Source organism: Crotalus tigris, unplaced genomic scaffold (assembly GCF_016545835.1).
Source record: "Crotalus tigris isolate CLP2741 ecotype Arizona unplaced genomic scaffold, ASM1654583v1 scf7180000020908.629646, whole genome shotgun sequence".
NCBI lineage: Eukaryota > Metazoa > Chordata > Lepidosauria > Squamata > Viperidae > Crotalus > Crotalus tigris.
Window position 1 is genome coordinate 1 of NW_024098249.1, and position 262,500 is coordinate 262,500.

At 47.1% G+C, this 262,500-nt stretch overlaps 7 protein-coding genes across 11 annotated transcripts in view; 5 read left to right on the forward strand and 2 right to left on the reverse strand.

The window, feature by feature from the left end:
* Window positions 1-879: 879 nt before the first annotated feature.
* On the reverse strand, window positions 880-26,115 carry LOC120319642 (protein brambleberry-like). Of its 2 annotated transcripts, XM_039368719.1 has the most exons (13): window positions 26,036-26,115; window positions 23,217-23,496; window positions 22,569-22,697; window positions 21,139-21,324; window positions 19,960-20,182; window positions 18,504-18,620; window positions 16,878-17,057; window positions 15,788-15,994; window positions 14,639-14,801; window positions 13,138-13,199; window positions 11,422-11,573; window positions 2,269-2,369; window positions 880-1,269 (listed from the first exon to the last, which is right to left on the reverse strand). In XM_039368719.1, exons 1-13 carry the CDS (start codon window positions 26,038-26,040, stop codon window positions 1,137-1,139), a joined length of 1,938 nt encoding a protein of 645 aa, XP_039224653.1. In that variant the 5' UTR covers window positions 26,041-26,115; the 3' UTR covers window positions 880-1,136. The 2 variants fall into 2 exon arrangements, with proteins under 2 accessions (XP_039224653.1, XP_039224654.1); XM_039368720.1 differs by lacking the exons at window positions 880-1,269; window positions 2,269-2,369 and having other exon boundaries at window positions 11,430-11,573; window positions 13,154-13,199.
* Window positions 26,116-26,347: 232 nt separating this feature from the next.
* Window positions 26,348-43,132, forward strand: PYCR3 (pyrroline-5-carboxylate reductase 3). The gene is made up of 6 exons (XM_039368723.1): window positions 26,348-26,475; window positions 34,816-34,880; window positions 36,447-36,626; window positions 38,273-38,485; window positions 41,222-41,314; window positions 42,693-43,132. Exons 1-6 carry the CDS (start codon window positions 26,391-26,393, stop codon window positions 42,873-42,875), a joined length of 819 nt encoding a protein of 272 aa, XP_039224657.1. The 5' UTR covers window positions 26,348-26,390; the 3' UTR covers window positions 42,876-43,132.
* Window positions 43,133-47,082: 3,950 nt separating this feature from the next.
* Window positions 47,083-98,715, forward strand: EEF1D (eukaryotic translation elongation factor 1 delta). Of its 2 annotated transcripts, XM_039368716.1 has the most exons (11): window positions 60,728-60,757; window positions 63,688-64,925; window positions 67,918-68,041; window positions 73,788-73,856; window positions 80,496-80,503; window positions 82,619-82,632; window positions 88,839-88,916; window positions 89,094-89,197; window positions 91,340-91,618; window positions 94,563-94,757; window positions 98,378-98,715. In XM_039368716.1, exons 1-11 carry the CDS (start codon window positions 60,743-60,745, stop codon window positions 98,414-98,416), a joined length of 2,163 nt encoding a protein of 720 aa, XP_039224650.1. In that variant the 5' UTR covers window positions 60,728-60,742; the 3' UTR covers window positions 98,417-98,715. The 2 variants fall into 2 exon arrangements, with proteins under 2 accessions (XP_039224649.1, XP_039224650.1); XM_039368715.1 differs by lacking the exons at window positions 60,728-60,757; window positions 63,688-64,925; window positions 80,496-80,503; window positions 82,619-82,632 and adding an exon at window positions 47,083-47,182 and having other exon boundaries at window positions 73,785-73,856; window positions 88,817-88,916; window positions 98,378-98,471.
* A 2,666-nt stretch (window positions 98,716-101,381) lies between these two features.
* NAPRT (nicotinate phosphoribosyltransferase) lies at window positions 101,382-138,161 on the forward strand. Its single transcript, XM_039368721.1, has 13 exons — window positions 101,382-101,662; window positions 109,054-109,181; window positions 110,338-110,420; window positions 113,381-113,511; window positions 117,705-117,820; window positions 119,921-120,114; window positions 123,127-123,267; window positions 126,199-126,283; window positions 129,251-129,331; window positions 130,705-130,807; window positions 132,381-132,538; window positions 135,911-136,018; window positions 137,305-138,161. The coding sequence occupies exons 1-13, from the start codon at window positions 101,455-101,457 to the stop codon at window positions 137,365-137,367; spliced, it is 1,599 nt and encodes a 532-aa protein (XP_039224655.1). The 5' UTR covers window positions 101,382-101,454; the 3' UTR covers window positions 137,368-138,161.
* Window positions 138,162-150,215: 12,054 nt separating this feature from the next.
* LOC120319647 (heat shock protein 30C-like) lies at window positions 150,216-151,089 on the forward strand. The gene has a single exon (XM_039368725.1). The coding sequence runs from the start codon at window positions 150,356-150,358 to the stop codon at window positions 150,977-150,979; it is 624 nt and encodes a 207-aa protein (XP_039224659.1). The 5' UTR covers window positions 150,216-150,355; the 3' UTR covers window positions 150,980-151,089.
* A 7,036-nt stretch (window positions 151,090-158,125) lies between these two features.
* On the forward strand, window positions 158,126-202,305 carry LOC120319637 (ubiquitin carboxyl-terminal hydrolase CYLD-like). Of its 2 annotated transcripts, none has more exons than XM_039368712.1 (15): window positions 158,126-158,505; window positions 161,193-161,681; window positions 165,993-166,271; window positions 171,330-171,405; window positions 174,363-174,559; window positions 177,027-177,183; window positions 181,541-181,676; window positions 181,823-181,933; window positions 183,149-183,240; window positions 186,714-186,780; window positions 189,850-189,982; window positions 190,253-190,361; window positions 197,236-197,354; window positions 198,969-199,176; window positions 200,149-202,305. In XM_039368712.1, exons 2-15 carry the CDS (start codon window positions 161,211-161,213, stop codon window positions 200,331-200,333), a joined length of 2,340 nt encoding a protein of 779 aa, XP_039224646.1. In that variant the 5' UTR covers window positions 158,126-158,505; window positions 161,193-161,210; the 3' UTR covers window positions 200,334-202,305. The 2 variants fall into 2 exon arrangements, with proteins under 2 accessions (XP_039224646.1, XP_039224647.1); XM_039368713.1 differs by having other exon boundaries at window positions 198,969-199,311; window positions 200,149-200,270.
* Window positions 202,306-207,936: 5,631 nt separating this feature from the next.
* Window positions 207,937-262,500, reverse strand: part of LOC120319640 (1-phosphatidylinositol 4,5-bisphosphate phosphodiesterase gamma-1-like) — a 94,206-nt gene continuing 39,642 nt past the window's right edge. For both annotated transcript variants that reach the window (XM_039368717.1, XM_039368718.1), the window contains 28 exons: window positions 254,719-254,803; window positions 254,351-254,431; window positions 253,459-253,493; window positions 250,944-251,016; window positions 248,819-248,920; window positions 247,873-247,991; window positions 244,543-244,628; window positions 242,624-242,744; window positions 240,400-240,568; window positions 236,070-236,189; window positions 235,006-235,113; window positions 233,226-233,413; window positions 231,231-231,431; window positions 229,890-230,009; window positions 228,672-228,855; window positions 226,318-226,395; window positions 225,578-225,681; window positions 223,668-223,764; window positions 222,583-222,649; window positions 219,774-219,937; window positions 218,906-219,002; window positions 218,319-218,543; window positions 216,951-217,099; window positions 216,721-216,835; window positions 213,248-213,409; window positions 211,434-211,522; window positions 210,042-210,226; window positions 207,937-208,385 (listed from right to left, as the gene is read on the reverse strand). In XM_039368717.1, the coding sequence (XP_039224651.1) occupies window positions 208,334-208,385; window positions 210,042-210,226; window positions 211,434-211,522; window positions 213,248-213,409; window positions 216,721-216,835; window positions 216,951-217,099; window positions 218,319-218,543; window positions 218,906-219,002; window positions 219,774-219,937; window positions 222,583-222,649; window positions 223,668-223,764; window positions 225,578-225,681; window positions 226,318-226,395; window positions 228,672-228,855; window positions 229,890-230,009; window positions 231,231-231,431; window positions 233,226-233,413; window positions 235,006-235,113; window positions 236,070-236,189; window positions 240,400-240,568; window positions 242,624-242,744; window positions 244,543-244,628; window positions 247,873-247,991; window positions 248,819-248,920; window positions 250,944-251,016; window positions 253,459-253,493; window positions 254,351-254,431; window positions 254,719-254,803 (3,376 nt within the window). In that variant the 3' untranslated portion in view covers window positions 207,937-208,333. The remainder of the gene's footprint in view (window positions 208,386-210,041; window positions 210,227-211,433; window positions 211,523-213,247; window positions 213,410-216,720; window positions 216,836-216,950; window positions 217,100-218,318; window positions 218,544-218,905; window positions 219,003-219,773; window positions 219,938-222,582; window positions 222,650-223,667; window positions 223,765-225,577; window positions 225,682-226,317; window positions 226,396-228,671; window positions 228,856-229,889; window positions 230,010-231,230; window positions 231,432-233,225; window positions 233,414-235,005; window positions 235,114-236,069; window positions 236,190-240,399; window positions 240,569-242,623; window positions 242,745-244,542; window positions 244,629-247,872; window positions 247,992-248,818; window positions 248,921-250,943; window positions 251,017-253,458; window positions 253,494-254,350; window positions 254,432-254,718; window positions 254,804-262,500) is intronic.

Consider the following 262,500-nt stretch of genomic DNA (forward strand, 5'->3'; position numbering starts at 1 on the left):
TTCACTTTTAACAACCATGTCCCTACTTAAATACCAGAGGTTCACTTAACAACTGGGGTGAAAAAGGTCATAAAATGGGACAAAACTCACTTAATGAATGTTTCACTTAGTAACATAAATTCTGAGCTCGTTTGGGATCGTAGGTCAAGGGCTACCTGTACTAACTTAACTGCAGTGATTCGCTTAACGTCCCAAGAAAGGTCACAAAACGGAGCAAAACTCACTGAAAGCCGTGTCTCACTGAGCGACGGATGGTGGTCGTACGTTGAGGATTACCTGTATATCCCCTTTAATTATTTTTTTTTAACTTCACTTATTTCCTTGGCTGCATTCGTATTTATAAAGAAAACATGTTTATTCGGCGTACACACAGCAACAATCAATTTTAAAAAGAAGGCAGTATAGACTCTTATTAAGTAAAACACTTTTGGGGACGGCAGCTGTTCGGTGTCACCGTAAAATTTCACCCTCTGCCAAAAGTGTCCTCAGAGCAACGTTCCGAGCAAATTTGGATCCAGGTTTATTTTCTCTTATTTGGAAGATCTCTCAAAGTGGAAAATTACAAAGAAATCTGGTCCTTTTTTTAGCTGAATGGATAGTCACAGTGACAGCTGCTTTAAGAAAGATGATTGTTTTAGATCAGGGGTCTTCAAACGTGGCCCCTTTACGACTTGTGGACTTCAACTCCCAGAATTCCACATGCCTGGCTGAAGAATTCTGGGAGTTGAAGTCCACAAGTCTTAAAAGTGGCCAGATTTGGAAACCCCTGCTATAAGATAAGAAAGGGGTCTTCAAACGTGGCCCTTTTACGACATGTGGACGTCAACTCCCAGAATTCCACGTGCCTGGCTGAGGAATTCTGGGAGTTGAAGTCCACAAGTCATCAAAGGGCCACGTTTGAAGAATAGATACTGCCTCCAGCCTAACGTAGGCAGAAAAATGGAAGGAGAACGTTAATGGTTCCCAAGTCCAACCGATTTAGATGTTTTCTGTCCACTGTTGGTAGAAACGAGATTATCCAGCAGCGCGTAAGTGCTAAATCGAGAGTAATCGACATTATTCCCCTGAAAATGGGCTTTCAGTCCACCAGAATCGCAAAGCAGGAAGGTCCGAAAGTGTCCCAAGGATGCTGCTGGTCAAGTGAGGTGGCTGTGTCCGGCCACGTGAACGTGGCAGAAGACCTGGTGGGAAAGGGACTTCTTCCTGCATGGCTGTCCAGTCCTGGTGATCCCTTGGCAAAAGGGCCTGGGAGAAGCCGAGCAGCTGGAGCTGCAGGGGGGAAAAAATGGAAGATGGCGATTGCTCGGGGTTAAACCAGAGTTAGCTTGACTTCTCAAATTCTTCTGCCTCAGTACTCCAGAGCAGGGTTTCCCCCCCCCCAAAATTTGGCAAGTTGAAGACTAGTGGACTTCAACTCCCAGAATTCCCCAGCCAGCTGGGCTAAGAGAGGGATTGGCCCAAAGTCACCCAGCCGGCTTTCATGCCTAAGGCGGGACTAGAACTCACAGACTCCTGGTGATTGGCTCAAAGTCACCCAGCCGGCTTTCATGCCTAAGGCGGGACTAGAACTCCCAGTCTCCTGGTGATTGGCTCAAAGTCACCAGCTGGCTTTCATGCTTAAGGTGGGACTAGAACTCCCAGTCTCCTGGTGATTGGCTCAAAGTCACCCATCCGGCTTTCATGCCTAAGGCGGGACTAGAATTCACCGTCTCCCAGTAACTGGCTCAAAGTCACCCAGCTGGCTTTCATGCCTAAGGCGGGACTAGAACTCCCAGTCTCCTGGTGATTGGCTCAAAGTCACCCAGCTGGCTTTCATACCTAAGGCGGGACTAGAACTCACCATCTGCTGGTGCTTGACCCAAAGTCACCCAGCCGACTTTCATGCCTAAGGCGGGACTAGAACTCACCGTCCTTTGGTGATTGGTCCAACGTCACCCAAACTGGGTTTCATGCTGAAGGTGGGACTAGAACTCACCATCTCCTGGTGATTGGCCCAAAGTCAGCAGGCTTTCATACCTAAGGCGGGACTAGAACTCCCAGAGACTCCAGCTTTCTAGCCAGGTGCCTTAGCCACTAGACCAAGCGGGTTGAACAGCTACCCTTGAAACAGGAATATACTCATGTAGAGATTGAGGATAGGGATAAACTGCGCCCATCCATTAGCTTGAGCAAATCATGGCTTAATACGATGTATGCAGATGCAGATAGAACATTTGTGGAGAGATTGCTTTGACTCACACAGCGGCCACTGCCAGCTTCCATACTTACACGTCGCTGAGCAAGGAATCATTTAGCGAGGAGACTTGCGGGCTGGAGAATGAGTTGAACGTTGAGCCCAAGGGAGGCCTGGGAAGTCTCTCCAAGCTGGCCTGTTGGGGAAAGAAGATGGACACATCTTTCTGATGCTATGCATCTCGGCTTGTCTCTGGCCCGTGGGGGGCAGAACTCAAGAGAAGCAGCGGCAGCTTATGGGGGGGTTGGCCAAAAGACCCCTCTGAGCTCTATGCACGCAAGGGATGGTCATGCAACAGACAGCACCCAAGAACAGGAATCCTATCCTGGTTTGATAGGATGGTCTAGTTCCCAAGCATGCTTATGCTGTCCAGCCTGAGTCTTTTCCAAAAGGCAGCTGGCTTTCTTAGATTTTCCTTGGAAAAAGTTTCACTTCTTGGTGCAAGATGTCTATGGAGATTCTCCTTCATCCAGGTCCTGGTTGTCCCCAAGGTGCTTTTTCCAAGAGGCAACTGGATTGTCTTGTTCTTCTTTGAAGACGTTTCGCTTCTCATCCCAGAAGCTTCCTCAGCTCTGACCGGATGGTGGGGAAATGGAAGGATTTATACTCCTTGCAGACAGCCGGTTATTTGCATCCTTTTTTTAGAGAGTCGTTGAGGCCACTTGGAGATTTGCTTGCAAGGAATATAAATCCTTCCGTTCCCCACTGTGAGGTCAGCCCCCCCGAAAAGGAAATATTAAAAGGGCAGAATATTATATTTCCTCAAAGAGGCAGAAAAGCATGCCCAGTTTTTCTTAATAGCCCCAAGTCTCTGTAGAAATGCAGATGTAAATAATCCATTCAGGAAGGTAGGTGTCAGAATCCAATTATATTTCATCTTTAATTATCAAACATAGAAACTCCCAATTCTGCCTTCTCTGGATTCTGCCATAAGAGGGAGAAAAGGGGGAGAGCAAAGGGGCTTTATGGCCCTCACTTCCTTCAGCACACTTCAAAGGACTGACTGTGTGTTTCTTGTGGCCTCTAAGCGTTAACATATCAAGAAGAGTAATTGCGCTTTCATGTAGTTATCTGAAGTCGTCCATCCAGACGGAAGAAGAAAGGGGATGGAATTGTATACGTGAAACTATCACTGGAAGGGGGGTTGATTGGGGTGGACTTTTTAAAAACTGGGGAACCCCTTAAAACCTTGAATGGGAGAGCTTGAACCCCAAGTCTGTCTACATCTGCAACCATTTTCTCTTAATACAGGATTCCTGTTGGAAGAATTATTCCAAGAGTTCTGTCTTCTTAGATGCAAAGTGGGGTGGGTCCTTACATTAGACAGGACTTCCAAAATTAATCCACCTGGAAGGGAGACCCTTGCCGGGGGATTTTGCAAAAAATTACCATGTCAGACAATGGAGCAAGAAAGGGGGAAAACTCCCTGGAAGAGAGCCGCTGCGCCAACTGGAACCTTGCCGGATGTTGGGATCCAAGAGGTCAGATTCCTCAGGAGATGAAGTAGTGGAGACACGGGACCAAAAGCCTCGCTGGTCAATGGGCGTTGGAAAGAGACGTGAGTGGGGAAAGGAATCAAGAAAGGTGACCCTGAGACGGGGAACCCAACGCAACCAGGAATGGAAGCGAGAGATGGAGAAATTCCCTGCAAACGCAAGTGAAAGCGTATGAAGCTGGCACCGTACTCAGACTGGATCCTAGAGAAACTATTTGACCTGGATGAAATAGACTTCTCAGCTTCCCTAGGAGAGGAACTACTGACCCTACGGCCGCCCCAGTTCCTGAGCCGCAAAGGGAGGAGACACCGAGGGGGACTGGAACCTGCAACCCCGGGACATCTACTGATCCAGGAGCCCCCACCCCCTACCGGACCACAGATGGCATTCTGGACGGAATACACTACCACCCACAACAGAGACACCGATCCATTCCAAGACGTCCACCGTTGGAAGTGAAATTCAAAGGGGAGCCAACACGCTTGGGGTTTTTCCTAACCCAAGTCCTCAGCTACATGGAGGAATATGGGCAGGATATTCCCAGCGCAAAGCCCGCATCCGGATTGTGCAATCTGCCCTGGATGGACCAGCTGCGGATTGGGTAGTGAACTTGCATGACTCCAATGCCCCAGAACTCAGTAACTTCAACCGTTTCATGTCCTCTTTGAGAAGACGATTTGAAGACCCCCTGGCTGATCGCAAAGCCCCTGAAAGGATAAAAACGATGAGGCAAGGCAAACGCCCGGTGGCTGAATATACACAAGAATTCCGGGCATTGCCAGCAAACTAAATTGGCCAGAAGACATCCTCCTTAGCCATTTCAAAGACGGACTAAACTATGATCTACATGATGCTTGCCTGCCCCGAGGGGACTCACACCGACGTGAGGACTGGTACGTCTTGGCAGACGAAGCAGAGATCGACATATTGAAAGGTCACCGCCGAGAAACAATGGAGCCGCCCCCTCTCTTAGCTGACACACCAACCGTGAAATCATCGGATACGCCAAGAAGCGAAATGAATGTTTCAAGTGCGGAGAGCAGGGCAATCGGGCTGTAGAATGCCAACCCACTCCAAAGGCCCCCCGCACAACCCAGACAGATCCCCAATCACAACCCATAGAGTCTTCAGCTAAGCACAAAAGAACCGGCCATGAGAATGTATGGACTTTGCAGAAACCCCCCCCCCACCAACTGCTCACCAAGGGGAAAGAACTCCAGCCGGACCCACAGGGCCGGTGGATTGCCTCAGATGACAGCTCGGAGTCGAACCCCTTGGTAAGTGGATCATCAAACCCATCTTCAAACATGACTATAATTAATCCCCCCCATGCCCGAAGCTGTGAAGGTGAAAGCCTTAATAGACTCTGGCTGCACCCGCTGCCTCATTAGCCCAACACTAGTGGGGAATCTGGGCATCCCATCCAGGAGACTGGAACAACCAATCTCATTTTGCCAGCTAGATGGATCCATAGCAGGGGGGGTGCCAGCTACCCTAGCCACTTTGCCAATACATCTCTCCCTGGGCAACCATGAAGAGGACTTAACGTTTGTGGTGACCCCAGGTATGGAATGCCCAATGATTCTAGGGCTGGAATGGTTGAAAAAATGGAACCCCTGGGTAATTGGAGAACGACAGAAATCAAATTCCCGAAGGGGGACCCTAATGGACTAAACCCCAAGGGAGGCTACCAGAATCAAGAATCGAAAAAGCATCCATAGGAGAGGAAAAAAGATTAACAGAAATACCAGAGGAATATAGGGACCTTGCTGAAGTCTTCAGTGAGGAGAGGGCGAATGAGCTTCCCCCCCACCGACCCACAGACTGTACCATTGAATTCAAGCCTGGGGCAAAACTCCCGAAGCCCAGATTATACTCCATGAGCCCAAAGGAGAAGGAGGAAATGGAAAGATTTATAAAAAAAAACCTGGAGAGAGGTTTCATTGAGCCAGCCAAGCCTAAAGTGGCTGCCCCGGTCCTTTTTAGAGAGAAGAAGGATGGCTCTTTACGTTTATGCGTGGATTATAGGGCCCTGAATACAATCAGTGAAAGCAACCTATACCCGCTGCCCCTCATGAAAGACATGCTGTCACACCTATCGAAAGGGAAAATTTTTTCTAAACTAGACTTAAGGGAAGCTTACTATCGAGTAAGAATCAAGGAAGGGGACGAATGGAAGACTGCATTTAACTGCCCCATGGGGTGCTATCAATTCAAAGTCTTGCCATTTGGATTACAAGGGGGCCCTGCAGTCTTTATGCAATTAATCAATGACGTTCTAAGGGAGCACCTGTTTAAGGGGGTCCTTGTTTACTTGGACGACATTCTTATCTTTACCGAAACAAAAGAAGAACACGTCCAACTTGTCAGAGCGGTTTTAAAGAAGCTGCGAGCCGCTCACCTATATGCCAAACTCTCAAAATGCGAATTCCACCAGGAAAGGATAGACTACCTAGGCTATCGCATATCCCCACAGGGCATTGAAATGGACCCAGAGAAGGTCAGAGCAGTATTAGATTGGGCACCACCCCGCACAAGAAAGCAACTACAAAGTTTCCTGGGCTTTGCAAACTTTTACCGCCAATTCATCCCCTCATTTGCCCAGATAGCCTTGCCCCTCACTAACTTACTAAAAACGAAGGGAACATCCTCAGTAAAACCTAGCCAGCCAAACATGGACAATGGAGTGCCAAGCAGCGTTTGAGAGACTAAAGAGACTTTTTTCTGCCGAACCAGTACTAAGGCACCCAGACATGGACAAACCCTTCATAATACAGGCAGATGCAAGTGATGTGGCAGTGGGGGCTGTGCTATTACAAGAAAATGATGATGCAGTATTGCAACCCTGTGCATATACATCAAGAAACTCACGGAAACAGAACAGCGCTGGCCCGTATGGGAGAAGGAGGCTTATGGGATACGTTGGGCATTACTCACGTGGCGACAGTTCCTGGAAGGCAACAAAATCCCCTTCCAGGTGTGGACTGATCACAAAAATTTAGAAGCCCTGAAAACGTCCAGGAAACTCAATCCCAAACAAGCCCGCTGGTCCCAGCATTTTCATCCATTCCAATTTAAGCTCAAACATTTACCAGGAAGAAAGAACTTCCTGGCAGATGCACTATCTCGCATGCCCCAATATAACAGCGCACGAACCACAGACTCTAGACCAATAATGGCAGAGTCACAACTGGCAGCGCCAGTAACCACAAGAACCCAAGCCAAAATAAAACCACAACTGGACAGCCAAACTGGGATTGAATTCAGAAAAAGTTTGGAAACAGATGATTGGTTCCAGAAAAACAAACATGTGTGCACAATGAGAGACGGATTGCCTGGGGTAGGGGAAAAGTTATATATACCAACAACTCAAAGACTAACTTTCATGCAACTTTGCCATGACACAAAATCAGCAGGGCATTTTGGATTTGTAAAAACTTTACACTTAATTAAACGGCAATTTTGGTGGCCATCAATAAAAAAGGACATAGAAAGTTATGTTGCCAGCTGCCCAACCTGTGCATCAGCAAAGAGGTTGCAAGGGAAATCGCCAGGGCTGTTACAACCAGTGGCAAGTCCCTCAGCCCCCTGGAGGGAAATAGCCATGGATTTTATAGTGGAATTGCCTGAAAGCAATGGGAATACTGTTATCTGGACAGTCACGGACCTATTTTCCAAACAGGTGCACTTTATCCCTTGCCAAAAAATTCCCACTGCAAAGGCCTTAGCAAAACTTTTCATCCAGCACATTTACAGATTGCACGGGGCACCCCAACGCATCATCTCTGATAGGGGAGTGCAATTTACGTCTGCATTTTGGAAGGAATTTTTATCCCTCTTAGGGACCACTCAGGGATTGACATCTAGCCACCACCCTCAGGAGATGGACAAGCGGAACGCTGCCAGTCGGTACTTGAGCAATATTTGAGATGTTTTTTAAATTTCCAACAGAGTGATTGGACGGACTTACTTCCTTTTGCAGAAGTTGCCTACAATAATGCAGTCCACTCCAGCACAGGCTACACTCCTTTTCAAATAGCCAACGGCCAAAGTTTCAACCCTATGCCAGAGTTAACCCCAAAAGAACCAACGATCCCTTCACTGAAAGAATGGATGGAAAACCTACAAAACACCTGGCCAATAGTCAGAAAATCACTAGATGAAGCTAGGCGGGCATACAAAGCACAAGCCGATAAAAAAAGGGTTGAGCCTACACCATTCATTATAGGAGAAATGGTGTACTTATCTACAAAATACCTAAAGTCCCTACAGCCCTGTAAAAAACTTGGACCAAAATATATAGGACCTTTTCCAATTAAAAGGATCATAAATCCAGTAACAGTAGAATTAGAATTACCCAAAAACCTCAGGCAAATACACCCAATTTTTCATTGCAGCTTGCTGAAAAGAGAGCATCAGTCACCTCTACGGCCAAAAATCCCCCCCCCACCACCTCCAATCATGGTGGAGGGGGAACAACACTTCGAAATAAAAGAGATCCTTGACTCTAGGAGATATCGTGGAACAACTCAGTACCTAGTTGCCTGGAAACACCTCCCTGCCTCACAAAATGAGTGGGTCCATAAACGTCACGTCAGAGCCCCGAAGCTATTGAAGAAGTTTCACACAGAGTATCCTAACAAGCCTAACTAAATTTTTTACTTGTGTTTTCTTTCAGGTGGATCTCTCTTATTGTTAAGAGGGGCCGGATGTCAGAATCCAATTATATTTCATCTTTAATTATCAAACATAGAAACTCCCAATTCTGCCTTCTCTGGATTCTGCCATAAGAGGGAGAAAAGGGGGAGAGCAAAGGGGCTTTATGGCCCTCACTTCCTTCAGCACACTTCAAAGGACTGAATGTATGTTTATTGTGGCCTCTAAGCGTTAACATATCAAAGAAGAGTAATTGCCTTTCATGTAGTTATCTGAAGTCTCCATCCAGACGGAAGAAGAAAGGGGATGGAATTGTGATACTTGAAACTATCACTGGAAGGGGGGTTGATTGGGTGGGACTACTGGGGAACCCCTTAAAACCTTGAATGGGAGAGCTTGAACCCCAAGTCCTGTCTAGCATGCCTGCAACCATTTTCTCTTAATAAAGGATTCCTGTTGGAAGAATTATTCCAAGAGTTCTGTCTTCTTAAGATGCAAAGTGGGGTGGGTCCTTACAGTAGGAGCCCTCCAGCTAGAGCAGTGGTTCTCAACCTTTTTATGCTGCGACCCCCAACCGGTCATAAGTCGAGGACTATTCAACCAGTCGTAAGTCAAGGACTACTCAACTGGTGCAGCACCGTTTGCAGAATGGGACTTTTGGTGGGCTCAGCAGGGCAGAGACAGCCTGGACAATTCCTATTTGGCTTTTGAAAGCCAATAGAATTAGACTCTATTCAAGAGAGTCTATTCTATTGGCTTTCAAAAGCCAATAGAATAAAAGGGAGTAGCACAGCTAAGGAAAAGGGGGGAAAAATGGCGGACTGTGTTGTTTGGCGACCCCCATGAAATGGTCATTCGACCCCAAATGAGGTCCCGACCCACAGGTTGAGAACCACTGAGCTAGAGGCTTAGGAAGGCAAAGACACCTAAAATCTACGTACCCAACCCAAACTCTAAGACAGGACATGATAGGATTAACCCACAGATGCCAAAGGGACACAGGTCTAAATACATGACACAGGAAATACAAAGCCTCAAACAGGAACAGGAAACAACCTCAAGAGCCCCAGAGGGTATAAAAACCCATCCCCTACATGTGCTCTCGCTCTCTCTTTTCTTCCAGAGCCATTTTTTAGTCTGGCTCTCCTCTTCAATAAACCACAATCTCCTTTCTAAAGCAGTCTCCATGTTGTTTATTCCCGGCTTGGACTGGACCCTGATGAAGATTTTTCATTCAACACCACCATCCAGCCAGAGCTGAAGAAGCTTCTGGGATGAGAAGCGAAACGTCTCCAGAGAAAAACAAAGAAGTCCAGTAGCCTCCTGAAAAAAAAAGGCACCTTTGGGATTCTGAAGCTGAAGAAGCTTCTTAGATGAGAAGGGAAACATTTTCAAGGGGAAAAAAACCAAGACGGTCCAGTTGCTTGGTGAAAAAAGCACCTTTGCGACAACCCTGCGCTAGAGGACGGAGAACCTCCGTCGACATGTGTCCAACGTGAGTTTAGCTTTGGCAACTGCGATACGCTCCAAATTTGCAAAGTTTGGTTGACGTAACCTTAACCATAAAATAGAATTGATGTGTCTAGTTGGGTTTGGTGGCTCGGCCGACAGAAACCTGTGCAAGGTCATCACTCAAGCTGCCTTGCAAAGCATCCCCATTCTGATGACCGCTTTTGACACCGAGCAACACCCTAGGGCAGTGGTGGCGAACCTATGGCACGTGTGCCAGAGGTGGCACTCAGAGCCCTCTCTGTGGGCACGCCCCGGAGATGGCAACTGTCCCTCTTCAACCAGCTGCCTGCTAACTCGCCGAGGTCCCAAGTGACTGGATGCATCCCGGCATAGCTGGTTTCCCTCTCTTAGAAGTAAAGTCTTCATCCTGGTTCATCCAAGCCGGGAATAAATAAGCAAACATGGCGACTGCTTTGGGAAGAAGGTTACAGTTTATTGAAGAAGCAGAAAGATGGTTCTTCAGGAAAGAGCAGAGGAGAGAAGGGCTGAGCACATGGTGTAGTCGGTTTTTATACCCCCTCTAGCCTTTTGTTCGGAATAGTTTCCTGTTCCTGTGGCGTGAACTTTGAGGCTATTTCCTGTGTCACGTATTCTGACCTGAGTCTAGGTGTGCCTCTATGGTATACTTGATGGTAATGGGTTAGTCCTATTATATCCCAAAAGTCATCTCCTGCTTCCCTGGGGCTGGGCTAATGACTCTTAAGAGATTCTTTGTCTTGAGTTCCTGGTGGTTTTACATTTGCATTTGTATGAAGTTAGCTCTTGCTTGGGACAAAGAAATTTGGGGCCAGGTTTGGTTTACTGCTTTTCAAAAAATCCTTTTGGTGAAAAATATATATTCCTTTTTAATATTTCCTTCTGGGGGGGGCTAACTTCCCTCACCTCCCTCCCCCCCTCCCGTCCCCCCCTCCCGTCCCTCCTGGCCTCGCATGCTCTCCTTTTCCCGGGCACGACCCACTGCATCGCCGTCTTAGCTGTTGGCCAGCTCGTAGGTGACTTCTTTGAACTGCTGGCGGCGGGTGGCGGGACCCCAGAGTGCGCCGGCCAGCAGGCTGTGGCTGCTGATGGACATCATCGGCCCCCATGCGCTCGCTGGCCTCTGTGTGTGGGCACCGATGGTGTCAGGCAGCAGTTGCCCCGGCCCTTGTCTTGCCCCATGGCAATGGCACCCCTGCCCTGCCTCGCCTCACCCCGCAGGACGAGCCTGCTGCCTATCGCCCCAACCTGCCAGAGACCCCCTGGATTTCCCCCAATCCTGCCCACTCCCCACAGGCGTCCCTCCCCACGAGCAACATTGAGCTGACTACGCCCACCCAATCTGCCATGACCACCACAGCCACCCAGTGGGCCACCTGCACCCGGCGATAAATAAGTGGGTTTTGGGTTGCAGTTTGGGCACTCGGTCTCTCAAAGGTTTGCCATCACTGCCCTAGGGGCCGGCTTGAGAACCTGGCCTGCATCCACCCAGCCCCCAGCCCCCCAAAATCACCCTTCTCACAGCGCATGCTCCGACCTCTTGGTTACCTCTGTTTTGTTGCAGCGGCTCAAAGTCAAGCGGCGCAAAGGCCAGGCAGGGCGGGAGGGACCCAGGGCTCCGCTCTCCTGCCTCCTCCCCTGGGTGGAAGACAGGAGGTCCCCCTCATTTTTTAGGGAGTCTGTTTTCAGAGGGAATCCATCTGCAAAAGACAAGGGGGGGGGGTTGGCAGAGGCCAGGCCTGGGGTGATCAGCAAACCCGTTCTTTTCCTTGGCGTTCCATGAACCGAGCCAGTGCTAGTGAGGAGGAGGTATTAGGGGGAGCAGGAAAGAACTGTGGGGTCCTTAGTGCTCTCTAAGATGGCTGTTTTCTTGCAGACGTTTCATTATCCAGCTAGATAACATCATCAGTGCTAGAATGGTGGGATTTGTGGAGAGGAGGAGGAGGAGAAAGGGAGAAGGAGGAGGACTATGAGGTCCTTCGTGCTCTCTGGTTTTAATAATAATAATAACACAACAACAACAACAACAACAACAACTGCCTATCCCAGGTCCTGGGTAAGGACTCGACAGGTAGACAAAATGCCAAATCCAGTCTGAACATCTGGCTGACTGTGCGATGATCCATAATAATAATAATAATAATAATAATAAAGTTGGAAGGGACCTTGGAGGTCATCTAGTCCAATCCCCTGCTCAGGCAGGAAAACCTATCCCATTTCAGACAAATGGCTGTCCAGTCTCTCCTTAAAAACTTCCAGTGTTGGAGCATTCACTGCTTCTGGAGGCAGGTTGTTCCACTGGTTAATGGTTCTAACTGTCAGGAAGTTTCTCCTTAGTTCTAGGCTGCTTCTCTCCTTGATGAGTTTCCATCTATTTTGGTTCTTGTCCTACTTTCAGGCACTTTGGAAAATAGCTTGACTGCGTCTTCTTTGGGGCAGCCCCTGAGATACTGGAAGACTGCTATCATGTCCCCCCTCGTCCTTCTCTTCGTTAAACTAGACATACCCAATTCCATCAACCTTTCCTTATAGGTTTTAACCTCCAGTCCCCTAATCATCTTTGTTGCTCTTCTCTGTACTCTTTCTAGAGTCTCAACATCTTTTTTTACATCGTGGTGACCAAAACTGGGTGCAGTATTCCAGTTGTGGCCTTACCAAGGCCTTGTAAAGTGGTATTAATACTTCATGTGATCTTGATTCTATCCCTCTGTTAATGCAGCCTAGCACTATGTTGGCTTTTTTGGCAGCTGCAGCACATGGCTGGCTCCTATTTAAGTGATTGTCCACTAGGACTCCGAGATCCCTCTCACAGTTGCTACTATTGAGCAAGGTACCCCCTATACTATACCTGTACATTTGGTTTTTCTTGCCTAAATGTAGAACCTTGCTTTTTTCACCTTTGAATTTCATTTTGTCAGATAGCGCCCAGTGTTCAAGTTTGTCCAGATTACCCTGTATCCTAAGCCTGTCTTCTGGAGTGTTGGCAGACGTTTCTTGCAGACGTTTCATGACCCAACTAGAGGACTTCATTAGTGCTAGAACAGAGTGGGGATGGGTGGAGAGGAGGAGGAGGAGGAGGAGGAGGACTATGGAGTTCTTAATGCTCTCTGAGCTTGGCTGTTTCCTTGCAGACGTTTCATTATCCAGCTAGGTAACATCATCAGTACTAGAAGGGAGCAGGATTTGTATGGTTTAAATACAAATGGATGTTTATATACAACAACCTCTGTCCCCCCCCACCTCCCTCCTAGCAGTCTTGCTCACCTGACAGGTAGCTCACCTCTTCCAGCTTCTCCAGCTCATGCAGGAGGCCCACCTCACCTTCTCTGCAAAGAGGGACAAAAACAAAGAGGAGAGATTTGGGGATCCGTGCAAGCAGTTTGGGAAAAAAGTATCGCCCATTTCTTTAAGGCCCGTTTTCCAGAAGCTTGTAATAGAATGCCCTCCCACCCCAAAAGCAACTGGACTTTGTTTTTCCTTGAAGAGGTTTTGCTTCTCCTCCGAGAAGCTTCTTCTGAAGAAGAACTAAAGAAGCCTCTTGGAGGAGAAGCGAAACCTCTTCAAGGAAAAAGGAAGGAAGTCCCGTTGCCTTTGGAAAAAGCACCTTGGGGACAACCAGGACCTGGACGACGGAGGATCCCTGTTGGCGTTGCAATAGAATTCTTTCCGTGTCAATGCTAAGACAGACTCGTAAATACCACTGAAATGCAATTCATAAAGAAAAATTATCCGTCCGTCTATCCATCTTTCTTTCTTTTTTCTCTTTCTTTTTTCTTTCTTCTATCCTCTATCTATCTAATCTATCTATCTAATCTATCATTTTTTTCTCTCTACCTACCTACCTTTCATCTATTCTCTATCATCTATCTGTCCATCATTCATCTAGCTGTCTGTCTGTCTTTCTTTTTCTTTCTCTTTTTCTTTCTTTGTTTCTCTTTAATCTATCTATCCTTTCCATCATCCTCCATCCATCCATCCATCATTTCTGTCCATCCATCCATCTATTCTATCATTTTTTTCTCTACCTACCTACCTACCTTTCTTCTATCCTCTATCATCTATCTGTCCATCATTCATCTAGCTGTCTGTCTTTCTTTCTTTTTTCTTTTCTCTCTTTGTTTGTTTCTTTCATCTATCTATCTATCTATCTATCTATCTATCTATCTATCTATCCTCTCTCCATCATCTATCTATCTATCTATCTATCTATCTATCTATCTATCTATCTATCTATCTATCCTCTCCATCATCCTCCATCCATCCATTTCTCTCCATCCATCCATCCATCTATTCTATCATTTTTTTCTCTACCTACCTACCTACCTTTCTTCTATCCTCTATCATCTATCTGTCCATCATTCATGTAGCTGTCTTTCTTTCTTTCTTACTTTCTTTCTTTCTTTCTTTCTTTCTTTCTTTCTTTCTTTCTTTCTCTTTCATCTATCTATCTATCTATCTATCTATCTATCTATCTATCTATCTATCTATCTATCTAATTTATTTGCCACCCGTCTCATATCCAAGGACTCTGATGAACACCCAGCAACTGAAAGAACCTGGCCTTGACAGAGCAGCGTGGAGGGGAGCCCCAGCCTATGAAGTCACCCAGATACAACTGAGCGGTTAAAACCACAATGCAACAGAATCCTTCCAATGTCAACGCTAAGACATACACACCACGGAGCCTGCAATCCAGAAACAAAACTAGAAGTTTATGAAAATTACAACCAGTGCATTCTCCCCCTCCCCCACTCCGGTTTCCTACCTATCAGGGGTGGAGGTAACCCGGCCGCGCTTGGCTGCCTGAAGGCCCGCTTTGCAAGCAGGGCTCTCTGGAGCCTTGTGGGGAAGGGGCAAAGGCGCCCGTAGGGGTCTCGGTGTCCTGTATTTCAAAGTGTTACAGCAGATTCTTTCGAGGAGAACGTTGACTGCAAGGAAGGAAGAAATGAAAAAGGTTGCTCCTTGAATTTCTGGTCCACCTAGACTTCACTTTTAAAACTTCTAAGTTTTTGGTCCTAATCCTGCTTTGGACATGAAAGCCGGCTGGGTGACCTTGGACCAATCACCAGGAGACAGTGAGGTCTAGTCAAAAGCCAACCAGGTGTCTTTGGGCCAATCACTAGGAGACGGTGAGTTCTAGTCCTGCCTTAGGCACAAAAGCCAACTGGATGACCTTGAACCAATTACCAGGAGACAGTAAGTTCTAGTTCTGCCTTAGGCAGGAAAGCCAGCTGGGTGATTTGGGGCCAATCACTAGGAGACAGTGAGTTCTAGTCAAAAGCCAACTGGGTGACTTTGGACCAATCACCAGGAGAGGGTGAGTTCTAGTCCTGCCTTAGGCAGGAAAGCCAGCTGGGTGATTTTGGAGCAATCACCAGGAGACAGTGAGTTCTAGTTCTGCCTTAGGCACAAAAGCCAACTGGGTGACTTTGGGCCAGGCACTGGGAGATGGTGAGTTCTAGTCAAAAGCCAACTGGGTGACTTTGAACCAATCACCAGGAGACAGTGAGTTCTAGTCCTGCCTTAGGCAGGAAAGCCAACTAGGTGACTTTGGGCCAGTCACTGGGAGACGGTGAGTTCTAGTCAAAAGCCAACTGGGTGACTTTGGGCCAATCACCAGGAGACAGTGAGTTCTAGTTCTGCCTTAGACAGGAAAGCCAACTGGGTGACTTTGGGCCAATCACCAGGAGACAGTGAGTTCTAGTCAAAAGCCAACCGGGTGACTTTGGGGCAATCACCAGGAGACGGTGAGTTCTAGTCAAAAACCAACTGGGTGACTTTAGGCCAATCACCAGGGAAGTCCTGACACATCAGAAGGGATTTGGGGCTGAGTTCACAGGTTGGGCAAAACCCTGGCGCATGAGATAAAGTTCCACATCATCAGCTAGGCTAAAACCAGAACATGCCAACTTGCCTGCCACAGACAATGCCAAGAGGCCCGTGAGCGACGTGAACCCCAAGGAAACGGTGTGGTGGAGCTCAAAGAGGGCGTTTGCCACAACCACAACCAGCAGCAGGGCACGGGATGCGCCGGGGATCTGCAGGAAAGTCATGATGAGCGCAGCCAGGAGGAAGTAGAGCACGTGCAAGACACAGATGTAGACAGAACTCAAGCTGAACCCTGCAAAACATGGGAGACGCAAATACGTTTGCTGCTTCTCCCTTTGAAAATATTTGAAAAAGGTTGGATAATCAAGCACTTGGGTGTCTAACGGCCCTTATGAATTCAGCCCTTTTGTTTTTGAATCTAAGGAGAACTTTCAGCAAACAAATGGTGAGAAACACCAGTTCCAGATCACTTGTAGAGCAGTGATTGTCAACCTCGGCAACTTCAAGTTGTGTGGACTTCAACTCCCAGAATTCCACAGCCAGTTATACTAGCTAGGGAATTCTGGGAGTTGAAGTCCACACAGCTTCAAGTTGCCAAGGTGGGAAAAAAGGATATAGGCCAGGGGTACCTACATCAGGGGTAGGCAACCTGGGTTCTTTTATGACTGGTGGACTTCAACTCCCAGAATTCCTGAGCCAGCCACGCTGAGGGGAAAGGGAGAGGTTTCCAAGCTGAGCCATGCTGGCTCAGGGATTCTGGGAGTTGAAGTCCACGAGTCATGAAGGGGGCCATAATTCCCCCATGCTGGCTCAGGAATTCTGGGACTTGAAGTCCACGAGTCATGAGGGGGCCAAAGTTTCCCTCATCCTGGCTCAGGAATTCTGGGAGTTGAAGTCCATGAGTCATGAGGGGGCCATAGTTTCCCTCATGCTGGCTCAGGAATTCTGGGAGTTGAAGTCCACCAGTCATAAAAGAGCCCAGGTTGCCTACCCCTGATGTAGGTATATCAGAAAGATCACTTTCCTTTCAGGGATGTCGTCACAACACACAGAAAACCAGGCGGAGCGCCGATTGTGCCAGGGCAGCTGCCATCTTGACTTTTAGGACCATATCCTGGGGTTCCTTTGCGTCTTTTTCAATTGATGGCAGACCCGTTGCTCAAAGGTAGCCTTACCTGCCCAGGTTATGAATCTCTGGATGTGCTGCAATCGCCCCTCCACCTTGCTCTGCATGTGCTCCATGGTTTGAAGGACCAGCCCAAACGTCTCGTTCATCTTCCTCAGTTTCCCGAGTAACTCATCGTGGTACAAAGTGGTTTGCTTCTGATGGGCCAGAAACAAACCCACATTGGTATCTGGAAGAAGAAAAAGCAGGTCTCAAGGCCAATGGAAAGGAAAGCGGACCTCAACTCAACGGAGTCTGCTCCAGCCTCGAGTTCTTCCAAGCGTGGTAGACTTCCATCACTACCACCACACTATGTAAGAACGAGAGGACTGTGGGGTCGTTGATGCTCTCTGAGCTTGGTGGTTTCCTTGCAGATGTTTCATTACCCAAACTAGGTAACATTATCAGTGCTAGAAGGGAGTGGGATTGGCAGGGAGGAGGAGGAGGAGGAGGAGGAGGAGGAGGAGGAGGAGGAGGAGGGGGAAAGGACTGTGGTGCACTTGACTTGGAAAAAGCTTCTCTCCTGGACCCCGGAGAGAGTCAGCTGGATGGACAAAACTTTGACTCATAGAAGAGGATATTCAGAGCTCAAGGTTAAAACTGTGGGGTCCTTGGTGCTTGTTTGCTTCTTGCAGACGTTTCATGACCAAACTAGGTAACATCATCAGTGTTAGAAGGCAGTGGGGTTTGTGGGGAGGAGGAGGAGGAGGAGGAGGAGGAGGACAACTGTGGAATCTTTGGTGCTCTCTGAGCTTGGTGGTTTTCTTGCAGACGTTTTATGACCCAACTAGGATATATCATCAGTGCTAGAAGGGAGTGGAGTTTATGGAGAGGAGGAAGGAGGAGGAGAAAGAGGAGGAGGATGATTCTGGGGTCCTTGGTGCTCCCTGAGCTGGGTGGTTTTCTTGCAGACGTTTCATGACCCAACTAGGATACATCATCAGTGCTAGAAGGGAGTGGAGTTTATGGAGAGGAGGAAGAGGAGGAGGAGGATTGTGGGGTCCTTGGTGCTCCCTGAGCTGGGTGGTTTTCTTGCAGACATTGCATGATGCAACTAGGTATGTCTAGTTTAACGAAGAGAAGGACAAGGGGGGACATGATAGCAGTCTTCCAATATCTCAGGGGCTGCCCCAAAGAAGAGGGAGTCAAGCTATTTTCCAAAGTACCTGAAGGCAGGACAAGAAGCAACGGGTGGAAACTAATCAAGGAGAGAAGCAACCTGAAACTAAGGAGAAACTTCCTTACAGTGAGAACAATTAACCAGTGGAACAACCTGCCTCCAGAAGCGGTGAATGCTCCAACATTGGAAGTTTTTAAGAAGAGACTGGACAGTCATTTATCTGAAATGGTATATGGTTTCCTGCCTGAGCAGGGGGTTGGACTAGATGACCTCCAAGGTCCCTTCCAACTTCAGTACTATTACAACTAGGTAACATCTTCAGAAGGAATGGGGGTTTTGGAGAGGAGAAGGAGGAGGAGGAGGGGGGGAGGAGGAGGAAGTGGTGGTGGTGGTCTTTGGGGTCCTTGGTGCTCCCTGAGCTTGTTGGTTTCCTTGAAGACATTTCATTACCAAACTAGGTAATATCATCAGTGCTAAGCTGGAGAGGAATGGAGTTGGAATGTCCCTACTACAAACCTAGTTTGGAGTAGACTTCTTGAGCCCGTCTTTGGACTTGACTCAGATCCCTCAGGATGGACTGATGTCCTTCTTGAAGTTCCACATCCTGTTGGTTCAGATGACTGCTGACATTTTCTGCCAAAAGAGAAACAGAGGCGGTATTGGGAATTCTTGTCTCAAGTGGATTTTGGTTAAAAAACGCACCGGGTTCCGTTCTAGTCTTACCGACAGAAAAAATATTTGTCGCTCAGGGTGGAAAGGAGGCGTCCTTCGTGCTCTTTGGGTTTGGTAGTTTTCTTGTAGACGTTTCATGACCCAACTAGGTAACATCATCAGTGTTTGAAGAGGGTAGGGTTTGCAAGGAGGAGGAGGAGAAAGAGAAGGAGAATAATACCGACTGTGGGGTCCTTCGTGCTCTCTGAGCTTGCTGGTTTTCTGGCAGACGTTTCATCACCCAACTAGGGAACACAATCAGTGCTACAGGGGAGTGGGATTTGCAGAAGGGGGAGGAGGAGGAGGAGGAGGAAGAGGAGGAGGAGGAGGAAATGACTGTGGGGTCCTTGGTGCTCTCTGACCTTGGTGGTTTTCTTGCAGACGTTTCATGACTCAACTTGATAACATCACCAATGCTAGGAAGTACAATTGTCCCTCCCTTCTAGCACTGATGATGTTCCCTAGTTGGGTCATGAAACACCTGCAAGAAAACCACCAAGCTCAGAGACCCCCAAGGACCACATAATCCTGCTCCTCCTCCTCTGCAAAACCCACTGCCTTCTAGCACTGATGATGTTACCTAGTTGGGTAATGAATCATCTGCAAGAAAACCATAAAGTTCAGAGAGCACCAAGGACCTCACAGTCCACCTCCTCCTCCTCCTCTCCACTCCATAAAACCCACTCCCTTCTAGCACTGATGATGTTCCCTAGTTGGGTCATAAAACGCCTACAAGAAAACCACCAAGCCCAGAGAGCACCACGGTCCCCACAATTCCCACTCTTTTAGGCCGTTCTTAGTCCGTAAAAAAAGATCACTGGGATGGACAGAGATTTTACCACTAGTCCTCAACTTATGGCCATTAGTTCAACCACCTTTCAAAGTGATGATGGTATTAGAAAAAAAAAAGTGACCGGACCTCAGACATATGACCATGGCCCCATCCTTTTGCAGCCACGTGATCCAAATTCGGGCACTTGGAACCGGCATGTACTTCATGACAGTTGCAGCATCCTTTTGCGGCCACATCGTCACCATTCGTGACTTTCCCAGCTGGCTTCCGACAAGCCAAGTCAAAGGGTTTGCTTAGTGACTGTGCGACTCACTTAACAACCAGAACAAAAAGGTCATGAAATCGGGGCACGATTCATTGAAGAACCACACTGCTTAGCAATGGAATGCCGATGGTGGTCGTAAGTAGAGGACTATTTGGATGACGTTTGGAGCCCCCCCCCCGAGCATCCTTGGTCCTGGCTCTCACCCATCCTGCGCGTGATGCCCTCCAGCAGCTCAGCCACCTGCCGCTGCCCGCTGGCAATCAGAGCCTTCTCCTGGACCAGGCGCTCCAGGTTGCTGGAGAGAGCTTCCTCCATCTGCACCTGGCCGCCTCGCAGCGTCTCTTGCTGGCTGAGTAGGCCCTCCTGGGTGCTGACCACCCTCTGGAGGGACTCCGCCGTGAGCTGCTTCAGCTCCTCCTGGCTCCTCTGTCCGCAGGAAGGAAAAAACACAGAAAATAAAAATAAAGCTCGGAAGTGGACGAGCATTGCTTTTTCAGCTTCCTTTTGGTATAAATACATCATTTCATCCATCGTTGTACCCATCATTCGTAGGGTGTGTTTTCAAAATACAAAACACAGGGAGTCCTCGCCTTAGCGACCGTTCGAAGCTACAACGATGGCACTGGAAAAAGTGACTTAGGACTGGTTTTCACCCTCGCGACCTCTTGCAGCATCCCTCAGGGTCCCGTGATCAAAATTCAGAGGCTCGGCAACAGGTATGTACTTAGGACAGTTGCCCTGTCACACGATCCCCTTTTGTAACTTTGTGACAAGCAAAGTCAATGGAGGAAGTCAGATTCGCTTAATGATCGGGTTACTGATTTAACCCCTGCCACGATTCATTTAACAATGGCGGCAAGACAGGTCGTAAAATTGGGGCAAAACTCACTAAACAGCAGAAACGTTCGGCTCAATTGTGGTTGTAAGGCGAGAACTGTGTCAAGGTAATGATTTAGAAGCTAACCAGCTAAGGTAATGTATGTAATGATGGGAATGACTCAGCAGGGTCTGTGTCTCTTTAAGAGCCATTGTATAAAGGGAAGGCTCTGCTGATGTGTTCTCTCTCTTCCGTTTCCTGCTATAACTGTGGTTTGTTGGATCCTGCTGTATTAGCACGTGTATGTCTATTGTTCCTGGTGTATGATATTGTAGATAGTGTCAGATAAACCACCATTTAATACAAATCACTGTTTACTGTGTTTACTCCTGGCTTATCTCGTGCAATAAGGCTGTGCATGCTCTACCTGCATATATTTAGAGATTGTTGTGAACTTGAGTGCTGCTGTTTTTCTCATTCATCCCTGCATGCCTGCATCCATGCACGCACATGCACGCACACCCCAGACTAAAAGAGAGGAACACAACAGTGGGTCCATCCGAACCTTGAGCGTTTCCATGGCTTCCAGCTGGCCCACGGCAGTAGAGACCAGGGCATTCACCATATGCTGCGCCCGGCGCTTGAATTCCACCTGGCGGGTGGCATAGCAGACGGCCCGGGCTCGGTTGCTGATGATGTGATAAGCGTTCCAGGTATCTGGATCCATCCCGGCTGTGCATTCCGCCAGGCTCTTTGGCATGGAAAGGAAGAAAGGAACAATTAACCAGTGGAACAACCTGCCTCCAGAAGCGGTGAATGCTCCGACAATGGAAGTTTTTAAAAAGAGACTGGACAGCCATTTGTCTGGAAAGGTATAGGGTTTCCTGCCTGAGCAGGGGGTTGGACTAGATGACCTCCAAGATCCCTTCCAACTTTGTTGTTGTTGTTATTATTATTATTAACAATAATGGTGATGTGAATACTCTAATATTGGAAGTTTTTAAGAAGAGACTGGACAGCCATTTGTCTGGAAAGGTATAGGGTTTTCTGCCTGAGCAGGGGGTTGGACTAGATGACCTCCAAGATCCCTTCCAACTTTGTTGTTGTTGTTATTATTATTATTAACAATAATGGTGATGTGAATACTCTAATATTGGAAGTTTTTAAGAAGAGACTGGACAGCCATTTGTCTGGAAAGGTATAGGGTTTTCTGCCTGAGCAGGGGGTTGGACTAGATGACCTCCAAGGTCCCTTCCAACTTTGTTGTTGTTGTTATTATTATTATTAACAATAATGGTGATGTGAATACTCTAATATTGGAAGTTTTTAAGAAGAGACTGGACAGCCATTTGTCTGGAAAGGTATAGGGTTTTCTGCCTGAGCAGGGGGTTGGACTAGATGACCTCCAAGGTCCCTTCCAACTTTGTTGTTGTTGTTATTATTATTATTAACAATAATGGTGATGTGAATACTCTAATATTGGAAGTTTTTAAGAAGAGACTGGACAGCCATTTGTCTGGAAAGGTATAGGGTTTCCTGCCTGAGCAGGGGGTTGGACTAGATGACCTCCAAGATCCCTTCCAACTTTGTTGTTGTTGTTATTATTATTATTAACAATAATGGTGATGTGAATACTCTAATATTGGAAGTTTTTAAGAAGAGACTGGACAGCCATTTGTCTGAAATGTTCCAGGTTGCTTCTCTCCTTGATTAGTTTCCATCCGTCGCTTCTTGTCCTGCCGTCAGGGGCTTTGGAGACTAGGTGGACCCCCTCCTCAAATACTGGAATACTGCTATCCTGTCCCCCCTGGTCCTTCTTTTCTCCAGACTAGCCATACACAAATCCTGCAACTATTCTTCATATGTTTTAGTTTCCCTTTAGTCATCTTTGTGGCCCTTCTCTGCACTCTTTCCAAAGCCCCAACATCTTTTTCTATAGGGTGGGGACCAAAACGTGATGCAGTATTCTCGGTATGGCCAGGGGTGCCTACGTACCATGTCCTGAGTGCACAGGTAAGTCCTCCGTCCTTCGGCATCGGCCTGGCAGTTGAACAGCCCCACTCCCAGCTTGGCCAGTTCTTCTTCCGCCAGATCCGCGCAAGTTGTGCGAAGTTGGGAAATAACCTGGCACAGGAAAGGAGAAGAAAAAAGGCCCCATATCAGTTCAGGGGTGCCTCGGCCAACAGGATGAGAAATGGCACGGAAAGGAGGAGGAGGAGGAACAGTAAGGGGCAGTCCTCGACTTATGACCGCAATCGAGTGCAAAGTTTCCATCGCTGAGCAAGTAGACATTCGTTAAAGGAGCTTCGTCCCATTTTAGGACTTTTCTTGGTGCAGTTGTTAAAGTGTGGTTGTTAGTTACACGGTTGTTAAGTGAATCCGGCTTCCCCATTGACTATGCTTGTCGCAAAAGGGGATCACACCATCCCGGAAGACTGTGACCGTCATAAATACGAGTCAGTTCCCAAGCACCCAAATTTTAATCACACGTTCATGGGGATGACATCATAAGGGCAAGAACCAGGCTGAAATCGTATTGTTCAGTGCCGTTGTTGCAATATCGGTCACTTAACAAACGGTCGTAAGTCGAGGACTGTTGTATACAAACACACACACACACCCCGTCTGCAAAGCTCCAGAGACCTTGTGGTGGCAGGAATCCAGAAGGGATAGATCCACCGGCTGTGTCTCGGCTAGGAACCGCTCGTCGGCTGTATCCATCTCAAAAGGCACCCGGGCCAGGCCAGCTGGATCCGGACCAGCAGCAGCAGCAGCAGCTGGGGGCTCAGCATTGGGCACGGGAGTTGGGGGGGCCTTTTGGGTGAGCCAGCCAAAAAACCCAGAGGAGGGGGCCACGACCAGGAGCAAGGGGAGAGGGAAAACGAGGGCCCAGCTGTGAAAGGGCAGCATCTTCCGAAGGTGCCTGCAGGCAAAACAAAAATTGTACTTATAAAAGAGAATATTTTAGCTCAGGGTTGAAATGAGGAGGGTCTCTGAGCAGGGGGGGTTTCCTTGCAGACGTTTCGTGACCCGACTAGGGAACATCATCAGTGCTAGAAGGGAGGAGGAGGAGGAGGAGAGGATGGGGGGGTCCTGGGCGCTCTCTGGTTGGTTTCCTTGCAGACGTTTCGTGACCTGACTAGGGAACATCATCAGTGCTAGAAGGGAGAGAGTTTGGGGGAGGAGGAGGAGGAGGAGGAGGAGGAGGAGGAGGAGGAGGAGGAGGAGGAGGAGGAGGAGGAGGAGGAAAGGATTGGGGCGTCCTGGGAGCTCTCTGAGCTGGGGGGTTTCCTTGCAGACGTTTCGTGACCTGACTAGGGAACATCATCAGTGCTAGAAGGGAGGAGGAGGAGGACTGTGTGGTCCTCACTTTCCACTTCTAGGGTCCCTCCCCAACCTGGTAATTGGAGAATCACCTGGTTACAAAAGGCCCACAAACATATGCTAAAAGAAGAATGATTGGCCACTTTTAAGACTTATGGACTTCAACTCCCAGAATTCCCCCAACCAGCAACGGCTGGCTGGGGAATTCTGGGAGTTGAAGTCTACAACCTGCCTCCAGAAGCTGTGAATGCTCCAACACTGGACGTTTTCAAGTAGAGACTGCACAGCTGTTTGTCTGAAATGGTATAGGGTTTCCTGCCTGAGCAGGGGGTTGGACTAGATGACCTCCAAGGTCTGTTCCAACTTTTATTATTAATTATGGATTATTATTATTATTATTACTACTATTATTATTATCATCATTATTAAATCTTAAAATTCCCAAAGGTGGACCCCCCTGCTCTAAAGGCAATGATTCTCTGCTACTTGCTAACACACAAACTCTCATTCCACGGTAGACTGCTGTGGAACACCGAGGCTCCACTTGAAAAAGGTCCTGGCCCCAGACCTGGAGAAAGACCCCCAGACCCTTCCACTGCCAGTTGAAAAGACTTTCCCCCTCACCCCACAGAGCATCTACAATCCCTGTATTATTAGCAGCATCCCTGCTCTCTTCAATTGCATTCAGATTTCCCGAGTTTTTTTTCAGGACCCAATTATTTGTCCAACAAAAATGACAAATCCGAACAAGCAAAATAAGAAAATAAAAACGGGGACAACAAGCACATTAGTGCATTTACACATGCCTCCTTTTAGGGACTTCTTAAATAAGGAGTGAGGTCCAGAGAAGTTTATTTATTTATTGATGAGACTTATATACCGCTTTAAGTGCAAGCACTCTCTAAGCGGTGTACACCAGTAAGCAATGTATATATATATATATATATATATATATATATATATATATATATATATTTACATTGCCCCCAACAATCTGGGTCCTCATTTTACCTACCCCAGAAGGATGGAAGGCTGAGTCAACCTTGAGCCGGTGAGATTTGAACCGCTGACCTGCTGAACACAGTCAGCTAAAGTGGCCTGCAGTACTGCACTCTAACTGCTGCGCCACCTCAAAGGAAAATTATGAAAGTTTAATAGCGAACTCAACCAGGTAAGATATTCCCGATGTTGACAATTCTACTGCAAAAATTTACTTGGTTTTGTATTGCTTCATTTTACCCAAGGCAGCTTTAAGAACGCAGAGTAATAAGCGATAACTAACAATTATTGCGTTGCATTTTAAAACCTGCAAGGACCCCTCACTTTTAAGTAAGGTCTTTAAAGGCCAGAGACCCTCATTTGTGTTGTATTTTCGTACTTCAGCTTCCTATGGGCCATGCTGTCTTCTTTGAAACCTTAAGCCAGCTTCTATAACAGAATAACAGAGCTGGAAGGGACCTTGGAGGTCTTCTAGTCTGACCCCCTGACCCTCAGGCAGGAAACCCTACACCATTTCAATGGCTCTCCAATCTCTTCTTAAAAACCTCCAGGGATGGAGCAGAGACAAGCTATGCAGAATAACAGAACAGAGTTGGAAGGGACTTTGGAGGTCCTCTAGTCCAGCCCCCTGCTCAAGCAGGAGACCCTTGCAGAATCACAGACATGGAAGGGACCTTGGAGGTCATTTAGTCCAACCCCCTGCTCAAGCAAGAGACCCTTAGAGAATAATAGACTTGTAAGGGACCCTGGAGGTCTTCTAGTCCAACCCCTTGCTCAAGCAGGAGACCCTTGCAGAATAACAGAGTTGGGAGGGACCTTGGAGGTCTTTTAGTCCAACCCCCTGCCCAAGCAGCAAAACGGCTCTTCAAATCTCTTCTTAAAAACCTCCAGTGATAACACACCCACCACTTCTGAGTCTACGGTCAGGCCAAGCAGGAAAACTCAAAAGCCTCCTCCTGTAAAAAAAACCCAGCTCTTGCAAATTGCCCTTCCCTTTTCCCCTGAACGCTTTTAAACCGCTTCCCCGTGGATCGCCTCGTGGTCCCCTATCCAAAGACCAGCACAGCTGGGCTTGGCAAAAAATTAGCCAAAGTCGGGCAGGTGCAAAGGGGGGCGAAGAGAGAGAGAGAGAGAGAAACCTCATTGGAGCCCAGCACGGCGTGAAAGGGAAGCCAACAGCGGGGTCCGGCGAGGTAAAGCGCCCCCCAAAACCTACCGACCTTCCGCCTCCTCCGAACCCCGCAAGTGCGCTCCGCGAGCCGCGCGGCCGCTTTTAAGAAAACCCGCCGCGTGACGTCACGGGCGCGCGGCCAATCGCCGCCGCGCCAGCCCGCCTCGCCTCCGGAAAGGGGCGGGGCGGATACGCGCTCCCTACCGAGCGCGAGACCCGCGAGCGGAGCCGCGCGGGGATTGGCTGTGCGGTGCGGCGGGGGGCGTGGCCGGAGCAAAACCTGGCCGTGCGCGGCGGCGGGGGGCGGGGCGGGCAGAAGCGCCATGGAGCCGCTGCGGGAGCTGCGCGTGGGCTTCATCGGCGCGGGGCGCATGGCGGGCGCGGTGGCCCGGGCGATGCTGCTGGCAGGTAAGGGGAAGGAGGGCGGGAGGCTCGCGGGGGGCGGCTTGGCAGGCGGGCGGGCGCTTTTGCAGGCACGGAGCCCCCCTCCCCAGTTGGAAGACCCGGCTGGGGTCTTTGGAGCCCGATTGGAGGGGCTCAGATGCAAGGGGGGGCGGAGCAGAGAAAAGGGTCCCTTACTTAGAGGGGTCCCTAAGGGGGGGTTCCCTTACTTAATGGGATACTTTACTTAGAGAGGTCCCTTACTTAGAGGGTCCCTAAGGGGGGGATCCCTTACTTAGAGGGGTCCCTAAGGGGACTCACTAAGAGGGGTACTTAAGAGAAGTCCCTTACTTAGAGGGGTCCCTAAGGGGCGTCCCTTAGAGGAGTCCCTTAGAAGAGTCCCTAAGAGGCGTCACTTACTCAGAGGGGTACTTAAGAGAAGTCCCTTACTTAGAGGGGTCCCTAAGGAGTGGTATCTTACTTAGAGGGGTCCTTTACTTAGAGGGGTCCCTAAGGGGCGTCCCTTAGAGGAGTCCCTAAGGGGCGTCACTTACTCAGAGGGGTACTTAAGAGAAGTCCCTTACTTAGAGGGCTCCCTTACTTAGAGGGGTCCCTAAAGGCTGTCCCTTAGAGGGGTCCCTAAGAGGCATCACTTACTCAGAGGGGTACTTAGAGGAGTCCCTAAGGGGCGTCACTTACTAAGAGGGGTACTTAAGAGAAGTCCCTTACTTAGGGGGTCCCTAAGGGGGCTTCCTTACTTAGAGGGGTCCATTACTTAATGGGATACCTTACTTAGAGGGGTCCCTTAGAGGAGTCCCTAAGAAGCGTCACTCAGAGGGGTACTTAAGAGGAGTCCCTTACTTAGAGGGGTCCCTTAAAGGGATACCTTACTTAGAGGAGGATTACCTGTAATTCAGTAGTATGTTTCAGATCCCTAAGGAGAGACTCTTTGAAGCACCAATCCTTTCAGGTTATTTGCTCCTGAAATCAGTTAGGATTAGCAGAATTACAGAATAACAGAGCTGGAAGGGACCTTGGAGGTCATCTAGTCCAACCCCCTGCTCAGGCAGGAAACCCTATTACCATTTCAGACAAATGGCTGTCCAGTCTCTTCTTAAAAACTTCCAGTGTTGGAGCATTCACAACTTCTGGAGTTCCACTGGTTAATTCTCCTCACTGTTGGGAAGTTTCTCCTTAATTCTAGGTTGCTTCTCTCCTTGATGAGTTTTAGATCACAGGTAGTCTTCAATTTACAACTATTTGTTTAGTGATCGTTCAAAGTTACAACAGCACTAAAAAAAAGTGAGTTATAACTGTTTTTCACACTTCTCCATGGTCAGGTGATGAAAATTCGGACGCTTGGCAACTGACTCATATTTACGACGGTCGCAGTGTCCCAGGATCCCCTTTTGTGATCTTCTGAGGAAGCCAGATTCAACTTAAGAACCCTGTTAGTAACTTAACTGCAGCGATCCACTTAACAACTATGACAGAAAAGATTATAAAATAGGGCAAAATGTTAAATGTTTCACTTAACAGAACCTTTGAGATCCATTGTGGTCGTAAATTGAGGACTACCTGTACTCTAAATGGGGGAAGGGATATTGCTGTAAAGGAAGAGGCAGGTTTGTAAGTTTTTACAACTTTACTGCTCTTGTGGAAACTTACTGCAGTCATGGAAAAATCTTGATTTGTTTTTTCCCTCCTGTTTTTCTCAGTGATCTTGCCTCACTCTGACTTCCCTGAGTCTAGACCTCTGGAAATTTTGCTTTGATCTGGAAATTATGGAAGGAAAATTTTTCTAAGGAAAGTCAAGTTAGGTCAACGTGGATTCCCTTAGAAAATTATTCCTTCCATAATTCCCTTTGTGACCTTTGGGCTGCTTTTCATCAAACCGTGTTTTTTAACCATAGCATTGGGTCTGTTTTTTCTTTTTGAAAATTTTATTGATTTTCTAACATTACATTTATATCTTTGAAAAACAGCGTGGCGGCTGAGTTGCTATAATTCGGTTACATACAAATATCATTAATATAAATCTCAAACTATTACAACAGGTATTTCCTCTTTTCCCCTGAATATGTACCGTCTCATATTTGAATTAATACACTTCTCATTCTATCAGTCAAATAAAAAATACCTTTCTTACAATGATCAATAGTTTTTAGTTTATATAGATAGAGAGATAAATAGATTGATTGATTGATTGTTTTTACGTTCAATCTTTGAGACAACCAATGTCCTAGTGCAGTGGTTCTCAACCTTTTTAATGCCGCGACCCCCAACCGGTCGTAAGTCGAGGACTACTCAACCGGTCGTAAGTCGAGGACTACTCAACTGGTGCAGCACCGTTTGCAGAATGGGACTTTTGGCGGCTCAGCAGGGCAGAGACAGCCTGGACAATTCCTATTGGCTTTTGAAAGCCAATAGAATTAGACTCTATTCAAGAGAGTCTATTCTATTGGTTTTCAAAAGCCAATAGAATAAAAGGGAGTAGCACAGCTAAGGAAAAGGGGGGAAAAAATGGCGGACTGTGTTGTTTGGCGACCCCCGTGAAATGGTCGTTCGACCCCAAATGGGGTCCCGACCCACAGGTTGAGAACCACTGTCCTAGTGACTTTTTCTCAATTTTAATTTTCCATTGATATTTAAAATTAACCTTTTAATATTTATCATTTCCAAGTTTTAAATGTTCCTCACAAAATCTGATATTCAGGATACACGTCTTATCTCTTTAAGTTCTTACCATCTACTTCAACAAATTGATCATACAATGAAATATTCTTTTTTTTCCTAATAGTTTCCAAGTATCTTAAGTTTAGTATCCAAAATTCCTTTTATTTCAACATTTAATATTTCCTCTCTCATCCTCTTTGTATCTACTATCTCATGTTCAGAGCTATTTATTTATTACATTCATCAACAGGTTTTTAGTTTATATATTTCTTAATCGTCTCTACATGACCTTTATGAACAAATCAGCATTCAAATTTATATTAATATTCATACTTCTATGTATTAAATAAAGTTTTCTTTATCTCCACTCATAATAATATCTTGTATTCAAAATACACATCTATTTATCTCTAATTTCATTAAAAATTTGAATCCTGGGTAAAGCCATACAATAAAAATAAATAAACGCGAACACCGGGATAAAATTAAACTAAAAACGTTTAATAAAATGCTGAGCTTTCGGCGGTCAGCACTACCGACATCATCAGAGCTTAAAAACAGGTCGATGGGAGTCTCTTTTTTATAGCACTGGCCGGTTTTTGCCCACGACTCCTGGACCTCGTCATTGGTCCATCCAGTGATCCTAATTGTTTAATTCCTGGGACATCTATTTATTTAAATTCTCAGAGGGATACTTAAGATGGTGGGTGTGTTTTCTTAATATTTTCTGAATGCCCAATTTTAACCCAAGGAAGGGAGCAATTTATGCTCAGAAAAAGGTGCACCCTTCTAGGAAAACATATGCTTGGTTAAAGAATTGATAGCACGGCATGCAACTTGTAAACGCTGAGCCATTTTTTTGGATCAAGTGCTGAAAAGCGTCAAGAACTTATTTAAAAATGTATTTTCCCCGTCTCAAATTGTGTCTTACAATGAAAAATGGCATCGGGGGAATAGCCACCATGGCTAGAAACCGCTCTGTTCTTTATTTATTCAATGAATAAATTAATGAATAAATTTATTCAATAAAATGAACCCTGGCCCCAGTAGCAAAGTTTTATCTGTTTGCTGGACAGCAAGTTAAAATTAGAATTGCACTATTTCCCCCCCCCCCAATTCCAAATAAGCTGTTCCATTCTTACAGGAAGTGTTCCAGAGGTACAGCAATTTTTGGGGGGGGGGTATGAAATCCAAATCAAAAAAGTTTTAGATTTGAAACCTTTTGCCCAAGTCTAATCAAAGTACATTGAAACACACACACACACACACACATTTAAACAGCACAAAAATATGTTAGGGGTATATTTGTATTCTATTGGGACAGACCCCGAAACAAGTGCAATAATCAGAAGTCAAACAGATGTTAATAACCTGTATGGCTTTTAAATTAATGTCCTTTTCATTCAGATTCTCAGTCATCCAGGTCATGGCTGTCCCCAAGGCATTTTTTTTTCACAAAGCAATTGGACTTTCTTGTTTTTCTTTGAAGACGTTTCCCTTCTCATTCAAGAAGCTTCTTCAGCTCTGACTGGGGGATGGGAGGTTTTATACTCCCACAGACTCTTTCTTTCTTTCTTTCTTTCTTTCTTTCTTTCTTTCTTTCTTTCTTTCTTTCTTTCTTTCTTTCTTTCTTTCTCTTTCCTTCCTTTCTTTCTTTCCATCTTTTTATCATTCTTTCCTTCTTTCTTTCCATCTTTCTATCGTTCTTTTCTTTCTCTGTATCTCTGTCTGTCTCTGCTATCCTTCTCCATCTTTCCCTCCCTCCCTCCTCCTCCTCTTCCTCTTCCCCTTTCATCCTTCTCCCAAAGGTGCTTTTTTTTCAGAAGTCCATTGGACTTTTTGTTTTTCTTTGAAGACGTTTCACTTCTCATCCACAGAAGCTTCTTCAGCTCTGACTGGATAGTGGGGAAGGGAAGGATTTATACTCCTTGCAGACTTACTTACTTTCTTTCTTTCTTTCTTTCTTTCTTTCTTTCTTTCTTTCTTTCTTTCTCTTTTCTTTTTCTTTTTCTTTCTTTCTTTCTCTTTCTCTTTATTCTTCCTTCCTTCCTTTCTGTCTCTCTCTCTCTCCTATCCTCCTCCTTTCCCTCCCTTCCTCCTCTTCCTCAGAAGTCAAACAGATGTTAATAACCTGTATGGCTTTTAAATTAATGTCCTTTTCATTCAGATTCTCAGTCATCCAGGTCATGGCTGTCCCCAAGGCATTTTTTTTTCACAAAGCAATTGGACTTTCTTGTTTTTCTTTGAAGACGTTTCCCTTCTCATCCACAGAAGCTTCTTCAGCTCTGACTGGGGGATGGGAGGTTTTATACTCCCACAGACTCTTTCTTTCTTTCTTTCTTTCTTTCTTTCTTTCTTTCTTTCTTTCTTTCTTTCTTTCTTTCTTTCTTTCTTTCTTTCTTTCTTTTTCTCTTTCTTTTTCTCTTTCTTTTTCTTTCTCTTTATTTTTCCTTCATTCCTTCCTTTCTGTCTCTGTCTCTCTCTCCTATCCTTCTCCTTTCCCTCCCTTTCTCCTCCTCCTCTTCCTCTTTCCCTTTCCTCCTTCTCCCAAAGGTACTTTTTTCAGGAAGCAACTGGACTTGCTTTGTTTTTCTTTCAAGACATTTCGCTTCTCCTCCCAGAAGCTTCTTCAACTCTGACTGAAGGATTATTTGCATTCTTGTAGAGCAGTGGTTCTCAACCTTTTTAATGCCGCGACCCCCAACCGGTCGTAAGTCGAGGACTACTCAACCGGTGCAGCACCGTTTGCAGAATGGGACTTTTGGCGGGCTCAGCAGGGCAGAGACAGCCTGGACAATTCCTATTGGCTTTTGAAAGCCAATAGAATTAGACTCTATTCAAGAGAGTCTATTCCATTGGCTTTCAAAAGCCAATAGAATAAAAGGGAGTAGCACAGCTAAGGAAAAGGGGGAAAAAATGGCGGACTGCGTTGTTTGGCGACCCCTGTGAAATGGTTGTTCGACCCCAAATGGGGTCCCGACCCACAGGTTGAGAACCACTGTTGTAGAGAGTCGTGGAGAGTCGCCATCATCCAGTCCACCTCCAGGTGGCCTCAATGACTCCCTAAAAGGAGGCAAATGATCGGCTGTCTGCAAGGAGTATAAATCCTTCCGTTCCCCACCATCCAGTCAGAGCTGAAGAAGCTTCTGGGATGAGAAGCGAAACGTCTTCAAAGTCCAGTTGCTTCATGAAAAAAAAAAAAACACCTTTGAGGCCTCTGGTTCTGAATGCTGTAAGTGGAGAACTTTACGGCATTCTCAATCTTATCCAGCAGTTCAGAAACTTTCCTGCTTTCTGGGCTGAAATGAGCAGAGCGTTCTTAATTCATGCAAATGTTAATTAGCGCAGAAGACAAGAAGTGGAATCTGCCCTTCAGGATCGACTGTCCTGCAGCCTCCCAAAGTCTTATCCTTGCAAGACAATCCAGGAGGACCTCAAGGCTGCTGGCACCAAAAATGGGTGGACATTCAAGCGGAACCCACAAAGAGATGCCTCCTCCGCTCGGAGCGCGATAGAAAACATCTCACAAGACAGGAAAGCCTACTTGAGTTCCAGAGACAGCTGGGAAGCCAGGCTAAAACGGATCCAGTTGAAAAGTCCAGTTCTGTAAATCCTGGAACTGGGTCACCATCACAATCTCGAGTGCCTTGGCCCAATGCGGAATATTGGAGATCCAATGGTAACTGTCCGATCTATTGGGATCTAAAATGTTTCGTTGGTAGAAGATGCACCCCTTGGAAAGTTGGATGTTGAAGCGGCCTCTTTCAGATGTATTAACCATCCCTGAGGCTAGGTTTTCCTCAACCGTGGCAGTTTTAAGACGTCTGGATTTCGACTCTTCAGGATTCTGGGAGTTGAAGTCCACACATTTATTTATTTATTTATTTATTTACAAATATTTATATGCCGCCCAATCCCAAAGGACTCAGGGCGGCGTACAAAGTTAAAACAGTCATAAAACAATAAAATAATCCAGTCATACCGCGAGTCCAATCATATCCCGGCCCCCCGGGGACATCAGCCCCAGGCCTGCCGGAACAGGAGAGTTTTAACGGCTTTCTTAAAGGCCGGCAGGGTGGGAGTAGTTCGAACCTCGGGGGGAAGTTGATTCCACTAGGTCGGAGCCACCACAGAAAAGGCCCTTCCCCGAGGGCCCGCCAGCCGACATTGGCCGACGGGACCTGAAGGAGGCCCAATCTATGGGACCTCACCGGTCTCTGGGAACTGTGCGGCAGAATGCGGTCCTGTAAGTAATCTGGTCCTGTAAGTAACCTGGCCCATCTTAAATTACCCAGGGTTCAGAGACGCGGCTGTACACCACGCCAACGTCCGTCAGCACCACGTTTTTTGAAGCTTTCTGCTCATCCTGGGGTAGAACCAATGAAATGGCTTATACCGTATATATAATCTGACCTAAACTGTCTTGTTTCGCTGTGTTGTATAATATATATGGGTATAGGCATCATTCTGTATTTATTTTTGTCATATTTATGTAGTGTATATCGGAGGTGGGGACCCTTTGAGAGCTGTATGCAACGGAATTTCACTTTAATGTATGCCGATTAGTGTACATTCAAAGTGACAATAAAGTTATTCTATTCTGAATTCTATTCTATTCTAAATTCTATTCTATCCTTTCCTATCTTATTCTGAATTCTGTTCTATTTCTATTTTCTATTCTGTTCTATTTCTATTTCTATTCTTTATTCTATTCTTCATTCTATTCTATTCTGAATTCTATCCTATCCTATTCTTTTCTATTTCATTCTGCTATTCTATTCTCTATTCTATTATTTATTCTTTATTCTATTCTGCTATTCTATTCTTTATTCTATTTATTCTATTCTCCTGTTCTATTCTATATTCTACTATTCTATTCTTTATTCTATTCTTCAATCTATTCTGTTCTTTAATCTATTCTGTTCTATTCTATTCTAATTCTATTCTATTCTTTATTCTATTCTTTAATCTATTCTGTTCTATTTTATTCATTCTATTCTATTCTTTAGTCTATTCTATTCTTTAATCTATTCTTTATTCTGTTCTATTCTATTCTCTCCTTATTCTATTCTATACTATACTATTCTAGTCCCTATTTTCTATTCTATTCTTTATTCTGCTATTCTATTCTATTTATTCTATTCTCCTGTTCTATTCTATTCTAGTCTATTCTTTAGTCTATTCTATTCTTTAGTCTATTCTGTTCTATTCTATTCTAATTCTATTATATTCTATTCTTTAGTCTATTCTATTCTTTATTCTGTTCTGTTCTATTCTTTCCTTATTCTATACTATACTATTCTATTCCCTATTTTCTATTCTATTCTTATTCTATACTATTCTGTTCTATATTGTTCTAATTCTATTCTATTCTAATTCTAATATATTCCTTTGTTAGGGAAAAAAAGTCCAGTTTCCTTTTGGAAAAAGTACCTTTTGAAACAATTGGCGGGATCTTCTCACCTTGACCTTCACCCAACATAGGAGATGTAGCAAGAAATCTGAACTGCTCTTCAGCAGAGGTGGTGGGATGTCCAGCCCATCCTTATTTAAATATTTAGATTTAAGAGGTGTCTACTTCTCCTAGCTTTAGCCCCTGTTGTAAATCTTGGCTGTTTACAACTCAGTGAATTTGCAATCCAGTGATGAGTTCTACTACTGCCATCCTTTCTCCTCTCTCTCTTTCTGCAGGAGAAGTCCAAGCAGTGAATATTCTGGCTAGCGCTCCGTCCAACAGGAATCTGGTCAAATTCCAGGTAAATATGTACAGGTAACGTTTTCCCCTTGTCCAGTCATTTCTACTGCTCATAGATGGAATGGAATAGAATATAGGATAGAATGGAATAGGGAAGAGAAGAGAAGAGAAGAGAAGAGGAGAGACTACAAGAGAATACAAGAAAATAGAATAGGAGAGAATAGAATAGGAGAGTACAGAACAGGGTAGAGTAGAATAGAATAGAATAAACAGAGTTGGAAGGGACCTTGGAGGTCATCTAGTCCAACCTCCTGCTCAGGCAGAAAACCCTATACCATTTCGGACAAATGGCTGTCCAGTCTCTTCCTAAAAACTTCGTGTTGGAGCATTCACCGCTTCTGGAAGCAGGTTGTTCCACTGGTTAATTGTTCTCACTGTCAGGAAGTTTCTCCTTAGTTCTAGGTTGCTTCTCTCCTTGATTAATTTCCATCCGTTGCTTCTTGTCCTGCCTTCAGGCACTTTGGAGAATAGCTTGACTGCCTCTTCTTTGGGGCAGCCCCTGAGATACTGAAAGACTGCTATCCTGTCCCCCCTTGTCCTTCTCTTCATTAAACTAGACCAGGGGTAGGCAACCTTGGCTCTTTTATGACCCGTGGACTTCAACTCCCAGAATTCCTGAGCCAACATGGGGAAACTATGGCCCTTCATGACTCGTGGACTTCAGCTCCCAGAATTCCTGAGCCAGCCATGCTGAAGGGAAAGGGAGAGGTTTCCAAGCTGAGCCATGCTGGCTCAGGGATTCTGGGAGTTGAAGTCCACGAGTCATGAAGGGGCCAAAGTTTCCCTCACTGCTGGCTCAGGGATTCTGGGAGTTGAAGTCACCAGTCATGACGGGGGCCATAGTTCCCCAGGCTGGCTCAGGAATTCTGGGAGTTGAAGTCCACCAGTCATAAAAGAGCCAAGGTTCCCACCCCTAGTCTAGGGCAGGGGTAGGCAACCTGGGCTCTTTTATGACTGGTGGACTTCAACTCCCAGAATTCCTGAGCTGGCATGGCTCAGCTTGGAAACCTCTCCCTTTCCCCTCAGCACGGCTGGCTCAGGGATTCTGGGAGTTGAAGTCCACCAGTCATAAAAGAGCCCAGGTTGCCTATCCCTGAACTAGACACACCCAACTCCAGCAACTGTTCCTTGTATGTTTTAGCCTCTAGCCCAGTGGTTCTCAACCTGTGGTTCGGGACCCCATTTGGGGTCGAACGACCATTTCACGGGGGTCGCCAAACAACGCAGTCCGCCATTTTTTTCCCCCTTTTCCTTAGCTGTGCTACTCCCTTTTATTCTATTGGCTTTTGAAAGCCAATAGAATAGACTCTCTTGAATAGAATCTAATTCTATTGGCTTTCAAAAGCCAATAGGAATTGTCCAGGCTGTCTCTGCCCTGCTGAGCCCACCAAAAGCCCCATTCTGCAAACGGTGCTGCACCAGTTGAGTAGTCCTCGACTTACGACCGGTTGAGTAGCCCTCGACTTACGACCGGTTGGGGGTCGCGACCTTAAAAAGGTTGAGAACCACTGCTCTAGCCCCTTCATCATCGTCTTTTTCTTTTTTGCTTTCCTCCTTCCAATATAAGAGCTTCTCCTGTCAGACGACCCACTGCAACGTGGAGGTGCTGGAGAAGTGCTCCTTCGTATTCCTGGCCACCAAGCCCCACGTCCTCCCGGCTGTCCTGCGAGAGATCGGCCCCGCCGTCACACCCAGGCACGTCCTCGTTTCAATGGCCGCTGGCGTCACCCTCCGCACCCTGGAAGAGGTGAGTTCCGGGAGGAAGCAACCCTGTGTAGGGAGACCATCCGTCCTCGGCTTGCGTCCACAGTTGACCCAGGGTTTATGTGGCTAAGCGAGACATTCGTCAAGGGAGCTTTGTCCCGGTTTACGGCTTTTCTTGCCCCTGTTGTTAATCACTGCAGTGGTTAAATTCGTCGCACGGTCATTAAATGAATGACTTTGCTTGTCCTGTGTCCATGTGAGCCTGGGACATGGCGACCGTCGTAAATATGAACCGGTGGTCAGGCCTCCGGATCTGAATCACGTGACTGCGGGGCTGCTGCAACGGTCATAAGTGTGGAAAAACGGCCGTAAGGTCTTTTTTTCCCCACCACCGTCGTAACTTCGAATGGTCACTAAACGAACTGCATGTCCAGGATCCCTGTCACAGGCTGAAAAGGGTTTTTTTTTTTTGCAAACAGTTGCTGCACTTGTTAAAGCCCAGCACTCTGGGTCCTGTTCATCGGGAGTCCCTCCTTGAGCGGGGGGTTGGACTAGAGGACCTCCCGAGGTCCCTTCCAGCTGGGTTACTCTGTCCCCCAAGAGCCCTACCCAGGCTGGGCAAGAGGATCCGTGGGTATCGCTGTCCCTGGGAACGGGAAGTGGCGGGGCCCGATTCTTTCGCATTTACCTCCTTTCTCAGTTTAATAGAGCTTAATCCCTCTTGACGCCTTCTCACGTTTAACTTTTGTATATGCTGTTTTATATTTGAAGACTTTATTTTAGCTGTCCAGAGTCCAAAGATTCCTTCCTTCCTTCCTTCCTTCCTTTCTTCCTTCCTTCCTTCCTTCCTTCCTTCCTTCCTTCCTTCCTATCTCACATATGCTCTTGCCTTCTTCTCATTTTAAACTTTTATATATAGATATAGGTTCTTCTGCTTGAGCAAGGGGCTGGACTAGAAGACCTCCAAAGGTCCCTTCCAGCTTCTATTCCTATTCTATTCTATTCTATTCTATTCTATTCTATTCTATTCTATTCTACTCTATTCTACTCTATTCTCTATTCTCTATTCTCTATTCTATTTTATATTTTCTATTCTTCTATATTCTATTCTATATTCTATACTTCTATATTCTATTCTATATTCCATTCTGTTCCAAATTCTGTTCTATTATGTTCTATTAAACAAAATTCCTCCTAAGTTCTAGGTTGCTTCTCTCCTTGATTAGTTTCCCTCTGTTGCTTCTTATCCTGCCTTCAGGGGCTTTGGAGAATAGCTTGACTCCCTCTTCTTTGGGGCAGCCCCTGAGATATTGAAAGACTGCTATCCTGTCCCCCCTCGTCCTTCTCTTCGTTAAACTAGACATACCCAATTCCAGCAACCGTTCCTTGTATGTTTTAGCCTCCAGTCCCCTGATCATCTTTGTTGCTCTTCTCTGCACTCTTTCCAGAGTCTCAACATCTTTTTTTACATCGTGGTGACCAAAACTGGATGCAGGATTCCAGGTGTGGCCTCACCAAGGCCTTGTAAAGTGGTATTAACGCTTCACCTCATCCTGATTCCATCCCTCTGTTAATGCAGCCTAGCACTGTGTTGGCTTTTTTGGCAGCTGCAGCACACGGCTGGCTCCTATTTGAGTGATGGCCCTCCAGGATTCAGTCGTGACCGTTCCTTTCTCTCCTTCCTTGCAGCTGCTTCCCGTGGGCACCCAGGTCCTGCGGATCATGCCCAATCTGCCTTGCGAGGTGCAGTCGGGGGCCGTCCTGTTCACCCGGGGTTCCTCCGTGGGAAAAGAGGAGGCCTCTGTGCTGAAGACCCTCCTGGCTCCCTGTGGGTTGTGTGAAGAGGCGCCTGAATCCTACATCGACATTCACACGGGGCTGAGCGGCAGTGGCGTGGCTTACGTGAGTCTCCTTCCCCCCCTGTCCTTACTCAGCCTCTTACACAGCCGGTCCTCGACTTAACGACCTTTCGTTTAGCGACCGCTCGCAGTTACAACGGCGCTGAAAAAAAGCGACTTGGGGCCGTTTTTCGCCCGTGAACAACCGTCGCGCCGTCCGCCTGCTCACGGGATCGAAATTCAGTCGCTTGGCCAACGACTCGTCTTTATGACGGTCGCGGCGTCCCAGGGTCACATGATCTGCTTTTGCGACCTTCACTTAACAACAGTTCGTAAAATGGGGCAAAGTCGAGGTTTACCTGCGTCCGTTGCAAATTGCAGATAAGGCATCTGCCCTCTCCCACTTCCATCAGGCAGTGGCTTTTTCAAAGAATCTTTTAAGTTTCTAGTCCACATGCAGGTGTTCCCACCAAGTCCTCTTCCTTTCTTTTTCTGCAACCTGATTTTCCCCTTAGGCCCCCCTCTCTCCCCCCCCCCCAAATAATTAGGAACCTAAAGCTTGGATGACCTGCAAAAATAAGCAGTATACAAAGGATTTGATTTGTTCAATATTGAAAAATTAGATCTAAAAAGGAAAAGAACATTAATTATCATGAATACGTTTGATTTATTGATTAACCCAGGCAACATATATATATGGGTTTTGATTTATCAGAGGGGATATTGCATCATTAAGTAGACGATTTAATATGGTGGGAAATAGATAACCTTTAGGAAATAGAACAGGGTTACATTTAAATACATAAAATGTGTATTTTGGATATTATTTGTTATAAAGTGAGATAAGGGAAATCTTGGTTACCCAAAGCCTGAAAATTACAAATATTAAAGGTTCAGTTGGAATATTGATCAGAAATTAAAAATTGAGTAAAAGTTAATAACAGGATATGGATTGTTTACGAAGATTGAATGTAATTAAGATACGTATAAGCTAAAAACTTATTGAGGTGGCGCAGCAGTTAGAGTGCAGTATTGCAGGCCACTTTAGCTGACTGTGTTCAGCAGGTCAGCGGTTCAAATCTCACCGGCTCAAGGTTGACTCAGCCTTCCATCCTTCCGGGGTAGGTAAAATGAGGACCCAGATTGTTGGGGGCAATGTAAATATATATATATATATATATACACATTGCTTACTGGTGTACACCGCTTAGAGAGTGCTTGCACTTAAAGCGGTATATAAGTCTCATAAATAAATAAATAAATAAATAAATGTAATAATGATATTTTTATTGAGTTGATATAATTAGAAATGTACTGGTTTGAATACGAGACAGTAAATGTTAAGAGGAAAAAGAGAAAAAAATATCTGATGATGTAACCTGAGATTTGCACTAAAGATTTTGTTATTGCGCTATTGATTAATCCAGTCACCACGTTGCTTTTTAAATACTGAAACGTAAAATTGGAAAAAATCAATAAAATATTATAAAAAAATAAAAATAAATAACCAGCATATCTCAGCCTTCCTCATCATGGTCTCTAGAGATGTTGGCTTGGTGCCCTGTCTTATTGGGAATTTTGGAAGTTGTACTTCAACACTTAGGTAGACCTCAATCTGTGAAAATGTTCTCAACTTACGACCACATCTGAGCTGAGTATTTCTGTCGCTAAGTGAGACAGTTAAGTGAATTTGGCCTCATTTTACGACCTTTCTTGCCACACTCGTTCAGTGAATCACGGAAGTTGTGAAGTAGTCACACGGTCGTTAAGCGAATTGGGCTTCCCCTCATTGCAGGGGAAGGCAACGTTGGCTCTTTTATGACTCGTGGAAGTCCACGAGTCATGAAAGAGCCAAGGTTGCCTACCCTGGTCTAAATTATGGGTGTCCAACCATGGGAACTTTAATACTTTGGACTTCAACTCCCAGAATTCCTGAGCCAACCATGTTGAGGGGAAAGGGAGAGGTTTCCAAGCTGAGCCATGCTGGCTCAGGAATTCTGGGAGTTAAAGTCCACAAGTCATGAGGGGGCCATAGCTCCCCCATGCTGGCTCAGGAATTCTGGGAGTTGGTCCTCAAGTCATGAAGGGGCCATAGTTCCCCCATGAGGCTCAGGAATTCTGGGAATTGAAGTCCATGAGTCATAAAAGGGCCAAGGTTGCCTACCCCTGCCCCATTGAGTTTGCTTGACATGTCATCAAAAGGGAATCCTGTGACCCCGGGACACTGCGACCGTCATAAATACGAGTCAGTTGCGAAACATCTGAATTTTGATCCCAGGGAGGCTGCCACGCTCACAAATGTGAAAAACAGTCGTAAGTGAACTTTTTTTTTTTTTTGTAGTGCCGTTGTAACTCTGAACGGTCACTAAATGAACGGTTGCCATTTGTATTTTGTGATGGATGAGGGAGCGTGAGGTTTGGGACAGTTTCGGAAAGTTGAGAGGGAGTGCAGTTAATAATAATAATACAGTTGGAAGGGACCTTGGAGGTCATCTAGTCCAACCCCCTGCTCAGGCAGGAAACCCTATACCATCTCGGACAAATGGCTGTCCAGTCTCTTCTTTAAAACTGCCAGTGTTGGAGCATTCACCGCTTCTGGAGGCAAGGAGTTCCACTGGTTAATTGTTCTCACTGTCAAGAAGTTTCTCCTTAGCTCTAGGTTGCTTCTCTCCTTGATTAGTTCATTCGGTCAGCCCTGTCCTCCCATCTCTTCAAACCTCCAAAGCTTTACGGGCAGTCCTCGGCTTACGATGGTTTACTTAGTGACTGTTCAAAGTTACAAGTTTCCTCCTCCTCACAGGTCTACATGTTCGCGGAAGCCCTAGCGGAAGGGGCCGTGAAGATGGGGATGCCCGGCCCTCTAGCCAACAAGATTGCAGCTCAGACTTTGTTGGTAAGGAGTGAAGGGGGCAGGACTTGGGTTCCAATTCACACCCTGCAGGGTTGTTTTTTTTCGGAACTCCCGTCAAAGCCCAACATACTGTGTTTGTGCACCATTCGGTCTTGATTATTGCAACAGCCTCTACATCAGTGTTTCTCAACCTTGACAATTTTAAGGCATGTGGACTTCAACTCCCAGAATTCCACAGCCAGCATTGCTGGCTGAGGAATTCTGGGAGTTGAAGTCCACATGCCTTAAAATTGTCAAGGTTGAGAAACACTGCTCTATATGGAGCTGCCCTTGAAAAGTACAGGTAGTTAAGCCTTCTCCTCCTCCTCCTCCTCCTCCCTTCCACAAACCCTACTCCTAACAATATTACTTAGTTGGATAGTGAAACATCCGCAAGAAAACCACCACGCTCAGAGAACACCAAGGACCCCACAGTCGTCCTCTTCCTCCTCCCAGACCCTACTCCCTCCTACCACTGATGATATTACCTACTTGAGTCATGAAACGTCTGCAAGAAAACAGCCAAGCTCAGAGAGCACCAAGGACCTCACAGTTGTCATCGACGTCGTCGTCCTCCTCCTCCTCTTCCTCCTCCTCCTCCTCCTCCTCCTCCTCCTCTCCACACACCCTATTCCCTTCTAACAATGATTATATTACCTACTTGGGTCATGAAACGTCTGCAAGAAAACAGCCAAGCTCAGAAAGCACCAAGGATCCACTGTCCCTCCCTCCTCCTCTTCTCCTCTATGCAAACCCCTCTCCCTTCTAGCACTGATGATGTAATAGTAGTAAAGTTGGAAGGGACCTTGGAGGTCATCTAGTCCAACCCCCTGCTCGGGCAGGAAACCCTACACCATTTCGGACAAATGGCTGTCCAGTCTCTTCTTAAAAACTTCCAGTGTTGGAGCATTTACTGCTTCTGGAGGCAGGTTGTTCCACTGATCAATTGTTCTCACTGTCAGGAAGTTTCTCCTTAGTTCTAGGTTGCTTCTCTCCTTGATTAGTTTCCACCCATTGCTTCTTGTCCTGCCTTCAGGCGCTTTGGAAAATAGCTTAATTCCCTATTCTTTATGGCAGCCCCTGAGATATTGGAATACTGCTATCATGTCCCCCCTTGTCCTTCTCTTCGTTAAACTAGACATACCCAATTCTCGCAACCGTTCCTTATATGTTTTAGCCTCCAGTCCCCTAATCATCTTTGTTGCTCTTCTCTGTACTCTTCCCTAGTTGGGTCCTGAAACGCCCTCAAGAAAACATCCAAGGTCAGAGAGCACCAGGGACCCCACAGTTCAACCCGGAGATACAGATAAATTCTTTTTTTGTCGGCCCTTTATGCTCTGTCCATCCTTTCCCTTTGTTTGCTCTCTCTCCTCTCCTCCAGGGAGCTGCCAAGATGATCCTGGAAACTGGGGAGCACCCAGCGGTTCTGAGGAGTGCCGTTTGCACCCCGGGCGGCACCACCATCCACGCCTTGCACGAACTGGAGAAGGGGTCCCTGCGTGCTACGGTCATGAACGCCGTGGAGGCGGCCACTAGCCGGGCTCGTGAACTGGTCAACAGGTAGCCAGGTGTGGCTCGAGGCTGGTGTGACACCACCAGATGTGTCGGGACCCTGCCCCTTGTGAAGACGCCCCCCCCCTCATTTTGCAGATTGTGATTGACAAATGCTGTCATTCTGCAACGCATGAGGATGCCACCGAACGCGTGGGGCATGGTGCCAACTTCCAGACACCCAGTTATTATGACCTGGTATGATCCATTCCAAAGTTTTCCATTCCAAAGTTTTCCAGGAATAAACGGTCGGGACCCTGTGGCTGGGTATGAGTTTGTCTGTTGTGGGGTTGTTGTTTTTTTTCTGTCTCTGTTGGGTCTTCTTTCTTCTGCCTTCTGAAAGCAAGAGATATTTTGCAGCTGTTTTCCAGGCTGCAGGTAGCTGCAATGGAAGTAGCTACAATGGAGAGCAGCTAAGATGAATGAGGGTTTGCCTGGAGACTAAAACAGACAAAGACCGGTTGCAGGAATTGGGGATGGCCAGTCTAGAGAAAAAAAGGACTAGGGGGGAACATCATAGCAGTCTTCCAGAGTTTGAGGGGCTGCCCCAAAGAAGAGGGGGTCAATTTATTTCCAAAGCATGAGAAGGCAGGACAAGAAACAACGGATGGAGACTAACCAAGGAGAGAAGCGACCTGGAATTAAGGAGAAACTTCCTAAAAGTGAGAACAATTAATCGATGCAACAGCTGGCCTCCAGAAGTTGTGAATGCTCCAATATTGGAAGTTTTAAAGAAGAGATTAAGAGATTTGTCTGAAAAGGTATAGGATTTCCTGCCTGGGGGGGGGGGGGTTGGACTAGAAGACCTCCAAGATCCCTTCCGACTCTGTTTATTCTATTCTATTCTGCTCTACTCTACTCTACTCTACTCTACTACATTGCATTACATTATATGTTCTATTCTATTCCATATTCCATTCCATAGTCCATTCTATTCTATTCTATTCTATTCTATCCTATTCTATTCTAATATAATTCTATTCCATTCCATTCCACTTCATATTTTCTATTCTATTCTATTTTCTATTCTAATTCTATTCCATTCCACTCCATATTTTCTATTCTACTCTACTCTACTCTACTCTACTCTACTCTACTCTACTCTACTCTACTTTATTCTATTCTATTCTATTCTATTCTATTCTATTCTATTCTATTCTATTCTATTCTAATATAATTCTATTCCATTCCATTCCACTCCATATTTTCTATTCTATTCTACTCTACTCTACTCTACTCTATTCTATTCTAATATAATTCTATTCCATTCCATTCCACTCCATATTTTCTATTCTATTCTATTCTATTCTATTCTATTCTATTCTACTCTACTCTACTCTACTCTACTCTACTCTACTCTATTCTATTATTTCTATTCTATTCTATTCTATTCTATTCTATTCTATTCTATTCTATTCTATTCTATTCTATTCTATTCTATTCTATTCTATTCTATTCTATTCTACAATCTTTATTCTATTCTACTCTACTCTGTTCTCTGTTCTCTATTCCATTCCCAATAAAGATTCTATGCTATTCTATTCTATTCCTAATAGTGAGAACAATAAACCAGCGGAACGACTTGCCTCCAGAAGTTGTGGTGCTCTACCACTGGAGATTTTTAAGAGGAGACTGGACATTCACCTGCCTGAGATGGTATAGGTTCTCCTGCTTGAGCAGGGGGTTAGACTAGAAGACCTCCAAAGTCCCTTCCAGCTCTATTCTGATTGATTGATTGATTGATTGATAGAAAAGCTCTCTTTGAACCCGAGAAACCCTGGTTCTTGTCTCATCAGGTTCCCACCTAGCGCCCATGATCCTCAACACACTCAGTGGCCAGAGCCGAGACAGACAAGGGTCTGGTGTGGGATGAAGCCGTTCAAACACAACCCGTTTTGCTGGTTGCAAAAACTCTCTTGGAGTTTTGTCCCAATCGTAACGCAAGCCATCGATTTCTTCTCTTAATTATACGTCATCCTTGACTTACAACCACAATTGAGCCCCAAATTTCTGTCACTAAGTGAGACAATTGTTAAGTGACTTTTTGCCCCACTTTATGCCCTTTCTTACCACAGCTGCTAACGTTAGTAACCTGGTTAAGTGAATCTGGCTTCCCCCTTAACTTTGCTGGTCAGAAGGTCGCAAAAGGCGATCACGCGACACTAAAACCGTCATAAGTACAAGTCAGTTGCCAAGTGTCTGAATTTTGATCATGTGACCGTGGAGGATGCTGCAACGGCCGTGTGAAAAATGGTCGTAAGTCCCTTTTTCCGGTGTCGTAACTTCGAACGGTCCCTGAATGAACTGTTAAGTTGAGAACTACACACAGTCCTCGACTTATGATAACTGGGAACCTGAAGTTCCATTGCTCAGCAACATGGTTGTTAAATGAGGACTAGCTGTACAGTTTTGCTGATACTACAGCGCTCGTGAACACGAAACTTTGCTTCTTTGTCTCATCAGAGTCTCACCTAACCTCCATGATCCTCAACGCTCTCAGTGGCCTCAGTGAGGTAGTCCTCAATTTACAACTGTTCGTTTAGTGACTGTTCAAAGTTACAACGGCACTGAAAAAAGCGACTTGCAACCGTTTTTTTCACGTTTACGACCGCCACAGCATCCTACACAGTCACGTGATCAAAATTCAGATTGCTTGTGTGGGAAGAAAGAAATATTTTGGGGAATATTAAAAGGCAGAATATTATATTTCCCCAAAGGATCTTAGAGGCAGGAAACCCCCCCCCCCAAAGTCTCTCTGCTCCAAACAGAAACCAGATCTGCAGAAATGCAGATGTGATAATCCTGTCAGAAAGACTGGAGCCAGGAAGCTGATGGGATTAGAAAGACAAAGACCCCTAGGATCAACAATCCCTCACGACCCAAAAACTCCAACACAGGACATAACCATCAGCCACAGCCCCAGGGAAGCAGGACATGACCCTTGGAATATAATAGGATTAACCCACCACTGTCAGAATACCAGAAAGGCACACTCCGACTCAAGTCAAAGTTCACGCCACAGAAACAACTCCAGACAAAAGGCTCCAGAGGATATAAAAACCCACTCCCTACGTGTGCTCTCTCTCTCTTTTCTTCCAGAGCCATCTAATTGTCTGGCTCTGCTCTTCAATAAACTGCAACCTTCTCTCTAAAGCAGTCGCCATGTTGTTTATTCCCGGCTTGGACTGGACCCTGATGAAGACTTTTCTTTCAACGCTTGGCAACTGGCTCATATTTATGAGAGTTGCCATGTTCCGGGTCTGATGAGCAAAGTGAATGGGGAAGGCCGATTTGTTTAACGACCACGTTACTAACTTAACAACTGTCATAGATCAATGAAGTTCCCCCTCCTTTTTTTGAACTGATAGGCAATGCTGGACCTTTGCTTATGTGACCTTCAAAGTTATAATGGCCCTGAACTAACCCAAAAGTCTGCCCAAGTTTTTCCAATCAGGGTTTGGAAGTTTGATTAATGCAAAGGTTTGGAGGTGTCCAGGTGTTGGCATAGAGAGCTGCCTCTTTGCAGAAGATGCCCACCCCAAATCTGACCCAGAACCAGTCCAGGGTATTCTCTGCTCCACTGCTGGAAAAGGATGATTTCTCTCCCCCCCTTCTTTTGCCGTGGACCATTCCATTCACCTCCCTCCCCTTCACTGGCATTGTATTGGTTTCCTCCATGCGCCGTGGACCATTCCATTCGCCTCCCTCCCCTTCACTGACACTGCATTGGTTTCCTCCAGGCACCTTTGGACGACTTCAATCCAGCAAATGGGGGGGGGGGAGCGAGAAAGTCGTGGGTTTTTCCTCCCCTCCCCCAAATCCCTCGGTACTCCTCCCTGCGGGAAATCATTTTCTTCGCAGATGTGACGAGAACGAGTGAAACCAAAACATTTTCTGGGGGAGGGAAAAAAACCCCTCAACTTTAGACACCCCCCTCCCCTCAGCCACCGTGGCCTCGTCCTCTCAACCCGGCCTGTTCCATTAGTGTAGTCGAAGGGGGGGGCAAGAAAGAAAAAAGGCAGAAAAAGGGGGAAAAAAGGAAAAGCTTCGCCTGTCATGGCACTCGTGAAATCTCCTCGATATGCCAGAATGTCTCCTCGCCGCAAATTCTCCCCTTCCGTCTCGGTTGTCCCTTTTGGTGTCGCCCGCTCTCTTTCGTCCACCCCCCTCCCCGGCTCTGCAGGGAGTGAGCTCGCCCGGAGAGGCGCCGCTCCCACAAACCCATGCGCGGAGCGCGCCTGCCTTCTTTCCGCCGGAGCGTGAGGAGAGGGAGGGTTGCGCTCAGTCCGGCTGCCTCGTTATCCTCTTCGGCATCCTTGCGTGAGTAGAGCCCCTTCCTTCGCCGGGCGCCCGTCGGGTCGGTTGGCCGGCCGGCCACACGTCGGGAGGCCTCTCCGGTGGTCCATCAAAATTCGAACTCGTGTCCGGTCCGGCTTGACCCGGCGGGTCTCCGCCTTCCCCACCCGGGCGCCCGCGGGCGCCACACCTCCATTTTCTTTTGGGGGGCGGATTTTTCGTCTGTATGGGGAGGAACCGAAGGGCTGGCGCGGGATATTGCAGACCAGCCCCCTCTATAAGAGGAGAGTGGGGGGAGGCGGGCGAGCCTTTCTTCCTTGCCTTTCGCCGGCCTACCTTGCGGGGTTGTGGTTCAGCATCGGGGCTGGAGATCCGCCTGGGCTGGTGGCCCTTGGTGGTGGTGGGGGGGGGGTCCGGGCAAGGAAATCCCCATCGGGACTTGTGCATTAAGCAGTTATTTCTCAACCGGGGCAGCTTTAGGGTGGGTGGTCTTCCGACGCTGGGAATTCTGGGAATTGAAGTCCACCCATCCTCTCTAAAGTTCAACTGAGTCCCCCCCATCCCCCAAATCAGCTGGGAGGGTTAAAGGGCTGGAGACCCAAATATATGAAGACCGGTTGCAGGAATTGAGTAGGTCTAGTTCAGGGGTCTTCAGACTTAGCCCTTTGATGACTGGTGGAGTTCAACTCCCAGAATTCCTCAGCCAGCATACGCTGGCTGAGGAATTCTGGGAGTTGAAGTCCACCAGTCATCAAAGGGCCAAGTTTGAAGACCCCTGTCTTAAAGCATCCTGGATGAGGAATTCTGGGAGTTGAAGTCCACCAGTCATAAAAGAGCCAAGTTTGAAGACCCCTGGTCTAGTTTAATGAAGAGAAGGACGCGGGGGGGGGGGGAATGATAGCAGTATTTCCAATATTTGAGAGGCTGCCACAAAGAAGGGGGGGGGTCAAGCTATTCTCCAATGCACCAGAAGGCAGGAGAAGAAGCACCACCGGATGGAAACTAAATCAAGGAGAGAAGCAACCTGGAACTAAGGAGGAATTTCCTAACAGGGAGGACAGTTAACCAGTGGAACAACTTGCCACCAGAAGTTGTGGGTGCTCCATCACTGCAGGTTTTGAAGCAAAGATGGGACTTGTCTGAAATGACATAGGTATCTCCTGCTTGAGCAGGGTTTGGACTAGTGTGAGCAACACAGAAGTTTAAAAATAAAAGGTTTTGTGTGTGTGGGGGGGGGAAATGTGCCTGCAGGGTTATTGCCTTTGTTTATTGCCTCTGTATCCCCTCCTTTTCACACGATGGACTTAACAAGACAAAAGGGTGGGCAGGGGAAGTTTTGAAATCAGGATGTAATCAAGATTGTGTCCTCTGAAGTCTTTTCAAATGGGATAGGAGGGGACGGGAGGGGAGGGGGGCGTTGCGATAGAAGTGTCTAGAATGCTATGAATTTGAATGTTTTGAGTGTGATCTCTGGTTTAGAACTTCTGCAAACTGCTTTTTCTATTTTCTGCAGAACAAACTCTTTTCTTACCAATCCAATTTTGTTAGTGTTTTAATCACAAGTGTCTAACCAAGGTCCCTTCCAACTCTTATTCTGTAATGGTCTCCTGCTTGAGCAGGGGGTTGGACTAGAAGACCTCCAAGGCCCCTTCCAACTCCTGTAACGGTCTCCTGCTTGAGCAGGGGGTTGGACTAGATGACCTCCAAGGTCCCTTCCAGCTGTGTTCTGATTGATTGATGTCTATGGAGATTCTCAGTCATCCAGGTCATGGTTGTCCCAGAGGTACTTTTTCCAGGAGGCAACTGGACTTTTTGTTTTTCTTTGAAGATGTTTCCCTTCTCATTCTAGAAGCTTCTTCAGCTCTGACTGGATGGTGGGGAAGGGAAGGATTTATATTCCTTGCAGACTTTATTTCTATCTCTCTGTCTCTCTCTCCTATCCTCCTCCTTTCCCTCCCATCTTCCTCCTCTTCCTCTTCTCCTTTCATCCTTCTCCCAAAAGTGCTTTTTCAAGAGACAACTGGACTTTCTTTGTTTTTCTTTGAAGACGTTTCCCTTCTCCTCCAAGAAGCTTCTTCAGCTCTGACTGGATGGTGGGGAAGGATTTATATTCCTTGCAGACTCTTTCTTTCTTTCTTTCTTTCTTTCTTTCTTTCTTTCTTTCTTTCTTTCTTTCTTTCTTTCTCTCTCTCTCTCTCTCTCTCTCTCTCTCCATTCCTTCGTTCCTTTCCTTCTTTTTTTGTTTCTTTCCTTTCCTTCTCTCTCTCTCTCTTTCTTTCTGTCTCTCCTATCCTTCTCCTTCTTTCCTTCCCATCTTCCTCCTCTTCCTCTTTTCTTTTCATCCTTCTCCCAAAGGTGCTTTTTCAAGAGGCCACTGGACTTGCTTTGTTTTTCTTTGAAGACTGTTTCGCTTCTCATCCTAGAACAGTGGTTCTCAACCTGTGGCTCGGGACCCATTTGGGGTCGAACGACCATTTCACGGGGGTCGCCAAACCACGTTGTCTGCCATTTTTTTCCCTTTTCCCTAGCTGACCTACTCCCTTATTGGTGGCCACACCCACTTGGGGGGGTCACCACAACATGGGGAACTGTATTATGGGGTCACGGCATTAGAAAGGTTGAGAATCACTGTCCTAGAAGCTTCTTCAGCTCTGACTGGATGGTGGGGAAGGGAAGGATTTAAGATTCCTTGCAATCTGGTCTTTAGCACGCTTCCCCGAGAGCTCTTGAGGCCACTTGGAGGTGGGTCAAAAGAGTCCCATTAAGATTGAACAGATTTCCTCACACCCATAGCGTCCATTTGAAGTTGTAACTGCACTGGGGGGAAAAAGCGACTTACAGCCGCTGGTCCTTTCACTTATGACTCTTGCAAGATCCCTAGAGTTGCAGAAAAAGGTGGATACGGCGTGTGTCTGTAAAAATGGTAGGGTCCCAGGGCCACGCGAGTGCCACCGTAGACCATCCTAGCAAGTTTCCAGTGAGTAAAGCCACTGGAGGAAGCTGGTTTACTGAACAACTGCGTGCTTTGCTTAACAATCTTGGCGCAAATGGTGTTAAAAATCAGGCAGGAGTCTCCTAGCCAACCCCCCCTGGCCTAATAGCCAGAGAAATTCTGGGCCCAGTTCAGGACTGCCTGAATTTATTTTGTGATGGTTCTGCACCTCTTTTTTGTGACTCGGTGGCTTTGTCCAATGTGACCTTTCTCAGTTGTTAAAAGGAGTTCTAGTTACAGATGTCATGGCTTTTATATGTTTCGTCTTTAGAAGTTGAGCAGCTCTAACATCTGCACCGGTTATTTAACAAAAAAAAAAAAACACCAGTCTTATACCTGCTGTGTCATTGCCCTTCTCTTTGATGCAGTTCCTGTTCAATTTTTAATGTGCTGTGTGCTAGGATATGGTACTTTAATTGTTATGCGGATTTTTTCATCTGTATCACTAGATATAAGCTGCTATTACTTCTCTCTCTCCCCCCCCCCTCTCTCTCTTTCTTTCTTTCTTTCTTTCTTTCTTTCTTTCTTTCTTTCTTTCTTTCTTTCTTTCTTTCTTTCTTTCTTTCTTTCTTTCTTTTTGGCAGCTGTTTCTGTTCCAGACCTATTTACTTTTGATGGGAACCTAGCATGCTGTTTTAACTGGTCTTCACTCTGCTTTTCTTTAGCTTTTCAGCACAGGAATAAACATTTGTGATCCACCAAATTCAGGCATGCTTTTATTGATCGTACAGCAAAAAAAACCCTGCCGTTCGCGGAGACGAGCTTAAATTAAAAAATTACCGTATTGTGAGTCTAGTTATGAATAGTGTGTGATTTTTTTTTTTATGGCTGTCCACATGCGCAACAGGACAGGGAGAATGCCAGTCAATTCATGCACTGCAATGTGCCTTGCTTACTGGCAGGTCAGTTCCAGGGGCTTTGGTGGTGGGGGATGGATAGTTTTACAAGTTGCCCCCCACAGCGTGTTTGTGGCCGTGTTTCAAACAGGAGCCCACCTTGATTGTTTATAGTTTAGCGCTGAAATGATTAATAGGATTTTAGAATGTTTTTATGTGTAGCTGGGACCTCATATAGAATAACACATTCTTACCTAGAGGAAAGATACCTTCATAGTATAATTTATATTTTTAGTTATAATTTAACTTACATTAAATATACTGAAATCTAGATAAGAGTTGGGGTTGTTTTCATCTATATCCAGCTGTCTGTCTGTCTGTCTATCTTCTGTCTATATCCATCATCTATATCCATCCATCCATCCATCCATCTTTCTATCTATCACCACAATGTAAAAAAGATGTTGAGACCCTAGAACAGTGGTTCTCAACCTGTGGGTTGGGACCCATTTGGGGTCGAACGACCATTTCACGGGGGTTGCCAAACAACGCAGTCCACCATTTTTTCCCCCTTTGGCCACGCCCCTGGCACCCGGTGATGTATAAGTGGTTGGGGGTCACCACAACATGGGGAACTGTATTATGGGGTCGCGGCATTAGAAAGGTTGAGAACCACTGCTCTAGAAAGAGTGCAGAGAAGAGCAACAAAGATGATCAGGGGACTGGAGGCTAAAATATATAAGGAACAGTTGCTGGAATTGGGCATGTCTAATTTAATGAAGAGAAGGACGAGAGGGGACAGGATAGCAGTCTTCCAGTATCTCAGGGGCTGCCCCAAAGAAGAGGCAGTCAAGCTATTCTCCAAAGCGCCTGAAGGCAGGACAAGAAGCAACTGATGGAAACTCATCCAGGAGAGGAGCAACCTAGAACTAAGGAGAAACTTCCTGACAGAACAATTAACCAGTGGAACAACCTGCCTCCAGAAGCGGTGAATGCTCCAACACTGGAAGTCTTTAAGAAGAGACTGGACAGCCATTTGTCTGAAATGGTACAGGGTTTCCTGCATAAGCAAGGGGATTGGACTAGAAGATCTCCAAGGTCCCTTACCACTTCATTATTAATATTATCTATCCATCTCTATATGTTGAAGATAGTGTACATATTCATATTTGGAAAACAATCAAAAGGATGTTAGCTTTAATAAATTTAGTTCAGTGGGTTCGGCAAGAGTATTACACTGAATAGCAGAATTGACTCCTTTTTTTGGGAGAGGGTTTAGGAAGGAGGAACTGGAGGTAGTAGTCACCTCACGTTTGGACTACTGCAACGCGCTCTACATGGGGCTACCCTTGAAAAGTATTCGGAGACTACAGTTGGTCCAGAATGCAGCCGCGCGAGTGATAGTGGGTGCTCCTCGATACACCCACGTTACACCTATCCTCCGTGAGCTGCACTGGTTGCCTATTGGTCTGCGGGTCCAATTCAAGGTGTTGGTCATTACCTTTAAAGCCCTATATGGCTCAGGGCCAGGCTATTTGCGAGACCCCCTACTACCTCATAGTTCCCTAAGTCCGGTTAGATCCCACAGGCTGGGCCTCCGGGCCCCGTCGGCCAAGCAGTGCCATTTGGCGGGGCCACGGAGGAGGGCCTTCTCTGTGATGGCGCCCACGCTTTGGAATCAGCTCCCCCCGGAGATTAGGACCGCTCCCACCCTGTTGGTCTTCCGTAAGCTACTTAAGACCTGGCTTTTCCGGCAGGCCTGGGGTTTATAAAACCTTACCCCTGGATGATTGTTTTTGTATTGTTGTTTGTTATGTTTTATGTGTTTTTTATTGTTAGCCGCCCAGAGTCCTTCGGGAGTGGGGCGGTTTATAAATTTTAAAAATAATAATAAAATAATAATAGCTAGTTTTAAAATAAAATTAATTTATTCACAATCTGAAATAAAGTTCCACCATACGTCTTGCTGGTGGCTTGGGAACTATTTTCATAACGTGGCTTATTTTAAGTTTAAATTTTTAAAATGATAAGACGTAGCTCTCAAGGATTGGTGATGTGTGTGTGGAGGGGATTATTTATAAGACATGTTGGAAATTTGTTGACTTTGGACTTAAAGGAAAATGGAATTTATGAATCCAGCAGGTGTCCTTGTCCCACTGGCACAGGGGTAGGCAACCTTGGCTCTTTTATGACTCGTGGACTTCAACTCCCAGAATTCCTGAGCCAGCATGGTTCAGCTTGGAAACCTCTCCCTTTCCCCTCAGCATGGCTGGTTCAGGAATTCTGGGAGTTGAAGTCCATGAGTCATGAAGGGGCCCTAGTTTCCCCATGGTGGCTCAGGAATTCTGGGAGTTGAAGTCCGCAAGTCATAAAGGGGCCATAGTTCCCCCCATGCTGGCTCAGGAATTCTGGGAGTTGAAGTCCACGAGTCATAAAAGAGCCAAGGTTGCCTACCCCTGCTTGACTGGCATGTGCCAATGTTTCTCAAGCATGGCAAAGATGTATGGACTTCAACTCCCAGAATTCCCAGTCAAATTCTGGGAGTTGAAGTCCACCTATTTTCAAGTTGCCAAGATTAAGAAACACAGTAGTAACCAATAGTGCAATCTGAAGAGTAGTGGTTTTTACAGTCCTGTTCCAGCGGATTTGTTGGTTTTGCTCTCTGCTGTTTTTATCTTTAGAAACAATATGTTTACTTTCTCTCTTTCTTCTCCTTTTAATGCTGACCTAGGAACCAGAAAGTAAGTATCTGCCAACATGAAACATTTCTTGACTTAGAAGCCATTTCTCTCCCCCCCCCTTTGCAAATACCTGTTGTTTTTGTGTTATCTTCTTTTCATTTGTTTTTCCTTTTGATGTAACAGTGTGTCAGGACAAGAAAAATCACATTTCAGTCCAGGAAGTTCTAGTTTTGTAACAATGCTGTTTATAACCCTTCAATTCTTCGACGTTGGCGAAACTGCCGATAGTTTTGTATGCCACAATACCCAATACAAACGTTCTCCAGCACTGGAGATGGATAATCCACGCAGTGGGTTGAGACTGTATTCCTGGCCAATCAGATCAGTCAGCCAAAGTTGCCACGCCCCGTCTTGGACCATGATCCCCCAGTCTTGACTGATCTCGCCATGAAGACACATCTAGAACTTTTGGCTCCTGGGCAGGTATAGTTCCTTTCCATTAGGGGGGGATTTTTTCTAGTAGCTGAAATTGCTTAGTTTAAAAGTTAATTAGAGATAATTTAATTCAATTTAATTGACCACTCAAAATTTCCTTGCTAAATTGTAAAACTCAGGAAGTCAGATTCCTACAGGGGAAACCTCCCCCACTTAAAAGGGGGAAATCCCTAACTCCCCTCCCTAACCAACCCCAGCCACCTTCCAACAGCCGGCAGCCGCCTTAAACAAACGGGGGGGAGGCTCGGGCAGCCCCTCGCGTTTAAAACAAACAAACAAAACAAAACAAAAACAAACAAACAAACAAAAAAAAAGACAGAAAGGCAGCGCAGCTCTTTGTTACAACCGCACGTGGCATAGGCAGCCTTGTTAACACATGCGCAGTAGTTTCCTGGCAGCGGCGGCCATATTTTTTGTCCAAACAGGGGAGTTAAAGTTCCTTAAGGAAGCTAGGTTCAGCCGCTGGAGTGAATAATAGGCAAGCAGTACTGGGGTACTAAAGCATCTATTAGTCATTCAGAGACATTCAAATCAGACACATAGCTACTGATGCCAGGACTTGGTGTCTTCTACCTAAAGTAAATAAGAACCTTTCATAACTAACTGGGTTTAGTTGCCTTTGGCTCCTTCCAGACTTCGGGTCCCCCATTAGTGGCCCGTACGCCTCTGGATTTAGTGGTGGGTTCCAGGCATCCCCAGTCGCGTGCCTGTCCTTACCCACCATAGTCAAGCCGGGTTCCAGGCATTCCCATTAGCGTGCCTGTTCTTATCCGTGCACAGTGACTAACTCTGACAATTTGGCAGAGTCTGCTCCTGAGTTCCAGACGCCCCCAGTAGTGCGCCTGTCCTTACTCAAAGTTGGAGCTCTCCTACTACCTGGGTCCCCCCTATCGCGGCCCAGCGTTAGTGGAGAATGGAGGAAGCAATCATTCCCTCCACTGGAGCCCCGCCTTCATCCTCTGGAGCACCTGCTTCAGAGGATTCGGAATCCTCTGCAGCCCCTAGAAAGGCTGCAAGGAAGTCATCAAAGAAGGCTGACAAACAGGCAATCAGAAGACACCAAGCCCTAGAAAAAGAGTTCGACAGAGCCCAGAAAAGGGCCAGAATTGAAAATAGGCAGAATGGGGGAATAGGTCCTGATCTACCGCTGGGTCTCCCTTCATCCCCACGGGCCATTTGGTCATTAGGGAGCTCATCACAGTCCCAAACAGAGGGTGGGATAGGCGAATTCTCATCGCTCTCCCGATCCCCCTCCCCACGGAGGTTACAGGAAACCCCGAGGACCATGCTAACCACAGCACCTGCAGGGTCGCAGGCAATGGTCACTCCTCCTGCATTGACGGGGGATCTGCTAGCTACCCTAATAGCACAGGCAGTGGACCGTGCATTTGAGGCCAGGGCTCAAACTTCAAAAGCCAAGTCTCTAGGACTTAGAACGAGGCATCGGGAGGAAACGGAGGACCATCAGGACCTCTCCTCCGTCTCAGACTCGTCGGTCTCTGAGGAAGCTTACCTGGACCAGCCAGGTACGTCACAAGGGATTCAAATGTCTGAGGAGGAGGAGGACACCTCACCTCAAGGGCCGTCCTTCAGCGGCCTGTTTAACCCTTCTCTTTTTGTTACTATTCTGCGCAAGGCTGAGGCCACAGCCCATCTGGGGCATGGGACACCAGCGGAGCCTGTCACAGTTGACACGGAGGCTGAGCCGACGTTCGCCGAAAAGGTAACCACTCAACACCGCATACCATGCCCGACCATGTTCCTAAACACAATAAGGAAACAGTGGGCAGCGCCAACCTCCCTACCGCTCCTAGCAATGCGGAGAGGAAGCTATTTAACGTAGCAAGGGAGCTAGAGGGAACATTGGAGGTGCCGGTGGTGGACGAACCCATAGGTCCCCTGATATCGGACACGGCCATATCAGGAGATTTTGCTGAGGCTCTTAAAGCCGAGGACCGAAAGAGTGAGTCCAACTACAGGAGAACGCACCAGGCAATAGCTTGGGCTACCAGGGCGTCTACCTCCACGTCCTTTTTCACCAGAGCCACACTTTGTTGGCTCCGTGAGCTACAGGGCCGGGTTCCCAGGGAAGATATACGCACTCATCAGGAACTCAGCAAAATGGTAGCGGCCACGGAATATGCGTCGGACGCAACACTTTTAGCGACCAAGTTTTCAGCCAAGGCAATGGCGGCAAAAAACACGAGCAGGCGCATCCTCTGGCTAAAGAACTGGCAGGCGGATACCAAATCCAAGTGGAAATTGGCTTCGGCTCCGTACCAAGGGGCAAAGCTGTTTGGTGAGGCACTAACGCCATAACTGACAGAGAACAAGGACAAGCGCAAGGTCCTTAAACACATGCTTAAAAGGCAGGACAAGAGACCCGGCTCCTGGGGAAGGAAACAATCCTTTCGTACGGAAGCCAGGGTCAACTACTTTCAATATTCCCAACCCTTCCAAGCTAGACAGGATAGGGAAAGACAGGGGGACAGACAGAACACAAGACATAGGCAAACACAGGGAAGACGGCCCTTTCGGGGGAACAACCGCCCCTTCCGCCGTACCAGATGACTCCCGCCCAGACCTTCCCATAGGGGGCAGACTAGCAGGGTTTGCTCCCCAGTGGGAAGAGACCACCACGGACGTATGGGTCAGGAACACCATACGTCATGGTCTATCTCTAGAATTTCTCTCAAAGCCCCCGAACCGCTTCCGCCCGTGCCCCTGTCCCACAAACCCAACAAAGAGAAGGCTCATGAACGAGGCCGTTCAGCACCTTCTAAACATACGGGCCGTAGAGCCGGTGCCTATGAACCAGAGAGACCAGGGGTTTTATTCTATCCTCTTCGTGGTCCCAAAACCCTCGGGGGGTTGGAGAGCCGTTTTGGATTTGAAAAGGCTAAATTTCTACATAAAATACCGCAAATTCAAAATGCAGACACTACGCTCCATCCTTGGAAGCGTAAGGAAAGGGGATTTTCTGGCATCGATCGACCTCACGGAGGCATACTTGCACATCCCTATCTCTCTGGCTCACCGCCGCTTTCTACGGTTTGCCTACAGGGGGCACCATTTTCAATACAGGGCACTTCCATTCGGCCTGTCATCAGCGCCCAGGGTGTTCACCAAGATTCTGGCGGTTCTGGCAGCACAACTAAGAAACGTACCAGTCAGAGTCCAGTGCTACCTGGACGATATTCTAATCCAGTCATCGTCCGCCCAGCAGTCTCGGGCGGACCTAAAGTTAGTGATAAAAATGCTGCAGGACCACGGCTTCTCGGTGAACTTTCCAAAGAGCCATCTAACCCCAACTACGAGAATACTCCACCTGGGAGCGGTCATAGACACAAAGGAATGCAAGGTGTACCTATCACAGGAACGCCTCAGCAGCATAAAGAAAGCCGTAAAACAGGTAAGCCGCGGTCAGTCAGTGACGCTGGTCTGCCTCTCCCAGCTGCTAGGGAAGATGATATCGACCATAGCAATAGTTCCTTGGGCAAGGCTGCACTCAAGAGAACTGCAATGGTTCATGCTCCCGTTTCAGAGACAACAAATCAGTGCATCCCGGAAGAGGGTAGGCATACCTCTGAGAGTACGACACTCCCTCAGGTGGTGGCTATCTCCAGCTCTCCTCAGGGGGTCCCCCTTCAGGGAACCAGACAGAGTAGTAGTCACAACAGATGCGAGCTTATTCGGCTGGGGAGGCCACTTGGGGACCAAGTGGACACAGGGCCGCTGGTCAGCGGTGGATCTCCGACACAACATAAACTGGCTCGAGCTGCGGGCTATTCACCTAGCGTTAAGGCATTTTCACAGCAGCATAAAAGGCAGGCACGTACTGGTCCTGACGGACAACGTGACAGCCAAGGCCCACATAAACCGTCAGGGGGGCACACACTCTCGCTCGCTCTCGGCCGAGGCCCTCCTACTGGGGGCCTGGGCGGAACAAAATCTGGCCTCCATAAAGGCCGACCACATATCGGGGGAGGCAAACATCCAAGCAGATCTGTTGAGCAGATCAACAATAGATCACTCGGAGTGGCAACTACACCCGAGGATCTTCAGGGAGGTCTGTCACCGCTTCGGGCTTCCCCAGGTGGACCTTTTTGCCTCTCCTTCCAATGCCCACCTAACTCGCTTCTTCTCCCGATTCCCATCCAAGGGAGCAGAGCAGACGGACGCGTTACGGAGCCCATGGCCAAGGGGGCTCCTGTACGCGTTTCCACCCTTACCTCTCCTTCCGGCGGTAGTACGCAAGATTCTGCGGGAAAGGGCCGAGGTAATCCTTGTGGCCCCTTATTGGCCAAGGAGACCTTGGTTCGCAGACTTGAGGAGTCTCTCCCGCACGAATCCATGGCGGATTCCTCCGGAGAGGATCTCCCTCAAGCAGGGGGAGATCTCCCACCCAGAGCCACAATGGCTACAACTAGCCGTCTGGCTCTTGAACGGTCAATTTTAGCCAAGGGGGCTTGCTCACAGGGTGTAATTAGGGTCATACAGGCATCAAGGCGCCCCTCCACGAACCGTATCTACGAGGCCACGTGGAGAAGCTTCCAATCATGGTGCTCTAAACAGGAATTGTTACTCGAAGGGATCACAATTCCCAAGATCCTAGAATTTTTACTAGATGGCCTAGAGAGGGACCTCTCGCCAAACACACTGCGCAGGCAAATCGCCGCCCTCTCAACTATACTTTCTGCCAGCCCCGGTGAATCCTTGGGCAAGCATCCCTTAATACGATCCTTCCTCACGGGGGCTGCAAACATCAGACCGCCAACCGTGCATAGGTATCCATCGTGGGAACTACCACGAGTACTACAAGCTCTTACCAGAGCGCCCTTCGAACCACTCAAAACATGTGACATTCGCTATCTGACCCATAAGGTAGCATTCTTGGTAGCCATCACGTCAGCTCGGCGGATATCCGAGTTAGCTTCTCTCTCAATGAGGAAGGACCTGTGCCATTTTCACAGGGACAAGGTAGTCCTAAGAATAGACCCTTCATTCATTCCAAAGGTCAACTCCCTTTTTCACAGATCACAGGAAATAGTCCTACCAGACTTCTGTCAAAACCCAGCTCATCCCCTGGAACAACAATGGCACACCTTGGACGTACGCAGGGCACTAAGACATTACATTTCACGCACAGCGGAATTCCGACGCTCGGAAGCGCTTTTCATATCCTTCAACCCTGCTACTAGGGGCCGGAAGGTCTCGTCCTCTACCATCGGTAGGTGGATTAGGGCATGCATCACGGGGGCATACCAGGCGGAGTCCTTGCAAGTCCCCAAGCATATCACGGCCCATTCCACAAGGAGTGCTGCCACCTCAGCAGCATGGGCCATGCAGGCTTCTATTGAAGAGGTATGCAGGGCAGCCACTTGGGCCTCGCCCTCTCCATTCATTCGTCATTACAAAATCGACAGGTACTCCTCTGCAGAGGCCTCCTTCGGTAGGAGGGTTCTCCAGCAGGTGCTAGACCAAAGTTGCACACGGGACCAGTCTATTCCCCAACCCAAGGGACAATAGGCTTTGGTATGTCCCACTGCGTGGATTATCCATCTCCAGTGCTGGAGAAGGGGCGTTGACTTACCTGAACGCCTTTTCTCAGCACGGAGATGGATAATCCACACCCACCCTTATAGACTAGAATAATAGGGTATATTTAGTGGAGCCAAAACGTCTTACTGTCAGTCAATGGCTGCGCTCGAGTCAAGACTAAAGGATCATGGTCCAAGACGGGGCGTGGCAACTTTGGCTGACTGATCTGATTGGCCAGGAATACAGTCTCAACCCACTGCGTGGATTATCCATCTCCGTGCTGAGAAAAGGCGTTCAGGTAAGTCAACGCCCCTTTTCTAGCACGTCGTGTTGGGTACAAGTCTCCCCACATTGTTTAAAACTCTGCCACTTTTTTCCTGGGGTTTTCTTTTCCTTTCAAACTTCATGTAAATGCTGAGCTTCCTTTAACGAGGGCAGAATTTGATTCGTAGGATAGAAAGATGTCATTGTATTTTGTGTATTTTGACACACAAAAAAAGCACCTGGGTGTTAAAATAAAACTCCTCCCATTTTCTCCTGGCAGAAATTAGACTTCCCTTTGTCAAAATGTGTTTAAACTTATTAACAAAACACATCAGGTCCTTAAGTCTCCCTGCTTCAATCTTTCGATAACACCCGTGTCTCTTTCCTAGTTCTTGGGCTGGTATCTTATTCTTTGATCTGCTTTAGATCCAAGACCGATGATATACAACATTCCCCAAGATATATGTTATGTCAGGAGCACGGTTAAAATGTTTCTTGTATGGCTTTGTATGTGAAAAACCACATTAATGCAACGCTGGGTTATAAACGAGTAGGAAATAGGAAGGTACAGCGGAAAATATATATACTAGTATTGGGACAGTCATATAATTTACACGAGGCTAGAGCTACTATTACAGGTCCTGGTTTTGCCTCTCCTGAGCTAGCATTGTGATGTCAGTGACATTTGCCTGTCACAATTCCTTGGAAGTTTCACATAATGCTTTAGTCCGGGACTTAAGCACACAGCTTTTTAACACCTGACTACGACCTTGTGATGGATGGGCTGAAGGTTAGACAAGTAGTTTTTTCAAATTTGTAGTTGAGGGCTCCTTTTCAAGTCTCCAACAGTAAGTAGGGGAAAACCGTTACTAACATACCTGAGATGAAAAATAGTACATTTTAAACAGCGACAACAACAACAACAAGACTCAGAGGAATAGCCTGATTTTTCTCCAGGTTAATACCAAACAATTTCATCCTCAAGTGGACCGCATATTTGTCCACAGGGATGCCCCAAAATTACCTTACATCAATCGTATATAAAACTGGCAAGCGTTCAGAAATTCTGCCTTAGTATATATATCTGGTTTATCAAATTTCAGCACATTTAATTTTGCCAACCAGCTTCTTAAAACGTTTTAATCAAGAAGCCAGTTGTCATTGGAATTAAAAGTTTATAAAGATGTTTTGGGCCATAAATTTGAGCCTCTTGCCCTTCATCTGGAGGGATGGGACTGGATTCTTTCGGTATAGGCAATCCTCGTTTAGCGACTGTCTTGTACAGCAACCATTTGCCGTTACGATGATGTAACTTTGCAACCTGTCCTTGCATTTATGACTTGCCTACAGCAAAGGACAGCTATAATAAGATCATAAGTACAGTTGCAGGTTCACTTAGCGACTGCTTGACTTAACCAAGTTGCCGGTCCCAATTTTGGTCACTAAGTGAGGGCTACTTGTGTTGAATGTTAAGGGTAACAACAGAGACCCGTAACTAGATCACTAGTTCTACCACTATCCCTCAAAATGCACATTAAGCCTCTTAAGGACTTATGGGAGAGTTCATGCTGTTTTCTTAACCAATCATCTTCCAGGATTTTTTTTTATCTTTCTAATCTAGCCTGCAGTCCACGTATTTCCTGGTGGTCTCCCATCCATCCAAATAGTAATCAGGCCCAGTCCTGCTTACATTAGTGGCCAAAATTGTGGAAACCTTTGGGAAAAGTATTTTTGAGGTCTGATGCCTGGCTAATAACACCACTTTTTTTGGAGTAGTGCCATAAAATTATATATCAATGGAAAGATAATTTAATCAAGAATGTAATGCAGCAAAGGCTGTTCAATTATCTGTACTGCATTCTGTGAAAAGTTATAGCCAAATAACCAGAAAAAGGAAGCACAACTTGCTTAGGTTGATCTCAGGTAGCTTTCCTTCATCCGATTGCAGCCAATGAGCATGAGCGTTTAGAGAGCCAATCGGGTGTCATCTTGTTTTGGCAATGAGCCAATCAGATCACGGTAGGATCCAGTTATTGGTGCCATGTATTGAAGCTGAGAGGAGGACATTTGTCAGTGTGTTATGTGATCGCCATCAAGTTGGTTGGGGTTTTTTTTGTGAGCTTGTAAAATGTCATAAAATTAAAGTCATGGTGCAAAGAGTTGACTGGTCACCCAGAAAGCAGTGTAAAATAGTATTATTAAGTGAACAGGGCTACAGTTATAAAGAAATGAGAAGAAAAATGGGTGGAAACGTAACCAAAGGTGGCATTTCTACCGTACACTTTTCCCAAAAAGGTTTCCACAATTTTGGCCACTACTGTAGCTTCCAACCCCAAGAATTGTCTCCTGCCGCGGCATTAAATCCCCTTAATAAATTGGAATTTGGCTCGGACAGTATTGATCAAAGTCAGGGACTGCAGCCCAAAAAACCCTAGCCACCCCAAGACCTTTGACAGACACATTTCAACCCACCCCAGGGAAGTTCTGATTTTCTCCAGAAGTGTTTCTCTGCCTCTTCCAGATGTTTAGGACTTCAGCCCCTTTTGTGACCGATGGGGGGGGGCAGATGGTGGGAAGGTTAAAAGTCCGAACATCTGGCAGACACAGCTGGTCTGCTTCTGCAGCTGTTGCTCAAGTAGTAGCCACGAGGATGGGCGGTTAAGAAACATGAAGTATAAGTAAATAAAATAATGTTGGCGTAGTAGAGCATGACAACAGGCAGAGCTTTCTAAATAATTTGCTTAAAGCGCTTTTTAAAAAATAAAAACCAGTGTAATCATTCACACAATTAAGGCTTTGTATACAGATAGTCCTCGACTTACAATCAATTGTTTGGCGGCCATTTGAAGTTACTGTGGCGCTGAAAAAATGGGACTTAACAATCCGTCCTTGCCTTAATGACCATATCAGCATAACACACACAGTTTACCTCAGGGGTCTTCAAACTTGGCCCTTTTGTGACTTGTGGACTTCAACTCCCAGAATTCCTCAGCCAGCTTGCCTGGCTGAGGAATTCTGGGAGTTGAAGTCCACAAGTCCTGAGAGGGCCAAGTTTGAAAACTCTGATATAAACTTCAAGAAGAGTGGACTTCAACTCCCAGAATTCCTCAGCCAGCGTGCCTGGCTGATGAATTCTGGAAGTTGAAGTCCACTAGTCATAAAAGGGCCAGGTTTGAAGACCCCTGGTTTACAGGATCAAAATTCGGGTGTTCTGCAACCGGCATGCCTTTACGACGGTTGCGTCACCCCCGGTTTGTGAGGTTGCCATTTGCGATCTTCCCAGACAGCGTCTGACAAGCAATGACTATGAGAGAAGCTGGTTCCACTTAATGACCGCATGATTTACTTAGCAGCCGCAGTAATTCACATAACCGTCATAGCAGCAAAACAGGCCGTAAAAATTCCCCGGGACTCATTTAACCACCGTGTGGCTTAGCAATGGAAATTCTGGTCCCCGATTGACGTCGTAAGTCGAGGGCTAGGTGTGCAAGTAGCTCTCGACTTAACAGCAGTTCATTTAGTGACTGCTCAGAGTTACAACGGCACTGAAAAAAAGTGGCTGAGGATTGTTTTTCCACACTTACGACCGTTGCAGCATCTCTGGGGTCACATGATCAAAGTTCAAACCGTTGGCAACTGACTCACGTTTATGACGGTTATGTCATCAACTGTCCTCTTGTGCTTGTCTCTTCATGCTGCCCCCGCCCGCCTCTTCGGAAGATGAGGACCAGGAAGCTGCTGTATCCCACCGAAAAGGTCTGGGTGGACAAGCATAAGTACGACGAGGCCGAGAGGCTTCACTACGAGCGAGAAGCAGCTTTAGCTGCCTCGGCTGCCAGGCCTGGCCAGGAGCTGGTCGCCGTCAACGGCTTCTGCCACGAGGAGCGTGCCGAGGAAGAGTTGCAGGCTGAGCTGCGGCGGGCAGGGAGTGGCAAGAAGCAGAAGAAAAGGAAGTGTTCCCCCAAAGCCAGGTCTTGGGACCCCCAAATAGATCCTGTCTTGGTGGGGCTGCTGGCTGACCACGTATGGTTTGACAAGCCGCGCTTTGACCAAGCGGAATCGGCCTACCACCTCAAGCTCGCCGACTCGTTGCCCACTCTGCCCTCGGTGTGGCTTCAAGATGTGGAGCCAGCTGCTGCGGTGCTTCGGCCCGAAGACGCCGTCCAGGCGGACGCCGAGCTCAGCAGAGACCCGGCCTTCTTGCGCTGCAGCCACGGCGGCCTCACGGCGTGCCACCACGTCGTCCAGGACGTGTGGCTGAACAAATTCCACTTTGACGACGCCGAGAAGGTCTTTGTCGAACAGTCGCAACTTCTGACGTTCCCCTACTTGCTGCAGCCGCCCTCGCTCCTGAAGCTGGCCAGTGCCGGGCCCGTCACGCCGGACGAGGGCTACGTGACGGCCCTGGCTACTCCTTCCACCCCAGCCCACGTGGCCGATGCGGTGGTCATCCCGGCAGACGACGCAAACCAGACGGTGAACGGCAAACCTCCGGGCTCCGGTTTGCGAGCTCTGCTGTCGGAAGTTTGGCTGGAGAAGCCGATTTACGACGACGCCGAGCGGTGCTTCTACGCCAACATGTTTGATGGCCACCCTCCCGGAAAGGTGAGGCTGCAGGAACGTGGCCACGTGGATCTCCCCAGAAAGGGCCGGAAAGAGAAGAAGAGCCGGAACAGCCTAAGGAAGCAGCCTCCGGGCAAGCGGGGGAACACCACCGCCGCTGGGGCACCGATGCCGCAGGAAATTTCAGCAGCTGCACCACCACAACCTCCCGCCTGGCACTTTATGCACCCGGACACGGAATCTTTGTGGTTCAGCAAACCCACGTACGACAACGCAGAAGCCGCCTTCTACGCCTCCCTTGCCCACGAAGAGGCCAGCAGACTGTCTGAAGCCACGCAAGCCGCAGCCACACAACCCACTGCCCAGCCTCCGAGCGCACCAGAGCCTGAATCTAAGTAGGAAAAAGCATGTGGTTGTGGGCTTTCGGGCTGGTGGTGGGGGTGGATGTTCTCAGTCCCAACAGCATAGCTGTAAAGAATCAGCCTCAGCATGCAGAGGACCTGGAATGTGTTGTCGTTGTGCTGTCACAGCCAGGGCTGGTTGTGACAAGGAGCATTATAGGGGGGGGGGAAGGAAATTAACCCTAATGTTTTAGGGCAGGGGTTCTCAACCTTGGCAACTTTATAAGAACTTGTGGACTTCAACTCCCAGAATTCCTCAGCCAGCTTTGCTGGCTGAGAAATTCTGGGAGTTGAAGTCCACAAGTCTTAAAGTTGCCAAGGTTGAGAACCTCTGTTTTAGGAGAACCTAGAACTAAGGAGAAATTTCCTGACAGTGAGAACAGTTAACCAGTTGGGACAACTTGTGAATGCTCCAACGCTGGAAGCTTTTAAGAAGAGACTGGACAGCCCTTTGTCTGACACAGTGTAGTTTTTCCTGCCTGAGCAGGGGGTTGGGCTAGATGACCTCCACGGTCCCTCCCAACTCTGTGGGTTCTGTATTCTGGGAAGGGATTCCCGTTGTTCCAAAGTTAAGGGCAGGGTTTGAAAAGAGGTGGTCTCTTGCCTGTGGTGTTTGGGTCGACTTGACAGTTTTGTGCCCAGGGCATTCCTGTTAGTTCATGTGGGATGAAAGAGTTTCGTTCGGTGAAGCTAGATCAGCGGTTCTCAACCTGTGGGTCGGGACCCCATTTGGGGTCGAACGACCATTTCACGGGGGTCGCCAAACAACACAGTCCGCCATTTCCCCCCCCTTTTTCTTAGCTGTGCTACTCCCTTTTATTCTATTGGCTTTTGAAAGCCAATAGAAGAGACTCTCTTGAATAGAGTCTAATTCTATTGGCTTTCCAAAGCCAATAGGAATTGTCCAGGCTGTCTCTGCCCTGCTGAGCCTGCCAAAAGTCCCAGTCTGCAAATGGTGCTGCAAGTTGTCTGCAGCGAAGGCGAGCTGTCTGGAAGCTTCCACCCCTCCCTACTAAGCAACTATTAAAAATGTAAGTAAAAGAAGGCCAGGGGTGGGAGGTGGGAGGCCGGCGGGCGCAGGGAGGGTTGCTGACGCACGTGTGGCCCGGCGGGTGCCTTACCTCCCTTGGGCTGGGCCAGCTGGTGGCCCAGCCGGTGGTCGGCCTGCTCCGTCTCTGTCGCTTGCCAGCTACGCCTCGGCCGGCGCAGGGGGCGACACCACGCATGCACGGCGCTCCCGGGCAGGAAAAGTCCTCAACTTAAGACCGGTTGGGTAGTCCTCGACTTACGACCGGTTGGGGGTCGCGGCATTAAAAAGGTTGAGAACCACTGATCTAGATTGTAAAAGACCCCCCACCCCTTAATGCTTGTCTGCATGTCACGTGTTGGTTGCCTGCTTAGCCTGGTCTCACTTGGGTGTCAAATTTGGGGTCACCCGAGTCTCGCCCTCTACAAAAGCCAGGCCCTCGGTGGCGGGATGGGACAACTTGCCGCAGCCAACTTGCCACGGGACAGCTTGCCACACCTTGTCGCTGCGGGACAATTCGACAATTCAATTTAATTATTTAAAAATAAGCAATAAAGAAAATATTTCAGTTTTTGTCATTCCCCTTCTGTCCCTCCTCTGTCATCCTTTCTGTAAGGATTCCATTCCACTATTTCTTCGACGTTAGTGTAAGTCCCGTCCGTCAGCGAGTTGTCCCACGATGATGAGTTGGCTGTGGGGAGTTGTCGCACAGTGAGTTGGCTGTGAGGAGTTGCCTGCGGCAAGTTGTCGGAGACCCCCCCCCTTGGTGTGGTGTTTGTTTGTAGAACTGAACCCAAACTGCTGCTTCATCAGAGGGAGACCAGTGTCTGGAGGTGTTTTGAAGGATACAATGGCCTGGATACTTGGTGGAGTTTTACGCAGGGAGGTAATGGAATAAACCAGATTTTTAGATGCCTCTGAAATGGACTTTTGGTGGTCTTCGTGGTATTCTTTGCTGCATGCCATCTCTCGTTTAGTAAGCAACTCTAATGCCAGCTGATGCGCTGTGATAGGTTTTTAAATCTTTTGCCCTGTGATTTTATTTGCCCTTGTTATTCGTGGTAATCCAGTTGTCCTACTCCCCTTCCAAGTTCCCACCCTTGTAGACAGCATTTATCTCCTTGGCTGCTGAATCCCAACCCCACATCCAGCATTTTATTACCATATGCATTTTTGTTTTTTTGTTTTTTAAAAAAATGCTTCTCTTCAAGAGGCAAATTCAAGGTTGAGAGGTTTGAGATTCTTGCTTATCTTTCAACTACCAGGCAGACCGATAACGGGGAAACAGTTTGGGAACTGGAACAGTTGTGTGCTTTTGTTCAATCCCTTAAGTGCCTTATCAGTGGAGGCCTGTTCAGAGCGTACTGAGACGGTTGGGTTTCCGCTAAACCCATCACGCTGTGCCGTGTAAGGATCGGGTGCCGCTTGTAGTGATGGCGTCTACGTATCTTCTAAGGAAAAAAAAATAGCCAGATTTGCAACCGGTAGTTGAGTTCTGATCAGTTTTTTAAGTGCCAAGACGGTTCGGGTAATTGCTGGTTCGATTGCCTTTTGGTCAGCTTTTTCGCTAGGGGATTCTGGGAGTTGAAGTCCAGAAGTCTCAAAGGTGCCGAGGTTGGACGCCCCTGATCTAGAGCAGGGGTAGGCAACCTTGGCTCTTTTGTGACTCGTGGACTTCAATTCCCAGAATTCCTGAGCCGGCATGGCTCAGCTTGGAAACCTCTCCCTTTCCTCTCAGCGTGGCTGGCTCAGGAATTCTGGGAGTTGAAGTCCACCAGTCATAAAAAGAGCCCAGGTGGCCTACCCCTGATCTGGAGGGATGGATTGGCGACTTCTTACTGGAGACAACCCCGAGGGATGGAGAGAGATGCCGTTGGAAGGGCTCGTGGTCGGTCATTCGGTGAGCTGATCCTAAAGCCAGCATTTTCAAATATTTATTCAGTCTCCTCATCTTTGCAGGAAAATGGCAAGCCACTTCCTCATGCACGAGAAGATCTGGTTCGACAAATTCAAATACGACGATGCCGAGAAGCGGTACTACGAACAGCTGAACGGTCCGGCCCGCAGCTCAGCCTGCCCAAAGGTAAGATGCTAGTATTTCCTGTGTCCAAGCCACAGGTTGCCCTCTTCATTTTATCTGGTCCCACGCCAAGGGTGCTTCTACCTGTGATTGTGAATTCTCCACCAGTTCCAACTCTGATCCACGCAAGCTAGTTTTTTTTTTTTTTTTTGAAATTCTGCCTCGATGTCTCCACAAAAGGCCTTGAAAACCCATTTCTGTCTGCCTTCCCTGCCAGCTTGGCTCCCCTTTGAGGGGTATCGTTGAGAAAGCCCCCCCAAAGAGCTGGTGGCAAACGTGGTCCTTTGTCCCTAATGCCCCCCCTTCCCCCCAGTTGTGTACAAATTGTGTGCCATCTCTGCTCAGTCATCGGCATCCTAACTCGATTCATAGCAAGTATTTCTCCGGACCGTTTTTAGCTCCGTTCCAGTTGCCCTCCTTTGCCAGTCACTTTTGGGATCTGGCAAGCTTTCAGCTTCCCAATAAGTTTTGGTCTTTGGCAAGGAAAGTGGGAGCGGATGGTTACCGGCAAGGAGAGTCAATGAATTGGTTGAGAATTGTGATCCTTTGGGGTGGTTCCCCAGGACCCTTCAGAGTAATAGGCAGGTAGGTAGTCCTTGTCTTATAACCACAATTGAGTCCAAAATTTCCTTTGCCAAGCGAGACAGCTCCTAAGTGAGTTTTGCCCCATTTGTACGACTAATAATAATAATAATAATACCATTAGTCAATTGCAAAAGGCGGCCTTACTAGGAACTGCTTCCATCCTGCGACGAGATCTGTAATACCATCAAACATCCACATCTGCCTATCCCAGGTCCTTGGGAAGGACTTGAGAGGTAGACAAAAATGCCAAATCCAGTCTGAACATCTGGCTGACTGCGATGATCAATAATAATAATAATAATAATAATAATAATAATAATAATAATAATAATATAATAATAACAACAAAAAAATACAAAGACCTACAAATAGAAATAGAAAGACTGTGGCAAAAGAAAGCAAGGGTAGTACCAATAGTCATAGTCGCCTTGGGTGCCATCCCAAAACAACTGGAGCACCACTTGAACACCATCAGCATTGACAAATTCGCCATTAGTCAATTGCAAAAGGCGGCCTTACTAGGAACTGCTTCCATCCTGCGACGATATCTGAAATACCATCAAACATCCACATCTGCCTATCCCAGGTCCTGGGTAAGGACTCAATAGGTAGACAAAATGCCAAATCCAGTCTGAACATCTGGCTGACTGTGCGATGATCCATAATAATAATAATAAAGGTTTTTTTGCAGATTTTTCATGATCAAACTAGGGAACAGCATCGATGATAGAAGGGAGACTGTCCATTGCTTAGATTTAAGACTTAGACTGATATCTCGCTTCACGATGCTTTACAGCCCTCTCTTAAGTGGTTTACAGAGTCAGCATGTTGACCCTCCAATAATCTGGTCATCGTTTTACCGACCTCAGAAGGATGGAAGGCTGAATCAACCTTGAATCTCATCAAGATTGAACTTCTGTGCACCACCACAGCTTCCTTCCTTCCTTCTCATATCCTTCTGTTCCTTCCTTCCTTCCTTCCTTCCTTCCTTCCTTCCTTCCTTCCTTCCTTCCTTCCTTCCTTCCTTCCTTCCTTCCTTCCTTCCTTCCTTCCTTCCTTCCCAAGCAACAGCACGTAGACTTTCATACCCTTTCACAGTGCTTTACACCCCTCTCTAAGCAGTTTACAGAGTCAGCCTATTGTCCCCAACAATCCGGGTCCATGTTTTACCGACCTTGGAAGGATGGAAGGCTGAGTCAGCCTTGAACCACGTCAAGATTGAACTTCTGTGCACCACCACGGTTTCCTTCCTTCTCATTTCCCTTCCTTCCTTCTCATTTTCCTTCCTTCCTTGTCCTTGTTTCCCTCCCTTTCCTTCCTGCCTGCCTTCCTTTCCTTCCTTCCCTTCCCTCTCTCCCTCCCTCCCTCCCCTCCCTCCCTCCATTCATTCATTCATTCATTCATTCTTTCTTTCCCAAGCAATAGCACTTAGACTTACATCTGGCTCCACAGTGCTTTACAGCCCTCTCTAAGTAGTTTACAGAGTCAACATATTTGCCGCCAACAATCTGGATCCTCACTTTACCAACCTTGGAAGGACGGAAGGCTGAGTCAACCTTGAGCCAGTCAGGATTGAACTCTGGCAGTTGGCAGAATTAATCTGCAATGCTGCATTCTAACTACTGGGAGGGAGGGAGGGAGGGAGGGAGGGAGGGAAGGAAGGAAGGAAGGAAGGAAGGAAGGAAGGAAGGAAGGAAGGAAGGAAGGAAGGAAAAGATAGAATGATAGATAGATAGACAGACAGACAGACAGACAGATAGATAGATAGATAGATAGATAATGGGTCCTTGGTGCTCTCTGAGCAAACTCAGAGAGCACCAAGGACCTCTCATTTCAACCCTGATCTATAAATATTCTCATAGATAGATGATAGATAGATAGATAGATAGATAGATAGATAGATAGATAGATAGATAGATAGATAGATATGGATGGATAGATAGATAGATAGATAGATAGATAGATAGATAGATAGATAGATAGATAGATAGATAGATAGATATGGAGAGATAGATATGGATGGATAGATAGATTGGAGAGAGATATGGATAGATAGATAGAGATAGATATGGAGAGATAGATAGATATGGAGAGATAAATATGGATGGATAGATAGATAGATATGGATAGATGATTGATAGATAGATAGATAGATAGATAGATAGATAGATAGATAGATAGATAGATAGATAGATATGGCCAGTATTTTTGCCTGTCCCACCCCCAACCCCCCTCAATTTTCTATTTTAATTCTTCTGTCCTTGACTGGGGACAGAAGACCTTTTTAAAGCCCTTTAATATGGAAAGGCATTTTAATTCAAATTTGGGAGCATCGAATTTAACCCTCCTTCCATTCGATATACATAACCGGCACGCAAACTTGATGGGCAATATAGAAATAAGACAAATAAATTACTCGTCTTGAAGCAGTGCTGGCCAGAATGTCCTGGGGATAAATTAACATTTTGTTGTATTTCTCATTTGCTAAAGGAACCTACCGAGCTGCATTTGGGCCAGACCCCCACAGAACACACCGCAGTTTGCGGTGTATTTTGCATGTGCCCCATTTTACGGCCAATAATTTTACTGACAGCAGCATGAGCGTGGGTTAAGGGTGGTTTGGCTGGGCCTAGTTCCCCTCACCTGCCTAATGCAGAATTTTGTGGGTTGTTTCCCACCCCCCAAATATTGCAGGACAACCTCTGAATGTAGCCATGAACGGCTAGTTTAGAGGGCTGCAGACGGGCTGATGCAAACACACCGAATCCCAATTGTACATTGTGCATAGTTGTGCGCCATGCATGCTGACTAGTTCCAACTTCCTACTGGGAAATTATGGGATTTAACTTCCCCACCCAGCTACAGGTAGTGCTCGACTTCCATTTGGTGACCGTCCAGAAGCGGTGAATGCTCCAACACTGGAAGTTTTTAAGAAGGAACTGGACACCCACCTGTCTGAAATGGTATAGGGTGTCCTGCCTGAGCAGGGGGTTGGGCTAGATGACCTCCAAGGTCCCTTCCAACTTTATTACTATTATTATTGTTATTATTGTTATTATTGTTATTATTATTATTAGACTGAAGTTACAACAGCCCTGAAAAAAGGGACTGAAAACTACGTCTCATACTTACAACCGTCGCAGCATCTCCATGGACACATGATCTAAATTCAGACACTTGGCAACTGGCTCCTATTTATGATGGTCGCAGTGTGCCCCCCCCAGGGTCACACAAGCAGAGTGAATGGGGAGAAAGCCATATTCCTTTAATGACCATGCTCCTTGCTTGATTCCCTTAACGCCCGTGCCAAGAAAGCTCGCAAAATGGGGCAAACCTCGCTTTTAACTAACCTCTCACTTAGCAACATAAGCTTGCGCAGTGATGGCGAACCTTTTAGAGACTGAGTGCCCAAACTGCAACCCAAAACCCACTTAAGCATCGTCGGGTGCCGGGTGGGTGTGGCCCATTGGGTGGGTGTGGCTGTGGTGGTAACGGCAGACTGGGTGGGACTAAAAAGTTCAATCAATCAATTCCAACTTTGCAAGATCTTTTTATTTCCCACGAGAAGTTGAAATTGACTGATTGATTAAACCTTTTTTTTTGTACACCGTGGCGGAGGCCTAAAGCAAAAAGGTTTTATAAAACCCAGCTGAAGGCCTTGGACTGGGGCGATGGTGCGCGTGCCCACAGAGAGGGCTCTATATGAGTGCCTCCTCTGGCACCCGTGCCGTAGGTTTGCCACCACTGAGCTTGGGGGTCGGTTGCAATGGCAAGTAAAAATGACTATATTTCTACCACTAAAACACTTGTGGAAGATGATTTTAATCTGCGCAATTGTGTGGAAACAACCTTGGATAGAAAACAGTTTCCCCCCCCTCCCCACAATGTCCAGGTTTGCTTTGCATCTTGGGAAAACCGCACGGCATTGACCAGTGTGCAATATGGGCAACATTGAACCGAATTCGCACGGGGACTGGGAGATGTAGAGTCGTCCCCTTTAAGTGGAGCAAAATAACCATCGCTGAATTGCGGGTCCGAAAAAAAAAACAACCAACCAACATTTAGGGCCAAGATGAAGCCTCCACTGGAGGCTTTAATGATTTCCTGGTTGGGACACATGAAGCCCCACAATTATATCTGAAATATAGCTGTACAGGTAATCCTTGACTTAACAGCAGTTCATTTAGTGACCGCTCCATGTTACAACAACAGGGAAGGACCACTTTTTACAGTTACAACCTTCCCCCACGATCACGCGATCGAAATCCAGATGATTGGTAAAACTGGTTTATATTTATGACCGTCGTCGCAGCGTCCCAAGGTCACGCGATCTCCTTTTGCGACCTTCCGACAAGCAAAGTCAGTGGGGAAGCTGGAGTCACTTAACAACAGGGTGGCTGGCTGACTTAACAGGTGCACCGGTTCACTTAACAACTGCAGCAAGGAAGGTTGTAAAATGGGGCGAACCTCACCAAACAGGTGTCTTCTCACTTCACCGCAGAAATTTTGGGCTCAACTGTGGTCATAAGTCAAGGGCTACCTGTACGCTTATAATATTTTTAGATTTATTTGGGGTTTTTTTGTATTTTTGTGTCTTGCACCGTTACCAGAACGTGATGCGACCATGCCATACGATAAATAATCTACTGGGGGAAGGGAAGGTGCATTCAGGTGGGGAACGTTAAAATTCGCTATCAAAAGAACCCCCAGGCAGCTGTCCCCGAACGACAGCCGCATGCTTTTCCATGCGGTGCCGCGCACTGGAATTCTGCAGCAGCCGTTGGCCCTTGCGTTAAGCAAGCAAATTTCCCCCCTTTTTTTTTTAACCGCCCTCCCGCGATCAAGCGGGGATCCCCTCCTTGCTGGTCGCCCCTACAGGACGACTTTCGACCCTTTCCAGGATCCCCCAGCGAAACGAAACTGGACGCGGAAGACGGGGCTCGTCTTCCAGACGTCCATGGCGGCTGCGTTGGCAAAGTGGAAGTCAGCAGGCAAATTTCCCTGCTCGCACAGCCAGCAGTTGTGCGCCTTCCAAAGGGTCCCTTTCGTTTTGAGCCACTTTTGGTAACTTCTCCTGTATCTGCATGCACGTCTTTGAAAAAGAAAGGAAGGAAGAAAAGGGAAAAAAACAACCCAGTTGGTTCTTTCTGCATGTTTGCAGGAGAACGGCGCCAGCACCATCCTGCGGGACATTGCCAGAGCCAGGGAGAATATCCAGAAGTCACTCGCCGGAGTGAGTACCTGAACCCCCTCTCGCCAGCTGGCGCTCTCCTGCTTTTTTTCCCCTAGCTGTGGCATCTCTCTCAGGCTCCCTCCCTTCTTCTCTCTCCTCCGCCTCCTCCGTCTCCTCTTCCAACTCCATTTCCTGCTCTTCGTCCCTTCTAGCACTGATGATGTTCCACAGTTGGGTCATGAAAGGTCTGCCAGAAAGCAATCAAGCTCAGAGGGCACCAAGGGCCCCAAAGTCGTCCTCCTCCTCCCCCTCCTCTTCTCTCCCCTCCTCCTCTGCAAACCCCCCTCCCTTCTAGCACTGATGATGGTACCTATTTGGGTCATGAAAGGTCTGCAAGAAAACCAGCAAGCTCAGAGAGCACCAAGGATCCTACAGTGCTCCTCCTCCTCTTCCTCCTCTTCCTCTCTGCAAACCCCCTCCCTTATAGCACTGATGATGTTAATCTAGTTGGGTAATGAATCGTCTGCAAGAAAACCACAAAGCTCAGAGAGCACCAAGGGTCCCACAGTCGTCTTCCTCCCCCTCCTCCTCCTCCCTGCAAACCCCACTCCCTTCTAGCACTGATGATGTTACCTAGTTGGGTCATGAAATATCTGGAAGAAAACAATCAACCTCAAAGAGCACCAAGGACTCCACAGTCCTCCTCCCCCTCCTCTCTGCAAATCCCACTCCCTTCTAGCACTGACGATGTTCCATATTTGGGTCATGAAAGGTCTGCAAGCTTAGAGAGCACCAAGGATCCCACAGTCCTCCTCCTCCACCTCTCTGCAAACTCCCCTTCCTTCTAGCACTGATGATGTTCCATAGTTGGATCATGAAAGATCTGCAAAACAATGACCAAGCTTACAAGGATTCCACAGTACTCCTCCTCCTCCTCCTCCTCCTCTCCACAAACCCCACTCTTGTTTAACACAGATGATGATACCTAGTTAGGTAATGAAACGTCTGCAAGGAAACCACCCAGCTCAGAGAGCACCAAGGACTCCACAGTCCTCCTCCTCCTCTCCGCAAACCCCCCTAGCACTGATGATGTTCCATAGTTCAAGAAAACCACCAAGCTCAGAGAGCACCAAGGACCCCACAGTCCTCCCTTCCTCCTCGTCGTCCTCCTCCTCTTCCTCCGATAAACTCTGCCTGTGTGGTTCCCTATGGAGATTCTCCGTCGTCCTGGTCCTGGTTGTCCCAAAGGTGCCTTTCCCCCCACCTCTTTCCTTCAAAGGCACTGGACTTTTGTTTCTCCTTGAAGAGATTTCGCTTCCCATCCCAGAAGCTTCCTCACTTCTGCTGACGCTCCTGATCGAGAACTAAAGAAGCTTCTTGGACGAGAAGCGAAATGTCTTCAAGCTGAAACAAAGTCTAATAGCCTTTTGGGGGGGGGGAGCTCTTTTTACTCTCCCTGTGTGGATTCTCCTGCCGTACGTTAGAGCAGGGGGTTGGACTAGATGATCTCCAAGGTCCCTTCCAACTTTATTACTACTACTACTACTACTACTACTATTATTATTATTATTATTATTATTATTATTATTATTATTATTATTATATTGGGCGCGATGAAGTCTACCTTGCAGGGCGCGACCTGTGCTCGCAGGGGAGCAGGTCTAGTGCTTGGCTTCCTTCAGGCGGCGGCACTTTTGCACTTTAACCCTGAACAATTAAGGGGCTAGTCCTCAACTTACAACCGTTTATTTGGTGACTGTTTGAAGTAACTCTGGCCCGGGGAAAAAGTGACTTAATGACCCCTTTGCACACTTGAACAATCTTTGCAGCATCCCCTTGGTCACCTGATCAAAATTCAGATGCTCGGCAACCGACTCGCATTTACAACGGTCGCAGCCTCCTGGAGTCACGCGATCCCCTTTGGTGACCGCCCGACAAAGTGCACCAGGGGGGAGCCAGATTTGCTTAACGATCGTGTGACTAAACAGCTCCCGTGTTTCACTTAACAACATGGGGAAGCCTGGTGGTAAAACGTGGCAAAGCACATTTAATCACTTAGCAACCGAAAAGTTGGGCTCAAAACTGTGGCCGTAAGTCAGAGGACTCCCTGTTTGTAGCTTTGCAACGTCCTATCGCTGGCTGTCTCTGCTTTAGGCCTCCTGTTCAAAGATATATCATTTCTATTTTTTTTTTTTTTTGGCAGATGTGGTATATTAAATATCCATATTCTATTTTTAAATTAGACTTGGGGAACGGTAAGCAAGGATGGTTATATTTCAGAGTGGATGCGCTCTGCCCTGAAAGGTTTAAGCTTGAAGAAGAGTATGGAAAAATGATTCTCGCTTTTCCTTTTTTTTTAATGTAAGCAGCAGCTTTTTTTTTTTGTATAGATTTTATTAGTTTTTATGGGGTTAGAAATAAGGTGGGGTCGGCATTGGGATTTGGGTAAGGATTAGAGTTGGGGTTTTTCCAAGTAACATTCTCAATATTTAGCAAACAGCAGAATGTCTGGGTTCATGTATTCAAAAAACAATAGAAAATAGTTCATTATCAAAAACAATATATTAATTAATCCCTCACTCTTGCTAATATATATTGAAAATTGTGTGTCACATTCCTTTCTCTCTAATTCGTCTTTCTAGCCATTGATAGACATTATCCCATGTTCTAAAGTACACGGAGTCTTCTTTCTCTTTGATCTGTAAAGTCAATCTGTCCGTTTCTGCACACTCTAGAACAGGGGTAGGCAACCTTGGCTCTTTTATGACTCGTGGACTTCAACTCCCAGAATTCCTGAGCCAGCCACGCTGAGGGGAAAGGGAGAGGTTTCCAAGCTGAGCATGGCTGGCTCAGGAATTCTGGGAGTTGAAGTCCACCAGTCATGAAAGGGCCCTAGTTTCCCCATGCTGGCTCAGGAATTCTGGGAGTTGAAGTCCACGAGTCATGAGGGGGCCATAGTTCCCCCATGCTGGCTGAGGAATTCTGGGAGTTGAAGTCCGTGAGTCATGAAGGGGCCCTAGTTTCCCCATGCTGGCTGAGGAATTCTGGGAGTTGAAGTCCATGAGTCATGAGGGGGCCATAGTTCCCCCTTGCTGGCTCAGGAATTCTGGGAGTTGAAGTCCACGAGTCATGAGGGGGCCATAATTCCCCCATGCTGGCTCAGGAATTCTGGGAATTGACGTCCACGAGTCATGAGCCGAGGTGGCGCAGCAGTTAGAGTGCAGTACTGCAGGCCACTTTAGCTGACTGTGTTCAGCAGGTCAGCGGTTCAAATCTCACCGGCTCAAGGTTGACTCAGCCTTCCATCCTTCCAGGGTAGGTAAAATGAGGACCCAGATTGTTGGGGGCAATGTAAATATATATATATACATTGCTTACTGGTGTACACCGCTTAGAGAGTGCTTGCACTTAAAGCGGTATATAAGTCTCATAAATAAATAAATGAAGGGCCACAGTTCCCCCACACTGGCTCAGGAATTCTGGGAGTTGAAGTCCACAAGTCATGAAGGGCCACAGTTCCCCCATGCTGGCTGAGGAATTCTGGGAGTTGAAGTCCACCAGTCATAAAAGAGCCAAGACTGCCTATCCCTGCTCTAGAATGTAAGCAGCTGTTTTTAAAGCACTTGAAATTGCTCCCTTGCTGGATTTCCAGTCTTAACCAACTCTGTCTCCCATAATTACAGCTAGTCCTTCACTTACAAGCATTTGTTTAGGGGCCACTCAAAAGTTCCACGGCACTATTTTTCACCCTTAACGACCGTTGCAGCCATCCCCAAGGTCACGTGGTGAAAATTCGGGGGCTTGGCAACTGACTGGTACCTATGACGGTTGCCGTGTCCTGGACTCACGTGATCCCCTTTTGTGAATTTCTGACAAGCTAAGTCAGAGGGTTAACGACCGTGTTACTGACTGAAAAAGTGCAGTGATTAACTCAGGGGCAAGAAAGGCCGTAAAACAGGGCAAAACTCACTTAACAACGGTGTTGCTTAGCAGCAGAGATTTTGGGCTCAACGGTGGGCATAAGTCGAAAAATACTTATGATTACAGAATGACAGAAAAGTCATTCTTAATTTTTCCCTTTTATATGTAAGCAGCTTATGCATTTGCTGGATTCAGCACTTGAAATGTTTCCAGTCTTGGCAAAATCTTTCTCCTCCTCCTCCTCCTCCTCCTCCTCCTCCTCCTCCTCCTCCTCCTCCTCCTCCTCCTCCTCCTCCTCTTTTTCTTTTTCTTCTTCTTCTTCTTCTTCTTCTTCTTCTTCTTCTTCTTCTTCTTCTTCTTCTTCTTCTTCTTCTTCTTCTTCTTCTTCTTCCTCCTCTCCTCCTCCTCCTCTTCTTCTTTCTCCTTCTCCTCCTCCTCCTCTTCTTCTTCTTTCTCCTTTCTCTCCTCCTCTTCTTCTTCTTCTTCTTCTTCTTCTTCTTCTTCTTCTTCTTCTTCTTCTTCTTCTTCTTCTTCTTCTTCTTCTTCTCCTCCTCCTCCTCCTCCTCCTTCTTCTTTTCCTTCTTTCTTCCTTCTCCTCCTCCTCCTTCTTCTTTTCCTTCTTCTTTCTTCCTTCTTCCAACTCCTTCTTCTTCTTCTTCCTCCTCCTCCTCCTCTTCCTCCTCCTCCTCCTTGTTATTATTATGGCTGCCCAGCTGCATAAGGACATTGGGTGCTTTACAATATGTGCAGTACGTAACTTAAAGGCCCAGCGTTGAGAAAATGTTCAAGAGGGATTCACAGATGCCCTCCCATGCCAGGACCGGGAAAAAAGCCAAGGCACTCCGGGGACATTTTGTTCTAGAGGGCAAGACTTGTACAGAGAAGGTCACAATTCCTCCGTCTCACAAAAAGACAGCATTTCATTGAAGGGACCTGGAGCCCCCCCCACTCTGCCCAAACACCCCAGGCGAACAGAAATACAAACTCTATTTTTATTCAAGAGACTGGCAATCCCTTGGAAAGCCCGTTTTATCCCCTGAATGGGATAAAAAGAAATGATCTGGATCAGGGGCGCCAGCAGAAAACATTTCTCGGCTCCCTCTCTGTTTTTAACCCTTTAAAAGCTGCAGGAACTCGTAGGGAGAAAATCTATACAAAATGTTTTACGGATGGCACTTAACACCGGTGAGGTTGGCAAAAATGTTTAAAAACGTATCTAGCAACGGTTGGAAATGTAGGCAAAAACCAGGCACTTATTTCCATCTTTGGTGGACATGCCCCAAAGCCAAAAGATTTGGGTCAAGAATACACATACGGTTAGAGCAGTGTTTCTCAACCTTGACAATTTTAAGGCATGTGGACTTCAACTCCCAGAATTCCACAGCCAGCAGTGCTGGCTGTGGAATTCTGGGAGTTGAAGTCCACATGCCTTAAAATTGTCAAGGTTGAGAAACAATGGGTTAGAGCAGTGATTCTCAACCTTTCTAATGCCGTGACCCCATAATACAGTTCCCCATGTTGCGGTGACCCCCAAGTGGGTGTGGCCACCAATAAGAGGGAGTAGGACAGCTAGGGAAAAGGGGAAAAAATGGCGGACAGCATGGTTTGGTGACCCCCATGAAATGGTCATTCGACCCCAAATGGGGTCCCGACCCACAGGTTGAGAACCACTGGGTTAGAGAAAATGACTAAAAAACACATAGATTTTAAGCCAGAATTATTTTTGTTGGGCGTAATTGTAGGAAACTACGAGAAAGAGCGTATATATCGAATTTTGCGTCTATTAACTGCAGCGAGAATTGTATTTGCTCAACATTGGAAAAAAGAAGATTTCGCCAACAGAGGAAAAGTTAATGGAAAAAAATTTAGATTGTGCAGAAATGGATAGATTGACATTGAAAATGAAAGAGAAAGAAAGTTCAGTATCCTTTAGAGCAGTGTTTCTCAACCCTGGCAATGTTAAGGTATTTGGACTTCAATTCCCAGAATCCCCCATAGGGCAAGCTGGCTGAGGGATTCTGGGAGTTGAAGTCCAGACATCTTAAAGTTGGCAAGGTTGAGAAACACTGCTTTAGAACATGGGATACCTTTTATCAATGTCTAGAAAAATGAGGTAGAGAGAAAAGAATTTAACATGTATTAGTTAAGTTAAATGTTGGAAACCCAGACAATGTGTTGCTGATAAAATATTAAGCATTTATGGCTATAAAAAAATTCATAAAAATATTTTTAAAAAGTTGCAAGAACTCAACTTAGTGAATCAAAGCTTTAGGGCAGCTGAAATTTCAAAGGTCTTCCTTTGTGTTTTGGGTGGCAACTTCTCCAGAACTTTTAATGTAGCCAGCTCCAGGCTGCTCTATTTACGTCTGTGTCGGGTGTGTGTGTGTGTGTGTGTGTGTGTACACAACAGGAAAACTCCAAATTCAAAAATATGGAGGGGGGGGGGAAGCACCTTTGAGAAAAGATAATTGAGTGTTTTCCTAAGGCATTTTCCACAAAGGTGGAATCTTATATCTATTGTTGTTGCTAGCTGCGAAGTCGTGTCCGACCCATCGCGACCCTATGGACAACGTTCCTCTAGGCCTTCCTGTCCTCTACCATCTTCTGGAGTCCATTGAAGCTCACACCTCCTGCTTCAGCCACCTCCTTCTCTGTCGTCCCTTTCTTCTTTTGCCCTCAATCTTTCCAAGCATCAGGCCCTTCTCCAGTGAGTCCTTCCTTCTCATTAGGTGGCCACAGTACTTGAGTTTCCACTTCAGGATCCGGCTTTCTAAAGAGCAGTCGGGGTTGATCTCCAGGACTGACCGGTTGGATCGACTTGCAGTCCAGGGGACTCGCAGGAGTCTTCTCCAGCACCAGAGTTCAAAGGCCTCCATTCTTTGTCGCTCAGCCTTTCTTATGGTCCAACTTTCACATCCATACATTGCAACTGGGAAAACCATGGCCTTGACTATACGCACTTTTTGGCAGGGTGATGTCTCTGCTTTTTAGTATGCTGTCTAGATTTGGCATAGCTTTCCTCCCCAGGAGCAAGCGTCTTTTAATTTCTTGGCTGCAGTCCCCATCTGTGGTGATCTTGGAGCCCAGGAAGATAAAATCTGTCACTACCTCCCTTTCTTCCCCATCTATTTGCCAGGAATTAAGAGGGCCAGATGCCATGATCTTGGTTTTCTTAATGTTGAGTTTCAAGTCAACTTTTGCACTCTCCTTCTTCACCCGCATCTAGAGGCTCTTTAGTTCCTCTTCACTTTCTGCCATTAGAGTGGTATCATCTGCGTATCTTAGGTTGTTGATATTTTTTCTGGCAATCTTAATTCCAACTTTTGATTCATACAGTCCTGCCTTTCTCATGAGGTGCTCTGCATATAAGTTAAATAGGCAGGGCGACAGTATACAGCCTTTCCGGACTCCTTCCCCAATTTTGAACCAATCAGTGGTTCCGTGTCCGGTTCTCACTGTTGCTTCTTGATCCACATATAGGTTTCTCAAGAGACAAATAAGGTGGTCTGGTACTCCCATCTCTTTAAGAACTTGCCACAATTTGTTGTGATCCATACAATCAAAGGCTTTAGCATAGTCAACAAAGCAGCAGTAGATGTTTTTCTGGAACTCCCTAGCTTTCTCCATGATCCAGTGTATGTTGGCAATTTGATGTCTAGTTCCCCTGCCTCTTCGAAATCCTGCCTGTACTTCTGGAAGTTCTCGATCCATATACTGCTGGAGTCTAGCTTGTAGGATTTTAAGCATAACTTTACTAGCATGTGAAATGAGTGCAATGGTGTGATAGTTTGAACATTCTTTGGCATTGCCTTTCTTTGGAATTGGAATGTAAACTGACCTTTTCCAATCCTGTGGCCACTGTTGAGTTTTCCAAATTTGCTGGCAAGTTGAGTGTAGCTCTTTTACTGCATCGTCTTTTAAGATTTTGAATAGCTCAGCTGGAATACTGTCACCTCCACTAGCTTTGTTGTTGCTCAGATTTCCTAAAGCCCATTTCACTTCACATTCTAGGATGTCTGGCTCAAGATCAGTGAGATAAAGCTGGAAGATATGACGCTGGAAGATGAGCCCCTCAGGTCGGAAGGTGTCCAGTATGCTACTGGGGAAGAGCAGAGGGCTAGTACTAGTAGCGCCAGAAAGAGTGAAGCGACTGGGCCAAAGCCGAAAGGACGCTTAGCTGTGGATGCATCTGGTGGTGAAAGGAAAGTTGGATGCTGTAAAGATCCACTCTCCATAGGAACCTGGAATGTAAGATCCATGAATCAAGGCAAGCTGGATGTGGTCAAACAAGAGATGACAAGACTGAACATCGACATCTTAGGAATCAGCGAACCAAAATGGATAGGAAAAGGTGAATTTAATTCAGAGGACCATCAGGTATACTACTGTGGGCAAGAATCCCTCAGAAGAAATGGAGTAGCCTTCATAGTCAATACAAGAGTAGGAAAAGCAATACTGGGATACAATCCCCAAAATGACAGAATGATCTCAATTCGAATCCAAGGCAAACCATTCAATATCACAGTAGTCCAAGTCTATGCCCCAACCACTGGTGCTGAAGAGGATGAAATTGACCGGTTTTATGAAGCCCTACAGCACCTAATAGAATTAACACCAAAAAATGATATCCTTATCATCATGGGGGATTGGAATGCTGAAGTAGGAAGCCAAAAGATAACCGGAATAACAGGCGGGTTCGGCCTGGGAGTACAAAATGAAGCAGGGCGCAGGCTGGTAGAGTTTTGTCAAGAGAACAGGATGGTCATAGCAAACACTCTTTTCCCGCAACCCAAGAGACGGCTCTACACGTGGACATCACCAGACGGTCAACACAGACATCAGATTGACTATGTGCTCTGCAGCCAAAGATGGAGAGGCTCTGTAGAGTCAGTAAAAACAAGACCAGGAGCTGACTGTGGCTCAGACCATAAGCTTCTCCTTGCAAAATTTAGGCTTGCATTGAAGAAAGTGGGGAAAAACACAGGGTCGTGCCTCCGAGCCTGAATTCCGAGGAAGACATGGAGTTAGAGCAGGACTCTGTTGAGACACAGGAGGGGGTGTCTGTGGCATTGGAGGACTGTACAGAGGAGCAGGCCGAGGCAGGCCAGGCCTTTCAGATTTGGAAGCCCCCTCCCCACCTGATCCTAGAGCAGTGGTTCTCAACCTTTCTAATGCCGCGACCCCATAATACAGTTCCCCATGTTGTGGTGACCCCCACCACTTATACATCACCGGGTGCCAGGGGCGTGGCCAAAGAAAAGGGGGAAAAATGGCGGACAGCCTTGTTTGGCGACCCCTGTGAAATGGTCGTTCGACCCCAAATGGGGTCCCGACCCACAGGTTGAGGACCACTGTCCTAGAGCAAGGAGAGCAGAGAGGAGGAGAGAACAACGGAGCCAGGCTCAATTGCTCAGGAGGAGAGCGTCCCGCCCCACTCCACAAGGCATACCTGGGGATTTAAGATTTAAGGAGACGCTGTGGGGTGGGGCATTTGCTGGGAACGAACATGGTATCTTGGGACAGTTGTGAATTGTGCTCTTTGTTTAACCTGGACACTTTGAATTCCGGACCGGTTTGTTTCCTGCTTCACGACCGCAGACTGCATTTCTTTTTCTTTCTTTTTTTTTTTAAACAATATTTTATTAGGTTTTAAAGGGGTAAGGGAGGGTGTAAGGTCAATATAGGTATTGGGGTTCAGGGTTAGGGTTCGGGGATGGAGTTGGGATAAAGGTAGGCACAACAATTCCACACTTTAGCAAGCAGACTATTGTCCCGATGCAAATATTCAATCACAATAATTAATATAATGGGAAATAGCTACAGTCAGTAAGAGTAGCAGCAATCATACAGAATATCAATTAAAATATCATACATCTTATTAAATTTCACAATCCTTTCTCGCTAGATCGTTTTGCTAAGCATTGATTAAAAAATGTCCCATGTTTTAAAATAAACTGAGTCTTCTTTCTCTTTCATCTCTCGGGCTAGTCTGTCCATTTCTGCACATTCTAAAATTTTCGTAATTATAATCTGATCCGATGGTAGATTTTCATTTTTCCACAATTGGGCCAGTGCTATTCTCGCAGCTGTCAATACATGTAATATTAAATACTCGTTCTCTTTCCCATAATTGGATCCTAGTATTCTGAGAGTTCAAAGGACTCATTAGGTTTCTGTTTTGTTTTCTTGTTATCTGTCTGGCCTTGAGGACTCTGTATTGAAATTGCCTTTAGCCCAGTGTTTCTCAACCTTGACAATTTTAAGGCATGTGGACTTCAACTCCCAGAATTCCACATGCTGGCTGTGGAATTCTGGGAGTTGAAGTCCACATGCCTTAAAATGGTCAAGGTTGAGAAACACTGCTTTAGCCAAAGGCAGCTGAAAGGAACCTGTGTGTGTGTGTGTGTGTTTTCGTGCATGCTCGCACTTTGGTTGAACGCTTGCCAGCATATGTGGGAGCTTTTGGGGAAGATTGGCAGTGATTAAAGGACTGTTTCTCTTCCCAGCCAACTGCTTCGCCTCAGTTTGGGACCCTGGGTCATCACACATTAGACCAGTCAGGTGTGAACTAAATTCATATCCCGGATGAATATACAGTAGAGGTGACAAACAGATTTAAGGAATTAGATCGGATAGACAGAGTGCCTGAAGGTTCGCAACATCGTATAAGAGGTAGCAACTAAAACCATCCCAAAGAAAAAGAAAGGCAAGAAAGTAAAATGGCTGTCTGAGGAAGCTTGGCAAATAGCTGAGGAAAGAAGGGAAGCGAAAAGGCAAGGGAGAAAGAGAGAAAGACACACCCAATGGAATGCAGAATTCCAGAGAATAGCTAGAAGAGATAAGAACGCCCTCTTAACATGAATGGTGCAAAGAAATAGAAGAAAACATTAGAATGGGGAGGACCAGAGGCCTCTTCCAGGAAAATTGGAGATATGAAGGGGGAACGTTTCGTGCAAAGATGGGCATGATAAAGGACCAAAATGGCAGGGACCTAACGGACGCAGAAGAGATTAAGAAGAGGTGGCAAAACGATACAGAAGAACTATACAAGAATGAGCTTAGCATCCCTGATAACCAGGATGGGTTATATCTATAGCCTCCCACAAAACCCTCTTCTTGATTGTGCTGTCCTGGTCTGTTTTAAAACAGAGGACGGGAATACACCCCCCCCTTTGTTAAAAGCTCTAATTATCCCCCCTTTGTTAAAAGCTCTAATTATCCTCAGGTTCTTGTTCCTCATTTTATTTTGCTGTTTTAAATGCAAAAGCTCTCAAAGAAGAATAGAATAATGCTGGAAAGGGACCTTGGAGGTCTTCTAGTCCAACCCCCTGCTCAGGCAGGAAACCCTATACCATTTCAGATAAATGGCTGTCCAGTCTCTTTCTTAAAAACCACAACACAGTGCTAGGCTGCATTAACAGAGGGATAGACTCAAGATCACGTGAAGTGTTAATACCACTTTACAAGGCCTTGGTAAGGCCACACTTGGAATACGGCATCCAGTTTTGGTCACCGCGATGTAAAAAAGATGTTGAGACTCTAGAAAGAGGGCAGAGAAGAGCAACAAAGATGATTAAGGGACTGGAGGCTAAAACATACAAAGAACGAGCTGCTGGAATTGGGTATGTCTAGTTTAATGAAGAGAAGGACAAGGGGGGACATGATAGCAGTATTCCAATATCTCAGGGGCTGCCCCAAAGAAGAGGGAGTCAAGCTATTTTCCAAAGCACCTGAAGGCAGGACAAGAAGCAATGGATGGAAACTCATCAAGAAGAGAAGCAACCTAGAACTAAGGAGAAACTTCCTGACAGTTAGAACAATTAACCAGTGGAACAACCTGCCTCCAGAAGCTGTGAATGCTCCAACACTGGAAGCTTTTAAGAAGAGACTGGACAGCCATTTGTCCGAAATGATATAGGGTTTTCTCCCTGAGCAGGGGGTTGGACTAGATGACCTGCAAGGTCCCTTCCAACTTTACTAAATATCAAGCATTTTCTGGTTCAAAAAGACACTGCTTTGAGCCTTAAGCTGCTCCCTGGATCGTGCACCTGGTGACTCTTATCACCTCAGCATGTTAGCATTTGGGAAAGTATTTTATTTTAATCCGTTAATACCTGCATGTGGCCTTCTGCTACGCTGACCTCCCACTGCGCTGCATGAATGAATCTCAACTGCAATGGTATTATTTTACCAAGGGGGGGGGGGAATAAATGTCTTGCCCTTTTGCAGCTGAAGACAGTTTTGCAAAAACCACAGGAAGCTGCTCCTGTTCAGCCCAAGAAGCACCCGGGTCCCAGGGCCGTAAGTCGCTGGTGGGGCAGGTGGGAAGGAAGGGGATCACCTTCCATCTGTCTGTCCCAGCCGGCATGGAAGACACGGGCGTCCTGCATGCCTCTTTCTCGTGTTGCTTGGAAAGTTCTGTCCATTGTCTATTTCTGTTCGTTTGTGCTTCTAAATTTCCTCTCTTGAATCCCTGACCTTCAGCCATCCTTCTGGAGAGGATCAATCACCTGTCTGAGATGGTCTAGGCCAGGGGTAGGCAAGCTTGGCTCTTTTATGATTGGTGGACTTCAACTCCCAGAATTCCTGAGCCAGCGTGAGGAAAATATGGTCCCTTCATGACTGGTGGACTTCAACTCCCAGAATTCCTGAGCCAACACGGCTCAGCTTGGAAACCTCTCCCTTTCCCCTCAGCGTGGCTGGCTCAGGAATTCTGGGAGTTGAAGTCCACTAAAAGAGCCAAGGTTGCCTACCCCTGGCCTATACCCAGAAAGTTTTATTCTACTGGCAATCTGTGTTAACCAAGCATATTTGTTTCTTGAGGCAAGAATTTGCTGTTCTTAGGAAGAAAAAAAATACAGTCTTGAGGTAGTGCTTCCCAACCTTGGTGTATCTGGACTTCAACTCCCAGAATTCCTGAGCCAGCATGGGGGAATTATGGCCCCTTCATGACTCGTGGACTTCAACTCCCAGAATTCCTGAGCCAGCATGGGGAACTATGGCCCCTCATGACTGGTCGACTTCAACTCCCAGAATTCCTGAGCCAGCATGGGGAACTATGGCCCCTCATGACTCGTGGACTTCAACTCCCAGAATTCCTGAGCCAGCATGGCTCAGCTTGGAAACCTCTCCCTTTCCCCTCAGCATGGCTGGCTCAGGAATTCTGGGAGTTGAAGTCCACAAGTCGTAAAAGAGCCAAGGTGGCCTACCCCTGGTATAGGTCCTCCTGCTTGAGCAGGGGGACCGGCTAGAAGATCTCCAAGGTCCCTTCCAGCTCTATCCTATTCTAATCAGCATTTTGGCTTCTTTAAGCTGTAAAGTCATTCCTCACTTCATTTAGAGACATCCATGCCTCCTAAGCATCGGATGCTTATAATAGTGATACCCTATACTTAAATATGAGTCGGTTGTCAGCTGTCTGAAGTTTGATCACGGGACCAACGGGATGCTGCCACGGTCGCAAATGTAAAAAGTGGTCCTAAGTTACTTTTCTCAGTGCGACGGTAATGTCAAATGAATGGTTGTAAGTTAAGGATAACCTGTACCCGATTGACAAATTGATTATAGGTCATCAAATAATAATCGATGTTTAGCAACCATGTAGATTTTTCTCAATGAAAAAAATACCTGTTGCTTGGCAGAAATCTCTTCCCAGATAGGTTTCCTGCCTGAGCAGGGGGTTTGGCTAGATGACCTCCAACGTCCCTTCCAACATCATCATCATTATTATTATTATGATGGCACAATGCAAGAGAGGGTTCCGATTCACTCAAGAGTTTGTGCTGCTAATACCTTGTATGCTTTATTTCTCTCCCCCCCTCCCCATCCCTTTTAATCTTTTGTGGGTTTCACAATTTGCTGTTGCACTATGCAGGAGAAGAGAATCCTTCGGTTTATTGGGGGGGGGGAATCAAGCCAAAATTGCATTGAACTCTATAGCTCAGAGGTCTTCAAACTTGGTCCTTTTATGACTTGTGGACTTCCTCCTAGAATTCCTCAGGAAAGGAAGGGAGGGAGGCAGGAAGAAGATGGATGGGAGGAAAGGAAGGAAGGAAGGAAGGGAGGGAGGGAGGGAGGGAGGCAGGAAGAAGATGGATGGGAGGAAAGGAAGGAAGGAAGGAAGGAAGGAAGGAAGGAAGGAAGGAAGGAAGGAAGGAAGGAAGAAGATGGATGGGAAGGAAGGAAGATGGGAGGGAAGGAAGGAAGGAAGTAAATGGATGGGAAGGAAGGAAGAAGATGGATGGGAGGGAAGGAAGGAAGGAAGAAGATGGATGGGAGGAAAGGAAGGAAGAAGGGAGGAAAGGAGGAAGGAAGGAAGAAGATGGATGGGAGGAAAGGAAGGGAAGGAAGGAAGGAAGAAGATGGATGGGAAGGAAGGAAGATGGGAGGGAAGGAAGGAAGGAAGTAAATGGATGGGAAGGAAGGAAGAAGATGGATGGGAGGGAAGGAAGGGAAGGAAGGAAGTGGATGGGAGGGAAGGAAGGAAGGAAGAAGATGGATGGGAGGAAAGGAAAGAAAGGAAGGAAGCAGATGGATGGGAAGGAAGGAAGGAAGAAGATGGATGGGGAAAGGGAAGGAAGGAAGCAGATGGATGTGAAGGAACGATGGATGGGAGGAAAGGAAGGGAAGGAAGGAAGGAAGCAGATGGGAGGAAAGGAAGGAAGGAAGCAGATGGATGGGGGAAAGGAAGGGAAGGAAGGAAGGAAGACGATGGATGAGAAGAAAGGAAGGAAGGAAAGAAGCACACTGATGATGTTACCTAGTTGGGTCATGAAACATCTGCAAGAAAACAACCAAGCTCAGAGAGCACCAAGCACTGCAACTTGAATTATCTTAGTCTGCATTGTACCTCTTACATAAATACTTTCTAAGAAAACAAGGAAACACATCCTGGGCCTTCACGCATCTCCTCTCCCCTTCCCTTCTCAAACCTTAAAGCTGCCGGCTCTTGTGCTCTTACTGGTGCCCAGTTGCTTTCTGGAAGTCTCCTCTGTCCATCTCCCTCTTGTGGCTACAGCTTGGCTTTGTTGTCCGGGGGTCTGGTCGAGGTCAGCAGTTGGCCTGGCCTCACCACCCTTTGCCCCGGCTGTCTCTCGCAGTGTGCCAGCGGGCCCTCCCCAGCAGGACCAGCCGGAGACCAAAGCGAGGTGGCCACCAGGATCGCCAACTTGGAGGCAGAAAACCAACAGCTGCGTAGCGGTGAGTGGCTGGGCCTTGACTGGGGAAACCGTTTTCCTTTCTCACGTCCACAAAGTCTGGGCGCTGCTTCCTTCGACATTCGATGGGAGCTGATGCTGATAAAATAACTACACGTCAAGACCTTAGCGTGGCGTCCTTTTCTTTTAATCGCCTTTTTTCTTCTTCCTCCTTTTTCAGTGGTCACAAACCTCCAAGTGGCGATCTCCAAACTGGAATGCCGTCTGAGCGTGCTGGAAAGGGCATCAGCTTCCCATCATCTTTCCCCTTCTCCACCAACACAGGTAAAACTTGCCAACTCCCCCCCCCCAAAAAAAGGTCATATGCGTGTCCGCTGCTTCGCTCGTTTGTAGATTGCACATGCTTTTTCAAAGCCAAGGTCCATCGACATCACGTGAAGTGTTAATACCGCTTTACAAGGCCTGGGTAAGGCCCCACTTGGAATCCTGCATCCACTTTTGGTCACAACGATGTAAAAAAAGAGGTTGAGATTCTAGAAAGAGTGCAGAGAAGAGCAACAAAGATGATCAGGGGACTGGAAGCTAAAACATATAAGGAACGGTTGCTGGAATTGGGGATGTCTAGTTTAACGAAGAGAAGGATGAGGGGTGACAGGATAGCAGCCTTCCAGTATCTCAGGGGCTGCCCCAAAGAAGAGGAAGTCAAGCTATTCTCCAAAGCGCCTGAAGGCAGGACGGATGTGCAACGGATGTGCTACTCGTTTCTCATGGATGGGGCTTTTGCTTGTTTGTGTGGACCAGTTGCTGGCATGCTGTGGTCCGTTATCGGTCCACAGGCTGAGGGTTGGGGACAAGGTCTTGTCCCAGCTGTTCCCTCAGGAAAGCACAACTCGGGAAAACAACCATTGTTTCAAAGGAAACCTTTTACTGAAAGAAAGTGATGGCAGAGAGAAAAGGCCGAATCTGAAGTTCCCAGGCAAAAGCGTCAAGCTAAAAGTCCCATCCTGTCAGCCCACCCCATTTCCCTAGTCCAGGGGTGTCAAATTCAATTTCATTGAGGGCCGCATCAGCATTGTGGCTGCCCTCGGGGGGGGGGGCGGTTGGTTGTGGCCTACTGGGTGGGCGTGGCCAGCTGTACATCGTTCGCGTCAAGGGTGCCTGTGGGGGCCTGGACAGGAGTGGTACAGATCTGAGGGTCTCTGGCAGAAGGGGGTGGGACCAGGGCAAGTGCCAAGGCATGGTCCATTTCTTCATTCCTCACAAAAGGTGACACCTCCCCAGCATGCACCCGGGGGCGAGGCTGACACAGCAAGGGCTGGTTCCTCGCTGTTTCTAGACGGCCTTGTGGAGCTAAGACTTAATGCGTTTCAGCATAGATGGCCACCACAAAATTGTATATTGGCTCCCGGAATGGCTTCATGGGCCACATGAAACCACTTCGCGGGCCACATGCGCCCCCCCCCTTGTGTTTGACATGTCTGCCCTAGTCTGTCAGGTGATAAATAACCGGCAATTCTCTGACACCTTGCCTCTGCTTGCTGACAGATATAACCAGATGGCCCTGTGGGCTTTCCTCCTCCTCCTTCTCCTTCTTCTCCTCCTCCCCATTTCCCCTGCAAATACATCAAAGCGAGCGAAAGCAGAAACATCCTCAATCCACATTCTCCCCCTTCCCTTTCTGAGGGCAGCCTTCTGAGAGGGACCTGACAATGCTCACTGGCGTGGATAAAGCCAGCCCTTCTTTCCACTCCCCTCCTTTCTGAAGCCCCGAGGCATCCCTTCCCCTTGGGCACGGTTCGGCAACCCACAGCTCCGGAACCGCATATGGCTCTTTGAGTCTTCTACTGAGGCTTCCAATCCTCCTCTTCCATTGGCACAGAGACAGAGACAGAGAGAGGCACTTGCGCTTCCCTTCTCTCTCTCTCTCTCCCTCTCTCTCTCTGATTTTCTGCCTCACGCTGTTCTCCAACAAGCTGACAAGCTTATTGGGCTGGGCTCCTGCCTTTGGTGCGTCGCAGCAGAAAGCATCTCTCTCTCTCTCTGCCCCTGATCTTCTGCCTCACACTGTTCTCCAACAAGCTGACAAGCTTATTGGGCGGGGCTCCTTCCTTTGCTGCGTCTCAGCAGGAAGCAGCAGAAAACCTCTCTCTCTCTCTCTCTCTCTCTCTCTCTCACACACACACACACACACACACACACACACACACACACACACACTTTTACTTACTTAGTGGGGGAAGAGGACTGGCAGACCAAGGACAGGAGAGAGCCAGCTTGTCGGAGAACAGCGTGAAGCCAGCTTGCCAAGTGAGCAGAAGATCGAAGAGAGAGGGAGGAGAGGGGGCTCCCAGTGTTTTCTGTGGGAAATGGGTCCAAGTGGCTCTTTTGAGTGTTTAAGGTTGCCGACCCCCGCCCTTGGGGAAGGGTTTTTAGGCTGAGACTCACCTTCTCCTTTTCTCCACAAAGCACGTCACTCCCATGAAGAAAGTGGAGCCCCTGACCCTGCCCTGCAAGAAGGTGGTACTCCCTGCAGCCTCACCTGCCATCAAAGAAGAATCCCCGGCGGGTGCCGCCGCCCCCGCCAGCGAGGAAGACGATGAGATCGACCTGTTTGGCAGCGATGACGAAGAGGAAGACCAGGAAGCTGCCCGCCTTCGGGAAGAGCGGCTAAAGCAGTACGCAGAGAAGAAGTCGAAGAAGCCGGGCCTGATTGCCAAGTCCTCCATCCTTCTGGATGTCAAGCCGGTAAGTGGGGGACTCTTGGGCTGCAGGCCTGGTTGGCCTTCCCCATCCCCTTGGCAAAGCCGGCCCGCGCTTCCCCCTCCCATGTTCCTCCTTGAGCAGACCACGCCAGGTGGATTCTGGGTCGGCCCAGAATTCGGTCTTCCGAGTTTTTCATCTGCTTTCCTGCCCTGAAGAGTCGATGTAGGGTGGTTTGAAGTACAGGGTAGGATTGCTGAAAGAGATTTCTGGGTGTCCCAAAAGTGTATTTTTTCCCCCAGGAGGCAACTGGATTTTCTTGTTTTTCTTTGAAGATGTTTTGCTTCTCATCCACAGAAGCTTCTTCAGCTCTGACTGGATGGTGGGGAAGGGAAGGATTTATACTCCTTGCAGACTCTTTCTTTCTTTCTTTCTTTCCTTCCTTCCTTCCTTCCTTCCTTCCTTCCTTCCTTCCTTCCTTCCTTCCTTCCTTCCTTCCTTCCTTCTTTTTTTCTTTCTTTCTTATCTTTCTCTTTCCTTCCTTCATTCCTTCTTTCTCTCTTTCTTTCTTTCTTTCTTTCTTTCCTTCCTTCTATTTCCTTCCTTCCTCTTTCTTTCTTTCTTTCTTTCTTTCTTTTTTTCCTTCCTTCATTCCTTCTTTCTCTCCTTTCTTTCTTTCTTCTTTTCTTTTTCTTTCTTTCTTTTTTCTCTTTCCTTCCTTCCTCTTTCTTTCTTTCTTTCTTTCTTTCTTTCTTTCTCTCTTTCTCTTTCTTTTTTCTTTCTTTCTTTTGTTCTTTCTCTGTCTCTCTCCTATCCTTCTCCTTCTTTCCCTCCTGTCTTCCTCCTCCTCTTCCTTTTCCTCTTTCATCCTTCTCCCAAAGATGCTTTTTCCAGGAGGCCACTGGACTTTCTTTGTTTTTCTTTGATGACCTTTCGCTGCTCATCTCATCCAAGGAGCTTCTTCAGCTCTGACCGGATGGTGGGGAAGGGAAGGATTTATGCTCCTTGCAGACAGCCGGTCATTTGCCTTCTTTTAGAGGGCCATTGAAGCCACTTGAAGATTGACTAGATGGAGGGGACTCTCAGGGACTCTCTAAAAGAAGGCAAATAAATACCCAGCTCTCTGCAAGGAGTATAAATCCTTCCGTTTCCCCCCGCCACCCAGTCAGAGGTGAGGAAGCTTCTTGGATGGGAAGTGAAACGTCTTCCAAAAAAAAAACAGTTGCCTCTTGAAAAAAGCACCTTTGGGACAATGGCGGAGACTCTCCATAAACATTTCTGGGTGTCGGTTGTGGGACTGAGGTTGCCTGATAAGGAAAGTTGCCTGACTTTCCTTGGCGATGGCAAACTAAATGAGCTAGGCTACATGTGTGCGCACACACACACACACCAGTTGCAGATATTCACGTTGCTAGAAAGGATTCGCGCACAAGGTTTAATGTTTGCTTGCTCTTGCAGTTTAACTAAGATCCAGATTCCGTCTTTGCTCCTTCAGTGCCCTGGTCACCGTAGGGAGGGAGCCATGTTAGCCTCCCCCCCCCAAATCTCTGAGCACCTTTTCTAATTAAAAAAACACAAACCGCAGCATTTCCCAGGCAGTCCTTGACTTACAACTGTTGGTTCAGCGAGTGTCCGAAACCACAACGGCGTTGAATAAAGGGAGACGGCAACTGAGGCTCAAAATTGGGGCCATCGCGATCTCCACTCATGGCAACCATCTGCAGTCTTTTTTATATATATACAAATGAATATTTTATTGATTTTCCATTTTCCCAAACAAGTGCTCAATAAACAACGTGGTGACATAATCACCTCACTTGGATGGGCCAAGTGAGGTGACTATGTGGGCATCGCACTTGTCATGGAAAAACCCAATGAAAAAGACAAGAGACAGCAACACAAAACAATACTTCTTACTGTAAGATTCAGAGATTTATTTCAGCAGTAATGTGGAACAGGCGCATAAAGATCACTTGCGTTAAAAACTCATTGCAGTGAGGTCCAGTGACATAGCAAGTCCACCAAGGACAGCTGTAGGCCAGTGGCAAATCAATCAGCCCCGGTCCCAATCTCTTACACCAGTGATGGCGAACCTTTTAGAGACCGAGTGCCCAAAAACCACCCCGCCCCCACCCTGCCTGCCACCCCCTGTCCCACCTGCCTGCAGGGCCACCCACCTCCATGGCCCGCTGCATCAGATCACCTAGGCAGTGCCATGGTGGCCGCACCCTCTACCCACGCCCTGCATTATCATCTGCTCATGACGAAGCGCAAGGGCAGAGTCTTCTCCCCGCTACTTGGCTGCCATGTCCTTGGCTGCACTACTCTGCGCAGGCTGCACCCGGGGGCGACTCTTTTCTGGGGGGGGGGCTGCTGGTGAGGAGGGGGCCATGGGGGGAGACAGGGCTGGGGCGAAGGCACGCGTGCCCACAGAGAGGGCTCTAAGTGCCGCCTCTGACACGCGTGCCATAGGTTCGCCACCACTGTCTTATACCCTTTCCCATCCTAAAACCGCAGACAGATAGTTAGCAATCTTCCGCTTTCTGCTGGTTTTCTGCTGACCCTCTGCTGAACATAACTTTCCACGTGCTCGTGTACATTGGAACCCGTGTCCATCAGCTACTTTCAGTTCCCTATTACTTATTAATATAGGTAAAAACAGTAAAGAAAAGGGGAAAAGAGCAAGATTCTTATATAGACTTCACGGAATCAATAAATCCACAGTTGCTTTTGAACCCTATCCTGTCTCTTGGTTTGTTGTGCCTGAAAGAGGACTGTAATTTTGAGCAATTATTAAATTGGTGCTGGGTTAGACAATTAATATCCTTTGGAGAAGCCATTCTTTTCTCAGTTTTGTGGGTTAGTTTTTATTTAGTTAGTTAGTTTTTATTTCTGCATACAAAGCTGCATTGCTTTGTCCCCTTTGCTGGCTGTGAGTTTGAGGTCCATCTTTCTCACTCTCTTCTTCTCCCCCCCTCCTCATTTCCAGTGGGACGACGAAACAGACATGGCCAAAATGGAGGAATGTGTCCGGTCTGTTCAGATGGATGGCCTCGTCTGGGGCGCCTCCAAGCTGGTCCCGGTGGGCTACGGCATCAAGAAACTCCAGATCCAGTGTGTGGTGGAGGATGACAAAGTCGGAACAGATATCCTGGAAGAGGAGATTACCAAATTTGAAGATTATGTAAGTTTTCTGGGGTGACCGACGCTGGGCGGGCCCCCTTGAAGTTCTGCCAACACTGGTGAAAAGCCTCGAGTTATAAATCAGGTTATAAATCAAATCCCTTAAATAGGAGCCAGCCGTGTGCTGCAGCTGCCAAAAAAGCCAACACAGTGCTGGGCTGCATTAACAGAGGGATAGAATCATGATCACGTGAAGTATTAATACCACTTTACAATGCCTTGGTAAGGCCACACTTGGAATGCGGCATCCAGTTTTGGTCACCATGATGTAAAAAAGATGTTGAGACTCTAGAAAGAGTACAGAGAAGAGCAACAAAGATGATTAGGGGACTGGAGGCTAAAACATATAAGGAACGGTTGCTGGAATTGGGTATGTCTAGTCCAGAGGTAGGCAACCTTGGCTCTTTTATGACTCGTGGACTTCAACTCCCAGAATTCCTGAGCCAGCCAGGCTGAGGGGAAAGGGAGAGGTTTCCAAGCTGAGCCAGGCTGGCTCAGGAATTCTGGGAGTTGAAGTCCACGAGTCTTAAAAGAGCCAAGGTTGCCTACCCCTGATCTAGTTTAACGAAGACAAGGACGGGGGGCGAGGGACAGGATAGCAGTCTTCCAATCTCTCAGGGGCTGCCCCAAAGAAGAGGGAGTCAAGCTATTCTCCAAAGACTTGAACACTGGGCACTAACTAACAAAATGAAATTCAATGGTGAAAAAAGCAAGGTTCTACATTTAGGCAAGAAAAACCAAATGCACAAGTACAGCATAGGTGGGACCATGCTCAATAGTAGTAACTGTGAGAGGGACCTCGGAGTCCTAGTAGACAATCACTTAAATATGATCCAGCAGTGTGCTGCAGCTGCCAAAAAGGCCAACACAGTGCTAGGCTGCATTAACAGAGGGATAGAATCAAGATCACGTGAAGTATTAATACCACTCTTCAATGCTTTGGTAAGGCCACACTTGGAATACTGCATCCAGTTTTGGTCACCATGATGTAAAAAAGATGTTGAGACTCTAGAAAGAGTACAGAGAAGAGCAACAAAGATGATTAGGGGACTGGAGGCTAAAACATATAAGGAACGGTTGCTAGAATTGGGTATGTCTAGTTTAATGAAGAGAAGGACAAGGGGGGACATGATAGCAGTATTCCAATATCTCAGAGGCTGCCATAAAGAAGAGGGAATTAAGCTATTTTCCAAAGCACCTGAAGGCAGGACAAGAAGCAACGGGTGGAAACTAATCAAGGAGAGAAGCAACCTAGAACTAAGGATAAACTTCCTGACAGTGAGAACAATTAATCATTGGAACAGCTTGCCTCCAGAAGCAGTAAATGCTCCAACACTGGAAGTTTTTAAGAAGAGACTGGACAGCCATTTGTCTGAAATGGTTTAGGGTTTCCTGCCCGAGCAGGGGGTTGGACTAGATGACCTCCAAGGTCCCTTCCAACTTTACTACTATTACTATTACTACTACCTCCAAGGTACCTTCCAACATCATCATTATTAGTAGTATTATTAAATCTGGGAATAACTGGAGTTAGAGGGCTTACGCTTAACATTCCCTTGCAGTTCTCTCAAGTTACCTCTGATAATATGTAGATCGGAGGTCAGTAATCTTTTTCCCCCTTAGGACAGCAGCCATGTTGCCACTATCACCGACCTGGGCATTTTACGGCCCCTGGGTCACAACTGGCCCAGTTGCTCTTGTCTCTCTCTGGCTTGCGTGGCTTGCTTTTAATTTTGAAGATGCAAATGAAGATTCAGTCCACCGGGCCAAAAGTATCTTTACAAGATTAAAATCCTGCCAACTGGAGAAAAGTTGATTAAAACTGGAGACATTTTGTTACTCGCCCGAGTAATTTCTTCCGTCAAAATGAAGGTTTGGGTAGGCAGAAAGTCAAAGCGTCTTAGTTTTGCCCCAGATAATCCCTCTCTCCCCCCCCCCCGGTGCCCTGGAGGATGAAGTCCTCCAGTAATGCTTCATGGATTTTCAGTAGCATTAAACCACGGTTAATATTTCATTTAGGCCTGGTGACATTTCAGGAATGGAGAACGGAATCAGAAGTCAGTCGTTCTTACACTGCTCGTTCTGCTTAGTAAAGATAAGGATACTGGAATAACAAGAGTTGGAAGGGACCGCCGAGGTCCTCTAGTCCAACCCCCTGCTCAAGCAGGAGACCCTGACAGAAGACAAAGGGGTGGGGAGGGGATTAAAGGCAAAGGAACGCGAAACTCACGAGCTGATTTCCAGGAAGAGGAAAATCAGAACATGTTTAACCTTAGCATTCAAGGCTGGGAAGGTCTGCGCATCTGTCCCTTTTGCCATTCATGGAAACAACAGAATGATGAGAGCTGGGAGGGACCTTGGAGGTCATCTAGTCCAACCCCCTGCTCGTACAGGAAACCCTTACAGATTAAGAGAGCTGGAAGGGACCTTGGAGGTCATCTAGTCCAGGGCTTTTCAACCTTTTCACCCATTGTACCACTTTTGGGATATGGCAACATCCGAGGACCACCAGTCGCCTAGCAAGGGGTCAAAAACTTGATGACCAAAAAAAAAGGAAAAAAGTGATAAAGTACAGGTAGTCCTCAACTTACAACCTTTCGCTTAGTGACTGTTCAAAGTTACAATGGCACTGAAAAAAGTGCCCCCCAAGCCACCACCGAGCAAGACACCTGCCTGCCCGCCCGGCCGCGCTCTTCCTCCTGTCTGAGGTTTCCATTGTTGTGAGCATTTCTTTTGAGGATTGGCAGCGGACGTGGGGTGGGGGTGTTTGGTTTTTATTCCCCCCCCCCCGTCTGCTGGGTGGTTGCAGCAGGTTTTGGTCACTTCACATGACCGTGGGACACTGTGACCGTCATAAATATGAATCAGTTGCCAAGCATCTGAATGTAAATCACAAGACCCTGGAGATGCTGCAACATTCCAGCTGATCGGCGTTTCTTCTGGGCTCAGTAGAAGCGCCAAGATCAGCGCCGAGCTCCAGCTGGAGCCTGGCGCTGATCCTGGTGCTTCCGCTCTGCCCTGATAGCTCTGAAGAAGCGCCGATCAGCTGGAAAGTGTGATCCTGGCGCTTCCACTGAGCCCTGGCAACCCTGCAGCTCCAGCCATCTCTTGCTCAGGCTTGTGCAGTGCTACCACCGGTTCGGCTGATTCCCCTCCCATGCTACTTTTCTAGGATGGTCGCGTACTACCTGCCAGGTGCCCATGTACCACAGGTGGTACCCGTACCACTGGTTGAAAAGCCCTGTTCTAGTCCAACCCCCTGCTCAAGCAGAAGACCCTTGCAGAATCGTAGAATAACAGTCAGAAGGGACCCTGGAGGTCTTCTAGTCCAACCCCCTGTGCAAGCAGGAGAGCTTTATACCATTCCAGACAAACTGTTTTCCAAAGGATCAAGAAAATGGAGCATGAGAATGTGGGAAAGAAAAATCTCAAAATGTGCAGTGTTTTGACCTTGCAGATCCTGGTTAAAGTCCCTTTTAGGCATCCATTTCCCAAGTCCCTTTGACACAAACTTCCCGATGCCTGGATGAAATGACAGAGCCAGGCCTGGGAATCGGTAGGTCTCCCCACCCAATCTGTCTCACGGCTTTTATTATTTTTTATTTTATTTTTGTCTTCCAGGTGCAGAGTGTTGACATAGCTGCTTTCAACAAGATCTAACGGCAGACCTTTTACCCTTTCTAAAGCTAATAAATGGTTAAGAGTTGGAGAGCAATGCCGGGAGCTTCTCTTTCACTGTGGCCTAAGAAATCCGGTATTTTGACGTTTCAGCTGCAGGAAGCCACATCAGCGGCACCTGGGATGTAAATTATTGCTTCCGGAGGTCACTCATTTTGGACGCCGTGTTTAAATTGCTCCGTTGCTCCCCCGTAGGAGAAAAGACCCACTGTCAGAGTGTGCGCAGTCTTATTGCACTGAGATAACTCGGGTAAACACAGTAAAAAGTGGTTTGTATCAAATCGTGGTTTATCTTACACTATTTACAATAGCATACACCAGGAACAAAATACATACACGCACTAGTACAGCAGGATCCAACAAACCACAGTTATAGCAGGAAACGGAAGAGAGAGAACACATCAGCAGAGCCTTCCCTTTATACAATGGCTCCTAAAGGGACACAGACCCTGATGGCCCTTCAAGAGACACAGACCCTGCTGAGTTATTCCCATCATTACATTACATCTTAACATCTTACATTACACAAGCTGCTTAGCTGTTAAATCAATGCCTTGACACCCAACCTTGTCCCTGAAAAAGGAGTTGAGAGAGAAATTAAGTCCAGATGGTCTTTGACTTAAACGACCGCAACAGCCCAAATTTCCTGTGTGAAAAATAAGACACTTGTTAAGTGAGTTTTGCCCCATTTTATGTCTTCCCTTGCCACCGTTTGTTAAGTGAAACACGGTGGTTAAGTTAGTAATATGATTGTCTGGCTTCCCCATTGACTTTTGCTTGTCGGAAGACCGCAAATGGGGAATCACACACGACACACACACACCCTGGGACATGGCGGCTGTCATAAATATGAGTCAGTTGCCAAGTGTGTGGATTTTGATCACATGATCAAGGGGAGGCTGCAACGGTCGTTAAGGGTGGAAAATGGTTTTAAATCACTTTTCCTCCCCCTCCCAGTGCTTTCTCACTTCAAACCCTCCCTAAATGAATGGTTGTAAGTGGAGAACTTAGCTGTGGTGGATTTTCCTACTAGGATTTCTGGTTGTAAAAAGGCACAGACATTGTGGCTGCGCTTTTATCTCACTAAAAAGAGAATTTTCTTCCCCATTACAGAGCAGTGATTCCCACCCCTGGGCATTTCCTGGAGGGTGGACTTCAGCTCTCATCCGTGGTCATGCTGGCTGTGGAATTCTGGGAGTTGAAGTCCACACCCCAGGAAATGCCCACGTAATAATGCCCCCACATAAAGCAGGGGTCCCCAATCTACGGGCTGCAGGCCAATAGTGTACCACCGGTTCTGTGGAGAGAGGGTTTTCCACGGACCGGAGTGTGCATGGTTTTGTGTGCTGCCTGCATCCCGCTGATGGGGCTTTGCTTGTTTGTGCAGACCGGTTGCTGGCATGTCGCGGCCTGGTACCAGTCTGTACCGGTTGGGGACCCCTGCTGTACTGGGCTGCACCAATGGCGGAGTGTGTATGTGCTTGTGTGTGAAGCTCCATTTTGTGTGAGTGGCTTGTCCTTGTGCAGATGTTGTGTTGAGTGCCTACCATTCACACGGAACAATCCTTCTCTTCCCCCCCCCCGCCCCCCATACTAGGCCACCAAGCCCAAAAGGTAATCACAAGAGGAATGAGATAACAATTAGACTGAACAGGTAATCAAAAAAAACCCCTAAAAAGTAGACGATCTGCCCCTAAATACTATGGTTTAAGTACAAAATCATGTAGAGCTGACTTATTATTTCCGTTCATTCTGCTTTGTGCTATTTATGATTTCTATTTCCAATCTTATCTGTCTTAGTCTGATCATAAATCAATACCTCTTTTAGAAATGTCCCATCTCCCTCACAAAGGGATTCTGGACGATGTACAAATAAAATGTAAAATAATTATAATACAAAAACGGAAACTAGAGGTAAGGATAGTTAAGATTCAACGTTAAAAAGTTATCGAAAAGTCTGGCTTCAGAGTGCCTCCCCCCCCCCCAAAAAAAACAGCTGGCCAATTCCACAGCCACTCAGGAGGGCTTGCAAATTAAAAATGAAAGTACAGTATATTTAAAAAAGGAATTAAGAACCCCTGAAGGCAGCTGATGGGCAACAGAAGGAGCTTGACAACCCCCACCCCCATCCAGGATCAGCACCTGGGGAGCCACTAGGTCAGGGGTAGGCAATCTTGGCTCTTTCATGACTCGTGGACTTCAACTCCCAGACAGGAGTCTTCAAACTTGGCCTTTTGATGATTTGGGGACTTCAACTCCCAGAATTCCTCAGCCAGCTATGCTATGATATAAACTTTAAGTGGAGTGGACTTCAACTCCTAGAATTCCTCAGCCAGGATGCTTAAAGATATGGGTCTTCCACCTTGGCCCTTTGATGACTTGGGGACTTCAACTCCCAGAATTCCTCAGCCAGGATGCTTTAAGATATGGGTCTTCAAACCTGGCCCGTTTGTGACTTGTGGACTTCAATTCCCAGAATTCCTCAGCCAGGATGTTTGAAGACAGGGGTCTTCCACCTTGGCCCTTTGATGACTTGGGGACTTCCAGAATTCCTCAGCCAGGATGTTTTAAGATATGGGTCTTCAAACCTGGCCCGTTTGTGACTTGTGGACTTCAATTCCCAGAATTCCTCAGCCAGGATGTTTTGAAGACAGGGGTCTTCCACCTTGGCCCTTTGATGACTTGGGGACTTCAACTCCCAGAATTCCTCAGCCAGCGTGCCTGGCTGAGGAATTCTGGGAGTTGAAGTCCCCAAGTCATCAAAGGGCCAAGGTGGAAGAGCCCTGCCCTAGACGTTCCCGGGCCGAGCTGGGATCGCCCGCGGGCGCCTGGCTGACAGTCCCGGATCAGCAAAGGCTCCAAGCCCGGTCTCCAAGTGAAGGCAGGGAGGCGGGGTTTCCCCTCCTGCGGGCAGGCGCGGAGGGGCGGGGCGTCGGGGAGGGGCGGGGCTTCCCGGCCTGGGTCCCCGCGTGCAGCGGCGGCCGGGCTCAGAGCGAGCGGCGCGGTCGGGCGAGCCGGTCATGGAGGCTCCGCGGGGCTCGCTGGCGCTGCTGACCGACCTCTACCAGTTCACCATGGCCTACGGCTACTGGCGGGCCGGGCGGCACCGCCAGCCGGCCGCCTTCGAGCTCTTCTTCCGCCGCTGCCCCTTCCAGGGCTCCTTCGCCCTGGGCGCCGGCCTGGGCGACTGCCTGGCCTTCCTGCGCGCCTTCCGATTCAGCCCGGCAGGTGAGTGAGTGAGTCCCCCGAGGCGGCTGCAGAGGCGCGCCCGCGGGCGCCCGCTTGGGGAAGGCGGCGGCCGGGCCATGTGGGTGGGTGAGTGGGTGGGGAGGGGGAGGGCAGAGGCTGGGCGGGCTGAGCCTCGGGGGTGGCCAAGGATGCCGGCTTTCCCAAGGGGATTCCCTGGAATCCCCAACCCACGTGCGCCTTTCCCGGCTGCGGGTGGCCCAGGGGGCCTTTGGGGGCTTGCCCGGCTCGCGGTGGGGATTTCCTGGTGGTCTCCCATCCCAAGGATGAGTCCGCTCCGAACCCCGAGCCAGCAGGCCCGTCTCCCTGGCCGGAGATGAAGAGAGCTGCTTTCAAGGGGGCAGGCCAGGGACACACACACACACACACACACAGAGGAATTGGAGCTGCCTTCAATGGGGCAGGCCAGACACAGACACACACACGCAAACAGACACAGACCCGCACAGGAATTGGAGCTACCTTCAATGGGGCATGCCAGGGACACACACGAATTGGAACTGCCTTCAGTGGGGCAGGCCAGACACACACACACACACACACACACACACACACACACACACACAAACAGGAATTGGAGCTGCCTTCAGTGGGGCAGGCCAGACACACACACACACACACACACACACACACACACACACACACACACACACACAGAGGAATTGGAGCTGCCTTCAATGGAGCAAGCCATGGTGTCCCCCCACACACACACATACCACACACAGAGTTGCTGCTTTGGGGCAGGAGGTGAACCTGGTAGCATGTGGGAATTGGAGTTGCTTTCAATGGGCAGGCCAGGGGCCACACACACACACAGACACACACACAGGAATTGGAGCTGCCTTCAGTGGGGCAGGCCACACACACACACACACACACAGGAATTGGAGCTGCCTTCAATGGGGCAAGCCATGGTGCCACACATGCACACACACAAACACATATATACCACACACACACACACAGTTGCTGCTTTGGGGCAGGAGGTGAACTTGGTAGCACGTGGGAATTGGAGTTGCCTTCAATGGGGCAGGCCAGGGGTCACACACACATACACATGCACACGCACACACGTGGGAATTGGAGCTGTCTTCCATGGGGCAGGCCAGGGCCAGCTGCCAGTCCAGATGTTGGGGGGCCGGCGGTGCTCCGGGGAGGAAGACGGGCAGGCCTGGAGAGCGATGTGTCTGAAAGCGGCAGAGGAGCTGATGAGGTGATCCCTGGTGATTCCCAGATTGGCGCTGACAGGTGTGTGCAAAACCTCAAGAGGCTGCCTGCCTCAGTTTCCCCTTATTATCCAAACCGGGGCCTCTTTGCACACTTCGGCTCTTTGAAACAACGACGCCTCAGGTTGGATCAAGGCTTGTGGCTTTGGAGCAGGAGGAGGAGCGGCAGCCTGGCTGAATCGGAGTTTGGAGAGGATCCAAACGGGGCATGCACGCTTGCAACATTTTTCAGCAGCGTTTTGCGCAAACCGCATAGTTGGGGCAAAAAAAAAAAAGCCCCATGGAACTTTATCCCGCCAGCTGACGACCCATCTTTTCCCATCCAGCCTTCGTCTGGGGCTCCTGCATATTTATTTGTAATATTTATTTATTTAGTTGCGCGGCTAGTCCTCAGCTTAACCGTTCATTTAGTGACCATTCGACATTAGCTTCGAATGCCTTAATCTCCAGCCTGAATTCACACGGACTCACATGTGCCAACACAGATGGAACACGGTCTTTTTGCACGGGCTTAAGACCTGCTTCTCACGCTGAGCACCATGGGCCCCCAGATTCCTGAGGGCTGGGATCTGACATGGGGGTGACCCAGCCAGCCCCCAGATCTTCAAACCTTCAGACCGTTTGAAGGGACTGAAGTTGCGACATCAATGGAAAAAGTGACTTTTTTCAGACTTACCGACCGTCGTACCGTCTCCCGTGCGATCAAAATTGCGACCCTTGGCAACTGGCAAGTACTTAACAAGGGTTGCAGTGTCTCAAGGGGGGGGTCATGTGATCCCCTTTTGCAAGCCAATAAGGGAAGCTGGATTCAACTTAACAACCAGGTTATTTACTTAACAACTGCAGGGACTCACTTAATGTCTGTGGTTGCTGGAATTGGGGATATCCAGTTTAATGAAGAGAAAGACTAGAGATGACATGATAGCAGTCTTCCAATATCTCAGGGGCTGCCCCAAAGAAGAGGGAGTCAAGCTATTCTCCAAAGCCCCTGAAGGCAGGACAAGAAGCAACGGATGGAAACTGATCAAGGAGAGAAGCAACCTAGAACTAAGGAGAAACTTCCTGACAGTTAGAACAATTAACCAGGGGAACAACCTTCCTCCAGAAGCGGTGAAGGCTCCAACACTGGAAGTTTCTAAGAAGAGACTGGACAGCCATTTGTCTGAAATGGTATAGACCGTGGTGGCGAATCTATAGCATGGGTGCCAAGAGGCGGCACTCAGCTCTCTCTTTGGGCACGCATGCCATCGCCCCAGTCCTAGACCTTCAGCTGGGTTTTATAAAACCTTTTCGCTTTAGGCCTCCGCGCTGTGTACAAAAAAATAAAAAGGTTCAATCAGTCAATTTCAAAAAAAAAGATCTTGCAAAGTTGGAATTGCTTGATTGAACTTTTTAGTCCCACCCAGTCTGCCGTTACCACCGCAGCCACGCCCACCCAATGGGCCACACCCACCCAATGGGCCACACCCACCCGGCACCCGATGATGCATAAGTGGGTTTTGGGTTGCAGTTTGGGTACTCGGTCTCTAAAAGGTTCGCCATCACTGGTGTAGAGTTTCCTGCCTGAGCAGGGGTTGGACTAGATGACCTCCAAGGTCCCTTCCAGCTTTTTATTATTATTATTATTATTATTATTATTATTATTATTAGGTCTTCAGAAGAGGGATGATTAGATTGCATGCAAATTGCTGTAGTAAATATGTTTTCTCACATAGTTGAATTGTGCGCAAGGGAGCACCAACTGGATTGAAAAAAGCTGAAACTTGTGTTTCCAGAAAAAAAAGCTTGTGGTTTTTTCTCTCTCACATGGCTCTATGCCAGGCTAAATTTTGTTTGATTTTTTTCCACTTGGGGCCCTGCCTCGGTTGTGCAGTTGTAGTTTTCAAGCGGTAGCTTTAGAGCTTTGCGTTTCTTCTTCTTCTCCTTCTCCTTCTCCTTCTCCTTCTCCTTCTTCTTCTTCTTCTTCTTCTTCTTCTTCTTCTTCTTCTTCTTCCTTCTTCTATTATTATTATTATTATTATTATTATTATTATTATTATTATTATTATTACGGATCATTGCACAGTCAGCCAGATGTTCAGACTGGATTTGGCGTTTTTGTCTATCTATCGAGTCCTTACCCAGGACCTGGGATAGGCAGATGTGGATGTTTGATGGTATTACAGATATCGTCGCGGGATGGAAGCAGTTCCTAATAAGGCCGCCTTTTGCAATTGACTAATAGCGAATTTGTCAATGCCAATGGTGTTCAAGTGGTGCTCCAGTTGTTTTGGGATTGCACCCAAGGAGCCTATTACTATTGGTACTACCCTTGCTTGCTTTTGCCACATTCTTTCTATTTCTATTTGTAGGTCTTTGTATTTTGTTATCTTCTCCAGTTCTTTCTCTTCTATTCTGCTGTCTCCAGGCACTGCCACGTCCACTATCCAGACTTTTTTGTCTTTCTTATCGACAATTGTTAAGTCTGGGGTGTTATGTGGCAGGTGCTTGTCTGTTTGAATTCTCAATATTATTACTACTGCTACTGCTAGTCCTAGTACTTTGGATTATTGCTGCAGAACTCAGCCGTTCTTCTCTACCGCACAGCACAACCTGCCCAGCTGTGCCTTTTGATTTCTGTATGCTTGTCCCACTACCCACACCCCCACCTCAGGAATTTCTTGGGAGAACCTGTTCAGTGTCCCTGGTAATTACAGGGCACCTTCAAGGAAAAATGAAATAAAAAGAGAAAATACATTCCTCTAGCTTCCTTGCCTGTGCAAGTTCTAAAAAGTCAGAAAATAACCTTTCACCTTTATATAGAGTCTTTGAGGCGCTGCCAGAAGAGTGGTGTGTGGGGGGGTCCACCTCTTCTCCAAAGCGCCGGAAGGCAGGACAAGAAGCAACGGATGGAAACTCATCAAGGAGAGAAGCAACCTAGAACTAAGGAGAAACTTCCTGACAGTGAGAACAATTAACTAGAGCAGTGGTTCTCAACCTTTTTAATGCTGCGACCCCCAACCTGTCATAAGTCGAGGACTACTCAACTGGTGCAGCACCGTTTGCAGAATGGGACTTTTGGCGGGCTCAGCAGGGCAGAGACAGCCTGGACAATTCCTATTGGCTTTTGAAAGCCAATAGAATTAGAGTCTATTCAAGAGAGTCTATTCTATTGGCTTTCAAAAGCCAATAGAATAAAAGGGAGGAGCACAGCCAAGGAAAAGGGGGAAAAAAATGGCGGACTGCGTTGTTTGGCGACCCCCGTGAAATAGTCGTTCGACCCCAAATGGGGTCCCGACCCACAGGTTGAGAACTGCTGAACTAGTGGAACAGCTTGCCACAAGAAGTTGTGAGGGCTCCATCACTGGGGGTTTGTCTGAAATGGTATAGGGCCTGAGCAGGGGGTTGGACTAGAAGACCTCCAAGGTCCCTTCCGACTCTGTTATTCTGTTCTGTTATTTTTTTTTTTTTCTGTGATCCTGTGTACCTTTCCCATCCAGGCCAAAGAACAGGTTAGAATAGTATAGGATCTCCTACAATGGACAGGGGGTTGGACTAGAAGACCTCCAAGGTCCCGTCCAATCCTATTACTCTGTGTTTAGGATGGTGCTGCATACACACCAGATGGAAATTAAAAGCGATAAGAACGTTCACCAGAAAAGGACATTGGCCTTAAGTTCCTAAAAGCCCACCCCCCCAAAAAAAAATTTGTTTTAATGGAGCGGTTTGCCGTCCCCCCCGTCAAATTTTAGGATCCTGCAACTGGCTTTTTTTTTTTTTTCTCCAATTTTCTTCCCATTTTTTCATGTCTCCGGATGCTTCTCTGACTTTGGTTTCTCCGATTCTTTTTTAATTTATTGTTTGTTTCTGTCTTATGAAATATCTGTTGCTTCCCACCCCGTTTAATCCAACGACTCCGGACGGCTTACAACATCAATGGACTTGGAAACCAATCAAGGAACACTTTGTGCAGATTCTAACCTGTTTCCCTGCCCGCCCGCTTCCGTGGCTGTTTTTTAAAAAAGCCTGCTCATATTTATTCTTTTCAACTCTCCTCTATTTCATCCCGATTTTATTCAGGCTTTGGAACTTGAGATCCGGCACTGGCTATTCAGCCACGGCTGGTGAATCGGATGTGGGCAGATTTCTGCCGGTTGTGAGTGTGGCGTTTCTGCCTAGTTGGGTTTAAGGGAGATAGGAAGGGGCCAATCGCCTGTTTTGGGCAGAAATCTCCGTCAAGCATCCCTGGCAGATGGTTGCTGACCTGCAGCCAAACTGGGAGGGCAAGCTCAACTCTGTGGATTATGGATTTCCTGATCCAACTGCTATTAACCCAGTGGTTCTCAACCTGTGGGTCGGGACCCCATTTGGGGTCGAACGACCATTTCACGGGGGTCGGCAAACAACGCAGTCCGCCATTTTTTTCCCCCTTTTCCTTAGCTGTGCTACTCCCTTTTATTCTCTTGGCTTTTGAAAGCCAATAGGAATTGTCCAGGCTGTCTCTGCCCTGCTGAGCCAGCCAAAAGTCCCATTCTGCAAACGGTGCTGCACCCGTTGAGTAGTCCTCGACTTACGACCGGTTGAGTAGTCCTCGACTTACGACCGGTTGGGGGTCGTGGCATTAAAAAGGTTGAGAATCACTGTATTAACCGAATCCACCTGGAGGTGAGAAGTCCAAATTCTGACTCTTCAGAGGAGAGCGGGACTCTGAAGCCATTCTACTTCTTTCAGTGGACATCAGTTTCCACAAGATGTCAGAGCTGGAAGGGACCATGGAGGTCCTCTAGTCCAGCCCCCTGCTCAAGCAGGAGACCCTTGCAGAGTGACAGACTTGGAAGGTACCCTGGGGGTCTTCTAATCTAGTCCAGCCCCCTGCTCAAGCAGGAGACCCTATACCATTTCAGGCAAATGGTTGTTCAATCTCTTCTTAAAAACTCCCAGTGTTGGAGCATTCAACGCTTCTGGAGGCAGATAGTTCCACTGGTGAATTGTCCTCATTGTTAGGAAGTTTCTCCTTAATTCCAGGTTGCTTCTCTCCTTGATTAGTTTCCATCTGTTGCTTCTTGTCCTGCCCTCAGGTGCTTTGGAGAATAGGTGGATACCCCCTCTTCTTTGTGGCAGCCCCCCCAATACTGGAACACTGCTATCAAACTGTGTAATTCACAAACTGTGATATAACCACACCTGCTCTCTGCCCAACAGCTGGATCTCAGCTTGCCCGGAGATGTTGCAAGAGGGAGTCTTGTGTGGACATGTCAGGGCCCCAAATCCTTAATAATAATAATAATAATAAAGTTGGGAGGGACTCTGGAGGTCATCTAGTCCAACCCCCTGCTCAGGCAGGTAACCCTATACCATTTCAGACAAATGCCTGTTCAGTCTCTTCTTCCAGTGTTGAAGCATTTACTGCTTCTGGAGGCAGGTGGTTCCACTGGTTAATTGTTCTCCCTGTCAGGAAGTTCCTCCTTAGTTCCAGGCTGCTTCTCTCCTTGATGAGTTTCCACCTGTTGCTTCTTGTCCTGCCTTCAGGCGGTTTGGATAATAGCTTGACTCCCTCTTCTTTGGGGCAGCCCTTGAGGTATTGGAACACTGCTATCATGTCCCTCCTCCTCCTCCTCCTCCTCCTTTCCCCATGCCCCACTCCTACTAGCACTGATGATGTTCCCTAGTTGGGTAATGAAATGTCTGCAAGGAAACCACCAAGCTCAGAGAGCACCCAGGACCCCCACAGTCCTCCTCTTCCTTCTCCTCCTCCTCTTCTCCACACACCTCATTCCATTCTAGCACTGATGACGTTCCCTAGTTGGGTAATGAAACGTCTGCAAGGAAACCACCCAGCGTTTACTTAGTGACTACTGCAGAAAAGAGTCTTCAAATCGGGTCGGTCGCATCAGTGAACCCGGTTTACAACTTGTGAGCATCATGGTTGTAAGTGAATAAGGGGTACAGTTAATCATCATTTTGTAGAAAATAGGCTATGAGGAGCAATCACTGGCCATCATATTGAAAGAAAAGCGGGCTTGTGTAACAGCTGGACTTAGTGAATTCCTGGTGGTTGGAAGGAATGCTTCCCCCCCCTTCTTTGTGAGTTTTTTTGTGTGTGTGTTCTTCCCAGTCTTAAAAAGTGTCCCCCGTGTTTTGGATTGCTTATTTGGCTTTTTTCCCCAGATATTGAGTATCTGAAGTCCGTCCTTCCTGCCACAACGGAGGAAGCGTTCTTTGAATACCTGGCCACGGTGGATGCCTCCGAAGTCTCCATCTCCTCCGCCCCGGAGGGCTCCGTGGTCTTCTGCAGGGTGAGGGTCTTGAGTGCGACGTCTGGCCACGTCCCCCCTGACGTAGGGCAGCGTGGAACCAATCCACGTTGGTTCCAGGAGAAGAGCAGGACAGGATCCTGGCACTCCTTTTACCTGGGGGGGGGAGTAGGGAGGGAGGGAAGGGAGGAAGTGCGGAGGGAAGGGAGGATGGGTGGATGGATGTGAGGGAAAGAGGGAGAGAGGAAGAAGGAGGCATGAAGAGGAAAAAAGGGAAGAAGGGGGAGAAGAAGGAAGGAAGGGTGAGGGAGGGGAGGAAGGAGGCGTGAAAAAGGAATAGGAGTGGAAGGAAGGAAGGAAGGGCGAGGGGGAGGGAAGGGAAGGAAGGAAGGGAGGAAGAAGGGCATGAAAAGGGAAGAAGGAGAGGAAGGAAGGGGGAGGGTGAGAGGGAGGGAAGGAAGGGAGGAAGAAGGGGCCATGAGAAAAGGAAAAAGGGAACGAGCGAGCAGGCAAGTGAGAAAAGGATGGCAGGAGTGAGGGAAGGAAGGAGGGACAGGAAGAAGGGCATGAAAAAAAGGGAAGGAAGGAGGAAGGGAAGGAGGAAGAAGGCATGAAAAGGGAAGAAGAAGGAAGGGAGGGAGGTTGAGAGAGAAGGAAGAAGGGGGCATGAAAGAAAAGGGAGGGAGAAAAGGAGGGGAAGGGGGAGGGAAGAAAAGGAAGGGAGGGACAGAAGAAGAAGGCATGGAAAAAAGGAAGGGGGAGGGAAAGAAGGAAGGAGGAAGTGAGGGAGGGAGGAAGAAGGGGACATGGAAAAGGAAGGGGAGATGGGAAGGAAGGAAGTGGGAGGGTGGGGAAAAAAGGAGAGGGTGGCAAAAGGAAGGAAGGAGGAGAAGGGATGGAGGATGAGGGGAAGGGGAGGAAGGAAGGAAGGAAGGAGGAGAAGGGATGGAGGATGAGGGGAAGGGGAGGAAGGAAGGAAGGAAGGAGGAGAAGGGATGGAGGATGAGGGGAAGGGAAGGGAGGAAGGACTGTTAATTTGACCAGCCCCAACTTTCGCTGGAAGGACTGTTATGTTCTAAGCTTCATCCCGAGGAGCCTCCGGGTTCAAAGGCCCGACTCAGATCTGGGCAGCCCAAGTAACCGTCCTTGAGCAGCTGCAAAGGATCTGCTCTCACGTCCCGCTTCTCTGTCCGTTCAGGTGCCTTTACTGCAGGTGAGAGGCCCCTTGTTGGTGGTCCAGCTGATGGAGACCACCTTGCTCTGCCTGGTGAACTACGCCAGGTGAGTCTGCAGGAGGAGCCATAGAAGTTTGGCAGGTGGGAATCTAAAGGGAGGGGTAGAATATTTTAAGGTTTTAAACTTTTCCAGTTCAAAAACGACCCGTGTTGAGGGCAAATTGCCCCAGCCCATTTTGAAAACCGTTTTTTTTTTTTTTCTTATATCTTTTCCTGGGAAATTTAACAATTCCCCCCCCCCCCGCCCCCCAAATGGATCTGAGATTGATATTTCAAGGTTTACTGAGTGAAGACAGCTATTTGTCTGAAATGGTATAGGGTGTCCTGCCTGAGCAGGGGGTTGGACTAGATGACCTCCAAGGTCCCTTCCAACTTTATATTTTAGATTTTAAACCTTTCCAGTTCAAAAACGACCTGTCTTGTGGATGAATCACCCCAGCCCATTTTGAAAAAAAAAATTTTCAATATTATAATATTAGGCATATTTTTTCCTGGGAAATTTAACAATTCCCCCCCCCCCAAAAATGGATCTGAGATTGATATTTCAAGGTTTACTGAGTGAAGACAGCTATTTGTCTGAAATGGTACAGGGTTTCCTGCCTGAGCAGGGGGTTGGACTAGATGACCAGTTGGACCTCCCTTCCAACTTCACTATTATTATTATCATTATCATTATATTATTATTATTATTATTATTATTATTATTATTATTATTATGGATCATCGCACAGTCAGCCAGATGTTCAGACTGGATTTGGCATTTATTATTATTAAGATAATAATTTCCACAGAAGTCCTGGATCCCAAATTTTGGACAAATTCTACAACCTATCCCATTTGAAATACTTGGTTCAAAAAAATTTTCCCGTACGATGCACCGTTTTACTCAGTTAAAGATGACAGGAACAAAAGTTTTTATGTAATGTACAGATAAATAAAAAACAGAGGTTGTAGATTTAATTGTAAAGGGTCCATACGTATAGATTTCCGCAGGATATTTTGGGGGTGAAATGTTAGCTAGTTTGGTCCATCTGAGTCCACTGGGCTCTGCAAACGCTCTTTGAGACATGAGGAGGTGAATTATTTTGTGCCAAATTTTCACATGCGTCAGGAAAGAAAGACATTTAAAAGAAATATTTAAATGCAGCCAGTCCTTGCGCTGCCCTTAACTGCATTAGTGCTCTGTGTCACGGGTGGAGGAGCAGGTAATATCATGGTAATTAGTTAATTCTCTGTTAGCTGCCACTCTTAAGCTACGCTATGCGGTGGGGGAATGTGGATGAAGGGGGGGAAATGCTTGGGAAATCGGAAGTAGCTGCTGTGTCTCCTTCAGGCTATGCTTCAAGGATATTTGGCCCGGAGTCACCTTCCAATCTGCTTGAACTGATCATTGTGAAAACATAACTTGCTTGGCTATAAGGGAGTGGGCAATGGGGGGGGGGGCGTTAAGGATGGGAAATGTACACCGGTGAGATTAGCGAAACTGTTCAAAAATACTTCAAATAACTGTTGGAAATGTAAACAAAGACCAGCTATCATATCTGCTGGACATGTACTAAAGCAAAAAAAGTTTTGGATTAAGATACATGTATGGTTGGAGAAGATGACTAAAAAAACAGATAGATTTTAAACCAGAATTGTTTTTGTTAGGAATAGTAGGAGCTAACTACGAGAAGGAGAGCGGATATTTGATATTACCGTATATTCTGGCGTATAAGGCGACCCGGCTTATAAGACGACCCCTGACTTCGGCGCCAAGTCACATGCCTAGAAAGTCGTCTTATACGCCAGAAACTACTGTTATTTCCGGCGTATAAGGCGACTCGGCGTATAAGACGACCCCCGACTTCGGCGCCGATTTTAACGCTTGCGAAAGTCGTCTTATACGCCAGAAAGTACGGTACATGTATGAACAGCAGCCAGAATTGTATTTGCCCAGTATTGAAAAAATGAAAATTTATCAACTGAAGAAGTGTTAATCAAGAAAATTCTAGAATGTGCAGAAATGGATAGATCGACTTTAGAGATTATAAAGAGAAAGATGACTCAGTTTACTTTAGAACGTGGGACAACTTTTATCAATGGCTAGAAAAACGAATTAGAGAGAAAGGAAGGAGATATGTAATTCTGAATACATATTAGTAAGAAGGATGTTATGGATTGATTAATACTGCTTATGATAATCGTATTTACTATTGCTATTTATTATTATATTAATTATTGCTATCTAAATATATGTACTCAGACAATATCCTGTTTGCTAAATAACTGAAAATGTTATTGGGGGATAACCCCAACCCTGATCCCATTTTATCCCTAATCCTGTTTATTTATTTAATTGATTTATATGCCGCCCAATCCCAAAGGACTCAGGGCGGCGTACAAAATTAAAACAATCATCGAGAATAAAACAATAAAATAATTCAATCATACCGCAAGTCCGATCATGTCCTGCCCCCCCCCCGGGGACATCAGCCCCAGGCCTGCCGGAACAGGAGAGTTTTAACGGCTTTCTTAAAGGCCGGCAAGGTGGGAGTAGTTCGAACCTCGGGGGGAAGTTGATTCCACCAGGTCGGAGCCACCACAGAAAAGGCCCTTCCCCGAGGGCCCGCCAGCCGACATTGTCTGGCCGACGGGACCTGAAGGAGGCCCAATCTATGGGACCTCACCGGTCTCTGGGAACTGTGCGGCAGTATGTGGTCTGTAAGTAACCTGGCCCTATGCCATGAAGGGCTTTAAAGGTAACTGAAATAACTGAAAATGTTATTGGGGGAATAACCCCAACCCTGATCCCATTTTATCCCTAATCCTATAAAATCTAATAAAACTTTAAAAAAAAAAACTTGGGGATTTTGACGGGCGATTCTCAGTCCTGGCTACTCAATGCTGCAATACACTTGACCTCTAATAAAACCTTTGTCAACAAATGGAGCCAAGGATCGTTTTTATCCAGAGGTTGAAGCGGTGGCAGGTCTGACCTTCTTCGTTTGGATTTTTCTTCTGCAGTCTGGTGGCCACCAATGCTGCCCGGTTCCGTCTCGTGGCCGGCCCGGACAAGAAGCTGATGGAGATGGGTCTGCGTCGGGCTCAAGGGCTGGACGGAGGCCTCTCGGCATCCAAGTACTCCTACGTGGGTGGTAAGGTCCGCTTTGTGACTCTCCTCTTGAAGGCTACTGTGGGAGGACTTGAGGTCAGACCAGACCCGGAGATCAACTCCACAGGAAGGCTAAAACTGCTTTCATTGGGAATGGCCAAGTTGCTTTAGTCCAGTGGTTCTCAACCTGTGGGTCGGGACCCCATTTGGGGTCGAACGACCATTTCACGGGGGTCGCCAAACAAGGCTGTCCGCCATTTTTTTCCCCTTTTCTTTGGCCACTCCCCTGGCACCCGGTGATGTATAAGTGGTTGGGGGTCATCACAACATGGGGAACTGTATTATGGGGTCGCGGCATTAGAAAGGTTGAGAACCACTGCTTTAGACTCTCTCGAATCGGGGAGGCGTCTGCCCTGGCGCTGCTTCCAAATGTGACCTCTTTTCTCAGGACTTACAAATGTTTCAGTCCCTTTTGCGGAGGCAAAGAAAGGCTCCTGAACATCCCCGTCAATATCGTCTTGCTTCCCCTCTGCACTTGCTTGCTTGCAGTGCCTTCCTTTTGACAATTGGTCGGTTTAAAACCAGGGTAGGCAGTCTTGGCTCTTTTATGACTTGTGGACTTCAACTCCCAGAATTCCTGAGCCAGCATGGGGGAACTATGCCCCCTTCATGACTGGTGGACTTCAACTCCCAGAATTCCTGAGCCAGCCTGGCTCAGCTTGGAAACCTCTCCCTTTCCCCTCAGCATGGCTGGCTCAGGAATTCTGGGAGTTGAAGTCCACCAGTCATAAAAGAGCCAAGGTTGCCTACCCTGGTTTAAAAGAACTGCTAGATTTCCACCATCCAGAATAGAGAGCCGGAACAAAGGAACCAAGATTTTTGGATTACTCTCGCTCGCTCTGTGTCTCTGTGTGTGTCTGTGTCTGTGTCTTTCTCTCATCTATCATGTATATGTCATCTGTCTATGATCTATTGCTATCATCTATCGCAGGGTTGTCAAACTGCCGGTCCGTGGGCCAGATGCGTCATGCCAAAACCGCGCCCACCCCATTGCCGGCAATGGGGAAAAAAGTCGCAATACATTGCGACACGTTGTGTGACATTGCGAGTTTGACACCACTGATCTCTCCTGTCTGTCTGTCTCATTCATCTATCCATCATTTGTCTATCATCTGTCCATCTGTCTGTCACATACATCTCATCTTTCTGTCTGTCATTCATCTATCCATCTCATTTGTCCTATCTATCTATCTATCTATCTATCTATCTATCTATCTATCTATCTATCTATCTATCTATCTATCTATCATTGAGCTATTATCTATCATCTATTTATCATCTATCTATCATTATCTATAATTATCATTATCATTGAGCTATTATCTATCATCGAGCTATTACCTATCATCTATCATCATCTATCATTATCTATCATTAAGCTATTATTATCTATCTATCTATCTACCTACCTATCTATCTATCTATCTATCTATCTATCTATCTATCATTGAGCTATTTATCTGTTGTGGAAAAACCCAGTGAAAAAGACAAAAGTCAGCAGCACGAAACAATAATTCTTACTTTAAGATTCAGAGGTTTATTTTGCTAATAATTTGGAACATAGCATAATAACACAGCATCACTTACATTGCAATGAGGACCATATGGTATAACAAACTCCAATAGGACAGCTATAGGCCAATGGCAAATCAGTCATGGCAAAGCCCAACTCTTTATACCCTTTCTTGTTCTGTAGTCAGATGGTCCACTGACTTCTGCTGACTTTTTGCTGACCTCCTGCTGAACATAACTTTCCACATATACCTGTGTACATTGGAACCCACATCCATCAACTACTTTCAGTTCCCTTTTTCTTACTGTTACAAACATACATAGACCTATCTACTTCGCAATTTCACATTGCACAAAGCTGAGCAGATTACAAATAATACGTTCCTATTGCAAAACAACATAAAGTTCAAGTTAAAGCTTTAAATCACTACAGTGAGGGCCTAGTTCAGGTTTGTTCCAGCCCTATCTTATTATATGAAGAGGGGGTTATATTTTCATCTCCCACATATGTATGTATGTATTCTATCTATCTATCTATCTATCTATCTATCTATCTATCTATCTATCTATCTATCTATCTATATCTATCTATATATCTATCATCATCACCCATCCATCATTTGTCTATCTATCTCTATCATTATCTATCATTTATATCTATCTATCATTATCCATTTGTCTGTTTGTCTATCTATCTATCTATCTATCTAATCATCATTATCATCCATCCATCATTTATCTGTCTGTCAGTCTATCTATCTCTATCTATCATCATCCATCCATCATTTGTCTGTGTCTGTCTATCTATCTATCTATCTATCTATCTATCTATCTATCTATCTATCTATCTATATCTATCTATCTATATATCTATCATCATCACCCATCCATCATTTGTCTATCTATCTCTATCATTATCTATCATTTATATCTATCTATCATTATCCATTTGTCTGTTTGTCTGTCTATCTATCTAATCATCATTATCATCCATCCATCATTTATCTGTCTGTCAGTCTATCTATCTCTATCTATCATCATCCATCCATCATTTGTCTGTGTCTGTCTGTCTATCTATCTATCTATCTATCTATCTATCTATCTATCTATCTATCTCTATCATTATCTATCATCTATCTATCTCTATCTGTCTATCATCCATTTGTCTGTCTGTCTGTCTATCTATCTATCTAATCAATCTAATCAATCTAATCTATCTAATCTATCTTATCTATCTACCGTATCACCTGCTTGTGCAAAATACATTATATTCTGGGACCACAAAATTTCCAGCTCCAAAAAGTGGATAAAAACAGAATTAGGCGATCCTTAATAAGAGGCAGGCTTTGAATTTTCCTTCTGTTAAATTGGAAACTTGGCCCCAAATGAGAAAGTTTGGACCCTACCACAGTTTGACCCTCTGGGGCGATCTTGTCCAAACTGACCCATCGCAGTCGCCACCTGGACTCCCACGGTGGTTTGGTCCTCCCTCTGACTCTGCTTGTCGGAATGTCGCAAAAGGGGAACAGGTGACCCCCCCCCCAGGATAAGTACAGGTAGTCCTCAACCTGCAACCACAGTTGAGCCCAAAATTTCCGTTGCTAAGTGAGACACGTGTTGAGTGAGTTGTGCCCCATTTTACGACATTTCTGGCTCCACTTTTTAAGTGAATCACTTTGGTGGCTCAGTCAGTAACCCGGTCGTTAAGTGAATCCTCATTGAAGGCGGTCACAATAGGGGATCACGTGACCCCGGGACGCTGTGACCGTCCTAAGTACGAGGAGTTGCCAAGCGTCCCTTCGCATGACCCTGAGGGAATGCTGCAACGGTCGTAAGTGTGAAAAACGGTCCGAAGGCACTTGATCCATTGCCGCTGCGACTTCAGACAGTCACTAAATGAACAGTCGTATGTTGAGGACCACCATGGGGATGCTGCAAATCCTCAAGAGTGAAAACTGGTCATAAGTTACTTTTTTTCCCGTGCTGTTGTGACTTCAGATGGTCATTCCGTAGCCCGAGGGGTTCTTGGATGTTCTGTCTCAGCTCCTCTCCTCCTGTTTATTTATTTTATTTTATTTTTAAAATTTATAAGCCCCACTCCCAGAGGACTCTGGGCGGCTAACAATAAAAACACATAAAACATAACAAAACAAACAGTACAAGAACAGTCATCCAGGGGTCAGATTTTATAAACCCCAGGCCTGCCGGAAAAGCCAGGTCTTAAGCAACTTACGGAAAACCAACAGGGTGGGAGTGGTCCTAATCTCCGGGGGGAGCTGATTCCAAAGTGTGGGCGCCATCACAGAGAAGGCCCTCCTCCGCGGCCCCGCCAAATGGGACTGCTTGGTCGACGGGGCCCGAAGGAGGCCCAGCCTGTGGGATCTAACCGGACGTAGGGAACTATGAGGTAGTAGGCGGTCTCGCAAATAGCCTGGCCCTGAGCCATATAGGGCTTTAAAGGTAATGACCAACACCTTGAATTGGACCAATAGGCAACCAGTGCATCTCGCGGAGGACAGGTGTAACGGTACATCGAGGAGCACCCACTATCACTCGCACGGCTGCATTCTGGACCAACTGTAGTCTCCGAATACTTTTCAATACTTTTCATCCTGTGTCCTAATTCCCGCCCCCCCCCCCATCTTCCAAATTAACCTTTTCCAGGTTTCGATTTCACCAGCAACGTCCTTGCCGGGAAACTCTACGGAATTCCAGTCCAGGGAACGTTGGCTCACTCCTACGTGTCTTCCTTCACCTCCATGGATGACGTAAACCCACGGGTTAGTATTCAAGGCGACGAGAGACATTCCCCAAAAGATCACTGTGGTTAAACTGCCACAAAGATCTGTGTCTGTGTCTTTGTGTGTGTGAAATTGTTCTCCAAAGCACCAGAGGGCAGGACAAGAAAGAATGGATGGAAATTAACCAAGGAGAGAAGCAACCTGGAACTAAAGAGGAATTTCCCAAAAGTTGGAACAATTAACCAGTGGAACAACCTGCCTCTAGAGGCTGTGAATGCTGCAGCACTGGAACTTTTTAAGAAGAGACTGGACAGCCAGTTATCTGGAATTGTATAGGGTCTCCTGCCTGAGCAGGGGGTTGGACTAGATGACCTCCAAAGCCCCTTCCAACTTTATTATTACTACTACTACTACTACTACTACTACTACTACCTTCCATGGGATATCGTGAGCAAATTTGTAAATATTTGTTATTTCCCCAATGATCAGCTTCTTCTCTCTTCTCCCTTCTCTCTTTTCTTTTTCTTCTCTCTCTCCTCTCTCTTCTCTCTCCTATAACAATAATAGTAATAGTAATAATAATAATAAGTTGGAAGGTACACTGGAGGTCATCTAGTCCAACCCCCTGCTCAGGCAGGAAACCCTATACCATTCCGGACAAATGGCTCTCAAGTCTCTTCTTAAAAACTTAGCTTGCGATGGAAACTAATCAAGGAGAGAAGCAACCTTGAATTAAGGAGAAATTTTCTGACGGTGAGAACAATTAACCAGTGGAAAGACTTGCCACCAGAAGTTGTGGGTGCTCCAACACTGGAGGTTTTTAAGAAGATGCTGAACAGCCATTTGTCTGAAATGGTATAGGGTTTCCTGCCTGAGCAGGGGGCTGGACTAGATGACCTCCAAGGTCCCTTCCAACCCCTCCTCCTCCTCCTGATGATGATTCTCTGTTATGTGCATTGTTGGGCTCTCCATCTCGGCTTGATCTCAAGCTAGATGCAAATATAGAAAGAAAACCTAATGAAATCATGAAGCCCTGTTGCTTCCTTTGATAATTAAAGGTGGGTGAGAAGATAGAAGTTCAGTTGTTGCCTGTTCTGGGGAAACTGAGGATTCTCTGTGGATCTAGACCATAGTAGATAGAGGTATACGTTTCATGACCCAACTAGGGACTGTCATCATTGATCCATCCTTCCTTCCCTTCCTTCCTTCCTTCCTTCCTTCCTTCTTGGTGCTCTCTGAGCTTGGTGGTTTTCTTGCAGACGTTTCATGACCCAACTAGGGACTGTCATCAGTAATCCATCCTTCCTCCCTCCCTGCCTCCCTTCCTTCTCCTTGGTACTCTCTGAGCTTGGTGGTTTTCTTGCAGACGTTTCATGACCCAACTAGGGACTGTCATCAGTAATCCATCCTTCCTCCCTCCCTGCCTCCCTTCCTTCTCCTTGGTACTCTTTGAGCTTGGTGGTTTTCTTGCAGACGTTTCATGACCCAACTAGGGACTGTCATCAGTAATCCATCCTTCCTCCCTCCCTGCCTCCCTTCCTTCTCCTTGGTACTCTCTGAGCTTGGTGGTTTTCTTGCAGACGTTTCATGACCCAACTAGGGACTGTCATCAGTAATCCATCCTTCCTCCCTCCCTGCCTCCCTTCCTTCTCCTTGGTACTCTTTGAGCTTGGTGGTTTTCTTGCAGACGTTTCATGACCCAACTAGGGACTGTCATCAGTAATCCATCCTTCCTCCCTCCCTGCCTCCCTTCCTTCTCCTTGGTACTCTTTGAGCTTGGTGGTTTTCTTGCAGACGTTCCAAGACCCAACTGTGGACTTTCATCAGTGATCCTTCCTTCCTTCCTTCCTTCCTTCCTCTTGGTGCTCTCTGACCTTGGTGGTTTTCTTGGGCAAGGAGATCCACAGTCTTGTGAATCTCCTGTCTTGGCCTTAGGAACACAAGACATGGACCTTTGGGAAAGATCTTAGCAAATAGCTACAGAATATCAGCTGAGGGACCCCAATTAGTCCTCCAAGAAGCATCTGCGGAAGGTCCTTTCCAAGCAGGGCCAAGAGATCCCAGGCTCTTAAGATGGTGGTTGAAGTCGTAGCCCTTCTGGAGAAGCGGGTTGGGCAGTCTCTCTCTTTTCCCCAGTAGAGTCTGCTGCCCCTGACTGGGAAGGAGCCCGTGGACTTTCCCACTTTAGTGGACAAGTGGTTGACCCAAGTCTGCCAATTACTCCGAGTCTCGCTGGAGAAGGTGAGCTGTGGAGAGCGGGCGGCCTTCATGTCCTACGCCATCGCCTACCCGCACAACTTCCACGGGCTGGTGGACACCTACTGCGTCATGAGGTAAGAAAAAGGACGGCTGAAGACCCCACTTTTCGGCGGAATCTTGAGGGGCTGTGGTTTGGGGTGGGGCTGGCCTGCTCATCCTTGGCTGAGGTCAGAAGCTAAGCTGGGAGGGGGCTTCCAGGCCTTGGAGGGGAGACTGCTAAGGTATCCTGTAGGCCAAAGCAACATCTTGAACAGGACTCTTCAAACATGGCCCTTTTATGACTTGTGGACTTCAACTCCCAGAATTCCTCAGCCAGCATAGCTGGCTGAGGAATTCTGAGAGTTGAAGTCCCACAAGTCATAAAAGGGCCAAGTTTGAAGAGCCCTGATCTAGAAGAATACAGTTTTGGTCATAAGCCGAGGAGAATTATTAATATTAATATTAATAAATATACAATTGAATATCAACAACTTTGCTCCATTTTTCTCATCAGATCAATAATGTCCGTTTTAGATAACTTTTCTAACCAAAACATACCTTAATTGCGTTTGCACCTAATATCCACATGTTCAATCAGTGTCCTGTTTTCGCTTTTTTATTGTATTTTAATTTCCCCTCAGTGTTCAAAATGCCTCTGTTGTTTCTTATTTCAAAGTCAGTTATATTTGGGTAACCCAAAGCTTCCGTTCTTCAAACTACTGAACATGTTCCTGTTTCCCATCTCGAACCAAAATCCAATATTCTTTTTTTTTCTATATATTTTTTATTAATTTTTTTTGCACAAACATAAGTCACAATAGTTGGTAAACAGTGTGATGTCTGGGTTACATTTGTAAAAACAATCCTTAAAAATTAATTTATATAGTCTGTATTTCATATATTAATTTTTGTTTACTTTCCTCTTTCCCTGAAACATCCTTTTTTTGCAAACATTACGTTAATATAATTCTTATTGTTTTAATAAGAGACAATTTGATATATATTTTTTCCAATATTCCTAAAAAACAATCATCATCATTAATGCATTCTTTTCTTTCCATTCATTTAAATTGCCTTATCATCAATCCTGTTACAGTCCTTATTTTAGTTTATTTCTCCCACCAAATTCTAAGTAATTTTTACTGGTGACAATTAGTTACTTTACATTGACAAACTTGCAAAATCCAATATTCTCATTACAAATCTTACCTTTCTAGTTATGATAATGCTCCTATTCCTAGCCGTTATCTATTCTCCACCAACATCAAGCATCTAGTTAATAATATGATCTCCCATCTAGTGCAGTGTTTCCCAAACTTGACAATTTTAAGGCATGTGGACTTCAACTCCCAGAATTCCACAGCCGGCATTGCTGGCTGTAGAATTCTGGGAGTTGAAGTCCACATGCCTTAAAATTGTCAAGTTTGGGAAACACTGATCTAGTGGATCAAAACCTCTGTTTTCTTCAGCCTTACTCTAGCTTTCTTCCTTTGCCAACTCCAGAAATTGTGGGTGCTCCATCACTGGAGATTTTTAAGAAGAGGCTAGACCAGTGGTGGCGAACCTATGGCACGCGGGCCAGAGGCGGCACTCACTCTGTGGGCGCGCGCGCCATGCCCCTGAGCTGGCAACCGTCCCTCTTCAACCAGCTGCCCGCTAACTCGCCGAGGTCCCACGTGGCCGGATGCATCCCAGCACGGCTGGTTTCCCTCCCTCCCCCCCCCATCCCATCCTAGCCTCGCATGCTCTCTTTTTCCCGGGCACGACCCACTGCATCGCCTCCTCAGCTGTCGGCCGGCCATCCAGCTCAGAGGCGGCTTCTCCAAACTGCTGGCGGTGGGCTGTGGAGCCCCAGAGTGCGCTGGTCAAAGGGCCAGCAGGCTGTGGCTGCTGATGGACACCATCGGCCCCCATGCGCTCGCTGGCCTCTGTGTGTGGGGGGGGCGATGGTGTCAGGCAGCAGCTGCTCTGGCCTCTGCATTGCCTTGCCATGCGACAATGGTACTCCCGCCTTGCCTTGCCTTCCCTCATCCCGCAGGACGAGCCTCCTGCCCACTGCCCCACCCACCAGAGACCCCCTGAATCTCCCCCAACCCTGTCCGGCCCCCACAGGAGCCCCTGCCCACGAGCAACATCAAGGTGACCATGCCCACCTATTCTGCCATGACCACCATAGCCTTGCCCACCCAGTGGGCCACGCCCACCTGGCACCCGGCGATAAATAAGTGGGTTTTGGGTTGCAGTTTGGGCAAAAGGTTCACCATCACTGGGCTAGACAGTCACTTGTCTGAGATGGTCTAGGTCAGGGGTAGGCAACCTTGGCTCTTTTACGACTCGTGGACTTCAACTCCCAGAATTCCTGAGCCAGCCATGCTGAGGGGAAAGGGAGAGGTTTCCAAGCTGAGCCATGCTGGCTCAGGAATTCTGGGAGTTGAAGTCCACCAATCATAAAAGGGCGAAGCTTGAAGACTCCTGTCTTAAATCTAACAAACAAAATGGAGGCTGGCTGAGGAATTCTGGGAGTTGAAGTCCACCAGTCATAAAAGAGTCAAGATTCCTCACCCCTGGTCTAGGGCAGGGGTAGGCAACCTTGGCTCTTTTATGACTCACTTACCAGTGGACTTCAACTCCCAGAATTCCTGAGCCAGCCATGCTGAGGGGAAAGGGAGAGTTTCCAAGCTGAGCCATGCTGGCTCAGGAATTCTGGGAGTTGAAGTCCATGAGTCATAAAAGAGTCAAGGTTGCCTACCCCTGGTCTAGGTTCTCCTCCATGAACAGGGGGCTGGACTAGAAGACCTCCAAGGTCCCTTCCAGCTCTATTTGATTCTAACTTTCCAAGTCAATTTGCCCAGTGTGGGAAAACAGGCACTACTGGAAGAAGAGAGGAAAAACATTTAACGGTGTAATACTGGATCTAAATTGAAGACGTTAATATAGACCACTGAATTAATAATGGACCCAGACAACACGTTGTCCATTAAGTATTTGATTGTGAAACTAGAAAATTAATAAAATGTTTATATAAAAAAAGAAGGGGTCCGCTGTAGGTCTTGAAGGCCCTCTTGGTCTCCTTCGGAGAGCCTGACCGATGGCCTTGATCTTCTCAGGAGTGGCATCCCGAACTTTTGTGCTGTCGCCCTGGCGTTGAACAAGCTAGGATACCGAGCCATCGGAGTCCGGCTGGACAGCGGAGACCTGGCCAAGCAGTCGGTGGAGATCCGGCACATCTTTCGCACCTGCAGCAAGCAGTGAGTTGAGGGGGGGGTTGGTGGCTGGTCCCGGGTTTCATTGCTCACCTGGCAAAGAAGAGTTTAAATTTTGCAGAAACGTCAACTTCACTTTTGTAGCTGCTGATAAGGAAGGGGTGAACATCCACCCTCTGGATGAGAAGGCCCGGAAAAAAAACGGGAAAAATTAGAAAAAAATGGGAAGTTCCCGTTTTTCCCCAAAGCCATTTGGGGAAAAAAACAATTTCCCCCACCCCCCAGGTTTTCCACTTTTTTTCCAGGCCTTCCCATTTCTAGATCATTCACCTGGATTCAGATTCAATCCCTGGCACTAAGAGAGTCTACATCATCATCATCATTATTATTATTATTATTATTAATCATCGCACAGTCAGCCAAGGACCTGAGATAGGCAGATGTGGATGTTTGGTGATGATGATGATATTATTATTTTGGATCATCGCACAGTCAGCCAGATGTTCAGACTGGATTTGGCATTTTGTCTACCTATCGAGTCCTTACCCAGGACCTGGGGTAGGCAGATGTGGATGTTTGATGGTATTACAGATATCGTTGCAGGATGAAAGCAGTTCCTAGTAAGGCTGCCTTTTGCAATTGACTAATAGCAAATTTGTCAATGCCAATGGTGTTCAAGTGGTGCTCCAGTTGTTTTGGGATTGCACCCAAGGAGCCTATGACTATTGGTTATACCCTTGCTTGTTTTTGCCACAGTCTTTCTATTTCTATTTGTAGGTCTTTGTATTTTGTTATCTTTTGCGACCTTCTGACACGCAAAGTCAGTGGGGAAGCCAGACTCACTTAACGACCGTGTGACTATGGTGATTCAGTTAACAACTGGGGCAAGAAAGTTCATTCAGTGGGACAAAATTCACTTAACTGATTCACTTACCAACAGAAATTTTGGACCCAATTGTCATCGTAAGCCGAAGACTCCCTGTAATAACATTACAGCCTAAACCTTTTACTTTGACAAACTCATGTTTCCTTTTTGTACTGTTTTATTCAGAAGTATTAAAATACAAAATACAAAGTGAGAAATAATTCACAAGGACAAAACAAAAGCAGACCAAAACATTTTTTTTAAAGGATTAAAAGGACAAAAAGCAAAAATAGATATTATCTCCCTCCCCCCAATGGAACGCTGACAGATATATTGCAAAAATAATAGCTCCCCCCCCCCTTGCGAAACAGGTCCAAAATTTATATGCTTCTACACCTATTTCCAACCCAACTTGACCTGTCATATATTCTATATATAAAGAAAAAAATAGTGAATGGGTTAATCATTGGCAAAGTTAAACTTCAAAGCCTTCTGTTAACAATCTGTTATTGTAATTAACAAGTATAAAAATCTACAACTTCTTATCTACCCCAAATGAGGCTGATCCTGTACCAGGAGTAGGCCATCTTGGCTCTTTTATGACTGGTGGACTTCAACTCCCAGAATTCCTGAGCCAGCATGGGGAACCATGGGCCTTTTATGACTTGTGGACTTCAACTCCCAGAATTCCTCAGCCTGCATGGCTCAGCTTGGAAACCTCTCCCTTTCCCTTCAGTGTGGCTGGCTCAGGAATTCTGGGAGTTGAAGTTCACAAGTCATAAAAGAGCCAAGGTTGCCTACCCCTGGTCTAGGAGATTCACTGCTTAGAGCAGGAGGACTTAGGACAGGGGTAGGCAACCTTGGCTCTTTTATGACTGGTGGACTTCAACTCCCAGAAGTCCTGAGCCAGCCATGCTGAGGGGAAAGGGAGAGGTTTCCAAGCTGAGCTGTGCTGGCTCAGAAATTCTGGGAGTTGAAGTCCACCAGTCATGAATGGCGCCATAGTTTCCCCATCTGGCTCAGGAATTCTGGGAGTTGAAGTCCACAAGTCATAAAAGAGCCAAGGTTGCCTATCTCTGGCCTAGGCTGCTTTATGATTCGTGGACTTCAACTCCCAGAATTCCTGAGCCAGCATGACTCAGCTTGGAAACCTCTCCTTTTCCCCTCAGCGTGGCTGGCTCAGGAATTCTGGGAGTTGAAGTCCACCAGTTATAAAAGAGCCAAGGTTGCCTACCCCTGTCCTATACTAACAACAAACTTACCTGATCAGCAAAATATCCAAATTTAAAATTTCATTATTTTTTTTTTTACATGGCGGGCACAAAACCCAGAAGTGGCTTCCAAGTAGAAAATGAAATTGGATGTATTCTTTTCTTTGATTCGAACAGGCAATTTAGCCATCTCTGCTAGTTCCATCTGTTTTTTTTTTTTTTTTCCCAGCCATTTATCTATTGTGGGATAAATTAAGGTATCTTTCCGTTTTTGTGGCACTAAGAAAATCTTAAAAAAACAAAAACAAGTTTTATTCTTTCATTTTACAAACCAGTGCTTAAGAATCACTGTGGTGGCAGGGCAAGCAATTGTCCAAATACAAAATCATACTCGTAAATATAAAATTAAATCATTTAAAAAAAAATGCACCTCTCTCTATTCCCTCTAGTAGTATATTATATTCAAGCTAATATATTTCAGTACAACTAAGTCAGTCAGAACAGTCATCAATAAGATTTCATCTAAATAAATCCAAATCCTATATTAAGCTTTACTATTTCAATTGCTATATTCCATATTGGTAACATAAATACATAATTAACACTTCAAATGTCTCTCCATACTTTTTTTCCCCATTAACACAATATTCATTTATTAATAACATTCCTTCTTTTTTTCTTAATCAGTAACATTTCATCTAAATAAGTCCAAATCCTGTATAAAGCTTTACTATTTCAGTTACTATCTTCCATATTGTTACTGGCATTAACAAAGTCTTGGTGGAGAAAGCTGGACCCCTTGGTACCATAGGCTGCAGATGTGGTTGTGTGTTGGAGCAGAAAAAATGAGGGGACTCTGGAAAAGGGGGTGTCACTTAACCCCTGTGTCTTCCCTTCCAGTTTCCAGGTTCCATGGTTTGAGAGGATACCCATCACGGTAAGCAACGATGTCAGTGAACAGAGCTTGGAAGAATTATCTCAAGAGGTGAGGATACGGCGAAGCATCTTGGGATGGGGTGGAGAAATATTCTGGAATATTTTAGGGTGCTGTCTGGGGCCCCAAAGCTTTCTTGCCTTTTGCAGTGAGGATGGGAATAGAATAGAGCTGGAAAGGACCTTGGAGGTCTTCTAGTCCAGCCCCTCACTCAAGCAGGAGAACCTATACCAGGGGTAGGCAATCTTGGCTCTTTTATGACTTGTGGACTTCAACTCCCAGAATTTCTGAGCCAGACAAGTAGCTCTCTAGTCTCTTCTTAAAAACCTCCAGTGTTGGAGCAGCCATAACCTCTGGTGGCAAGCTGTTCCACTGGTTAATTGTTCTGTTAGGAAGTTGCTCCTTAATTCCAGGTTGCTTCTCTCCTTAATGAGTTTCCATCCGTTGCTTCTTGTCCTGCCTTCAGGGGCTTTGGAAAATATGTTGACCCCCTCCTCTTCTTTGTGGCAGCCCCTCAATTATTGGAATTTTGCTATCATGTCCCCCCCCCCAGTCCTTCTTTTCTCTAGATCAGGGGTCGGCAACCTCGGCTCTTTTATGACTGGTGGACTTCAACTCCCAGAATTCCTGAGCCAGCCATGCTGAGGAGAAAGGGAGAGGTTTCCAAGCTGAGCCATGCTGGCTCAGGAATTCTGGGAGTTGAAGTCCACCAGTCATAAAAGAGCCAAGGTTGCCTACCCCTGCTCTAGACTAGCCAAACCCAAATCCTGCAGCCGTTCTTCGTATGTTTTAGTCTCCAGGCCTTTAACCATCTTAGTTGCTCTTCTCTGCACTTTTTTCCAAAGTCTCAACATCTTTTTTGTAGTGTGGTGACCAAAACCTGAAGCAGTATATTAATATTGCAATGGTGTGCTAAAAGTTTGCAGTAGTCAAAATTCTCCCGTTCTATTCCCGTTTTTTTTAAATTCTGACACATTCTCCTTTGTTCCAGCTGAAGAGAGCTAAACTTTAATAAGTATCCTGATAATGCTCTTAAAATGTTCACATTGTATATTTGTCACAGTTCAAATGCACACGGAGTGCATTTCCTAAATTTGCATCAAACATTGAATGTTGAACCAAATTGGCTGGTTTTGCACAAAAAACTAACAGAGTTTAAAAGTGACCCAGTTTAAGGTATTGTAAAAACGCAATTGCTGGGTTTCAGTGTTTTTGTTTTCGTTTGAACCTGCATTGCGCAAGCGCAGCTGATGTCTACTGAACATATTCTGCAAAATGATTAAACCTTAATCTGGATTCCAAGCGTTGTTTTTCTAATTATATAATATTCTTTTAACTCTTTTAACTTGTAGTTATTTTTATTGATGTGGCTTTTTTGTTGTTGTTGTTTTCACTTGTGAGCTGCCTAGAGTCACACATAGGAGATGGACTGCTGTGTGAATTGGATGAAATAAGTAAACGAGGGGAAAAAATATGAGTAATCGAACAATTAAAAGTCATATGCCGAAGCACAGGGAGAAGTGTGTGTTTTTTCCAAAGAAGGGTGTGGTAGGAAGGACTGTACACAGTTCGAAATGGAATATTGTGTATTTTTAGTCGCTGAAGAACTACTTGTGTTGTGATAGTGGTGCGGTGTGATACAAATAATGCACTTCTTCTATTTTGGAAACGATCAGAGCAATCCGGATTATCACCCCATATTTATATTAGGGGAGTCCGCATCTTACTTACACCACTGACCCTAAAATTTCCATTCCATCTGTTCAATCAGTATCCTGTTTTCGCTTTTCTTTTTTTAATTTTAATTTCCCATGAGTGTTTGAATAAGTTTGAATAAGGGAAGCTTTTGGTTACCCAAATATAGCTTGCTCTGAAATTATAAACAATTAGAGACATTTTGGACACTGATGGGAAATTTAAAAAAAAAAATTTTAAAAAAAAAGAGTGCCTGAGTTTGATGCTTAAATATTTGCGTGAAAAAAGGCCGTAATTTGGTTTTTTCGATGCCGTTGTAACTTGGAACGGTCACTAAATGAATGGTTGAAAGTTAAGAACAGCCTATATTATTAGACAGGAGAGAAGAAAGACCCAGGCTACTCAATAATAATAATAATATTAATAATAATAGACTTAACAATTGTCGATAAGAAAGACAAAAAAGTCTGGATAGTGGACGTTGGAGTGCCTGGAGATAGCAGAATAGAAGAGAAAGAACTGGAGAAGATAACAAAATACAAAGACCTACAAATAGAAATAGAAAGACTGTGGCAAAAGCAAGCAAGGGTAGTACCAATAGTCATAGGCTCCTTGGGTGCAATCCCAAAACAACTGGAGCACCACTTGAACACCATCGGCATTGACAAATTCGCTATTAGTCAATTGCAAAAGGCGGCCTTACTAGGAACTGCTTCCATCCTGCGACGATATCTGTAATACCATCAAACATCCACATCTGCCTATCCCAGGTCCTGGGTAAGGACTCGATAGGTAGACAAAATGCCAAATCCAGTCTGAACATCTGGCTGACTGTGCGATGATCAACAATAATAATAGTAGTAGTAATAATAATAATAAAGTTGGAAAGGACCTTGGAGGTCATCTAGTCCAACCCCCTGCTCAGGCAGGAAACCCAATACCATTTCAGACAAATGGCTGTCCAGTCTCCTCTTAAAAACTTCCAGTGTTAGAGCAGGGGTCTTCAAACTCGGCCCTTTTAGGACTCGTGGACCTCAACTCCCAGAATTCCTCAGCCAGGCATGTGTGCCTAGCTGAGGAATTCTGGGAGTTGAAGTCCACGAGTCCTAAAAGGGCCGAGTTTGAAGACCCCTGTAATACAGGGTCTGTACTTGGGGTCCTCCAGCCCCCGTGATACCAGGAGAGGACACCGCTCCCATGAGGTTCAAAAGTCTGACCTGCCCCGATTGGTGTGACCTTGTGAGATTTGTGTGTGTGTGTGTATGATCAGTCTGTAAATCTGGGCTCAGGAGTTCCCCTTTGGTCTCGTTGTGTTCCTCGCAGGGCAACGAAATCGATATGATTGGCGTTGGGACCCATCTGGTGACGTGTCCTCTACAGACGACCTTAGGCTGCGTCTACAAGGTAATTAACCCCTCTGCTCTTTGGGGGGCAGAGGGGAGGTTGACCAAAAGCCAGATTGCTTCTCTAGGGCAGCCTTTGCAAGCCAGGAATTGTGCTGTGAGGCAGGGGAGAGGGATCCACCTGTAGAGCAGAGGTGGGGAACGATGGCCTCTTGAGGACTTCAACTCCCAGAATTCCAGGAATTTGAGCTGGAGAAGCCCAAGGATTCTGGGAATTGAAGTCCACAAGCCATCAAGGGAGTCCACAAGCCATCAATTGAAGTCCACAAGCCATCGGTCCCCAGCTCTGGTCTAGAACTTCTGACTCTAGAAGAGGAGGAGGAGGAGGAATTTATTTATTAAATTTAATAACTAAAATACTATAATGAGGGTTCCTTGGTGCTCTCCAAACTGGGTGATTTTCTTGCAGACGTTTCATGACCCAAACGAGGTAACGTCATCCGTGCTACAAAAAAGTGGGGTTTATGGAGGAGAAGGAGGAAGAGGAGGAGAAGGGGAGGATGAATTTATTTATTAAATTTAATAAATAAAATACTGTAATGAGGGGTCCTGGGTGCTCTCCGAGCTGGGCGGTTTTTTTTTTTCAGATGTTTCATGACCCAAACGTCATCCATGCTAGAAGAAAGTGGGGTTTATGAAGGAGGAGGAGGAGAAAGACTGGGGGGTCCTTGGTGATCTCTGAGCTTGGCTGTTTTCTTGCAGACGTTTCATTACCCAGCTAGGGAACATCCTCAGGGCTAGCACCTACTTGGGTAAAGAAACGTCTGCAAGAAACCAGCCAAGCACAGGGAGCACCCAGGACCTCTTAATTACACCATTTTATTTATTAAATTTATATGCCACGCCTCTCAACGATAAGGCAGGGTACCACATTTTAATAATAATAATAATAAAGTTGGAAGGGACCTTGGAGGTCATCTAGTCCAACCCCCTGCTCAGGCAGGAATCCCTATACCATTTCAGACAAATGGCTGTCCAGTCTCTTCTTAAAAAACTTCCGGTGTCGGAGCATTCACCGCTTCTGGAGGCAGGTTGTTCCACTGGTTAATTGTTCTCACTGTCAGGAAGTTTCTCCTTAGTTCTAGGTTGCTTCTCTCCTTGATTAGTTTCCACCCGTTGCTTCTTGTCCTGCCTTCAGGCGCTTTGGAGAAGAGCTTGACTCCCTCTTCTTTGGGGCAGCCCCTGAGATACTGGAAGACTGCTATCCTGTCCCCCTTCGTCCTTCTCTTCAGTAAACTAGACATATACAATTCCAGCAGCCGTTCCTTATATGCTTTAGCCTCCAGTCCCCTGATCACCTTTGTTGCTCTGAGCGCAGGGGTCCTCAATGAGGTCAAGCGTCATTAACTTTCTTGCGTTTTGCTCCATCTTTAGCTGGTGGAAGTCAACGGTTCTCCAAGGCTGAAAGTGACCGAAGACCCAGAGAAGACAACCTTGCCTGGACGGAAAGTGGTCTACAGACTTTGGGATGATGCAGGTAAATTGGGTTAACCACCTTTGACTGGAACTCCCTACCCACCTTCCTGGTATTTTCGAAAGGCGAGAATTTTCTTAACAGAGACCTTCCGTGCTTGATGGAAGTAGAGTTGGGGGCGGAGGTACTGTGGCCCAATTTGTGAAGGAGCCAGGTGGTGTGCAAGCCCCTCCCCAAAGGGTCATCTAGAACAGTGATGTCCAACTTTGGCAACTTGAAGACCTGTGGACTTCAATTCCCAGAATTCTGAGAATTGAAGTCCACAGGTCTTAAAGTCGCCAAGGGGAATTCTGGGAGTCGAAATCCACAAATCTTAAAGTCCACAGGTCTTAAAATTGCCAAGGGGAATTCTGGGAGTTGAAGTCCAGAGATCTTAAAGTCGCCAAGGGGAATTCTGGGAGTCGAAGTCCACAGGTCTTAAAATTGCCAAGGGGAATTCTGGGAGTTGAAGTCCACGAATCTTAAAGTCCACAGGTCTTAAAGTCGCCAAGGAGAATTCTGGGAGTTGAAGTCCACGAATCTTAAAGTCCACAGGTCTTAAGGTCGCCAAGGAGAATTCTGGGAGTCGAAGTCCACAAATCTTAAAGTCCACAGGTCTTAAAGTTGCCAAGAATTGGACACCCCTGCTGTAGGTCTTTGCTGACTGAAGAATTCTGAGAGTTGAAGTCCACAAATCTTAAAAGTCCACAGGTCTTAGAGTAGCTAAGGTTGGACACCCCCCCCCCATTTAGAATCTGAATTCTTCCATCCATTCTTGCAGAGATATGTTCCTGCCACACTACTCCCGTTCTAGTAAATGATTTAGAAATGGTAAGCTAAAATGATAAATGTATGAGTTAAGGGGAAAAAAAGCCCACACATATTGACCCCCAGCCCCAGCCATGGTCAACACAAGCTTCCCATGATGCTTTTGGGTAGGATAGAGAAGGTGTAGATTAAGTCAGGAGTAGGCAACCTTGGCTCTTTTATGACTCGTGGACTTCAACTCCCAGAATTCCTGAGCCAGCATGGGGGAACCATGTCCCCTTTATGACTCATGGACTTCAACTCCCAGAATTCCTCAGCCAGCCTCCATTTTGTTTGTTAGATTTAAGACAGGAGTCTTCAAACTTGGCTCTTTTATGACTGGTGGACTTCAACTCCCAGAATTCCTGAGCCAGCATGGCTCAGCTTGGAAACCTCCCCCTTTCCTCTCAGCATGGCTGGCTCAGGAATTGAAGTCCACGAGTCATAAAAGAGCCAAGGTGGCCTACCCCTGGACTAGGTCATCAGCCATAGTTGCAGCTGTTCCTCATGGGGCATTTTCTGCCTCTGGTAAGGACCCTCCCCATGTTAATATTAATGTTAATATTAATGGGGCAGGGAATCAAAAAGCAACTGAAGCCTCTTTCTGCATCCGAGCATGGCCACGTGATTGCATGCAAGCTGGGATCTCTTAACCGAGTAATCTACCTTGATTCTAAGAAGGCTGTGCTGTAGGGCGGCCCTTCACTTAGGGACCGAAGTTACAACGGCAACCGTCGTAAGTCGAGGACTAACTAACCTGTACCACCTTACATCTTCTGCTTCTCTGCAGGCTTCCCATGCATGGACCTCATGGCCCTGGAAGAAGAGGCGGCCCCCGAGGTTGGCCAGGAGTTTGAGTTTTGGCCACTGACCGCCAGCGAGAAGGCTGGGAAGGTGGTTCCTGCTTCCGTGGAGATCCTTCACCTCGTCTACTTTAAAGACGGGCAGGTATGGTGGCAAATTCCTTCTGCTTTTCTTGGGAATCCGGGCTGTCCTGCAGCAGAATTACCTCAGGGTTTCTCTCCCCCCCCCCCCAGGTGTGATGCAATCTCATTCCCAAAGAGGAGATAAATATAAGATCTTAAAAGTTCCTTTTCTTCCACGGGGAGGTTTGGGTGACGACGCGCAATGGAGCAGGCCGTCCTCCTCCTGGTCCTTGGGACCGGAGTTTGCTAAGTCAGTCACTTAGCGAATCGCTGCAGCCATTTAAGGCAGTGGTTCTCAACCTTTTTAATGCCGCGACCCCCCAACCGGTCATAAGTCGAGGACTATTCAACCGGTCGTAAGTCAAGGACTACTCAACTGGTGCAGCACCGTTTGCAGAAGGGGACTTTTGGTGGGCTCAGCAGGGCAGAGACAGCCTGGACAATTCCTATTGGCTTTTGAAAGCCAATAGAATTAGACTCTATTCAAGAGAGTCTATTCTATTGGCTTTCAAAAGCCAAGAGAATAAAAGGGAGTAGCACAGCTAAGGAAAAGGGGGGGAAAAATGGCGGACTGCGTTGTTTGGCGACCCCCGTGAAATGGTCGTTCGACCCCAAATGGGGTCCCGACCCCCAGGTTGAGAACCACTGGTTTAAGGGAATCGTGCGGCCGTTAAGCGAATCCGGATTCCCCCACGGAGTTCGCTTGTCAGAAGGTCTGAAAAAGGGATCCCGTGACCCCCTCAGGATGCTGTAAAAGAGTCAGGTCCCAAGCATCTGAATCCTGATCACGTCGCCCTGAGGGGGCTGCAACGGTCGCAAGGATGAAAAACGGTCCTCAAGTCGCTTTTTTCAGCGCCGTCGTCTCTCTGAACGGTCACTAAACGAACGATTGTAAGTCCAGGACTCCCTGTGTTTGCTGCTCTTGAGAAGGCCAGATGCTGAAGTTGAAACTCAAGTCCTTTGGCCATCCAGTGAGAAGGAAGGACTCCCTGGAGAAGAGCCTGATGCTGGGAAAGATGGAGGGCAAGAGAAGAAGGGGACGACAGAGAATGAGATGGCTGGATGGAGTCCCTGAAGCAGGAAGTGTGAGCTTAAATGGAATTTAATTTAAATTTAAATGGAATTAAAAAGAATGGAGGCCTTTGAACTCTGGTGCTGGAGAAGACTCCTGCGAGTCCCCTGGACTGCAAGGCGATCCAACTGGTCAGTCCTGGAGGAGATCGACTCCGACTGCTCTTGAGAAGGCCAGATCCTGAAGTGGAAACTCAAGTCCTTTGGCCCCCTAATGAGAAGGAAGGACTCCCTGGAGAAGAGCCTGATGCTGGGAAAGATGGAGGGCAAGAGAAGAAGGGGACGACAGAGAATGAGGTGGCTGGATGGAGTCACTGAAGCAGGAGGCGTCAGCTTAAATGGACTCCAGAAGATGGTAGAGGACAGGAAGGCCTGGAGGAACGTGGTCCATGAGGTCGCGATGGGTCGGACACGACTTCGCAACTAACAACCACAAAAATAGAAAAGGTGTCCACTGTCCAGTTGGCGGGATCCAGAAAAAGAGATTCCTGGGATATTATTTGACCCAAAGTAGAAAACTTTACGGAATGAACCCCACGGACACAGAAGGAAGCAAAACCAGCTCTCGGTTTCCCGCTCAAAAGCTAGCATATGTCTAGGGAGGTTGTCAGTTATCCAGATCACATTTAAGCCAAAGATTCAGGACTTCCTTGTTTTTCTTCTGAAGACGTTTCGCTTCCCATCCCAGAAGCTTCTTCAGCTCTGACTGGATGGTGGGGAAGGGAAGGATTTATACGCCTTGCAGACAGCTGGTCATTTGCCTCCTTTTAAAGAGTCGTTGAGGCCACTTGGAGGTTTACTTGTGTCCTCAGGGTCACCTGAGTGGTGCATATGGGGGTAGAGCCTTCTTGGAGCTGCTGAAAGGATTGGGTGGTAGACTGGAGATAGATGATGTCCTATCCCTCCCCCTCTGTTGAGGGAGGGGGGTTCAATTTTGACCTAGATGGCCTCTTTGATCCCTCTTTTAAACCAGCGGTCCTCTCTGTCCAAAATGTAGATTTTGACAAACCTCCAAGCGGCCTCAACGGCTCTCTGAAAGGATGCAAATGACCGGCTGTCTGCAAGGAGTATAAATCCTTCCCTTCTCCACCATCCAGTCAGAGCTGAAGAAGCTTCTAGGATGAGAAGCGAAACATCTACAAAGAAAGTCCAATTGCCTCTTGAAAAAGCAGCTTTGGGAGAAGGAGGAAAGGGGAAGAGGAAGAGGAAGATGGGAAGCAAAGGAGAAGAAGGATAAGAGAGACAGAAAGAAAAGAGAGAGAGAGAGAGAAAGAAAGAAAGGAGAAAGAAAGAAAGAAAGAAAGAAAGAAAGAAAGAAAGAAAGAAAGAAAGAAAGAAAGAAAGAAAGTGTCTTCAAGGAATATAAATCCTTCCCTACCATCCAGTCAGAGCTGAAGAAGCTTCTAGGATGAGAAGAGAAACATCTTCAGAGAAAAACAAAGGAAGTCCAGTTGCCTCTTGAAAAAGCACTTTTGGGAGAAAGAGGAAAGGGAAAGAGGAAGAGGAAGATGGGAAGCAAAGGAGAAGAAGGATAAGAGAGACAGAAAGAAAAGAGAGAGAGAGAGAGAAAGAAAGAAAAGAAAGAGAAAGAAAGAAAGTCTGCAAGGAATATAAATCCTTCCCCACCATCCAGTCAGAGCTGAAGAAGCTTCTAGGATGAGAAGCGAAACGTCTTCAAAGAAAAACAAAGAAAGTCCAGTTGCCTCTTGAAAAAGCACCTTTGGGAGGAGGGTGAAAGGGAAAGAGGAAGAGGAAGATGGGAGGTAAAGAAAGAGAAGGATAGGAGAGACAGAAAGAAAAAAAGAGAGAGTGAAAGAAAGGAAAGAGGAAAGAAAGGAAGGAAAGAGAAAGAAAAAGAAAGAAAGAAAGAAAGAAAGAAAGAAAGAAAGAAAGAAAGAAAGAAAGAAAGAAAGAAAGAAAGTCTGCAAGGAGTATAAATCCTTCCCTTCCCCACCACCCAGTCAGAGCTGAAGAAGCTTCTTGGATGGGAAGCGAAACGTCTTCAAAGAAAAACAAGAAGGTCCAGTGGCCTCTTGAAAAAGCATCTTTGGGAAAAGCTAGCATAGTTAATTTCCCCCTCTCCCTGTGGGCCACCCAGAGTCCATCACGTCCACTTCTGTGCATTTTGTTGTGGGAAACCAGCCAGCCACGCTAGTCCACCTGCTCAGTGGGTCCTCAATACTCAGATGCAATCCCCCCCCCTTGCATTCCATCCCCCCTCCTCCCCTTTTCTCGGTCAGGCTGCGAGCAAAGTGGAATACAGGCGAAAGGCCGATTCGGCCCTGACAGAGGGGCTTTTTGTTCTGCTTTTCTCATCCCAAAGATTTGCCAGTCCCTCCCCAACCTCAGGGAGATCAAGGCTCACGCTCAGACGTCCTTGGATAAGCTCAATCCTGTCCACAAGAGGCTGCAGGATCCAGAGGCCTACCAGGTATGGGGGATGGGGAGGAAACGGGGGGGGGGCGAACCATCTCGTAAAATCCCATTTTGCTCAAAAAGGCCACATTAGATAGAAAGAAAGGCTGGATGTTGGACCATTAGGGGGCATAAAATAGATCAAGGAGAGGCAGAATTTGGGACTCTAATATCCACCAACCCCCCTCTCTGTCTGTCTATCTACTGTATCTATCTATCCATCTATCATTTATCATCTATTTATCTATATCATCTGTCTATCATCTAGATAGATAGATAGATAGATAGATAGATAGATAGATAGATAGATAGATAGATAGATAGATAGATAGATAGATAGATAGACAGACAGACAGACACATAGGTACAGATAGGTAGGTAGGTAGGTAGGTAGGTAGATATAGACAGACAGACAGACAGACACATAGGGATAGATAGATAGATAGATAGATAGATAGATAGATAGATAGATAGATAGATAGATAGATGATGGATGGTTAGAAGATAGATAGATAGATAGATAGATAGATAGATAGATAGATAGATAGATAGATAGATAGATAGATATTGACAGAGACAGACAGACACATAGGTATAGATGGATGGATAGATAGATAGATAGATAGATAGATAGATAGATAGATAGATAGATAGATAGATAGATGATGGATGGTTAGAAGATAGATAGATAGATAGATAGATAGATAGATAGATAGATAGATAGATAGATAGATAGATAGATAGATAGATAGATAGAAGGAACCTAGAACTGAGGAGAAATTTCCTGACACTTAGAACAATTAACCAGTGGAACAACCTGCCTCCAGAAGTTGTGAATGCTCCAACACTGGAAGTTTTTAAGAAGAGATTGGACAACCATTTGTCTGAAATGGTGTAGGCAGGGTCTTCTGCCTGAGCAGGGGGATGGACTAGATGACCTCTAAAGTCCCTTCCAACTCTGTTATTCTATTCTATTCTTCCATTCTGTCTGTATGTTGCTAAAATTCTTGGCTGTCATGACCTTTACCTGGGCGAAACTGCATCATCAGGCGATAATTTTGGATCCAAGGTGCCTCAGGTGGGCTGACTTAAAGAAGGTGTCCCAGATCAGGGGCTCAGGGCTCCTAAAGTAATGAAATTTGAGCAAACTATGGCTGTTTCAGTGCTATTGGGCTGCTGTCTCAGTCCCGCGATCTTCATTTTCAACCTTCTGTGACAGTTTCCCAGCCAATCTTGCAATCCTTTTACTTCCCTCCCCATCTAGGCTCCAGTCACTTAAACCTCGGTTTGCTTCCATCTCAGGTGGCCGTCACGAAAAAACTCTACCTGCTCCTCCTCGACCTGCAGAAGGACAACAGCTCCTGAGCGTCACTCCGGCATCGCAAACTGGAACCCTCCGGCGGCGGTGGCGAGGACGCGCCACCTTTTCCGTCCTCGGGACTGAACAAGACCCCAAACGATTGGGGATTGTGGACTCCCCAAACCCAACACAAGCGTTTCACTTCCAAAGCGTGTCGACACTCCGACCTCTCTCCAACTTGGTTCCTCTGCATCACACACCTGCACACACAAGTCCCGGCCTCCCCCCTCCCAAGGAACTGGCTGGGAGATCATCGGAATCCCGGCCAAGCCATTAGGAGAGAGTGGAGGGTCGTTCTCTGCTGGAAACCCCCCCCCCTGTGATCTCGGTTTGTTGGGTTGATAGAAGAACCTGGCCAATTTTATTTTTATTTTGTTTGCGTTCCAGCTTAAGGGTGCGGCCGGACGAGAGACAAATCGCTGGCGGGATGCAGGCAGGGGGATGTTGATAGCCATTGGTGAGGTCAGAACAGTGACCTGCCTCTCCCACTCTTCACAGCCCACCCACCCCAGATCTGATGTATTTGTTTGCCACTTTGACTCACAGTTGGAGAAAGCAGAGAGTTCCCCCCCCCAGGCTAGAGCAAAGGGGGGGGGTCTCTGCGGCTGCTTTAAAACTTGTGGACTTCAACTCCCAATGGCTGGCTGGGGGATTCTGGGAGTTGAAGTCCACAAGTCTTAAAGCGGCCACATTTGCAGACCCCTAGGCTAGAGAATTTGCTGGCTGTATCAAGTGAGGGCCCCCGTGTCCCTTCACCTCTTCTCCCCCCCCCCCCAGAACAAAAGCCTTTGGTAACACTGCACCTTTATGTGCCTTTTCTTGCTTGGAGAATTGTGTGTCTTTCCCCCCCCCCCCCCACACACACACACCCATGAACGCGATCTCTCTTTGCACGCTCATCAGCCCACAAACACCTTGCGGTTTGCTAATTCCAGAGGCTCAGGGTGGACACGGAGGGTGGGGGTGGGGGGCTTTCCCCCCTCCCCTTTTGCTGGTTGGGGTTGATCCTTGTTTGAGGAGCGCCTGGAAAAACCTCCCGAGTTGACGGGCGGTCCTCGACTTAACGACGGAGCCCTGGATTTCTGACATTGGTTAAAGTTGAGTTTTTCTCTCTCCCCCCCCCTTTTTATGACTTTTCTTGTGGCTTGACCTTGGCCCACGGCAACGGTCGTAAGTACGAGTCTATTGCCAAGCCTCTGAGTTTTGGTCACGTGACCCTGGGGGGGGGACGTCACAGTGAAAACGGTCACGGGTCCCTTTTTTCCAGCGCCGTCGCAACTCTGAACGGCCGCTAAACGGACCGTCGTACCAGCTGTGCCTTGTGCAAGGTGTTTGACAACATCCTTTTTCTTCAAACTGGAGCCCTTCCAGGCATAAGGATTGGATTTCTTTTTTTTGGAATGGCACAGGTAGTCCTCGCTTTACGACCACAGTCAAGCCCCAGATTTCCTTGGCTTGAGTAAGACAGTCGTCACAGGAGTTTTGCCCCATTTGATGACTGTTATTAAGTGAATTACTGCTGTTGTTAATGAGTCGTGAGGTCGTTAAACAAATCTGGTTCCCCCTCCCCCCCCGACTCTGGTCAGGTCGCAAAAGGGGATCGCGTAATCCTGGGACACTGAAACCGTCATAAGTACGAACCAGTCGTCAAGCATCTGAATTTTGATCACGTGACCTGGGGGAGGCTGCAAGGGTCGCGAGTGTGAAAAGCGGTCCTAAGTCCCTTTTTTTCCCAGTGCCATTGTAAGCGTGAACAGTCACTAAATGAGCTGTTGTAAGTTGAGGACTACCTGTGTGAGAAAGAGCTTGGGAGAGTGAACAAGGATACTGCAAAGGAGGAGAGAAGAGAAAGGGAAGAGGAGAGAAGAAGAGGGAAGGGAAGAGGAAAAGAAGAGGAAGGGAAAAGGAGAAGAGGGGAAGGGGAGAGGAGAAGGGAGAAGAGTGGAGGGAAGAGAAGAAGGGAAGGGAGAAGGGGAGGAGGAGAAAGGGAAGAGTGGAGGGAAGGGAGGAGAAGAATGGAAGGGGGAAGAGGGAAGGGAGAGAAGAAGGGAAGAGGAAAACGGGAAAAGAGATGATGGAAGATGGAAGAAAGGGAAGGGGAGAGAAAGGGAAGGGAGAAGAGAAGAGGAACGGAAGGGAGAAGAGAGAAAGGGAAGAGGAGGGAAGGGAGAAAAGGGAAGAGGAAAAGGAGAAGAGATGAGGGAGGAAGAAGAGAGGAGAAAGGGGAGAGGAGAAGAGAAGAGGAATGGAAGAGAGGAAGGAAGGGAGAGAAGGGAAGAGGAAAGGAAGATGAGGGGAGAGGAGCGAAAGGGAAGAGGAGTGGAGGGAGAGGAGAAGAGGAACCGAAGGGAGAAGAGAAAGGGAAGAGGAGGAGTGAAGGGAGAGAAGGGAAGAGGAAAGGGAGATGAGGGGAGAGGAGAGAAAGGGAAGAGGAGTGGAGGGAAGGGAGAGGAGAAGAGAGAAAGGGAGAAGAGAAAGGGAAGGGGAGAGGAGGGAAGGGAGAAGAGAGGAGAGAAAGGGAAGAGGAGAGGAACGGAAGGGAGAGGAGAAGAGCCAGTCCTTAGCTGGAGAGTGGATGAAGCAAGAGAGTCGAAAGATGGCAGCCTGGCAGGGTCAACCAGATAGATTTGCAATCAGATGAGTCGTCCCAAAGGTGCTTTTTTTCCAGGAGGCCACTGGACTTCCTGGTTTTTCTCTGAAGACCTTTCGCTTCCCATTCCAGAAGCTTCTTCAGCTCTGACCGGATGATGGGGGAATGGAAGGATTTAGACTCCTTGCAGACAGCTGGTCCTTTGCCACTTGGAATGCCAACCCAGCGGTCTGCAAGGAGTATCAATCCTTCCCTTCCCCACCATCGGGTCAGAGCTGAAGAAGCTTCTGGGACGAGAAGGGAAACGTCTTCAAAGGAAAAACAGGACAGTTCAGTTGCTTCCTGGGGGAGAAAAAAAAAAAAAAAGCACCTTTGGGACAAGCAGGACCTGGAATGGCTGAGAAGCTCCACAGACCATCGGGTGAGTTAATTCTACTTGATTGTAATATTTCGTGGATAGAATTTTGCAAATCTAAAAAAGCAATTCTCCTCTCCCCCCCCCCCTTTTTTTTTCATTTACTACCTAATAAACTAGTTTTCTGAGCTGCTTTCTCCATCCAGGATGCAGCTGAGGGCTATGCTGCCTCTTCTCTGACTGTTCCCAACAGCATCTCCTGCGTGAATCTCCCAAGGTCTTCCCCTTATCCCCTTGGAGCTCCCGAGGCATAGATCTGCTCTCGAGGAAGGATCTTTGTCCAATTCCCCCCCCCCAAGGTGTTTTCCCCACACATAAAAGTAGTCCTTGACTTACAACCGTTCTGTTTAGTGACTGTTCTGAATTAACGACCCCTAACCAATTTCCTGACGGAGGACAATTAACCAGTGGAACAGCTTGCCTCCAGAGGTTGTGGGTGCTCCATCACTGGAGGCTTTTAAGAAGAGACTGGACAGCCACTGGACTGGAATGGTGTCATAGGGTCTGCTGCTTGAGCAGGGGGTTGGACTAGAGGACCTCCAGGGCCCCTTCCAACTCTTATTCTGCTAGGGTCTCCTGTCCAAGCGGGGTTGGACTAGAAGATCTCCAAAGTCCCATCTAACTGTTATTCTGCAAGGGTCTCCTGCTTGAGCAGGGGGTTGGACTAGAAGACCTCCAGGGCCCCTTCCAACTGTTATTCTGCAAGGGTCTCCTGTCCCAGCGGGGTTGGTCTAGAAGACCTCCAGAGTCCCTTCCAACTTATTCTGCAAGGGTCTCCTGCTTGAGCAGGGGGTTAGACTAGATGACTTCCAAGGTCCCTTCCAACTCTTTTGTTATTCATCCAAGCTATTTCTTGACTTCTGGGCGTCTGAACCTTGACCTCACCCATCTTTAGGATGCCTCACCTTCCCACATGCTTTGACGGCCTTTCTCAGCTACGGCTTCAGGAGCTGCATCCTGTCGCCCATTCCCAACCAAGGGGCCACGCTGTTGAGGCCCGAGTTGATGAGTTGTGTAGCCCAGGCCTTGAGGAAGCCCACCCTGGTAGTTGGGATCTTTTCTGACACCTCCCCCCTTCCCTGCAGCTGGAATCTCTTGCAGGGATCTCCAGTGGGGGATCTTCCATCGCTCCAGGTAATCCTCAACTTAAGAAACCGGAGTTTGTTAAGCAAGATAGTTGTTTAATCGGTTGCACCCAGTTTTAATGACTTCTGCCATGGTGGTGAAGCAAATCGCTGCCGTTATTAAACAAGGCGTGCAGCCGTTAAGGAGATCTGTCTTGCCTCATCTGTGCGGGTCCAAGCTCGGCTGCAAGTTTCACAAGATCCTGGGATGCCACAACCATAGCCAATCCATCATGGTTGCTCAAGTGCCTGAATTTTGATCCCAGGATTGTGGAGCTGTTGCGACGATTGCTAAGTGTGATGGCCAATTGTCACTTTTCGTTTCTCCACCCCCCCCTCCAGTGCTGTTGTCGCTTTGAACGGTCACTAAACGAATGCTTCCAAGTAGAGGACTAACTGCACTGAACTGAGTTTTGCAAGGATGGATTTAAAAATTGACATGAGCAAATTTTGCAAACGGGCCTCTCAATCTGCAAAATTTGGGGGGTTCCCTGTCTTAAGCTCGGGAGCCTGGGGACGAAACGAGGGGCTTGGAATGAGCTGCAGGCTTTAATCCTGGGGGGCGGTCTTGCTTTCTTGCAACTATTTGCTTGACACACCCACAAAGTCATGTCTGAAAACCAGCAGCCTCCGTCCAGCAGTTCATGCATTGCAAACTTTTTATCTTTCCGCTCTCTGGTATTTTTAGAAAAGCAAGTGAGAGAGGCCTTTGCTGGTCTTGATCCAAGTTAAATCCTAGTTAGTGTCTCAGATATCCCAAACTCCTTGGGAAAAGGGCTGTCAGAGGAGGCCAGACAAGAAATAACATATGGATGGAAGCTGATCGAGAAGCAACCTAGAAATTAAAGCAGAAATTTCCTGACCGTGAGAACGATCAACCAATGGAACAGAAATCTCCAGATGTGGGAGCCTCATCCCTGCAAGCTTTTGAGAAGAGACTGGACTGCCATCTGTCGGAAATAGGGTAAGGTCTCCTGCTTGGGGGGGTTGGACTAGATGACCTGCAAGGTCCCTTCCAACTGTTGTTACTCTAACTCAGTGGTTCTCAACCTTTTTAATGCTGTGACCCCCAACCGGTTGTAAGTTGAGGACTACCCAACCGATGCAGTACCGTTTGCAGAATGGGGCTTTTGGCAGGCTCAGCAGGGCAGAGACAGCTTGGACAATTCCTATTGGCTTTTGAAAGCCAATAGAATTAGACTCTATTCAAGAGTCTATTCTATTGGCTTTCAAAAGCCAATAGAAGAAAAGGGAGTAGCACAGCTAAGGAAAAGGGGGGGAAAATGGCGGATTGGGTTGTTTGGCGACCCCCATGAAATGGTCGTTTGACCCCAAATGGGGTCCCGACCCACAGGTTGAGAACCACTGCTCTAATTAGTGTAGGGTCTCATACTTGGGCGGGGGTTGGACTAGATGACCTGCAAGGTCCCTTCCAACTCTGGTTATTATTCTAAATGATGTAGGGCAGGGGTGGCAACCTTGGTACTTTTATGACTCGTGGACTTCAACTCCCAAATTCCTGAGCCAGCATGGGGGAACTATGGCCCCCTCATGACTCGTGGACTGCAACTGCCAGAATTCCTGAGCTAAGCAGTTCAACTTCTTGGAGTTGACGTCTACGAGTCGCAAAAGGGCCGAGGTTGCCTACCCCTGGTGTAGGATCTCCTATTTGGGCGGGGGTTGGACTAGATCAGTGTTTCCCAAACTTGACAATTTTAAGGCATGTGGACTTCAACTCCCAGAATTCCACAGCCAGCAATGCCGGCTGTGGAATTCTGGGCGTTGAAGTCCACATGCCTTAAAATTGTCAAGTTTGGGAAACACTGGACTAGATGACCTGCAAGGTCCCGTCCAACTCTAAATGGTGTGGAGGGGTCTCTCCCGCTTGGTGGGGGTTGGACTAGATGACCTGGCAGGTCCCTTCCTACTCTGCTTAAATTCTAAAGGCAGCTTCAGACAAACCTTCCAAAGCGTCCTGGATGCAGAATTATACTCGAAGGGGAGAAAGAAAAAAAAAAAAAAAAAACCAACCGACGCCGGACTTGGATGCACGAAAACTCAAAACTTTATTCAAAGAACTTCAACGCAACTTTCCCAACTCCTCTCACGTCGGGCGAAAGACGGCCTCGCCTTCTCTCCCTCTGCGGCCGCGCCGAGCCCCGCCATCCTCCAACGAAGCCTCCCCCACTTTCTTTATAACGAACCAACCACCCGTCGAACAAGGGAAACGGAACGAAAACCGGCGCCAACCGCGGCGACGCGCCGTCGGGCAGCGGCCGCTCAGATGACCGCTTTCTCCGGGCTGCCGGGCGAGGGGCTCCGGCCGGCTTGCAGGCTGCCGGCCGCCCCGTCGGAGCGGCAGATGGGGATGGGGACGGTGCGCTCCCAGGCGGGGCTGGAGCCCAGGCGGGGCGCCTCGATGCGGAGCCGTCCGGCCTCCGGCGCCAGGCAGCAGGTCAGCGCCTCCAGGTCGGCGTCGTCGGGCAGGAGCAGCTCCCGTCGCACCTCGCGGACCTCGTGGCAGATGCAGCCGTCGGAAGCCTCGCTCCGCTGGTCGCGCCGGCCGCAGACCGTCAGCTTGGTGCCGTCCACCTTGACGGCCAGCTCCTCCGGACAGAAGTCGCCCACCTCCAGGCTGAAGTAGTAGGTGCGCCCGTCGTCGCTCTGCTCCAGCCGGGGCAAGCCGCTGCTCGAGCCGCTCCGACGGGTGCCCAGGCCTCCGCTTCCCCCGCCGCCGCCGCTGCTCTGCCAGCCCGACAGGCGCGGATAGGCGTCGAGCAGCCCGACCCGCAGCCTCTCCATCTCCTCCAGGTGGCTCTGCAGGTCGCCCACCAGCTGGTCCAGCAGCGCCTGCGGGGGCATCCCCAGCGAGACGCACTCGAAGCTGCGCGGGGCGCCGCGGGTCAAGCGCAGACGGCACTCCCGGGAGAAGGTCGACATGGCCTCGGGGGAGCCCGGCAACAGCCCGTCTGGCAACGGCTGCCTTTGGAGAGCGAGCGAGAAGCGGCGCGGCGGGCTTGTCTGGCGGCGGCTACTGCTGCTGTAGCTCTTGCGCGCCTCGACGACGCGCGGGTTGCTCTGCCTTGCAAGGATCGCAGCGCTGGCACGTCTGCAAGCCCGGCCCGGGTAAGGGGCGGAGCGAGAGGCCGGCCCGCTTTGCAGCAAACAAAGTTGCAAAGAGTGGCGCCAGGCCAGGAGCCAGCGCGCCCCGGTTGCGCGCCAGGCTCCGGGACCCTGAACCAGCCTAGGCTGCATCGCCCTTTCTTGCAAACTGGCGGGGGCGGGAGGGTGGATAGGGCGGGAAAGACTCGCAGGGAGACGGGTGTCCCCTCCCCCCCAAACCAAAAAAAAAAAAAGGCGCCGTTTTGCAGCGCGGACCTCTTTGCATCGTTGCAATTCAGATTAGACGTCGATGCTCGATTTTGTTTTTAAAACAAAGCTGCGCGCTTTGGAGAGGTGCCAAGGAAAAAGGGACTTTTCCCCAATTTTGCATCCGCTCCAGCGTCTCGGAGGCCTGCCTGAAATGCGCCGGCAACCGTTGCTATTCATATTATACGATATTATATAAAGAATGTATTAGATAATAATTCGCAAGCTTGCAAAAACGCGAACAGTTCCTTCTTGCGCTCCTCTCCAAAGCGCGCGCCTTTCTTTTTCTTTTTGGCAAATCTAGCAGGTCGACGGATGGTATTAAAGTGTTCCTTCTCTCTGCCCCTCTCGCTTTTTTAAATAATAATAATAATAACAATAGTAACAGATCGACGTAGAATATGAATTGCAACGAAGCAGAGCAGTCGGCGCAGGCCTCCGAGACGCGGGAGCAGATGCAAAATTGGGAAAAAGTCCTTTTTCTTTTCAATTCTCCAAACCGCGCGTCTTTTTTATTTTATTTTATTTTAAATCTAACAGATCGACGTAACGTATAATATGACTTTGCAACGGTGCAAAGCGGTCCGCGCTGCAAAACGACGCCTTTTTTTTTCTTTTTCTTGACAGCCTGCGAATCTTTCCCGCCCTATCCCGGTTTGGGAAGGGCGATGCAGAAAGATTGGCTCCGATGCTGCTGCAAATGGACCTAAATTCGGCCAGTTTTTGCAAGTTGCATCAATTGCGCATGTTTTTGTTTTTTTTTACAAATGCTGTTTATGGAAGTCATTGAATTAAACTAATTTAATTATTGAGCCAGTTTGATCTAGGTAGGGGTTAAGGAAGCAGGATAGAAAGCTGGAGCAGGTGGGGCTAGTCCAGTTGAGGTCTAGTCCCTCTCTAGCCATGAAAGCCAGCTGGGTGACTTTGGGCAAGTCCTTCTCTCTCTCTCTCAACCCACCCCATTGTGAGGTACACAATAAATGTACATAGTTATAATTTTTCATTTCTGCTAAAGGAATAGGCATATAGCAGTATTTGGCTAAGGTGTTTTTTTAGGAAAGGAGATGTGGTAAGCTGGAAGAATAGAGAGGAAATTTATATGCTGACTCAAAGCATACTTTCAGAATAGTGCACACTATTACATATGCCTTTAGCTTATGAATAACATTATTCATTTTATATAAGGTGTATTCTTTATTAAAACTGTCTATAATAATAATAGTAAAGTTGGAAGGGACCTTGGAGGTCATCTAGTCCAACCCCCTGCTCAGGCAGGAAACCCTAGACCATTTCAGACAAATGGCTGTCCAGTCTCTTCTTAAAAACTCCCAGTGTTGGAGCATTCACCGCTTCTGGAGGCAGGCTGTTCCGCTGGTTAATTGTTCTCAATGTCAGGAAGTTTCTCCTTAGTTCCAGGTTGCTTCTCTTCTTAATTGGTTTCCATCCGTTGCTTCTTGTCCTGCCTTCAGGGGCTTTGGAGAATAGCTTCACTAGAGCTAGTATTTTAAAGTGTAACTGTGAACCAAAGTGCAGCCATGTTTAACCGAAGCAATGAACTCTGTTACACACACAGCTTCTAGAACAGTGGTTCTCAACCTTTTTAATGCCGCGACCCCCCCCAACCGGTCGTAAGTCGAGGACTACTCAACTGGTTGTAAGTCGAGGACTACTCAACTGGTGCAGCACCGTTTGCAGAATGGGATTTTTGGTGGGCTCAGCAGGGCAGAGACAGCCTGGACAATTCCTATTGGCTTTGGAAAGCCAATAGAATTAGACTCTATTCAAGAGAGTCTATTCTATTGGCTTTCAAAAGCCAATAGAATAAAAGGGAGTAGCACAGCTAAGGAAAAGGGGGAAAAAATGGCGGACTGCGTTGTTTGGCGACCCCTGTGAAATGGTCGTTCGACCCCTAATGGGGTCCCGACCCACAGGTTGAAAACCACTGTTCTAGAATGAAAAGCAGGCACTCTTATAGGTAAATGAGGGAAGAATAAGTCCTTTACAGTTGCAATTATCCAGTTTGGTTAACAGTTCACCTTGTAGAGAAGCTACACCCTGAGTTAGCAGGATGTTACAAATCATGCCACAGAAAAGGGAGGGGAGGGGCACACAAAGAAAGTGGTATCCATAAATTTATCTCCAATCCAGCAGCTTCCTTTCAATCGATAAGTTTTATTTAGGTATTTATTTAGAACACTCCCATAATTTTATTCAGAAATGGCTGTCACAAAACTAACAGTTAAAAACAGCATTATAACATCATAACACAATGAATATATACATATATATACATACACACGCACACACACATATATATGTGTGTTTGTGTGTGTATGTATGTATATATATATGTATATATATGTTTTTGGAGGTTTTCGCGGGTGTTTGTATGTAGGTCTTTGATTATTCGGGTATTCTCCCGCGTAAAATTGGAAGTGTCTTGGCAACGTTTTGACGAAGTCCCATTCGTCATTTTCATGCTGGTGTTTTCAGCTTCGTGCTTTGAGGACCACACATTGCTAAGGCCACACATTGCTCCTCGAAGCACGAAGCTGAAAACATCAGCCTGAAGATGACGAATGGGACTTAGCTAAGACCACACATTGCTCCTCGAAGCATGAAGCTGAAAACACCAGCCTGAAGCTGACGAATGGAACTTCGTCGAAACGTTGCCAAGACACTTCCAATTTTACGCGGGAGAATACCCAAATAACCAAAGACCTACATGTATATATATATATGTGTGTGTGTGTGTGTGTGTGTGTGTGTATGGTTTTCTCGCGTGTCAAATTGGAAGTGTCTTGGTGACGTTTCGACGAAGTCTCATTCATCTTCAGGCTGGTGTTTTCGGCTTCGTGCTTCTAGAAGCAATGTGTGATCATAGCTGTTTCATACCCCCACTGGCAGTTAAAAGGAAGAAACAGCTACGATCACACATTGCTCCTAGAAGCATGAAGCCGAAAACACCAGCCTGAAGATGACGAATGGGACTTCGTCGAAACGTCGCCAAGACACTTCCAATTTTACGCGGGAGAAAACCCGAACAACCAAAGACCTACATACATATATACATATACACACACATATATATCTATACATATCTATCATATATATATATGTGTCGAGAGATCGACGGAGATGTGAACACAAGTGCTCGAGAGAACGACGGAAGAAATCTTTACTCCGATCCCCCCTCCCACCTATCAGCTGTTCAGCGGCGAATGCTGGCACGGTCTAGGAACCAAGCGCAGACGTCTATGGAACCCGTTTAAACCACCCGTTTAAACCACCTTGTTAGAAACAGTCTCTCAGCCCTGAAGATGTTGGGGAGTTTTCCCAACGAAAGCTTGGCAACCTTTTAATATAGTAAAATACTTTAATTAAAGTATTTTAACTTTAAACTCTCCTGGTGAACGCGCTTTATTCATTCCATTTATAATTATGCCCGGGAGTCGCATTTTCACCATCATTATTGAATATATATATATATACATACATACACACACACACATACATACATACATATACATATATGGGGGGGCGGAGTCAACGGGCCAAATCCAATCCCTCCTGCATTACCAAAATATCAAAATAGTACCCAGTAGTGCCAAAATGCAGATAGTCCTCAAGTTACGACCCCAGTTGAGCCGCAAAATGGACCCTCCTCCAAAGTCACTGATAAAAATGTGGAATAGCACCCAGGGGATTTAACAGAATTACCGTGTTGGAAGGGACCTCGGTGGTCTTCTAGTCCAGCCCCCTGCTCAAGCAGGAGACCCTATCCCAGTGATGGCGAACCTTTTAGAGATCAAGTGCCCAAAACCCGCCCCCCCACCCTGTCCCTGCTCCGCCCTGCCCACCGGGCCACCCACGACCTCCACGGCCCGCCATAGATCACCCAGGCAGCCCAGCGCCATGGCGGTTATGCCTTCCGCCCATGCCATGCCCCGCAGCATCATCTGCGCGCGACGGGGCACAAGGGCGGAGTCTTGTCCCCGTTGCCCGGCTACCACGTCCTTGGCTGCGCTGCTTCGTGTGGGCCACGCCCAGGGGCGACTCTCCTCCGGAGGGGCTGCTGGTGAGGAGGGGGCCGTGGGAGGAGGCGGGGCTGGGGAGACGGTGCGTGTGCCCACAGAGAGGGCTCCGAATGCCGCCTCTGGCACCCGTGCCATAGGTTCGCCACGACTGCCCTATCCCATTCTAGACAGGTGGCTGTCCCATCTCTTCTTAAAAGTCTCCAGTGATGGCGCACCCACAACTTCTGGAGGCAGGTCGTTCTGCTGATTAATTGTTCTAGATAGCCTGGCCCTGTGCCATAGAGGGCTTTAAAGGTGAGGACTAGCAGCTTGAATTGCAGCTCACAGAACAGTGGTGTAACATGGGCAAACTCCTATCACGGCACACAGGGCTGCCTTCTGGATCAGTGGTAGCTTCTGGGTGGTCTTCAAGGGCAGCCCCACGTAGTATGCATTTGAGCAATCCGGACGGGAGGTGACTAAAGCAGGAGAGACTGTGCAAAGCCTCCCCATCCAGGAATGGGACAATTGAAGCACCAAACTAGACCAAGCACACACACACACACACACACACACGGTTGCCACCTGCTCCTCTAACAGGAGCCCTGAGTCCAAGAGGACCCCCACCCCAAATTGCAGGGGTCCTGGAGGATTTGCACCCTATCTAGCCACAGCTGGCTGGGGAATTCTGGGAGATGGAAGTCAAAGATCCCTCTGACCCTTTGGGAAAGGACGTGTTGATTGTTGAGGGCCACAGAGGATGGACTTTGTGATACTTGAAACATGGGTTTTCTGGTATTTTAAGGCTCCTGGGACATTACCGGCAAGACAATGGAGAAAGCAAAATTCAAAATGCAAGAAAAGCCACGTGAATTAGCCAGTGCAACAGTATTACAAAAACCACGTCTCAAGTACCGCAAAGTCCATCCTCTCTGGCCCTCGTTTTGCTCCCCCCCCACGTTTATGACTTTCTTTGCCACAGTTGTTGTGGGAAGCGTTGTTGTTGTTGTTAATTGCGAAGTCGTGTCCGACCCATCGCGACCCCATGGACAACATTCCTCTAGCATTGCATTTGTTCAATTAGTCACACGGTTGTGTAAAGTGTAATGCATCAGCTGTCACTAGAAAGCCGGGCCTGTGCCAGGGCTATTTGCAAAAGATGCCCCCGCCTCTTCCCAAGCCCTGGAGCTTCCCCCGAAATTGCGGGAAGGGCATGTAAACAGCCAGGGGGGCATGTGTGTGTGTTTGTTCGTGTGTGTGTTTGTGTGTGTGTGTGTGTGCCTTCCAGGATAAAAGCCACCCTGCCGTCCGAGCTGCGCAGTCAGCGGTCGCAGAGTGGGTTCCCGTCGCCTGTGGAGTGGAGGAGCGAGAAGCTGGAAGGGACCTTGGAGGTCTTCTAGTCCAGCCCCCCGCTCAACAGGAGAGCCTATACCATCTCAGACAAGTGACTGTCCAGCCTCTTCTTAAAATTCTCCAGGAATGGAGCACCCACGATTTATGGGCTTGCGGATCCTGCCGGAGGCCGAGCTGTGGGGCTTTGCCCGGCAGCCCGATGGAGACTCCCGACGGTGGGCCAGTGGGAGCCTCTTCCACCAGCCGATGGGCGACCCGCAGGGCCCTCTGAACCCGGCGGACCGGCTGCGCGTGGTGCTGCTGGACGCCTTCCCGCTGCTGGCCCTGGAGGAGCCCGGTTCCAGCTCGAAGGGACGGACGTGGATGCCGTTCCTCCGTGGGCGCGGACGGCACCAGCTGGCCCTCAACGTGGCTGGCTTCTCGGCGGAGGAGCTGTCGGTCAGGCTGGAGGGGAGGAAGCTGACGGTCCTGGGCCAGCATGAGCAGGAGACGGCGGGCCTGGACGGCTGCCTGTGCCGGGAGACCCGCCAGGTGCGCCAGGAGCTGCTGCTGCCCCCCGACGCCGACCTGGAAGCCCTCACCTGCGCCTTGGCCCACGACGGGCATCTCCGCGTCCAGGCCCCGCGCCTGCAGCGCACCATCCCGGTCACCGTGGAGAGGAGCCCGTCCGAGGCCAGTGAGACAGATGGAGGGGCCGAGGCCAGCGCTGCGGGAGGAGGCGAGAAGCTGGACGGGGCGGGGGAGCAGTGAGACGGCTTCCAGCCCAGTCTTCTGGTTAGCGGCTTTGGACGGCGTTTTTCCAGGCGTCACGCAGCAGCAAGGATGGGGCCAGGGTCCTTCTGTACGTAGCAGCTGCGGGGGGAGAGGACGCGCTTGCTTCATTCACACGACTCGGGGTTCTGAGCTTTTCTTGGCAAATAAAGCTGCTTTCTGTCAGACTTGCTTTGGCCCGGCCTGAGTTAATTGGGGGGGGGGGGCGGCGGCGCTGGTGTGTGTGTGGGTACCTCAGGAATGGAATGGAGTGGAATGGAACAGAATAAAAATAGAACAGAATTGGAATAGAATAGAATAGAAAAGAATAGAAATAATGAGAATAGATTTAGATAGATGATGGATAGGAATAGATGGATGATGAATAGAATAGAAATAGATGAATAGAATAGAATCAGATAGATGAATAGAATAAAAATAGAATTAGATAGATGATGAATAGAATTAGAATAGAAAAAATAGAATAGAAATAATGAGTAGAATAGAATAGAATTAGATAGATGATGAATAGAATAGAAATAGATGATGAATAGAATTAGAATAGAATAACCTTTATTGTCACTTTAAATCAGGGGTTCTCAACCTTGGTAACTTTAAGACTTGTGGACTTCAACTCCCTGAATTCCTCAGCCAGCAAAGCTGGCTGAGGAATTCTGGGAGTTGAAGTCCACAAGTCTTAAAGTTGCCAAGGTTGAGAACCCCTGCTTTAAATGCACACAAATCGGCATGCATTAAAATGACATTTCGTTGCATTCAGCTCTCAAAAGGTCACCACTTCCAATATGCAATACATAAGCATGACAAAAGCTTATGCCTATAACCACATGCATACGGGCAGAAATTAGGTGTCCAGTTCAGCCCCTCTACTCTAGTAAGCTTCTGTGCTATCAGCCCCCTTTACCACAAAGATCCTGCAGGAGAAGGGCAGTATGGACAACCATGGGTCATGGCAGGGTGAGAGCTGTGAACCATAAACACCAAGCTTTCGCTATGTCCCTGCACAACAGCTACAGTGCTCTTGCTGACCTTAATAGGGACATTAAGGAGACTGGTAAAGGTATTTGTGAAGATAACTCAAATAAGCAGGGGATTGTGGTCCGAGATGAAGAACTAGATTTTGATAGGGAGAAGTGTGAATCAGGTATTGCACATCAGTCATGCAAGAATAGAAAGGCTCCCAAAAAGAGAAGCTACCTTCTGGTAGGTGATTCAATTATAAGGGATGTAAATTTAGGAAAGGACACAGAGGCTTTGAAAGAGGTCAGGTGTCTTCCAGGTGCTACTGCCAGTAGGGACAAGAAGCGTATTTCTAAAATAATCAAGAATGGCAGCAAGGACTGTGATGTGGAGGCTATTGTACATCTTGGCACTAATGATCTGTCCCAAAAAGATGTACTCTCTGTGCAGAATGATTTCCAGAGCTTGGGGAAGGAACTTAGCAGAATAGGCTGTAGGCTTACTTTCTCAGAGGTTTTACCAGTGTATAAGGAGCAAAACGGAAAAGGCCAGCGCATAGCACAATTCAATATGTGGCTAAAGGAATGGTGTAAAGGGGAAGGCTTTGGATATATTAGTCACGATGTCAGTAGCTGGTCCAATCAAAAGATGTACAAAAGAGATGGTTTGCATCCATCAAAAAAAGGGACTGAGTTACTCGGCTATAAATTCACAGATTTTCTGGAGGGAAATTTAAACTAAACAGCGGGGACAGGGAGTTAATTGATACGGAACAACCCTGTCCCCGGCAATTTAAAAACTATAGGGCTATCAGTGCATGTAGCACAGATGTGTGTGTGGACAAGAATACCAACCTTGCTACCAATCAAAATGAAGCCTCTAATAGCGAGTGCCATATAAAGTGCACTAACCAAATAGGTGGTAAGACAATAGGGGAACTCAGGCACCACACAGGTTATGTAGAAAGGAAACACAGGGCCACCCACAAAGGACTCAAATGTTTATACACCAATGCACAAGTATGAACAGCAAACAGGGTGAACTAGAAATTCAGGTTAATGAGGGCAGATACGATATTGTTGCCATTACGGAAACATGGTGGGATGAAACTCACACATGGAACACACAGCTAGAGGGATTTAAATTATTTAAAAGAAACAGACCAAATAAAAGAGGAGGTGGAGTTGCTCTCTATATAAGAAATAACTACATCTTCACAGAAATAGAGTACAACAATGATAAAAACTGTCTTGAATGCATTTGGGTCAATATAAAAAGGGGGGGGGAATGACATTGCCATAGGTGTATACTACAGACCACCCAACCAAACAGAGGAAATAGATGAACTTTTTGCTAGTCAGCTAACTAAGGTATGTAGGAAGCACATCACAATAGTAATGGGGGACTTTAACTACCCTGACATCAACTGGGAGACAAACTCTGCACCAAGTGGAAGATCAAACAGGTTCCTGGCAAACCTAGCAGACAACTTTGTCTCCCAAAAGTAGAGAATGGAACTAGGGGATTAGCCATTTTGGATCTAATTCTCACTAACAGAGATGAAATGATAGACGGTGTTGAAGCCATAGGAACCCTGGGAGGAAGTGATCATGCAATATTAGAATTCAACATTATAGAAGCACAACCAATAGAACACAGTCAAACTAGAGTCTTGGACTTCAAGAGAGCTAATTTCAATAAACTTAGAGAGGGCTTGGGAAGGATTCCATGGATGAGAATCCTCAAGGGGAAAACAACTCAAGAAGCTTGGGAAATTTTGAAAAATGAGATAATAAAAGCACAGTCTAGCACAATACCAACAAAGAGGAAAAATAACAGCTCTCAAAAGAAACCAGCATGGCTGCATAAAGAACTCTCTGACAAATTGAAAGATAAAAAGGACAAGTATAGAAAGTGGAAAGAGGGGAACATAACTAAGTCAGAATATCAGCAAATAGCCCGAGCCTGCAAAGATGAAGTGAAGAAAGCCAAGGCTCAAAATGAACTGAGGCTTGCGACCAAAGTCAAAAATAACAAAAAAAGCTTCTTTCAACATGTAAAAAACAAGAAAAAAGTGAAGGAAATGATTGGTCCATTAGTGGGTGGAAGTGGCAAGAAGGTGACAAGCAACAGGGAGAAAGCAGAACTATTTAACTCATTTTTTGCATCTGTCTTTACACAAAGGGAAAAAACAGACCAACCTATCAAAAATAGTGCCACAAAAAACAAAACAGAAACACAAGTTAAGATAGGCAAGAAAATCGTTAGTGAGCACCTGTCCAGCCTAGATGAGTTCAAATCGCCAGGACCAGACGGATTACACCCCAGAGTTCTCAAGGAACTGGCAGATGTGATATCGGAGCCACTGAACTATATTTTTCAAAGATCCTGGAACACAGGGGAACTACCAGAGGACTGGAAAAGAGCTGATGTAGTTCCCATCCTCAAAAAAGGAAAAAAAATGGATCCAGGAAATTACAGACCTATCAGCCTGACCTCAATACCTGGGAAGATCCTGGAAAAGATAATCAAACAACGAATCAACGAACACCTAGAGGCAAACAAAGTCATTACTAAAAGCCAACATGGGTTTGTCAAAAATAGATCATGCCAGACAAATCTTATTGCATTCTTTGACCAAGTGACAAAATTAGTGGATCAGAGGAATGCTGTGGACATAATTTACTTGGACTTCAGTAAGGCATTTGATAAAGTAGATCACAACCTACTACTTGACAAGATAGAAAAATGTGGGGTAGACAGAACCACCACCAGATGGATCCGTAGCTGGCTGACCGGCCGTACTCAGCGAGTGGTCCTCAATGGAACTGCATCTATATGGAGGGAAGTGTGTAGTGGGGTGCCCCAGGGCTCTGTTCTGGGCCCAGTACTCTTCAACATCTTCATCAACGATTTGGATGAAGGGATAGATGGGGAACTCATCAAATTTGCAGACGACACCAAGCTGGCAGGAATAGCCAACACTCCAGAAGACAGGCTTAGATACAGAAGGATCTGGACAGACTTGAACACTGGGCACTAACTAACAAAATGAAATTCAATGGTGAAAAAAGCAAGGTTCTACATTTAGGCAAGAAAAACCAAATGCACAAGTACAGCATAGGTGGCACCATGCTCAATAGTAGTAACTGTGAGAGGGACCTCGGAGTCCTAGTAGACAATCACTTAAATATGAGCCAGCAGTGTGCTGCAGCTGCCAAAAAGGCCAACACAGTGCTAGGCTGCATTAACAGAGGGATAGAATCAAGATCACGTGAAGTATTAATACCACTCTTCAATGCCTTGGTAAGGCCACACTTGGAATACTGCATCCAGTTTTGGTCACCACGATGTAAAAAAGATGTTGAGACTCTAGAAAGAGTACAGAGAAGAGCAACAAAGATGATTAGGGGACTGGAGGCTAAAACATATAAGGAACGGTTGCGAGAATTGGGTATGTCTAGTTCAACGAAGAGAAGGACAAGGGGGGACATGATAGCAGTATTCCAATATCTCAGGGGCTGCCATAAAGAAGAGGGAATTAAGCTATTTTCCAAAGCACCTGAAGGCAGGACAAGAAGCAACGGGTGGAAACTAATCAAGGAGAGAAGCAACCTAGAACTAAGGAGAAACTTCCTGACAGTGAGAACAATTAATCAGTGGAACAGCTTGCCTCCAGAAGCAGTAAATGCTCCAACACTGGAAGTTTTTAAGAAGAGACTGGACAGCCATTTGTCCGAAATGGTGTAGGGTTTCCTGCCCGAGCAGGGGGTTGGACTAGATGACCTCCAAGGTCCCTTCCAACTTTACTACTATTACTATTACAAATATATAACTCAGAGAAGCAACACAGTTTAGTTCGGATGGAGACGTATACATGGAGAGGAAAAAGAATCCTGTGAATCCAGTGGGCACCTTGGGGGCGCATGATGTTCCAGAGGCAGAAAAGGCTCTTCGCCTAGTAGTCCCTCCTGCCATCCTGGCTTCCTGGACCAATGCAGTCAGCATCATCCCGCTTCCGCTGCTGCGGGTGGCAGAGGCCCCCAACCTTTTTGGCCCCAGGGATCAGTTTTGTGGAAGAGAATTTTTCCATGGACGGGGAGGGGGAAAGGAGGAGGAGGAGAAACCCGCAACTGAGATCCCGTGCATGCACAGTTTTTCTTGCCCATGGCTCACCTCCAGCTATGTGGCCCGGTTCCTAACAGGCCATGAACTAGGACCGGTCTGCAGCCGGGGTGGGGGGGGGGGACCCCCGGCCTATAGAATTTCTGGCCAGCAAGAAGAGGCTATTGGCCAAGTCTGCCTAATTATTTGGGCATCTTGTCATCCTGGAAGATCCGGTACAGTGGTTCTCAACCTTTCTAATGCCGCGACCCCATAATACAGTTCCCCATGTTGTGGTGACCCCCAACCACTTATACATCACCGGGTGCCAGGGGCGTGGCCAAAGAAAAGGGAAAAAAAATGGCGGACAGCCTTGTTTGGCGACCCCCGTGAAATGGTCGTTCGACCCCAAATGGGGTCCCGACCCACAGGTTGAGAACCACTGATCCAGTAGAAGGCTCCTGGAGCTGCCTCTGAAAGGGCCCCCGGAGCCCAGTAGGTTCAGGGTGCCTGCCACAGTCTACCAAGCAGGGCTGGGTAGTCCCTGGATGGGAGACCACCAGGAAACCACTGGGCAAGCAGCTACATTGAAGATGCTCCAAAGGGTCCCGAAAGAAGGCGATACTTGGGGAGTTTTTTTGCCCCACCCTCCAGAAATCCAGAGGGACTCGTGGTGATCCCAAAGGCCCTGACAGGACCCAGAGAGGAGACCCCAGAGGAAAGGGCACCTCCAGGCGAGCCCCAGCGAGGATTTGGGAACGGAGACCACCAGGAAATCCCAGGATTTATTTATTTATTTATGAGACTTATATACCGCTTTAAGTGCAAGCACTCTCTAAGCGGTGTACACCAGTAAGCAATGTATATAGATATTTTTACATTGCCCCCAACAATCTGGGTCCTCATTTTACCTACCCCGGAAAGATGGAAGGCTGAGTCAACCTTGAGCCGGTGAGATTTGAACCGCTGACCTGTTGAACACAGTCAGCTAAAGTGGCCTGCAGTACTGCACTCTAACTGCTGCGCCGCCACCTCGGCTCAGTGTAAAGGGATACACTGAGTGGGGGGGGGGAACCCTCCTTCGACAGAAGCAACCGCGGTTGGGTCTGTGCTCAAACTAGACACGTGTCATGTTACATTCCTACGAACTCCCAGCCTTCCGGTTGAACTTCTGCCTGGCTTCTGCCAAAGGAGGAGGGAGGAGTCTTGTGATCCATGCCGGGGGGGGGGGACGGTCCTGGGGTGCCCCTCCCCCCTTCAATCATGGGGCTGTAAGGGATCCCTTCGCCAGACGCCAGACCCCCTCGGACTACAAGGCCCATCAGCCTCCGCCACCGCGGCTGCGGATAATGGGCTTTGGAGTCAGCCGCCGGTGAGTGGTGCGGGCGCAGAGGGCCGCCCCGCCCTCACTGAAGTTGGGGAGGGCCTCCCCCTCCCTTCTCCCTCCCTTTCGAGGTGCGGGAAATCCCCGGCTGGAGCCACGTGGTGGGATTTCCCCCGCCCCGCCTCACCCCTCGGATGGCGCTTCCGATTGGCCAAGCCTTGGTGTCCATCAAGGGAAAAGGGAGGGGAAACAGAACTGTCCGTGTGCCCCCCTTCTCCCCCTCCCTTCCATCCCGTCGTTGATTGGGCAAGCCTCGGCGTCCATCAAGAGGAAAGGGCGGGGAAAGAGAACTCTCCGTGCGCCCTTTTCACCCCCTCCCTTCCATCCCGTCGTTCATTGGACGAGCCTCGGCGTCCATCAAGAGGAAAGGGCGGGAAAAGAGAACTCTCTGGGCGCCCTTCTCACCCCCTCCCTTCCATCCCGTCGTTGATTGGGCGAGCCTCGGAGTCCATCCAAGGGAAGGGGGAGGAAAAGAGAACTGTCCGTGCGCTCCTCCCCCCCTTTCTATCCCGTCGTTGATTGGGCGAGCCTTGACGTCCATCAAGAGGAAAGGGCGGGAAAAGAGAATTCTCCGTGCCCTTCCTCCCCCCTTCCTTCCATTGATTGGGCGAGCCGCTTGGCGGCGGCGCCCTGATTTGTCGTCGCGGCCGCCGATTGGCCGTCCGTGGGTCGACGTCACGCCCGTCGCCTGGCCGACTGAGGGGAGCCCAGTTTCCTCAGAGTTTCCCTCAGGAGGGGCCGCAGTGGCGCCTTCTTCTCCGCTTTCGGACCGGGCGAGCGACGAGCCACGGCGGAGGCGAGCCAGGCCGGCCTTTCGCTCCGTCTGTCCCGCCGAGAGGAGCCGAGGAGCCCCAGTCCCGCCGTCGGGCCGGCTCCGGAGCTGCCGCCGCCCCGCCGGCTCCTTCCCGCCGCTGGAAGAAGGCCGAGGCCGGGCGACGAGAGGCTTCGGGGAAGGCCCGGGGCGGCCGAAGGAGCCGTCGCGGGGGCCTCGCTCCTTCCTCCCTCTCCCGCTTCTTCTTCCCTGCCTTCAGGCGGCCTTTGACTCCCGGCCGCCTCAGAGGTAGATTTTCTCCGTCGTGGTCGGTCGCTCCCCTGGCCTTTCGGGCCTTCCAACCGTAAAAGGCCTCCTCCTGGTGGCTGCTGGTTGCCCTTCAGACGTGGCCTCTTGAATGCAGGCAGTCCTCGACTTACGACGACTCGTTTAGTGACCGTCCCGAGTTGCAACGGCCCTGGGGGAAAAAGTGACTTGTGACCGTTTTTCACACTTTTCGGCCGTAGCCGCATCCTCAGGGTCCCATGATCAAAATTCAGCCGCTCGGCAACTGACTCGTATTTATGAGGGTCGCAGCCACATCCACAGGGTCACATGATCAAAATTCAGCCGCTCGGCAACTGACTCGTATTTATGACGGTCGCAGCCGCATCCTCAGGGTCCCATGATCAAAATTCAGCCGCTCGGCAACTGACTCGTATTTATGACGGTCGCAGCCGCATCCACAGGGTCACATGATCAAAATTCAGTCACTCAGCAACTGACTCGTATTTATGACGGTCGCAGCCGCATCCCCAGGGTCACATGATTAAAAATTCAGTCACTCAGCAACTGATTTGTATTTATGATGGTTGCAGCGTGTCCCGTAATCCCCTTTTGCAACCTTCTGACCAGCAAAGTCAATGGGGGGGGAAATCAGATTCACTTAACGCCCGTGTGATTGACTTAACCACTGCAGGGCTTCACTTAACAACCGTGGCCAGAGAGGTCGTAAAATGGGGCACAACTCACTTCACAAATTTCTCACTGAGCAACATAAATTGGTTGCTCAGTGAGAAATTGGTGGTCGTAAGTTAAGGTGGTCGTAAGTTAAGGACTCAATGGTGGTCGTAAGTTAAGGACTACCTGTGCTTATAACTATATCAGTGGTGGCGAACCTATGGCACGAGTGTCAGAGGCGGCACTCGGAGCCCTCTCTGTGGGCATGCGCGCCGTCGCCCCAGTCCTAGGCCTTCAGCTGGGTTTTATAAAACCTTTTCACTTTAGGCCTCCGCTGCCATGTGCAAAAAAAAAAAAAAGTTTCAATCAATCAGTCAATTTCAACTTGTTGCGGAGAAAAAAAGATCTTGCAAAGTTAGAATTGATTGATTGAACTTTTTAGCCCTTACCAGCGCAGCCATGCCCACCCAATGGGCCACACCCACCCAGTGAGCCACGCCCACCCAGCACCCGACGATAGATAAATGGGTTTTGGGTTGCAATTTGGGCACTCGGTCTCTAAAAGGTTCGCCATCACTGCTCTATATCATCTATTGATTATACGCCTCAAATGTTGGCCTGACCAATCACAATAAGTCGGTTTTTCAGCCTGTTCGTTTGTCCCTAACCTGGCCTTTCAACTCTTCCGACGGTGCCCTGTAGCTCATTAAAATATGCACAAATTAAACAGATCTTGCCCAGAAACTAGCAGCATTAATTGCATTCTGTTGCACTGGCCATGAGGTCCTCAAGTGTACATTGATCAGAACACAAGATTGTCTGGATTGCATATGTGTTGTAGTCTGCTTGTTACCACAATCGCTGGGATGTGGACGTCTCTGCTGTACAAAATGCCAGTGTACTATTACTGTTGTTACAAGTATAAATATATTGTGTTGCAAATGTAGTTGACTTGTCAACTTTGGGGAACGTATGAGTCCTGGTCGCACCGTGTTTAGAATGCAGCATTGCAGACAAATTCTGCCCACTGCCAGCAGTTCAATCCTGACCGGCTCAAGGTTGACTCAGCCTTCTGTCCTTCCGAGGTCGGTAAAATGAGGATCCAGATTGTTGGGGGCAAATAGGCTGACTTTGTAAACCCCTTAGAGAGGGCTGTAAAGCTCTGTGAAGATATATATTAGTCTGAGTGCTATTGCAAAGGAAGGAAGGAAGGAAGGAAGGAAGGAAGGAAGGAAGGAAGGAAGGAAGGAAGGAAGGAAGGAAGGAAGTTGTGGTGCACAGGAGTTCAATTTTGATGAAGTTCAAGGTTGACCCGGCCTTCCATCCTTTTGAGGTTGGTAAAATGAGGACCCAGATTGTTAGGGGGGCAACTGCTTAGAGCAGTGGTTCTCAACCTGTGGGTCGAGACCCCATTTGGGGTCGAACAACCATTTCACGGGGGTCGCCAAATAACGCAGTCCGCCATTTTTTCCCCCTTTTCCTTAGCTGTGCTACTCCCTTTTATTCTATTGGCTTTTGAAAGCCAACATAATAGATTCTCTTGAATAGAGTCCAATTCTATTGGCTTTCAAAAGCCAATAGGAATTGTCCAAGCTGTCTCTGCCCTGCTGAGCCCGCCAAAAGTCCCATTCTGCAAACGGTGCTGCACCAGTTGAGTAGTCCTCGACTTACGACCGGTTGAGTAGTCCTCGACTTACGACCGGTTGGGGGTCGTGGCATTAAAAATGTTGAGAACCACTGGCTTAGAGAGAGTGCTGTAAAGCCCTGCAAAGCGGTATGTAAGTGCTTTGCAATGTCATCAAAACACGTCCCACAAGATTCCTTTGGAGCCATTGTTCTGTGAACGTGCTTCGGATGGCCTTCAAACAATTTTCATGGTCCTTGCTCTAAATAAATAAATAATCCTTGGAGATCAGGAGTACCCACGCTGGCTTAATCTTCTCTAGCAGTTTCAATTTCAGTGTATGTACGAGGCTATTTTTATATCTGAGAAAATAAATTGGGTCAGAGGCTGATTGTGCCTTTGTTTGATTTAGGACCGAAGACATTGTACGATGGATGCCACAGACCCGCGCTGTTCTTACCAGCCTTCACAGTTGGACAGGAACATGTACTACATCTTGACCGAAAACCACTATTATGGCAGCAAGCTTTTTCAGGCAGGGAGCATGTGTTATCTGAAAGAGCAGACATACCTGCAGCACATTAGCAGGACGTCCACTCGCTTGTGGAGATTTGTGATGGAACAGGATGGCTCTGTGGCTACTTTGGACGTGGAAAGCCTGCAGCCGGTGAACGAGAAGATGGCCGACTTCCTTTTGGCCATTAGCAACGCTCAGGAACGCTTGAACTGTTTTCTAGACAGGCAAGCTCTAGAAGCTGCCGTGACGGCCGAAGAAGGCCAGCAGGTCTTGGTCGATCTGGGAGATCAGTTTTCCCCCGCTACCGTCCGCTATATTGGAAGACTTCACCACAGCCCTTTACCGTCAGGGCTCCATCCAATTTACTTTGGAGTGGAATTGCAGGTAACAATGGATGATAGTTTTGTGCCAGGAGGTGACAAAGTACAGGTACTCCTCCTCGACTTACGTTTCATTTAGTGACCGTTCAAAGTTACAATGGCAATGAAAAAATGTGACTTACAACCGTTTTTCACAGTTACGGCCTTTGCAGCATCCCCGTGATCGTGTGATCCAAACTCAGATGCTTGGCAGCAGGTCCATATTTATGACCATTGCAGTGTCCCAGGATCACACTTCCCCTTTTTTGCGACCACCCAACAAGCCACGTCAGTGTGGAAACCAGATTCACTTAACATCCAGGTTACTGACTTATCAATTGCAGCGATTCACTTCACAATTGTGGCGAGAAAACTCACTTAACGCAATGTCTCAGTAACAGAAATTTTGGTGGGAGCTCAAATTGTGGTAGTAAGTTGAGGACTCTCTGTAGTCAACTTAACCTGTTGTATGCGGACCTATCTCTTCATCACCAGGATAATAATAATAATGTTGGAAGGGACCTTAGAGGTCTTCTAGTCCAACCCCCTGCTCAGGCAGGAAACCTTACACCATTTCGGACAAATGGCTGTCCAGTCTCTTCTTAAAAGCTTCCAGTGTTGGAGCATTCACCGCTTCTGGAGGAAGTTTGTTCTACTGGTTATTAATAATAATAATAATAGTAAAGTTGGAAGGTACCTTGGAGGTCATCTAGTCCAACCCCCTGCTCAGGCAGGTAACCCTATACCATTTCGGACAAATGGCTGTCCAATTTCTTCTTAAAAACTCCCAGTGTTGGAGCATTCACCACTTCTGGAGGCAGGCTGTTCCACTGGTTAATTGTTCTAACTGTCAGGAAGTTTCTCCTTAGTTCCAGGTTGCTTCTCTCCTTGATTACATGTTACATGGTGAGTTTTTAACTTAAGCACAAGTAGGATTTTTTTCTGTTTTGGAAGTACGAAAATATAAAATACAAGTAGCCCTTGACTTATGACCATCCGCCATTCAAAGTTCTATCACTAAAGGAGAATATTTGCAGCTCAGGGCTGAAATGAGGAGTCCTTGGTGCCCTCTGGGCTTGGCTGTTTTCTTGCAGACTTTTCATTATCTAAGTGATATCCTCAAAGGCTACATGGCACTGAAAAAAGAGTTATCAGCAAGTGTTCACACTTAACTCCATGGTCACGGGATCAAAATTCAGGCATTTGGCAACCGGCATGTATGCGTGACAGTTGCACCATCACAAGGTCACGTGGTCACCCTTTGTAATTTCCTGGGGGCTTCCAACAAGCAAGGTCAATTTGCTTAACAACTGCACGGTTCGCTTAACTTGGGCAAAAAAAAAAAGTTTGTAAAATGGGGCAAAACTCACTTAACAACGGCCTTGTTTAGCAACAGAAATGTTAGGATCAATTATGGCCGTACATCATGGATTAACTTGTAAGCTGTGGACTCCAGCAGCCAAAGAATTCCTACTGGCGGGATCCAGGAAGAGAGTTTTCTCTGCCATTGCCCCCCAGCATGTGGAACACACACACACACCCGGGGGTGAGACGAGCCCCCCACTCGCCTGGCTTTTTTGTAAAGGCATAAAAACATTGCTGGGCCCCCTTGCATGGGATGTCCAGAGAAGCCCACAGCCCCCTAGCTTTTAATCAATTTTAACATTCATTGCCTGTTTTAAATTTTACCTACTGTTTCTAATAATAATAATAAAGTTGGAAGGGACCTCGGAGGTCATTGAGTCCAACCCCCTGCTTAGGGAGGAAACCCTACACCATTTCAGACAAGTGGCTGTCCAGTCTCTCCTTAAAAACCTGCAATGTTGGAGCATTCACCGCTTCTGGAGGCAGGTTGTTCCACTGGTTAATTGTTCTCACTGTCAGGAAGTTTCTCCTTAGTTCTAGGTTGCTTCTCTCCTAGATTAGTTTCCACCTGTTGCTTCTTGTCCTGCCTTCAGGGGCTCTGGAGAATAGCTTGACTGCCTCTTCTTTGGGGCAGCCCCTGAGATATTGGAAGGCTGCTATTATGTCCCCCCTGGTCCTTCTCTTCGTTAAACTAGACATACCCAATTCCAGCAACCGTTCCTTATATGTTTTAGCGTCCAGACCCCTAATCATCTTTGTTGCTCTATCCCAGTGGTTCTCAACCTTTGTAATGCAGTTAGATAATACAGTTCCCTATGTTGTGGTGACCCCCAACCACTTATACATCAGCAGGTGCTAGGGGCGTGGCTAAAGAAAAGGGGAAAAAAATGGCGGACAGCCTTGTTTGGCGACCCCCGTGAAATGGTCGTTCGACCCCAAATGGGGTCCCGACCCACAGGCTGAGAACCACTGCTCTAGAGCATCTTTTTTACTTTGTGGTGACCAAAACTGGATGCAGTATTCCAAGTGTGACCTTACCAAGGCCTTGTAAAGTGGTATTAACCCTTCATGGGATCTTGATTCTATCCCTTTGTTAATGCAGCCCAGCACTGTGTTGGCTTTTTGGCAGCTGCAGCACACGGCTGGCTCATATTTAGGTGATTGTCTACTAGGACTCCGAGGTCCCTCTCACAGTTACTACTATTGAGCATGGTGCCACCTATGCTGTACTTGTGCATTCGGTTTTTCTTGCCTAAATATAGAACCTTGCTTTTTTCCCCACTGAATTTCATTTTGTTAGATAGCGCCCAGTGTTCAAGTCTGTCCAGATCCTCCTGTATCTTAAAAAAACATTAAAAGCCTGTCTTCTGAGGCTTTTAATGTTTTTATTCCATACTGTCCAGAGTTCCTCTGTGAGGGAGATGCGTAGTGCTTAAATACAACAATTAAACAAACCAATATTAGTGATGTTAGTGAGTTTTATTCTATTGAATGTTTATTGTAGGAATCTAGATCGGATTTGAGCCCCTGCATTTTTATTGCTAAGTGAAACGTCTAGTTAAGTAATTTTTTACCCCGTTTTACGACTTTTCCTGCCACCGTTATTAAGTGCACCATTGCACTTGTTAAATCAGTAACCCGGTTGTTAAGTGAATCCGGCTTCCCCCATGGACTCTGCTTGTAAAAAGGTCGCGAAAGGGGATCACATGACCCCCGGGACCTAGCAACCGTCGTAAATACAAACCAGTTGCCAAGCGTCCCATTTTGGTCACATGACCGTGGGGAGGCTGTATCAGGTTGCGTGAAAAATGGCTAAAAGTTACATTTTTTCAATGCCGTCGTAACTTTGAACGGTCACTAAATGAACTGTTGCAAGTCAAGGGCTACCTGTATCAGGACTCTGCTGACTCCTCTGAAGGGTTGCTGCTGGGGAATTCTGGGAGCTGAAGTCCACCTGTTGGATGATGGCTGGGGGAATTGAAGTCCACCTGTCTTAAGAGTTGGCATGATTGAGACATACCGAATTAGTGCAATGCGTCCAGAAAAATACAACCTCCACCCCAAATCTAAGGGAGAGTTTTGACTTGCTTTAACCTAAGCCAGGGGTAGGCCACCTTGGCTCTTTTATGACTCGTGGTCTTCAACTCCCAGAATTCCTGAGCCAGCCTGGCTCAGCTTGGAAACCTCTCCCTTTCCCCTCAGCATCACTGGCTCAGGAATTCTGGGAGTTGAAGTCCACAAGTCATAAAAGAGCCTAGTTTGAAGACCTCTGCTCTAAAGGTACAAACCAGTAGTTCCACCAGGGGTAGGCCACCTTGGCTCTTTTATGACTGGTGGACTTCAGCTCCCAGAATTCCTGAGCCAGCATGGGGGAACTATGGCTTCCTTCATGACTCATGGACTTCAACTCCCAGAATTCCTGAGCCAGCATGGCTCAGCTTGGAAACCTCTCCCTTTCCCCTCAGCATGGCTGGCTTAGGAATTCTGGGAGTTGAAGTCCACAAGTCATCAAGGGAGCCATAGTTCCCCCATGCTGGCTCAGGAATTCTGGGAGTTGAAGTCCACGAGTCATAAAACAGCCAAGGTTGCCTACCCCTGGACTGGGTCTAGGCTGCTTTATGACTTGTGGACTTCAACTCTCAGAATTCCTGAGCCAGCATGAGGGAAACTTTGGCCTCTTCATGACTCGTGGACTTCAACTCCCAGAATTCCTGAGCCAGACGGCTCAGCTTGGAAACCTCCCTTTCCCCTCAGCGTGGCTGGCTCAGGAATTCTGGGAGTTGAAGCCCACCAGTCATAAAAGAGCCAAGGTGGCCTACCCCTGAACTAAGCAGATGTCCTGTGGATAAGCTGGGGAATTCTGGGAGTTGAAGTCCACAAATCTTAAAGCTTTGCCAAGGTTGGGCACCCCTGGCCTCAAGCTATGCTGTGGAGGCCCCTCAGTCATGACACCTGTCTGCTATTTCTCCAGGGTGGCGGCGAAGGCCGAGGCCTCTGTGCCGGCACCTACCACGGGGCAGAATACTTCAAGTGTAAACCCAAGTGCGGCCTTTTCCTGCCATTCAACAAACTGCAGTTTCTGTCGGCGTCAGAGGACAACCAGGTGGAGGCGAAGAGGCAGAAGGCCGATGGAATCGTGCCGGTGAAAATGGGCGACACCGTCGGCTTTTATTTAGATGACGCCTTCATGCGAGGGATCGTCCTGGAAGTGTATCAGAAAGGAAATGAGTGGCTGGTGAAAGTGTGTCCGGTAAGAAGGTCTAGAAGAGAAAATTAACGCCTGGGATTTATCTGTCGATTTTATTTGCTTGTGTCTGTCGCATTCTCAGTGCTCCAGGCGTCTCTGATTTCAAGCTCATTTTGGTGACAGAGTCCTTGATGCGGGGTTTGCTCTGCATTTAAATACAGTAGCCTACCTGCCGGTTTCGGGGATGGAGGGATATGGTGAGATGTGGTTTTTTCCTCGGTCTTTCCTAGGGTATTCCTGGAAGTCTGGCATTCAGACAAGTCAGCCCTCAACAGACCCATAGAGATAAACCGTGTTTTCACCACCGTTCAAAAGAGACCATGAAAAAGCTAAGCAATAAGGCCAGAACGCTTCTTTTCCAGCAGCCAACACCCAGATAATCAATAGCAGACAGACAACCTAGCACAGACATGTCAAACCCAAGGCCTGGAGGCCGGATGCGGCCCGCAAAGTGGTTTCATGCGGCCCGCGAAGCCATCCTGGAAACAGTGAGGGAACAGCCCCTGCTGCCTTGGCCCTGGCCCATGCTGGCCAAGAGCCAATGTGCAATTTTGTGGTGGCCATCTATGCTGAAACACATTCAGTCTTAGCTCCACAAGGCCATCTGGAAACAGCGAGGAACCAGCCCCTGCCACGTCGGTCCTGCCCCCTGGGTGCATGCTGGGGAGGTGTCACCCTTTGTGAGGAATGAAGAAATGCACCATCGCCTGGAAGTCGCCAGCAAATGGCCCTCGCCTACTTCACCTATCCGGCTTGATGGGCTCCGGGGAAGGGGTTTCGGCAGACAGCGGGGCGCTCTCCTCACAGTGCCAACAGGCTGAGCCGGGTGGACCATGCCTTGGCACTTGCACTGGTCCCACCCCCTTCTGCCAGAGACCCTCAAATCTGTCCCACTCCTGCCCAGGCCCCCACAGGCACCCTTGACCCAAACGATGTAGAGCTGGCCATGCCCACCTAATAGGCGGGCCCGGCTGAGGAATTCTGGGAGTTGAAGTCCACAAGTCATAAAAGGGCCGAGTTTGACGACCCCTGCTCTAAACCAAACGCATTGGGTTGGATGCACTTGTAAGAGGTTGGGGTCCATACAATTCTTTCCGTCCACGCATTTTGTGACTTCCTTGGATAACCAGATAGCGCTGGGCACAGTTACAAGGGATAGTGGCTTTTCTTATTTTGAGAGAGAAAAATATGAGACGCCACGCCCTTAAATCCGTTCGTTTGTTTGCTGCTTTGACAGGAATGGGAATAAAGGTTTGCAAAAGCTTGTAATGCTTGCTCGGAGGAAGGTAGAAGGAAATTGGAAACGAATCAGCTTGCGGGAGTCCGGTGTCTCTGCAGGGGACATACAGGGACAGAGGTTACCGGTGCCAAACGTGGACGCTTACAATAAAACATAGATGACAGTTAGTCGCCACGGTAATGAGATCTTTGAGGCAAGGCGCCGGAGTGATCAGAAAAGATAAAATCTGGAATGAGCTCGTCAGAGAAAAAAAGAGGCATAGAACCAATCTTAAGCCACATACAAAGACAGCAGATAAAGAGGTTTGCTCAGCTGGAGAGAATGTCTTGGGATTCCACACCATCTGGAGGCAAGGAGTTCCACTGGTTAATTGTTCTCACTGTCAGGAAGTTTCTCCTTAGTTCTAAGTTGCTTCTCTCCTTCAATCACTCAATCAATCCATCAATCAAATCAGTGAATCAGAATAGAGTTGGGAGGGACCTTGGAGGTCATCTAGTCCAACCCCCTGCTCAGGCAGGAAACCCTACACCATTTTGGACAAATGACTGTCCAGCCTCTTCTTAAAAACTTCCAGTGTTGGAGCATTCACCGCTTCTGGAGGCAGGTGGTTCCACTGGTTAATTGTTCTCACTGTCAGGAAGTTTCTCCTTAGTTCCAGGTTGCTTCTCTCCTTGATGAGTTTCCACCCGTTGCTTCTTGTCCTGCCTTCAGGTGCATGATAGCAGCGTTCCAATATTTGGAGGGCTGTCACAAAAAAAGAAGGGGGGGGTGTGTCCACCTGTTCTCCAAAGCACCAGAAGGCAGGACAAGAAACGATGGCAACTAATCAGGGAGAGAAGCGATCTGGCCTTAAGGAGAAACTTCCTGACAGTGAGGACAATTAACCAGTGGAACAACCTGCCTCCAGAAGCTGTGAATGCTCCATCACTGGAGGTTTTGAAGAAGAGACTGGACAGCCTCCTGTCTGAAATGGCATAGGGTCTCCTGCTTGAGCAGGGGGTTGGACTAGAAGACCTCCAAGGTCCCTATCAATCCTATTATTGTAGGAGATGACCAGGCCAAGCCGGAGGGAGGGAGGGACCATTAGTTTAGAATCTCTTCATGCCCACGAGAGATCTAACTCCAGCCCCCCTTGGATTCTGTTGATTCTTATCTACTGCCAATTTGCCTTGGCTGTTAGTAGTTCAGATGTACTTGCATTTTTCCGAAAGGAGACCATTTTTTTTCTCCAACTAGTGTTATTTTAAATTTACAGAGTTATTTTAAATTATCTACGAATAAAATAGAGAGGTGGGTCTCATCCACACTCTCTTTAGTGTAAAGAGGACTTCATTTCTCATAAATATAGGAAGAAAAGAAGAAATAGGGGTGACATGATAGCAGTATTCCAATATTTGAGGGGCTGCCACAAAGAAGAAGAAGAGGTCAGATTATTCTCCAAAGCACCAGAGGGCAGGACAAGAAACAATGGTTGGAAACTGACCATAGAGAGAAGCAACCTGGAATTAAGGAGAAACTTCCTAACAGTGAGGACAACTAACCAGTGGAACAGCCTGCCACCAGAAATCCTGGGCGCTCCATCACTGGAGATTTTTAAGGAGAGACTAGACAGACACTTGTCTGAAATGGTATAGGTCCTCCTGCTTGAGCAGGGGGATGGACTAGAAGACCTTCAAAGTCCCTTCTAGCTCTATTCTCTTGACTTTACTACATACTATTCTGCACAGAAAAATGCCTACCTAAAAATTGACATTTTAAAAACGGTCTTCTAGATTTGGGCAAGACTTAGTCTGAAACTCACATTTCATCTTGCCGTTGACCACATTGGGCTCTTAAGATTTAGAATCCAGTGGGGTAAGGAAGGTGACACATTGTCTGCATCTTCTCTAGCGTAAATTCATTGAAATAAATTATCTGTGGATATTCTCAATCATTCCAAGTCATGATTGTCCCAAAGGTGCTTTTTTTTCCTATAAGGCAACTGTGGCCTTCCTTATTTATTTTTCTTTGAAAGCATTTTGCTTTTCATTCAAAAAGCTCCTTCAATTTTGAGAAGACAAAAAAAAAAAAAAAGCCAAATCCAAGAAAGTCCAATTGCCTTTTGGAAAAAAAAGCCCCTACGGGACATCAAAAGCACCTTTGCGAGATCAAAATTAATTATCAAATTTATTTGCCTCCCATCTCATAGTTCAGAGGCCTCTGGGTGGGTGAACACTGCTTTTGTGTAATACCTACAGCTGTTATACGTGGGAAGAAGTATTAATACGTGAAGTATTAATAGCACTTTACAAGGCCTTGGTAAGGCCACACTTGGAATACTGCATCCAGGTTTGGTCACCACGATGTAAAAAAGATGTTGAGACTCTAAAAAGAGTGCAGAGAAGAGCAACAAAGATGATCAGGGGACTGGAGGCTAAAACATATGAAGAACGGTTGCTGGAATTGGGTATGTCTAGTTTAACGAAGAGAAGGACGAGGGGAGACAGGATAGCAGTCTTCCAGTATCTCGGGCTGCCCCAAAGAAGAGGGAGTCAAGCTATTCTCCAAAGCCCCTGAAGGCAGGACAAGAAGCAACGGATGGAAACCAATCAAGGGGAGAAGCAACCTAGAACTAAGGAGAAACTTCCTGACAGTTAGAACAATTACCAATAGAACAACCTGCCTCCAGAAGGTGAATGGTCCAACACTGGAGGATTTTAAAAAGAGACTGGACAGCCATTTGTCCGAAATGGTATAGGGTTTCCTACCTGAGCATGGGATTGGACTAGATCAAGGCTTTTCAATCGGGTACAGGTACCACCTGTGGCACATGGGCACCTGGCAGGTGGTACGTGACCATCCTAGAAAAGTGTTAGCGGGGGAGGGGAATGGGCTGAACCGGTGGCAGCACCGCATAAGCCTGAGCGAGAGACGGCTGGAGCTGCAGGGCTGTCCGGGCTCAGCGGAAGCGCCAGGATCAGTGCTGCTTTCCAGCTGATTGGCGCTTCTTCGGGGCTGTCAGGGCTCAGTGGAACTGCCGGGATCAGCACCAGGATCCAGCTGGAGCTCGGCACTGATCCTGGCGCTCCCGCTGAGCCCTGAAGAAGCGCCAATCAGCTGGAATGTTGCAGCCTCTCCAGGGTCTTGTGATTTACATTCAGAGGCTTGGCAACTGATTCGTATTTATGACGGTCACAGTGTCCCAGGGTCATGTGAAATGACCAAAACCTGCTGTAACCACCCAGCAGACGGGGGGAATAAAAACCAACCCCCCCCATCCCTGCTGCCAATCCTCAACAGAAATGCTCACAACAATGGAAACCTCGGACAGGAGGAAGAGCGCCACCAGGTGGGCAGGCAGGTGTCTTGCTCGGCTGTGCTTGGGGGGCACTTTTTTCAGTACCACTGTAACTTTGAACAATCACTAAGCAAACTGTTGTAAGTCAAGGACTATCTGTACTTTATTGCTTTTTTCCCTTTTTTTTTGTCATCAAGTTTTTGACACCTTGCTAGGCGACTGGTGGTACTCATGTTCTCATATCCTAAAAGTGGTATAATGGGTGAAAAGGTTGAAAAGCCCTGGACTAGATGACCTCCAAGGCCCCTTCCAACTTTATTATTATTATTGTTGTTTTTATTATTATTATTAATAAAGGAGAAAGTTTGCTCCATCCACAACCATCCTTCCTGCTGAGGTCTCAAAATCCAGTTAAACTTTCTCTTCTCTCTCTCTCTCTCTCTCTCTCTCTCTCTCTCTCTCTCTCTCTCTCTCTCTCTCTCTCTCTCTCTCTCTTTCTCTCTCTCTCTCTCTCTCTCTCTCACTCACTCTTTTTTTTTTTTAGGAGGAAGAGGGCTCAGCCGATGTTTTCCGAGAGATCCCTCTGGATTCAGTAGTGAAGGAGGAGCTGCTCTCCTTAGGTAAACTGATGTTCTGGATAGCCTGGAGTTTTATTTGTCCTGTTTTTGGAGTGTGGGAAGAATCCAGAGAAAGAAATATGTTGGGGGATATTAAACAGGCAGGATATATTTCCCCAAAGGATCTTAAAAGCAGAAAAGCAAGCCCAGTTTTTCTTAACCACAAAACTCAGCGGAAATCAGCTTTTAGAAATGTAGACCTAATAATCCATTCAGGAAGGTTGGAGCCAGGAAGCTAGAAGCTGACGAGATTAGGAAGACAAAGACCCCTACAATCTAAGGACAGGAAACATAATAGGATTAACCCACCAATACCAAAAGGGCACACTCAGACTCAGGTCAAAGTGCATGACACAGGAAAAGCAACGCCTCAAACAGGAACAGGAAACAACCACAAAAGCCCCAGAAGATATAAAAACTCACCCCTCCCGGCAGCAGGTAGTTAGTTTTTCCCAGAGCCATCTTTCTGTCTGACTCTGCTCTTCAATAAACTACAACCTAATAATTAACAATAATAATAATAATAATAATAATAATAATAATAATAATAATTAGTAGTAGTAGTAGTAGTAGTAGTAGTAGTGCCTTGGGTGCAATCCCAAAACAACTGGAGCACCACTTGAACGCCATTGGCATTGATAAATTCGCCATTAGTCAATTGCAAAAGGCGGCCTTACTAGGAACTGCTTCCATCCTGCGACGATATCTGTAATACCATCAAACATCCACATCTGCCTATCCCAGGTCCTGGGTAAGGACTCGATAGGTAGACAAAATGCCAAATCCAGTCTGAACATCTGGCTGACTGTGCGATGATCCGTAATAATAATGATGATGATGATGATGTTGGGAGGGACCTGGAAGGTCATCTAGTACAACCCCCTGGTCAGGGAGAAAACCCTATCCCATTTCAGACAAAGGGCTGTCCAGTCTCTTCTTAAAGACTTCCAGTGTCGAAGCACCCACAGCTTCTGGAGGCAGGTGGTTCCACTGGTTAATTGTTTTAACTGTCAGGAAGTTTCTCCTTAGTTCCAGGTTGCATTGCATTACATTGCATTGCATTGCATTGCATTGCACGCGTGACAGGCTGAGGAATTCTTGGAGTTGAAGTCCACCAGTCATCCAAGGGCCAAGTTTGAAGACCCCTGAGCTAGAAAGACAAGTTCTCTGCCCTGATCTGGTAGATGTGCTGCTAAAGCAAAGGTCTAGCACTTTCGGAGCCATAAGAGATAAAATGCAGAGTTCAAAATCCTTGCGAAAAAGTCGCTCAGGTTATTAGAAACACTCCCACTTGAATCATGGATGCAACTGTTTTCTTCGTAATGGTACCAACGTGATTTGTGATTGCTTTCCTTGAGAAGTTCTTGTTCCTTTCCCAGTCCTGAGATTTTTTTTTTTTTTTACACTTTCCCATCCCAAGAATGAACCAGGTCTGTCCTGGTCCAGTTCATGTCTCTTGGGCGAAAACTTGATAGTATTTTTTTTAACTAGCAGCAAAGGAGGTGCTTGACCAAGCGTAGAGAACAGTTCATCTGAAAGTGAGACTGTTGCAAATAATAATAATAATAGTAATACTAATAATAATAGTAAAGTTGGAAGGGACCTTGGAGATCATCTAATCCAACCCCCTGCTCAGGCAGGAAACCCTATACCATTTCGGACAAATGGCTGTGCAGTCTCCTTAAAAACTTACAGTGTTGGAGCATTCATCGCTTCTGGAGGCAGGTTGTTCCACTGGTTAATTGTTCTCACTGTCAGGAAGTTTCTCCTTAGTTCCAGGTTGCTTCTCTAGTTTCCACCCTTGCTTCTTGTCCTGCCTTCAGGCACTTTGGAGAATAGCTTGACTCCCTCTTCTTTGGGGCAGCCCCTGAGATATTGGAAGACTGCTATCATGTCCCCCCTCGTCCTTCTCTTCCTTAAACTAGACATACCCAATTCCAGCAGCCGTTCCTTGTATGTTTTAGCCTCCAGTCCCCTGATCATCTTTGTTGCTCTTCTCTGCACTCTTTCTAGAGTCTCAACATCTTTTTTACATCGTGGTGACCAAAACTGGATGAAGGATTCCAAGTGTGGCCTTACTAAGGCCTTGTCAAGTGGTATTAACCCTTCACGTGATCTTGATTCTATCCCTCTGTTAATGCAGCCCAGCACTGTGTTGGCTTTTTTGGCAGCTGCAGCACACGGCTGGCTCCTATTTAAGGTATTGTCCACTCGGACTCCGAGGTCCCTCTCACAGTTACTACTATTGAGCAAGGTACCCCCTATACTATACCTGTGCATTTGGTTTTTCTTGCCTAAATGTAGAACTTTGCTTTTTTCACCATTGAATTTCATTTTGTTAGATAACGCCCAGTGTTCAAGTCTGTCCAGATCCTCCTGTATCTTAAGCCTGTCTTCTGGAGTGTTGGCTATTCCTGCCAGCTTGGTGTCGTCTGCAAATTTGATGAGTTCCCCATCTATCCCCTCGTCCAGATCGTTGATGAAGATGTTGAAGAGCACTGGGCCCAGAACAGAGCCCTGGGGCACCCCACTACACACTTCCCTCCATGTAGATGCAGTTCCATTGAGCTTGGAGAGATACAAGGTCTTTTTTCACCCTTGAATTTCATTTTGTTAGATAGCGCCCAGTGTTCAAGTCTGTCCAGATCCTTCTGTATCTTAAGCCTGTCTTCTGGAGTGTTGGCTATTCCTGCCAGCTTGGTGTCGTCTGCAAATTTGATGAGTTCCCCATCTATCTCCTCGTCCAGATTGTTGATGAAGATGTTGAAGAGCACCTGGCCCAGAACAGAGCCCTGGGGCACCCCACTACACACTAAATAGTCAAGGATCTCCAAACAGGAGGTCACACCTGTTCCTATCTGAGCTTTTAGCAAGGAGGAAAGCGAAGCGTCCTCAAATCGGAATTAAAAGGATTCCCCAGAAATAGACACACAGGGATTGTTTTTCTCTGTTTGATATAGACCAGGATTCTGGGCTCCAGGAATATCTCAAGCACAAGAGGAGCGAAAGTACAGAGCATCCGGCAGACGGGACCTGCTCTCTGGATGTCAACTCCGTGGTCCAGATCAACTTAGACAAGGGACGTGCTGTGACGGGGACCATCCGTTGGATCGGCTGCCTGCCTAATGCCCAGCAAAGGATGGCTGGGATTGAGTTGGTAAGCACCTCATCCCGTGTAATGTGTTCCTAGGCTTGTTCTCTCTTTGATGTGGACTTCGGGTTTTAAGCAAGATCGGCACCCAGAGCCCAAAGCTATGCCCGTGGATGCCCGTAGAATAGAAACTTCCTTCATCCCCAGCAGCTGGGCCCACTGGTGCCAGATGCCCCGAAGATGAAATGGATTCGTTGCTCTCGTTGGATTCTCTCTGCTGATCTTTCCGGAGCCAGCAGGCATTTGAAGTCTGCTGATCAAAGGACACTAATCTTTGGGGGTGTTGCCTTCTGTCTTTCTCTTGCCCCTGAGGGGATCATGAGGGAGCTTGCGTTATTTATGGTGCCTTGAGTCCATGTCTGTCTGTCTCTCTCTCTCTCTCTGTCTTTCTTTCTCCCTACTTACCTACCAACCTACTTACCTACGTGTGTGTATCTCTGTGTTTGTGTGTGTGTCTGCCTGTCTGTCTCTCTCTCTCTCTATCTATCTATCTATCTATCTATCTATCTACGTGTCTGTCTGTCTGTCTCTCTCCCCCTCACCTACTTACCTACCTACGTACTTGTCTTTGTCTGTCTGTCTCCCCCCCACCTACCTACCTACGTACTTGTCTCTGTCTGTGTCTCCCCCCACCTACCTACCTACGTACTTGTGTCTGTCTCTCTGTCTATCTATCTATCTATCTATCTATCTATCTATCTATCTATCTATCTATCTATCCATCCATCTCTCTCTCCCCCACCTACCTTCCTACGTACTTGTCTGTGTCTGTCTACCTACCTACCTACCTACCTACCTACCTACCTACCTACCTACGTCTGTCTGTCTGTCTGCTTGCCTACCTACATCTGTCTGTCTGTCTACCTAGCTACCTACCTACCTACGTCTATCTGTCTACATACCTACATATCTGTCTGTCTGTCTGTCTATCTATATCTCTCTAATCTCTATCTATCTATCTAATCTATCTAATCTCTCTCGTATGTCTCTGTCTGTCTGTCTGTCTATCTCTCTCTCTCCCCATTATCTGTCTGTCTGTCTGTCTGTCTGTCTATCTATCTATCTATCTATCTATCTATCTATCTATCTATCTATCTATCTATCGTGTGTGCGTAAATATTCTTATACAAAGGGGAACACACACACACCCCACGGAGCCCACTGCCAAGACCTCTTTGCAGGTAGTTCTCAACTTATAATAGTTCATTTAGCGACCATTCAAATTTACAATGGCACTGAAATAAATGGCCATTTTTCACCCTGACGATCGTTGCAGCCTCCCCAGGGTCAGGTGATCAAAATTCGGCCATTTGGCAATTCAGTCATATTTCTGATGGTTTCAGAGTCCTGGGGTCATGTGATCGATCCCCTTTTGACAAGCAACGTCACGGGGGAAGCCAGATTCACTCAACGACCGCGTTGTTAACAACTGCAGTGATTCACTTAACAACATGGCAAGAAAAGTCGTAAAGGGGGGGAAAAAAACCAAACAAATGTGTCACTTAGCAACAGAAAGTTTAGGCTTGGTTGTGTTCATAATGAGCCGAGGTGGCGCAGCAGTTAGGGTGCAGTACTGCAGGCCACTTTAGCTGACTGTGTTCAACAGGTCAGCGGTTCAAATCTCACTGGCTCAAGGTTGACTCAGTCTTCCATCCTTCCGGGGTAGGTAAAAGGAGGACCCAGATTGTTGGGGGCAATGGAAATATATATATATATATACATTGCTTACTGGTGTACACCGCTTAGAGAGTGCTTGCACTTAAAGCGGTATATAAGTCTCATAAATAAATAAATAAATAAATAAATAAGTCAAGGACTCCCTGTAGTAGGGAAGAGGGGCTTAAAGGCGGGGAAAAAAAAAAAGAACATTAACTTCCAACTCTTTTCAGGGCAGTGGAATAAAAGCCACAAAATGGTAGCCCCAACTTTTTTTACTTTTGCATATTTAATAGATTCCAGCCATTTCTCTAACAACGAAGGTACCCAACCAGCAGATCCCAAAGTCAGCATTTCGTCCTTGATTCCAATCGTGACCTGATCATGATCTTCCTTCCTCTAGTCCAGCGGTTCTCAGCCGGTGGGTCGGGACCCCATTTGGGATCGAACGACCATTTCACGGGAGTCACCAAACAACGCAGTCCGCCATTTTCCCCCCTTTTCCTTAGCTGTGCTACTCCCTTTTATTCTCTTGGCTTTTGAAAGCCAATAGAATAGACTCTCTTGAATAGAGTCTCATTCTATTGGCTTTCAAAAGCCAATAGGAATTGTCCAGGCTGTCTCTGCCCTGCTGAGCCTGCCAAAAGCCCCATTCTGCAAACGGTGCTGCACCAGTTGAATAGTCCTCGACTTACAACCGGTTGGGGGTGGCGGCATTAAAAAGGTTGAGAACCACTGCTCTAGTCAATGCCCAGGAGGTATTTCTGATCACCCTCATTGGATTGGCTTGCTTGAGACCTGTTATCCCCCCTGACAGGATGAAGAGAATAACAGCCTTTCCAACGGAGAGTGGCAAGGTGTGCGCTACTTTACCTGTCCTCCCCATCGGGCCCTTTTCGTGCGGCTGGAATCGTGCCAACCAGATTCGCGCTTTCAGGGGAACAAGTGCCTGTTTCAGGAGCCTTCTGAATTCAGTAAGTCCCTTCCCTGCCGCGGCTGGATGCACCGAATCCTCAGTGGGCCTCAGTTTGAACCCTGGGTCGTGGCAAGACAATGGGCGTATGTGATTACTGATTTATTTGTAAGTAACTCCGTAGAGCAAACATACCTGCAATTCTTTCTTCCTCCTGTTTCCCTCCGAGCAAGAACCCTGTGAGGTGGGTTAGGTTGAGAGAGAGCGAATGGCCCAAAGTCACCCATTTGGCATTCATCCCTAAGGAGGGACTAGAACTCCCAGTCTCCTTGTGATTGGCCCAAGGTCACCCAGTCAGCTTTCATGCCTAAGGCGGGACTAGAACTCACCGTCTCCAGGTTATTGACCCAAAGTCACCCAGTCAGCTTTCATGCCTAACGCAGGACTAGAATTCATCGTCTCCTAGTGATTGACTCAAAGTCACCCAGTCAGCTTTCATGCCTAAGGCAGAACTAGAACTCACCGTCTCCAGGTTATTGACCCAAAGTCACCCAGTCAGCTTTCATGCCTAAGGCAGAATTAGAACTCACCGTCTCCAGGTTATTGACCCAAAGTCACCCAGTCAGCTTTCATGCTTGAGGCAGTGCTAGAACTCACTGTCTCCTGGTGATTAGCTCAGAGTCATCCAGCCAGCTTTCATGGCTTACTCTCCCCTGTTTTCTAGATGCCTTAACCAGTAGACCAAAGTGGTTGTAGTTAAAGTGTTCTTAGCAGATGGCTCTTTACTCTTTGCCTAAGTGTGTCCAGGGATAGGGACCCCACCATCTTTCTAGGTCAGTGGTGGTGAACCTCGGAGCCCTCTCTGTGGGCACACGTGCCGTTGCCCCAGCCTTGTCTCCCCCTGCGACCCCCTCCTCTCCAGCAGACCCCCTGAAGGAGACTGGCCCCCGAGTGTGGCCCACACGGAGCAGCGCAGCCAAGGACATGGTAGCCAGGCAGCGTAGACAAGACTCTGCCCTCACGCCCCATCATGCACAGTTGATGCTGCAGGGCGCGGGCAGAGGGTGTGGCCGTCATAGCGCTACTGGGCTACCTGGGCGATTGGCGGGCCCTGGAGGCGGTGAGTGGTCCCGTGGGCAGGTGGGGTGGGGAATGGGGGGGCAGAGTGGGGGTGGGCAGGGGGGGTGGAGCGGGGGCGGGGCCAGTTTTTGGGAACTTGGTTTCTAAAAGGTTTGCCATCACTGTTCTAGGTGATGTGGCTGATCCTCAAACAGGAGAAACAAGACGCTCATATGAGTCTGGGGGTTGGGGTGGGGAGGGAAGACGTCCTGCCAATGGAAAAGCCACCTGCCTCCAAAGTGTAGAACTTCACAAGTCTCAAACCAAAATACGACAATTCGAAAATAAGCCTCCGTTTGGTTATCAACGACAGACACTCGCAGGCACAGGGCTTTTATTACACACATTAGACAAGTACCACATTACATTATTTTTTTAAAATGTAGTTTTATTCATTTATAACCTAAAATGTGAAAATACAAAAAGCAAATAGTAAGGGACAACAGTGGAAGAAGGGAAAGCAAAAAAGGTGTGAAGAAAGGGAGGGGACGAAACAAAAGGCATTGACTTCCGACTCTGTCTGTGGCAGTAAACTCAGACACTAAAATCGAATCTCAACTTTTTACATTTCTATAGCAGTATGCACTAGCCCAATGGTTCTTAACCTTTTTGAACGAATCGCCCCCTTGAGCCAATGAGGAAGTTGTCATCGCCCCCTCCCCCAACATAACCTCTCAATCACAACATAGGAAATAATTCTTCAATTTATGCAAACACTTTTTTTTTGTTTTCTTTAAAATTGTTATCAGGACGTATCGATGCAAATAATTTATTTCCAGGCTTTTCCCCATATCTCCCATATTCTGGCCAATGGCGTGCCACTGTATGGGTAGAGGCTGCTGCGCAACGCGCATGAAGATAAGCGATGCATATTCACATATGTACGCCGTTCTGTACTGAAGCTAGCTGGAGGAACATTTGAAAACACAATTCAATCCACTAATAGCGAGCGATCTGATGTTTTTGTACAACAGATATATAGCGATTCACTATACGAAAACGTCTCAAAAGTGTCCCCAAAACGTCTCGCTCCATCACCCCCTTTTCGTTCCATCACCCCCCTGAAAAATGAAATCGCCCCCTGGGGAGCAATATCGCCCAGGTTAAGAACCACTGCACTAGCCAATTCTGTATCGGCCAATCAGTCTAATCGGTAAAACCCAAAATCAGGATACCGTTTTTTGGCCACCTCAAGCAAGAAGCCCAGAAGCGGTTTCCAAGTAGAAACAAAAGGACTTATGTTATTTTCTTTCATCAGCACAGTCAATTTGGCCATTGCATTACTTTTCGACATACTCGCCTTTCAAACTTGTCATAACGTCTTACATGGTTTGAAATTCCTTAGTCATCGTCGCTCGGCACCAAATCTGGGCTATGGGGAGGTGTGATGAAAAACATCCCAACGGAACTGCTTCGAAAGTCCTTGGGTGCGTCTAGCGATGTGCGGCTGAGCATTGTCGCGAACCGACGCCACACCGGAAGTCAGCAGGCCCCGACGCTTGTTATGGATGGCTCGCCTGAGCTTTCGTAACACAGGGGTCCCCAACCTTGGCAACTTTCAAAGCCTGTGGACTTCAACTCCCAGAATTCCCCATCCATAACAAGCGTTGAGGCCTGCTGACTTCCGGAGTGGCGTCGGTTCGCGACAATGCTCGCCCACACACTGCTAGACGCACCCAAGGACTTTCGAAGCAGTTCCGTTGGGATGTTTGTTTTTTTTTAATTAAAAGTTTTAGAAATTTTTTACAATATATAACCCCAAACCCTCCCACCCCTCCCCCCTCCCCCACTTCCCAGAGCTGATTACAGGGTTACAAATAAACAATCATAATTTAACTAACATTACCCAACTCTACTAACAATCAAATCCATAACATACTTTAACTCCTTTTTCAAAACAAATATTAACAAATTAAAAATAAAAATAACAATACGGTTAAACCATAACACTAAAAATAGTATAAATTCGATCATATTAAACTATTAACAATAACCTAGAATCTACTCGTAAGCAAGATAATACTTTTCAGCCTCATATTTCTTTTGAATCTAATCAATCCATCTTCTCCAAACCAAAATGTATTTTTCTTGTGAATGGTCCTTCAAATAAGCGGAAATTTTTGCCATTTCTGCTAAGTTAGACACCTTAAGTATCCGTTCTTCCATAGTAGGCAAAGAGTTTTTCTTCCAATTTTGCCCCACCAGTAATCTTGCAGCTGTTACAAGATTCAACATCAAATTCATTTCTTTAACATCAAAATCAACCGTAATACCCACCGTTGGGATGTTTTTGATCACCCACCTCCCCGTAGCCCAGATTTGGTGCCGAGTCACGACGACTAAGGAATTTCAAACGGTGTAAGACGTTACGACAGGGGCCTCAGTTTGAAAGACTTGTTATGGATGGCTCGTCTGAGCTTTCGTAACGCAGGGGTCCCCAAGCTTGGCAACTTGAAGACCTGTGGACTTCAACTGTCAGAATTCCCCGCTGGCTGGGGGATTCTGGGAGTTGAAGTCCACGGGTCTTAAAGTTGCCAGGGTTGGGGACCCCTATGGTAACGTTTCACAGCAGACGTCTGAATTGATGCTCGAACCACGCTCCGTGAACGTCACTAGCCGTACTCCTTTGGCATCTTCACCATTTGGCGGGATTTCCTAGGGCACCCTATCTGATGGGGTATTGGTTCACAATAATGTCCGCCCACACAGCACTAGACCTCTTCTTCTTCTTCTTCTTCTTCTTCTTCTTCTTCTTCTTCTTCTTCTTCTTCTTCTTCTTCTTCTTCTTCTTCTTCTTCTTCTTCTTCTTCCTCTTCTTCTTCTTCCTTCTTATTCTTCTTCTTTTTCCTTCTTATTCTTTCTTCTTCTTCCTCCTCCTCCTCCTCCTCCTCCTTCTTCTTTTTCTTCTTCTTCTTCGTCTTCTTCTTCTTTCTTCTTCCTCTTCCTCCTCCTCCTCCTTCTTTTTCTTCTTCTTCTTTTTCCTTCTTCTTATTTATTTATTTATTTATTTTCAAATATTTATATGCCGCCCAATCCCAAAGGACTCAGGGCGGTGTACAAAGTTAAAACAATCATAAAACAATAAAATAATAAAATAATACAGTCTTCTTCTTCTTCCTTCCTCCTCCTCCTCCTCCTCTTCCTCCTCCTTCTTCTTCCTTCTTCTTCTTCCTCTTCTTCTTCCTTCTTCTTCCTCCTCCTCCTCCTCCTCCTCCTCCTTCTTCTTCTTCCTTCTCCTTCTTCTTCTTCTTTTTCCTATGATTATGATGATTTGAGCAGAGATTCCTGCTCTGTTCCAGGTGAGGCCGACAGTCCGTCTGTTCTGAGCAACTCCCCACCGCTGAGAGATGACGTGGCCGTGAACGTCCTCAAAGGGCGGATGAGAGGGATCCAAGGCCACTGCAACTCCTGCTACATGGACGCAGCCCTGTTCAGGTTGGCAGCCCTCCCCAGCTTCCTTTCCCCCTCGGGGGGCTCTGCTTGTGGATAGCGTTGCTCTCCCTTCTCTCCGCCTCGTCTCCCCGTACATCTCTTGGTCCTCCGACCCGGTGGAGTGACCGGCCTCTCCTATCTCGCCACAGCCTCTTCTCCTGCACCTCGGTGTTGGACTCCATGCTGTATAAGCCCCCTCACCCCGCCGATGGGCGCATCCAGGAGATCCTGCGGGACAAGATCGTGAACCCTCTGAGGCAGTAAGTGGCTCTCCGGCTCTTCTCGTCAGCTGCTTCGGAAAGCCTCTGAGAGACAGACCGGGGACTGGAGGGTCAAGCACAGGAAGGGGGAGTGGCTAGTCTGGAGAAAAGAAGGACGAGGGGGGACATGAGAGCAGGGTTCCAGTATCTCAGGGGCTGCCATAAAGAAGAGGGGGGGGGTCAAGCTCTTGTCCAAAGTCACCCGAAGGCAGGACAAGAAGCGACGGATGGAAACTCATCAAAGAGAAAAGCAAGCTAGAACCAAGGGGGAATTTCCTGACAGTGAGGACAATTAACCGGTGGAACTCCTTGCCTCCAGAAGTGGTGAATGCTCCAACACTGGAGGTTTTTAAGAAGAGTCTGGGCAGCCATTGGTCTGAAGTGGTAAAGGGTCTCCTGCTTGAGCAGTGGGCTGGACTAGATGACCTCCGAGGTCCCTTCCAGCTCTGTGATTCTGCAAGGGCCTCCTGCTTGAGCAAGGGGCTGGACTAGATGACCTCCAAGGCCCCTTCCAGCTCACTGATTCTGCAAGGGTCTCCTGCTTGAGCAGGGGGCTGGACTAGAGGACCTCCAAGGCCCCTTCCAAGTCTGTGATTCTGCAAGGGTCTCCTGCTTGAGCAGGGGGCTGGACTAGATGACCTCCAAGGCCCCTTCCAGCTCAGTGATTCTGCAAGGGTCTCCTGCTTGAGCAAGGGGCTGGACTAGATGACCTCCAAGGCCCCTTCCAGCTCAGTGATTCTGCAAGGGTCTCCTGCTTGAGCAGGGGGCTGGACTAGATGACCTCCAAGGTCCCTTCCAGCTCTATTAGTCTATTGCAGGTAGTCCTTCACTTAGGACCACAGCTGAGCCCCAAATTTCCATCGCTAAGGGAGACCCTTGTGAAGTGAGTTTTGTCTCATTTTATGACCTTTCCTGCCACCGTTGTTAAGGGGATCCCTGCCGTGACCCCAGGACGCTGCAGCCCTCATAAAGGCGACTCAGTGGGGCGTGCCGTCCGAACTTGGGTCCCCGGGAACTGAAGCCAGGATGTAGCTACGTTTTTCTTTGCCTTCACCTTTCCAAAGCAGAACAAATTGAGCCCAGTTTTGTCGTCGAGGCCCGGGGTGCGAAGAAATGGGGTTTGGGTGGTCCAGTGTGCAGATCGGGGGGGGGGGCAGGAATTTAGTTTTTCGGTTGTGTTGTGAGGTTTTCCTTTTTTGCCTGTGTCGTAAACAGGAAGGGCTTTGTCGCTGCCAAGAGCGTAATGGATCTTCGGTATCAGCTGACTGAAAAGGGAGAGTCTTCCAGTTTTGCTACTTCGGAAAAAGGTGCTCTTCCTTTCTTTCTTTCTTTCTTTCTTTCTTTCTTTCTTTCTTTCTTTCTTTCTTTCTTTCTTTCTTTCTTTCTTTCTTTCTTTCTTTCTCTCTCTCTCTCTTTCTCTTTTTCTTTCTCTCTTTTTCTCTTTCTCTTTCTCTTTTTCTTTCTTTCTCTTTCTTTCCCTTCCTTCCTTCCTTCCTTCCTTCCTTTCTTCCTTTCTTTCTCTCTTTCCTTCCTTTCTTTCTTTCTCTTTCTTTCTCTTTCTCTTTTTCTTTCTTTCCCTTCCTTCCTTCCTTTCTTTCTTTCTTTCTTTCTTTCTTTCTTTCTTTCTTTCTTTCTTTCTCTCTTTCCTTCCTTTCTTTCTCTCTCTTTTTTTTCTTTCTCTTTCTTTTTCTTTCTCTTTATTTCTTTCTCTCTTTCTTTCTTTCTTTCTCTCTCTTTCCTTCCTTTCTTTCTTTCTCTTTCTTTCTTTCTTTCTCTTTCTTCTTTCCTTTCTCTTTTTCTTTTTCTTTCTTTCTCTTTCTTTCTCTTTCTTTCTTTCTCTTTCTCTCTTCCTTTCTTTCACTCTCTTTTTCTTTCTTTCTCTTTCTTTCTCTTTCTTTCTTTCTCTTTCTCTTTCTTTCTCTTTCTCTTTCTTTCTCTTTCTCTTTTTCTTTCTTTTTCTTTCTCTTTCTTCCTTTCTTTCTCTTTTTCTTTCTTTCTCTTTTTTTCTTTTTCTTTCTTTCTCTCTCTCTCTCTCTCTCTCTCTTTCTTTTTCTCAATTTGTATCGTGAGATTCTGATTTCAAAATTGGGGGGAGGGGATGAAAACGGACCTGGGTTCACAGAGTCGCTGATTTTCGCGGGAGCGATGGGGCAGGAGGTAGAGATTATCAACTAGATTCCCATGCTGAGCAGCGGTTTTATGATCCGTGTTTTATCTAACTAGAACTGGCTGGGCTGTGCCAAAGTTAAGAGAGAAAGGGCAAAATAAGTTTTAAAAATTCCCCTAGTTAATTCCGTGCAGCGCTACAGAGCTCCAGAAATCGTGGGCGCTCCATCCCTGGAGATTTAAGAAGAGGCTAGACAGTCACTTGTCTGGTATATAGGTTCTCCTGCTTGAGCAGGGGGCTGGACTAGAAGACCTCCAGGGTCCCTTCCAGCTTCTGTTCGATTCAAACCTCTTGTGTCAGAATGGTTAGAACAATTAACCAGTGGAACAGCTTGCCTCCAGAGGTTGTGAGTGCTCCATCACTGGAAGTTTTGAAGAGGAAAATTGGATAACCATTAGTCTGAAATGGCAGAGGCTCTCCTGTTTGAGCAGGGGGTTGGACTAGAAGACTTCCAAGCTCTATTCATTTATTCTCCAAAGCACCTGAAGGCAGAACAAGAAGCAACAGATGGAAACTGACCAAAGAGAGAAGCAACCTGGAATTAAGGAGAAGCTTCCTAACAGTGAGGACAACTAACCAGTGGAACAGAAGTTGCTCCAGAAGTTGTGAATGCTCCAACACTGGAGGCTTTTAAAAAGAGACTGGACAACCATGTGTCTGGGATGGTCTAGAGGTCTCCTGCCTGAGCAGGGGGTTGGACTAGATGACCTCCAAGGTCCCTTCCAACTCTGTTGTTCTGTATTCTGATTGGTCAATTGCTGCTAAATTATTAAAGGCTGGCCATGGCAGGAACTGAGGACTCTCAGTTTGGATGAGGGAGGCACCATGGATGAAAACCCCCTCCATTCCCAGCGGCCATAACCTCTTTCCTATAGTATGCATTACTTTTTGTGGGGTTTACACCCCATTTTAATCCAGAGAAGTTTACAAAACCTTGAGAAGAAAAGGCAGGAAAAGAAACAGCAGGGAACTATGTTGTAATGGAGAGAGAGGAAGAGCTATTTGTGATAGGGAAAATTTTTTTCAATGAATGATCTATTATTAACGATACCTGAAATCCCAACTATATATTTATTAAAATGTAATTGGAGTATGACAACTGTAATTAGTAAAACTTAAAAAACAGGATACAGATTATTATAATCACATGTGATTGATGATTTTTGTTCGATTGAACTTTACCTAAAATTGTATTAATTTTAATAAGCAATACTATATTTAGGAAACAGAGAGGAAATTTTTGATAATTAATTTTTGATAATTAATTTATATATATATAAAGTTTTATTGTTTACATATAGCAGCAGGGAACTATGTTGTAATAGAGAGAGAGGAAGAGCTATTTGTGATAGGGAAAATTTTTTCAATGAATGATCTATTATTAAGGACACCTGAAATCCCAACTATATATTTATTAAAATGTAATTGGAGTATGACAACTGTAATTAGTAAAACTTAAAAACAGGATACAGATTATTATCATCGCATGCGATTGATGATTTTTGTTTGATTGAACTGTACTTAAAATTGTATTAATTTTAATAAGCAATACTATATTTAGGAAACAGGAAATTTTTGATAATTAATTTTTGATAATTAATTTATATATATATATAAAGTTTTATTGTTTATATATAGCAGCAGGGAACTATGTTGTAATAGAGAGAGAGGAAGAGCTATTTGTGATAGGGAAAATTTTTTCAATGAATGATCTATTATTAAGGATACCTGAAATCCCAACTAGATATTTATTAAAATGTAATTGGAGTATGACAACTGCAATTAGTAAAACTTAAAAAACAGGATACAGATTATTATCATCGCATGCGATTGATGATTTTTGTTTGATTGAACTTTACCTAAAATTGTATTAATTTTAATAAGCAATACTATATTTAGGAAACAGAGAGGAAATTTTTGATAATTAATTTGAGTTCTATTTATGTGATTTTGTCTTTGAACAATTTGACATCCTGAGCACCACATTGTGTCCTAAGCTTTTGGAAAAAAATGGAAAAAACCAATAAAACTATATATATATATATATATATATATATATATATATATATATATATATATATATATATATATATATATATATAAAGAAACAGCAGGAAAAATCCTATCAAAGAGTGACCCAAACTGGAATGAAGGAGAAATTTCCTGATAGTGAGAACAATTAAACAGTTAATTTAATTTAAACAATTCATTTAATTTAAACAGTTAATTTAATTTAAACAATTAAATTCCAGAAGTGGTGGGTGCTCCATCACTGGGGGTTTTAAAGAGGAGATTGGACCCAGCCGTTGGTCCGGAAGGGCTTGGGATCTGCTGCCTGAGCTGGGGGTTAGACTAGAAGACCTCGACAGTCCCTCACGACTCTTGTCATTCTGCCTGTCCGTGATCCTTGCTTTTGCGATTAAATCGCCACTTGGCGATCCCACCTCCTCAGCCGAGCCTAAGGGAGATTCCACGGGGCGAGTGTTGATCCAGAGAAGGAGCTGTGCTGGTGGCTGCCGCTGTGTTGGTTCTCTGTGGAGGGAGGAGGCAAGTGGGGGGGGGTGTTTGTCATACGGTGCTGCCTCTGACCTGGGATGCCTTCTGCTCTTTCAGACCCCGAGGAGTTTCTGAACCTCATCATGCATCGCATTCTTGGACTGGAGCCTCTCTTGAAGCTGCAGTAAGCCCGTTGCACCGCCGTCCCCTCCTCACTTGGGTTATGGTGAAGGAGGAAAAAATAGCACTGGGAGGGACTGGGTGACCTTTGAGATACGGTCTAGAGCAGTGGTTCTCAACCTTTTTAATGCCGCGACTCCCCCTCGTAAGTCGAGGACTACTCAACCGGTCGTAAGTCGAGGACTACTCAACTAGTGCAGCACCGTTTGCAGACTGGGACTTTTGGCGGGCTCAGCAGGGCAGAGACAGCCTGGACAATTCCTATTGGCTTTTGAAAGCCAATAGAATTAGACTCTATTCAAGAGAGTCTATTCTATTGGCTTTCAAAAGCCAATAGAATAAAAGGGAGTAGCACAGCTAAGGAAAAGGGGGAAAGAAATGGCGGACTGCGTTGTTTGGCGACCCCCGTGAAATGGTCGTTCGACCCCAAATGGGGTCCCGACCCACAGGTTGAGAACCGCTGGTCTAGAGGTAATTACTGACCTGGTAAAGAGATCCCTGTCTAGCAAGGGAGGTGAAGGGAGGTGGGGGGGGGGGAGAAGGCCCCAACTAGGCCTGGGCCGTGCTGGAAAAGGCTTAAAGGCAGCCTGTCAGAGCTGCCTCAGCTTGAACTCCTAAGCAGAAACAAAGGGCAAGCATTAAAAGGGTAGCCGACGCAGGAACCTCAGGGAGCTGCCTTTTCTGCCGTCAGGAAATTGACCAGCAGCAATTGACCACTTCCACCAACACTGGCAGGGTAAGCCATTGGTATAGAAAATGAGAATTAGCCCCTCTCCCGTCCAGCACTGATGGTGTTGCCTAGTTGGGTCATGAAACATCTGTAAGGAAAGACTCAGCTCAGCACAAAGGAACTCAAGGTCCTCCTCCATCTTCTCCTCCTCCTCCTCCTCCTCCTCCTCCTCCTCTTCTTCCCCTTCCCCTCTACTCCTTAAACACTATTCCCTTCTAGTACTGATGATGTTACCTAGTTGGGTCATGAAACGTCTGCAAGAAAACTAACAAGGCCAGAGAGAACAAAGGAACTCCTCTTCCTCCTCCTCCATCTTTCCCTCCTCCTCCTCCTCCTCCTCCTCCTCCTCCTCTTTCCCACTACTCCATAAACCCTACTTCCTTCTAGTACTGATGATGTTACATAGTTGGGTCATAAAACGTCTGCAAGGAAACACTCAAGCTCAGAGAGCACAAAGGAACTCCTCCTCCTCCTCCTCCATCTTTCCCTTCTCCTCCTCCTCCTCCTCTTCCCCACTACTCCGTAAACCCTACTCCCTTCTAGTACTGATGATGTTACCTAGTTGGGCCATGAAACATCTGCAAAAAAACCGTCCCAGGTTAGAGAGCATCAGGGATCCCACTGTCGTTGGCTGCCTCCTCTGCCTCCTCCTCCTCTTCCTCTCCATTATATAAATCCCACTCCTTTCTAGTACTGATGATGTTACCTAGTTGGGTCATGAAACGTCTGCAAGAAAACCACCCAGTTCAGAGAGCACAATTGACTCCACAATCCATCCATCCTTCCTTCCTTCCTTCCTTCCTTCCTTCCTTCCTTCCTTCCTTCCTTCCTTCCTTCCTTCCTTCCTTCCTTCCTTCCTCCTCCTCCTCCTCCTCCCTTCTAGTGCTGATGATGTTACCTAGTTGGGTCATGAAACATCTGCAAGAAAACACCCAAGCTCAGCACCCAGGACTCACAAGCAGAACATGGTCAGAAGGAGGTCCTGAGAACTATTGATTTGTTTAATGTGCTGCCCCTCTGACTGTTACAGCGACCCTGAGCAGCTTACAGAATAATAATTTTTTTAAAAATCGAAAACGTAATATAAAACCATTAAAATTAGGAGGATGAAATGCAGAACGGACAGGTGACCCAGGACCGGGGGAATCCTCTCTCTCCCCCGTCAGCTACACCCCGAGCCTTAGAGCATCCCTCTGGGAACCCCAAGCCGACTGGCAGAGGCAGGATTTTAGGCTGCGCTGGACGGCCAGGTAGGCTGGGGCCGACCTCCTCTCTCCAGAGGGAAACTCTTGCCAAGCGCGGGGGCCACAGCAGAAAAGGCTCTTCTTCTCCTGGATCCCGCCTGACAAAAGACTTCCAGCTGCCCGTCATCCGAGGGAACGAGCAGCAGGGGCTGGACGCCCCGGAGTAACACAACCCCTTAAGTAGGGATGCCAGTCGACCCCTTTGACTCGCGCATTCATTTTCTGGTTTTCCTGGGCGATAACAGGAAACTCTACATGGGGCTACCCTTGAAAAGTATTCGGAGACTACAGTTGGTCCAGAATGCAGCCGCGCGAGTGATAGCGAGTGCTCCTCGATACACCCATGTTACACCTATCCTCCGCGAGCTGCACTGGTTGCCTATTGGTCTCCGGGTCCAATTCAAGGTGTTGGTCATTACCTTTAAAGCCCTATATGGCTCAGGGCCAGGCTACTTGCAAGACCGCCTACTACCTCATAGTTCCCTTCGTCCGGTTAGATCCCACAGGCTGGGCCTCCTTCGGGCCCCGTCGGCCAAGCAGTGCCATTTGGCGGGGCCGCGGAGGAGGGCCTTCTCTGTGATGGCGCCCACGCCTTGGAACCAGCTCCCCCCGGAGATTAGGACCGCTCCCACCCTGTTGGTCTTCCGTAAGCTACTTAAGACCTGGCTTTTCTGGCAGGCCTGGGGTTTATAAAACCTTACCCCTGGATGATTGTTTTTGTATTGTTGTTTTGTTATGTTTTATGTGTTTTTTATTGTTAGCCGCCCAGAGTCTTTCGGGAGTGGGGCAGCTTAAAAATTTTAAAAATAAAATAAATAAATAAACTCCGAGGAGTGGAGAAAGAAGCCGAAAACTGGAAGTTCACGTCCCCGCCTGCCATTTTTGGAAAGAGGTGGCGTAGAGAGAAAGCCCCCCGCCCCGGGCTCAGCAGGGAGAAAGCATCTTCTCCAAGCTGCATCCCTAACCGCGGCTGAGGCTTCTGGGTCAGAAAAGAGACGTGTGCGGAGGCCGCCGTTCGTCTCTTCGTAGCTGAAACTTCCAACCTTTCCTTCAGCTCCTTTTGAGGGGGGGGGTCTCATCAGACCACTTCTGATTCCAGGTCCGGAAAGCTGAAGGAGCAGGAGTGTTACTGTTACCAGATATTCATGGACAAGCAGGAGAATTTGGTGGTGCCCAACGTCCAGCAGTTGGTAGAGCATTCCTTCCTCACCTCAGACCTCAAGCTAGTGGAGGTGAGTCTTCCTCCTCCTCTATCAATGCTGCCCCCTCCCCACTTCAGCATCATGGTCTCTGCCACATTGGTGGAGAGCTTGTGGCTCGCTTTCTCTCGCTACCGTGTTTCCCCCCCACCCAAAAAGAGCTGGTCTTATATATCTACCCAGGGCCACAGGTTGGGGGTGAACTTGACAGAAGCAGAACTTGGTGCCGGTGACCTCTGACCTCCGTGGGGGGCTGCTGGTCTCCAGACGGGGGCCGTTCACCTTTGCCTTTCTCCCATCTAGATCCCATCCTGCTTTATTCTCCAAATGCCTCGTTTCGGGAAGGAGTACAAAATGTTCAACAAAATCATCCCTTCCTTGGAGCTGGACATCACTGACCTGCTGCTGGACAGTAAGTCATCGGACAAGGGAAGCCTAAAAATTTATTTATTTATTTATTTATGAGACTTATATACCGCTTTTAAGTGCAAGCACTCTCTAAGCGGTGTACATCAGTAAGCAATGTATATATATATATATATTTACATTGCCCCCAACAATCTGGGTCCTCATTTTACCTACCTCGAAGGATGGAGTCAACCTTGAGCCGGTGAGATTTGAACCGCTGACCTGCTGAACACAGTCAGCTAAAGTGGCCTGCAGTACTGCACTCTAACTGCTGCGCCACCTCACTTCCATGAACCACCTCACAGTTTTCTGGAAGAGATGCCCCCACGTAGCGTGAAGCGGAGGAAAAGATAAGATCACCTTTATTGTCATGTGGGAAGTCAGCCCCCCCCCCAGAGAAGGAAATATTAAAAGGGCAGAAAAATATATTTCAAAGGATCTTCAAGAGGCAGAAAAGCGTGCCCAGTTTTTCTTAATAGCCCCAAGTCTCCAGCTCTGTAGAAATTCAGATGTAATAATCCATTCAGGAAGGTTGGAGGCCTCCAGCTAGAAGCTTAGGAAGACAAAGACACCTCAAATCTACATATCCCACCCAAACTCTAACAGGACATAATAGGATTAACCCACAGATGCCAAAGAGACATACTCAGGTCAAAGTACATGACACAGGAAATACAAAGCCTCAGATAGGAACAGGAAACAACTCCACACAAAAGCCCAAGAAGGTATAAAAACCCACTCCCTACTACAGTGATGGCGAACCTTTTGGAGACCGAGTGCCCAAAAACCGCCTCCCCACTCCTGTCCCCGCTCCTCCGTGCCCACTGGGCTGCTCCACCTCCACAGTCCACCACAGATCACCCAGGTAGCCCAGCAAGCGCCATGGCGGCCACGCCCTCCACCTGTGTCCCGCAGCATCATCTGCGCGTGACGGGGCGCAAGGTCGGAGTCTTGTCTCTGCTGCCCGGCTACCATGTCCTTGGCTGCGCTGCTTCATGTGGGCCATGCCTGGGGGCGACTCTCCTCCGGGGGGCTGCTGATGAGGAGGGGGCTGTGGGAGGAGGCGGGCTGGGGCGACGGCGCGTGTGCCCTCAGAGAGGGCTCCGAGTGCCGCCTCTGGCAGGCGTGCCACAGGTTCGCCACCACTGCCCTACTACCTGTGCTCCCTCTCTCTTTTCTTCCAAAGCCATCTTTTTTTTATTTTGTTTTTTTTCTTTTTTTTTTCATTGAAAATTTTTTATTTTTTTTAAAACATACAATCATTTATAAAAATACAATAAAATTTTAAAATAGAGAACCCCCCCCTTACCCTCCCTCCCACCCCCAGCCCCCCTCCCTTCACTTCCCAGAGCAGAATACAGGGTTAAAAAAAAAGAAAATTATAATAATTAAGAAAAAAGAAAAGAAAAGAGAAAAGAAAAAAAAATATCATAATTAACCTTTAACTCCATAACCTATAAAACAATTCTCTATAATATTTGATATTCATTCATAAAATAAATGAAACTTTTTAATTCCATACTTTTTCTGAATATAATCTATCCACCTTCCCCATACAGTAAATATATCTTTCTTGTGTATGGTCCTTTAAATAAGCAGAAATTTTTGCCATTTCTGCAAAACTAGATACTTTAAATCTCCATTCTTCTAAAGTAGGCAAGGAATCTTTCTTCCAATATAAACCTACTAGTAACCTCGCTGCAGTTAATAAATTCAACATCAAAGTAGTTTCTTTTTCATTTAAGTCAACAAAAATACCAAGTAAAAATAGTTGAGGAGTAAACTTTATCTTTTTTCTAAGAATCTTTTGAATGTTCCACCAAATCATAATCCAAAAAGCCTTTACCTTTTTTACAGTTCCACCAAATATGAAAGTATGTCGCATCATTATTGCCACATCTCCAACATTTGGGCTGTATGTTGGAATACATACAAGATAATTTTTTAGGATCTACGTGCCATCTATAAAACATTTTATAAAACCAGAGCCATCTTGTCTGGCTCTCCTCTCTGATAATCTGCAACCTTCTTTCTAAAGCAAGTCTCCATTTTGATTGTTCCCAGCTTGGACTGGACCCCGATGAAGACTTTTCCTCCAATAGCCGTTTTCCTATATACACAACGGCACACATTGAAATGACATCTCCCTCTCAAAAGAAGGAATGCCCCCCACCACACAATATCACCCTCCCAAGATAACACAAATAATATAACAAAAGCGGCAGACTCCAAAAACGCCAGGTGATACAAAAACGACACCGAAACTATAGATATGAATACAGGTAGTCCTTGACTTAGCGGCCCCAATGGAGCCCAGCATTTCTCTTGCTAAGTGAGCTTTGTTAAGTGAGCTTTGCCCCATTTTACGACCTTTCTCGCCTCGGTTGTTAAGTGAATCCCTGCGGTTGTGAAGTTAGCAACCCGGCTGTGAAGTGAATCTAGCTGCCCCCTCGATTTTGCTTGTCAGAAGGTCACCAAAGGGGATCCACAGGATCCCAGGACACCGCGACCGTCATAAACATGAGTCAGTTGCCAAGTGGCTGTAAGGACCCACCCCACTTTGCATCTTAAGAAGACAGAACTCTTGGAATAATTCTTCCAACAGGAATCCTTTATTAAGAGAAAATGGTTGCAGGCGTTCTAGACAGGACTTGGGGTCCAAGCTCTCCCATTCAAGGTTTTAAGGGGTTCCCCAGTAGTCCCACCCAATCACCCCCCTCTTCCAGCGACAGTCTCAGGCATTACACTCCCACCCCTTTTCCTTACTGCCGGCTGGATGGAGACTTCAGAGAGAACTACATGAAAGGTAATAGCCCCCTTTGTTATGATTAGGCCTTTTTGGTGCTGTCCACATTCAATCCCTTTGAAGTTGTACCGAAGGAAGTGAGAGCCATAAAGCCCCTTTGTTCACCCCCTTCCCTTCCTTGTATGACAGAATCCAGAGAAGGCAGAAATGGGGTTTTCTATAATTGATAACTAGAGATAAAATATAATTGGATTCTGACAGCGGCTAACTTTTGATCACGTGACCCCGGGGACGCGGTGACCGTCATAAACAGGAGTCAGTTGCCAAGCATCTCAATTTTAAATCATGCCAACACAGGGATGCTGCAAGGATTGTAAGTATGAAAAACGATCCTACGTCCCTTTTTTTTCAGTGCTGCTATAACTTCGAATGGTCACTAAATGAGCTGTTGGTAAGTCAGGGACTACCTGTGTTCATCACCGTCCATTTTGAACACGTAGCAGGAAAAGAAGTCCTGAGAGTTAACCAGGTTTATACGGGAAGGTAAAGTAGGAGAAGGGAGTTGGAAGGGACTCCCAACCACTGGGAGACTGCCCAACGTTGGACTTCCAGAAGTCTTAAAGTTGTCAAGGCTGGACATGCCTGCCTTAACCCAGAGATCCCCAACCTTTTGGGCAACAGGGACTAGCTCCAGGGAAAAAGTTTTTCCCACGGACCGGAGACTGTGTGGTTTTTGTGTACTTCCTGCATCCCACGGATGGGGCTTTGCTTCTTTGTGTGGACCGGTTGCTGGCATGCTGCGGACCGGACTGGCCCACGGACCGGGGGGGTTGGGGACCCCTGCGCCAAGCCCCTCGCACAGGTGTGTAGTCACAAAGGGCAAGGCTCAAACTGCAAGCTGGGTGATGGCCGAGCGCCTGATATTCAGAATTGGGATCCATTGGTCCTGAAACATGCGCCGTGTGAGGTCACGGGAGCTTCGTAGGCAGCAATCATCATTAGAACAGCTGCCACGATGAGGACTGGAGACTTGCCCGAGACTTCCGGTTTGGGTTGCAGTGGCTGTAGGCACACGATGAGGCTATCTCTTTTCGTTACCTGCTTTTCCTCTGCCGGTAGACCCTTAATCGGGTCGAAAAGTCACCCTGGAGGGGTGACTACCGATGAGGAGGACTCTCGTTGATTGCGGGGGGGGGGCGGCAGCTCCTTCCGCAGCCCGAGGCAGCTCCTCAGGGCCGACAGAAAGATCGGCCAGTAACATGGCCGATTATTTAGCTGCTGCTCCAGCTGAAAGTCAAAAGAACATCTAAGCCAGTGGTTCTCAATCTTTTTAATGCCGCGACCCCCAACCGGTCGTAAGTCGAGGACTACTCAACTGGTGCAGCACCGTTTGCAGAATGGGACTTTTGGCGGGCTCAGCAGGGCAGAGACAGCCTGGAAAGACAATAGAGTTAGACTCTATTAGACTCTATTCAAGAGGGTCTATTCTATTGGCTTTCAAAAGCCAATAGAATAAAAGGGAGGAGCACAGCTAAGGAAAAGGGGGAAAAAATGGCGGACTGCGTTGTTTGGCGACCCCCGTTAAATGGTCGTTCGACCCCAAATGGGGTCCTGACCCACAGGTTGAGAACTACTGATCTAAGTGTTAAGAAACCATCGTGGATGATCCCGGTGAGATTTTTCCCTCTCTCCTTCTGCCTAACTACTTTCCTGTCAAAAGCCTTTTGGAATTACTTCCCTGTTTTGAAAGAGCTGCCTTTGTTTATCTGGGAAAAAAAGCTTTCCATAACAAAGGAAAAAAACTTCTTATTGACTATGTTTATTCTTGACTACTTGGAGACCCTGGAAAAATCCTTGTCATAAAACTTAATTATTATATCTTCTAAGCTGGAGAATGTCTTGGACTTACTTTTTTAAAGGGATAAATCTTTATTGTTTGAAAAAAACAACTCTATGAGAAGCTGGAAAAGAGACTCCATGGCTCTGACTTTGCTAATCTCATTCTTGATGTCTGGAAGAGACTTCTATAGTTTACGGAGGACATCTTGTGGAGAAATTTAACTGTTAACTGTTTTTTGTTTGTGTTACTATTGAAATGGAGAAATCATACTCACAACTCAACTGTAAACTCATACTGGAAAAAAATGTATGAAGCTTCTGAGGAAATATGTTCCCAAATAAGAGAGAGAACTGCAGAAATAATAAACAGAAATTCTACTGTGAATTTACAAACTGACCTTCAGACTCTACTTGATCATTCTACAGACCAAAAAGCAACAGAATTAATTTACACACAACCTATGGAGATTTTGGATGACCAAAAAATGATTGTAACTAAACTATCTACAGTTGCAAAACTAACAGAAATGGACTTGAAATTACAACTGTTAGAGAATTATGAAAACCTTGATAATCAACTATTAATTATAAAATTGGACATGATTGAATGTTTTATCCAGCAGACAGGCATCAAAAACAGAGGATGGGAGGTTTTTTACTGACCCAAATGAAATTACAAGCAATAATGGGAGATCTATTTGCTGAAATAGAGGCTTTGTTATGGAAGCCTTCTTGGCGTAGGAAGAAAGCCAGAATAAGACTAAAAAGAGAAATTTAAAATTATATGTAATGGATTAAAAAGGTTTTGAGAAATATGGACTGATTTAAAGATTAAGATTTAGAGTTGAAAATTTGTGATTATTAGAATATATATGTTAAACAGAGTAAGAATGTAGTTTCTTGAATAATATGTTTATTTGTATGAAAATTATTTCGTAATGGAATGAGAATAAGAATATGAAAGAGGCTTTTAGAAATTCAGATAGCTTTAACAACTGAGTGTGTTAAGTTAGTAAGATGATGTTTTGTATAATAATAGGTATGGGTTTTTCTTAGATATGATAATTATTTGAATGAGATTTAAATGCTATTTGAAGTAATAAGAGAGATCTGTGATAAAATCAATGGTTTATGAGATTATGAATTAGAATATATCTGGATTAGTATTTTAAAAGGGATACCCGAAGTGATAATAAATTTATCGAAGGTTAAATTGAACTATGGTAATTGTAAATTAATAAAGCTCAAAACAGGATTAGGATTTATAGATATGTAATGTAGAAATGGATTATGTTAAATAGGTTATATCATTTGAGGGAAATAGAGAGGGAATATTTAATGTCTTTACTTGAGCTATTATATGATTTTATTTTTGGATGATTGACCACCTAACCACCACAATGTGTCTTGAGCATTCTGTTGTAAAAGTTAAAAAACCAATAAAATTTGTTATATATAAAAAAAGGAGACTTGCCCAATCAGTGCTAGGCTGCATTAACAGAGGGATAGAATCAAGATCACGTGAAGTGTTAATACCACTTTACAAGGCCTTGGTAAGGCCACACTTGGAATCCTGCGTCCAGTTTTGGTCACCACGATGTAAAAAAGATGTTGAGACTCTAGAAAGAGTGCAGAGAAGAGCAACAAAGATGATTAGGGGACTGGAGGCTCAAACATACAAGGAACGGTTGCTAGAATTGGGTCTAGTTTAATGAAGAGAAGGACGAGGGGGGACATGATAGCAGTGTTCCAATATCTCAGGGGCTGCCCCAAAGAAGAGGGAGTCAAGCTATTCTCCAAACTGCCTGAAGGCAGGACAAGAAGCAGTGGGTGGAAACTGATCAAGGAGAGAAGCAACCTAGAACTAAGGAGAAACTTCCTGACAGTGAGAACAATTAACCAGTGGAACTACCTGCCTCCAGAAGCGGTGAATGCTCCAACACTGGAAGTTTTTAAGAAGAGACTGGACAGCCATTTGTCCGAAATGGTGTAGGGTTTCCTGCCTGAGCAGGGGGTTGGATTAGATGACCTCCAAGGTCCCTTCCAACTTTACTACTATTACTATTACTATCTCTGTGATCCAAAAGGAAATTTTCTGAGGTCCCCCTCCTTTTTTCATTGACCCACCCAGATTTCTGCCGGTGGCCTCTGGGAGGAGCACCTTAGGAGTGAGATGCTGTCCATCTGGCTGGGGCCACAAAGAGGCCTCCGAGTTCTTGAGGTCTGGCCTCTTGTGAATGGCGGGGAGCACGGGAGAAAGTGTCAGCTGCTGATTTTTGCATTCGCACTTCAGGTCCCCGGGAGTGTTTCGTGTGCGGAGACATCGCCACCCAGGAATGCTCGGCCTGCTTCAAAGACAAGATGTTCGCCGGCACGGGGCTGAAGCAGTTTTGCGACTCATGCTGCTCTCAGGTGTGTGCTGTGCTTTTGTTTTCGTTGTTGTTTTGCTTTTGAGGAGTGCTGCGGAGGATCTGGGCCGGGCCGTTCTGACGTTCAGGGCGGATTTGTTTGCACCAAATCCCCAGATGACAACCCCTCTTCCCAACAAATCCTCGCCCAGCTGGTCCTCCGTTGCGTGGTGCAGTTGATTGGTCAAAAGTGGCAGAACTTTAAGACCTGTGGACTTCAACTCCCAGAATTCCCTTCTGGGTGTTGAAGTCCACCAGTCTTAAAAGTTGCCAAGGCTGGACACCCTGGTTTCAACATTCCTTGCCAAATTCAGCAGAATAATCATAATCACAATCATAATCATAATTGGTTGATACCTAGGATGCTAGCAGTAACCCGTGTCAACCATCAGCGCCAGTCAGTTTGAATGTTCAGTTGACTGAGGTTTCGCGTCTAATGAATAATAATAATAATAATAATAAGAAGAAGAAGAACGCCATTGGCATTGACAAATTCGCCATTAGTCAATTGCAAAAGGCGGCCTTACTAGGAACTGCTTCCATCCTGTGACGATATCTGTAATACCATCAAACATCCACATCTGCCTATCCCAGGTCCTGGGTAAGGACTCGATAGGTAGACAAAATGCCAAATCCAGTCTGAACATCTGGCTGACTGTGCGATGATCCATAATAATAATAATAATGTTGGAAGGGACCTTGGTGGTCATCTAGTCCAACCCCCTGCTCAGGCAGGAAACCCTAGAACAGTGGTGGCGAACCTATGGCACGGGTGCCAGAGGTGGCACTGAGAGCCCTCTGTGGGCACATGCACTGTCGTCCCAGTCCTAGACCTTCAGCTGGGTTTTATAAAACCTTTTCACTTTAGGCCTCCACCGCCGTGTGCAAAAAAAAAAAGGTTCAATCAATCAGTCAATTTCAACTTCTTGTGGGAAAAAAAAGATCTTGCAAAGTTGGATTGAACTTTTTAGTCCTACCCAGTCTGCCATTACCACCGCAGCCACGCCCACCCAGTGGGCCACGCCCACACGGCACTCGATGATGCACAAGTGGGTTTTGGGTTGCAGTTTGGGCACTCGGTCTCTAAAAGGTCCGTCATCACTTCCCTACACCATTTCGGACAAATGGCTGTCCAGTCTCTTCTTAAAAACTTCCAGTGTTGGAGCATTCACCACTTCTGGAGGCAGGTAGTTCCACTGGTTAATTGTTCTCACTGTCAGGAAGTTTCTCCTTAGTTCTAGGTTGCTTCTCTCCTTGATTAGTTTCCATCCGTTGCTTCTTGTCCTGCCTTCTGGGGCTTTGGAGAATAGCTTGACTCCCTCTTCTTTGGGGCAGCCCCTGAGATATTGGAAGACTGCTATCCTGTCCCCCCTTATCCTTCTCTTCGTTAAACTAGACATACCCAATTCCAGCAACTGTTCCTTACAAACCTTCATTGTTGTTTTTTTTTAGGTGTCTCACAGATTTCATTCTCCACCTCACAAGCCACCAGAGCTTTTTTAGTTCCAGGGACACTCTGTGTGGGTTGTGTGTGTGTGTGTGTATAAAAATCCTGTGTTCCCAATATGAAGGTCTCCTGCCTCAGAAACTTCACAAGTTCCCCCTTGTTCACTTTCAGGCTCACTCCCATTACCAGCGAAGAGGCCATCAGACGACAAGGCTCCACTTCCCCCAGGAATTCGCTCGGGATGGGGTGCGGGTACCCCGGGAGAAACTGGAGCTATTTGCCGTTCTCTGCATCGAGACCAGCCACTACGTGTCCTTTGTGAAATACGGGCCGGAGAAAGAGAACTGGATGTTCTTCGACAGCATGGCAGACCGACATGGTGTGCCGTTCGTTCGTTCGTTCATTTATTCATTCATTCTTATCAAATATGTTTGCTGCCTTGAGTTACTTACAAATAAAGGCAGGGAATGAATTCTTCCTCCACCGATTTCCCCCGTAGCAACAATTCTGCGAGGTGGGTTGGGCTGAAAGAATCAGCGTTCATGCCTAAGGTGAGACTAGAACTCCCGGTCTCCCGGTGATTGACTCAAAGTCGCCCAGCCAGCTTTCATGTCTAAGGCGGGGCTAGAACTCACTGCCTCCTAGTAATGGGTTCCAAGTCACCCAGTTGGCTTTCATGCTTAAGGTGGAACTAGAACTCATCATCTCCTAGCGATTGACCAAAAGTCAGCCAGTTGCCTTTTATGCCTAAGGCAGGGCTATAGACCCCATTGTCTCCCAGTGATTGGACCACAGCCACCCAGCTGGCTTTTATGTCTAAAGGACTAGAACTCACGGTCCAGCGATTGGCTCAAGGTTGCCCAGCCAACTGTCATGCCTAAGGCGGGGCAAGAACTTCCAGTCTCCTGGTGATTGGCCTAAGATTATCTATCTGGCTTTCATGCCTAAGGCGGGACTAGAACTCACCGTCTCCTGGTGATTGGCCCAAAGTCACCCAGCCGGCTTTCGTGCCTAAGGTGGGACTAGAACTCACCGTCTCCCAGTAATTGACCCAAAGTCACCCAGCCGGCTTATACACGAAAGGCAAAACTAGAATTCCCCGACAGCTGCTTTTTAGCCTGGTATGTTCCCCACTAGACCAACCTGCTCCTGCTTCCTTCGGGGGGGGGGGGGCTGGGGGCACCTCTTCAGCTCCAGACACTGGGGTGCCTGAGGGCTTTGGGGGTGATCTCTGGAAAGCGGTCTCCCTCTTTCCCCAGGCAAGGCGCACGGACGGGCCAAAAAGGGAGCCTAGAAACGAAACGCTGAGCCCTCCAATCCATCTTTCTCTCTCTTTCTCCTCTCCACTCAGGTGACGAGAACGGCTACAACATCCCCACGGTCACGCTCTGCCCGGAAGTGGCCAAGTACCTGGAGATGCCCGTGTCCTCCCTGGCCATGGAACAGCCCCGGGACATGGAAGGCGTGGCCAAGCGCCTCTTCTGCGACGCCTACATGTACATGTACCAGAGCAAAAAGATGGCGCTCTACAAGTGACGCCCCACGCCGGAGGCGCCCGGCCTCGTGTCCCCAGGAAAAAAAGAACTTCACTTCCTTGTCTGCAGCTCTTCTCTCCAGCTCTGCTGTCCGCAGTGCCCCCCTACCTCTCCGGGGCCTAAAGGGGCGGCAGCCGTGCCAGCTGGAAGCACCCGCGTTCGAGTCTTCCCCATCCCTGCCTCGATCCTCCGGGTAGGAACCTCTAGGTAGACGAACGTGATCCACATACCTCACTTCTCAATCCCCGGAAGCTTTGGCTTGTAAGTCTTTGGGCTTCTGTGCCCTGGCCCACCCACGGACCAAAGAAACTGAAGGCCAGGTTGGGAAAAAGCCTGCTTGCAGCCTAAAGCAGGAAGCCCCCAGCCCCATTTCTGGGGTTCCACAGACTCAGCATTCCACAGATTGATGGGGAATTTAGCGTTGCAGACAAGGGAAGCTCACAAACTCTGCTGCGACTTTGGGAATCCGAAGGGACCAATATCTGTGACTCTTTTGCACATTGCCCCCCCCAAAAAAGGGTCCCCGGGTATCTGTCAACAGCGCCCACCCCTTAAAAAAAAAGGATGAGAGGCTCCAGAAGTTCCTTGTTAGGGTCTCAGGTTTGACCTTCAGCAGTTCTAAGAACATAATTGCCCAAATCTTTGGGGGAAACCACACATTTTTTTTGCTTTAGGTTTTTCTCCACACACACCCCCCATTTTTGACGAGGCAGCAGTGTGTACAATCAGCTCCCAACCAAAAATAGAAAAGCAGCAGCTTTTTTAGGGGGGGGGGAGTGGGATCCAGCTGCTGTGCCTCTGGTTTAATTAATTGAATCGAAATGAGTTATTCATTTAACCCTTTAAATGAGCAGGACATTCCGAAAGGTATCCGGCGAGATCTTAGCGAGTGTCTATCTTCTGATGCAAACCAAATACATCCCCCGATTTTCCTATGAAAATTCTAAGATACGTAAAGGACCTTTCCTAACTCCTATATATTTCCCCCCCCCTTTTTTATTACCTCATCTAATTCTAATTTCCATCTCTTAAGTGCAAGGGTTATCAAGCGTTCTTCCTGATGTATCAGCTACGAAAATCCTTTGAATGAAGCACTTTCACGGCTGTCTTAACTCCGTTAGGTGGGATTTACACCATCATTCCTCTGGCTGATCCTCGTTTCCTACCCACCCCCAAATTAAACAGCTTTCTTATTTTCTGCCCTAGTTAAATGCTACGAAAGAGGAAAAAGTGCCTTATCTACGTAGCCGTGTGTATAAATTTTAGCTCTTTAATCGGATGCATTTTTCTTTCCTCTCTGAAAACATTCTGTACTGTCTTTACGTTGTTGCTGAAATTTCTTGCACTTCGGCTTCAGACCGCTCCCAATTACTTCACTTTTCAAACAAGGCTGCCTCGGGGGGGGGGGGGGGAGGAATAATACTTGATGATAATACTTGGTCTTGATGTGGAAGATCTCTTTTGATAAACGGATCTTGGCATACCAGCAAGTTAATTACTGCAATAAAGAGGTAGCAGCTATTCGGTTTTATCTTGTTGTGGGCCAGGCTCGGTGGGTTGGTTTGGAATAATTTTAAAAATTAATTGTTAACGTGCAGTATTTGTAAGTGTAGTTGGTTTAATTCAACACGTGAGGCTTTTTTTTGAAAGGGCAAGAAGCAGTGAAGGGTCCAGGGGGGCATCCAGCCGTTGGCAACTTTCAGATTTGTAGACTTCCACTCGCAGAATGGATGGCTGGGGAATTCTGGGAGTTGAAGTCCACAAATCTTAAAAGTCGCCAAAGTTGGGTGCTCCTGGATTATTCAATGCTTCTTTGTCCTTTCAAAACAAAATACCAAAACCTGCGTGCTGTGCTGTCGTCACCTTGAAGTCTGTAGCCCTTCTTTGTCTTCATCTCAAGGGAAAAAAAAAGTGTTTTTTGTGTGATGTCTCTCGAAAACATGTCTTCCAATAGAGCCTTATTTTTAACTTGACTTGTGTGTTTGCCTTTTTTTTTGTCCTAAAAATCAAGATCTGAACAGTATTCAATCAGAATAGAGCTGGAAGGGACCTTGGAGGTCCTCCAGTCCGACCCCCTGCTCAAGCAGGAAACCCTATACCATTTCAGACAAATGGTTGTCCAGTCTCTTCTTAAAAACTTCCAGTGTTGGAGCATTCACCACTTCTAGAGGCAGGTGGTTCCACTGGTTAATTGTTCTCACTGTCAGGAAGTTTCTCCTTAGTTCTAGGTTGTTTCTCTCCTTGATTAGTTTCCATCCGTTGCTTCTTGTCCTGCCTTCTGGTGCTTTGGAGAATAGCTTGACTCCCTCTTCTTTGGGGCAGCCCCTGAGATACTGGAAGACTGCTATCATGTCACCCCTCGTCCTTCTCTTTGTTAAACTAGACATACCCAATTCCAGCAACTGTTCCTTGTATGTTTTTGTCTCCAGGACTTTCATCATCCTAGTTGTATCTTCTTTGCACTTTTTTCCAAAGTCTCAATATCTTTTTTTTTTTTTTGTAACGAGGTGACCAAAACTGGATGCCATATTCTTGGTGTGGCTTTACTAAGGCTTTATAAAGCGGTACTAATGCTTCAGGTGATTTTGATTCTATGCCTCTGTTGATACAAAACCAAGATTGTATTTGGCTTTTTTGGCTGCTGAACTGAATAGGGAACAGAGTTCCTTATTCAATGCCTTTGGCCCTGCTGGCTGTTGTATCTCCTAACGCTATCTAACAAAATGAAATTCAAGGGTGAAAAAAGTAAGGCTCTACATTTAGGCAAGAAAAATCAAATGCACCGGTATAGTATAGGGGGTACCTTGCTGAATAGTAGTAACTGTGAGAGGGACCTCGGAGTCCTAGTGGACAATCACTTAGATATGAGCCAGCCGTGTGCTGCAGCTGCCAAAAAAGCCAACACAGTCCTAAGGCTGCATTAACAGGGATAGAATCAAGATCACGTGAATGGTTAATACCACTTTACAATCCCTTGGTAAGGCCACACTTGGAATACGGCATCCAGTTTTGGTCACTGTGATGTAAAAAAAGATGTTGAGACTCTTAAAAAAGAGTGCAGAGAAGAGCAACAAAGATGATCAGGGGACTGGAGGCTAAAACATATAAGGAACGGTTGCTGGAATTGGGTATGTCTAGTTTAATGAAGAGAAGGATGAGGGGAGGACATGATAGCAGTCTTCCAGTATCTCAGGGGCTGCCCCAAAGAAGAGGGAGTCAAGCTATTCTCCAAAGCGCCTGAAAGGAAGAAAAGAAGCAACGGATGGAAACTAATCAAGGAGAGAAGCAACCTAGAACTCAGGAGAAACTTCCTGACAGGGAGGACAATTAACCAGTGGAACAACCTGCCTCCAGAAGCGGTGAATGCTCCAACACTGGAAGCTTTTAAGGAGAGGACTGGACAGCCATTTGTCCGAAATGGTATAGGGTTTCCTGCCTGAGCAGGGGGTTGGACTAGATGACCTCTAAGGTCCCTTCCAACTTGATGATGATGGTCATTTTTTTCAGTAACTTCAAACTGTCACTAAAACTGGTCTGCCTGTATAGGTTACATTGCAAATTTAACTACATTTTTGCGCCCCCCCTTTTACAGTCCAAGAAACGGGGGGGGGGTCCTCTTGTGAGACCTTTGCCTCCCCCCTCCCCAATTCCTGTGCAGGCTCGGCTGCCTCTGATCCCCATTCACCTGCTGCAACCTCTCTCCCCCCCCATCTGCAAGGCTATTTCCACCTTCCCAACACAGGTAGTCCTCAACGTACGACGATTGTACCCGAATTTCTGTGGCTGAGATCCTTTTTAAGTGAGTCCCCCCCCCCCGGTTTTACGACCTTCGTTGCCACAGTGGTTCAGGGAATCCCTGGCGCGGTTCATTTGGCACCACAGTCGTTAAGCGAGTCTGCCTTCTCCCCCCCCCCTTGACTTTGCTTGTCGGAAGGTTGTGAAAGGAGATCACGTGACACACACCCCCGGACCCTGCAACCGTCCTAAGTTCATGCCAGTTTCCAAGCCTCTTCCTTTTGATCACGTGAATGCCCCAGCGGTCCTTAAGTGTGAAAAACCAGCCGGAAGTCCCTTTCTTTCTCAATGCCGCTGTAACTTGAAAAGGTCGCTAAACGAACGAGGGCTTGCAAGGCCAGCGTTTCGGCCCGTCCATCACACCAGGAGGCCGAAAGGCGCTTCTTTCTAGGGCAAAAGCGCACACAGAAAGCCACACCAATTTTTTTTTTTTTGTATAAATACTGGCTAAATAGATTTATTTGTTCATAGAAAGAAGACAGAATCCCTCCCCAGAGTGGCACCAAAACCAAAAGAAACAACGGGGTGATCTTGCAACAGTGCTGGTGTGCCAACTCTAGTTGTGCTTCTTAGGGGTGCCTCTCCTGGAAGAAAAATGGGGGTGCGGGTGGAGGGGAGACAGGCTGAACTGGGCTGGTGACGGACTCCCCCTCCCCCTGCCCAGGAATTGTTGTGTTGATCTGCTCGATGGGTGACCGTTTGGCTTGCAATCTGCTGCCTTTGTTACACTTCCTCCGGGCTTCCCTGGTGGTGCTCGCTCCTTATTTTTCTACTTGCGGAAATCGAGAGCAAGAGGAAACACACACACACACCAATTCAGCTTGCAATCTGCTTCCTTGTTACGGTTTCTCCTTTGCTTGAGGCGTTCCTGGTGGTGTTCGCTCCTTATTTTTCTACTCGTGGAAATCAAGAGCAAGAGGACATACATACACACACACACACACACACACCGATTCAGCTTGCAATCTGCTTCCTTGTTACAGTTTCTCCTTTGCTTGAGGCTTTCCTGGTGGTGCTCGCTCCTTATTTTTCTACTCGTGGAAATCAAGAGCAAGACACACACACACACACACACACTCCAGTCCCAGGATTGAAAGGCTTGGGAAGGTCAAAATTTAGGCCTTGCTGTTCTGCAAAAGCCACCAGAAGAGGGAATTTATTTGTAGCTCACTTGCAAGCGGGCTAAATTTCTTCTTAAAAGTCCACTTTTAAAAGCAGGTGAATGGGCCTTCCTAAGGAGCTAGCTTAAATGGTCCCCAGGGTACCGGTCTGGTACTACCAGGTGAGCAACCAGCTGCTTCCTCCCCATCCAGGCTTAGTCAGGAGAAAGAGAGAAGCCAGACCGGGATGCAAGGATAGCAAAAAAAAAAAAAAAAAAAAAAAAAAGCTAAAAAGCAGAGCCTGACAGCTTTGCAAGAACCGAGCTTTTCAGAATCTAAGCGCCCCCTTTTTTTCCTAAGCAACAGGTCTAACTTTCCTGCAAAATAGCCCAAAGTCTTGCTGCATTTCCTTGCCAGTTCTTCTGCAAACAGCCCTGTGTTTCCTGAATGGTGCCGGGCTTCTCTACCTGGGTTTTGAACCCTGTTCTGGGTTTCCCAGCACCTCAGTCTTGAGTATTTCACGAGAAAACGCACCCACTTGGAGATAAAAACTTCCTTTCCAAGTGGCGTTTTTCCCGTCTCTTGACACTTCCACGGGTTTTTAGTATTCTTACCTGTGGAATAATAATAATAATAATATATATATGCTTTCTGAGGTTTTCGCGGGTGTTTGTATGTAGGTCTTTGATTATTCGGGTTTTCTCCCACGTAAAATTGGAAGTGTCTTGGCGACGTTTCGACGAAGTCCCATTTGTCATCTTCAGGCTGGTGTTTTCGGCTTCGTGCTTCGTGCTCCTAGAAGCACGAAGCACGAAGCCGAAAACACCAGCCTGAAGATGACAAATGGGAATTTGTCGAAACGTCGCCAAGACACTTCCAATTTTACACGGGAGAAAACCTGACTAACCAAAAACCTTAGCTACAACTCTCAGCTGGCTTATAGTATGTTGGATGGACTCTGGTGACAACTGATCCTCCTTGGGTGCTTTGCACTTTTTGAGGAACTGGTGGCAGTTTTTAACTCCTGCCTTGGGAGCCTGCTACTGTCCTGAATTTTTGTTTTGCATAGTCCTCTCTAAGATACGTAAATGGGCCCATTTTAAACAATTACCTTCTCTGAGGCCCATTTCCTTGTTCAGTGCATTTCTCCGAGCAGATAAATGGAGGGCTAGTCCCTTCACGAGGCGACTTTAACCGAATACGACCCAAATTGGGTCAAATGGGCTTCTTGAAGTTATCTGGCCTTCCTGGGACACTTACCGACTTTTCTTAGAGCAGTTGTATCCAACCTTGGCAACTTGAAAACCTATGGACTTCAACTCCCAGAATTCCCTAGCCAGCTGTGCTGGCTAGGGAATTCTGGGTGTTGAAATCCACAGGTCTTAAAAACCGTCAAGGTTGGACCTTCCTGCCTTAGTGCACTGCAGAAAAGTTATCTTTTGCATGCAGAAAATTCTTAAAAAGAGACTAAATTAGGGACAGAGCGACAGAATATTTGAAGGAGCTCAGGGTTGAACTGTGGGGTCCCTGCTGCTCTCTGAGATTGGTGGTTTTCTTGCAGACGTTTCATTACCCAGCTAGGTAGCATCGTCAGTGCTAAAAGGGAGTGGGGTTTGGGGAAAGGAGGAGGTGGAGGAGAGGAGGACTGTGGGGTCCTTGGTGCTCTCTGAGCTTGGTTGTTTTCTAGCAGAGGTTTCATGACCCAACTAGGTAACATTATCAGTGCTAGAAGAGAAGAGGATCTGAGGAGAGGAGGAGGAGGAAGGAAGGAAAGAAGAGGAGGAGGAGGAGGAAGAAGGAAGAAGGAAGAAGGAAGAAGGAAGAAGGAAGAAGAAGAAGAAGAAGAAGAAGAAGAAGAAGAAGAAGAAGAAGAAGAAGAAGAAGAAGAAGAAGAAGAAGAAGAAGAAGAAGAAGAAGAAGAAGAAGAAGAAGAAGAAGAAGAAGAAGAAGAAGAAGAAGAAGAAGCAGCAGCAGCAGCGATTCGGCCAAAAGACAAGGGCCTTTTTGTGGAATTTTGGGGAGAGGATGATGGACTAAGGGGTGCCGCCACATCCTTTGCTCTCTGCGGCGGCTTCCTCTTTTCCAAGACGACCCTGACTTGGTCTTCCAAAGAACGGCTGCCCAGCTGCCCACCTGCCTGCCTCAGATCGTGCCCAAGGTGACTGTCAAGGAAGAAATAGGGAAAGGAGGCCACAAGGAGTAGCAAAAATGAAAATATTCCTTTCTGCAAGTGACGCTTCTCCCAATTGGTGTTTCCCCCCCCACACACACAGCCTTCGGGGATAGTTATTGGTGGGGGAAGGAGAGTTTTATTTTCCTCCCAACCCCACAATAAATAAATAAATATACCAAAGGCTGCCTGCTGGGCACCAGGATGATCTGCTAGGACGGGCGCGTGGGACTTTTGCCTTTGGCATCGAGGGCGGGAAGGAAGGCTGCCAAAACAGGACACCACGCCCTTGCGGGGAGTTTTATCTTGGCCTCTCTCTCTGGGCTCCAAGCCTGGGCCCTCCAGAGCTCATCTTGCAGGGTCCCTTTTTAGGATCCGGCGGATCCATCCTCCGGTTCCCTGGGGACTCCTTCAGATCCCTCCTGCCCCCCCCCCACCCAGTTCCTACTGTGCAAAAGCCACATTCTCTGGGAAAGGTAAGATTAGAGGCACTTGCTAACTGCCTTAGTTGCACCGAAGCCAAAAAAAAGGAAGAAGAATTCATAATAATAATAATAATAAACCCATCGTAAAGGCTCGTCTTCCCGATCCGCCAGGAAAGGAAAGAAACAAAAACAAAGGTGGATTAAAAGAGAGCCCGCCGATGAAACGGGTCGAAGGAGAGAAGGACCGGCAGAACGGCAGGCCATCCGACGCAGGAAGGATCTGCTTCACGATCTGCTTCACGTCGAGTGGAATCGTTTGGCAAGGGGTCCTGTTTTCGACGCCCGGAAGGGGACGCCGGCCGAGGGGGTCTCGTCCCTGCGGCCGCAGGCCCAGCAGCCCGGGAGGCTGGCAGGATTCGGCGGGCCTAACGGGGGTCTCCTTGGAAGGATGGAGAAGAGACCCGCCAATCTCTCCGGGACGACAGTTAAGAGCAGGAAAGTCGCGTGCCTTTCAGTTACGCTTGTTGGCCAACTGCCGGTCTCGCTTCTTCTTCTCCATCAACCTGTGTTGAAAGGAGAGAAGGTAGCTTGAGGCGGCTGGTCCCCCAGGAAGAGAGGAAGGGGCTGCCAGAGAGAACCACGAAGGGGAGCTGGACAGCTTGGAGGTCCATGGACTGGTCAATGAAAGAGAGCATCTATGGCTGAGGACGGAACGTGGGGAATCCGGGGTGCTCTCTGAGCTGGGGGGTTTTCTGGAAGACGTTTCATGACCCAACTAGGGAACATCATTAGTTGTGTCTCCTTCCTTCCTTCCTTCCTTCCTTCCTTCCTTCCTTCCTTCCTTCCTTCCTTCCTTCCTTCCTCCCTCCCTCCCTCCCTCCCTCCCTCCCTCCCTTCCGTCTCCTCCTCCTTGGTGCTCTCTGAGCTTGGTGGTTTTCTTGAAATGTTTCATGACCGAACTAGGTAACATTATCATTGACCTTCCTTCCTTCCTTCCTTCCTTCCTTCCTTCCTTCCTTCCTTCCTTCCTTCCTTCCTTCCTTTTTCTTTTCTTCCTCCTTCTTTCTTTCTTTCTTTCCTTTCTTTCTTTCTTTCTTTCTTTCTTTCTTCCTTTCTTTCTTTCTTTCTTTCTTTCCTCCCTCCCTCCCTCCCTCCCTCCCTCCTTCCCCTCCTCCTTGGTGCTCTCTGAGTTTGGTGGTTTTCTTGAAGACGTTTCATGACCCAACTAGGTAACATTATCATTGACCTTCCTTCCTTCCTTTCTTTTTCTTTTCTTCCTTCTTCCTTCCTTCCTTTCTTTATTTCTTTCTCCCTCCCTCCCTCCTTCTCCTCCTTGGTGCTCTCTGAGCTTGGTGGTTTTCTTGAAGACGTTTCATGACCCAATTAGGTAACATTATCATTGACCTTCCTTCCTTCCTTTCTTTTTCTTTTCTTCCTTCTTCCTTCCTTCCTTCCTTCCTTCCTTTCTTTCTTTCTTTCTTTCTTTCTTTCTTTCTTTCTCTCTCTCTCTCTCTCTCCCTCCCTCCCTCCCTCCCTCCCTCCTTCTCCTCCTTGGTGCTCTCTGAGCTTGGTGGTTTTCTTGAAGATGTTTCATGACCCAATGTTAGATAACATTATCATTGACCTTCCTTCCTTCCTTGCTTCCTTCCTTCCTTCCTTCCTTCCTTCCTTCCTTCCTTCCTTCCTTCCTTCCTTCCTTCCTTCCTTCCTTTTTCTTTTCTTCCTCCTTCTTTCTTTCTTTCTTTCTTTCTTTCTTTCTTTCTTTCTTTCTTTCTTTCTTTCTTTCCTTTCTTCCTCCCTCCCTCCCTCCCTCCTTCTCCTCCTTGGTGCTCTCTGAGTTTGGTGGTTTTCTTGAAGACGTTTCATGACCCAACTAGGTAACATTATCATTGACCTTCCTTCCTTCCTCCCTCCTTTCTTTCTTCCCTCCCTCCCTCCCTCCCTCCCTCCCTCCCTCCCAAGGACCCCACAATCCTCTTCCACTTCCCCACCCCCCCGCAAAGCCCATTCCCTTCTAGCACTGATGTTACCTAGCTGGGTCATGAGACATTTGCAAGGAAACCACCAAATCCCCCCACAGTGGATGAATCCCCAGTAGGATTCCTCTCCTCTCCTAACTGGGGAGACCTTCTCCCTACTCTCCAAAGCAGAGGCAAAGAGAAACCACCGCAACTACAACTGACCCGCTTGGGTAAATTTACGTCAAGGACAGCACTCACTTCCTATTGCGTGCTTCGGTCAGCTCCATGAGTTGCTCCTGAGCCAGCCTCAGCTCATCCAGCCGTTGCTGGTAACGCGAGTCGCAATTGTTGCTGTGCTCCAGGTTGGACACCTGGTTGGAGAGCTCGTTGGCCCGGTCGCGGAGTTGCTGGATGGAGGAATACAAGTTCTCATCGTCTTCTTCCTGCCAAAAGAGAGAAAGGAAGGACCTCAAGGTTGCTAGGTGTCTCCTCGCTTGCGTCTCGCCCACCAAGGCCTTGAAGAGAACCCCGTCAGATGTCCTACAAGCCTCCAGTAGATTTGCCACAAAGAAGAGGGGGGGGGGGTGTCAAGCTCTTCTACAAAGCACCAGAAGGCAGGACAAGAAGCAACGGATGGGAACTCATCAAGGAGAGAAGCAACCTGGAACTCAAGGAGAACAATTAATCGTTGGAAGCACCTGCCTCCAGAAGTTCTGAATGCTCCAAAACTGGATTTTTTAAAAAGAAGAGACTGGGCAGCCACTTGCCTGAAATAGTGTAGGTAGAGTTTCCTGCCTGAGCTGGGGGTTGGACTAGAAGACCTCTACCCTACCGTACCCTATTCCATATTTCTATTCTATTCTATTCTATTCTATTCTATTCTATTCTATTCTATTCTATTCCTATTCTATTCTATTCTACTTTCTATTCTGTTCTGTTCTATTATTTATTTTATTCCTTATTCTATTCTATTCTGTTCTATTCTACTTTCTATTCTATTCTGTCCTATTCTATTGTCTATTCCTTTCCATTCCATTCTATATTTTCTATTCTATTCTATTCTATTCTATTCCATATTTTCTATTCTGTTCTGTTCCGTTCCATTCCATTCTATTTCTATTCTATTCTGTTCTATTCTATTATTATTTTATTCCTTATTCTATTCTATTCTGTTCTATTGTCTTTCTGTTCTATTCTATGCTATTCTATTGTCTATTCCATTCCATTCCATATTTTCTATTCTATTCTATTCTGTTCCATTCCGTTCTGTTCCATTCCATTCCATTACTGCTACTGCTGTATTATTATTATTATTATTATTATTATTATTATTATTATTATTATTATTATTATTATTATTATTATGGATCATCGCACAGTCAGCCAGATGTTCAGACTGGATTTGGCATTTTGTCTACCTATCGAGTCCTTACCCAGGACCTGGGATAGGCAGATGTGGATGTTTGATGGTATTACAGGTATTACAGGTATATTATTATTATTATTATTATTATTATTATTATTATTATTATTATTATTATTATAATACGTGGTCTCCTTTTTCAGGACTTGCCAATCCAACCCTGCCTGGCCCCCAGCTCAGATGCTGGAACCCCCTGATGCCCTTTCCGGAAGGACCCGCAAACTTACCTTGGCATTAATGATCTCAATGTGGAGCAGCAGAGAAGCCAGTTCGAGATCCTCACTGTAGCTGTTCTTCAGTGGCACCGACCGGTATCCTGCGAACGAAGGTGGAGGGAAGAGTCTTAAATGCATCTCGTTCAAAAACTGGGCAGCAAACGATTTACAGGTGGTCCTTGAGTTACAATCACAACTGGTCTACCTGTAGTTCAAGCACCGCCAAAAACGTCTGTTGCTAAGTAAGGCAGTTGTTAAAGTGAGCTTTGCCCCATTATACGACTTCTCTTGCTACAATTGTTAAGCGAATCGCTGCAGTTGTCAACGAACGAGAGTCCAGCTAGACATAGCAACACTAAACTTAGTGTGAGAATCAAGGTTATTGTAACCAGAGCTGATAAGGAATTGCGGGGCTGGAGAACTGGAGAGGAAGCCCATACTTCAAGCTAATTGAGGAATGTGATGCATGACTGTTAATTGGAAGAGGGAATTGTGCTTTGATACTATGTGCTCAGGGGAGGGGAAATCAGTTTTTGGCTTCGATTATGCACTGCCGATGTTATGCTACTCAAAATAAAGATTCTTTAAGGTAAACAATGCCTTGAAGTTCTTTTAAAGAGTTTCATCTGTTGGAACCATGACAGTAAGTTGAGGACTTACAGGTACAGGTAATCCTCGACTTATGACAATTGAGACCCAAATTTCCACTGCTAAGCAAGGCAGTTGTTCAGCGAGTCTTTATCCCATTTTATGACCCTTTTTGTCAAAGTTATTAAGTGAATGTCTAGTTTAATGAAGAGAAGGACCAGGAGGGATATGATCGCAGTGTTCCAGTATCTCAGGGGCTGCCCCAAAGAAGAGGGAGTCAAGCTATTCTCCAAAATGCTGGAAGGCAGGACAAGAAGCAATGGAGGGAAACTAACCAAGGAGAGAAGCAACCTGGAACTAAGGAGAAACTTCCTGACAGTGAGGACAATTAACCAGTGGAACAACCTGCCTCCAGAAGCGGTGAATGCTCCAACACTGGAAGTTTTTAAGAAGAGGATGGACAGCCATTTGTCTGAAATGGCATAGGGTTTCCTACCTGAACAAGGGGTTGGACTAGAAGACCTCCAAGGTCCCTTCCAACTGTTATTCTGTTTTCCTTCCTTCCTTCCTTCCTTCCTTCCTTCCTTCCTTCCTTCCTTCCTTCCTTCCTTCCTTCCTTCCCCCCTCCCTTCTCCACCACTGGAAGTTTTTAAGAAGAGACTGGACAGCCATTTATCTGAAATGGTAATAGGGTTTCCTGCCTGAGCAGGGGGTTGGACTAGAAGACCTCCAAGGTCCCTTCCAACTTTATTATTATTATTATTATCGATCATCGCACAGTCAGCCAGATGTTCAGACTGGATTTGGCATTTTGTCTACCTATCGAGTCCTTACCCAGGACCTGGGATAGGCAGATGTGGATGTTTGATGGTATTACAGATATCGTCGCAGGATGGAAGCAGTTCCTAATAAGGCCGCCTTTTGCAATTGACTAATAGCGAATTTGTCAATGCCAATTGTGTTCAAATGGTGCTCCAGTTGTTTTGGGATTGCACCCAAGGAGCCTATGACTATTATTATTATTATTATTATTATTAAATTGCTGCAGTTGTTAAGTGACTCGTGCAGTCACTAAGTGAATCTGGCTTCCCCTACTGACTGCTTGTCGGAAGCCGGCTGGGACGGTCACAGGTGGGACCCACTGTTGACTTACCAAGGCCCCTGCAAGCAAATTTTGCAGGGGCCACAATTGGAGGGAATTGAGGGGAGGGGACTGGGGGAGGGAGCCGAGCCGATACCTGTTTTGAGGCTTTTGACGGGGAAGGTCGCCTGGGCCAAGAAGTTGGGGTCGCTGAACATGTCTTCCTCGTACACCACACAGCGCAGAAACGCAAAGTCTGGGTTGTTGATGTCGAAGACAAACTGCTTGACCAGCCAGACGGGGTTGAGGCCGTTGTCGGCTGAGCGGGAAGGAAGCACAGCACACGTCCACGTTAAGTTGCTTGGTGGGTGGGAGACCCCGCTTGGTCAGGGTGGGGTGGGGGGGATGACCGATTTACACATTGTGTAAAAGTGGGGCAGGACGGGACCCGGTTGTCGCATACACATGAGGGCCCATTCGACAACTTCAACTCTTGCCCTTTCTGACGTGGCACATTTAAAAAAAAAAAAATACTTAACTCATTTTACAGCCCACCTTTATTGTTTTTACAAATAACTCGGCGAGTATATCCAATGCACTTTCCTCCTCCTGTTTTCCCCACGACAACAACCCTGTGAGGTAGGTTGGGCTGAGAGGGAATGATTAGCCCAAAGTCAACTAGCCGACTTTCTTGTCTAAGGCGGGGCTAGAACTCCCAGTCTCCTGGTGATTGGCCTAAGGCAGGGGTAGGTAGCTGACTCAGGAATTCTAGGAGTTGAAGTCCATGAGTCATAAAAGAGCCAAGGCTGCCTACCCCTGGCCTAAGGTCATCTATCTGGCTTTTTTCTTTTTTTAAAAAAAAAGATATTTTATTGTTTTTTTAATTTTTAAGAAAAAGTACTCAGGACACACCGTGGTGTTTGGGTAATCAGACATTCAAAGGTAAAAACATAAACAACTCAACTTAATACATTTACTGTCCCCTCTCGATTTCCCTCAAATAACATAATACGTTTAAAATATTCCATTTCTAAATTAAATTTCTATTACTACTAAACCTGTTTTAAAGCTTTATCAGTTTACAATTACCATAATCAAATTTAACTTAAATCAACGTTATCAATTCAGGTATCCCTTCCAGATGTATTCTAGTTCTTAATCTCTCTCATCCTTTCTTTTATCACCAATCTCATTTATTTCTTCTTCCACTACACAATAACTATCTTAGTTAAAAAATAATGTTAAACCTTAATTCATTTCAATTCATTACACAAACTTCAAATTTCATCCAACTGATTATCACACCTTATCACATCTATGTTATTGTACAAAAAGATCATCTAACTAATTTAAAACACTCCATTAATTATTAAAACCATCCCAATCTAAAAAAAATCAACACTTTTTCAATTCCAATACATAATTTTCATTAAAATAAATCTATTATTCCAAAAAGAACATTCTTAATCTATTTAAAATATATGTTCTAAAAATCACCCTTGTATATATATATATTTATATTTTTTCTTGCTTCTAACTCTATATCATAATCCTTAAAACAATCCATAAATCCAACATTGCCTTTTAATCCATTACACAATTTTAAATTTCTCTTTTCAGTCTAATTCTGGCTTTTTTTCTGTGCCAGGCAGGTTTCCATAAAGACGCTTCCCTTTCGGCCAGTAGATCTATTTTTGTTGCTTGCAGTAGCCTTTGAAAGGATAGAAATCCCATCCTCTGCATTAGACATCTCTTTCTCTCCTCCTTGAAGCATCGTTGCTTTGTAGTTTGAATTCTCAATCTTTGCTTCTTCTGTTCCTTAAGTTGCAGATGGAAGGTTTGTAAGATAGAATAAGTTTCTCTTTTATCTCTGTTGATTCCTCTTCTAGTATGTTTTGATTTGTACCATAGTCAGATGTAGCCTGGACATCCATTTGAGCGTTTGAAGTGAAATTTCTGGATCTTAGCTCTGTAATAAACTTTTTCATCATAGCACATATTTCTGCAGTAGCCTCCTAGATCTTTTCCAATATAAATGTACAGTTTAATTGTGACTAAGGTTTCTCCATTTTAATAGTGATTAAAAAGAGTCTCTTTTTTTCTTTTTTGTGGAGGCTATATTTGATATAATTTAGGCAATATCCACCCCCACAGTTCCCACAGCTGCACAACTTATCTTTTCTCTTCAAAAAATCAGGTCCCAAGTAACCAGAAATTGCAGTATTAAATTTTCGCCACTAGATGTCCTCAGTAAATTATCAAAGGTCTTTTCCAAACACCATTTCCTTTTTTCTATCTTTTAAAGTATAATGTGAAAAAAGAAATAATCTTCCAGCATAGGATGATAGTACAGTTCTTAGAAAGAGAGGAAAAGAAAAAAAAAATTTTCTGTACCCCAAAAACTATAAGAGTAAAATATAGTCTTTAAAATTTTGTCCTATTTTTATAGAACGCCTTTCTTCCCAAAGAATGTAGAAGCTGCCTTTTCAAGCCAGGGAAATAATTCCAACAAGATTCTTACAGGTACCAAAAACAAAATAAAATAGAGAGAATAGAAAAAAAAAATCTCACCCAGATTCACCACGGGGGTTCTTACAGATTAGATGTTCTTTGACTTGCAGTTTGAAGCAGCAGCGTGATCGGCCATTTTACTGGCCGATCTTTTTCTCCGTCGGCCCTCAGAGATAGCTCAGACAGCTGAAGGAGCCGCCGCTCCTCAGCAGCCGAGCTGAGCCTCCTCGACAGAAGTCGCACCCTCCAGGGTGACTTTTGACCCACATAAGGGCCTACCGGCGGAGGGAAGGCTAGCCGACAAGGAGATGAGTCTCCCCGTGCGATTAGAGACGCCGCAAACCAGAACCGGAAGTCATCTATCTGGCTTTTATGCCTAAGGCAGAACTAGAACTCACCATCTCCCGGTGATTGGGCCAAAGTCACCCAGCAGGTTTTCATGCAATAATGCAGGACTAGAACTCACCGTCTCCTGGTGGTTGGCCTAAAGTCATTTAGTTGTCTTTCATGCAATAATGCAGGACTAGAACTCCCAGTCTCCTGGTGATTGGCCTAAGGTCACCTATCTGGCTTTTATGCCTAAGGCAGAACTAGAACTCACCATTTCCCAGTGATTGGCCCAAAGTCACCTAGCTGGCTTTCATGCCTAAGGCGGGACTAGAACTTTTTGACCACTAGACTAAACGGGCTGTCATCATCATCATCACCACCCAGTTGGCAGGTTTGGTCCCACCCAACCCGGAGGACTCTCCGAGCTGCAGAAATGGCTCCAGCTGGGACCTCTTCCACCCTCTTGCCTCCAACCCAACGGCATGATGGGAAGACTACTGGGAGAAAGGAGGGAGACACCTGCTCTCCTATTTTGGAGACTCCTTAACTGGGAGTCTGTCTAAAGCAGCCTGGGGGACCTGCAGAGATTCTGAATTTGCTCAGTTGATCGAGGGGTATCTAGGTGGTCCCTGATGCCCCTGGCCAGGTGTGGCTCCATGAAAGAGAAGTCTCAGGACCAAAGCAAACCTCCCTCTCCAACATCGGTGAACACACGTCTCCCGCTGGATGAAGCTTTGGCTGCCATTCAGACAAACCCGGAAGACACGAGGCCGTCCCTCGATTTCCTACCTACGACATCCGTCTTGTTTTTGCCGTTGTCAAACTCCGAGCCACACACCTCCACTTCCACAAAGGGGCAAACGATGCTGCGGCCGTTTTTGGGCAGGTGCCGGGCCCCTAAGATCTGGAGGGAGGAGGAAGAACGGGGTGAGTTAGGCAGGCAAGGCGGGACCCGCAAAAACAAGCGGTAGCCAAGCCAGAGGGCAGGGCAGCGTCCCGTGAGGTCCCAGCTGACTGACCTGCAACTGGACGGTGATGGGCTCCACGTGCTTCAGGCTGCTCTTGTTGAAAGGCTCAAAGAGATCGTCCCGCATCATGTCCGGCTGCAAGACGTAGCCACTGCGCCCACCCAGCATGAAGAGCGCCTGGTTCAGCTGCATCGGTTTGTCTGGAAGGAGAGAAAAATTAGGATTAAGAGGACAGAACAGCTGAAGGGGACCCTGTGAGGTCAGAGCAGGGGACAAAGGGCCTTTGGAGAACGTAATGGTATGTGTGAAAGGCCCGGGGAGGTGGAGGGAAGAGAGGCTGCCTAGGGCAGGGATACCCAACTTATGGGCCTGTTGTGATTCCTCACCAGCCAGTGGACCCGGCAGCTGAGTCAGAGGAATCAGAAGAGGAGGAGGACGAGGGGCCTGGAGTAACATTAGACTCAGAGGAAGGCTCTGAGGAGCTCCAAGACTTTGATGAGGAGCCCGGCCCCTCTACTCGCGCTCAGGCTGAGACACGGCTGTGCTGGGAGTCTGAGTTGGACAGTGATGAAGAACAGCTGGGACAAATCCCAGATGCACGAATGCGCAGGCAAGAGAAGCGAGTAGGACAGAGGAATGCAATGGGGCGGCTCCAAAGGCAAAGGAGACGGCATTAGGAAGCCACGCCTTGGCTGCATAATAAATGGGAAGGTCTGGGAGGTGCTGGTGGCCGAAGGCAGCCGTTTGTGTTGAGGAATTGAGTTTCTGTGAACTGTGTTTTGTTTGCCTTGGACATGGACTCAGGTCTGTGAATAATAAAAGGGGACTGGTTTTTTCCTGCAGTTCCAGCCTGCTTGTTGGAAGAGGGGTTTTTCCTTGGGAGCAGAACAAGGACTCACATAGGCTGGGACAGAACAGGGCCGTGGCCCACTACGGGGCCATAGCCTCTTGGCCAGCGGGCTGTGGCAATGGCTGGCCGGTGCACACACGTGGACGCGAGTACTCCCACTCACACTAGCAGTCCCGTTTGCACATGCGCTCATGCACGTATGGGGCTGCTAGTGCCGGGCAGCTGTGCGTGGCCTATTTGTGCATGCACGAATGGGGCCGCTAGTGCCGTGCCTGTGCACGCAGCTCCGTTTATGTGTGCGCATGTACGCACCAATTTGGAAATTGCTCTCCTTCCCTCTGGGCCATGAGCCCAGAAATGTTGGAGACCTCTGGCCTAGGGAACAGTTAGCTAAGAGACGGCATAGCCTGCAGCTGCATAACGGGCGGAGGAAGAAAGTCAGAAAGGTCCCCCCCCTAATTTATCAGTCTGTTAAAAGAGGTGTTGAAGTCCACAAGTCTTAAAGAGGCCGGCTTTGGAGATCCCCTGATCTACAGCGTTAAAATGTTAAAATATTACGATTAATTTACCAGGCGTCTGGAAGTTGAGGGCCACTAACTGGCTGCCACAGATCCACATCGGCAACGGGTCGTAGTTGGAGGAGTCGAGGCGCTGCCCCTTGGGGTAGACGCGGCTCAGTTGTCGCCGGTTGTATTGGAGGAATTTTTTCCCCTTGCTGCGATTGGCGTATTTCTCCGCCTTCGTCTCCGGGAAGGAAGACATGTCTCGGTAACAGGCTTTCTCCGTGCCGATCTCTGGAAAGGAAAACGGGTCAAGGAATCTGCTGCGGTTCAGCGCCACACCTGCAGAGTGGGGAGGGGGAATACGGGAAGTCCTCCACTTACGAGCACGAGATTTCAGTTGCTAAGCGAGACAGCTGCTAAGTGAGTTTTGCCCCATTTTATGACCTTTCTTCAAGTAATTTGTTACGGGAACCGCTGCAGTTGTCAAGCTAGTAACACAACCGTGAAGTGGTCCAGTCTCTTTTTAAAAACTATGTCACTGACTTGACAACTGTGGTGCTTCCCTTAACGACTGCGACAAGAAAGGTCATAAAATGGGGAAAGGCCAGCCTGTAGTGAAAAAGAAGTCGGGATGACGGGACACGGCAACTTACTCTCCTCGTCAAAAGGCACCGGGCGGCAATAAACGACCAATTCTGATAGCTCCAGGGCGATCTTCTTCCTCCGTTCCATGATCTTCCCTTCCTGCATCTGCACATGATACAGACAGACCCCGATCAGGAGACGTCTGGAGACCATCTGTTCCACCCTTCCGTACACAGGGGCACATAACAGAGCAAAGGGTTGGGATTGATTTGCCATTGGCCTATAGCTGTCCTTTTGGAATTTGCTATGCCAGTGGACCTCATTGCGTTATTAATGTAAGTGATGTCGTGTTATTATGCTTGCTATGTTCCAAATTATTAGCCGAATAAACCTCTTAAAGTAAGAATTATTGTTTTGTGTTGCTGTCTCTTGTCTTTTTCATTGGGTTTTCCCACAACAGCTATTAGTAGTTAGTCAGAGTGAATTCTTCTCCCAGAGGAGAAACCAAGAAGGACTTGTCGTGTACCATCTGCCAGGTGCCAATGTACCACAGATGGTACCCGTACCACTGGTTGAAAAGTCCTGTCCTATCGTATCCTATCGTATCCTATTCTATTCTACTCTACTCTGTTCTATTCCATTCATTATTGTATTGTATTGTATTGTATTATATTGCGTTGTTTTGTATTGTATTGTACTGTTTGTACTGTACTGTACTCTACTTTGCTCCATTCCGTTCCGTTCCAATCTAGTCCACTCCACTCCACTCCACAGCCCTTGGATGCATCCCAAGTGCCCTCCTGTCACCTCTGACCCCAGGACCAACTTTCCCAAAGTTGCAAGGCTGCACAAGTGCAACCGGCGCCTGGTGGAGCCCACCCAAAACCTGAGCAACCCGGATCTCCAGCCAGAACCTCCCGTCGGGAGGAGACTCACCCTGGCGTCTGCGTTCTGCGTGACCTCCCGGATCTTGGCCACCCAGTCGTTCAGCTCCTCCAGAGAATCGGTGGCAACGTCCAGCGACTGGGATGGGTGGGTCATCTGCTGAGAATGGATGGTGAAGACAAAGGGTTTGGGGCTCCTGGCGTCTTTGGAGATAACTACAAGGACATCAGAGGGGCGGCTTTACTGAAAGAGGCCCCCCCAACGCAGGACGGGGGTCGGGAGCATGCGGGGCGTGGAGGGAGGGTTGCGGCTCTCCCAAAAAAGGGGCATGACGACTTGAAAAGGACGACGATGGACTGGTTTGCCACACAAAAAATCACTGGTAGTCTTCAACAACAGCAAAGGTCCTCTGTCATCTGTCAGACTTACAACCAGTGGTGGGATTCAGCTGGTTCTCACCGGTTCAGGAGAACCGGTAGCTACATTTACCTGATTTTGGAGAACCGTCTGGCTTCCGGAAGTCTAGTCTAGGCCTTGGAGGCCTGGAAGAGGCCTCTCAGGCCTAGAGCAGCCCACGGGAAGTGCATAGATGCCACTTCTGTAAGTCTAGTCTAGACCTTGGAGGCCAGGAAGAGGCCTCCCAGGCCTAGAATGGCCCACCGGAAGTGTGTGGCTGCCACTTCCGGAAGTCCATTCTAGGCCTTGGGGACCTGGAGGAGGCATCCCAGGCCTAGAACGGCCCACCGGAAGTGCGTGGCTGCCACTTCCGGAAGTCCATTCTAGGCCTTGGAGACCTGGAGGAGGCCTCCCAGGCCTAGAACGGCCCAACGGAAGTGCGTGGATGCCACTTCCGGAAGTCCATTCTAGGCCTTGGAGACCTGGAGGAGGCCTCCCAGGCCTAGAACGGCCCACCGGAAGTGCGTGGATGCCATTTCCGGAAGTCGTTGTGGGCATCAGAGGCCCAGGCCCGCATCGAATAAGACAACTGGTTGTTCAGGTATTTGAATCCCATCACTGCTTGCAACCATTCGTTTAGTGACCTGTTCAAAGTTACAACGGCACTGAAAAAAAGGACTTATCCGTTTTTCGCACTTACGACCGTTGCAGCATCCCCTGCGGTCACATGATCAAAATTCAGACGCTTGGCACCTGGCACGTACTTATGACGGTTGCAGTGTCTTAAGAGTCCATGGGATTCCCTTTTGCGGCCTTCCGACGATGGAGAAGACAGATTACAATTGAAGCCATGTTTTCCCTTGCTAAGCAAGACAGTTCAGGGAGTTTTGACCCATTTCATGACCTATCTTGTCGCAGTCATTAAGCAAATCGTTACAGTTGTTAGTAACACAGTTTTTAAAAAGAGACTGGACAGCCACGGGTCTGAAATGGTATAACATTTCCTACTTGAGCAGGAGGTTGGACTAGAAGACCTCCAAGTGTCCCTTCCAACTCTGTTATTCTGTTGTGTGAGGTTGTTAAGGGACTCTGGCTTCCCCGTTGACTTTGTATGACCTTGGGACGCTGCAACCGTCGTAAATACGAGTCAGTTGCCAAGCATCCGAATTTTGATCCCGTGAATGCTGCAACGGTCGTAAGTGTGAAAAATGGTCACAAGTCCCCCTTTTTTTTGATACTGTAGTAACTCCAAGAGGTCACTAAACAAATGGTTGTGAGTTGCAAACTATCTAAAAATAAAATAATATAATACGTAAAATAAAATGAAAAGATAAAACAAATAAAATAAAAGGATAAAACAAATAAAATAAAGCATAAAAAGTAAATAAAATAAAAAATAACAAAATAATAAAATAAAGATAATAAAATAATAAAATAAATAATAAAATAAAAATAATACATAAAAGAAAATAACAAAATAACATAAAATAAATAAAATAAAATAAAAAGATTAAAATAAAATAATAATAAAATAAAAAATAAACAGTATAAAATGAAATAAAAAACTAAAATACTAAAATAAATAAAATAATAAAATAAAAAATAATACATGAAATAAAAAATAACAAAATAATAAAATAAACAAGATAATAAAATAAATAAGATAATAAAATAAAAAATAATACATAAAATAAAATAACAAAATAACATAAAATAAATAAAATAAAAAATATTAAAATAAAATAAACAGTATAAAATGAAATAAAATACTAAAATAAAATAAATAAAATTAAAAAGATTAAAATAAAATACTAAAATAAATAAAATAATAAAATAAAAAATAATACATGAAATAAAAAATAACAAAATAATAAAATAAACAAGATAATAAAATAAATAAGATAATAAAATAAAAAATAATACATAAAATAAAATAACAAAATAACAAAATAAATAAGATAATAAATAAAATAAAAAACTAAACTAAAATAAATAAAATAAAAAAGATTAAAACAAAATATTAAAATAAATAATAAAATAAAATAAATAGTATCAAATAAAATGCTAAAATAAAATGAATAACATCTAAATAAAATAAAATAAAACTAAATAAAATCAAATATAAAATAAAATTAAAAAATACTAAATAAAATCAAATATAAAATAAAATAAATAAAATAAAACTAAGTAAAGTAAAATAAATAAAATACTAAAATAAAATAAAACACTAAAACAAAACGCTAAAGTAAAATAAAATACTAAATAAAATAAAATAAAATACTAAAATAAATAAAATAAAATACTAAATAAAATATAAAATATAAAATAAAATAATAGAGCAGGGTCCATAAAAATGGCGCCAGACCCCCAGGCCCCACGAACGAGGCCCGAGCGCCCGAATGCCCTCCGTCGAGGCGCTCCCTTACTCACCGCCAGCCACGGAAGCTCGGCGCAAGACACTCACCCACGTGGCAAGAGGGGACGTCAATGAATCCTTTCAGGAAGTTCCCCAAAGGGCTGTTCTCCACGGACTGGGGGGGGGGGAGGCGGGGAGGGGGTAGAAAAGAGAAACAGGGAGGGCAGAAAGGTTAAAAGGCAAAAAAACGCTTCTATATATTCTTTAATAATGTCACTTTTGTTCATGGATTGCTCTGACGGTTTTTAAACCAGTGTGTTTTAAACCTGGGCAACCTTAAGCTGCGTGGACTTCAATTCCCAGAATTCTCCAGCCAGCACAGCTGGTTGGGGAATTCTGGGAGTTGAAGTCCCACTGTGGAATCAAATTCGGGATGCAAAAACCAACAATCAAGCAAGGTTCGTTGCAGTCATTAATTTATTCAGCCTTCACTGGAGGAATTCTCTCCGGAAAATTCTGAGACTTGTAGAAATAAACAGAGGCGCTCAAATTTATTCATTTCCAGAAAAGAGGAGAAAATAATCGTTATCTATACATAAGTTAATAGATGATGGAAGCAACATCAACCCTGCTTATCTTCAAGAAAGAGTTATTGGCTTAATCCAATAGACCTTGAACTTACAACATTTTGTTTAGTGACCCTTCAAAGTTAAAATAGCATTGAAAAAAAAAGGATGTTTTTCAGACTTACGACCGTCCCACCATCCCCAGGGTCACAGAATCAAAATTCAGGTGCTTGGCAACTGACTCGTCCTTATGACGGTGGCAGCGTCCCAGGATCACGTGATCCCCTTTGGCGACCTTCCGTCAAACAAGGGGAAGCCAGATTCGCTTTACAACTGCAGTGATTCACTTAACAACTATAGCAAGAAAGGTCGCAATATAGGGCAAAAGTCACTTAACTGTCTCGTTTAGTGACAGAAATTTGGGGCTTAATTATATTGCCTGTCTCTGAACTCCCTTCTCAAACAAAAATGGATGTGCACCCTCCGTCTTCGGTTCTCCCAGATGGGGTGGGTGGAGTTCCACCCTCCTAGTGGGAAAGGGGGATGGGAAGCTGGCCAGGATCAAGCCAACATGGCTTGTCTTCCCTACATTCCCCATAACTTCGAAAAAGTTGGGGAAAAACTCACCGCTTCGTCCTGCTCCGGCACGGAGGCACTCAGGATCTCCTCCACGTAGTTAGCTGGGAACCAGAGCTGTTTCTTCCCGCCGTAATCGCCTCGCCACCTGACAGGGAGAAGACACGGCGTTGGGGTTTGCGACAACGCAATACACAACGGCACAAAGCAAAACAGGAAAAGCAGCGAGGCGTCCCTTCCCGTCGCAGCCTCAGGGCTGCACCTGTAAAGGTATTCCTCCACCTTTGGGATTTTGACCCCGGAGCAAGGTGATGCTTAAGGCAGTCGTGCCTGATTTTACGACCAGTTTTCCCCGTGGCCGTGAAATGAATCACGGTGGTTGTGAAGTGAATTGTGAGGCTATTAAGCAAATCCAACTTCACCCATTTTAGAAGGTCACAACTGGCGACTGCATGAACCCAGGATGCTGCAATGGTTGTTGCCAAGCGCCCGGATTTTCATCACGGGAGGGTGAGGATGCAGCGACAATTTTAACTACGAATGCTGGTTATTAGTCTTTTTTTTTTTCAGTACTATTGCAACATAGAATAGTCGCTACCTGAACGCTTATAAGCCAAGCACTACCTGTAATGTAGATGTCCCCAACCGATGGGCCACAGCCCACTACTGCTACACGCAATGCACATGCTTGTGCGCATGCTCAACCCCCCCCCCTTGTGCTACTGTTGCCGTAAGTGTGTGCGCAGCAGCCATGTCACTAGTAATGCATGGACACTGGAAGCGCCACAAGTGGCAGGTGGACCGTGGTGTGATCCTCCCGTGGGGGTGGCAGCATGATCCTTGCGCTGGGGGCGGCATTGCTGCAGGCCACAGTACAATCCTCACCCTGGTAGTAGCATCGCCGTGAGCCTGGAGGCGCGGTACCACAAACCTCACACAGGCGCCAGTGTCACTGACAGCCTCACGTGCACGCTTGCAGCCCTAGCCGCGTGGTGCGCATGCTTGCAGCCTGTTTGTACGTGTGCACGCATATGTGGCTAGCATCGCCGTGAGCCTGGAGGCGGTGGCACCACAAGCCTCACATGGGCGCCAATGTTGCTGAGAGCCTCATGCGCATGCTCGCAGCCCCATTTGCATGGTTCGCATGCTCGCAGCCTGTTTGTGCGTGCGTATGCACATGTGGCTAGCATCGCTGCAAGCCTGGAGGCGGTGGCACCACAAGCCTCACACAGATGTCACTGTCACTGAGAGCCTCAGGTGCATGCTCGCAGCCCCATTTGCGTGGTGCGCATGCTCGCAACCTGTTTGTACGTGCGCACGCATATGTGGCTAGCATCGCCGCGAGCCTGGAGGCGGTGGCATCACAAGCCTCACACAGGCGCCAATGTCGCTGAGAGCCTCACGTGCATGCTCGCAGCCCTGTCTGCGTGGTGTGCATGCTCCCAGCCTGTTTGTACGTACATGTGGCCACATTCACATTTGCGCGTGCGCGCGTAAGGCACCTTCCCCTCCCTCTCCCACCGGGCCGCCAAAACAAAAAGATGAGAGATCCTGCTGTAATGGGCCTTCCATTAAGGCAGAAGTGGGGGAACCACGGCCCCTTTAAGACTCGTGGACATCAACTCCTAGCATGGCTGACTCAGGAATTCTGAGAGTTGAAGTCCACAAGTCCTAAAGGGGCCGTACCATCTCTAAATTAAGGGAGGCCACCCTTGTCATCTCTTCCGAAACCCTGGAGGTCTTTAAGAAGAGACTGGACAGCCCTTGGTCTGAAATGGGACAGATAGGGTTTCCTGCCTGAGCAGGGGGTTGGACTAGATGACCTCCGAGGTATCCCTCCAACTCTGTTCTTCTGTTACATTTGGGGGCCGTTTCTCCCTTAGCTGAGATTCCTGGCTAGTTCGGACCAGTCTAGCCATGGAAACTTGAAGTTTCTTTCTCCCAATTCATCTGGGACTAACCATCCGCCGTCCTGCTTGTCCACGTTGTGGATGATGGCTTGTTTGCAGAAGGACAGTTCGTCTTCTCGCTGGGCTTTGTAGTCGTACAAGGCCTTTACGGTACACTGCAAAGGGAAAAAAAGTCGGTCCCGGTAGTCCTCCATTGATGACCACCGTTGACCCCAGAATAATTTATGTTGCTAAGTTAAACATTTGTTTAGGGAATTTGGCCCCGTTTTACGACTTTTCTTACTGCGGCCCTGAACCGAATCCCTGTGGTTAGTCACATGGTTGTTAAAGGGATCTGGCTTCCCCATGGATCCTGCTGGTCGGGAGGTCGCCAGTGGGGATCACGTGGGACATTGTGACCGTCATAAACGTGAGTCACTTGTCAAGGTTCTGAGTGCGAATTGCACGCTGCAATGGTCACACGTTTGAAAAATGGTCCTCACTCGCTGAAAAAAGGGACTCAGGACCAATTTTCACACTTACGACCGTTGCAGCCTCCCTGCGGCCGTGTGACCAAAATTCAGTGGCTGTCTTGGTTTTTTTTCTCCCCTTGAAAAGCTTTCGCTTCTCATCCAAGAAGCTTCTTCAGTTCTTCATGAACGGAAAAAGCTTTTTGAGGTGAGAAGTGAAACATTTTCAAGGAAAAAAGCAAAGAAAGTCCAATTTGCCTTTAGGGGAGAAAGTGGCTGTATCTAGTCTTAAGATTGCAATAGGCAAAGTGTAGAAATAAGCCCCCCATCTTGCCCACTTACTCTCGCCACAGGCATCTTGTTGGCCTCCACGTAAAAGTGAGGACTCCTCACCTCGTACAGCGCCCCATAATCCAGTTCCTGTCAGGAAAGAAAGAGATTCGTGACTAGAACATGTGGCCCCATTTTTTTTAAAAGAATGATTTTCCCATCCCAGAGACTTTTAAGATTTGTGGACTTCAACTCCCAGAATTCCCCAGCCAGCACAGCTGGCTGGGGAATTCTGGGACATGAAGTCCACCCATCCTGAGGGTGGCTGAGATTGAGTCACACTGCTCCACCCCATTGCTAAGGACCCCAACATGGAAGAAGCACTCCAACACACAGGGAGATAAAAATCCATGTAGGACCTTTTTTAGTACTAAAGAGTTTTGATTAATGCAGGGGTCTTCAAACTTGGCCCTTTTATGACTTGTGGACTTCAACTCCCAGAATTCCTCAGCTGGGCACGCTGGCTGAGGAATTCTGGGAGTTGAAGTCCACCCCTCTTAAAGTCTATATCAGGGGTCTTCAAACTTGGCCCTTTTATGACTTGTGGACTTCAACTCCCAGAATTCCTCAGCTGGGCACGCTGGCTGAGGAATTCTGGGAGTTGAAGTCCACCCCTCTTAAAGTCTATATCAGGGGTCTTCAAACTTGGCCCTTTTATGACTTGTGGACTTCAACTCCCAGAATTCCTCAGCCAGCGTGCCTGGCTGAGGAATTCTGGGAGTTGAAATCCACAAGTCATAAAAGGGCCAAGTTTGAAGATCCCTGAGTTAGTGACTAAAAGCTTAAAGCAGGAGTCTTCAAACTTGGCAACTTTAAGACTTGTGGACTTCAACTCCCAGAATTCCTTAGCCAGCGTGGCTGACTGAGGAATTCTGGGAGTTGAAGTCCACGAGTCATAAAAGGGCCAAGTGTGAGGACCCCTGGACTAGCGCATCAAGTAAAAAATTAGGCCAGACTGAAAATAAATTCTCACTCCTTCTGCAAACTACTCTCTGCTGTGTGTTCTTGTTGTTACTACTCTACTGCTCTTTCTGTTAACGCCTCCATTAGGCCGAGCCAGTTAGGAAATAATTTCTAAATGAGAAAGAGGCAGCTCTATATGATGGGAGTTGGTCTAGGTAGCTCCTTCCAACGTTAGGGTTTTAGGGTTTCATCCTGTCCGTGCAGACCTAATCAGAAAGAACAACAGTCCAGGCAGGTAGTCCAATCTCTTGCTAAGTCACTGCTCAGCCTTCTTCTTTATTCCAGCAGAAATAAATCTAATGCTGGATTTGGGGGGAAATCAGGGGGGATTGGGCCTTCCTTTCCTTCCTTCCTTTCTTTTCTTCCATCTTTCCTTTCTTTTCTCTCCTTCCTTCTCCCTTTTTTCTTTTTTCTCCTTCCTTCCTTCTCCCTTCCTTTTCTTCCTTCTTTTCTTTCTTTTCTCTCCTTCCTTCTCCCTTCCTTCCTTTTCTCTCCTCTCCTTCCTTCTTTCCTTCCTTTCTTTTCTCTTTCTTTCCTTCCTTTTCCCTTCCTTCCTTCCTTTTTTTCTCTCCTTCCTTCTCCCTTCCTTCCTTTTCTTCTTTCTTTTCTTTCTTTTCTCTCCTTCCTTCTCCCTTTTCTTCCTTCTTTTTTTCTCCTTCCTTCATTCTCCCTTCCTTGTCTTCCTTCTTTCCTTTCTTTTCTCTCCTTCCTTCTCCCTTCCTTCCTTTTCTCTCCTCTCCTTCCTTCTTTCCTTCCTTTCTTTTCTCTTTCTTTCCTTCCTTTTCCCTTCCTTCCTTCCTTTTTTTCTCTCCTTCCTTCTCCCTTCCTTCCTTTTCTTCTTTCTTTTCTTTCTTTTCTCTCCTTCCTTCTCCCTTTTCTTCCTTCTTTTTTTCTCCTTCCTTCATTCTCCCTTCCTTGTCTTCCTTCTTTCCTTTCTTTTCTCTCCTTCCTTCTCCCTTCCTTCCTTTTCTCTCCTCTCCTTCCTTCTTTCCTTCCTTCCTTTTCTCTCCTTTCTTTTTTTCCTTCCTTTTCCCTTCTTTCCTTTTTCTCTCCATCCTTCTCCATTCCTTCCTTCCTCCCCCTTCTTTTTTCTCCTTCCTTCCTTTTCCCTTCTTTCCTTCCTTTTCTCTTCCTTCCTTCTTTCTTTTTTTCCTCCTTCCTTCTCTCTTCCTTCCTTCTTTCCCTCTTCTTTCCTTCCCTCTTCCTTCCTTCCTTCCTTCCTTCCTTCCTTCCTTCCTTCCTTCCTTTTCCCTTCCTTCCTTTCTTTTCTCTCCTTCCTTCTCCCTCCCTCCCTTTTCTGGGCTGGCAGAAAAGGGAAGCCATGCTGGCTGGGGAAAGCTGGGCGTTGGAAGTCCAGGTGTCCTAAAGTGGCCCAGGGTGGGCCGGGCAGAGGGACCCCTCACCGCCGTGCCCATCCTCTCCAGGGTCTCCTCGTTGATGGGGTACCGCAGCTTCATCTTGCGGTAGAGGGGGTGCTTCTCGTAGTAGCTGACCAGGTCGAGCAGGCTCTCGAATTCGGCCGAGCTGCCCAGCGTGAAAAGCCGCCCTTCTTGCTGGACCCGGCAGTGCTTGATCTTCCCCTCGGCCCTGCGGGGGAGGAAGGCCGAGAGAGAGGGTCCGCAGACCACATTAGGTCAAGGAGGGAAGCAGGGAAAGGGTCAGCCCTTTGGGACACAAGCAGGCTCTGCGTGAATTGTGGAAACGTGGCTTAGCAGTCGGAGGGGTGTCGAAAAGGAAATTTGATCGTGTTTCTCTGTCCCTTCTTCTTATAGCAAAGAGAATCAAGGTGAGGAATCTTTAGGCTCTTCCTCACCCTCTCCCGTCTATTTTATATCCGGCCTTTATTATTTTTATACACAGTCTAAGGCGGCAAACATAGCCAGCACACCTCCCTCCTCCGATTTTCCCCACAACCACCACCCTGTGAGGGGGGGTGGGCGGAGAGAGAGGGACTAGCCCAAAGCCATCCAGCTGGCTTTCATGCCTAAGGCAGGACTAGAACTCACAGTCGCCTGGCGGTTGGCCCAAAGACACCCAGCTGGCTTTCATGCCTAAGGCGGGGCTAGAATTCACAGTCACCTGGCGGTTGGCCCACCTAGCTGGCTTTCATGCCTAAGGCAGGACTAGAACTCACAGTCGCCTGGCAATTGGCCCAAAGTCACCCAGCTGGCTTTCATGCCTAAGGCGGGACTAGAACTCTGTCACCTGGCGATTGGCCCAAAGTCACCCAGCTGGCTTTCATGCCTAAGGTGGGGCTAGAATTCACAGTCACCTGGCAGTTGGCCCACCCAGCTGGCTTTCATGCCTAAGGCAGGACTAGAACTCACAGTCGCCTGGCTATTGGCCCAAAGACACCCAGCTGGCTTTCATGCCTAAGGCAGGACTAGAACTCACAGTCACCTGGCAATTGGCCCAAAGTCACCTATCTGGCTTTCACGCCTAATGTAGGACTAGTACTCACATTTGCCTGGTGACTGATCATGGGGAATGCCGTAAGTGTGAAAAATGGTCGTAAGTCCCTTTTTTTTTCAGTGCCGTTGTAACTTTGCACGGTCACTAAACAAATTGTTTACAAGCCTGCTATGAAGCCCTGGGTCTTTGGGGCAGCTGGCTAGACTCACCGAAAGGAGATGGCGTAGGAGTTGGCCTCGCTTCGCTTGCGCACCAGGAAGGCGCCGTCCCTGGGCACCCGCATCAGCATGTGCTCAGCCTGCAGGCGGGTGAGGTTGGCATGGTACCACCTGGGAGGAGAGAAGAGGCGCCAATTCAGACACACAAACACACACACACACACACACAAGACAGAAGAGTGAAGGTCTCACAGATCTGCCGGGAAAGGCTCTCCATCGACGATCCAGGCTCTGCCCCATTTTATTAAAAAATAGCCATAGAACTTAAACCAGGAGTCTTCAAACTTGGCCATTTATGGACTTCAACTCCCAGAATTCCTCAGTCGGCCATTTTGATGAAACTGTGGGCTTGGATCCAGACCGGGGGTCTTGAAATTTGGCCTTTTGATGATTTGTGGACTTCAACTCCCAAAATTCCTCAGCCAGGCACATGTGCCTGGCTGAGGAATTCTGGGAGTTGAAGTCCACAAGTCATCAAAGGGCCAAGTGTCAGGACCCTTAACTTAGACTTATATACTGCTTCACAGCTCTCTCTAAGCCAGTGGTTCTCAACCTTTTTAATGCCGCGACCCCCAACCGGTCGTAAGTCGAGGACTACTCAACGGGTGCAGCACCGTTTGCAGAAGGGGACTTTTGGCAGGCTCAGCAGGGAAGAGAGTCTATTCTATTGGCTTTCCAAAGCCAATAGAATAAAAGGGAGGAGCACAGCTAAGGAAAAGGGGGAAAAAATGGCGGACTGCATTGTTTGGCGACCCCCGTGAAATGGTCGTTCGACCTCAAATGGGGTCCCGACCCACAGGTTGAGAACCACTGCTCTAAGCCATAGGTCTCCAATTTTTCTAGATTGGTGGATCAGATGGAAATGGAGGGAGAAGCATTTCACGGGGTGGGGTGTGCGCGCACAAACAAGGCCGCGAGCACGGGCGTCGCAAACGGGGCACTGCTAGTGTCCACCTGACACTCGCTAACACCTCCCTGTTTTCGCCGCGCGGTGCCGTTTGCGTAGCAGCGGCGGCGCTAGCGTGAGTGGGAGAGTGAGTCTACGCACACACGTATGTCCGTGCACTGGCCAGCCTCGTCCGTGTCCCCGTGGCCAGCAGGCCGTGGCCTGATAGTGTGGGCCATGGCCCACAGGTTGGGTACCCCGGCTCTAAGCGGCTTACAGAGTCAGCCTATTGCCCCCCAACAATCTGGATCCTCATTTTACCTCGGAAGGACGAAAGGCTGAGTTGACCTTGAACCTCGTCAAGATTGACCGGGATGAAGGGGAGGGGAAGGAGAGGGGAGGGGAGGGAAAGGCAAAGGACGGGAAGGGAAGCCCTGGTTCCTCACTCCTTGCTCTCGTGAGCGTTGGGCTGAGGCACCGGATCGGTCAGTCGCATCTCGAACTCGTTGCAGCGCAGCGGAACCTCATGGTAATGGCAGATGAGGCTGTAGAGGCTGTCGAAAACCAGGTTGTCGGTCAGGTAGAACTTGGTAGCGCCGGCTTCTTGCCGGGAGTGGATGCGGCAATGTTGGACCCGGCCGGAACGCCTGTAAAAAACAAACAAACAAACAAAAAAAAAAAAACGGCGGAGGAGATGAAAAGGAGAGATTCAAATTTATTTTTATTTATTTATTTATTTTATTTATGAGACTTATATACCGCTTTAAGTGCAAGCACTGTCTAAGCGGTGTACACCAGTAAGCAAAGTATATATATATATATATATTTACATTGCCCCCAACAATCTGGGTCCTCATGTTACCTACCCCGGAAGGATGGAAGGCTGAGTCAACCTTGAGCCGGTGAGATTTGAACCGCTGACCTGCTGAACACAGTCAGCTCAAGTGGCCTGCAGTACTGCACTCTAACTGCTGCGCCACCTTGGCCCAAATTTCCATGTTTTCCTACCTTGTGGCTACAACGGCTCGTTTGGCGACTGAAATGACAACGGCACTGAAAAACGTGACTTAGGATCATTTTTCACACTTGCCCCCTCCAGCTATGTGAAGCCCTGCCCCATTTTGCATCCCGCAGCCCCCCCACCCCTAGAATTAACCACTGCCCTCGGTTAGCAAATTGCTTCTTCTTCTTCCCTCTTCCCTCTCTTGGGCTTCCTCCTCCTCCTCCTCCTCCTTCTTTTTCTTCTCCTTCTCCTTCTTCTTCTCCTCCTCCTCTTCCAACTCCTCCTCCTCTTTCCTACAAACCCCACTCCTTTCTATCACTGCTGCTCCTCCTCCTCTTCTTCTTCTTCTTCTTCTTCTTCTTCTTCTTCTTCTTCTTCTTCTTCTTCTTCTTCTTCTTCTTCTTCTTCTTCTTCTTCTTCCTCTTCTTCTTCTTCTTCTTCTTCTTCTTCTTCTTCTTCTTCTTCTTCTTCTTTTCTTCTTCTTCTTTCTTCTTCTTTCTTCTTCTTCCTCTTCCTCTTCTTCTTGTAGTAGTAGTAGTAGTAATAATAATAATAATAATAAAGTTGGAAGGGACCTTGGAGGTCATCTAGTCCAACCCCCTGCTCAGGCAGGAAACCCTATACCATTTTGGACAAATGGCTGTCCAGTCTCTCCTTAAAAATCTCCAGTGTTGTTGCATTCACCACTTCTGGAGGCAGGTGGTTCCACTGGTTAATTGTTCTAATTTTCAGGAACTTTCTCCTTAGTTCCAGGTTGCTTCTCTCCTTGGTCAGTTTCCATCTGTTGCTTCTTCTTGTCCTGCCTTCAGGCGCTTTGGAGAATAGCTTGACTCCCTCTTCTTTGGGGCAGCCCCTGAGATACTGGAAGGCTGCTATCCTGTCCCCCCTCGTCCTTCTCTTCATTAAACTAGACAGACCCAGTTCCAGCAACCGTCCTTCATATGTTTTAGCCTCCAGTCCCCTGATCATCTTTGTTGCTCTTCTCTGCACTCTTTCTAGAGTCTCAACATCTTTTTTACATCGTGGTGACCAACACTGGATGCCGTATTCCAAGTGTGGCCTTACCAAGGCCTTGTAAAGTGGTATTTACACTTCACGTGATCGTGATTCTATCCCTCTGTTAATGCAGCCTAGCACTGTGTTGGCCTTTTTGGCAGCTGCAGCACATGGCTGGCTCATCTTTAAGTGATTGTCCAATCACTCCAAAATCCCTCTCACATTTGCTACTATTGAGCAAGGTACCCCCTATACTGTACCTGTGCATTTGGTATTTCTTGCCTAAATGTAGAACCTTGCTTTTTTCACCACTGAATTTTGTTAGATAGCGCCCAGTGTTCAAGTCTGTTCCAGATCCTCCTGTATCTTAAATGTTATTCAATTCGAGTCAACCGCTTAGCACCCCCCAGTCTTGATGGCCCACGATTTTGGGGTGTCTTACCAGAAAGAAAGGGTGTAATCTCCCACAAAGGTCTCGCTCTCCCGGACCAGGAAAGTGCCGTCTTTGCCCCCGGTCTCGGTGCAGTATTCGTGCAGCAGCCGCTCGGCAATCTGGCGCCCATCGCGGCCCCCGCCCAATTTGCCGTGGAACCACTTCTCGCTAAAGTGCAGCTCGTTGTTGTTAATCTCCTACGGAACCGCCCGAGACAGGATGGAGCAGGAGAGGAGAAGGAACAGGGGCAGATGGGATTAAAAGGGGGAGGGAGGAAGCAGGAGAGAGAGAGAGAAAACAGCGCTCGTCAATGAGACGCAGCATCTTCCTGAGAGCCGTTCAAACTGCGGCTTACGAGAGTTTGTTTAGTGACGGTTTGAAGTTACAACGACACTGAAAAAAGGGATGGATGACGGTTTTTCAGACTTAGGACTGTGGTCACCTGATTTACATTTGGATGCTTGAAAAGTGATTCATATTTACGATGGCTGCAGAGCAGAGCATCAAGGACTCCACAGTCCTTCTTCTTCCTCCTCCTTCCCCCCTTTCTCCTTATCCTCCACTCCAAACACCCTCTCCCTTCTAGCACGGATGACGTTCCCTAGTTGGGTCATGAAATGTCTGCAAGAAAACAACCAAGCTCAGAGAGCACCAAGGACCCCACAGTCCTTTCCTCCTCCTCCTCCTCCTCCTCCTCCTCCTCCTCCTCCTCCTCCTCCTCCTCCTCCTCCTCCTCTTCCTCCTCTTCCCAAACCCCTCTCCCTTCTAGCACTGATGATGTTACCTAGTTGGGTCATGAAACGTCTGCAAGAAAACCACCCAGCTCAGTGAGCACCAGGGAGCCCAGAGTCCTCCTCCTCCTCCTCCTCCTCCTCCTCCTCCTCCTCCTCCTCCTCCTCCTCCTCCTCCTCCTCCTCCTCCTCCTCCTCCTCTCCATCTCTGCAAATCCCCCCCCTTCTAGCACTGATGATGTTACCTAGTTGGGTTATGAAACATCTGCAAGAAAACAACCAAGCTCAGAGAACACCAAGGACCCCACAGTCCTTTCCTCTTCCTCCTCCCCCTCCTCCTCTCCGCAAACCTAACTCCCTTCTAGCACTGATGATGTTCCCTAGTTGGGTCATGAAACGTCTGCAAGAAAACAGCTGAGCTCAGTGAGCACCAGGGAGCCCAGAGTCCTTTCCTCCTCCTCCTCCTCCTCCTCCTCGTCCTCCTCCTCCCCCCCTGTTCTTCCCAAACCCCTCTGCCTTCTAGCAGTGATGATGTTACCTAGTTGGGTCATGAAACGTCTGTAAGCAGACAACCCAGCTCAGAGAGCGCCAGGGACCCCACAGTCCTCCTCCTCCCTTTCTCCTCCACTCCAAACTCCCACTCCCTTCTAGCACGGATGATGTTACCTAGCTGGGTCATCAAACGTCTGCAAGAAAACCACCCAGGGACCCCAATGGGCATATCTAATAACCTGGCAATGCTATGTAACCACCGAGTTACATAGATTAGGAGCTTGCAAATCCTAAACAACCACCCTGATGTATTTGGGCATTCTGAATGGCTGGCAGGATGAACAGGAAAAAAACGTTAAACCTCATTTCCAGCCTCGGGTGTGCGAATGGGAGGGAGGGAAGTTAGCCCCAGTCCCTTCATTCTCACGACAACGGATGTTTATCCCTCCCCAATGAAACCAGCCCAGATTCAAGCCTCCCCAGTCATCTCCAAGAGGTTCCTTCCCAATCCACTAGTCCTCTTGGGGGCAACAATTGTTCAAAAGAGCCTCCCTCGAGCAGAATACCTCCTTCTGCTCGGCCTCCTCCTCTTCCTCGTGGGACTGATAGTGGGAGGTCTCCTCGGAGTAGTAGATCTTGTTGCTGGTCAGAACAAAGTAGTGGGGGCTCCAGGTCTGTAACAGAGGAGGGAGGAGGGCTGTTATCAAAGCGAAAGAGAGAAAAAGAAGGGATAGAACGCTTTTGGGATAGGAGGCCAAGTAGAGATAATAATAATAGTAAAGTTGGAAGGTACCTTGGAGGTCATCTAGTCCAACCCCCTGCTCAGGCAGGAACCCTACACCATTTCAGACCAATGCCTGTCAAGTCTCTTCTTAAAAACTTCCAGTGTTGGAGCATTTACTGCTTCTGGAGGCAGGTGGTTCCACTGGTTAATTGTTCTCACTGTCAGGAAGTTTCTCCCTAGTTCTAGGTTGCTTTTCTCCTTGATTAGTTTCCACCCGTTGCTTCTTGTCCTGCCTTCAGGTGCTTTGGAAAATAGCTTAATTCCCTCTTCTTTATGGCAGCCCCTGAGATACTGGAATACTGCTATCCTGTCCCCCCTTGTCCTTCTCTTCGTTAAACTAGACATACCCAATTCTAACAACCGTTCCTCATATGTTTTAGCCTCCAGTCCCCTAATCATCTTTGTTGCTCTTCTCTGTACTCTTTCCGGAGTCTCAACATCTTTTTTACATCGTGGTGACCAAAACTGGATGCCGTATTCCAGGTGTGGCCTTACCAAGGCATTGTAGAGTGGCATTAATACATTGGGGGGGGGGCAAATCCGCCCCCCCCCCAATGCAGAATCCAAGCATTTCACCCCAAAACAACGTTGCGTGCTGCTGATAGTTGCAAAGCTAGTTCTCAACCTGAAATAATTCATTTAGTGACCCCGCTGGAGAATTCTGGGAATGGAAGCCTACCCCTCTTCAAATGGTCAGGGTTGAGACACACTGATTTAGAGAACGCCTGGCTGGGGAAGGTTGATAGGCGCAAACCACGGCGGTGTGGGAGACCGTTTGGAGATCTTCTGAAGACACCTGACTGCCTCCCTCACCACAAGGTGGCCCACCCCATCCCAGGAGCTCACGTGGTCAATGGGGTCTTCAAGGTACAAGATGCCGTTCTTGATGGAGTTGCTGATGTCGTTCTCAGAGTAGCTGGCCGTGGAGACTTCTTCGTACAGGTTGCCTTCCACCAGCTTCTTGTGCTGAGGGCAGAGGAGAAAATGAAAGAGGAGTGGAAGGGGTGCAGTGATGGAAGCAGACAACCATGTCCCAGGGTTCCTGATGGACGGCTCTGGTTATTGACAGGTGTCAATATGTCAGATTTAGAAAAGGCTCATCTCCATCACGATGGGCCAGTTCTTCTGAAGAAAGGGAATGGAGGAGAGGGAAAGATGAAGGAACCCAAAGGATGGTATTTTTGGGGGGGCCAAAAAACCCAGCTCAGGAGAGCTTGCCTGGCAACATGTTCTCTTTGGGATGCAAATAGAGCACGGAGAGGTCCTGGGTGCTCTCTGAGCTGGGTGGTTTTCTTGGGAGATGTTTCATGACCCAACTAGGGAACATCATCAGTGCTAGAAGGGAGTGGAGATTGGGAGAACAAGGAGGAGGAGGTTTGTGGGGTCCTTGGTGGTCTCTCAGCTTGATGGTTCTCTTAGAGACATTTTATAACACGACTAGGAAACATCATCAGTACTAGAAGGGAGAAGGGTTTGCAGAATCGAGGAGGAGAAAGAGGGGAGGAGGAGGAGGAGGAGACCTATAGAGTCCTTGGTGCTCCCTGATCTTGGTGGTTTTCTTGGTGTCATTTCATGACCCAACTAGGGAACATCATCAGTGCTAGAAGGGAGAAGGGTTTGCAAAATCGAGGAGGAGGAGGAGAAAGAGAGGAGGAGGAGGAGGAGGAGGAGGAGGAGGAGGAGGAGGAGGAGGAGGAGGAGGAGGAGGAGATCTATAGAGTCCTTGGTGGTCACTGAGCTGGGTAGTTTTCTTGGAGACATTTCATGACCCAACTAGGGAACATCATCAGTACTAGAAGGGAGAAGGGTTTGCAAAATCGAGGAGGAGGAGGAGAAAGAGAGGAGGAGGAGGAGGAGGAGGAGGAGGAGACCTATAGAGTCCTTGGTGGTCACTGAGCTGGGTGGTTTTCTTGGTGACATTTCATGACCCAACTGGGGAACATCATTAGTACTAAAAGGGAGTGGGGTTTGCAGGGAGGAGGAGAAAGAGGAGGCCACCTATGGAATCCTTGGTGATCTCTGAGCTGGGTGGTTTTCTTGGGGACATTTCATGACCCAACTAGGGAACATCATCAGTAACGTCTGATGATGTGACCTGGTTGGGTCATGAAACATCTGCAAGAAAATATCTATGGAGCTTCTCAGTCATCCAGGTCAGGGCTGTCCCAAAGGTGCTTTTTCAGGAGGCAACTGGACTTTCTTATTTTTACTGGACTTTCTGGTTTTTCTCTGAAGACGTTTCGCTTCTCATCCCAGAAGCTTCTTCAGCTCTGACTGGAGGGTGGGGAAGGGAAGGATTTATACTCCTTGCAGACAGCTGGTGATTTGCATCCTTTTAGAGAATCGTCGTTGAGGCCACTTGGAGGTTCACCTGTGTCCTCAGGGTCTCTCCAGTCTACCACCCAGTCCTTTCAACCATTCCAAGACTCCACACCTATTTGCACCACTCAGGTGACCCTGAGGACACAGATAAACCTCCAGGTGGCCTCAACGACTCTCTAAAACAGACATGTCAAACACAATGCCTGGGGGCCGGATGCGGCCTGCGAAGTGGTTTCATGCGGCCCGCGAAGCCATCCTGGAAATAGTGAGGGAAGGGCTCCCGCTGCCTTGGCCCTGGCCCAGGCCGGCCGGGAGCCAATGTACAATTTTGTGGTAGCCATCTATGCTGAAACGCATTCAGTCTTAGCTCCACAAGACCATCTGGAAACAGCGAGGAACCGGCCCCTGCCGTGTCACCCCCGCCCCCTGGGTGCATGCTGGGGAGGTGTCACCCTTTGTGAGGAATGAAGAAATGGACCATGCCTTGGCGCTTGCCCCGGTCCCACCCCCTTCTGCCAGAGACCCTCAGATCTGTCCCACTCCCGCCCAGGCCCCCACAGGCACCATTAACACGAACGATGTAGAGCAGGCTATGCCCACCCAGTAGGTCACACCCACTCCATCCACGCCCACCCAGTAGGCCGCACCCCTCTGCCCCCCCCCCCGAGGGCAACCGCAATGCTGATGCGGCCCTCAATGAAATTGAGTTTGACACCCCTGCTCCAAAAGGAGGCAAATGAGCGGCTGTCTGCAAAGAATATAAATCCTTCCCTTCCCCACCATCCGGTCAGAGCTGAAGAAGCTTCTAGGATGAGAAGCGAAACATCTTCAAAGAAAAACAAAGAAAGTCCAGTTGCCTCTTGAAAAAGCATCTTTGGGAGAAGGATGAAAGGAGAAGAGGAAGAGGAGGAAGATGGGAGGGAAAGAAGGAGAAGGATAGGAGAGACAGAAAGAAAGAAAGAAAGAAAGAGAGAGAGAGAGAGAGAAAGGAAAGAAAGAAAGAAAAAGAAAGAAAGAGAAAGAAAGAAAGAAAGAAAGAGAAAGAAAGAGAAAGAAAGAAAGAGAAAGAAAGAAAGAAAGAGAGGAAAGAAGGAAGGAAGGAAGGAAGGAAGGAAGGAAGGAAGGAAGGAAGGAAGGAAAGAAAGAAAGAGTCTGCAAGGAGTATAAATCCTTCCATTCCCCCATCATCCAGTCAGAGCTGAAGAAGCTTCTTGGATGGGAAGCGAAACGTCTTCAAAGAAAAACAAGAAAGTCCAGTTGCCTCCTGAAAAAAGCACTTTTGGGTCTGCAAGAAAACCACCAAATTCAGAGAGCGTCACGGAGCCCCCCCCCCGTTCGACCTTGAGCCATCAATATTCTCTTCTGAATGAAACACTCTTATTTTGGGGGGGGGCAAGGGGTTCTCCATCTTCACAGCTTGAAGATGTTTGGACTTCAACGCCCAGAATTCCTCCACCAGCATTGCTAAGCCAGGGAATTCTGGGACTTAGAAACCACATAGGCTCATGGGGGAATTTCTGGAAATTGAACTCCACTTGTCTCCGTGCTGGCAAGGTTGAGAAAACACGGATGTAGACTAAGGGTCTCCAACCATGACCACTTGAAGACTTCAACTCCCAGAATGGCTGGGCTGGGGGGATTCTGGGAGTTGAAGTCCACCAGCCAAGGTTGGAGACCCCTGCTCTACAGCGACATCCCTGACTCTCGTGGACAGTGATGACTAAACAAGTGGATAGCCCTCATTGTGCACGGAAGAGCCAGGGACATTCCTTCAGGGTATGTACAGTAGTGGCCAAAATTGTGCAAACCTTTTGGGAAAAGTGTACAGTAGAAATGCCACCTTTGGTTAAGTTTCCACCCATTTTCCTTCTCATTTCTTCATAACTGTAGCTTTGCTCACTTAATAATACTACTTTATAACGCTTTCTGGGCGACCGGTCAACTCTTTGCACCATGACTTTAATTTCATGACGTTTTACAAGCTCACTCAATGAAAGAACACCAAAAAAACCCCAACCAACTTGATAGCCATCCCACAACACACTGACAAATGTCCTCCTCTCAACTTCAATAAATAATAATAATAATAATAATAAAAAGTAGTAGTAGTAAAGTTGGAAGGGACCATGGAGGTCATCTAGTCCAACCCCCTGCTCAGGAAGGAAACCCTATACCATTTCAGAAAAGTGATTGTCCAGTCTCTTCTTAAAAACGTGGAGCATTCACCGCTTCTGGAGGCAGGTTGTTCCACTGGTTAATTGTTCTAACTGTCAGGAAGCTTCTCCTTAGTTCTAGGTTGCTTCTCTCCTTGATCAGTTTCCATCCGTTGCTTCTTGTCCTGCCTTCAGGGGCTTTGGAGAATAGCTTGACTCCCTCTTCTTTGGGGCAGCCCCTGAGATACTGGAAGACTGCTATCGTGTCCCCCCTCGTCCTTCTCTTCATCAATCACTGGATCCTACTGTGATCTGATTGGCTCATTGGCAAAACAAGACGACACCCGATTGGCTCTCTAAACGCTCATGCTCATTGGCTGCAATTGGATGAAAGAAAGCTATCTGAGATCAACCTGAGCAAGTTGTGCTTCCTTTTTCTGGTTATTGGGCTATCACTTTTCACAGAATGCAGTAGAGATAACTGAACAAACATTGTGGCATTACGTTCTTGATTGAATTATCTTTCCATTGATATATAATTTTACGGTACTACCCCCCCCCCCAAAAAAAAACAAAAGTGGTGTTCTTAGCCATCAAACCTCAAAATTACACTTTTCCCAAAAGGTTTCCACAATTTTGTAAAGAGGTCAGAGGGGCTGGGCCTGCTCACGATTTCTCCCAGGTGGGAGACACTTGGCTACCTTGATCAGGATTTTTTTCTTCAGCTGGGCAGGAGAAGGAAGCTGGTCGGCGTTGACGTCCACCGGCTTGGTGAGCAGCATGTCGCCAAAGACCTTCTTGAAGTGGGACGCCATGTTCCTCTGCTGGACGATGCTGCAGTGGTCTTCGATGGACAGGATGATGGGATACCTGGGGGTGGGGGGAAGGAAGGGGCATCAGGCAGGACCCCGAAAACCCTGGATTTCCTGTTTGCTTCTAGGGCAGGGGTAGGAGTTGAAGTCCACCAGTCTAGGTCAGGGGTAGGCCACCTTGGTTCTTTTATGACTGGTGGACTTCAGCTCCCAGAATTCTTGAGCCAGCCATGCTGAGGGGAAAGGGAGAGGTTTCCAAGCTGAGCCAAGCTGGCTCAGGAATTCTGGGAGTTGAAGTCCACCAGTCATAAAAGAGCCAAGGTTGCCTACCCCTGTCCTAAGTCCTCCTGTTCTAAGTGGTGAGCCTCCTAGACCAGGGGTAGGCAACCTTGGCTCTTTTATGACTTGTGGACTTCAACTCCCAGAATTCCTGAGCCAGCATGGGGAAACTATGGCCCCTTCATGACTGGTGGACTTCAACTCCCAGAATTCCTGAGCCAGCATGGGGGAACTATGGTCACCTCATGACTGGTGGACTTCAACTCCCAGAATTCCTGAGCCAGCATGGCTCAGCTTGGAAACCTCTCCCTTTCCCCTCAGCATGGCTGGCTCAGGAATTCTGGGAGTTGAAGTCCACGAGTCATAAGAGAGCCAAGTTTGAAGACTCCTATCTTAAATCTAATAAACAAAATGGAGGCTGGCTGAGGAATTCTGGGAGTTGAAGTCCACCAGTCATGAAGGGGCCAAGTTTGAAGACTCCAGTCTTAAATCTAATAAACAAAATGGAGGCTGGCTGAGGAATTCTGGGAGTTGACGTCCACCAGTCATAAAAGAGCCAAGGTTGCCTACCCCTGTTCTAGGGTGACACCCAAGGACGCGTCGTTCTGCAGAGCAAAGCTGAGAACAGCCAAGCAGTCTGGACCGGGATGGTCTGAAGTATGACTTCCTGAGGACAGGAAGTTGGCTCCACAAAGGGATGGGACCAGAGCTACCAACCTCCTGGGCTTTCTGAGCGGGCTTGGGAACAAAGGATGGGAGCCTCTTCCTGGCTGCTCCGTTCCGTCAAGCAAAACATGCTTTCCAGTTTCTGGAAAGTTCTTCTCCGTCCTGGGGACCAATTTTGACGGAGCCACTGAAAGCCTTCTGTGAGATTCGTTCTTACCATCAGGGATTCCACCCTCCGATAAAGGAGAACATGAAGAAGGAAGAGGAAGGAGGAGGGAGGAGAGGGTGAGTGGAGATGGGGTGGGAGATGGGGGGGAGGAGGAGGAAGGGAGATAAATAAGAGGAGGAGGAGGAGGAGGAGGAGGAGGAGGAGGAGAATGGAAAAAAGGGGAGAAGGGAAGGAGGAGAAGAAATAAGAATTGGAGGAGAAGGAAGAAAAATAAGAGAAGGAGAAGAGGAGGAGGAGGAGGAGGAGGAGGAGGAGGAGAAGAAGAAGAAGAAGAAGAAGAAGAAGAAGAAGAAGAAGAAGAAGAAGAAGAAGAAGAAGAAGAAGAAGAAGAAGAAGAAGAAGAAGAAATGACTAGAGAACAGCAGCAGTGATAGAAGGGAGTGGGGGTAGGAAAGAGGAGGAGGAGGAGGAAGGAGGAGGGGGGAAGTAAAGGAGGAGGAGGAGAAGAAGAAGAAAAGAAGAAGAAGAAGAAGAAGAAGAAGAAGAAGAAGAAGAAGAAGAAGAAGAAGAAGAAGAAATGACTAGAGAACAACAGCAGTGATAGAAGGGAGTGGGGGTAGGAAAGAGGAGGAGGAGGAGGAAGGAGGAGGGGGGAAGTAAAGGAGGAGGAGGAGAAGAAAAGAAGAAGAAGAAGAAGAAGAAGAAGAAGAAAAAGAGCAGCAGTGATAGAAAGGAATAGGGTTTGTAGGAAAGAGGAGGAGGAGGAGAAGAGGAAGAAGAAGAAGAAGAAGAAGAAGAAGAAGAAGAAGAAGAAGAAGAAGAAGAAGAAGAAGAAGAAGAAGAAGAAGAAGAAGAAGAAGAAGAAGAGCAGCAGTGATAAAAAGGAGTAGGGTTTGTAGGAAAGAAGAGGAGGAGGAGGAGGAGAAGAGGAAGAAGAAGCCCAAGAGAGGAAGAGAAAGAGGCCACCACAAGGCCTATAAAAGCAGCAACCCGGCTTACTCGGAGGTGGTGAACGCGTGCTCCTTGATGGTGTGCAACACATCGAGGAACTTGATTTTGGAGGTCAGCGTGTGGCCGTGGTAGATGATGGGCAGGTCATCGGGGCCATCCCAACAGTCCACTGGGGCAGAGAAGATCAAAGCTTGGATTGGTTTCTCAAAATAACCATCACAACTTTTAAACAATCCCACAAACCAGGCCTTCTCAACTGAGCACCTTCTGGGCGTGTTGAGATTCAAGTGACCGTTAAACGCCCAGTCCGTTGTGTTGTGTGTGTGAGAGTGTTGTGTTTGTGTTTGTTGGGGGGGGGGTATACATTTCTCATTCCAAGAATGACAAGCTTTGCCCGCTTTTTGAAGGTGCCCAGTTGAAAAGGAAAAACACACTTCTGGCCCTCCATCAAACGTCCACAAATGCAATTAATAAATTAATCGTCTCCATCTCCCGCTGTTACATCTAATCAAGGCTCCTCTGCAAATATACACAAATTGCGTTCCCCTTTGGCAACCGTCACAAACACATTCAACGGTGACACACCGGTTTTTAACAAGGGCTGTCCAGATAGGATGGCCTTCCAACACCTGCTGGACCCTGTGGGATGCCGAGAAGGGGAAGCGTTGGCGTTTTTTTTTTTTTTTTTGTCCTTCCAAACGTAGAAAATCGCTAGGCGTGTCAAGTTCGCAGCGTAATGGTGCCGTTGCGACAATTATTGCTTCCCAGCTTGCCCACGAACTCGGGGGAGGGGAGGAGAATGGAATGCAGGTTCTAAAGATGAAGAAGCCGGACCATGAGAATCAAGGACGGTTCAGCAGATGTCTGGCCAGCCTCAGAGACCCTTTCTCATAACAATATTTTAGCATCTAATTGGACAGCGTGATCTGATCCGAAGTGGGGAGGGGAAGTTCTATACTTTTACTATAAGGGGTTTGGGCTGGGGGTGGGTTACCAGAGCTGGTTTTGCATTCGTTTGTGCCGGAATGATGTACTCAATAAAGTTTGGCATTAAGACAGTGATAGCGAACCTTTTATAGACCGAGTACCCAAACTGCAACCCAAAACCCACTTATTTATCGCCGGGTGCCAGGTGGGCATGGCCCACTGGGTGGACGTGGCTATGGTGGTCATGGCAGACTGGATGAATGTGGCCAAAGTGGGCATGGTTACCTTGATGTTGCTTGTGGGGAGGGACGCCTGTGGGGGCCGGGCAGGGTTGGGGGAGATCCAGGGGGTCTCTGGCAGGTGGGGCGGTGGACAGGAGGTTCATCCTGCGGGGTGAGGCAAGGCAAGGCGAAGCAGGGCGGGGGTACCAATGCCGCAGGACAAGGAGAGGCAGGGGCCGGGGCAGCTGCTGCCTGACACCATCGCCCCCCGCACACAGAGGCCAATGAGCGCATGGGGGCCGACAGTGTCCGTCAGCAGCCACAGCCTGTCGGCCCCTTGAGTGGCGCACTCTGGGGCTCCGCAGCCTGCCGCCAGCAGTTCAGAGAAGCTGCCTCTGAGCCGGACGGACAGCCGACAGCTGAGGAGGCGATGCAGTGGGCCGTGCCGGGGAAAAGGAGAGCATGCAAGGCCAGGAGGGATGGGATGGGGGGAGGGAAACCAGCCGTGCTGGGATGCATCCGGCCACGTGGGACCTCGGCGAGTTAGTGGGCAGCTGGTTGAAGAGGGATGGTTGCCAGCTCAGGGGCATGGCGCATGTGCCCACAGAGAGGGCTGTAAGTGCCAGAGGTTCGCCACCACTGCATTAAGAGTTCAGAACGTCTTGCTTGCGTGGGTTCGTCCGTCAGAGCCTGGACAACGTGGTGAAAAGACCACAGATGGTTCTCAGAAATATCCTTGGCGCCGAATGAGCACAGACAACGGTGTGGCCCTTAACCAAGGCTTGTTAACAGGCTCAAGAGCGGTGGGCGTCAGCTTACATTCAATGCATCGGCAGCCCATCCGAAGGCAGCGGGCGTAGGCTTCCAGGGAGGACTCGCTGGAGAACTGATCCCCGGTGAGATACCTGCAGGGGAGGGAGGGAGAAGCAACTGGGATGAGAACCCTGCAAAGCCATTCTTGGTTATGAAAGGCTGTGGGGAGAATTGGGGAATGAATTGGACAGCCCCCCCCCCCCCCGAGTCCACAATCTCTCGAAGACTTATTTTCTTTACGGATTAGATGAATTTCCAGGAGAGGACACTCTCTGAGCTTGGTGGTTTTCTGGCAGACATTTCATGACCCTACTAGGGAACATCTTCAGTGCTAGAAGGGGGGGGAGGAGGAGGAGGAGAAGAAGGAGAAGGAGAAGGAGAAGGAGAAGGAGAAGGAGAAGGAGAAGGAGAAGGAGGAGAAGAAGAAGAAGAAGAAGAAGAAGAAGAAGAAGAAGAAGAAGAAGAAGAAGAAGAAGAAGAAGAAGACGAAGAAGAAGAAGAAGAAGAAGAAGAAGAAGAAGAAGAAGAAGAAGAAGAAGAAGAAGAAGAAGAAGAAGAAGAAGAAGAAGACTGTGGGATCCTTGATGCTCTCTGAGCTTGGTGGTTTTCTTGTAGACATTTCATGACCCCTACTAAGGAACATCTTCAGTGCTAGAAGGGAGGAGGAGGAGGAGGAGGAGGAGGAGGAGGAGGAGGAGGAGGAGGAGGAGGAAGACTGTGGGATCCTTGACGCTCTCTGAGCTTGGTGGTTTTCTGGCAGACATTTCAGGACCCAACTTGGTAATGTCATCAGTGCAATAGTATCAGCGCTGATGATGTTCCTTAGTTGAGTCATGGAACGTCTGCAAGAAAACAGCTAACCTCAGAGAGTATCAAGGATCCCATAGTCTTTCTCCTCCTCCTCCTCCTCCTCCTCTTCCTCTTGTTAAACCCCCCTCCCTTCTAGCACTGAGAATGTTCCCTAGTTGGGTCATGAAATGTGTGCAAGAAAACCACCCAGCTCAGAGAGCATCAAGGATCCCACAGTCCTCCTCCTCCTCCTCCTCCTCCTCCTCCTCCTTCTCAAACTCCCCTCCCTTCTAGCACTGAGGATGTTTCCTACCTCGGTCATGAAACGTGTGCAAGAAAACAACACAGCTCAGTGATCACCAAGAACTCCCCCCCCCCGGTTCAACCCAGAGCTATAAATATGTTCTCCATCAGTACATGGTCATTCAATTCCCACACCAGGGAGGCTTGCAACATTACAAACCCACAACATTAACACCCCACCCCATCCCAGGGCAGCAGCCACACAATCAAATCAACCACCCTTGACCATCTCCGTCTCCATCCGTGGTCTCCAGGCCTGCTGACAAAATTAGGGCCTTTATGGAAAAGCAAGATGGGGGGGGCAGCCGTACCTCCAGGGGAATGATGTTCCACATAGAAGGGGCCACCACCGAGAAGGCCCTTTTTCCATCGTCCCACCAGATCTACTGCACGTTTCTCATAGGTGGGACCAGAAACACGCCCTGCCTTCCCATCATAACGGGCCAGTATATGTAATAGGGGACAGCTGGGTCCTTCCAATAACCTGGCCCCAAAGCCAGGTAGGACTTTAAAGCTAACAACCAGCACCGTGAATTGTACCCAGGAGCAGACTGGCAGCCAAGGTGACTGGTGCAGAAGAGGTGACACCTCCACAAGTTTGGGTGTCCACCAAACTGTTCTGCATTCTGAAACAACTGAAGCTTCCGGATACTCTTCCAGGGCAGCCCCACGTAGAGCTCATTACAGGAGTCAAGACCATGAGGTGGGGGGGGGGAAAACCAGGGCGTGGATGACTGTGAGCAGGGCACAGTGGCGCCAGGAGTAGCCCTAATAATGGATGCAGACCTCGTACTTGTGAAGAAGATGATGATGATGATGATAGTAGTAGTAGTAGTAGTAGTAATAATAATAATAATAATAATAATAATAATAATAATAATAATAATACAGTTGGAAGGGACCTTGGAGGTCATCTAGTCCAACCCTCTGCTCAGGCAGGAAACCCTACACCATTTCGGACAAATGGCTGTCCAGTCTTTTCTTAAAAACTTCCAGTGTTGGAGCATTCACCGCTTCTGGAGGCAGGTAGTTCCACTGGTTAATTGTCCTCACTGTCAGGAAGTTTCTCCTTAGTTCTAGGTTGCTTCTCTCCTTGATCAGTTTCCACCCGTTGCTTCTTGTCCTGCCTTCAGGCGCTTTGGAGAATAGCTTGACTCCCTCTTCCTTGGGGCAGTCCCGGAGATACTGGAAGACTGCTATCCTGTCCCCCCTTGTCCTTCTCTTCGTTAAACTAGACATACCCAATTCCAGCAACCGTTCCTTATATATTTTAGCCTCCAGTCCCCTAAGCATCTTTGTTGCTCTTCTCTGCACTCTTTCTAGAATCTCGACATCTTTTTTATATCGTGGTGACCACAACTGGATGAAGTATTCTAAGTGTGACCTTACCAAGGCCTTGTAAATGGTATTAACCCTTCACGTGACCTTGATTCTATCCCTCTGTTAATGCAGCCTAGCACTGTGTTGGCTTTTTTGGCAGCTGCAGCACACAGCTGGCTCCTATTTAAGTGATTGTCCACTAGGACTCCGAGGTCCCTCTCACAGTTACTACTATTGAGCAAGGTACCCCCTATACTATACCTATACATTTGGTTTTTCTTGCTTAAATGTAGAACCTTGCTTTTTTCACCACTGAATTACATTTTGTTAGATAGCGATAAAGATAAAATAGATGGGAAGATCTGGACCGAATCTTTCCATCCATGGACAGGCTAGGCCAGGGGTAGGCAACCTTGGCTCTTTTATGACTCGTGGACTTCAACTCCCAGAATTCCTGAGCCAGCATGGCTCAGCTTGGAAACCTCTCCCTTTCCCCTCAGCATGGCTGACTCTGGAATTCTGGGAGTTGAAGTCCACCAGTCATAAAAGAGCCAAGGTTGCCTACCCCTGGGCTAGGCCAAGCACTCCATGGATATAGAAATATAACTTCAATACAAAGCTTAACAAAAGGTCTACACATGCTCTAGCACAGGGCAAGCTGGGCCACTTTAAGACTTTGTGGACTTCAACTCCCAGAATTCCTTAAGCTGGCCAAGGAATTCTGGGAGTTGAAGTCCACAAAGTCTTAAAGTGGCCAAGTTTGGTGGCCCCATATTTGCTGTGGGAGAGTTTATTAGTCTTGGTGTCATGGCCACCCTAGGCCTGGCGAAATGCAGGGGACAGTCCTATCTAGCAGTGACCTCAGTGGCCTCCTTTGCACCAGTATCCATCCGTAATCGGCCTCGGGATCCGAGAAACTCTTACGTGTTATGTGAAGACGAGATCCAGTACTGGGACAGGGGAAAATTCATTTCTTCAGGGACCACTTGCTCACCCTTGGAATCCATCAGCGTGTTTTCTTTGGAGAACAAGAACGTCAGGAACTGTGCAAAGTTGAGGGAAAGAAAGACTATTATAGAGTTAACAGAGATGGAAGGAGCTTTGGAGGTCTTCTAGACTAACCCCCTAGTGAATGAGGAGACGCTATACCATCCCAGACAAATGGCTGTCCCATCTCTTCTTAAAAGCCTCCGATGATGGAGCACCCACAACTTCTGGAGGCAAGGAGTTCCACTGATTAATTGTTTTAGCTATCAGAACTATTAGTTCTAGATTGCTTCTCTCCTTGGTTAGTTTCCATCCGTTGCTTCTTGTCCTGCCCTCAGGTGCTTTGGAGAATAGCTTGACTCCCTCTTCTTTGGGGCAGCCCCTGAGATATTGGAAGACTGCTATCATGTCACCCCTCGTCCTTCTCTTCCTTAAACTAGACCTCCACAATTCCAGCAACCGTTCCTTATATGTTTTAGCCTCCAGTCCCCTAATCATTTTTGTTGCTCTTCTCTGCACCCTTTCTAGAATCTCAACATCTTTTTTACATCGTGGGGACCAAAAATGGATGCTGTATTCCAAGTGTGGCCTTAGCAAGACATTGTAAAGCGGTATTAACACTTCACGTGATCTTGATTCTATCCCTCTGTTAATGCAGCCTAGGATTGTATTAGCTTTTTTGGCAGCTGCAGCACATGGCTGGCTCCTATTTAAGGGATGGTCCACTAGGACTCTGAGATCCCTCTCGCAGTTGGCTGAGGAATTCTGGGAGTTGAAGTCCACCCATCTTAAAGTTCCTGAGGTTGAGAGATGCCGGTCTAACTACATCTCAAGAGGTTTTCTGAGCCCAAACAAGACATCCTACAAAGAGCCAGACACTCACTTCATCTAACTGGAAGACGGGCTCTGTCGTGTCGGCAGAACGATCCTGCAAGTAGCTGCACATGAACCGGCGAACTTTGGCAAGATCGCTCGCCCAGGCCTCCTGCATAAGAAAAGGAAGAGGGCAGAGTTACTAGGAAGCTGCGCAGCCAGGGAGCCGGGTTTGAGCTGAGAGGGAAGGGGCATCCTCAGGCGAGGTCAAAAAAGTCAGGATGGCGTCCGTGATCAAAGTCCCGCCACTTTGATATGCACTACACTGGTTTTATCAAGATCAGTGCCCCCCAGGTTTAGGGAGACAACGTATGTCACGATTCTGACAGATGAAACTCTTCGAAGAACTTCAAAACTGAATTCCCCTCCCCTGAGCATATAATATCAAAGTACCATTCCCTCCTCCAGTGAACAGTCATAAATCATGTTCTCCAATTAGCTTGAAATGCAGGCTTTCTCTCCCGTTCTCCAGCCCACCAATTCTTATCATCTCTTATTTCAATAACCTTGGTTCTCACGCTAGATCCAGTATTGTTATGTCTAACTAAACTCCCATGCACATTCTTCCTCTTCCCCCCCCCCCTGCACCAGTATCATCTAATTCAATGGTGGCGAACCTATGGCACGTGGGCCAGAGGTGGCACTCAGAACCCTCTCTGTTGGCACGCGCGCCACCGCTGCCAGCAGAAGGTCCATCAGGCTGCCACCCCCACCCAGAGCAGGAGCCCCGCCCAGCACAAAGGAGGCGAAGCGCCCGACTAGCAAGCTGGAGTAGAGGTGGTAGAGCAGAGGTCACCAACCATTGTTGATTGGTAGACTGGAAGAAAAGGGAGGGGGAAGCATTTTGCATGCGTGCATGCGGGCACGGGACCGCGAGCACGCACACACTGCAAATGGTGCAGTGCCTGCGTGATACTCACTAGCTCTGCCCCGTTCTTACGTAGTGCAGCGCCTTGTATCTGCACCCCGCGATGCGGCGGCGGCCATTTTTGCGCCTTGCAGCACGGTGGCCCATTTTTGCGCCCCCAGTTTTTGCCTGCCAGAGGCAGCACTCAGGTGCCTCCCTGCCCCCCCCCCGAGGGCACCGCAATGCTGATGCAGCCCTGGCACTTTGCGATAAATAAGTGGGGTTTGGGCACTCGGTCTCTAAAAGGTTCGCCATCACTGCTCTAACTCCCACTCTAATTCTATGAGTAAAACCTAAGAAGGAAAATGGCTCCATCTCCAAATGTTGTCCAAAGCAAGAACATCCGATGTTAGCAGCGTTGACGACATAAGGGAGGAAGGTTAAGGAGTGGCTAGGAGCCAAATTGATTGTGGTGGAATGGGGTCTGGATTCCCAGGGCGAGACTGCATTTCACTCATTCACTTATTCATTCCCTCACTCACTCACTCACTCATTCATTCATTCATTCACTTGCAGTCCAGAGGACTAATAGACAGCAAAGTTTAGGCCTCTGTTTGGGGGTTAAAATGGCCCCTCCCTAGAGATTCTCGGAGTATAACTTTGATGATGCAAATAGCCTGCTTCAGTCTGGCAAGATTCTGTCTAGCGGCGAAGGACAATACAGGCAGTCCTCGGCTTACGATGGTTCGTTTAGGGACCGCCCACGGTTACAGCGGCACTGAAAAGCTGACTTACAACCGTTTTTCACACTTACGACCGTTGTAAGCACCCCCATGGTCACGTGATCAAAATTCAGATGCTTGGCGATTAACTCATACTTACGGCGGTCACGTGATCCCCTTTTTGCGACCTGCTGGCCAGCAAAGTCCCTGGGGAAGCCGGATTCACTTAACAACCGGGTTACTAACTTAACCACCGCAGTGATCCACTTAACGACTGCGGCAAGAATGGTCGTAAAACGGGGCAACACATGTCTCACCTAACAATAGACATTTGGGGCTCAATTGCGGTCGTAGGTCAAGGACCACCTGTGCAGCAATGTTTATTTATGTATTTATTGAATTTACAGACCCCCCCCTCCATTTCATTGTCAAGAGACTGGGGCTGGCCTACGAAAGCATCGTAAAAGCAACACGAAAACATTCGCTATTAAAATGGACGGAGATCAAACAAGCTAAAAAACACGCTATCTCTGCTGGAAGCAAAGCCTATTTGTTTCAGAAAATACCTTTTGATCGTATTGTAAGAATTTCTGGAAGTCATACAAGGTGATTTGACAGAGTTCCGGCCGATCCATGTTCCTGAAAAGGAAACAGGAGTGAAAGAAGCATCTCAATAGCTGTGTTGCTCGCACACCCACACTGAACAGGAGGAGGAGGAGGAGGAGGAGGAGGGGGAGGAAAGGACTGTGGGGACCTTGGTGCTCTCTGAGCTGGGATGTTTCTTTGCAGACATTTCATGACCCAACTAGGTAACATCATCAGTGCTAGAAGGAAGAGGGGTTTGTGGAAAGGAGGAGGAGGAGGAAGAGGAGGAGGAGGAGGAGGAAGAGGAGGAGGAAGAAGAAGAGGAGGAGGAGGAAGAAGACTGTGGGGTCCTTGGTGCTCTCTGAGCTGGGATGTTTCTTTGCAGACGTTTCATGACCGAACTAGGTAACATTATCAGTGCTAGAAGGGAGGGGTTTGTGGAAAGGAGGAGGAGGAGGAGGAGGAGGAGGACAACTGTGGGGTCCTTGGTGCTCTCTCACCTTGCTTGTTTTCTCGCAGACGTTTCATTACCAAACTAGGTATCACCATCAATGCTAGCTTGACCAAGCTAAGAGAGCACCAAGGATCCCACAGGTCTACTCTGAACTGGAAATATTCTCTTTTATCGGTCCTCAGTCAAGTCTTTGCATCTTTTGTGCCACTCATCCCTCTTCCGGCATCTTCTAGACAAGTTGGGACCACGTGTCCCAGAATCCCCAGCTAGCATCACGTACAGGTCTTGCTGGACATCTTGTGGACCCCAGTTTGGAGAAGACCATCTCCAGATGATATCCTGAGCCCCAGGTGCTTACGGATGAATTTCAAAAGTGCTGCTTTCTTGCTCTAGCTTATATTCCACTTGTTCTAGCTTATATTCCACTTCCAGGTGGAATCTAGATACCTTTGGAGGAGGGCCCTTGAAACAGGTATTCAATATAATAATTAACGTAAATGCCGGCGTACAAGGCGACCCAGCATATAAGACGACCCCCGTCTTTATAGTCGGGCCGCATTCCTAGAACGTCGTCTTATACGCCGGAAACTACCAGTATTTCCGGCGTATAAGATGACTCGGCGTATAAGACGACCCCCGTCTTTGGTGCCGATTTCAGCGCTCGCGGAAGTCGTCTTATACGCCGGCATTTACGGTATGTGATTCTACGGCGTTTCTCAATCCGGGATGTCCTAAAGGTGTATTTTCCAGGAGGCAACTGGACTGTCTGGTTTTTCTTGGAAGACATTTCGCTTCTCATCCAAGAAGCTTCTTCTGCTCCGACGGGAGGGTGAGGAAAAACCAACCCAGGCCACTTTAAGACGGGTGGACTTCAACTCCCAGAATTCTCTGGCTAGCCATGCTAGTTTAACACACCTCAGAGGTCTTCTGGGCTCAGCTAGACACCCCAAGATGGTTGGAAAAGACGATTAAAAGACAAAATAGAATTTAAACCAGAACTATTTTTGTTAGGAATATTAGGACCTAACTATGAGAATGAATATTTAACATTGCATGTACTGACCGCAGCGAGAATAGTATTTGCCCAATACTGAAAAAATGAAAACTTACCATCTGAAGAGGTTTTAATTAAGAAAATATTAGAATATGCAGAAATGGATAGATTGACTTTAGAGATTAAGGAGAAAGAAGACTCAGTTTACTTTTAAAACATGGGACAATTTTTACCAATGGTTAGGAAAACGAACTAGTGAGAAATGAATGGGATATGTTATTTTGAACGTACATATTGGTAAGAAGAATGATATGCATTGATTAACTGATACTGTTTATGATTATCACTCATTATACTTACTACGGTTATTTATGACTATATTAACTATTGTTAATTGAATGTACCCAGACAATAGTCTGTTTGCTAAAGATGGAAAATGTTATTGGGGGAAAACCTCAATCCTGATCCCAACCCCACCCTAAACCTTAATCCTTATCCCGATCCTGTTTTATCCCCAACCCTATAAAACTCAATATTTTTTTTTTTTTTTTAAAAAGACACCCCAAGATGATTGAGGAAAAGAGCTGGACATTCACTGGCTGGCTGAGGAATTCTGGGAGTTGAAGTCCACGCCTCAACGCTGCTGAGGTTGAGAAACTCTGGCTGGCTGAGGAATTCTGGGAGTTGAAGTCCACGTCTCAACGCTGCTGAGGTTGAGAAACATTGACTGGCTAAGGAATTCTGGGAGTTGAAGTCCACCCATCTTAAAGCAAACACTGGACTATAGAAATGCACGTTTCAAAGCTGACTCTCTCTAATTTACAGAGAAGTAGCCCTGAGTGGCATTTTTTATTTTTGCTTTTCATATGTTTTGGTCAATTCTTGGCTGACCCTGGAGAAGCAAACCTTATTATTTGTTAACTTCGCAGTTGTGCTCAGTCGCCATCAGGAAAATCTTCCCAAAGAAGCCGGCAAGAGACAAGTCCTGGGTGAATGAGCACCTGGGCTCGAGAGGAGATGGGGAAACCGAGGCACGCTTCCTACTTACCGTAGAGGGAAGGACAGCTCTAGTTGTTCGATGATCTGAAAAGCAAAGAGGCGACACGTTAATGTCAGCAACGTTAGTGAGTCCACCAGTTTTGAGGTCAACGCTGCTAACATCGGATGTTTTTGCTCTGACAACAGTTGGAGATGCAACCATTTTCTTTTTATGTTTTACTCTTAGAGTTAGAGTTAGATGATGCTTGGGGTGGGGGGAGGAATGTGCATTAGAGTTCAGCTAGACATAACAATACTGGACCTAGCGTGAGAACCAAGGTTATTGAAATAAGAGATGATAAGAATTGGCGGGCTTGGAGAACTGGAGGGGAAGCCTGCATTTCAAGCTAATTGGAGAATGTGATTTATGACTGTTAATTGGAGAGGAGGGAATTGTGCTTTGATACTACGTGCTCAGGGGAGGGGAATCTAGTTTTTGGCTTTGATTGTGTTAGCCACGATGGTATGCTACTCAAATAAAGATTCTTTAAGGTAAACAATGCCTCCAAGTTCTTTAAAGAGTTTTATCTGTCGGAACCATGACGTTAAGCCTGCTCACAAGGTTGGGAAGTTTTAACAAGTTTTAAGTTTTAACAAAAAGGTATTTTAAGCACAAAGGGAGGTACAGAGAGTCCTTGACTCACAAACACCCATTTAGCGACTGTTTCAAATTACAACGGCGCTGAAAAAAGTGACTCGTGACTGTTTTTCACCTGCTCACGGGGGCTGCTGCAACAGCTGTAAGTGTAAAAAAGTCATTTTTTCCAGTGCTGTTGTAACTTTGAGTGGTCACTAACAAACAGTTGTAAGTCGAGGACAATCTTTATCAGATTCCCCCTGGTTTTTAGCTCTTGCTGACTAAACACAACTCTCCTCCGACAATGGACGCCGTAAGTTCTTACCGATTTCTGCGCATCAAACATGAGGTTTTTGTAGAACTGGGTAAAATGGCTGAAGGCAATTTCACCGCGAACCTCCACCTCCTGCGCGGAGAAACGAAAAGGAACAGAAAGAGTGGATTAAATTTGTGATTTGGCAAAGAAAGAAAGCTACAATAAGACTGAAGAAAATTGGGATTTTTGACTTACTAGTGAGTAAGGGGGTTGTTATTGTACTGTTATTTTGTCCCCCTTTTTCTTAACTCCTGTGGCAGAACAAGCTTGCAACGTGGGGCAAAACTCATTTAACTGCCTCACTTAGCAAGATAAATCAACTCTGGTCGTAAATCGAGGACTGGCTGCAAAGAAATCAAGAGCACCCATCTGCTTACCACGAGTTTATCTCGAAGGAAACGCATATTCGGCACGCGGCAGTTGACCTGGGGTAACATGGCCTTCAGATCCTTGGGGCTGATGCTGCAAGAGAGATAACAGTTGGACGTGCGTTCAGACCCACACAACGATACTCACACCCCCACCTGTGTGGCCCAGTGCTTAAGGAGGGGGGGGGTTCTCCTCATTTAATCCCTACATGGCAGGAAAAAAAACCCTGGCCTACACAGCTGCACAGCTCTTTTCATGGTGGGGAGAGGATTTGAACACAGGACTCGTCCCGGTCAGATATCTAGAGATTGCATTACGCCGCACAAAGAAAATAAACTTTGAGGGGGGGTGGGGTCTAAAGGGTGAACTCCACATTGCTGAAATTGCAGATTATATTTTAATTAAGATTTTTCTGTCAATGTTTCCCAATCTTTGCAACTTTAAGAGGGGTGGACTTCGACTCCCAGAATTCCCCAGCCAGCTCTGCTGGCTGGGGAATTCTGGGAATCGAAGTCCACCAATCTTAAAGTTGCAAAGCTGAAAAACCACTGGTCTATACATTTGTCCCAGATCCCAATCCACAGGGAAAGATTAGAATTTGCTTGAAGAATTATGACAGCTGCAAATAATATTCTCCTGATAGACAAGACCCTTGGACAAAGACACCGCCCCACTTCGGTTCTTTTATTTTTATATTTTTATTTATTAATGGAACTTATGTGCCGCCCATCTTGCCTGGAGGATGGCAAACGATTAAAAACAGCACGACAATATTCTTAAAAATGATATTCACGCTATGATCTTCTCCTGCTGAAACCAAGCTGCCGTTCCCCATTGCAGGCAGCAGGGGGCAGCAGGAGGCATTCCCACCCCAGGTCTCCTGCTTCTCTGCGCTCCCAGTTTGGGCTAAATCCTCAAACTGGTTTTTGCAGAGTAGAAACTGGGTGCTCTCCTCTTGCAAAAAGGGCTTCGAACCGTGAAAGCGGCTTCAACCTAGGGGTAAAATTTTTGCTAAACTAACGAATATGTCATTCAAATTAACATTAAACATAAAAAAAAAGTCCAGCCTGATTGAATGCTGAAGATTACGTAAAATAATAATAATAATAATAATAATAATAATAATAATAATACAACATCAAGCACACTGAAGTCAAGAAAAAGATTAGAGGTGAATACATCAAGAGAGTGAAGAAGATCTTAAAATCCAAACTCAATGGAGGAAATACCATAAAGGCAATCAACACCTGGGCAATCCCAGTCATTAGGTACACAGCTGGAATAGTGGACTGGACTCAAGCAGAACTAAAAGCAATGGATAGGCAGACCAGAAAAATAATGACAATGAATCATGCCCTTCATCCACGCAGTGACATTGATAGACTTTATCTACCAAGGCAAATAGGTGGGCGTGGAATGCTACAAGTACATCAGATGGTTGAAGAAGAAAAAATGGCTTTGGAAGAATATCTGAAGAACAATGATGAAGATGCACTGAAATTAGTATATCAGGAAGGCTTACTAACTACTGGAGAGACCAAACTGGCCTACAAGAAAGACCAAATGAAGAACAGAATAGAGGCATGGGAAGACAAAGCACTACATGGCCAATACATTAAAAAAATAGCTGGGAAAGCAGATAATAATAAGACCTGGCAATGGCTAAGAGCAGGAAAATTGAAGAAAGAGACCGAGGGACTAATTCTGGCTGCACAAGACCAAGCCTTAAGGACAAATGCATACAAAGTCAAAATTGAGAAGACAGCAACAGACAGTAAGTGCCGCCTATGCAAAGAAGCTGAAGAAACAGTGGACCACTTGGTAAGCTGTTGCAAGAAGATTGCACAGACTGATTACAAGCAGCGGCATGACAAAGTAGCAACAATGGTGCATTGGAAGATCTGCAAAAAATATCATTTGCCTGTAAGCAAAAACTGGTGGGATCATAAAATAGAGAAAGTCATAGAAAATGATAAAATTAAACTGCTCTGGGACTTTAGAATTCAAACAGACAAGCACCTGCAACATAACACCCCAGACTTAACAATTGTCGATAAGAAAGACAAAAAAGTCTGGATAGTGGACGTGGCAGTGCCTGGAGATAGCAGAATAGAAGAGAAAGAACTGGAGAAGATAACAAAATACAAAGACCTACAAATAGAAATAGAAAGACTGTGGCAAAAGCAAGCAAGGGTAGTACCAATAGTAATAGGCTCCTTGGGTGCAATCCCAAAACAACTGGAGCACCACTTGAACACCATTGGCATTGACAAATTCGCTATTAGTCAATTGCAAAAGGCGGCCTTACTAGGAACTGCTTCCATCCTGCGACGATACCTGTAATACCATCAAACATCCACATCTGCCTATCCCAGGTCCTGGGTAAGGACTCGATAGGTAGACAAAATGCCAAATCCAGTCTGAACATCTGGCTGACTGTGCGATGATTGATAATAATAATAATAATAATAATAATAATAATAATAATAATAATAATAATAATAATAATAAAGTTGGAAGGGACCTTGGAGGTCATCTAGTCCAACCCCTTGCTCAGGCAGGAAACCCTATACCATTTCGGACAAATAGCTGTCCAGTCTCTTCTTAAAAACTTCCAGTGTTGGAGCATTCGCCGCTTCTGGAGGCAGGTAGTTCCACTGGTTAATTGTCTCACTGTCAGGAAGTTTCTCCTTAGTTCCAGGTTGCTTCTCTCCTTGATTAGTTTCCATCCGTGGCTTCTTGTCCTGCCTTCAGGCGCTTTGGAGAATAGCTTGACTCCCTCTTCTTTGGGGCAGCTCCTGAGATACTGGAAGACTGCTATCCTGTCCCCCCTTGTCCTTCTCTTCATTAAACTAGACATACCCAATTCCACCAACGTTCCTTGTATGTTTTAGCCTCCAGTCCCCTGATCATCTTCGTTTGATGGTTTGTCCTGGCCGTAGGTAACAAATCTCCAAGCAATTATCAACTTTCCCATCTCTATTTAATAAAAAATATTACGTTGCCTAAAAATATGGCCCTGATGCGGGAATCTGTTTGTCTGTCAATCAAATCAACCCAGCCTCTGTTCATTGTATGTATGTATGTATGTATATATTTATGTATTTGTTTTCTGAGGTTTTGCGGGTGTTTGTATGTAGGTCTTTGGTTATTCGGATTTTCTCCCGCATAAAATTGGAAGTGTCTTGGCGACGTTTTGACGAAGTCCCATTCGTCATCTTCAGGCTGGTGTTTTCGGCTTCGTGCTTCTAGGAGCACGAAGCCGAAAACACCAGCCTGAAGATGACGAATGAGACTTCGGCGAAACGTCGCCAAGACACTTCCAATTTTACGCGGGAGAAAACCCAAATAACCAAAGACCTACATATTTATGTATGTATATATGTATGTATGTATATGCAGGTCTTGGTGTATTTGGGTCTTATCCCGTGTAAGATTGAGAGTATCTTGGCGACGTTTAGATGAGGTCCCACTCATCATCTTCAGGCTGGAATCTTCGGCTTCGTGCTTGGTGTGTGTGTGTGGAGTGCTGGTTTAGTTGCTGTAGGTGGATTGATTGGCTGTGTGGGAGTTATTGTTTGTGGATTGTTTGGCTGTTTCGTAACATCCTGAGTAGTTGAGGTGCTGGCTGTGTGCCCATTAGTCTTTTGCGTTGTAACGACCTGGGTAATGGGTTGTGTGATGACATCCTGAGATCTAGTGTAGTGATATCCTGAGTTCTGTGTTCCTACATTAGATCTCAGGATGTCATCACACAACCAATATATAGAGAGAGACGACAGCTCCGATCACACTTTGCTCACAGAAGCACGAAGCCGAAGACCCCAGCCTGAAGATGACGAGGGGGACCTCGTCGAAACATCGTCAAGATACTCTCAATCTTACACGGGAAAAGACCCGAATATACCAAGACCGGCATACCTATACCCGTGAAAATCTACGAAAATCTGTTAACCAACACTGGAAGTTTTTAAGAAGAGACTGGGCACCCATTTATCCAAAATGGTCTAGGGTTTCCTGCCTGAGCAGGGGGCTGGACTAGATGACTTCCAAGGTCCTTCCCAACTTTATTATTATTAAACCCGCTATTATATTTACCACGCAGAAAGTTCCCAAACGGTTCTGATAAAGTTATCTAATCCATTGTCTTTAATCAATAGGAACGGTGTAGGAAACCCTATATTTGCCTGAAATGGTACAGGGTTTCTTGTTTGAGCTGGGGGTTGGACTAGAGCAGTGGTTCTTAACCTGGGCGATATTGCCCCCCAGGGGGCGATTTCGTTTTTCAAGGGGGCGATGGAATGAAAAGGGGCGACGTGGGGGCAAAGGAAGGAAAAGGGGGCAATATGGGGGCGATGGAACAAGACGTTTTGGGAACACTTGAGATCTTTTCATACAGTGAATCGCTGTATTCGTGCTTCTAGGAGCACGAAGCCGAAAACACCAGCCTGAAGATGACGAATGAGACTTCGGCGAAACGTCGCCAAGACACTTCCAATTTTACGCGGGAGAAAACCCAAATAACCAAAGACCTACATATTTATGTATGTATATATGTATGTATGTATATGCAGGTCTTGGTGTATTTGGGTCTTATCCCGTGTAAGATTGAGAGTATCTTGGCGACGTTTAGATGAGGTCCCACTCATCATCTTCAGGCTGGAATCTTCGGCTTCGTGCTTGGTGTGTGTGTGTGGAGTGCTGGTTTAGTTGCTGTAGGTGGATTGATTGGCTGTGTGGGAGTTATTGTTTGTGGATTGTTTGGCTGTTTCGTAACATCCTGAGTAGTTGAGGTGCTGGCTGTGTGCCCATTAGTCTTTTGCGTTGTAACGACCTGGGTAATGGGTTGTGTGATGACATCCTGAGATCTAGTGTAGTGATATCCTGATACATTAGATCTCAGGATGTCATCACACAACCAATATATAGAGAGAGACGACAGCTCCGATCACACTTTGCTCACAGAAGCACGAAGCCGAAGACCCCAGCCTGAAGATGACTCGTCATGCGCGTTGCGCAGCAGCCTCTACCCATACAGGTGGTTTCCTGCCTGAGCAGGGGGCTGGATTAGATGACTTCCAGGTCCTTCCCAACTTTATTATTATTAAACCCGCTATTATATTTACCACGCAGAAAGTTCCCAAACGGTTCTGATAAAGTTATCTAATCCATTGTCTTTAATCAATAGGAACGGTGTAGGAGCCTGAAATGGTACAGGGTTTCTTGTTTGAGCTGGGGGTTGGACTAGAGCAGTGGTTCTTAACCTGGGCGATATTGCCCCCCAGGGGGCGATTTCGTTTTTCAAGGGGGCGATGGAATGAAAAGGGGCGACGTGGGGGCAAAGGAAGGAAAAGGGGGCAATATGGGGGCGATGGAACCGTTTTGGGAACACTTGAGATCTTTTCATACAGTGAATCGCTGTATATCTGTCGTACAAAAACATCAGAAATTACAAAAGCTAAGGGCTGTTGCATCGCTTATCTTCAAGCAGCCTTGAAGAATATATATTCATTTGCATATATGTCCTGTGATTGAGATAAATTGGAATTATTTCCTATGTTGTGGGAGAGTTGGGGGGCGATGACAACTTCCTCATTGGCTCAAGGGGACGATTCTTTCAAAAAGGTTAAGAACCACTGGACTAGATGACCTCCAAGGTCCCTTCCAACTCTGTTATTCTGCAAGGGTCTCCTGCCTGAGCAGGGGGTTGGACTAGAGGACCTCCAGGGTCCTTCCCAACTGTGTTATTCTGTTAATACAGTCATTTTTGCCGTCTCTGCCCCTTCAGTCAATTTTAAAATCCATTCTTCAACAAGATTTTTTTTTTAATTTTTAATGTTAGTCTTTTATGATTGTTAGTTTGTTTCTTTTTTCTTTTTTTCTTTACAGTTTGTTTAGTGACCGTTCAAAGTTACAACGGCGCTGGAAAAATTGACTTAGGACGTTTTTTCACACTTACAACCGTGGCAGCCTCCCCTAGGTCAGTGTTTCCCAAACTTGACCATTTTAAGGCATGAGGACTTCAACTCCCAGAATTCCACAGCCAGCAATGCTGGCTGTGGAATTCTGGGAGTTGAAGTCCACATGCCTTAAAATGGTCAAGTTTGGGAAACACTGCCCTAGGTCACCTAATCACAAAATTCAGCTGCTTGACAACAGACTCATCTTTACGACAGTCGCAGTGTGTCCCTGGGGGGGGGGGTTGTCCCGCGATCCCCTTTTGTGACCTTCTGACAAGCAGAGTGGGGGGGCTGATTCGCGAAACGACCGCGTCACTAACTGTTCCTAACTGTTCCTGACAGTGAGAACAATTAACCAGTGGAACTACCTGCCTCCAGAAGCGGTGAATGCTCCAACACTGGAGGTCCCTTCCAACTTTATTGTTGTTGTTGTTGTTACTATTATTATTATTATTATATTATTATTATTATTATTATTATTATTATTATCGATCATCGTCAGCCAGATGTTCAGACTGGATTTGGCATTTTGTCTACCTATCGAGTCCTTACCCAGGACCTGGGATAGGCAGATGTGGATGTTTGATGGTATTACAGATATCGTCAGGATGGAAGCAGTTCCTAGTGCTAGGCTGCATTGTTCAAGTGGTGCAGTTGTTTTGGGAGGAAGAGAACTTTACAAGGCTTTGGTTATCTTCTCCAGTTCTTTCTCTTCTATTCTGCCTCCAGGCACTGCCACGTGGAATCCTGCATCCAGTTTTGGTCACCACGATGATAAGATCTTCCAATGCACCATTGACTGTCATGAGACTCTAGACCAAGAGCACAGAGAAGAGTCAACTTGGTCTTGTGCAGCCAGAATTAGTCCCTCGGTCTCTTTCTTCATTTTCCTGAGCCATTAGGGGCTACTGTAGATGGCTTCAAAACATACGAGGAATTCTTCCAAAGGTTACTTGTAGCATTGGAATTGTATATGTCTAGTTTAATGAAGAGAAGGACCAGGGGGGACATGGATATTGCTTCTTCAGTGTATTCTCTAATCCACTTCAGTATCAGCTCAGTATTTGGGCTGCCCCAAAGATAGAAGTGTGGCACATTTGTCAAGCCAAACTATTACTCTTGGCTATAGGCGCCGAGAATGGCAGGACAAGATGTTTTTGATGTTTGATAACAACAGCAGCCAAAAAACCCAACACAGTGCTAGATTAACAGAGGAAGAGAACTTTACAAGGCTTTGGTAAGGCCACACTTGGAGCATCCAGTTTTGGTCACCACGATGTAAAAAAGATGCTGAACCTAGAAAGAGCACAGAGAAGAGCAACAAAGATGATTAGGGGACTGAGGCTAACTTTGCTGGAATTGTATATGTCTAGTTTAATGAAGAGAAGGACCAGGGGGGACAGGATAGCAGTCTTCCAGGGGCTGCCCCAACAAGCTATTCTCCAACGCCAGAAGGCAGGACAAGAAGCAACAGGTGGAAACTCAAAGGAGAGAAGCAACCTAGCTAAGGAGAAACTTCCAGTGAAGAACAATTAACCAGTGGAACAACCTGCCTCCAAAGCGGTAAACTCCAACACTGGAAGTTTTTAAGAAGAGACTGGACAACCATTTGTTTGAAGTGGTATAGGGTTTCCTGCCTGAGCAGGGGGTTGGACTAGATGACCTCCAAGGTCCCTTCCAACTTTACTATTATTACTATTACTAACTCAGCTACAGCGATCTGCTTAACGGGCAGGGCAGGAAAGGCGGAGAAATGGGGCCAAACTCGACATCTCGCTTAGCCACAGAAACTGTGGGTTCGATCGTCGTCGTAAGTCGAGGACTGCCGGT

Excerpts from the sequence above, each read along its gene's own strand:
- PYCR3 (XM_039368723.1), top strand. The coding sequence starts at position 26,391 with ATGGAGCCGCTGCGGGAGCTGCGCGTGGGCTTCATCGGCGCGGGGCGC. Across the intron at positions 34,881-36,446 it reads GGAATCTGGTCAAATTCCAG|AGCTTCTCCTGTCAGACGAC; the intron begins GTAAATATGTAC and ends TTCCAATATAAG. Across the intron at positions 38,486-41,221 it reads GCGGCAGTGGCGTGGCTTAC|GTCTACATGTTCGCGGAAGC; the intron begins GTGAGTCTCCTT and ends TCCTCCTCACAG.
- NAPRT (XM_039368721.1), top strand. The coding sequence starts at position 101,455 with ATGGAGGCTCCGCGGGGCTCGCTGGCGCTGCTGACCGACCTCTACCAG. Across the intron at positions 130,808-132,380 it reads CAGACTTTGGGATGATGCAG|GCTTCCCATGCATGGACCTC; the intron begins GTAAATTGGGTT and ends GCTTCTCTGCAG. Across the intron at positions 136,019-137,304 it reads AGGATCCAGAGGCCTACCAG|GTGGCCGTCACGAAAAAACT; the intron begins GTATGGGGGATG and ends CTTCCATCTCAG.
- LOC120319642 (XM_039368719.1), bottom strand. Across the intron at positions 21,325-22,568 it reads ACCTGTGCACTCAGGACATG|AGCCTGGCGGAATGCACAGC; the intron begins GTACGTAGGCAC and ends TCCATGCCAAAG. Across the intron at positions 11,574-13,137 it reads AGAGGTGAGCTACCTGTCAG|ATGGATTCCCTCTGAAAACA; the intron begins GTGAGCAAGACT and ends TGTCTTTTGCAG.
- EEF1D (XM_039368716.1), top strand. Across the intron at positions 68,042-73,787 it reads GCAGCTCAGCCTGCCCAAAG|AACGGCGCCAGCACCATCCT; the intron begins GTAAGATGCTAG and ends TGTTTGCAGGAG. Across the intron at positions 91,619-94,562 it reads TCCTTCTGGATGTCAAGCCG|TGGGACGACGAAACAGACAT; the intron begins GTAAGTGGGGGA and ends CCTCATTTCCAG.
- LOC120319647 (XM_039368725.1), top strand. The coding sequence starts at position 150,356 with ATGGAGCACCCACGATTTATGGGCTTGCGGATCCTGCCGGAGGCCGAG.
- LOC120319637 (XM_039368712.1), top strand. The coding sequence starts at position 161,211 with ATGGATGCCACAGACCCGCGCTGTTCTTACCAGCCTTCACAGTTGGAC. Across the intron at positions 161,682-165,992 it reads ACTTTGGAGTGGAATTGCAG|GGTGGCGGCGAAGGCCGAGG; the intron begins GTAACAATGGAT and ends CTATTTCTCCAG. Across the intron at positions 183,241-186,713 it reads TTTTGCTACTTCGGAAAAAG|ACCCCGAGGAGTTTCTGAAC; the intron begins GTGCTCTTCCTT and ends CTGCTCTTTCAG.